Source organism: Triturus cristatus, chromosome 4_2, assembly GCF_964204655.1.
Source record: "Triturus cristatus chromosome 4_2, aTriCri1.1, whole genome shotgun sequence".
NCBI classification, from domain to species: Eukaryota; Metazoa; Chordata; class Amphibia; order Caudata; family Salamandridae; genus Triturus; species Triturus cristatus.
In genome coordinates, this window is record NC_140586.1 from 237,949,635 (window position 1) to 238,237,992 (window position 288,358).

A 288,358-nucleotide genomic window follows, 5' to 3' on the forward strand; every position below is an offset into this window, starting at 1 on the left:
GGGGAATGATTTCACCTGAGAGAAAGGAGCATGAAGCCAGAATGAGGGAAGCTAATCTAAGGATTCAGAGGGAAGAACTTGCCCTTGCCAAAGAGAAGCTTGCTCTGGCTAGAGAGCAAAAATTGTGTGGGTCAGAACCCACTGGTGGCAGCAACATTCCTAGAGATAGGGATAGGTCTTATGACCATAGAAACCTAAGCAAGATAGTCCCCCCATATCAGAATGGGGATGACATCCACAAGTGGATGACTGCTCTGGAGAGGGCCTGCAAAGTACAGCAGGTACCCCAGAGTCAGTGGGCAGCTATCTTGTGGCTCTCCTTTTCTGACAAAGGCAGAGACAAGCTCCTCACAGTCAGTGATGAGGATGCAAACAATTACAAAGTCCTGAAGAGTGCTCTGATAGATGGGTTTGGCTTAACCACTGAACAATATAGGTTGTTGTTCAGAGACACCCAGAAGACACAGACACAGGACTGGTCTGATTTTGTGGATTGTGCCACTAAGGCTTTGGAAGGTTGGTTAAATGGCAGCAAGGTGCAGGACTATACAGGATTGTACAACTTGATTATGAGGGAGCAGATCCTTAGTAATTGTCAGAACCAGCTTCTCCATCAACACCTGGTAGACTCAGATTTGACCTCTCCCCAAGAATTGGGAAAGAGGGCAGATAAATGGGTCAGGACCAGGATTAGGCCTAAAAATCAGGGTGGTGACCAAAAGAAAGATACCACCAAGCCTCAAGAGAAGGGTGGGGATAAAACAAAAGAGAAATCTTCCTCAGGGCCCCAAAACTCCACACAGGGTGGTGGGTCCCAAGCTCCCTCCTCTACCACAGTTAAAAAGCCTTACTGCCATGTGTGTAAAACACCTGGGCATTGGAAAACTGACAGCAGTTGCCCACAGGCTAAAAACAAAACTGTTCCTCCAACTACTCCTGTCACACCACCTATTACTGTCAGCAGTAATCCCCCAGGTGGTGGGAGTGCCCCCAAAAATTTGGTTGGGTTTTCTTGGGGAACACAGGGGGATCCTGGCTTAGCCAATTCCCCTACAGCAGCTACTCTTGTCTGTGATGGTGGCATGGGGTTTGCCAACTTCACTACCTGTCCCAACACTTTGGGTAGGTACAGACAGGAGCCCTACATCAATGGTAGAAAAGCTGAGGCCTACAGAGACACTGGAGCTAGCATCACTATGGTGGCCCATAGGCTAGTTCCCTCTGAGCAGCTTTTGCCTGGTTTCTCATACCAGGTCACTAACATTGATGGCAAACAAAACAGTCATCCCATGGCAGAAGTATGTCTCAGCTGGGGAGGGGTCACTGGCCCTAAAAGGGTGGCAGTGTCTCCAACCTTGCCTGTGGACTGCTTGCTGGGGAATGACTTAGAACTCTCAGCTTGGGCTGAAGTTGAACAAGACACCCATTCCAGAATGGTAGGCCTTTCCAAAAAGGGTAGTGGGGTTGTGCCAGTCACAACCCCTGTCCAAGTAGATTTCCTCCCTGAAAAGGTTGGAAGGGCAGTGGTAGCCACAGCCCAGGCACAGACAGACTTCCCTGTAGAGATTGGCAGAGCTGTGACAGTCACAGCTCAAACACAAACTGAGTGCCTTCCTGAAAAGGTTGGCAAGGCTGTAATGGTCTCAGCCTATACTCAGACTGACATAGGTGTAGTGAAGCCTGAAACTATGGATCACTCCACACAAACAGAGAGTAGTGGGGAGGAAGAAAAGTCTCCCTCTCCCCAGACGTTAGGAAAAGGTCAGCCTCCTCAGGGATCTGACCTCACCCCTTGTGAAGGAACTGCCCCAGAGCTAGCCAGGCCTGGCCTGGCAGAGCCTCTGATGTCAGTGGCCCCTTCCAAGGTGGGACCCAGTCTGGTGCAGGTAGCCTGCCTCTCTCTACCCTGCCTCAGTCAGCCCAGGGCTGCAGAGGTCAGGGAGGCCAGTGGACCCCAAGAGGGCCCCTATCCACAAGAACCCCCCCATCAAAAGAATGAGGATTGCCTGGCTAGTAGCCCTAGCCAGGTGATGGGTAAAAACATTCCTGAGGGATCCCCTTTACAGGTAGTTAGGGACCTCCCCCAGAGGGATTCTGTTGGGCACAGGCAAACATGGGACCTTAGGGCCCCAAACCTGACCTGTCCCTCCAGTAAGCCCACAAAAGGGACCCAGCCTCCAGCTTTAGGTAGCCAGAGGCTGACCCTGAGAGCACAGTGCAACTCAGTTAAAGAAAGAAAGGCATCCATGGTGGAGGATGATTGGAGGAAGCTGAGGCCTCACTTTGAGGACACTCACTTCAGTACTCCATCTCAACACCAGCCTTTTACTTTGCCAAGACACACCCAAGGTAGAGATTCCCTATGGTGGAGACCCTATGATACCTTTAGGATGAGGGATTGCTTAGTGGACCATGAGACAGGGGGTAACCATGCCAGTGCTGGTTCTTCCTTATATGGCCACTTAGGCAATAGAGGCTTACCTTGTCAAGGCCAGCCTTATCTCCTTTAGTTTGGGGGGGTTGTGTAGGAAGGTGGATATCTGACTATGGTTACCCCCAACTTTTTGCCTAGTGTCTAGCTGGTTTTTCGACTTAGTTGGCCTGAGATCCTGCCAATCAGGGTCTCAGGCTGTCTGCTCTCTCTTTAAAATGGACTCCATGTACCCTAGGTACATAACCAATTGGTAAGGATCACCTTATTGGACCCTGTACAGTGTACCCTAGGTACCCAGGGCATAGGTGTACCCTAGGCCTCCCAGGGGCTGCAGCATGTATTATGCCACCCCTGGTCTGGCCTTCCAATCAGACACAACTGGCTGAGCACTCAGCTGGGGCAAGGTCGTGTAATCACCCCTTGCTTAGATATAGTATGCCTATATCTACCCTTATATATAGACACATGTGTACCTATCAGTCACTCCTATGGCAGGCCTTAACAATCCTGGAGGCAGAGTGCTTGGTAACATGTGAGATGGTGCTCTAGCATGAGCTGAGCCTGTCTGCAGCTTTCGGAACCATGTCCTTATAGCTGTTCTATGATATAGCCTACCATATACTCTTAAAGTGCCTTATAATCTTAAACGGTTATGGTAACTATGGTTTGGCTTTATCAAAACATGTCGTGTAAGGTGTCTAACACTTTGGAATAATACCCCCATACCATTTCTGGTGATGAGGATATTATCCCTCCCTTCTAGAGGGAGAGACATGTTAAAATCCTACTTTGCTGTTTATCTCTAACCAAAGCCTCAGCATCACAAAATGGATGCTGCTGCCACGACACAAGTCTGACCTCCTGCAGCTGGGAGTGATCCCAGCCAGGGAGGCCTGGACAATAGGTTTCCTGCTTGGGGAGGTGCTAGCACCTCCCCAGACAGCCTTTAGTGTATTGGGGCAGGGTGGGCTGAAAGGAATGAGACATGCCTGGGGCACACAAGGTGTTCCTTGCATAGTCCAGTTCAAACCGGCGCTGGGGCACTCCAGCCCCAGCTCTGGCGCGAAACTGGACAAAGGGAAGTGGGTGTAACCACCCCCTCCCAGGTCCCACCCATAAGGCGTGACCTAGCAGGTATCCCAGCCCCCCAGATTAGAATAAGAGTGGGAGTTGGGCCTCAAGACTTTAGATTATCCTGAACCTGCAAAACTGAACAGAAACTCTGGACCTTCGACATTCGACGAAAGAAGAAGACTGAAGAATCTCCCTTGTAGCCAAGGAGTGGCTACCCTGTGCAAACAGGCACCATCAAGAGACTACCCTTTGCTTTGCCCACGTTCTACGAGGAACCGACTGCAGAGCCTGACCAGAGCCTTGACTTCCAGACTTCTCCGACCCTGATCCACATCTACAGCAGAGCTGAGATCCGTGGAGGCGACGAGCGACGTGGGACCGGCTACCTGGGAAAAGTGGCTAGTAACTTAAAGCGCAGCTTCTGAGGCACCCTCGAAGTTGTGCACCGGGGATTGAGAAGCCCCAACCCCAAGCACCATCTGCACCAAAGATCAGCCCCCCACCCTCCACGAGTCCTGCGTGGGGCCCTTCAGCATTTTCCTGCTTGCCGCGTCTGTCCGGTTGCTTGCCCGCTGGCTAGTGGCCTTTGTGATGACGCTCCCTGAAATCTTCTGCGCTGGTTTGGCTCCTCCAGACTGGCTCCCGCTTCTCTGCAAAGAAGAAGCACCCCAGACCTTCCTGGTCTGCACCAGAAGCAAGTCCTCCGTTCTTCGTGGGTTCCGCTTGCCAAGGCTTGGTGAGTCCTAGTCCAACTTCGATGCCGCCGACAGCAAGAGCCTTCGTGGGACAGCTCGCCTCCTGGTCCTGGTCGTCCTCGACGCTTCCTGGTCCTCCTGGCTGCAGCGACAAGCTTCACCTTCACCTGCAATCTTCACGACATCGCCTGGTTCCTTCCTGGTTCCACGTGGTCACTGGCTAGTGACCTTGACTCTGTCCCTTCTGCTTGCAGGTTTCTTCTCTTCTTGATCCCAGCCTTGGGATCCACCGGACAATCTTCACTGACTGCCTGTCAGCATCTTTCTTCAGGCATCCATAGGAGTCGACGACGAAAACGACGCATCTTCACCCCTATGCACCCGCAGCCTGTGGGCTAGGTAACTTGGGTACTCCGGTGCTCATCAGGATAGTGACTATCCTAGTGTCTAGTTTTCAAGTCTCAACTTCCTAGCTACTCCGGAAGTGTCCTAAATCTACCGTTTTCTAAACTGTACTATTGCTATTGACTTTTACGCATTACGCGTGAGTGTTTCCACTCTGCACACGAATCCCGTGGGCCTCCCACTTCCTAACTAACGCTAGTGTAGTGTAGCCCCAGCGATTCCCTAGGCCTAGGCCTATTCTATTTCCGTGACAGTGGTTCTTATACCACTTACTTAGTATATGGTTTGCGTGGCCCCTAGGGCCTAACTGTATTACTTACCTGTGTGACTTAATGTATGCTTAAATAAGACTGTGTTGTACTTACCTCTAATCTCATAAAGAGTGCTGAGGGTTTGACTAGAATAAATACACTTTATTTTATATATATATCTGTTGTGGTGTCCTTTCATTTGGTATTCAAGGTATTATATATGGTATCACAGCTGGCTTCACATGCCATTCAGAGTTTAGCCTAAGACTGCTCTTGTCCATGCTACCACTAGGATAGCTGGTCTATAAGGTTGACTTTACAACCAATCACCATAAGGGTATTTGGACTGATATAAGGTGTACACTAGAACTAGTGACATCATACATCAGGCCAACTTCTCACAAGGATTATGCAGAGCTTTCTTCACTTTATTTGCATAGCAATTCAAAGAAAAAGTAACAACACCAACAGTAAACAAAAGACTACACAGTCCATGAACCATAGAAGGGGTAGTCTCTAAGGCAACCATAGTCCAATCTGATCACAGTCCATAGTATATAATGTGGTGACGTCCCTTCCGCTTCCTCTTCTTCACTGGAGGAGGTTAAGCCGGGCCATAGTTGCATTCAAACTTTTGGTCATTTCCTGAAACACAGAAACACTTCCATTATCCCGTTCTTCAGTATACTGAAAACTTTCACATTGACCGAGAATAAAGGACACTATATTGAAAAATCAAATTATCGACAATTTGAGGATTCAATGAAAATTTACATTTCTTCAGTAAGAAAAACATGAAAGCAACAATTTATCGAGTAGCACAGTATCAAATTACAGTGACATTCATAATATCTCCACAAACCTATGCGAAGTCACTACTTAGTGAAAACGAAAAACTCCAGGGAGGGAAGAGATTCGAAGAAAGGATCTCAGGGAGGGATAATTCTCGCCTCCTAGTCCTTAATAGAATTGAAACTTTCCTTCTCTTTAGCTAGGAAATTTTTCATTCTATGGCAGGACGGATGCAAGGATTATGCATGTTCAAAGCTTACTTACGACCAGGGACGCCGCCTCCGAAATGGGTTTAAAATAAAACTTTTTGAAGTTAGAATCAGACAACCAATCAGTCGCATTCATAATATCCTCCAATCTAGCACCTACCTGAATGGCTTTTGACGCCATAGCACCTCTTGTGGAATGTGCAACGAATTTCCATACATCCACACTGGCCTCCGACATCATCCATTGTACCCACCTGGCAATGGAAGGGGAGGAAACTGCCCTGAAAGTCTTCGGCAAGGGGATAAGCAATTGTCTCTCCCCGGGAGGAAGGATCTCTGAGGTCATTTCCTCATACACCTTTATGCACCTGACCACACACAGCTTAGGATGTTCTGGGAAAGACGGATAAGATACTGACCTGGTATTGGTCGAGAGATAGAAAAAGTAACCCCTTCTAGGGTAAAAACCCGTGCCGTGATGTCCAGAGCCCTAATATCAGAAACTCGTTTACAAGATATGAGGCATAGAAGGATGGCTAGTTTAGCTGGCAACTCCTTCCGGGACGGATATTGGTTATCCTGCCGATCCAAGAGAAATCTCAGAACTTGATTAACATCCCACAGCCCCGAATATCTAGGGTCTGGAGGGTTAGAAAGTCTGATGCCTCGCATCAACTTACAAACCCAGTTATGTTCGCCCGCTGGTTTACCATCAATCTCACAATGTCCTGCAGAGACGGCTGAGCGAAAAGAATTAATCGTTCGATAAGCCAGACCCTCATGGAACAGCTGTGCTAGGAAATTTAGAATGTGTGTAACTTCTGCCCCCATGGGATCCACGTGTCTCTCCAGACACCAACGATGCCATTGTCTCCAAGTCGAGCGATATCACTTGACCGTACCTGATGCCCATGCCTGCTGGATGAGGTCTGCAGCGTCTGCTGAAAGTTGCTCATCTTTCCAGCGTCCCCTGAAATCTTCCATGCCATGAAATGCAAGTGTCCCTGGATCACGAGAGGATGAAGGTCCCCTTGGGGGTTCTGGAGAATGGACGGAAAGGAGGGCAACCGTATTGGACAATCCCACAACAGTTCCCTCAGTGTCGGGAACCAAGCTTGCGCCCTTCAAATTGGTGTGACCAAGACTATGGCCACTGACTTACAGCGAACCTGAGCCGCTACTCTGAATATCATCATGAAGGGGGGAAACGCATAAGAGTGTTCCTTCGACCAGTCCTGGAGAAAAGCATCCACCGCTAAAGCTTCTGGGTCCGATCTCCAGCTCACAAACCGCGGAAGTTGATGGTTCAGACGTGAGGCAAAAAGGTCAAGACTGCAAGGACCCCATCTGTCCATCAAAGCCAGAAAGACTGCCCGATCCAGTCGCCAGTCGCTGGAATCGGAAAAGTTCCTGGAGTTCCAATCCGCAACCGTGTTCTGCAGTCCGGGAAGGTATTTCGCCGTCACCGAGATCTGTCTATGGAGGCAATAGTGCCAGAAATCCTTTGCCAGGTTGGCCAAAACTCAAGAGTGGGGGCCTCCCAGGCGATTTATGTATTGTACCACCGAGATGTTGTCCATCCTCAACAAGATACAACACGAAACTCTGTCCTTGGTAAGGGATCTCACCCCAAAGGATCCCGCCAGCAACTCCAGACAATTGATGTGCAGTTGCAACTCCTGCTCCAACCATCTGCCCCCCAGAGAGATGTCTCCACAACGGGCTCCCCAGCCGAGTCTGCAGGCATCCGACTCTATCACCAGATCTGGTGTCGATCTGAAGACCGCATGCCCGTTCCAGGCGGTCATGTGCTCGATCCACCATCGAAGCTCTGCCCTGGCTTCCTCCGTCAGGGAAATAATCTGTGAGTAGGTAAGTCCTCTCCATAGATGTTGAGCTTTTCGTCTCTGAAGGGCCCTGTAGTGTAGTGGGCCCGGGAAGATGGCCTAAATCGATGAGGATAAAAGGCCCACGATCCTGGCCAATTTCTGCAGAGAAATCCTGTCCCTCCGGAGAACTTGAGCGAGTTCCTTCCGTATTTTGTTCACTTTTACCACTGGCAAGCTCAGGGAGGCTGAGACTGAATCTATGAGGAAACCCAGGAAGACCATCTGCTTCGCTGGGCGCAGCTCCGACTTCCGTGTGTTGATGACAAAACCTAGGTCCTGTAACAATGCAATAGTCATGTTCACGTTGTAGGAGAGATGTACCAAAGACTGATCCATGATAAGGATATCGTCCAAATTTGTACTCCCCGCTCACGGACCGTCTCTACCACTGATCGCAATAGCTTCGTGAAGCACCACGGGGCGGACGAGAGTCCGAACGGAAGTGCTCGAAACTCGAAAACCTGGTGTTTCCAGGCGAATTAAAGGAATCTCCTGTGAGGAGGGAAAATGGGAACTGTTAGGTACGCATCTTTCAGATCGAGTCTGACCATCCAGTCCCCCGGGAGAAGGATGTCTCGCAGTAAGTGTATCTCCTCCATTTTGAAGTGGCGGTAGACCAGCCACTCGTTGAATTCCCTCAAATTGATTGCAGTTCTGAAACCCTTGTCTCTCTTCTGCACTAGAAACATGTTGCTGAGGAAACCGTTTGGATGAAGTGCTGACCTGCAAATAGCTCCTTTCCTCAAGAGTTCCGAAATTTCTGATTCTATAAGGCTCTCCTCCTCTGCCGAAAACACCATGGGGCGCGGCCGCACCGCCTGTGTGGGGGTCCCGTAGAATTCTATGTGGAAACCCCTTACAGTATGTAACACCCAAGTGTCTGTTGTGATTTTCCCCCAATTGTGGGCGAAGAGAAGTAGCTTCCCCTCCAAATCTTGAGGGGAAGAAAGGGCAATCCTTACCAGAGGGTCCTCCAGGAGCATTGGCGCCTCCTCTGTTGCCACGTCCTTTTCCTCTTCTGGAACCTCTGCTGGGATAGAAGGTTCCTTGGCCGCCGTCCTTCCAGCCATTATTTCTCCGCTGACCTCTGTTGGAGGGGCCTTGCTGTTGGGCGCGACCGGAGGAGCGACACTTACCTCGTCCGGTCCTGGCAAAACCCCGCCCTGGGAATATCCAGGGCTGAAAAAGTGGTCACAAATTTATTGAGCTCTTTAACAAAAGGCTCCCCGAAGAGTTTACCCTGAGCTGTGGGCCCCGCCTCAGAGATGGCCAAGTCCCCCAACTAGGGATCGATCTTAATAAGAAGGGATCGTCTTCTTTCCGCAGCTAGGGCACAATTTGTGTTGCATAATAGGCAAATAGCGTGTTGCGCCCAGCCAGCCAAAATGTCTGTGGGCAAAGGGGATCCTGACTCCTTGGCCCGCTCCGCCAATTGAATAATCTGGGTCAAGAGCCCTACCACGTCCAAGAGCTTGTCTTGACAATTTCTCCAAGACCTATCAATCCCTTTCTTGGGGTCCCTCATATACTTCGAGAAAAAAGTACAAACTTTCTCGTCCATTTCTGGCTTGTGAGCCACCTTCCCGTTCAATACGGGCCTGAGATATTCTCCCCTCATCCTATTCCTGACGTCCCTTTCAAGGGGTTGATGAAGTTTCCCCGCCACGTACTCTGCCACTTTGGCGTCAGGGATCCACTCTGCCGACCTAGGATGATAAATCTGGGTAGGCTCGAACATGTCCGAGTGGACCCCATCCCCAACCGAGGACTGAGAGGAGCGGGACTCTGGACGCCAGGGACGCCCGAGTCCTTATCCTCATCGGAGGAGAAATCGTCCTCCGATACACCCTCTTCCTCTAAGGGAAAACCGCCATCGGGGTCTGCATTAGTGGCGACAACGTCGCAATTATCTCCGGGTTCCTCTTCCTCCCGGCAGGGTGCATGTTTTATCAAATCCTTCCAAGTGCCCCGGATTACGCTTAACGGCCCTTTTATTGCCCATCTGGGAGCTACTGGGACCAGCCACCGCCAAATCTGGGTCACTGAACACCCCCGGGATGCTTTTCGCTAACTGGTCCACCCGATCCTTAAGAGGAGCCAGCGCCCGAGAAATAGCGTGGGAGAGTGCCCACTCCATAGCTGGAGGGAGATGTTGGGGGGCCATACCTCCTCCACTTCCTGGTAGGAGGAATAAACATGGTCCTCATAAGAAGACATGCCAATAGAGGGTGTTAGCACCAAAAAAGAAACGCCTGTAAAATTCCTAAGGCAGCCCCCTTGCCGGTGCTCTAACAGCTGGGCTTTCCTCGAAGCTGTTTTAGTCAATTGAGGCGCAGTACCACTTTCTGCCACCAGGTGGCGCTGCACACTACCGAGATAGTGAGGGGAGATCACCGCGTTGCGGTGTCAGAAGTAGGCGAGGGTTGGTTGGGAGTCATGCGACACCAAGGAGTGTCCGGAGTCTCAAACGTGCGTCCAGACCGGCGGAAGCGCTCGACGGAGCTGCCTCGCCTGGACCCAACGCGCCTGACAGAATCTCACAGTGCACGGAGCACACAGCATGAGACACCGTGAGGGGGAAGAACGCGCTCGGGCAAGAGCCTGCTGCGCTAGAACCAATTGTGAAAACAATGCAATTACCAATGAAGCGCACAATAAACCGCTAAACAAACAAAGACACGTCAGATTAAGCTAAGAATGTAAGGAATGCACTTAACTGACGAGCAGTGAGGAAAGAGGAAGCAGAAGGAACGTCACCACATTATATACTATGGATTGGGATCAGATTGGACTATGGTTGCCTTGGAGACTACCCCCTCTATGGTTCATGGACTGTGTAGTCTTTTGTTTACTGTTGGTGTTGTTACTTTTTCTTTGAACTGCTATGCAAATAAAGTGAAGAAAGATCTGCATAATCATCGCCTCCGTCCTGCCATAGACATTCACAAGACTGCCTGGCCTCCTCTACGGCCTTTGTGGGTGGTAAGGTTTTGATAAAATACTGAATTTCTTTTTCAGCTTTAGATTTAATTATTGTTTGTTCTTCTGTTATTTTGTCAAGATGCCCACAGCACTGGCGTAAAGAAAATTGAGGGGGGCTCCCTGCAAGGTACGTGGAGGGACTCCCTCTGGAGGCTCCCTGGAGCTTGGGGCCCCCCCGCACAGCGGGGGCTGGGGGGGCCTGTGTTACGCCCCTGTACTCCTGGAGGTGTGCCCGGAAGGTACGCGTCCACCTCCCTTAATAACCAGCTGCTGTGTGGGATGCTCTTTTCCTCATCTGTACCAGCAGAGTCACTTCGTAGCGCCAATGTATCAGGTACGCAGGAGGGTGAGGGTGCAAAGTACGGCTGACAAAATGTCAAAGTTCAAAGGTTATGAGTGAAGGAACGTCCCATTACGAGGTGAAAAGAACTGACGGTAATGTAAGCTGGTATTTCCATATGACAATCGTGGTGGAGGGGGATTGGTGGTGTTGGGGTACTCCAAACCAAGTGAAAGAGGCATTGCTGAGTTACCAGCGATTTATCCCCCAAAAACATATTTTATTGACTACCGAACCTGGTGCCGAGCAGTCTTTAATGTGGCACAGTCTGACACATGGTAATGCTACTTGTATAATTTTGAGGTGAGGACTGCAGCAATGTTATCTATTCAATACACAGTAACTAAGCATTACAAAGTGAATATGTCTCACTTATGCAAGAGGTATTAGTGTTGCCAATGTCTTTTGGCCATGTTCTAAAGGTTTGAAAAAAAGCGCTATGATGCAGTCAACTCTTGCAGTGTCGCAGTGCTATTTTCTTTCTTAGCACAGGGAAAGGGTGGGCAATAGGAACAAAAGGAGGGATGGTGGGAGGGGCAACAGGGACAAAAGGACCCAAAAAATGTGTGATGAAGCTGGTAGTACTGGCCTCCTCATACTGCGTTTTTAGGTTGAGCCTGGGCAGCGCATGTGCTGCTCTGCGAGGCACGCTGTATTCAGGTATGGACTTGAAGCCCAGACCACTCTTCGCCCATCTTTTTAGTTGGATCCTGTTACTGTCCTTTCTAAATGGTTGCTTCTGATTCGTTAATAAGCTTGTTAGTCCCTACTTAGTATCAAATCAAATCAAATCAAGCTTTATTCGGATCATACAAAATGTCCATAAAAGCATACTATAAAATACAATAAAATCCATTTATGACCCAAAAATATCAAGAAGAAACAGCATCATAACATATTTAAAATACGCATAATCATTATACAGTTGTACATATCATAAAGACAATACACTTTATATTGTTTCGTAATTCAGGTTTTCTAAGTGAGCAAGTTCATTCCTTTGTTTAGTTGCCGACATTATATAACAAATTACTGCATTACAGACAGATATTTTTTCCAAATTTCGTAAACAATTAAAACCAGCTTTATAGGAGTACAGGCAATTATCTTTAAAAATTGGACGGAGAAAAACTTTTATAATTTCCGTAAAAAAATTACAAAAAAGTAAAAAATGAAGGGTGCTTTGTTTGAACCTACCATCACATGGACAATTTGGAAGATTAGCACACCACTTGACCCTTTTAGGGAAAGCAAAAAGATAGTTTAATGTGTTCATCCGTAGTCTGGTTAGGTAGAATCTATGCTGAACATTAGTTATAAAAACGAGGTATGGCTGTATACCCTTTGCAACTGGCCCCTCAAGATAAGATACAACAGTTATCTTGGTACGTGAGACCTCGTCTCTTGATGCTATCCTAGCATTCAAGAGGCTCCTTTTTAATTCAGCCTTACTAGTTTTTTGTATATCTTCAGGTTGATTCCAGTTCAGGGCCAAATTGCATTCTTCTAAAAGACCACTGATATAACTTAACCAAGGTATTTTCTTACATCGGTCTTGGGACAAACAGTCTAATATAATATCCCTCGTAAAATGAGTTTCTTCCCTAATCCAGACTCAGTGTCACAAGTTTAAAGCGGCCATACTAATCAAGTCATATATATATGATGTTCCAGTTTCTCTATGCAAAATAATCGAAGGAGTAGAGGCAGGTACGGCTAGCAAGCGTCTTAAAAAGTTATTTTCAAGGGTTTGTTGCTGCATAGTATCTGCCTGGCCCCATATGGCTCCCCCATAACAACTCCCTGTGATGCACTTTGCTCCGTATAACTTCAGAATCTCCCGTACAGGTATATTGCCGATTTTTGGGGAGCATTTAAAAATAGCCTCCACTAATTTCACAAATTTCAACTTGCATAGAGTTATATGTGTATTCCAAGTACCCTTACTGTTAAAAAGAATCCCTAAATAGGAAAATGTAAATGTTCTCTCAATCGGTGTCCCGTTAATATAATGTGTTTTTGTTTTAATATTCCTTTTGCCACAGGACATAACCAAAGTCTTACTCAGGTTAATTTTTAAAACAAATTCTGTCATAAAACTAGTAAAATTGTCCATCAAGGTTTGTAGGCCGTTCGCTGTCCTTGAAATTAGGACAGCGTCATCGGCGTACAATAAAAGGGGCGTGGGCTGATTACCGACCTTAGGAACATCTACCCCCAAGTTCTGTAATGAGACATCAACACCATTTATATAAAGTGAAAACAAAAGAGGAGCAAGAGTACAGCCCTGTCTTATCCCACGTGTAATATTAAAGTGCTTCGTGCATTCCCCATGTTTCCCATAGCGTATTTTTGCCGACAGACGAGCGTAAATTTGAGATAAGAAGCTAATAATGTCCTCGGGGTCACCTATAAAAAAACGTATTAATAACCCCCCAGATATGCTCATTCCCCTTAAAGAAAAATGGGTCGCCGAAGGGCTAGAGATAGATGACGAGGAGTGGCTTTATGCCTTGGCTTCCCCGCGTGAGGTCGCGATATCAGCCCGACTGCGGCTTATCCAACTGAAGATTCTACACAGAGTCTACATCTCCTGCACGAGACTCCACACGATGGGGAGGGTGGACACAGCACGCTGTAGGAGGGGTTGTGGGGGCACGGGTACCTTTTTTCATGTGTTATGGGGCTGCCCGAAGATTCAGAGGTACTGGCGAAGAGTGGTGCGGTGTATGGAGGAGGTGTGGGAGGTGGAGATTCGCCCGGAGGCTAAGAGGTGCCTCCTCAATATATGGGAGCGAACGGACCTGCCACCAAAAGGGAGGCTCTGGGTGACGCTCGGTCAAACGGTAGCGAAGAGGAACATAGCCCGGCTCTGGGGCAGTTCTATTCCTCCCAAACTGTCAGATTGGAACAGTGATATGGACTGGTGCATGCTGCGGGAAAAAACTGTGTATGTGGCGAGGGGGTGCCCCCGTAAGTGGGTCGAGGTATGGTCCAAGTGGAATGATTTTAGGGGGGACATCTGCGAGCCTCCTTCCGTCACACAGGAAGACCCCGGAGATGTGTAGAATCCCACCGCTCTTGTTGCTCCGAGTGCTGGGAGAGAGAGGCGGAGGTCGCAGCACCGGGACGTGGAATACATACGGTACGCACAGTGTTGACCGGTAGTTTCGGGGGGGGGGGGAGTTTGATTGTTTGGTACCTTTACGCCTGTTGAGGCACCATGCCTTTGCTGTATGGTTGTTCACTGAGTAATCGAGACCTGCAATATCCTTCTCTACAACTTGGTACACTCGCATCTATTCACGCCGCCGTACCCCCGGGTTGACGGCACAGGGCTGTGTGCTTTGGTGACATATAAACGTATATCCTCCGCGGCCGGCCCGCAGGGTTGTAGGCTGTCAGCTGTGTACTGTGTATCTCTGAATAAAGGTCTTTAAAAAAAAAATAATAATAATAATGTCCTCGGGAGCACCCATCCCTCCCAACGTCTCCCATGACTTTGAATGATTTACAAAGTCAAAGGCACTTGACAAATCTACAAAGCAGAGGTGAAGGCAGCCCTCCCTTGCGGAGGTGTATTTTCCTATTATTAGTTCTAAGTTCAAACACTGTTCAATTGTTCCAACGCCTCGTCTAAAGCCATACTGAGCTGCAGATAAGATGTTTTTTTCTTCTACCCATTGCTCCAGCCTGGCCAACAACATTCTACCCATGACTTTAGATGTTGAGTCAAGCAAAGATATTGGGCGATAGCAACTGGTACTACTCCTATTCCCTTTTTAGGTCTCGCCTGGCATAGGCTGCACGCATCCGCAGTCTCGCTGACGAGATTTAATGAGATGTAGTATTTTCTGTAAGGGGCATTAAGCCCCGCCCCTCTTTTCCATTGGCTGGCGTCACCGTTTATGCTAAACGGTGGCCAGCCATTGGAAAAGTGGGGTCGGAGACGTATTTGCTTGGCTTTCTGAGCCGTCCCATTTGGACGGCCTCGCCTGCTTTGCATTCGTCGCAAAAGGTTTCTTATCTTTATGGGGCCAAACACATGGCCCCATAAAGACAAGAAACCTTTTAGCAGGCGAGAGCCGTCCAAGTGGGACGGCTCAGAAAGCCAAGCAAATACGTCATGGGAGCGCTTGTTTTGTATACAGCGCTGGCTGGGGAGGCGTCTGTGCTCTAAAGTGAGGTAAGGCCCTATCTGGGAATGTGTCTTACGGGTGGGTGAGAGTGCGCCTCGAATCATGCCTGCACATTAGGGGGGGGAGATGATACAGTGTCCCGGGCAGAGTGTGTGCCCTCACCACTTGTTTTACATGAGAACAATTGTGGGCGCTTAGAAACTTCGTCATGTATCTGGGGGTGCTTTATATTTCACAGCAGTGACATGGATGAGGCTGTTGTAAAAGCAGCATCTCCTCACACCAGCTAAGCAGTGGTGCGAGTCTCCGTTTCCTGCCCTCAAACAATACCAGTGCGGGCTTCCTCTCTCGGCGGGAAGCTTATAGAAGCTCTCTGAACGGAGAACGAAAGTCGGAAACGTTTGGGCATGAATCCGCCGAGATGACTCAGTGGGCTGAGCGCCCCCACAGAAACATGCAGGTCGCAGAAGTCCGGGAAGAGCCCACTCTGCCCTTCATCATTGCAACGCTAATGAATGCAACGGAATTACTTAACAAGGGCACCCGTGTTTCAAGCGCCTGGAGGCACCACTTTCAGATGTGCACTACATTTCCTTTACTGTGCCTGTATGGCTAGCGGACTCGTTCTTTGACACACCCTAATGTTCACCACCGAGCGTGCGTCGGGCAGCTAGAGCTGGGTTAATCCAATGGAAAGTATCTGCAGCTGTGTTGCAAGGTTTAGGTGTGATTCATTCACGAAAGAACAATTTCGTTCCATTTTCTAAACTGAAAATTGATAGGAAAGTAGAATCAAAGTGTTAATATCCCCCACCCTTAATTCACGTATTCTACACGGCTGCCAGCTTAGCCCTTGTTTGCACAGGCTATTGCCAATATATATTTTACAAAGACCCCCTTAATAACATGTTTTAATCTGTGAACATCACCTTTTTAAAATCAGCACGACCATGATAGGGACCGAGTACAACATACATACAGGCTACCTACTGCAATACTCAGGAGGAGAAAATGTATCATTCCAAGGCGATTTGCACACCACAAAACCCCTTGAAGTCTCTTTGGAAAGTACTCCAACACAAAGTTCACACAAAAGCTGTAGGTATGGTATTCATTCACTGGAAGACTTTTTTTTTCTGAATGTCAGCCCAGAATAAACTAAATGTATATTATTGAGTAACACTTTCTTCAGTATAAATTCAAATTTACAGTAAGTAGCATGACTATTTTGCTGACATTTTTATATGTGTTCATGTTATGTTACAAAACTCAATACGATATTTAACACTAGAATTAACGACATTCCTTAAATTATATTCATAACCCAGACGTCTTGTATGGATCACTTCCATCTACGCAATAACGGGCACTACCAAATGGAGCAAAATGTGTCAGACTCCAGTACATTCTCGAAAGTTCTGCGTCCGCGGAATTCGTTTCCAGATTTCTGCAGTGTTCCGATTTTTTGTCCAGATTTTGTGAAAGTGAAGTGAGCGCCTGTCAGTAAGAATGTGCTGCTTGTGTCCGCGTCTTGATTTCGGTCCTGTGTACCTGGCAAGGGCCGTTGTACCCGGCAATGGTCTGCCAGGCATGTACGATCATAATTAACATTTCAATCCCACTGCACAAACGAGTTATGGATGTTGTCCTCCCCTTTAATTGATTGAAATATACTTTCTGCAACGTGTTTAGTCCAACATCTGCGGCCCATTACAGGCAGCTGATATATCACTGACACTTGGGGGCGGTGGATGGGGGCATTTAGCGGTTGTCATATGCAGAGTAGACACAACAAGTAGGTGCCTCATTCCAGCTAGAGGTGGACAAACCAATGGGTTTTTGTTGTGGAGGAGGACAGGGGCGATTTAGCCAGCTCCACCAATGGAAGACCTTGCCACAGAAGCTCATTTGCCACTAAACTGCTTTGCCACAGCGATACTAGTGAAAAGGGGCGGTGTATGTTGACAGTCATTGTATTTCCATCTCCGAGACCACAATGTGAATAATGATGGCTCGGGCATGGAAAAAACAGTTTGATTTTCAGAAACAAGGTGGTCCGGTGTGAATCATGCAGGAAAGAACACTTTCAGTTCACCCACAACTCAAACATATTTAATTCCACTTTCTAACCTGATAATTGATAGAAAGGTAGAATTAAAGTGTTAATATCACTTCCCCTTAGCTCATATTCTACCAGGTTTCCAACTAAACCCTCATTCACACAGGTGATACACAGATGAACTTTGGAAGCTCATGTCAGAAAATAAATGCAGAGGAAAGAAAAACAAGGATAAAAAACTGAAGACGGTCACGGATGTAAGCATCAAGCACTCCATTTACCATGATGCATTGGGGCAAACAGAGCGCTAGGATGTGAGGCAGTGTGCTCCCACCTTACTTCGTTTGAAAAGGCTCCGTTAAGCTAATAAGCCAGCAAGCTCTGGCAGATGCACCTACACCAGTGAGTGGTACAGAGACCTGAGAAGAGTTTGGGCAGCATTTCCAGCACCCCAAAAGAATGTGTTGCTCTCTACTGAAGGAGTAGTATCCTGAAAGAATTGTCTAGAGATACACAACATTGGCTCACTAAACAAGCATTTGCAATGCAATAGGTCTGCCATTATTAAAGTTTGCGCTATTGGTGTTGCATTATTTAGCAATGCCAATAGCTCAAACTTTAATAATGCGAGACCTATTGCATTGCAAATGCTTGTTTAAAGATGGGGACTATCAGACTCTCCGCCCAAGTGGCAGGTATCACCCCGTCAATTGTAGCATTAAAAAATGTATGCAAAACGGGTACCCAAAAATCCATATTATATTTAAATACATCTATTGGGACCCCACTAGTGCTGTTCTTAAGGGCTGTTCTAATTTCATCTTGACTTATGCTTCCTATTTTGGTGTTTTTTAAGATTATAGCGGTGTTATCCTCATTATTTATAATACCCTGATGTGTTTCATTAAAAATTGCTTCGAAATGGGTTAACCCGTCTGCAGGAGTAACTACCGTATCAATTTTTACTGATTGGACATCTTAGAAGAATGGTTGGTCCAGGGTTTTCCAAAAAAGTGTCGAGTTTTTAGTCTCGGTAGCTTTAATTAGGTTCTCCCAGACATTTTCCCTGATCTCCAATTTTCTTTGGGTAAGAGCTTCTTTATATGATTTCCGAAGACTATTAATCTCCTCCCTATTACGCGGGATAGTTTTTAATGCAGACTTTAAATCTCTATTTAATCTAGAGCATTGGTTATCGAACCATCTTGGGGAGTGCGATGCATTTGTCTTAGAATTCCTTCGTAAGTTATCAGAGATTACAGAAGGCCGTAACTTTGTCTATGCTATTTGAGAATTTATCAAGGCAGGTTAAAATATGATGATGAATTTTTGGTAGGATCCTATTTGTAAAAACTTCTGGATCCACACCTGCCCATTTAATTGAAATCCCATTTTCACCCTGGGTTTTTATATCCACAGCGTGAATACTTGATACAGATTTTTTTTTAAAGGGAGAGTTTAAAGTTATTAACAGGGGATGGTCATCGCTCAATAAACTTGGAGAGACAGAACATTCAAATATAAGAGACCTAAGATTTATTGAAGTTATAAAATGATCAATACATGAGGATGATTTTACTCCTTCATAGGTATATATAGTACCCCTATCCTCACATCCACTCCCCTTTATATCCTTCTCTGTAATTTCTAAATTATACTTAGACATGACAAGGTTTATACTTTCCCCATAGTTATTATATGGAAAGTGTGCAGAGGCACTGCCTAATTCCTCTTCATAACCACATTGATTCCCCAGCATAAGATTACATGGTTCGATATTAAAGTCTCCTGCCCAAATTAAGGAACAGTCCGGGCCTACACTCTTCATGAAGTCCATCAGTTCTTCATCTAAAGATGTGATAACCTCATATCTCGAAGCATTAAAAATATTATTATAAAAGTTTATCACTATAATGTCCTGTAGTCCTTTTGCCGAAAAAAATAGAAACTGGAAATTTGGCGCCTTTGTATAAGATTTTTTTAAAGTCAGCCTAGAAGACAAAGATATAAGTGCTGCTAGACCCCCACTGGCCCTACCTGCCTTTGAGGGGATAGCATTTGTTGAAATTGTCTTGAACCCGTTTACGAAGAAATTATCTGTAAGCCAAGTCTCTTGTATTAAAACTACATCGCATTGTTGGATACTTTTGAGACAGTTTACATCCCGCAATTTGTTCCTTGCCCCAGCTACATTCCATGTTATTATCTGTAGGTGTTCCTGCTGTGAGTCGCTAGCAAAGTTTAACTCTGCCACCATGATGGACCCTATCTTACATCTAGCAGTACTATCCTCCCTAACAGTGGTTATCTGGCTCAAGCTCCTCCCTGCATGATTTAATGTATATAGCTGAATAGCCGGGTTAATCGCAGGAGATGAGGGAGGCCGAACAGTGATGTTCTCCAACAAAGACGGACTTACAAATTGTAGTCAGTCACAACCATCTAGACCGGACAGAGGGGCAAATCTATCAACTAGATTTAAATAGGGTGGTCTCTGTATAATTCCATACAATGCTCTTGGATGATTTGATACACGAGGCATTGGCCACCCTTTCGAAGTGAAATGACGGGGTCTATAAAAGAACCCTAATGGCAAAAGGGAGATTTTACTGGAATAATGCTCTAAGTTAGTATTCCCTATGTGATCTAACAAAAATCTCACAACCTGCTCATTATTGAAATTAGCAACTACGCAATCCCCTCTCCCATACTTCCTAGAGTGTCCTATCCAAGCGGAACGTCTAGCCATAATCATCTGATTACAGATGTCCCAATCCCAGACCCCGACATTCTTCAATTGAGTTGTAAGCCAATGCATAGTTTGGGCCATCAACTGATCGGTGGTTTCAATCTGTCCATCCTGTAAAATTGGGACATTTCGCAAGACCACTACCAAGGGAGCAGCGGCTGGAGGAAGATGTAAAACCTGAGAACCCTCTAAAGCTAAACTATCATCCGCTCCCTCGTACATCTGTGGGGGTTCTCGGCGTTGAGGCCCCGGTAACAAACTCGGTATGTTATCACCCACGATCCCTGCCAATGGTCTACTTTCCTCCCCTCCCTGAGTACAGGAGCTGGCCTGAACAAGACCACTAGAGATAGCCCTCTTTACCCCCACATACGTTAAACCAACATCATGAGTACTAACAACATCCCCGATACTGTTGGCATTGATGGTTTTTGCCTAACTACGGGAAGTTTAGGAGGCAAGGGATTTCCAACAACCGCATTACTCAGCTCATTAGATGTATTGGCCCTACTTAGTAATGTCTTGTCTTCATTTGTAACCTCCCATGAGGACTGGACTTTATACTTGTGTTGTTACACGGTCTGCTTTATCTAGTCTGTGAGCACTATTTTCTTAAAGGATTTTCTCCTAATCCACCCATGACATGCTTTCATGCAATGTATTTATTTTTATTAATAATGGCAGCCGCATCATATTTACAAAATGCGTGGCTTACCCAACTTGAACCTTTCTGTCGACATTATTATATATATATATATTTTTTTTTTTATGTCACGGTCCGCTTTTACTATAGCGGCTGCACTCCTTTGTTTATTTTCTTGGCCAGCACGGCTGTAAAAACACTGTTTGGCATTCTGCAAGCCCCGCCTTTCTCCCACTCCAAAGGTGCAGCTTGCAAAACTCTATTTTTCCGGTCGTGCTACCAGGAGCAGAGGCAGTGCCGGCTCCTTCATATGTGAGGAGGTGGGCAGGACCTAACGGAGCTCTCTTCGTTCCCTCATTTGTAAGGCATTGACGATGGCGTCTTCCCAGCTCATTGATACTTTTGCAGATGGCTTTCCTTGAGGTATCCAGTTGTCCTTGTAAGTGTGGCAATCTCCTGTGTGCTCGCTTGAATGGTGTCGCCACCTCCAATCAAATTGTGCGCTAACCATGTCGGCTCCATGTTAACTTTTTCCTATTAGCCTGTTCTTTCGTTAAGCCCACTACCCCATGGGTGTGTGTGGATTTTGTGCGCGATGGCCTGAGTTGTGATTTTTATGTGATTTGGCGCTGCAGGTATGGAGTGCAGTGAAGCAAAAGGAATGATTGATAAGGCGCTAGTGCAAGGATGAAGAACTGTGTGAATGCATAATTTATGTAACGGAGACATACTACCGTTGAGGGTTCCAAAAGCTCCCATGTCTAGTGTGAGACATTTGTCCAAGATCACACATTCTTATTATGATAATTATTATTATTATTGCGCATCCTTCACCAGGTAAGGGCCTTTTGGCGCTGTTGCAGATGTCTCCTATGCTCCGCTTTCAGGCGAGTTGGATATGTCTGTGGTCCAAGTAGCGAAAAGCCATTTTGTTACTATTTTTTCCACGAAGTTTCTTATGGGCCTTTCATTCTGAATATTAAAGGGAGAGGGTTTTTATTATTTTTTGTGAAGTGGACCCACTCTCATTATGCTTAATTATGCTGGCTTTGCGGACAATTTAGCCAGGACACCACATCCTTATAAATCGGTTTCCAGAAGTGGTTTGCGGCAGCGCCTGGAATAGGGAGTGCCTGGGGTGCTTGGTTGTGTCCTGCCACTGTCTGCCAGTGGTGGCAGGGTCCAAGGAGTGGGACTAATGAACATGGACATCTAGAAGCAAAGTGCTGCTCCTTGCCCGTTAGGTGTACTGCAGCCCTGCTGAGAAGAACTGCTAATGTCAGAATAAAGGATTGCCGGTTCTCAATACCCGTCTATTTAAAGTACCGGCTTCAGCCATCATTTAGAGCTTAATTTGTAAAAAACAAATAAATAAAAGTGCTGCATGCCTTAATACTTATATCTTATAGGTATACTTATAGCTGCTTTTCTGGTATCATTGGTAAGTCATCATTCTAAGTCCTCTAGGCAGTGCTGCAGGTGCTTCTCTGGTCCCAGTGGTAATTCCTCATTCTGAGTCCTCTAAACAGTGCTGCAGTTGCTTCTCTGGTCCCAGTAGTAATTTCTCATTCTCAGTCTTCTAGGAAGTGCTGTAGCTCTGTCTCTGTTCATACATCCACTACATTCCAAACCAAAACACATAGGTAAAAGACATTGTCATTTACGATGCCAATAGCCCTAACTCTAAAAAATGCGAGACCTATTGCATTGAAAATGCTTGTTTTCTTATGGCAGGTGGCATAGGGCACAACACAGACAACATGAGAGCGGATCATGGGAGAGAATAAGCAACATGGACAGCGGGGTGGAAGGGGAAAAGCAGCACGGAAAAGGAGAGGCTGGGGCGGTGGGAGGAAAGAAGCAACACGGACAAATAGGGAGTGGGAGGGCAGAAGCAACACTGACAATAAGAAGAAGATGGAAAAAGAAGAAAACAAATACGAAGCAAATCAAGGGTAAAAAAGAAAGGAAAAAGATAAAAATAGAACCTCGATCACAATGCGACCAGTAGAAGGACACTATTCAAGATGAAGCAATCAGTACTAGATTCATGCTACACACGAACCAAGAAGAAGTGAAGCCAGCATGCCCCAGCCATTCATGAGGTAGAAAGTAAGACTGACAATGAGGCCAACAAATAGTAAGCAGTGGGCGGGCTCCAACTTCCTTGTACAAAATGGTATCTGTCGCGCAAGCGAGAGCATGTGTGCTAGCGCATGCACTGTTGCAGGCAAGACCTAAAAACAATCCCAAGGCACCCAGGCCATTCTTAAGGCTTTGGGCAGCCTGGAATGATGCAAATTATCACATTTGTGAGCGTGTGATGATTAGTAGGTGTGTGAGTAATGGCATTTGGCAGTAATGACAGGGGCAGTGGGTGGTGTGCACTGTAGTGACCGCCTAAGAAAAACCTTGAGCCCTGGCACTTCGATTTTTTTATACAAATAAAGTATCAGGTGGCAGGGATAATCAGGCATATGATACTAGAGGACTTTTCACTTAAACTATATTCACCTTTTAAAAACAAACCAATGTTAAAGTGTGCATCTAACATACCAAATATGCAATGGGGACCACTCAGATGGATGGAGGGTAAGCAGGTAGCTCTGAAAATAAATAACAAGGTTGGATGATAAAACTGTAGAGCAGTAAAAGGGGGTGGGGGAACCCAATTAAGTTTCCAACATCATTGAATAACCAAATGAAATATTGAAGGATCGATGAGACAGCTTCAATGCAGACTGACACCTATGCAACAGCGACACCCAGTGGCCAGTAACATTGTAAACATGCCAGAAGTCTTTGAAGAAGCAGAATGGCATGTATGAATGACAACAATAATTAACTTTTTGGGGGAGTTGAACATAGCGTAAACTAGACCTGAAGGTATGGGAGTCCTTTACATGAGCACCAGTTGCATCACACAAGAGCATATATTCATTTTTTAAGGCACGGGGAGATTAAGTGATTTGCCCAGAATCACAAGATGTTGAGCAGACGCCGGGACTCGAATCTGGTTCCCCAATAGCAGTTGAGAATTTAGTATTGGCACTTGCGTGAGCTGATCAGAACTTGGCAGCACAAACGGCAAAGTTGATACATTTTCGAATGGAAAAGGTAAGTTGGCACAGGCTAACTGTCAACGCCTTTGTGTCTACTCTATACCTGCTATCAGACCCGATTCAGACGGGCGACTCACCATTTTTTAAGCCAAACATGGCTTTATTTTATCTGTCGCCCAACTAAAATTCCATTTTCTTCAATAAACATAAATGGGGAAAATACGTTACCTGTTTATTTTTTTTAAATGTCTCACTTTCAAGTTCTAAAATACATGCATGCTATTCGTGTAGCACCAAACCCATGATAATGTATGCAAAAGAGCATAGTCGGACTGGCACAAAAAATAGGGACAGGCACCAAAAGAAAAGTATTGTCCATTAGCAAATGAGATGGCTAAAAAAGTGGCCCCATTTGCAAACAGAGCAGTTTTGAACTTGTAAGCATACTCTATAAGGTTTTTCACAAGGCATGGGAGACTGAATTGATTTGAACTTGCTCCAGGGAATGTTTGTGGTATTATCAGGGAAATCAGCAGTAAACCAGTAAAATACATCCCACCAAACCATAAGACAGGCCCCAAAACAGCCTGAAACCCTGCCCACACAGTGACCTGTCTGACCAGCACTGTGGGCACAGTCAGATTGCCCATAGGCCAGTAGGGCCCAGCAAAGGAGATATTAAAGAGGCAGAACATCAGAAACAACTCTAAGAGGCTTATTTATGGGATTTTGGTTTAGGGCAGCTCAGCAAGACACTTTTCTGTGCTGGCCTACGCCAAAGTGAAAGGACAGGAATGCACCATATTTAAGCACTATAATGCATTCCTGCCCTTTCTCTCTGTGCTGGTACAGTTTTGGCAGCCTTGCTCCAATGTAGGCACCCTTGTACCATGGTACAAGTGTGCCTCTGTTACATGCAACATTGTTTTTGTGAAGGAAGGGGCACCTTCCTGCAGAAAAACTATCCTAAGAGGCGTTTCCTCTTTTGCAATCGAAAGCAGCACACATAGAAAGAGGAAAAAACAAAGAAAAATAAACGTATTTCTCTTTGTTACACCTCACCTTGGGAGGCGTACTAATTTGGCGCTACCCCAGGTTGACATCACTTTGTAAATCTGGGGTAGCGTCAAATTCCATTGGTGTTGTGTAGGAAAACCCACCTCAACGCCCATGGAACACCTCCCGGGTGCAGGGTAAGGCAACGCAGCAATTTTCTTTGTTTCTGTGCTAGAGTGTAAACGTTCTTGCCTATACCCTCTGATCACTGAATCAGTATATATGCAACAATGTAAGGAAGACTGGGTGTTTTATTCTTATGTCTTTTCAAATATGTTACATTATGGCTTTACTCCAAAGCAACTGTAAGTTAAGATTATGATAAATTTGTTGTGTCATGCAATTGATACACTAGAAAAATCTTTTTCTTTTTCTAAAATATCTTTACATTTTTTTTCTCTTTCACACTTTCGGTGTCATTTCTATCAAGTATATGTCATAGTCAATCATCTGACTAGATTGATGTTGTAAACAGTGTCTGTAGTCACTCATATTTGCGTGACTAAAATACTCTGCGTCAAGAAGAGAATAATGATGTCATATACTCCATTGCTGTTTATTTTATCATTACTTCAGTATTAACAAAGGAGGAATTAGGTCCTACTCTTAATGCCGACATTCCAAGATCGCGGTATAGTTTTTCAATATGATCATTAATATGTCTTCGAGATCATTTAAAGTTTAGTATTGTAATTTTGGTTCCATATCATGCACTATCAGGAAGTGTGTATCTGTTTTTAGATCTACATAGTTCTTTTTAATTAGATTGCGGGCATTCACAGATGGACGCTTCTCTCTATGTGTTCAAATGTATCGTCGTCTACACTTCCGGGTCCGAGGTCAGTGTTCAGACTTCCGGGTCCCAGGGGTGCAGATTGAATATAAACCGCGGTGTCTCAGCACACACAAAATGAAACATTTCCTAGCTAACAACAAGGAAAGTTTCAATTTTATTAAGGGCTAGGAGTCGAGGATTATGCAGAGCTTTCTTCACTTTATTTGCATAGCAATTCAAAGAAAAAGTAACAACACCAACAGTAAACAAAAGACTATACAGTCCATGAACCATAGAAGGGGTAGTCTCCAAGGCAACCATAGTCCAATCTGATCACAGTCCATAGTATATAATGTGGTGACGTCCCTTCCACTTCCTCTTCTTCACTGGAGGAGGTTAAGCCGGGCCATAGTTGTATTCAAACTTTTGGTCATTTCCTGAAACACAGAAACACTTCCATTATCCCGTTCTTCAGTATACTGAAAACTTTCACATTGACCGAGAATAAAGGACACTATATAGAAAAATCAAATTATCGACACTTTGAGGATTCAATGAAAATTTACATTTCTTCAGTAAGAAAAACATGAAATCGACAATTTATCAAGAAGCACAGTATCAAATTACAGTGACATTCATAATATCTCCACAAATCTATGCAAAGTCACTACTTAGTGAAAACGAAAAACTCCAGGGAGGGAAGAGATTCGAAGAAAGGATCTCAGGGAGGGATAATTCTCGCCTCCTAGTCCTTAATAGAATTGAAACTTTCCTTCTCTTTAGCTAGGAAATTTTTCATTCTATGGCAGGACGGATGCAAGGATTATGCATGTTCAAAGCTTACTTACGACCAGGGATGCCGCCTCCGAAATGGTTTTAATATAAAACTTCTTGAAGGTAGAATCAGACAACCAATCAGTCGCATTCATAATATCCTCCAATCTACCACCTACCTGAATGGCTTTTGACGCCATAGCACCTCTTGTGGAATGTGCACCGAATTTCCATACATCCACACTGGCCTCCGACATAATCCATCGTGCCCACCCGGCAATGGAAGGGGCGGAAACTGCCCTGAAAGTCTTCTGCAAGGTGATAAGCAATTGTCTCTCCCCGGGAGGAAGGATCTCTGAGGTCATTTCCTCATACACCTTTATGCACCTGACCACACACAGCTTAGGATGTTCCGGGAAAGACGGATAAGATACTGACCTGGTATTGGTCGAGAGATAGAAAAAGTAACCCCTTCTGGAGTAAAAACCCGTGCCGTGATGTCTAGAGCCCTAATATCAGAAACTCGTTTACAAGATATGAGGCATAGAAGGATGGCTAGTTTAGCTGGCAACTCCTTCCGGGACGGATATTGGTTATCCTGCCAATCCAAGAGAAATCTCAGACCTTGATTAACATCCCACAGCCCCGAATATCTAGGGTCTGGAGGGTTAGAAAGTCTGATGCCTCGCATCAACTTACAAACCCAGGTATGTTCACCCGCTGGTTTACCATCAATCTCACAATGTCCTGCAGAGACGGCTGAGCGAAAGGAATTAATCGTTCGATAAGCCAGACCCTCATGGAACAGCTGTGCTAGGAAATTTAGAATGTGTAACTCCTGCCCCCATGGGATCCATGTGTCTCTCCAGACACCAACGATGCCATTGTCTCCAAGTCGAGCGATATCACTTGACCGTACCTGATGCCCATGCCTGCTGGATGAGGTCTGCAGCGTCTGCTGAAAGTTGCTCTTCTCTCCAGCATCCCCTTAAATCTTCCATGCCATGAAATGCAAGTGTCCCTGGATCACGAGAGGATGAAGGTCCCCTTGGGGGTTCTGGAGAATGGACGGAAAGGAGGGCAACCGTATTGGACAATCCCACGACAGTTCCATCAGTGTCGGGAACCAAGCTTGCGCCCTTCAAATTGGTGTGACCAAGACTATGGACACTGACTTACGGCGAACCTGAGCCGCTACTCTGAATATCATCTTGAAGGGGGAAACGCATAAGGGTGTTCCTTCGACCAGTCCTGGAGAAAAGCATCCACCGCTGAAGCTTCCGGGTCCGGTCTCCAGCTCACAAACCGCGGAAGTTGATGGTTCAGACGTGAGGCAAAAAGGTCAAGACTGCAAGGACCCCATCTGTCCATCAAAGCCAGAAAGACTGCCCGATCCAGTCGCCAGTCGCTGGAATCAGAAAAGTTCCTGGAGTTCCAATTCGCAACCGTGTTCTGCAGTCTGGGAAGGTATTTTGCCGTCACCGAGATCTGTCTATGGAGGCAATAGTGCCAGAAATCCTTTGCCAGGTTGGCCAAAACTCGAGAGTGGGGGCCTCCCAGGCGATTTATGTATTGTACCACCGAGATGTTGTCCATCCTCAACAAGATACAACACGAAACTCTGTCCTTGGTAAGGGATCTCACTCCAAAGGATCCCGCCAGCAACTCCAGACAATTGATGTGCAGTTGCAACTCCTGCTCCAACCATCTTCCCCCCAGAAAGATGTCTCCACAACGGGCTCCCCAGCCGAGTCTGCAGGCATCCGACTCTATCACCAGATCCGGTGTCGATCTGAAGATCGCATGCCCATTCCAGGCGGTCATGTGCTCGATCCACCATCGAAGCTCCGCCCTGGCTTCCTCCGTCAGGGAAATAATCTGTGAGTAGGTAAGTCCTCTCCATAGATGTTGAGCTTTTCGTTTCTGAAGGGCCCTGTAGTGTAGTGGGCCCGGGAAGATGGCCTAAATCGATGATAATAAAAGGCCCACGATCCTGGCCAATTTCCGCAGAGAAATCCTGTCCCTCCGGAGAACTTGAGCGAGTTCCTTCCGTATTTTGTTCACTTTTACCGCTGGCAAGCTCAGGGAGGCTGAGACTGAATCTATGAGGAAACCCAGGAAGACCATCTGCTTCGCTGGGCGCAGCTCCGACTTCCGTGTGTTGATGACAAAACCTAGGTCCTGTAACAATGCAATAATCATGTTCACGTTGTAGGAGAGATGTACCAAAGACTGATTCATGATAAGGATATCATCCAAGTAGATGATCATTCGTACTCCCCGCTCGTGGAGCTTCTCTACCACTGGACGCAGTAGCTTCGTGAATCACCACGGGGCGGACGAGAGTCCGAACGGTAGTGCTCAAAACTCAAAAACCTGGTGTTTCCAGGCAAATTGAAGGAATCTCCTGTGAGGAGGGAAAATGAGAACTGTTAGGTACGCATCTTTCAGATCAAGTCTGACCATCCAGTCCCCCGGGAGAAGGATGTCTCGCAGTAAGTGTATCTCCTCCATTTTGAAGTGGCGGTAGACCAGCCACTCGTTGAATTCCCTCAAATTGATGACAGGTCTGAAACCCTCGTCTCTCTTCTGCACTAGAAACATGTTGCTGAGGAAACCCGTTTGGATGAAATGCCGACCTGCAAATAGCTCCTTTCCTCAAGAGTTCCTAAATTTCTGATTCTATGAGGCTCTCCTCCTCTGCCGAAAACACCATGGAGCACGGCCGCACTCTCACCGCCTGTGTGGGGGTCCCATAGAATTCTATGTGGAAACCCCTTACAGTCTGTAACACCCAAGTGTCTGTCGTGATTTTCCCTCAATTGTGGGTGAAGAGAAGTAGCCTCCCCCCAAATCTTGAGGGGAAGAAAGGGCAATCCTTACCAGAGGGTCCTCCAGGAGCATTGGCGCCTCCGCTGTTGCCACGTGCTTTTCCTCTTCCGGAACCTCTGCTGGGATAAAAGGTTCCTTGGCGGCCGTCATTCCAGCCATTATTTCTCCGCTGACCTCTGTTGGAGGGGCCTTGCTGTTGGGCGCGACCGGAGGAGCGACCCTTACCTCGTCCGGTCCCAGCAAAACCCCGCCCTGGGAATATCTTTTTGATGAAGGCCTGCGCCTTATCCAGGGCTGAAAAAGTGGTCACAAATTTATTGAGCTCCTTAACAAAAGGCTTCCCGAAGAGTTTACCCTGAACTATGGGCCCCGCCTCAGAGATGGCCAAGTCCCCCAACTAAGGATCGATCTTAATAAGAAGGGATTGTCTTCATTCCGCAGCTAGGGCACAATTTGTGTTGCATAATAGGCAAATAGCGCGTTGCGCCCAGCCAGCCAAGATGTCTGTGGGCAAAGGGGATCCTGACTACTACTAACAACAAAACCTCCCCCTATTGAGTTCTTAATTGGTGATGCATCCAACAAATAATATTTAAAAGCCTCATTAAGTCACAGAAAAAAGGTCTTTTCTTTTGGATTTATTTTTATAAAGACAATAATGTAAAAAGACAATTCAATTTAAACAATTTCAGTAGTTTATACTTGCAAATATCAGAAAGAGCCCCGAAAAACAGAAATATAGATGTAACACGAAATCATACCTCACACAACACAATTAAACAAAACATACAAGCAAACAATGCATAAGTAGAAAGAAGAGAAACAAAAGACAAAAATATTTCACATGAATGATAATCAAGAAAATAATTACAAAATTAAACAATAAATATAACTTTGAATATAACAAAACAGATCCTTCATATGAATCAATTAACAACCAAAGCGCCGACGCGCGTTTCGGAGTGGACCTGATGTCCACCAGTTCCTTCGTCAGGGCGCAGTAGAAAATAATCATAAGGTGGTCCTAAATCCCATCCAGGAAGTCTTTTTATTAAATTGAGACTGCGAGGTGAGGGGGCTCCTTGGTAACACACTGTATACCCATACAGAATCAGCTTATTGAATACCAGTCTTCTAGCTCTCCACAGGTGGTAGATAGTCTAAATGGAAGTGGGGGTACCAATAAAGAGAGGACCCCCTGCAAGAAGATTCAGCTATATATAGCAATCAAGAATATACAAGGAATTCCAAAAAGCTGTGCCAAAGACTGGATGATCCTCAATTTAAACAATATAAACGTGCCCTATGACTAAATAGTCCAGCCGTGTGAGTTGCTTACTTGATGCAGGTGTATAGGTGCTACTTGCTTTATTCATTTGGGGATCCTGACTCCTTGGACCGCTCCGCCAATTGAATAATCTGGGTCAAGAGCCCTACCACGTCCAAGGGCTTGTCCTGACAATTTCTCCAAGACCTATCAATCCTTTTCTTGGGGTCCCTCATATACTTCAAGAAAAAAGTACAAAGTTTCTCGTCAATTTCTGGCTTGTGAGCCACCTTCCCGTTCAATACGGGCCTGGGACATTCTTCCCTCATCCTATTCCTGACGTCCCTTTCAAGGGATTGATAAAGTTTCCCCGCCACTTACTCTGCCACTTTGGCGTCAGGGATCCACTCTGCCGACCTAGGATAATAAATCTGGGTAGGCTCGAACATGTCTGAGTGGCCCCCGTCCCCAACCGAGGACTGAGAGGAGCGGGGCTCTGGACGCCAGGGACGCCCCGAGTCCTTATCCTCATCGGAGGAGAAATCGTCCTCCGATACACCCTCTTCCTCTAAGGGAAAACCGCCATCAGAGTCTGCATTAGTGGCGACAACGTCGCAATTATCTCCGGGGCCCTCTTCCTCCCGGCAGGGTGCATGTTGTAGCGTTCGCGCACTCTTCTGGAAGGTTTCCGTAAACTTATCAAATCCTTCCAAGTGCCCCGGATTACGCTTAACGGCCCTTTTATTCCCCATCTGGGAGCTACTGGGACCAGCCACCGCCAAATCTGGGTCACTGAACACCCCCGGAATGCTTTTTGCTAACTGGTCCACCCGATCCTTAAGAGGAGCCAGCGCCCGAGAAATAGCGTGGGAGAGTGTCCAGTCCATAGCTGAAGGGAGATGTTTGGGGGGGCCATAACTCCTCCACTTCCTGGTAGGAGGAATAAACATGGTCCTCATAAGAAGACATGCCAGTAGAGGGTGTGAGCACCAAAAAAGAAACGCCTGTAAAATTCCTAAGGCAGCCCCCTCGCCGCTGCTCTAACAGCTGGGCTTTCCCCGAAGCTGTTTTAGTCAATTGAGGTGCAGTACCACTTTCTGCTACCATGTGGCGCTGTACACTACACTATAGTGTGGGGAGATCACCGCGTAGCGGTATCAGAAGTAGGCGAGGGTTGGTTTGGAGTCACGCGACACCAAGGAGTGTCCGGAGTCCCAAACGCACGTCCAGACCGGCGGGAGCGCTCGACGGAGCTGCCTCGCCTGGACCCAACGCGCCTGACAGAATCTCACCGCGCGCGGAGCACACAGCATGAGACACCGCGAGGGGGAAGAATGCGCTCGGGCAAGAGCCCATTGCACTAGAACCAATTGTAAAAACAATGCAATTACCAATGAAGCGCACAATAAACCGCTACACAAACAATGACACGTCAGATTAAGCCAAGAATGTAAGAAATGCACTTAACTGACGAGCAGTGAAGAAAGAGGAAGTGGAAGGGACGTCACCACATTATATACTATGGACTGTGATCAGATTGGACTATGGTTGCCTTGGAGACTACCCGCTCTATGGTTCATGGACTATGTAGTCTTTTGTTTACTGTTGGTGTTGTTACTTTTTCTTTGAACTGCTATGCAAATAAAGTGAAGAAAGATCTGCATAATCATCGCCTCCGTCCTGCCATAGAATTGCTCTGCATCCACAAGGACAACTGTCTGTGACTGTGGGACAGCTGACACTAACTCGGTAAGCGCGACCTAAGTCACTACAACACTTGGGTAATGATCTCGCTCCTTAGTAATAAAAATAGATAGGACTAAGCTATATTTTGTTTGCATTCGCTAGACTCTTCAGTGAGATACCTTAATATTACACACTCCGAGTGGAGACCATTTTTTCGCTCGTGTAGGTAAGCACCTTAATTTCATTGGACAATCTTTTGTGTATTTAACAAAATGACATAGGCTGATTGCTAACCTTGTTTCTTACCAGTTTCAGATTTTATACTGACTGACGTTAGTCGCAATTAATTGGGTTGCCGTCATTCTTAATCGATTGTGAACGCCATCTAAATCACTTCGGGAACGATGCGCATTATAAATTGCCACATACGGTGTGTTTTCTCTTGCCCTATCAATAGTTGAGCAAAGCATACTGATTGACGCCTTTTAAACCGGATAACAACAAGCAGTCTTTTGGCAGAGGTAAGCCACTTGAACTGCAGATACACGATTATCATGAGTAGCGCAGTTTGACCTAAGCCCATGTAATTTTCTAACTAGTCCAAAATAATCTTACCATGGGGTAAACCGCCGAGAGCAGCATAGGACGAGTACAAATAAGGGGAGCTTGTATGAGGGAGATATTGAGCTGCCTCACTAATACAACTTTGGTGAAATGTGCCGCCGTAGGATATATTTAATTTCAATGGAGTGGTCACAAATGATTCTAAATATGAGATTGACAATAGAAGATACTAATATACTGGCACATATCTGTCACTAATGTGCAGATAATCAACAGCTTTTGAACAATCTACAAGTATGTTGAAGATGTGTGGCTGTCAATTTCACAATAACTCATGATTCACAGAACATTGAGTTATTAGATATATTGGACGTCGTTGCTTTGTACATCTGTGTCTCACTCACTCGACCAGAAGTATATTAAACAGCAACTTATAAGGTTGATCAGTGAATTGATTTGACATATATATCAAGGCTATGTGTTTTTAACAATCTCTGATCACATTCTGATTATTCGTACACGGATATTCTTTACAGTGAATATATCCATAGGAAACCCTTTTGGGTGATCCTTTTTGACTCAAGATTCAATTGGTCCCAACTGAATACTGGACCATTTCAAAGTAAGTTATAGACTTTTGCCATCATCTATTGTTGCGTTTTCTTGGTGACAGTCACTATAACCACATCGTATTTCTTCCGAATTAATTTTTACACAAATATGTGATTCATCTCTATCTTACTTATACCTTTGGGTTAAGGTTAAACAAACACGCAGTTGGCTATACAATATGGCCACTTTCATTTTTCTTTTGCAGGGGTTATCTCTTTTTTCTTTGAATGATTTTGGTACGGTAAATTCTACTTTTTTAAATGTCATTTTATGCATTATGTTTATGCAGGGGACTTTTAAAACAATGAACTTTACGTCCTGAAGATGGTCTGACGGACAGTTGTGCCACAACAGAGCAAAACGTTGACTCTCTCATCTATTTCCCCAACATTTGTTGTATTTGAGTAACTGTTTCTGTGTTTTCAGCTCTCTTACTTTCTTTTTTTTTTTTTTTTTTTTTTTTTTTTTATGTTTTAAAAGTTTTTATTGAACAATAAGTCGATTACAAGCACGGGCCTACAACCACCAGGGCCGGCCGCTAAGTACAGAATGAAATATACATTTATCAAAGCTGCAGTCGGTTCCCGGGGGTCGGCCCCGTAGTGAGTCCGGATAGTTCTAGAGGCACAGGAGACTTAGATCAAACAAACACAGAAAACTAAAAGAAAAACAAAAGGCGAGGCATAAAGACAAACGGCGCAGGGCAGGCTTCCTCCGGGGAACTCCAGGTCAGACCATTAAGCAGCACACGACAGGAAGGAGTACCGGGAGGCTGGGGACGGGGGGGGGGGGCCAAGGGAACTGAACGTCCATATATAGTCATTCCAAAAGGTGCCCGGAACCGTCAAGGGTCAGGGGGACATGGCGATATCGGTGTCCACCAGGGGGGGCGTACAGATACCCCCGCGATAAGCATTCCATTGCCCCCAGATTCTGCCCCATGCCCCCGGCTTACCACGGGCAACATACACCGTCTTCTCCCTGAACATACACCAGTCCATATTCTCCTTCCATACTGACACGGTGGGCGGCCGCTGGGCACCCCAAAGCTGCGCTATATCTCTCTTGGCAATCATGTTCCCCAGGGCCGCCCACCGAGTCTGAGCCGCGCTATAATCATTGGGCTCCCACACATTCAGAACACAACGACGCACCTCCGGCAGCAGCACAACCCCAGTGACCTGTCCCATAACCGTATGTACCCGGCGCCAGTAGTCCGCCACCTCGCGGCACTCCCACAGGATATGGAGAAAGGTGGCACTGAGCCCACAACCCCGCTTACAGAGCCCATCGTCGGAATATCCCATCGAGACCAAGCGAGGACCCGTCACATACACCCGGTGAAGAATCTTAAGCTGTACCAACCGGAGACGGGCCGGAATGGCGACCTCTTTGGGGGACGACAGTGCAGACTGCCAGTCCTCGTCGTCCAATTCCACCCCATCCCCCGTCCACGCCTCCCGAAGGCGCACCAAGAGGTCAGCCCGATGATTAATCAGTTTCTTATAAATTAAAGAAATAGTGCTGTCCGGGACATGTCCGTCAAGTATGCGGTCCTCGAGGGGCGAGGAAACCGGGATCGTGGTCCCCTCTCCAAAGACCGAGAGCAGGGCGTGTCGAACCTGGGCATAGCGGAAGAACTCCCTGTCCGTAAGCTCATATTCGGCCTGAAGAGCCGCGAAAGTCTTAACCGCGCCCTTATGCCACAGGTCTCCCACTTTGCTGATGCCGATCGTGTCCCACTGGTCAAACCCCTTCGTAGTCCAGAGGCTCCCCAGGCGATCGGAGGCAAACAAAGGAGTAGCACATGTCAGTCGCTCACCCCAGCCCGTGGCCGCAGTGGCGGCCCTCCAGGTCCGCACAGCAATCTTAGTAGGACCCGTAAGGGTCCGGCCAGCCGAGCGGGAGTACAGCGCCCTGTTATAGTCCCCGCCGGGAAGCAGGAACTTGTCCATCTCATACGCCGGGTTCAGGCCAGGCGCATACGTGGCATGGTTGATGGCCGAAAGCTGCGCGGCCCAATAATACCTGCGAATGTCGGGAAGCGCGATGCCCCCGTCATACCAGGGGAGAGTAAGCTTAGCAAGAGCAATACGCGCCCGCCCGTCCCACACCAGTCTCCTCTGCAGGCTCTCTACCTCCCGAAAGTAGGCCACTGGGATGACGTCGAAGGAATTCTGGAGTGCATAGAGGAACCTGGGAAGGGACATCATTTTGAACAGCGCGGCCCGACCCAGCGGGGACAGGGGCAGCCTGCACCACCGGGCCGTATCCTCTCGCAATCGCCGAAGCGGACGCAGGAGATTCAGCTCATAGCGAGCCACCGGGTCCAGCGAAACGTATATCCCCAGGTACTTAAAGCCGCTCAGTGATACCTGGATCGGAAGCCGAGGCGGTAGGAGTGGAGGACCACCGGAGATCGGATAGACGCAGGATTTAGACCAATTGATCGTGAGACCCGAATTATTCCCAAAGGAAGTCAGAACGTCAAAGAGGACGTTGAGCGACTGCCGCGGTGAGGTGAGATATAGGAGAATATCGTCCGCATACAGCGAAACCCGATCTTCAAAGCCCGGGGCCCACCGGATCCCTCGAAGCGAGGGCTCCCAGCGGAGCCAAGCCGCGAGTGGCTCCAGGGCGAGAGCGAAGAGCAAAGGGGACAACGGGCATCCCTGTCTCGTGCCCCTGCCGAGGGCAAAGGGCCGAGAGACCCGCCCGTTCACCACCACCTGAGCCATGGGCCCCGTGTACAGAAGCTTCACCCAGCCAATAAACCCTTCCCCAAAGCCAAATTTAGCCAAGACAGCCCAGAGGAATGGCCACTCGATGGTGTCAAAAGCCATCGTGGCATCCAAAGAAACCAGCACGGCCGGTTCGGAGAGGAGCTCCGCCCTGGCAAGGGCGCCATGAAGACGCCGCAAGTTAAGAGCGGTGTTACGATGCGGGATGAATCCGCATTGGTCCGGATGAATCAAATCGCACACGACGCTCAACAGACGATTGGCAAGGACTTTCGCCAGGATCTTAGGCTCCGCATTTAGCAGTGAAATAGGCCGGTAAGAAGTACAGCGATCTCGCGGCTTGTCCTCCTTGGGGATAACGACTATCGTGGCCAAACGCTGATCGGCCGGGAGGGAACCCGCCGCCAGAGACTCACGGAACATGCGACTGAGGAAGGGCGCAAGCTTGTCAGGGCGCAATTTATATAGCTCAATGGGCAGACCGTTGGGACCCATAGCCTTGCCCGAGCGAAGGGAGCGGATCGCGGTCGCTATTTCATCCACCGACAAGGGGGCGTCCAGCCGCTCACGGTCCTCAACGGACAGGCAGGGCAAGGCGATATCCCTCAGTAGAAGGCGAGAGTCGTCCTCATCCCTGTCCGTCACTGGGGAGTACACAGCCCGGAGGTGGTCGGCAAAACATTCCACAATCTCGTCAGGCTCCGTCACACACACACCATCCGCAGCACGCAACTCCGGGACCACACGATTCACTCTCTCCTTCCTGTCCAGCCACGCGATCAACTTTCCCGCCTTGTCCCCGGCATCGTACAGTCGACCCTGCTGCTCCCTATACATAGTTTTGGCCGCGTCAGTGACCAGGGACCTATATTCAAACTGTTTCAGGCTGAGGGCATGGAGCCCGTCCGGAGTAACATTCGCCTCCAAGGCCGACTCCAGCCCCAAGATGTCAGTCTCCAGCCTCACCACTGCCTCACTCTTGACCCTCTTAGCCACCACTATCTGGGAAAGGGCGTGTCCGCGGATCACGGTTTTAAAGGCTTCCCACAGGGACATTGCAGAAGACACCGACCCCTCGTTATCCAGGAAGTATTGGTCCATAGCCTTAACCAGGCTGTCACGAGTCGTAGGGTCTCGCAGGTACCATGGGTTAATGGGAGCGATCCGCCCTGCAGACCGCGGCCCGGTGTCAAAAACAAGCCACAGCGGAGAATGGTCGGAGATACCCCGCGCCAGGTGCCTGACCTCTCGAATCCGACCAGTCTGCGCCGCGGGCATAAGGAAGTAGTCTAACCTAGAGAGACTCCCATGCGCCCCCGAGTGAAAGGTGAATTGACATTGGGTCGGATGCATCAATCTCCAACTATCCACCAGGCCGAAGGTCTCCAGCATCCCACCCAGCCATGCCTGGGCAGCGGGGAGGGTCCTTGGTGGGTGACGATCCAGTTCACCCGAAACCACAGAATTAAAGTCCCCGCCCATGAGCAGGAGGCTGTCCGGAAGGTCAAGCAGCATTCGACCCAAGTCAGTGAAGGTGGAGTTCTGGAGGCCCGGGGGGACGTAAACTGAAACCAGGGCAAGGGGCTGCCCCTCCCACCTCCCAATCAAACACACATAGCGCCCTCTGTCATCCGAGACTATCTTAGTGATCTCCACCGGAAGTGAGGTTCGCAGCAGAATGCCCACCCCCCTGGAACCAGTTGTGAAACCAGAATGGGCCACGAGGCGGTATCCCCCCCTGTTCATTGCATGACAAACATTGCCAACCAGATGCGTCTCCTGGAGAAACACCACATCAGGAGTCAGACGACGCAAATATTGCAGTACTACACCCCGCTTGATACGGTCCCCCAACCCATTGACGTTCCATGACATAAGCCTCAACCCGTCCCCCCCCATCCCCCCCAATAGATCAAGGGTCCCCCAGCCTGCAGCACAGTTCCCAAATGTGGACAAAAATCAGTACCTCGCCCTGTAAACAAAAAACACACAGCAAAACAAACCCTCCTCCCCCCCAACCCCACCCCAGGACCAACTCCCCCCACCCTGCACCCCTGCGGGCCAAAAAACCCCCCCAACTTGCAGTGTGCCTGTTGCCCCACTAACCCCATTCTACGAAAAGAACCCCGAGGAGGTAAGGGACCCGTCCCCGCCCGCCCCCCTCACTGGTCCTGGTAAAACACAATATGCAAATGAAATAAGACCCGATTGTACTGTGCAAAAAGGCAAAATCAAGGACCAAAAGTCATTCTAAAGGGGACCCATCACCTGCGGTGCCCGCAGAGGGTCCGGGACGGCCACCTCCGTCCGGCAGAGAGTCCAGCCAGTCACTTGCAGCCACAGGAGAGTCAAAAAAGGCTGTCCGATCCCCATGTTCCACTCGGAGTTTTGCAGGGTAGAGCATCGAATACTTTAGGCCCAGCTCACGGAGACGACGCTTCACCCCTTGGAATCCCATCCGTTGTTTCTGGACCAGTTGCGTGAAGTCCGGGTAAAAATTGATGGTCGAGTTCTCATGGCGAACCGGGCCGTGGGTCCGTGAGGCCTGCAGAATAGCGTCGCGGTCCCTGTAGTAGAACAGTTTGGCCACGATAGGCCTCGGGGGGGCCCCCGGCCGTGGCCGACCGCCCGGAACTCGATGGGCCCGCTCCACGGCAAAGAACTTACTTAGGCCAGCCGAGGACAACTGTTTCAGGATAAGTTCCTCGACCACGAGGTCAACCGGGCGGCCGTCAGAGGACTCCGGTACACCTATGACGCGGATGTTGTTGCGTCGGGCCCGTCCCTCGAAGTCCTCAAGCCGCCGGGCCATATGGTCGTTAACCACCCTAATGTCTCCAAGCGCGGCCCGCAGATCCGACACATCCGCACCGAGGGTGGAGGTCCGTGCGTCGAGAGCCTGGACCTTCTCGTTAGTTTTGGAGAGGTCGGCCCGGATCAGGGTGACATCGATCGCGACAGTGTCAATCTTACGGGCCAGGGCCTCATATTGCGTCGCGATGGTTTCCCTGATGCCATCAATGGCGCCCATAATGTCCTGCAAGGATAGTTCCGTAGTGGCGGTCGCGCCTCCTTCCGCAGTATCCGAGGGGAGGCCAGCAGCGCCAGAGGGCCCCCTGCCCTGGGTGTAGCGGTCCATGTTATTGCTCTGGACTGCCCCCCCGCGGAGGGAAGCCTTGGTCTTGTGGCCCTCGGGACCCCCTTTGCCCCCCATGTGAACACGGTCACCCGAGGGGACCTCCAATCAAGAGGTGTAAGGCACCAGCAAGAAGACCACAAAATGTCGGTATAGGGGGTCCGAGGCGATAGGCGCTCTAGTGGCAGATGAAAGAAAACCTCATGCAGAGGCCCAGGAAGCACCTCTCCACCCCGAGCGCACCTCCCTGCCGGTCTCCTGAAGTGCAAAACCGAAACCGAAAGTGGTGGATCGGCAGCTGGCACCGCGCTGAAGCCGCTGTTGTTCAATTGCAGCCCGGTCCCTCGGGTCACCTTCACCCCGGTCACCTCCGTCGGGTGGGTCCCAAAAGTTCCGACGACGACAACTCAGGAATCCCAGGTCCGATTTGAGTTTTGAAAAGAGATATACGCTCAGCTGGTCTTTATCTCCCAGATTCCATAGGCCAAGTCAGGATATTCTCAGGATAAATTCCGAGGAGCAAAGAGGGTCCGGGGAGCCCTGTGCTCACGCGACCATCTTGGATGCGCGCTAGGCTCCTCCTCCCCTCTCTTACTTTCTTGATTACTTTAATTTGGAATAGATGTTTAAATTCATGATTTGCAGGTTGATTTGCACATCCTCTGTCATGGTGTTTTGTTATATCTCACTGTACCCTTTTTTATTTTATCTACATTAAAAAAAAGTTGTATTTTTGGGAAAAAAAGATATTCCCGTGCTTTTGAAATTTCCTTCTCATTCATTGAATGTGTATGACTCAAATAGCCTCATGTATGTATTGATTGTTCAAGAGTTCAAGACCAATTGGCGTTAAACATAAGAGTAACTACTTGTATATCACATTAGAGTAAGTATCTTTAAACAAAATCTCTTGTAGGCACCTTTTTACTCATTATTAATTGGACTGCCCAAGCCTCCGAGGGTATATTGGGTTCTCCACCTTCCTAAACTGCATTCAGACATTAAAACAATTTTAAAAAGCTTTTACAAAATGTATGGAGATTATAACAAGCAAATTCATCAAGCGGAGATTTACAAAACTCAATTAAGCTTTTTGCAGTGCAAAGATTATGTCTAAAACATATAGGTTTTATATACGACGTCGGGCCTCTACCAGAATAGGGATAGGACAGACAAACAACGCATGTAAGAAATCTTGCTGTCCTCCATTACATAAATCACAAGTTTCGGTTGAACTTTCGGATTTGTCCTATTTAGAAGTCTGGGTCTTTAGGGAAGAATCCCTAGCCTCATTAAAGTTATAGTACGCCAGACCCTGTGCTCCAATGAAAAACGTATGTATCGTTGCAAAGATTTATATTGTAGACTGTCTAAAATATGTGCAAAATGCTTTAGTCGAGAGCAATGGTCTAGATCCGATTCATAGCTTAATCTTGGAACTAAGGGGCATATTATCAAGCCAGGTGATAAAATTATCGCCGCTTTATCGTCAGAAAACTGCCTTTAAAACGGCGATAATAGACTTGATAATATGCTCTATGGAATTCCAGTTGAAGACCATGTTAGATGTCCTTCACATCTAACATGGGCTTCAATTGGAATTCCATAGAGCATATTATCAAGCCCATCATCGCCGTTTTAGCTGCAGTTTTCTGACGCTAAAGCGGCGATAATTTTATCGCCTGGCTTGATAATATGCCCCCAAGTTCTTTAAATAAAGTTTCAAATGAGAAGAAGTCATAGTTTTCGAAAGTGCAGTCGTGCAGCCAGACTGGGTTAGTGCAATACTTAAGTTCTTATTAAAAGTGTAGTGAAATGACTCAACTCTAAAAGTCTCCAATTTTAAAATATACCTAATAGACCCTAGGTCTGCATGAAGAAGATCATGGGCCCAGCGAAGTAAATTTGTAATAGCTTTTGCGTACACTCTGACTGGATAACTCCAGACGGATTGCTTGGACAGGGACAGACTGGTTAACCCTCAGCAGTTTACGGAGTAAAATCCCTTCTTTTACGTTTAGTCGATGCCATGCCTTGATCGGGGTATATTCTAAAGCATATATTAAAATTGGAGGTATCTTGGAAGGATAGACATCAAGCATAGGTGAAAAGTGCCTGTTACCAGAGGAAGCGTAAAATTTCAATAATCCACTGACATGGCCTTCGGCTTTTTGGCTGATATGCCCGAGATGGGAACAGTTTTGTAGGGTCTGTGAGAAAATTCTCCTCAGGTACACATATTCCTTCACAATCTCTAACGGCAAAAGCAGAATATTGCATCCTATTACCATGCGTAGCTTAGAATTTTAACAAAATGACACATTATCAGGTGACTTATCCATAGACTGAGACTGCACATAGAAATGTGTACTGAACAGTGCGCCACGTGTATCAGTCTCAGGCAAGACACCCCTCACTCACCTTTGCGCCCCTGAGCATCACACTGAAATGGCATTTTTAGCTTCAAAGGTGTCCGAGACAGCACCAGCACTGAAATAAATTCAGCGCTGCACAATCTGTTCTTGTTTGCAAACCGCACAGTAGCGTTGGCAGTGCGTCATGGATGCTAGTGCAAATGGAAATGGACTACCAACCCACCCTCGGCTGCTGTATGAATTAAATAATTCAGAATGAACCGGGGTGACCGGGGTGCAGTGAGCCACTCAAGCCTTTGGGTGGCGTTGCCACTGCACCGTTTGCACTAGTGGAAGCTCGCCCCTGACACCGCAACGCATTTGCTTCCCGGTTTGTAATAAATCTGGGCCACAATGTCCAATCACAGTGTCGTTGACTGAGGGCAGAGTGCAGGCAGGTGGAGGCGCAGCAGCGGCATCTAGTGGCCAATCACAACATGCCAGCGCCTGAGGTTCTGGGCAAGGAAGGATACAAACCAACTACTTATTATTATTCCATGCTTATCTTGGAGATGGAGAAGCCAAACAGTCGTGAACAGTGACAGGATGCGGCCAGTTTTTATGTCTTTGTGTATTTCTAAACCACCAGACCCACAGGTCTGTAAGGGCAGTAGGCCCGGACTGAATACTACCATAAACTAGAGGCCAGGGGCACACAAATTAAGCACAGGTAGTAAAAAGTCAGAATTTGGATCTTTTCTGGAAAGTTAGTATGGGACTTTCAGTGCTTAGCAGCATTGCGAGAGATTTCGACGCCAAGCTTTACATTAAAGGTTAGTGCAATGTCTACATGGGGAGCATATTCCAGCCCAGTTTTCCTTCTACAAACCATTGTACTCTAGCAACTGTTGCACCATTGAGCAACAGTGCTTAATTTAAGCCTGTGAGGGCCACCGGCACTTATGTTTTTGCATCAGACATTTAGGGAGATCAAGAGAGAGAAAAACAAGCATTTGCAATGAGATATTGGCATTTTAAATGACAATGCTTTTTATTTATGTGTTGTGTTTAACAAATAAATAAAAGGCATTGTCATTTACAATGCCAATAGCTTAAACTCTCGCAAATGCGAGACCTATTGCATTGCAAATGCGATTGTGCTATAAAAATAAAAAATGCATTTTTAGGAGAGAGTGTATCCTGCCTGCAACAGCAAGCAGGACAAAGCTATTTGAGAAAACTTTGATTGGAGGCTTTAACTAAAGCCTGCTGAGTAACAACATACGTAACAGGGGGTGTCGCCATGGGAGGTTCCAAAATAAGACAAGATGGTACTAAAGAGGGACTTCTAAGTCTATTGACCAATGTCTGGTAGTGGATTAATCATACATGAGGAGGTTTAAAGACTACACTGTGGGCTTCTGAGCAGTGCTTTGTGCACTGCCCCTCGCTCTTCTACAAATTAAGCACTGCGGTTCCCAACCTTGAAAGGTATGTGGGCCTCCACAGAATTACTTGAAAGCTGGGGACCTGCTGAAACAATTTCAACAATGTGAAAGTCAAACAAATACGCAAAAATAGAGAAATAGGTATAAATTAAACAAATACAGAAATGATAAAATAATTTTCTATAATTCACAAAATGAAAAAAATACAAAAATTGAGCATCTCAAAATGTGTTTTTATTTCTAAAAGACAACGCATGATGACAGACTCTCGCATAGCACCTTGTCTTTTTTTGGTCCTAATGCATCCTTTCTCTTTGTCGGTGAATATTAGTGCTTCAAATGAGACCACCAATCCTCCAAACTACAGTTTATTTATTTATTTATGAGGTTTTATTTAGCGCGAACTTGACCCAAGAGGGTATCAGAGAGCTTTACATTTAGGATCATTGCGTTAACAGTTACATCAGTTACAAGAGCATAGTAAGGTACAGTACACAAAAACAATGTTGCGAGAATTCGTAGGAGGAAGGAGTCAAAGCGGGGAGATGAGGAGGAACTGTGCCCAATGTCCGGCTGGGTAGGTGACGGTCGAGGGGGAAACCAGGGCCAATCTCCTCAATAGCTGTCTAGCAGTTCTCCGGGCATCAGCCATGTAGATCAGGTGTCAGCATTCAGAAAAAACTGTTTCGAGTTTATTTGATTTGAGAAGTTTAAATAACGCTGGCTAGACCTAGAGGTATCAGAGCGCTTTACCAGAGGAACGTTATTTCGGAGTTTTTTACAGCGCTGGCTAGACCCGTAGGTATCAGAGCACTTTACATTAGGTTACACAATGTTACAGAAAATGATAACAATTATACATTACATCAAAATTAAACAACATATTGAGAGAGGAAAGAAAGGTGAGACAAATAGAGCAGGGGGGAAGGGGGAAGTGTGAAGGGGGAGGATGAGGGAAAAGACAGCAGGAGAGACGAAAGGAAGTCTGCCCAAAGACCGACTGGGTAGGTGACTTCTGAGGAGGGAATCCGCAGCCCGTCTCCCCTATAGCTAAACCAGGTAGCTCCATCGGGCATCAGTCAAATAGCTACAGTTTGCTGTGCATGCGCTCCTCCCACGTATCAAGCTAAAGATACCAACTTAATTTTTGGTCTCCTTCACATTTAATAAGTGTTTTAAAATGTTCAAATGTACATGTTGCTTTTTTATGTACATATGCTTTATTAATCTGATAATATTTTTTAATATTCTAAACAGTCCCTTAGTAGATGTTGTAGACCGCCAGTGGGCTGTAGACCACAGGTTAAGAATCAATGACATAGAGTTTTAATCCAAATTGATTCATTTAAGGCAAGCTTCACCTCCCAGCTTAATTTAAAGCAAGGACGGCAGTCTCCCAATTTATGCCTTGGCAGCATATTTCATGGGTGAAGATTAGGGATGTGCCAAATTCGCATAATTTGCATTTGATATATTACGCAGAATTTTAGGAAGATTACACAAAATTATGTGTAACTAAGCAAAATTCAAATTTGCCACTGAGTGCTATATTTTAGGGTGAAATGCATACCTTGTCCTATGAGAGGTCATAGTTCATGCAAAAAAATTGCAAAAACCACAAGTTCTGCAAAACAACAGCCACTTGCGTTCTGGTCATTTGAGTTGTTCCAGCGCTCCCACAATATAAGTTTGTGGCAATTGCAGTGTAGTTTATTCAATGTGGCATCGTTGCATAATTTAAGGAATTTCAAATAATAATCATAATGCGAAATTCATGAAGTTATGAGAATTATGCCAGTGCAATTAAAAGTTCACCTGGGCCTGGTGAAGTTGTGTCCAGGGATGACTGAGTCAAAAGGGTGAAAGGACTGTGACTGAGCATCACTGCTCGGGGATCTCTCATTCTGTGTGCCTAAGTTTCAAGTGCCAGCAGGGTTCTCACTCTAAAATGTCTCGGCAATGTGAGTATGACACTGTCTCTGGTTCTTGGAGACCCAGGTGGATGCGACGAGATTCGCCCTTTCTAATAAAAGGAATAGCCTTCGTTTGGGCTGCAGGAAAAAGAGCCTTGTCACTTTTCGTGGTTTAATGTCTCAGTTCTCTTTAGGAAGAACAGTCCAAAGCTCTGGTTCAGTAGTATATATTTTCCTTTTCTTTGCGAGCTGTCCTCTGACCCAGAGACAAGTAAGGTGCCAAATTTAGAGTGCAATTTCTGCGTTTCCTGTCTGGCGTTTATGTGTGATGGTCTGGTTGGTGGCAGTGACAAGTGAGGGAGAGCAGGTGTGTGTGTGTGTCTTTCACAGTCATAAATTGAGGGCCTTCTGGCCAGTAATTGATGTTTGAGATAGTGTTGTCCCCACTTTCTGTGACCTTCTTTTATGGCAAGGCTGCCATGGTTCTGCCTTGGCAATTTACAGCTTCAATACTATCTTGCCTTTAGAAAGGAGCTTAAAACGTGGCTTTTTACTAAATAAACTTTTTTCTTCTAAATAAACCTGATTCTTTTCTTCTGTCTCCTCTTTGTGGTTGTTAAGTCCTGTTTTGCCTGCCGATGTTCTTCATCAAAGCGCCGGGATGCTCCTTGGAGTAGCCGAGCGCTATAGAAGAAATAAATTAACATAACATAACATCTTAGCTCCAGGTATTTGCTGCTTTGTTCCTTAGACTCTGTGACATTACCCCACATGCTGCCTCCAAAGGCGACTGTTTGTTACTATCTGGATCAGGAATGGAATCAACATTAGGCAGTGTTTGAACCTGGTTCTCTCATGCCATCTCAGGAAAAAACATTCTAATTCATCTTTCTAGATAATTGTCTGCCACCAGAAGCTATTAAACCAGTACTGTCCATGACTGGAGGTGGGCTTCTGACCTGCTTTCTTCGAAATTGAATATGTACTGCATTCCTTGGGACAAAATGTAAGGAATGGTATGACCTCTACATTTTTCTTACCTTGACCCATATCCATCTCACTCTTGAGAAAGCCTTGGGTATCAAGATCCTTCTGGGTGGGTTTGGAAGGTGGTGTACCATCTTTGGCTTCCTAAAGATCATTTACTGTTGAGGTCCAGCACAGGAAGTTCATATTGGACGTGAACCTCAATCTTCTAGAGCCATGTCTGAGCAAGTTCTCTTGCCCCGGAATGTCAAAGCCTCTTCTGCAAACAGTCCGAAGACTGCAGGGACCAACTTACGAACTGATGTTTCAACCATGTCCAGAGTATCCAGTGAATCTTGAGGCTTTGATGTTTCTCCCTCTAACCTGTACATTCAAAAGTGATTTAAAGGGATCATTGGCCACTGGGCCATCAAAATATTTTGACCACGACCAGCCTTTTCAGGATGCAAGCTTGTGAGGATCATCATTGTGGGGGAACCAACAGAAAGCTAGCCATTGATGGAAAGTTTACAATATTGACACCCAAAGTCCATTAGGTAGCCACAACCATTAAATGTGAGCCTAGGGAGAATATGGGGGCAACAGCAGGCCTTTAAAGGCGTTAGCTTGCATGCTACTACAAGACATCCAAGCCTCTCCCCACCACCTCAGCTCTTACCATAGCTAGTCTTTTTCCCAGTGGTAAGTAATAGGAGCCTAAATATTCTTGCTTGCCTCGAATAAGTTCTGCTGCGCTAGAATTGGTGCCCACCTCTTGTTGAAATGTATCTTTCATTAACTGTGTAGCTGCAACCTGAAAGCATAAATACAGATGCAACCCCGCAGACCAAAGCCCTTTCCTAAGTGACTAGAACATTAGCTCCATAGACGTGCACTGCATTGCATGATGACCTCATAAAGGAACATTAAGACACATTTGGAGACATATCTTCTGAATTGGAAGCACGAGGCACTTCTGGCTATCACCACTGATTTCTCTGGTGTATTTTAAAGGTGTATTTCTTTTCAAACAAATACCTACTGTCAAACATTAATAGTTATCAACTACAAGAGAGTGCGATAACTATTGCGTTTTGTTGTATCTAAGCACAACCTCCCTAACTACCTCCTTGAGCACAGTGCCAAAGCCAGCACTGGAAGGTCGTGAAAACTAACGACTCTCTGCTCACCTTCGCCTGAAACAATAACCAAACCCCTGTGACAGTAATGCCACATGATAGAAATAACTAAACATTGGTAGTGGCCAGCAACACTCTCTTGTATCCCTTCCGTCCTCTTGAACAGCACTCCACTTATACACACAAACCCGTAATTAGAACAGAGAAAATGTGATTGATCTTTTATAAACTGGAAGAAAATTGGGAAAACAATGAAAATGGAAGATGTAGGAGCACAAACTCAACTGTTGGTACAGAAAAGGTGAGCACTGCACTTCAACGAAACAGAACTTTTCACCTGAGAGATTCTTACTCAACCTGTACTTGAATGATGCGATCTTCTCAGCAATTCTCCTCACAACTGCCTCAATTTTCTTCCACTGTCTCAGATCTTATTTTTTTTATCTTAATCTCATCTCTGCCTCTTCTCTCCTTCTCTTCTCATAAACAAAACAGGCACAAAAAGGATTGGCAGGCACTCTGTCCAATCACAGGTCAAATCTCTTTATGGGCCATCCTTAATTTCAGCCACTCAGGGAGGATTTAGCATCCCACACACTTCCAGCCAATACACACATACTTAGCTGCAGATGAAAACCCTCACACATATATTCACTTAGAGGTGGACGAACAATCAATAATAGAGAGAGTCGAGCTGGACCGAGGCAATGGTGTGGCTGAGCTCTAAGATACCATGCACGAGCCAAGCCTGAAAATGTTTGGCACATAAATAGTGTAACAAACACCTTATAAAAATATGATACAGTCTGTTCAGAATTCAAAAAAGTGTATTTCGTTAACATGCAAGAGCGCTTCAACTTAGCACACCAGATTACATCACTGCATACAGTGGCATTTGGGCTGCAGGGCACAGAACGGACCACAATTGAGTCTCTAGATGTGTGAAAAAGGCTGCTTTATTGAAGACAGGTGCACCTTAAAAAGCATAACCTTGGCCTTTGCCTCACAAAACGATGACTAGCTATACAGTCTTCATCTACATATCCTCCTCCCCCACTCCTAAGGTTTCCCCAAACACAATTGCAATTTATTTAACAGACCCCAACTTGATCAATAACATACACCCCTTTAAAACCTTGTAACCTCTTCTCAACCTGTCTAAAGATCTATCTACTCAATCAATAACTGTTAACCATTTAAACCCTGTAACCTCTTCTCTACCTGTCCAAAGATCTATCTACGAAGTATATCCTATCCTCACCTCATTACCTGCTTGTCCCCAAGCATAAAACGTAACAGTAAAACTGGGCAGAAATAGCTACTCAACGACACGCACTTGCTTCCAGCGACAAACAAAATACATATGTTTGACCCTTGATGCACCTTTGCCCAATGAAAAAGCCGAAAAACCTCCACTACCAGAAAACAGGAACCCCCCCTTTAAAGGGTGGGTGGGACAAAAAAACCTTTCCCTGCACTGCTAACAGTCGCCGTGTCTCCTTCCAAAATGGTGACACGACTCCCATAATGGCTGTCTAAATACCCCCGCCCGGTAGCCCAATTGGAGCCCAAAGAGAGCCCAATTTGGCCCAGACCGCACCGCCCAGCCCCAAAACCCCGGGGGTGCAAGCCTCCCTGACAGTCGGCTGCCCCCTCCCCCCCCAAAGCCCCATTGGGCCACATGGCGCAGAACGGACCACAATTGAGTCTCCAGATGTGTGAAAAAGGCTGCTTTATTGAAGACAGGTGCACCTTACAAAACATAACCTTGGCCTTTGCCTCACAAAACTATAACTAGCTATACAGGCTTCATCTACATATCCTCCTACCCCCACCCCTAAGGTTTCCCCAAACACAATTGCAATTTATTTAACAGGCCCCAACTTGATCAATAATTTTTGTCCCTTTAAAACCTTGCAACCTCTTCTCTACCTGTCTAAAGATCTATCTACTAAGTATATCCTATTCTAACATCATTACCTGCTTGTCCTCAAGCATAAAATGCAACAGTAAAACTGGGCAGAAATAGCTACCCAACGCCACTCAGAAATAGTCCCTATTACTTTTCTGACCCCCCAGGCCACTTCTAGAATATCTCCTTATGTCCAGTGCTATGTCTAGGACTACCTTTATTTGAATCAGGTACAACTCTATCCCGAAGCGAGACAAATACACCCCATCATCTCTGAAAATATACACAGCCGTATACTTTAATTCTGGGTGCTTTACCCTGCCCAGTCCAACCCTCATGTCTCTTTTTACTTTCCTCTGCCTTATCAATGGCAGCAGGCCTCTCTGCCCCCCTCCAATGCCTTCTGGGAATAAATTCGCTCCACACCACGAAGCACCCCGACCACTGCTGCCTGATCTCCTTCAAATTCTGTTTTATCTGTTTCAGCAGAGACAAACCCTTACAAGCTACGAGATCATTTTCTCCCAAGTGAATTATCAACACATCTGCACAAAAATGTCGATGAAGTAACTTATTCAAAAGGGGAAAAAGATCGTGCCAACGCATTCCCCCTTTGCCATGCCAACTGATTTTAAACAATGCCGAGTCCAGTCCTAGATTTACACCTTTCCCTTTTTGCTGTTCATGTCTTTCCGCCCACTTTACAACAGTGTGCCCGACTATCCAAATTGATAGCGCCTCCAACTGTGGCCCCACTACTGCACCTGAAAAGACACATGCGTGAGAAAAAGAATCACATATCCACAGCCCTCCCCACCCCCTTTCTCCCCACTTTGACATAGCGTTTATAGCAGTCTGATGACCAGCGTCCCAACTGCTTTAGCCTCTCTTGGCCCCAACCCAACCTTGCTGCATCAGAAGTCACCCCTATTCGGAATGAATGAGTTCCAAAGGCCTCTGGCACCTCACCCAGCAGTTTTAAAGAACGCCTCGTGACCCATAGCAGCTGCACCGCAGTCACTTCCAGCCCTGAGTTTCTCTGAAAGACGTCCCCCACCTCCCTGCTTGTTCCTCCCTGCAAAGCGCACCCCCATTGCACCGGGCATATCTGGGGCTCCTCACTGGCCCACAGTACCACTGACTTCCCAACCCTCCTCTGATCTGCCTTCGAGTGTGTGAGGAAGATGGTGACTGCTTCCCTCCCCTTTTCACATCCCTGTACTTCCTCACACTGCATTCCTCAAACCCCTTTCCTTCCCAGCAACTCTGATACTCTGAAGGCTCCAAAATACAACCAGGACATTAACACAGCAAATAAGACTGCCTCCTGCAAGCTGATGCATATTCTTGGTAGCACCTCTATCATTCTGTCCAACATAAACTTGATCACCAGTAACCTGACCCGCTGTCTCCTACCTGATTCCCAGGCCCAACCCTCTAGCATATGCTTCCCCAACTTGCCTGCTGTTGGTGCATATCCCCACATTAACTTGCCCAGGAAAGTTATTCCTGCCAGCTTTGCCACCATGGTTATCCTCCAGAATCCTGCACCACATTCTTAAGTCCTCTTTTGTCCCTGCTGTCAATATCATGTGGTGGTGGGGCAGCGTGAGGCCAGCCAGTGACCTGCTCAGTCTCCTACAGAATGTCCGTCCTGTCCTCACTACCCTGCATGCGAAATTCAAATGTCCAAGTAACACTTGGACCATCCTCACTGTCGCTTTCTTTTTGACCAAGATGTCATCATTCAGCAACGGCATGTGCAATCTTTTTATCTACCAGCAACCTGGCCTCCATAGCCACGGAATCCAGCTCAATCCCGAGAAATGACAGCACCGTGCTTGGACCTTGTGCCTTCTCCGGCGCCAAAGGGACACCCAGTGTTCCCATGAGCTCCTGGAAACTTTCCAGCTGCTGGCAGTCCGTTGAACCAGGCAAGCCCACCAGGAAAAAGTCATCAAGGTAGTGTGTCACCATCTCTTTTCCAGTTTTCCAAGAGAAAACCCATTGCAGGAATGAACTCAACTTTTTGAACAGTGCACATTATATCGAACACCCCATGGGTAATGCCTTATCCACAAAGATGTTCCCATCCACTTGCATGCCCAGCAGCTGAAAATCCTCTGGGTGCACTGGCAGCAACCGTAAGGCAGCTTTGATGTCGCATTTTCCCATCTCGGCCCCCTTTCCTACCCCTTCTACCAGGGCCCTGGCTACGTCCACTGAGGAGTATGACACTGATGTCAGGTCTTATGAAATGAAATCGTTCACTGACCCCCCCTTGCGGGCATGACAAATGCTGAATTAAACAATACTGGCCTCTCTCATTTTTTGGCAACACCCCCACAGGAGAAATAATCAGTTCCTTTATCGGGCTAACTGCAAATGGCCCCTCCATGCGCCCTTCTTGTACCTCTTTATGCAATTTCTCCCAAACCACTGCTTTGTGAGCCGCCTCCGACTTCAGGTTCTCTGCCCATCTTGCCAACCTTGGTCCCTCGTATCCCAATTTAAAACCTTCTCTGCAACCCGTACTCAGTATCCGCGTGTCCTGCTCTCATGGGCAATGTGCTTGCCAGGCCTCTAAGCATTCCAGCTTAATGGGTGTATGAGCCTTTGCCCATGTAACCCTGTGCCCCTTGACCTCACCCTGCATCCCACCCCCTGCTGTCCGTTATTGGTACTTTGGTCTGGCCCTGTCCTGCATAACCTGCTCCGAAACACTGCACCACTGGGTGCCATCCAGAGCATTTCGAGCATTCATGCCGAAAACTGCAATATTTCTGGGGGGGGGGGGTCCCTTGTTATAGTCCCAACACTCCCCTGGACCTCCTCCTGCTGACTTTGAAGTGTATCCCCATCCCCCTCCCGGGTGGAGCGACTTTGAAAGGGTCGATAAACTAAAGGCAACCCACTGGCTGTGTATGTCATCTTCCCGAATTTAACTGCCCCCATCGTCTGTTGATATAAATCCGTGTCGATCTCACCCCAGTTTGACTTGGGGTCCCATGCTAGTCTGGTTAGGAACTCCTCGTAGTAGTGTGACCACGCGTAACCCCTGTACGTCAGTTGCGCCCTCTTCACTACGTCCATGTATTTAAACAAGGCCACGTACCTATCCGGATATTTCTCGCAGTACACACTTGCGAAAATCAAAAATGCTGCTTTCCAGTTCTCTTTGGTCATCGGCATCCTGGGCCGTCGAGATAACTCTAGCTCCTCTTCTTTCGATCCCTCCTTGGATTGCAATTTTATTTTGTCGCTAACACGTGGTGTGCCCCCAGTGATTTCGTCACGCCCATGTATGGCATTTTTGGCAATCTGACCTCCTTACTGTCTTTGCCTTTTGGCACTTGACCTGTCCCCCTATCGTTCTTGTCCTCTCCTGAACCCTTTATCGCTGCTGAGTTCTTCTGCGCCTTGTCGCCTGTCGTCCCCCCTTCCTTGCCCTTATCTACCTCCTTTTCCGCCTGTGTCCCGTACGTACTGTCCTTTGCATAATTTGATCTCGCTGTCTCCTTCGTGACCCTCCACCTAGGGCTAACAGCCGTACCCCGCCCCTCTTTCTTATCTGGCATCAAAGTCGGTGTCCTCACCGGGCCCAACCGCCTAACCAGTCATGCAGAGGGTTGGTTCACCTGAAGCTTTACCGGTAACTCCGCTTCTTGTCCCGCATCCTGTAACACACTAGGCACAAAATTACTTGTCCCCCCTATCCTCGTCTACTATTTCCCCCTCTTCCAAACTCTTCTCATCATAATCTAGTGGGATGTCCACCCACTCCCCCTCTTCTTGTACTCTTGGTACCCCCCTGTGCCCTGCCTCATGAATGAATTTCTCTAGCGTGCTCCCTGTAATCGGCGGGGACCCCCGCTGCCCCTCACCCTCCACTTTCCTTTTTTGCCCGCACTCAGTCACCGCCGCCCTAGAAGGCACCTCTGCCCAACTGGTCTGTTGCCCAGACGTGACCCTTTCAGACCTCCACTCATTCTTGCCACCATAGTCCCTCGCCGTGGTCCAGCGGGCCACCCTAGACCCTGCTTTCACTTCCTCCCGGTATCATAGTGCCGCATGCGACTCACCGAGGTGTGCGCGTCTCCCACTCTTTGATCCTGCAAGGATAATGGACGGTCCAGCAGGCCATGGTTAGTATCATTTTCTGTCCCTGCCTGCCCCTGGTGTGGGCCCCACTTCCAGTACCCCCCTGCCCTGAACGGCCAGAGGGTGCCTGAGAAAACCCCCCTACTTCCCCCACCACCTCCCCGCCGCCTGACCGACCTCTAATCTGCCCGGTCCCGCTGAGTGTACCCCTCGGTGAACAAGCCACAATCGGCACGCCACACTTCCAGCCGCGTAAAGCGGCAGCCGGGCTGCCTGTTCATCATGGCCTACTTTCCTAACTAGCCTATGCTACTCCTAAAAAACCTTCTCCTACGACAATAAATGTTTCTCTGCACTGCTAATGGTTGCTGTGTCACTTTCCAATATGGAGACATGACTTCCGTAATGGCCATCTAAATACCCCCGCCCGGTAGCCCAATTGCAGCCCAAAGAGAGCCCAATTGGGCCCGGACCACACCACCCTGCCCAAAAACCTCGGTAATGCGAGCCTCCCTGAAGGTCAACCGCCACCCCAAATTGTGAAAAGTGAATTGAGGGGAGTCAGTTGTTCTGTGTGTCCTATGTGTGGCCTAAATTATTTCATGGAAAAACATTGTCGTCTATTTAAATCACACAGAAGACGGTTATTTGTATATCACTCAACCTGAACATATGTATTGCATAGTACTCTGAAATGCAATAATTAAAGAACGCTTGGTGAAATAAATATTAGCCCAGAATCACTCAATTTGGTCAAGCAGGAAAGCCGGTATTAATCCCAGGTTTTCTAGTCTCACCTTGTGCCGTTCAGCCATTGACATTTCTTTCTGTTTCATGTTTTACATCAAATTTTGTTTCCTTCAATTCTTGGCACATGAGGTTGGAGTGTGGGTGGCACGCAGAAGCCACACAAAAGATTGCTGTGTTTTGGGCTTGAGACTGAGAGTCCAAGAGGACCTGGAGCTGAGCCAGAGCCAAGCTTCTGGCTTGAGCTTTCAGTGGCTCACCCACCTCTTTGTTCACTCTTATATAGGGCTCACTCTGAGGCTAGGGTACAATGATCTTGTGGTCCAAATATCTTCTGAAAAAATACTTTGTCCTAAATATCATTTACAAAAATATTGACCCATTGGAGTTAATAATCGAAAATCTATCCACAATGGAGTGTTATTTTTGTAACCAATAATAAGAGAGAAATGTAAACCTCTGTCTTCTGGACTGGCACCTTTACACCTTGCCTCGGACTGACTGGCGAAACCTTGTTTTTAACCTGCTGATTTTAGCACTAAACTCAGTCCTCACTGAGATGATTTTTTCACTATTAGAGTTTGAATAAGATGTAAAGATATGTCCTTATTATTTGATAATAAGAAGGAATTTCAATGTTATCTGTTAACATAAGGCAATTGAACATTTGTATAAAAATAAGAATGAATGATTTGGCTAAGAGGTGCTTGGCTTAGAACAAATAAATAACAAACAGTAAATTTGAGCAGACATTATCAATGTTCAAGGCTTGACTAAGGGTCTGATTAAGAGGTTGACAGATGGGTTACACCATCAAAAATGTGATGAATATCCAGTCTGCCTTTTTACAAGTGCTTTATATCCTAATGCACCTGCAACAAGGTGGATGCGACATCTCTCACCCCATGAGAGTAACCCACCCGCCAAACTCTAAATCAGGCATACATTTCTTTTCTAGAAAGTGATTCATCATGGACATTTTTATGTGTCTCTAATGGTATGTATATATCTTCAGCCAATCCACTGATTTGTTTTGATAATGAAAAAAGGTAGATTAACTGTTGGTTTGAATCAGATGAGAAAAGCAACAGTTCTGTCACAGGTTAAAACAAATATTACAGAATGTGCCACTATAAAGAGCAAATGTAACAGAAAATCCTAATTGTGGGGTGCATTTAATGCTTTTCTACGAGACATTTTCTTCTTTCTAGTCAGCTAAACATCAAGTCTTAAAAATAAATGATTTGAAATATCTTTCTTACAAAGGAGGAAGAACTTAGTAGGCATATGATCGGTGGCAATCAGTGTAGCTGAGACTTATTGATCAGCAAACCCTGCCTATTCAAGCATGTGCAGGGGTTAGCTGTAGCGACATTGTTTATGAGAGCAACAATAAAGGTGCCAAACTCACAGCGTTACTACAAAGATGCAGAGATGCTGAAACTAATATAGGACAGCAGATAGACAAACAGACCCATGTTATTTTTATTGATGTAGAATTTTACTAAGACATTTCTGAAGAAGAAACCCTCCTATGAATGACAGCAGTCACTCCCTATTCTAATGAGTTGAAATTCCCAAATACACTAACACGATCTAATGTAGTCATGTTAATCAAGATCGAAAAGAGACCTCCTTAGAGGGAGTCTAAATGGCACCTTAAGGTATATAAATGCAAACAGCATAATATAATCAAAGCAGGTTCTCACCAGCAGCGGTTCCTCTATTGGGGCGGTGGGGCATTGCCCGCTCAAACCCCCAAGCGACCCGCCTCATGTATATTTAACAGTATCTGTATGTGTCTTCTTTTCCCTCTCCACAGCACTGTTGGGTGTCTAGTGGTGCAGGGCCAATCCTATTGATTGGTGGATTGCAAGGATGATCAATGGCTGGCGCCATTATCAGTAGCCAAATGCGCATGCCGGGTTGGATAGGTCCCTTGCTGAACCCAGCCTAACATACGCACTTCAATCCTGTTGAACCTTTGCTGTGTTGAAGACCTGGGAGGAATGCAGCATAGCCCACTAGTCTCTTGTGAAGCGCTGTATTCACCTGCCCCAGCCAATCCTTGTGCTGCTTTCATGCAGTTTACTTATATACAGCATGAGTGCAAAGTCTGGGTTGGTTCTGGTTCTGGTGGTTTAGGTCCACCTGTCTGGGTGGACCCACACTCACACGGCACCACTGTTTTTGGAGTATTAAAGGACATAGCCAATCGCTGTGTAGCTCTATTTTGCACCTTTGTACAAAGCGCCTGGGATGGCATTGTGCTGGAGGGGCATGGAACAAAGCAATCGTGTAGGCTTGTCCTTCAGCACACAAGCCCCACAGAGTACATGCTGAGCGACAGACCAGCCCTCTTGTGTGGACCTCGAATGCAGGCTTCGGGCATATCACTCGTAATACAAAAACACACACAAGGATACTTACGTAATGGAAGGATAACCAAAACAGCACATTGTGAATTTTATAACCCCTGCAAAACTTGAAATCGAGAGATAATCCCGTGCGGAGTAACTCATCCAGCATGCAGAAATGACATTTCCCCTCAAGAGGGTTAACCATTGGTGAAAGATTTCCAGGTTTCTATATAGTGAACAGCAATCTGCAGTCCGATATTTTCTTGACACAGTGCCCTGCTGCTTTTTTTCTCTGCAGGTATGTCATCGTTATGGACCCCCAGTGGTATTGTCATTTTTGTATATGTACATATTATGGGTATCACACCATCATTGCGAGGAACATGATCCAGGGTAGGCCTGGGAAGGTGGCACTATCGGTGGGCGACCCACTGAAGGACTGAGCCAGATGCCTGATTTTGGCTCAGTTTGAGGTTCTCCTCAAGCTCAAAACGAGCTGAGACTTCATGTGAATTCTGCCTGCCATGCACCAAGAATTTAAGGCAAAGCGGTGACCTTTGAGTAAAATGGACCTAGATACCAATTTAGTGACTGGATAGCACAATGTGAAACAAGAAAACCTGGGATCAGTCCCAGCTTACCCATTTGATCAAATTGTGTGAGCCGAGTCATTTTCGTATTTCAGTGTGCTTTCTTTTTTTCTTTATTAGGTCTCGCTGGCGTTGCAGCGCGAAGCGCTGCCGCCAATGAGACTTATTGTTGCCGTGTTTGCTCCCAAGGAAGACCGACCAGGGCACGCGCAGCCATCGGGGTCTGTGGACGCGCTTCTGAGGCGCGCAGACGCACACGCACAGACACACGCGCGCGCACACACTCTGCCGCTGCCGACCCCCCTCACCGCATCGCCGGCTGCCTAACGCGCGCGCACACACCTCGCCACCGCCGCCTCGTTTTAAAGATCTTATAGGATAGCTTCTAGCCACCAAGGTGGTTAAATAAGTTCAGCAGTAATAGAAAGGTTGTTTTACGCATTGGTTGCTTTTGCCCCTACGTTTAGACATTAGTAAGATATTAGTAAGATCTGCAGTCTGTGACGCCTTAAAGGCACAGAGGAGGCAACGTAATGCAAAATAAGTATCTCCTCCCTGGTCTTATGCTGTAATTTATGCGCACCGCTGCTACTACCCCTTGAGTTATCCGGCCAGTAAAAAAGAGATGAAGAGAGATGGTTTGTCTGGATCAAGGTTCACGTTTAACCGAAGGCTAATGTTTTTATCGTAGTCAGCTCATTCAAGCAGCACGATTTTTCCGAGCTCTCCTCCTTTTTTCTCTTGAAATATACAGGTTAGTAAGAGTGGTACCGGCTTACTTACAGTCCCAATGCAGTCAATTTCTTCTGACTCCAAATCACTGACGTGCACAGACAGATCAGCAGTTATTGCTCCAATGCTAGCTAACTAGTAATCTAGCTAGCGTGTGTAACAGTATCCCATGTGCTGGGGGTTCTGAAGGAGCTCCTCCGTGCACGGTCTGTAGTGCTTCCTCCCTGAACACTACCCCCCCCTTAGTTGAAGTGCAGGGCCGGGTGCACGGCTGCGCCAGGAACAACGGGAACGTTGTACGCTGAAGCAGGCACGGCCAGCGGACCCTAGACCCACAACCGCCCGAAAAGACCTAGGACTCCATTGTGCGGTACCCGCTCGGGTCAGAGCCAACACCACGCCACCGACAGACAGCCATCCCACATACTCCACCGGAGAGCCAAAGCCCAGCGTAGCGTTGCGTCACAGCTCCTCAATGCGGCCCAGCTGGAGTTACGGAAGTTGCGTCATTACTGAGACTCAGGTGAGCGTGTGTGTGTGTGGGGGGGACGAGCATGATGCGCAGGCAAGCGGCAAAGGGGGATGACCTCCATTCACTCCAAATCATACTTAATAGCGTATAATAAAAAGCAAAGATGTTTTCATTAGTAACATTAATGAGGGCCTGGTTTAACGTAGTGATACATTAAAGGCTACGAGGCCTAATAACTATTTAAGATTTATTAGTGTATATAAATAGACGAGCACCAATACACATGAAGCTTTATCTTGTAATTGGGCTGGGAACCAACAAGCAGGCAATTAGAACAGTTGTGAGGTTCTATTCTGTGGGCACAACAATTGGCGGGGTTGGTAGGAATAGAGAGAGGGGTAGTAATACATGCCAACATTTTAGAACAGATAAGTGGGAGATTTTGAAAAACAAATCAGGAGAATGAATTGAAGCAGAGGCAATTTCAGACGGGAGAAAGCTAAAATAAAGCCAATTTGGCCTCCAAATATCAGGAGTCTCCAACCTGAATCCGGACTAGTTGGCGTGCATGGATAGTGTACAGCACATCTCTCTACTGGATAGGACATCAAACAAAACGATTCTTGGGTGATTCTCGAATATAGTGTTTTAGTACGTGCAAATATTTTCTGTCTTGTGGCAAGGCAACCATTACACTCAAAATCATTCTCAACATAGAATGTATCACAATGCTTACTGGAAATGTTCTCGGTAAACTCCCGATTTCCAAGTTCGGGCCACGTTGGTGGTCGGCTCATCTTTCCCCAATGCGTCTCACGTTCATAGAAACTTCCCCATCACATTCATACTCATTCTCACAAGCTTGTACATATTTGGAAATCTTTTACTATTCCAGCACTTTCCATCTTGGATGAAGAACCCTTTGTTATTGCGTTTAACAATTCTGCAAGGGTGGGAGAATTTGTAACTCTCTTCTTTTTCTATCCTGACATAGTCACCCATTTAAACAAGCATTTGCAATGCAACAGGTCTCGCATTTACGCGAGTTTAAGCTATTGGCATTGTAAATGACAATGCCTTTTATTTATGTTTTAAAAACCAAAACATAAAAAGGCATTGTCATTTACAATGCCAATAACTCAAACTCGCGTAAATGCGAGACCTATTGCATTGCAAATGCTTGTTATCATTGCAGAGTACTTTGAAATACATAAGTTCAGGTTGGGTGCTGTACAAAAACTTCTCTTGTGCTTCATTTAATGAGAATTTAGTTTAACAAACTATAATGTAGCTTCAGGTTTAATAATAACCTATGTCAGAAACATGACAACTGAATCGCCTCTTAGTTTTCCCATGGCATCATGGTCAGTGTCGGGGAGGGGTAAAGGGAGAATGAGGAGCATGTATGTTTATAAGTTCATGTTTAAAAACTATCACGTCTAATAAACGCCACCCATTGAGGCGATAATATCTCATGTCCTATGGTGAAATGCTTCCTTATGTTAAAGAAATACACGTTTGAGGAGACTTTATGACATTTTTACATGTCATTTGTTGGGCAATTTGCATACTAAACATTTTCACGGCCTGGCTCGTGCATGGGCTCTTAGAGTCAAGCCAGACAATTGCTGGGCTCTGCTCATTCTGTTAATTTCTTGGCTTGCTCACCTCTGGTGGGCACTGCCTGGATTACTCACCAGTAATCTTCATTACGCCGACTTTCTCTTCTTTGTTCCAGTTCTCAAAATTTGAGGTTTACCCCATGCTCTACCTCCTTATCACACTTTCCCAAGTTGTGCTTTTTTCAGTAAAATGACCCTTCACCAGTTCTCATAATTTGTCTCCCTTCCTGACATATCTCCTGATACCTACAAAAGTCCTCCAATGATGAACGAAGGGGAAGGGAGGGAGAGTGGGATGTAAGTACCAGGATGAGAAAAAGAGAACTCTAGTTATGGAAATTTCCAGTAAGTAATGTGGGCATTACCTTCTCATCCCCTTCCTCGTCCCATGCATTATAATGGGAGGACATGCCCAATCAAGGACCTTCTCTTCAAGAACATCAAAGAGATAAAAGAAAATAACACTGGAAATAGTGCACACAAAAATCTCTTATGAAAACACCCCATGAACCATAGGAAGTAGAACGAAAACATAACAAAACAACAGTCACAGTGAGTTCTGAGAAGCTGCTTTACAGAGGGCACTGGAAAGGAAGCTGAGTTCATTCCCCTGTGCTATATTAAGCCTGTAATGGGAAATGAATCTGGACGGGAAAGCCCATGTTGCAGCAGCACACATTTCCAACACTGAAACCCCAGCCCAGTCCGCCCAAGAAGCAGCCATGCCTCTGTCTGGAGAGCTCTTGCTAGCCTGCTCATAGGCTAAGGAAATCACAGACCTGATGCATCTTGCTAAAGCGGCCTTGGAGGACTTCCAACCCCTCCTTCCAGAGCCAAGGCTAATGAATAACCTATCTGACTGTCTAAAACTGGATGTTGTTTTCAGATAAATAGAGAGAGTTCTTACCACATCAAGGCATGCCACAGAGGTATCTGTAGAAGCGTCATCTGATAAGGGTGAGAGACTGATTTCCTGATTCATGTGAAAGGAGAAAGTTTGGCCTTTCCACCGAGTCTGCTGTGAATGAAGTCGGTGTGCAGCTGCTGCAGGCCAGCTCGCACAGTGCACACTCGTGTCACTCCAATCAATCAGTCATGGGTTTGTAAGCGAAGCTACTCACCCGGAAGGGTCTCAAGGCGCTGAGGGAGGAGGGGGGCGCACAGCTTCTGGGTATTTACAGTGATTCGTCGAAGAGCCAGGTCTTGGGGCCCTTCAAGAACTTGGCGAGTGTTGATGTCTGCTGGAAGTGGAGAGGGAGGGAGTTCCATGCCTTGGCCACGAAGAAGGAGTAGGAGCGTCGTCCCGTCCTGGTCTTATTGATGTGCGGCATCTTCGCAAGAGAGAGTTGGATTGATCGGAGGGATCTTTGGGGTGCGTGGGACGAGAGGCGGTGGTTCATGTAGGCGGGTCCGGTGTTGTGGAGGGCTTTGTGGGGGTGGGTGAGAAGCTTGAAGGTGATTCTCTTCTCGACGGGGAGCCAGTGTAGTGCCCGTAGGTGTTGGCTGATGTGGCAGTGGCGTGGTAGTTTGAGGACTAATCTGGCGGCAGCATCCTGGACATTCTGGAGTTTGTGTGTGAGGTCCTTGTTGATCCCAGCAGAGATGTGCGTTGCCGTAGTCCAGTCTACTGCTGATGAGGGTGTGGGTGATGGTTTTCCTGTGCTTGAGAGGAATCCAGTTGAAGGTCTTTCGGAGGAGGCGGAGGGTGTGGTAGCAGCAAGAGATGACGGCGTTGATCTGTTGATCTGGCGGTCCATTTTGAGTTCGGAGTCTAGGATGATCCTGAGGTTGCGTGCATTATCTGTGGGGGAAGGAGTGTTCCATAGGGCGGGGGGCCACCAGGTGGCTTTCCAGGTGTCAGGGTGAGGGCCCATGATGAGTACTTCAATTTTGTCAGTGTTGAGTTGAAGGCAGCTGTTCTTCATCCACCTGGCAATCGCTTCCATTCCTTCTTGAAAGTTGTGTTTGGAGATGTTGGGTTCGTTGAATAGGGAGAGGATGCAGCCACAGAGGATCCTGTCTATATTTATTCTATTGTTATGGGCAAATGGCAGTGGCCACAAACTGCAATGAGTAGCGGGCTGTACATGAAAAGGTGTTCTGCACCTAGCTCATGACGGCTCAGCACCTTTTCATCTGAGTGCTACCCATCACACCTGCCCCTGCACAGGGCACTAAGGCCAAGCATTACGACAGAGACTGCCCTGATCTGACAGTCTCCACAACGGAGGAGTGCAGAGATGGGAGGCTGGGGGATAACCCATCAAGTGAGCCTGACTCAAGCGGTCATCTTCAGCTGCTTCTGACAGTGCCCGTACTATGAAAGCCCAGAGTGTCTCACAGAGTGACGTTGTCTAGTTCAGGCCTTTGCTGAGAGTGGGAGTCCAGCCCAGTACTTCAGCTGTGAGCATCGCGATCCCAGCCAAAGGCCTTTGTGATAGAACTTCTGTTTTAACATCGTGGCATCTTGGCAAAAAAGCAAAAGGCCTTAAGCTACCGTCTTCCCTATTGATCAAGAACATGATTTTGAGTTGCGCATGGTTGGCCTGTATGAAATGTTTAGCCAGGTCTGGCTTTTGGATATGAACAATTAAAAAATTAGGACTGACTGAAAATCTTTCGCTCATGGGATTCAGGGGCAAATGCATCATTTTAGGCAATTGGGATTCCATAATTGCGATTATTAAGGAATCGCAATTATGGTATTGCAATTGCCTATGCATGTAGGTTTCGCTAAAATATTAGCGAATCCTACATATTCCTTAATTGCACATTGCAAATTGAGATTCGCAATTAAAGAATACCGTCCCAGTCACTCCTATGGGCCTAGAGACCCATAGGAATGAATGGGAATTGCATGCGCAATTTGTGAGTCCCAAATAGCTACTCGCAAATTGCGCATACAATTTCAAGGGTGCAAGGGAGCCAAAAGGACACCCTGATGTACCCCTGAAATTGCCATGTGACCACATGTTGCACACACACATGCCCCAAGGGCATGTGTGTGTGTGACATGGAACTTTGAAAAATGCAATTTAGTTCATTTTTCGAAGTTTTCGCAAATTACCATCAACTTTAAATTGATGGTAATTTGCTATCCCTAATTGCAAAATCACAATTAAAAAATGCCTCATGCATTACATTTAGGGAATAGCAATTTGCAATTCCCTAAATGCATTCGCAATTTAAGTAATCGCAAATTTAGCGATTACTTAAATTGCGAATTTGCATTTGGGTTGATGCATCCCAAATGCAAAAATATCGGTTGCAAAGGGGCAGAATCTGCCCCTTTGCGACCGGTATTTAGAATGATGCATGTGCCCCATAGACTTTGCAGTCTGTCATGTGACACAGTAACTTTCAAAGTTTGAATCCAACAGTATTGAAGTTGTTAAGTAAAACTGGAGACCATGTTGGAGTCGGATTTTTGGGACGAGCCAGGAAATGGCTGACAGGTTAGAATTTGTTATGGAATTAGATGTCCTCTTGCACTGAACACAATTCTGTACATGCCATTATGTTGTTCAGTACACAGTACTGCTGCTGCATGTAACACTCTGACCGCTATATATCACTGCTCAAGTCAACACATCACACTGACTAGCCCAGCTGCAGCCCATCTGTTGTCTTCTATCCGAGGCTGCTAAGGCTGCTCCAGTAGGGATACACTCTTGGATTTAACCTCAAATCTGTGATCATGTGACGCAGGGACGCAACTAGGCCCACACTTCAGGTGGGCTAACAGGTCAGCCAATGGAGACGGGACTAACACTCACTTACCCCTGAGACTGAATAAGTGAGTGCCAATCAGTTGTCAGTATTGCCCCCGATTAACTACTGTGCAGGAATCTGTGCTATCTTAAAACAAAATAAAAGCTGTTGTTAGCACCCCACAGTAAGTACTTCTCATATGAGATGACTGAACTACATCAGTGCAGGAAGCGATCAGGCCTAAAGAACTGGCAAAAAAGGTAGCTGCCTTAAATAACATTGCAAAAATGGTGTCTTATCAAGCAAAGGATACAAGTATTGCTTCAAGCTCCAGAACACATAGAATATGGGGCTGATGGGAAATGTCCTACAGAAATCACTCAAACAGAAAAATAAGTTGTGTTTCTTAATGGCATGTGTTAAAATATAACCCCTCGGGGTGTAGCCATGATGGTGACCAAGTAGAACGTGCCTGCTCATCGCTCTGTCTCGCCGACAGGGCCCAACTTTCAAGCCTTGCCACGCCGGACCATAGGACTGGGCTAGATCTCCGCTGGTCACCCTGGAGATCATGTGGTAGCCTGAGGTAACAGAGAAGTGGGAGAGGCGACAACCGAAGCGCGATCCAGTTCAGCCTTGCGGGAGCCTGCAATCCGGGACTGGGCGCGGCCCAACACCGCATGAGACCAGCAGAAGCAGCAGCAGCAAACGGCTGTGGCTCCCTACAGTTCCTGGAGGGTGAGAGCAAGCCGGGTGCTAGGCATAGCCCCCACAGCTGGGAGACCAAGACGTGGACTCCGAGCCAGGCTATGAGTAATCCGGAGGCTGGAATAGATCGAGCCCCTGCCCTGCACCACTAGCGGTAGGCGGACTGGAGACCGGCCGGCTGGGACCTAGGGGGTGCCTCACTGGAGGGCCCTCCCCTGCTGAACCTGAGGTCAGCTGGTTGTCTGGCAAAGGCATAGAGGAAGAGTGAGGTTTGCGGCCTGCCTGGCAGTGGGACGGCTTGGGAGCTGAGCAGGCCCAGGTGACTGAGGCAGGCCCGAGAGGAGAAAGGATCGGACCCGGTCAGGCTTCAGGGCCCGCCACACAGGAGGTGAGATTGTGATCTTTGCCCTGGCCTGGCCTGCGCCATTACACTGACTGATGAGCTGCTGCCTCCTTCCTTGCAGCGTAGAGTCTAAACTGCCGAAGCCCTGGGGGTACCTTGCAGGGACAGCCCCCTCCCCCTCCCCCGCTGAGCCTGAGACTTGCTGCCTGCATGGCAGTGGCCCAGAAAGCTTGCAGTTGCATAGAGGGTACAGAAGCTGGGGAACCAGAGAAGCAGGAGACCCAGACGCCTCGACCTGCAATTTTGCCTCCACAATCCCTGTGGACATGATGCCAGGCCCACTGCACTGTCCGGTAGAAATCTGGTGTGCCTCAGTGGGCTGAAGGAGAGACCCCGATGCCCCCTCACATGTGACTCTCCCACTGGACCCTGGAGATATAAGCAAAAGAGGGGGGACCCGTGAGATGGTCTGCATAAGCGACTGGGCTGGACGGTAGACAGCTTCCCCCATGGCGCAGTAACCATGACCTCCTCTTAGGCCCTGCATGGTGCCCACCTGGCTGGGGGACTCCACCGAGCAGGAAACAACTGGCCTACTCACAGCTACGTGAAGCCCTCCCCCACAGCTGCCTCCCTCCCTTTGGACAAGAGACTTTCACGAGAGTCGTCGCCTTGGGCCTACTATAGCCGTTCTCTGAGAGAGGCAGGCTTGGAACCAGACAGCAGCCCTAGGTCTTGGAGAGACCTACTGAGTTGCAGACTCCCCCCACCTGAGTAACGGGAGGATCACTTAGTGGACGGGGCATTAACGTTCCTCCTGCAGTGCACACTTTCCACTCTTCCCCTATGGCCACCAGCAAGGGGTAAAAAGACTGCTCGGTCAAGGACTTACTTCTCAAAACGCCCAGCTCCAGTTCTGAGACTTCTGCACTGTCTCTAGAACCGCATGTAGCTACAGATACTAGTGATACTGACGCACACTCCTTCATAGAAATGCTTTTCACTTCCCTGAGTGATGAGCTACAAACCATGAAGCAGGAACTTGCTCAGGAACTCAGGGAGGTGAGAAAAGATGTAGATGTGCTGGGAGACAGGGTGGACACACTTGAGGCGCACAACACGACAAGAGACGAAGAGATTGTACAACTCCAGCAAGAGAGATCCACCTTTGAGACCAGCACCTAGACTTCCAAGCACATACTGAAGACCTGGATAACCGCTTGCGACGAAACAACATACGTATCCAGGGGATCCCAAACGGCGCAGAGGGTCAAAACATTGCCTCATTTGTCAGAGATCTATTTAGAGTGATTCTGAAGGCGCCTCATGAGCTGGAGATCAAACTAGACTGCACACATCATGTAGGCCCAAATAAGCCTGCCCCGGCACCTCCTGCTGACATCCTTACATGTGTTCATGACTGCCAGTTAAAAGAGCATATCCTCAAAAAGGCTAGATACAATCATCCAGTCCAGTTTCAGGCATATCAACCCACTCTCTTTCAAGCTCTTGCTGCCTCTACATTCCAAAAAAGGGTGGCATTTGACCAATCACGGCTCACCTCCATTCCATCGAAGTCCCCTGCTCTTGGGGCCATCCTTTTCAATTAATTTTTCGCTTAGACAGGAGAACCACCAGGTCTGCTCACTGAAGGTGGCCTGCCAACTGTTGAACATCACAGATGATCCTTCAGAGAACTCCCCTCCATCTACCGGCACAGGCAGAGATCCAGGGTCCCACAAATGGAAGACAGTGGGTCGCGCTGCTGCCCAGCACCGCCCAGACCCAGAGACAATAGCCAGGGAACGTCAGGGGGTGCTGACCTCCCTTGGTGATAACACTGCCTGCCCGGCGTGACTCGACTCCTGATGCACTATTCGGCTCCTAGCTCCAAGTAGATCTTGGCCTCCTCTGGTCCACTACTAACTATCCTGCACAGTGGCGGCTGAACCGAGCCGGATGGGGGGTGAGACGGGATGTTGCTGACATTAATGATGTTTTTTGTACAATGGTATTTGTTTGTTGTATAAAATTGGGTTTGTTGGGCCTCCCCCACTCTTGGATTACCCCGGGTCGGATTCCCCGATCGCCCTCCGCTACGACACTGGCTCCATGCAGACTGCCACCTGGCCCTCAGTCATTGCACTCCCCCCTCATACTGTGAGCGCCAATAGATTTACTTAGTGACCCTCGTAATGACCCAAACTCTTAAAATCATTACACTAATTGTGAAAAGGCTCAACAACCCAGTCAAAAGACATGCCATCCTGTCCTATCTCGAGCACTCTGGAGCAAGCACATGCCTTCTCATGGAATCCCATCTCCTTCCTGGCAACACACATAGGCGTCGCCCCAGAACATTCCCCCCATCAGCTTTTTTCCTCCTAGTCTTCTTAATCTGCAGGGGTCGCCATCCTTGTCCCTCCCGTCTTCCCCGGAAAGATCGGTCCTATAAAGCAGAAATTAAGGCCAGGCTACAGGCCTACTCCTTCATGCTAGGCTCCCCCACTCTAACAGTAGGCTTAGTCTACACCCCAAACAACAGACAAGAAAGATTCCAGTGTAAGGCAGTGACTGAGCTTACCAGATCAACTGACCGGATGCTGCTGTTAGGGGGGCGACTTAAACCTTGCCTTTGATAATGCTATCAACAGATCGGCTCAACGTCAGGGGCAATCTGGGGCTCTCTCTGGGGAGGGGTTACAAATGCTGAAAGAGACAGGGTTAATAGATATCTGGAGAACTCTACACCCCATGGCTCAAGAATACACCTTTTACTCCCACTCCCACAAGACCTAAGGATTGACTACTTTCTGGGCACCCAGAGCGTCATATCCCCCACACAACAAAGTGACATACTGACCTGCACACTGTCAGACCTCTCGACTGTGACATTGAATCTCTCCTTCCCCTCCTCTCGCCCTCCACCACAATCCTGGTACCTCAGAGACAAATTATTACAATGCCCTGAGGTGGTCCAACAGGTCTCAAAGTCAATGTAAGACTTCCTTGTGACAAATGGTACTATCCAGACGCCCATCGTAATTTTTTGGGACATGCTGAAAGCAGTGATTAGAGGGGAATTTATTGCGATCGCCTCTTCGTATAACAAAATTCATAGAGACAAGAGGTACCTTCTGACAAGACAGGTACAGGAGCTAGAGCAGATACACCAATGCATGGGTGCCCCAGGATCTTGCAACAGCTTGATACCGCACAAGCCCAACTGTCCGGCTTGGAACTAGTTAGGGCAGAGTATGCTGTGCTTAGATTACGCCGCACCTTTTACACTGGGGGGGACAGATGCGGGAGGCTGCTGGCCAATAAGCTGAGAGTACAGAGATAGGTATCTGGGGTCACATCAGTGGTTACCCCGACGGGGGAGGAGCAAACTACAAACAAGCAGATTGCTGAAATGTTTTGCCAATACTACGTGAGGCTCTATGAGGCACAAGACCTTTCCCCAGACACCGCTGCCCACTACCTCCGAGAAGCCACCACCACTAGATTAATGCACAAACAGAACAGGATCTCGAGTCCCCAATCCAAATAGAGGGGGTGATATCTGCCATCTCAAAGCTGAAATTGCTCAAATCTCTCTCTTTTACAAGACCTTCTGTCCCATTCTGGCCCCTGTCATTACTAGAGTCTACAATACTTTGGAACTTCCTCAACACTCCCACCAACTATGTTGGAAGCTTTAGTGGTCGTCATACCCAAGCCTGGAAAGGACATGTGCCAGTGTGCATCTTACAGGCCAATCTCCCTCTTAAATGTAGATCTGAAATTGTTCACCAGGATTCTAGCATCGCGACTATCTCCCTCCTTCCCAGCCTGATCGATCCCGACCAAGCGTGATTCATGCCCAATCGCCAATGCTCTGACAACACAAAGCGACTACTCTATATCCTTGATAATGCGCAGTGCTTTGACACTGAATGCATGCTCCTCTCTATCAACGCAGAAAAAGTGTTCAACAGAGTACATTGACCCTACTTGAGAGAGACCTTCCGGCATTTCAGTTTCTCCGCTAGATATATAAAATGGGTCTTAAGTAGTTACACTAGACCTTTGGCAATGGTACGAGTGAATGGCTACACCTCCACCCCTTCCCCATTCAGAGAGGAACGAGACAGAGGTGCCCACTCTTCCCCCTCCTCTTTGCTTTATACATGGAGCTTATGGCCCAAAGGACACACAACAACCTTCATATATCCGGGGTGGGATTTGGGGGGGGCAAGCATATGCTTAGCTTATATGTGGATGGTGTGGTAACGATGTTGAAAGACCCCAGACTTCTCTCCTGGCCTTTATAGCCGATCTAGACACATTTTCACAGGCGGCTGGCTTCAAGGTCAATATCTCTAAATCCCAAGCCCTCAACATATCCCTTAGAGGCCCCACATTGGTGACACAGCAATGCACTTTCCTTATACAATGGGCCCTATCTGCAGTACCTCACCTCGGGTTACAACTCACTGCGAACACACAAAACACAGTTTCAGCGAACGACACTACTCTGCTCCATCAGGTACAAGCGGAATTACGCCGTCGGAGACCGCACACTCTGTCCTGGCTAGGTTGAGTAGCTGCAGTGAGTAAAGATAGCCATACTACCAAAAATACTATACCTCTTTCAAATCCTCCCACTGGAACCCCCCAAAAGGTTTACTGTGCTATATGCATCAAAGGGTGGACCGTTTCATATGGGCAGACAAGAGGCCTCGTTTCCATAGAGAGCTGTGCTATAGATCCCCGAGAGAGGGAGGTCTTGGGGTGTCGAATCTGCTGGACTATTTCTGGGCGGTACAGCGGAAAACATTTGTGGAGTGGTCTGCGGTCAAAAGAGAAGATTATGCCTGCTGCGGAGACCGTTTAGAGGATGGACCCTCAATCAGGGATAAAAGGATAAAAGGAAGGAGGCTTGTTAAGGAGGGTGAATGATAGTAATAGCGACAACAATAGGGTAAAGACCTGACAGTGGGGGGAGAACCAGGGATAAAAATAAGAGAAAGGAAGAGAACTTGGGACAGAAAGGAGTACCATGGGAAAGAGATGGCTAAGCCTGAAAGTTAGTTTGAGAACCAGGAATGAGAGCAACAGTGGGAGGAATAGAGAAGGATGGGTGAGGGGTGGAACAAGAAGGAGAACCAGAGACATGCTTCTTCCTCATTGCGAGACCCTTCTCTCGATGCAGTGCAGTGCGACAACTCCAGCGGCGACACCCTGGTTCAGAAGTGCGACGTCAGGCAGCAGCGACGGCGACACGCTTCCTCTTCGTTGCGAGACGCTTCTCTCGATGCGGTGCAGTGCGACAACTCCAGCGGCGACACCCTTGTTCAGAAGTGCGACGGCAGCAGCAGCGACGGCGACACGCTTCGGCTTCTTTGAGTTGCGCTTCCAGCTTCTTGCGACACGCAGTCCCTCAGAAGGCCCAAAACAGCAGCAGGCACTTCCAAAGAAATCTGGGGAGCTGGGGGTTGAAGTCTGTTGTCCCTGAGACTTCAGCAGGAGGCAAGCTCTGTTCCAAGCCCTTGGAGATCCTTACAAGTTGAAATAAGCACAGAAAGTCTCTTCTCCTTCCTTTGGCAGTCAGGCAAACCACTGCAGGCCAACCCCCAAGCAGCACTTCAGCTTAGGTATAGTCTCTCCTCAGTTTTTTCAGGTTCCGCTCCTCAGTAAAGGTTTCTTCTTGTTCCAAAAGTGATCTAATTTCTTGGGATCAGGGTCCCAATATTTATACCCCAAAATCCTTTGTCCTCTGAGGGCAGAGGGGCCTTTGCCCAGTCCAAACCAGTTCTTGAGAACTCTGTTTACATGACTCCTTCTTTCCTTTCACAGTGCAGGGCAGAAACATCAGACGCCGCACAGGAGGTGGAGCCAGCATTGTGGAGGGAAAGCACAGCCCTGGAGCACTTTGTTGACATGATTCCTTCTCTCCTTTCACAGTGCAGGGTAGAGACATGAGATGCACCACAGGGGGTGGAGCCAGCACTGTGGGGGGCAGGCACTGTCCTATTCAGGTCCCAGGTGCAACTCTTCCCTCCCATCTAGATGCAGATCTCTCTATTCACCACTGGGCGGACTCACCCTGTCTCCTGGAATTCCCCAGCCCTGTCACTCAAACTCCAGACAGGTAATACACAGCCTAGCAGAGGCAGGTTTGAATGGTTAGACAAGAAAATACCTACTTTCTAAAAGTGGTATTTTCAAACACAGAATGTTAAAACCACCTTCACTAAAAGATGCATTTTATCATTCTGAGTTCAGGCATACTAAACTTGAATTTCTACCATGTTCTCTGAGTCAGTTAAGATTATAAACATGTAATAATCTAACAGCCCATTCTGGCCTTTGGAAAACAGGTAGCCTTGTAATAGTGAAAAACGAAAATGGCTGTAATTCACAATTAGGACATGCCACACACATCAGGGCATGTCCTACCTTATACTACCAATGCACCCTGCCCTTGGGCCTACGATAGGGGTGTCTGATATAAAGAAAAGGGAAGGTTTAGGGACTGGCAAGTGGGTGCACTTGCCGAGTCAGCATGACAGTACCAGACTACACACAGGCTCTGCAATGGCAGGCCTTAGACACACTTTTACAGGCTGCTTCTGTGGGTGGCACAACCAGTGCTGCACGCCCACTAGCAGCATTTAGATTTACACGCCCTGGGCACACTCAGTGCACTGTACTAGGGTCTGACAAGTAAACCAAATCAGTCAATTATGGAATCACCAATTCATACATCAATTTGCAATAGGGAGAGCATATGCACTTTAGCACTGATCAGCAGTGGTAAAGTGCCCAGAGTCATAAAACAGCCAACAACAGGTCAGAAAAAATACAGGAGGAAGGCAAAAAGTTCAGGGATGACACTGCAAAAACGGCCAAGTCCAACACAACCCCCTTCCAGCCAAAACGCAGGGTAGACCAATCACTACCTTGATGGGCTTCCCTGCTTTGGGCGATAGATCAAGGACCTGGCCCACAACTGCAGGGGCAGACTCCAGTTCTACGCCAATCTGAACCTATTGGAATCCCTCTGTCCATACTCTCAGGGCTCACCAAGCCAATCCATGGGGAACACTTCTCCTCACCTGTGGACACCACCTGTGCAGCACCTAACCTTAACTGGCTCACAGGTGTGTCCCAACAGACAGACAGAAAAATGCCACAGTGGCCACTGACAGTAGTCAGGGATGAGACCCAGGCCTTATGCCTCTCAGGGCTCCCAAACCTCTGTGGCATCCGAGAGCAGGGGGCAGTAGCCCCAGGTGCTTGGCACCCTTTGTCCACTCTCCCTCCTATCAGGTCAGATGTGACCTCCTGACACTGACCCACCAGCCCCAGGCCTGTACCCGGCGGCTGGACCAGAGACTGGGGTGGCCTCTATCACACCCGGTCCTCCTCCTTGGGGCTCGGTACCCTCCCACCTGGAGCGGTACCCACTTCCAGAATTGTCAGGGTGCCTGTAGCAGGTGTCCTGCACAATTCACCCACCAGTTCAGGGGTTCTATCTTGCAACTGGGCTTCCAGGTCAGGGGGGACACCCTGAACCTGGCCCTCCACACTAGGGTCTAAACCCTCCAGTGGAACCAGGGTCAGAGGCGAGGACTCCCTCCCTCTGCCCTCCCTTCCAGAGTGTTGTACCCTCCCAACTGAAGCGGTACCCCTAGAAGCTACATTGGTCAGGACACTGATTACAGCTGTCCCTTCCTCCAGGTCAGACAACACCTGAACATGACTTCCCAACCCAGGGACCAAACCCTGCAGTTGAACACTTGCCTGGCAACCCAGGACTTCCTTGGGCGCACATATGCTCCCCCAGAGGGTGACACATAACTCATGTGTCGTGTGACAGTCTGCCTGGTGCAGATCTCCCGACCCCTGTCCATCTGACAGTGCGCGAAGATCCCCCAGGACAGAAGTGGTGTCACCATGGTCATTCACTGGTGACGCAGCCCTTCCGGCTGGCCCCTGACCCACTGGTTCTTCCACTGGGAACTCTTTCCCCCTCTCACCCCTCACTCTGGACTTCTGCACCCTCCCAACTGGAGCGGTACTGCCAGACACCAGAACTGATGGAGGCCTGCTTACAGACACTCCCCGTTCACCAGACACTAGGGGATCCCACACAATGGGCAGCCCCTCAGGACAGGCTAGGCTCCCCACCTGGTGTTCCCTTAAAGAACCATCCAGGCTCTGAGACTGAGGTTGGGCACTACCGGGACATAACCCATTCTCACTCCTTCCCCTAAAAGACAGGACGTGAGGCCCTACACCCCTCTCACTACTACAGGACCTAGCTGGGCTACTCTGAGCCACTTCCACCACACTGGGTTTGAAGATACCTGAACCACTCATCTTCGGATCACTCCCCAATGCCTCTTCAGACCCTCTGGAATCCACCAAAAGGTCTGCCTCCAATGTGAGCTCCCTGGGGTCAGAGAACTCACTCTCCAACAGGTGTTGGCATAGCTCTGGATAACAGGGACTTACAATATGCTCTCCCACAATTTGATCACACAGCCCCCTAGCAGGGTTAACCAAACTATCCTTCACCTCACCATCCAGTGCCTCACACACGTACTCCACACCACTCTCCTGAGACTGGCAAGACAGTATCTGACTGTCTCTGTCACACAACCCACACTCTTCTGGGCGCTCTTCACACTCACATACCAGGACTTCAACTTTGGGGGAACCCCTCTCCCTGCACCTCTCATCTAGAGTCAGTAGAGTGTCCTTCCCACCACTAGGACCATGAACCCCTGCGCCAGTTACCCTATTCCCCTCAGGGACATTATGCACTACTGGAGCTACCTCATGTCCTTGAACCTCCTGGTGTATGTTAAGACCCTCCTTCAAGTCAGGTGCCATGTCTCTGGGTGTGTGTACTACTCTCCCAGCACTTGATAACTGAATATTGCTGCCACCATCTGAGCTGGACTCCACCTCCAACACTCAGCAAAGCTCACTCTCTGAGCTACACACATTTCTTGTTGCTGGGCTGAGACACTCATGGCCTCAAGCCTCTCGAGCTCCATATCAAACTTCCTCATTATCAAGTCATGCTCCATTTGCATTTTCTTTTCTTCTAGGGCCAATTTCCTTTTCTCTAACTCCAGTTCTCCAATCCACTTGAGCTTGGCCAGCTCCATTTCATGCATCCTACATCTCTCTCTGTCCTCCCAATAAAAATCAACAGATGCTATGGATGCTGCTTTACTCATGGTGGTTACTTGGCAGTTCTTGGCAAAAATAGAAAATCCCAAAAAGTATGTGGTTGCGTTATGGTCTGCACTCACTAAGTAGTGTTCACCAATCACTGTACATAAGATACAAATGCAAGTCCAGAATCCTCACCGCTGACCACCAATGTTAGATTTGGGGGTATCTAGTTGGCACAGGTAGGTACTTGTGACAAATAGGGACCCTTGCCTCTAGTCAGGGTAAGGGGGTACACTCCTAAGATAACCCCTGCTCACCCCCTTGGTAGCTTGGCACGAGCAGACAGGCTTATCTCAGAGGCAGTGTGTAAAGCATTTGTGACCACATACAATAACCCAGTGACAACACTACAAATGGACACCACACTGGTTTTATATAAAAAATAAGTATACTTTATATAGACTTACCACAAGATCATAAACAACAAAAATACACAATATTATTACATTAAGATGGTAGTTTTTTAGCTTAGTTCAGTTCAGTTCTTAAGATGTGATACTTTGAGTCAATGTACCTTACGATGAGTTGCGCTTCCACGACAAGCAATGTCGCAGCGATAGAAATGCGGCAAAGTTCTGGTGCAAAGAAATAAAGACGTGAAGATCTTCCAGATGCGGGACGCCTCTCCGGGGATGCAAGAAGTTCTCAGTTCAATGCGTGAACTGCAGCGGCGACACCCTTGTTCAGAAGTGCGACGGCAACAGCTCCAACTGCGACACTCTTCTCCCACGATGCGTGAAGCTTCTGCACGATGCGACAACTACAGCGGCGACATCCTTGTTCAGAAATGCGACGGCAGCAGCTCCGACGGCGGCGCGCTTCTCGGGGATGTGAGGCGCTTTCTCCGATGCGGTGCAATGCGACAGTTCCAGCGGCGACACCCTTGTTCAGAAGTGCGACGGCAGTAACAGCGACGGCGACATGTTTCTTCCTCGTTGCGAGACCCTTCTCTCGATGCAGTGCAGTGCGACAACTCCAGGGCGACACCCTGGTTCAGAAGTGCGACGGCAGGCAGCAGCGACGGCGACACGCTTCCTCTTCGTTGCGAGACGCTTCTCTCGATGCGGTGCAGTGCGACAACTCCAGCAGCGACACCCTTGTTCAGAAGTGCGACGGAAGCAGCAGCGACGGCAACACGCTTCGGCTTCGCTGAGTCACGCTTCCAGCTCCTTGCGACATGCAGTCCCTCAGAAGGCTCAAAACAGCAGCAGAAACTTCCAAAGAACTCCGGGGAGCTGGGGGTTGAAGTCTGTTGTCCCTGAGACTTCAGCAGGAGGCACGCTCTGTTCCAAGCCCTTGGAGATCCGTACAAGTTGAAATAAGCACAGAAAGTCTCTTCTCCTTCCTTTGGCAGTCAGGCAAACCACTGCAGGCCAACCCCCAATCAGCACTTCAGCTTAGGGATAGTCTCTCCTCAGTTTCTTCAGGTTCCGCTCCTCAGTAAGGGTTTCTTCTTGTTCCAAAAGTGATCTAATTTCTTGGGATCAGGGTCCCAATATTTATACCCCAAAAATCCTTTGTCCTCTGAGGGCAGAGGGGCCTTTGCCCAGTCCAAGCCAGTTCTTGAGCACTCTGTTTACATGACTCCTTCTTTCCTTTCACAGTGCAGGGCAGAAACATCAGACGCCGCACAGGAGGTGGAGCCAGCATTGTGGAGGGAAAGCACAGCCCTGGAGCACTTTGTTGACACGATTCCTTCTCTCCTTTCACAGTGCAGGGCAGAGACATCAGACGCACCACAGGGGGGGGAGCCAGCCCTGTGGGGGGAAAGCACTGTCCTATTCTGGTCCCAGGTGCAACTCCTCCCTCCCATCTAGATGCAGATCTCTCTATTCACCACTGGGCGGACTCACCCTGTCTCCTGGAATTCCCCAGCCCTGTCACTCAAACTCCAGACAGGGAATACACAGCCTAGCAGAGGCAGGTTTGAATGGTTAGAGAAGAAAATACCTACTTTCTAAAAGTGGTGTTTTCAAACACAGAATGTTAAAACCACCTTCACTAAAAGATGCATTTTATCATTCTGAGTTCAGGCATACTAAACTCGAATTTCCACCATGTTCTCTGAGTCAGTTAAGATTATAAACATGTAATAATCTAACAGCGCATTCTGGCCTATGGAGAACAGGTAGCCTTGCAATAGTGAAAAACGAAAATGGCTGTAATTCACTATTAGGACATGCCACACACATCAGGGCATGTCCTACCTTATACTTACAATGCACCCTGCCCTTGGGCCTACCATAGGGGTGTCTGATATAAAGAAAAGGGAAGGTTTAGGGACTGGCAAGTGGGTGCACTTGCCCAGTCAGCATGACAGTGCCAGACTGCACACAGGCTCTGCAATGGCAGGACTTAGACACACGTTTACAGGCTGCTTCTGTGGGTGGCACAACCAGTGCTGCAAGCCCACTAGCAGCATTTGGATTTACGCGCCCTGGGCACACTCAGTGCACTGTACTAGGGTCTGACAAGTAAACTAAATCAGTCAATTATGGAATCACCAAATTCATACATCAATTTACAATAGGGAGAGCATATGCACTTTAGCACTGATCAGCAGTGGTAAAGTTCCCAGAGTCATAAAACAGCCACCAAAAGGTCAGAAAAAATACAGGAGGAAGGCAAAAAGTTCAGGGATGACCCTGCAAAAACGGCCAAGACCAACAAAATCCCCTTCCAGCCAAAACGCAGGGTAGACCAATCACTACCTTGATGGGCTTGCCTGCTTTGGGCGATAGAACAAGGACCTGGCCCGCAACTGCAGGGGCAGACTCCAGTTCTACGCCAATCTGAACCTATTGGAATCCCTCTGTCCATACTCTCAGGGCTCACCAAGCCAATCCATGGGGAACACTTCTCCTCACCTGTGGACACCACCTGTGCAGCACCTAACATTAACTGGCTCACAGGTGTGTCCCAACAGACAGACAGCAAAATGCCACAGTGGCCACTGACAGTAGTCAGGGATGAGACCCAGGCCTTATGCCTCTCAGGGCTCTTAAACCTCTGTGGCATCCGAGAGCAGGGGGCAGAAGCCCCAGGTGCTTGGCACCCTTTGTCCACTCTCCCTCCTGTCAGGTCAGGTGTGACCTCCTGACACTGACCCACCAGCCCCCTGCCTGTACCCGGCGGCTGGACCAGAGACTGGGGTGGCCTCTCCCACACCCGGTCCTCCTCCTTGGGGCTCAGTATCCTCCCACCTGGAGCGGTACCCCCTTCCAGAATTGTCAGGGTGTCTGTAGCAGGTGTCCTGCACAATTCGCCCACCAGTTCAGGGGTTCTAGACTGCAACTGGGCTTCCAGGTCAGGGGGAACACCCTGAACCTGGCCCTCCAAACTAGGGTCTAAACCCTCCAGTGGAACCAGGGTCGGACGCGAGGACTCCCTCCCTCTGCACTCCCTTCCAGAGTGCTGTACCCTCCCAACTGAAGCGATACCCCTAGAAGCTACATTGGTCAGGACACTGATTACAGCTGTCCCTTCCTCCAGGTCAGACAACACTTGAACCTGGCTTCCCAACCCAGGGACCAAACCCTGCAGTTGAACACTTGCCTGGCAACCCAGGACCTCCTTGGGACCACATATGCTCCCCCCGAGGGTGACACATAACTCATGTGTTGTGTGACAGTCTGCCTGGTGCAGATCTCCCGACCCCTGTCCATCTGACAGTGTGCGAAGATCCCCCAGGACAGAAGTGGTGTCACCATGGTCATTCACTGGTGACGCAGCCATTCCGGCTGGCCCCTGACCCACTGGTTCTTCCACTGGAAACTCTTTTCCCCTCTCACCCCTCACTCTAGACTTCTGCACCCTCCCAACTGGAGCGGTACTGCCAGACACCAGAACTGATGGAGGCCTGCTTACAGACACTCCCCGTTCACCAGACACTAGGGGATCCTGCACAACGGGCAGCCCCTCAAGACAGACTAGGCTCTCCACCTGGTGTTCCCTTAAAGAACCATCCAGGCTCTGAGACTGAGGTTGGGCACTACCGGGACATAACCCCTTTCTCACTCCTTCCCCTAAAAGACAGGACGTGATGCCCTACACCCCTCTCACTACTACAGGACCTAGCTGGGCTACTCTGAGCCACTTCCACCACACAGGGTTTGAAGATACCTGAACCACTCATCTTGGGATCACTCCCCAATGTCTCTTCAGACCCTCTGGAATCCACCAAAAGGTCTGCCTCCAATGTGAACTCCCTGGGGTCAGAGAACTCACTCTCCAACAGGTGTTGGCATAGCTCTGGAAAACAAGGACTTACAATACGCTCTCCCACAATTGGATCACACAGCCCCCTAGCAGGGTTAACCAAAGTATCCTTCACCTCACCATCCAGTGCCTCACACACGTACTCCACACCACTCTCCTAAGACTGGCAAGACAGTATCTGACTGTCTCTGTCACACAACCCACACTCTTCTGGGCGCTCTTCCCACTCACATACCAGGACTTCAACTTTGGGGGACCCCTCTCCCTGCACCTCTCATCTAGAGTCAGTAGAGTGTCCTTCCCACCACTAGGACCATGAACCCCTGCGCCAGTTACCCTATTCCCCTCAGGGACACTACGCACTACTGGAGCTACCTCATGTCCTTGAACCTCCTGGTGTATGTTAAGACCCTCCTTCAAGTCAGGTGCCATGTCTCGGGTGTGTGTACTACTCTCCCAGCACTAGATAACTGAATATTGCTGCCATCATCTGAGCTGGATTCCACCTCCAACTCAGCAAAGCTCACTCTCTGAGCTACACACATTTCTTGTTGCTGGGCTGAGACACTCATGGCCTCAAGCCTCTCAAGCTCCATATCAAACTTCCTCATTATCAAGTCATGCTCCATTTGCATTTTCTTTCCTTCTAGGGCACATTTCCTATTCTCCAACTCCAGTTCTCCACTCCACTTGAGCTTGGTCAGCTCCAATTCATGCATCCTACATCTCTCTCTGTCCTACCAATAAAAATCAACAGATGCTGCTTTACTCATGGTGGTTACTTGGCAGTTCTTGGCAAAAATAGAAAATCCCAAAAAGAAATCTACCAAAAAGTATGTGGTTGCGTTATGGTCTGCACTCACTAAGTAGTGTTCACCAATCACTGTACATAAGTCACAAATGCAAGTCCAGAATCCTCACCGCTGACCACCAATGTTAGATTTGGGGGTCTCTAGTTGGCACAGGTAGGTACTTGTGACAAATAGGGACCCTTGCCTCAAGTCAGGGTAAGGGGGTACACTCCTAAAATAACCCCTGCTCACCCCCTTGGTAGCTTGGCACGAGCAGACAGGCTTATCTCAGAGGCAGTGTGTAAAGCATTTGTGACCACATACAGTAACCCAGTGACAACACTACAAATGGACACCACACTGGTTTTATATAAAAAATAAGTATACTTTATATAGATTTACCACAAGACCATAAACAACAAAAATACACAATACTATTACGTTAAGATGGTAGCTTTTTAGCTTAGTTCAGTTCAGTTCTTAAGATGCGACACTTTGAGTCAATGTACCTTACGATGCGTTGCGCTTCCATGACAAGTAATGTCGCAGCGATGGAAATGCGGCAAAGTTCTGGTGCAAAGAAATAAAGACGTGAAGATCTTCCAGATGCGGGACGCCTCTCCGGGGATGCGAGAAGTTCTTGGTTCGATGCGTGGACTGCAGCGGGGACACCCTTGTTCAGAAGTGCGACGGCAACAGCTCCAACTGCGACACTCTTCTCCCACGATGCGTGAAGCTTCTGCACGATGCGACAACTACAGCGGCGACATCCTTGTTCAGAAATGCGATGGCAGCAGCTCCGACGGCGGCACGCTTCTCGGGGATGTGAGGCGCTTTCTCCGATGCGGTGCAATGCGACAGTTCCAGCGGCGACACCCTTGTTCAGAAGTGCGACGGCAGCAACAGCGACATGCTTCTTCCTCATTGCGAGACCCTTCTCTCGATGCAGTGCAGTGCGACAACTCCAGCGGCGACACCCTTGTTCAGAAGTGTAACGGCAGGCAGCAGCGACGGCGACAAGCTTCCTCTTCGTTGCGAGACGCTTCTCTCGATGCGGTGCAGTGCGACAACTCCAGCGGCGACACCCTTGTTCAGAAGTGCAACGGCAACACGCTTCGGCTTCGTTGAGTTGCGCTTCCAGCTCCTTGCGACACACAGTCCCTCAGAAGGCCCAAAACAGCAGCAGGCACTTCCAACGAACTCTGGGGAGCTGGGGGTTGAAGTCTGTTGTCCCTGAGACTTCAGCAGGAGGCAAGCTGGTGGAGCCAGCATTGTGGATGGAAAGCACAGCCCTGGAGCACTTTGTTGACATGATTCATTCTCTCCTTTCACAGTGCAGGGCAGATACATCAGATGCACCACAGGGGGTGGAGCCAGCACTGTGGGGGGCAGGCACTGTCCTATTCAGGTCCCAGGTGCAACTCCTCCCTCCCATCTAGATGCAGATCTCTCTATTCACCACTGGGCGGACTTACCCTGTCTCCTGGAATTCTCCAGCCCTGTCACTCAAACTCCAGACTGGGAATACACAGTCTAGCAGAGGCAGGTTTGAATGGTTAGACAAGAAAATACCTACTTTCTAAAAGTGATATTTTCAAACACAGAATGTTAAAATCACCTTCACTAAAAGATGCATTTTATCATTCTGAGTTCAGGCATACTAAACTCGAATTTCTACCATGTTCTCTGAGTCAGTTAAGATTATAAACATGTAATAATCTAACAGCCCATTCTGGCCTATGGAGAACAGGTAGCCTTGCAATAGTGAAAAACGAAAATGGCTGTAATTCACTATTAGGACATGCCACACACATCAGGGCATGTCCTACCTTATACTTACAATGCACCCTGCCCTTGGGCCTACCATAAGGGTGTCTGATATAAAGAAAAGGGAAGGTTTAGGGACTGGCAAGTGGGTGCACTTGCCCAGTCAGCATGACAGTACCAGACTGCACACAGGCTCTGCAATGGCAGGCCTTAGACACACTTTTACAGGCTGCTTCTGTGGGTGGCACAACCAGTGCTGCAAGCCCACTAGCGGCATTTGGATTTACACGCCCTGGGCAAACTCAGTGCACTGTACTAGGGTCTGACAAGTAAACCAAATCAGTCAATTATGGAATCACCAATTCATACATCAATTTACAATAGGGAGAACATATGCACTTTAGCACTGATCAGCAGTGGTAAAGTGCCCAGAGTCATAAAACAGCCAACAGGTCAGAAAAAATACAGGAGGAAGGCAAAACGTTCAGGGATGACCCTGAAAAAATGGCCAAGTCCAACACTTGGAGATCATGTTTTTGAGATCTGGTTGCACGTTTAAAACGGACTCAATATGGAATTTGAGTTTTTCAAGTTCTGGTGCCACCGTTGTTTATCAAACTCCTGTTGTTATGGCCGTAAGCATCCAATCACAGACTGGTCAGGAAAGAGTTTCCGACTGTCTTGTTTTGTTCATTTCTGTCTTTGGACCTCAGGGGGTGGTGAAGTGGAAAATTGAATGGTACTAAACCTTCCAAATGTGCCAGCCCTCCGGGAGCAGCTCGCATGACACACTGCCACTGCAGCTTTAGTTTCAGTGCTATTGTGCGTTACTAGCGCTCCTACTTGACAGCTCAGGAGGTGCTAGTATGAGTGACTTTGCACTTCAGTGCGGTGATGCGGACCACCACACTGACAGTCCTACCAAGTCACATGCATGTCGCGTTAGTATAACGCATTGTGTACTTGTTTGCACATCAACACAACCCCCCCCCCCCCAGAATTATCATGCAAACAGAGATTTCAGCGTCGCTTCATTAAGTAAGTTTGCACTTTACACTAAGGCATGCACAGTTCTATCTGAAGAGCTAGCTCACTGGGGCCTTCAGCCATTTTCTCTTGGATGATTTACAGGGGGACGCGCTCTTTACTTTATGTGGCATCGTGTCTCAAGGATGCGCCCACTCGGGCCTCCTTCAACAGTGATTGGGTAAAGGTAGCTTGCGGCTGCATCTCGATTAAGAAGCTGGTGTCTGAGGAAAGAATGGTGCTGGAGTCGGAGCACTCACCCAACACAACCCTACTTGTTGCACTGACAAGAACCCTACCTGGAGATTGGTATGTACTTCCATTTCTAGATCGCTGCAGCTGCTGTGAGCTTCATAGAAGAATCAAAGGAGAGACCCCGGCCGACTTGCTTGGGCTGAGACATGCTGAAGATAGTAAACCATATGCCACACGACAGACCTGTTCCTAAAGACAGCCTGGTCACTGCAAACACTGTGCCTCAGCTCGCTGAGTGTGATGACGGCAGCCGTAAAACAGGCTGGGTACACAGAGCTCATCAGACCCCTACCTTACTGAAACTTTCCCAGCACTGTGGTGGTTAAATGAACAAAGTGCATGTAATATTTACTTGGATTCAGCTCCTCTGAATATCGCTCAATGGGTTTCAAGAAAACGTTATTTTTGTCATTCTGGTTAGTTTTTTTGTTTTACACAATTACCATTAAAAATATTTGTCTCCACAAAGCTTAGGGTGCAAAACCATGTTTACCCTAAATTTTATACGAGGGTCTTGATTGTATTCCTTACTAGTGAGCCCCTCTACCTCCCCTCTCAGGATTAGGAGACGAAAGGCCCCCATGCACGGTTGAGCATACAGAGCCCTTCCTTTTCTGGTGCTTTGCAGCAGCAAGATCTTAAGAGTTTCTCGTTGCTCAAATGGGTGTAAATTCTGATATTCATATGTTGCCCTCGTCTTCATTCCTTGATTTTGATACCGAGAAAGTGTCACTTATAGTCTTTGAATGTCACTCATAATTGCACTCAAATTATAAAAAGGTCACAAGTAAGCAATCTGAAAACTTGGCAGCTATGCACTGAAATTCGTTAGTCTAACGCCTGATGCATGGTACTTGGCGGGGCTGAAACCAGTATAAAACCAGAACTACAAGTCTCTGAACTTAAAAAAAAATGGGACTAGACTAACCAGTCACAAATGGACCTGGGAAACCAGGCTGCAATGGACTGCCCAAACTGCACCTTCATTTTTGTTTTCAAAGGTTGACAGGCATGTCTTTGAACCTGATGGTATATCTCTTCTATAATTAATCTCATTCACATCATGTGAATACTTTATGCATTTTAGTTATCATCAGTGCTTTAAATGGGTTGGTACTGTCCTGTAATTTTATATTTTGATAGGGAGATTACCTGCACTTCTCAAGAAAAGCATAATACTTTTAATTGGAGAATACCAGCACTTCTCAGAACAAGCAGGTGTTCTGGTACAGAGTACCTGACTTCTAGTTTCCTATTTCAAGCACTGGTTATCATCCATGCGGATGGTAAGAGACCTTGTATTCTATTACAGGACCGGAGGCTTCGTGTTATGCTTTCTCTTTCATTTATTGCTACTCACAGCAGCCAATGAAACTTAGTATTGTATAAACAAAAACTACATTTCCCATGATGCACAAGTACACCTCACATCCTGTAAGACCCCATAAGAGCCACTCATGACCGCATATCCTCCTCTTTCTTTGCTGCTCACGCAGACAGTTAACTGTTAATTGCTTGCTTGTTGATAACTGCACTTTGATTGTATTTCGGCACGCGCTGCTTTGTTTGTTTAACGCGACTATCAAGCTCTATGCCGCTTGCTTAGCCTGTTTTATGTCAGTGCCCTTGACTTGGATTATGGTGCGCTAAACCCGCGCCCCCTGCCGGCACGCTCCCGCCTCCCCGCTGTCATCGGGGAAGGTGTCTTTCGTGCTCCGGTGTTGCCCATTGCTCTACAGGAAACTTTGAATTTCCCGCTTGCACGGGATTAAGCGCGCTGCGCTCTGCCGCGTGCCCGGCCCTCGCTGAGGGGACTAACCTGTACCGCGCCACCGACGGTGGTGTCTCTTGGGGTATTTTAGGTGCTGAGGCCCCCCTTGTAGGCCACTTGCACAGGATCCTTTTGCTTTCAGTTTTGAATAGTTTCGACGTGCGAAGGCCAATTGGGCTAGTTTTTGGTAGGATTGGGCTACGCACGTCGTTACTGCCCGTTTTTCTCATAGTAATTTGTTTATTCTCTGGCGTGATTTCCTCTGAGCAGCATCCTTACACCCCAGATGAGTCACCCCCCAGGAAAGAGGGCCAAGAAATCCAAAAATGTGGAACCTCAAGCCTGTTTCCACTCCCTTCAACCTCAATCCAGCAGATATAGTTCATCCTCGTTCGTCTGATTGGCTTCCGGCTCCCGAGGTTGCTGCATACCTCCATGATAATATTCGCAAAAGTTTCGATAAGGAGGTGCGGAACAGACTCCGCTCAGAGTGCCCCCGACCGGACCTTGCAGGCAAGGTCGCGGAAACTCCGGACATAGATTCTAGCCTTCTGACCTTCTTAAAAAAAATTGCCAAAGGCCCGAAGAAAGGAATTGATAGGGCTTGGCGGGGATGCCAAGACAAGCTTCTAGATGTCGTAGGACCCCTAGCAAAGATCTTAGAAATGGCCTTAGAGGCCCGAGAATCGGGCACTGCAATTGACCCCCATGTCCTGGCAAGGTGGACACAGAGGGCCATATGCCTGCTAGGTAACGCCAACTGCGCCTGGTCCATGGAACGGCGTAAATCGCTCCTGCTGCGAATAGACTCTAACCTTGGCGGCAGCAGAACCAGGTCCGTTGGCGGAAGGCAACATATTTGGGGAGCATTCTGTCAAAGACTTAGCAAAGTATGTGGGTACTTTTACTACTCTTGATAAGGCACAATCAGGTATCAAGAGAGTCTTTCAGGCTGGAGTTTTCAACAGGGCCGGACGAGGCCGGGGACGCTCGTTTGGCCGTCAATTCTCACAAGGTCCTCAGAGAGGTGACTTCGGTAGAGGCAGAGGTGACTGGGACTCCACCCGTGGTGGAACTTTCTATCCTACCAGGCAACGCTTACAAGGAACCTATTGTGGAGGCTTTCAAGCCCCAGAATCTTCAGGTGAGTGCTCCAGACTCATTTCCACTTCCCTTGGGGGGTCGTACTCAGTTTTTCTTACACAATTGGGTTCAACTATCTCAAGATGCTTGGATATTGCAGACGGTTCAGAGGTTTCATCTAGATTTCTTTCAGGTCCCTTGTCAGGACAGACAACCCAGGCAACTGTCTTTTTCCCAAACAGAATGCGCTTTTATAGATTCAGAAATCGAAGAATTGCTGCGGAAACACGCGATAGCGTGTTGCTACGAGGGCCCTCGCGGTTTCTGCAGCAATATTTTTCTGGTGCAGAAGAAAGGCGGAGGCTACAGGTTGGTACTCAATTTAAAAGATTTCAATCATTACATGACATGCAAACATTTCAAGATGGAAGGTATCCATCTGTTGGCGGATCTCCTGAAACATGGGGACTGGATGGTCCGGCTGGACCTGAAGGACGCCTATTTATCCATTACGATTTTTAATCCACATCGCCGGTTTCTGCAGTTTCAATGGCGGGACCGATTGTACGAATATTTGGTCCTTGCTTTCGGACTCTCCTCGGCACCATGGTGCTTCACCAAGGTGTTGAAACCAGTGAAAGCTTACCTCAGGGAACAAGGGATTCGCATGATAGTTTACTTAGATGATATACTGATCATGGCGCAGTCACCGACTATGGCGGTTCAACATTTGCGCATGACCATTGCTATGTTGCAAGATTTGGGATTCGTGGTCAACGAAGCCAAGTCAGTACTGTGTCCCTCCCAGATGAAAGACTTCCTGGGCTTCGTCATAAATTTGCACACGGCTCAGTTGAGGCTTCCTCGCTCCAAACTTCGGGATATCAAGAAAGAATTACGTTACCTATTATCCAAACAGACGTTCTCTCTCAGGGTGATTGCCAGAATAGTGGGCCTGTTGGCGTCTTCCATACAAGCGATATTTCCAGGACCCCTTCATTACCGAGCCCTTCAAAGGTTGAAGATTCAACACCTGCAGAAGGGTCTCTCCTACACGGACCTGGTCCCTCTTTCATCGGAGGTCCGGGAGGAGATTCAATGGTGGCTAGCCCACGTGGAAGCGTGGAACGGCAGAGTCATCTTCGGCTCTCTTCCAGAGGTCGTCATAGAGTCCAACGCCAGCCGCTGGGGCTGGGGGGCTCGCTATGGAAATATTTCCACAGGAGGGTGTTGGTCCCTTCGCGAACTAGATCTCCACATCAACTGTTTAGAACTTCTTTCAGGCTCGTTCGCGATCCGGACTCTGTCCCCCAAAAAAGTCTTGTGTTGCATCCTTTTGCGGATGGACAACATATCGGCAGTTCGCTACATCAACAAACTGGGAGGCACAAGGTCCTCCATGTTAGTAGAGATAGCGAAGGACTTTTGGCACTATTGTCTAAGTCACCAGATATCGGTCATAGCCGAATACATTCCGGGCCAGTCAAATGTGGTGGCGGACTGGAATTCCCGACATCTCCAGGACTACAGTGATTGACAACTTCAACCCCGGGTAGTACGTTGGCTGCAGGCGATCTGGGGGACATGCCAGATCGATCTGTTTGCGTCCAGATTGAACCGGCAAATGACGAAGTTCTTCAGATAGAGACCAGATCCGTTAGCTCTTGCAACGGATGCCTTCACTTAGGATTGGTCCCTGTCCCTGAACTATGCCTTTCCCCCGTTTATATTGATTCCCCGGGTGTGTACACAGATAATGCGGCAGAAGTGATCCTAGTGACTCCCCTGTGGAAGTCGCAGCCTTGGTTCCCGTGTCTACTGGAGGTGAGCTGCGACTTCCCCAGGAGAATTCCGGAGTCCCCGACGATGCTCCAGGGCCCTCACGGAGAGATGCACCCGATGGTAATGTCGGGGCAGTTGTCTCTGATGGCCTGGAGACTTTCCGTCAATGTTGGCAAATGCCTGGCTTTTCGGAACACGCTTCAGCCTTTATCAACCAGGCTTGGGCTCCCTCAACCAGGAAGAGATACAATTCAGCCTGGAAGGGCTGGGTTCGTTGGTGGATGGAACAGCACGTGGATCCCGTGGGGGCAGACTTACCCAGCATTGTGAAGAAGGCTTCTGAAGGTTTAGCATATCGTTCCATTAATAATTTCCGTTCCGCCATTTCGGCAGGTCATTCTCAGATGGAGGGTAAACCAATAGGGATGCATCCATTAGTGTGTAAACTATTAAAAGATATTAGGGTAGCGAATCCGCCAAAACCTAAGAATACTTCTTTATGGGATGTCTCTCTAGTTCTTTCCTTATTTAATCAATGGCCATTAAATGACATGTTAACCAGGAAACAACTTTCATCCAAATTAGCCATTCTTTTATGTCTCGCAGCATGTAGACGGTCATCTGACGTTAAGGCCTTGGACATTCAGGTAGAGTATTTACTCCTGAAGGAGTCTCTTTTAACATTACTTCCAGAACTAAGACAATGTCTCGGAGTGTGGAATATCATGCCTTTCCTAGTAATGCTAAACTCTGTGTAGTGCAATGTCTTAAGGCCTATGAGGAATGTACCAGGTCCATTCGGCCTGCTGGTGTAGTGCAATTATTGATTGCTTTGCAGAAACCTTACAAACCTGTTACAGCGGCTACGATAGCCAGATGGTTGAAATCTGTTATGCAGGAGGCGGGGATTGATACCCAGGTGGTTGGGGCGCATTCTGTTCGTGGCGCCATGGCCTCTAAGAGTTTTATGTTAGGTTCTACTGTGCAGGACATTATGCATTCTGCTGATTGGTCTTCCGAATCTACTTTTAAGCAGTTTTACTACAAACCGGTGGGTGATATTTCCTCTGTGGTGTTTCATCAGCGTTAAACTAGCATAATACGAAGCCTCCGGTCCTCTAATAGAATAAAAAATTAGCTAGCTATCGCGCCAAGAATTTTCAATTCTATTAAGGACACGGAGGCGAGGATTATCCCACCCGGTTATATTACAGTATTGTAATGTTTTACCCACCCGTGTGTTGACATTCTGTTTAAGCAGAAATTATGGGTTTTCTGTCTCTCATTCTTCCAGGTTTTGAGAAGAAGATGGATTAAATATGCTTCCTGTTAAGAAGATGTTATTTCCAGTTGGATTGCTCTCCACGTTGGAGGATATTATTATTGGACTTGAGTTATGTTGATGGACTCTTACTGTTCAAAGCAAAGAAAGAGGAGGATATCCGGTCATGAGTGGCTCTTATGAGGTCTGACAGTATGTGAGGTGTACTTGTGCATCATGGGAAATGTCGTTTTTGTTTATACAATACTAAGTTTCATTGGCTGCTGTGAGTAGCAATAAATGAAAGAGAAAGCATAATCCTCGCCTCCGTGTCCTGTAATAGAATTGAAAATTATTGGCACGATAGCTAGCTATTTTTTTATTCTTCCTTACATTGCCATATTCCTTGCCCGTTTTTAGTCCTACTTCAATGCCTGACTTGTCCTGGCTTTAGTTTTGAAAATCCGTTCACCTTAACCATAGTTCTTTGCTGACAACTTTCCCAACACATTATGGACAATAATCTCCTTGACGTGTTCCAGTCTGGCTTTATTCAAAATTGCAGCACTGAAACAGCCCTGCTGCGAGTGATCGATGATGCGCTGCATATACTCGATTCGGGGGAATCGTGCCTTCTGATTCTTCTTGACCTATCTGCAGCCTTTGATAGTATTAATCACAACACCCTCTGTGAGAAAGTGCCATCTTTCTTGCATGGTATGCCCCCACTTTTTGCTAAATTGCTGAATGTACTTTGATTAAGTGTACCCTGGACTCCTGCCAATCAGGTGCCCAGGGCCTATGTTCCTTCCTTAAAACACACAAACTCCAAATTGGCAAACCCTAGCCACATGTCAGCCCCTGGTAAATGGTACCCTAGGTACCCAGGGCCTTGTGGCCAGGGAAGGCCTCTAGGGGCTGCAGCACTCGTTGTGCCACCCTTAGAGGCCCTGTACCCTTACACACACACACTGCCTTTGCAGGCTGAGTGTCTGGGTGCAGGACAAAACAAAGAGTCGACATGGCACACATCTCTGTGTGCCATGCCCATCACCTACACTGCCAAGGCGTATGTCAGTCTCCCCTCTAGCTGGGTGCCTTACGCCTATGGTGTGGGCACAGGAGCAGGAGCCCTGTGCCCCTACAGTACCCGGGTCCATTCCTGGGCACTGTAAGTGCAGTGCTGCCATTTAAGAGTACATGGTGCTGAGAGCTCGTCAAACACAAGCTCCACAGCACCATAATGGCAACACTGAAGACTGGGAAGTTTGGTATCAATCTTCTCAGCACATTAAACCCACACTGATGCCAGTGTGGAATTTAATGTACTAAGCCCCCCAGAGGGCATCTTAGAGATGCCCCCTTACAGCTGACCTACAATCCACGTCTGCTCTGAGGCTACCCAGGCTGCCACACAGCAGACACGTTGCTGGACCCCTGGGTGGGAGAGCCCCTGCTCTCCCGGGCCTGCAACAATGCACATCCTGGGTGAGGTGAGAAATCTCCACCCCCAGGATGAGCAAAGGGAAGCTTCAAAGGCATGCCGCCAGTTGGAGTTTCCCCAGGCCACTGCAACCCCCCACTCTGGCGGGAAGCTTGGCCGGAAACCCCATACAAGGACAGGGGATGTGCCAGCCTGCCCACCCCACCCCTCAGGTGGGGGAGGCGAGGTGAAACACATCTCCGGGCTCTCGCCATCTTGAAGATGGGAGGCCCTACCCTATCAGGATTAGGCTACTGCCCCCCTCCCACAGGAGAGAGGCAGGATAGGGGGTGTACCCACCCCAGGACAAGGACCCATTGGTCCCTGGCCTTCACCTACCTATAACGCCCCTAAATCTAGTATTTAGGGGCACCCTGATCCTTCCTTCCCCAGATTCCAGATTCGAAAAACTACAAGAAGAGCAAGAAGAACAAAGACCTGCCCTGCAGCTGCTAAAAAGGGAAGAAGACACCAACTGCTTTGGCCCCAGCCCTACCGGCCTGTCGACTCCCGGACCTGCACCAGCGCGGCATCTCTCGTGGCCAGCAACCTCACCAAACCCCGGAGGACCTGGCTACCTTTTGGCTCTAAGCCCCTGGGACTCCCATGAGTAGAGGCTCTACTCATAAACCTATTTCCAACCCCTGGCAGCAGCCCGGAACCGCGAACCCAGCACACTCTGCACCAGCCAAGCCTGGCCAGTGCCGGAGTGGACAAAAACCCTGAGGACGACCCCACGGCGACTGTGACCCCGAGTCTGGCGCCCAAGGACCCCCCTCGACATTCCGGAAGAAGCCTGCAGCCTCAGAACCGAGTGCCACCCCAACCGCGATCAACAAGAGGGTAAGATTTCCGACATCAAAAGGCACCCCTGCACCCGGCGCCCTGCGGCCCCCTGTGCCCAATCCCGGGGTACCCACCTAACCTACAACTACCCAACTTACCTCTCGAAGTGGTGGTGGCACCTGAAGCATCCTCGTCCCCGAGCTTGCAGCCTTTTTCCTAACCGGAACATTCCCATTGATTTCCATTGAGCGCCCGACGGCTCAAAAGCACCCTGCACCCAGCCGCCCGAGTAGCCCTGGCCGTGCAATCTCTACACTAGCCTACTTCCCCACTTGCCCTGAGTGAGTGACCAGGAGCCCAGCTCCCACAGCCGCGTGGCCTGCTAGTCAGCAGCCACCAAACCAGGCCCCCCTATTCCTCATAGGCTAACATTGGGCCTAACTCTCTCTGCACCCGGCCGTCCTGAAACCGCTGAGGGTGAACTGACTGTACCTACCTGACACTGGGAGACCCCTGAGTCTATGCCGAGAACTTCAACTCTGCCAGTCGAGAACTTACCCTTAAACCACGAACTTCATTTTCCTCATAGGGTAACATTGTCTGGCTTTTTCTTGGAAATTCTTCTAAGTGTGAACTTTTCAAAACTCAAAATATTCACCAAAAATCAGCCGAGTACCAAAAACGAATTTACTCACCTGCTCTTAGGTGAGCTCCCAGTGCTGGATCTTGGTGCCCAGCACTGACTCTGAAAAGTACCCACAACTACACTTACCTTTAACTCCTTTTTCTTCCATAGGAAACCATTGACTGCTTTTCTGTGAAATTTCTTCTAAGTGTTGATTTCTGCAATCTTGAAATATTCTTTTAAAATCGTACAATTTCTGCAAACGTAATTACTTACCTGTTTCTGATAAAGACCCCAGTGCTGAGTCTAGGTACCCAGACCTGGATTGCAAAAGTAACGATAAAGTACTCTACCTGCAACTTGAATTTCTTGCCATAGAGATCCATTGAATGTTTTCTTTGAAATATTTTCTAAGTGTCAACTTTTGAAATAGCTAAATATTATTTAAAAATCAGTACAGTAATTAAGTCGACTTTCAACACTTGATTCTGAATACTGTCCCAGGGCTGGATCTAGGAACCAGACCTGGAATTCCAAAAAGTAATCTGAAAAGTAATTTATTACAAATAACCTGAATTTACCATTGAGCTCAATGCATTGTAATGTTTAGGAAATAGGATTGTTTATTGCAACCAACTGTGACTATTTACAAAAATCCATTGCTTAGTGCAAAAGTATTTATATTCAACCTCTCATTTTGAGAAAGAATATTTTTATTCCCTTTGTGGTTCTAAAAATAAAACAAGCATATATTTTATATATATAAACCATTGGCCTAGAGTTCAGTTATTGAGTGTGTGAGACCATTTGCTGACTGAGTGTGTACAACAAATGCTTTACACTGTCCTCTGGTACTGCCTTACTGCTCGACCAAGCTACCACTTTAGAGAGTAAGGTCATACCTAACTTTAACCTCTATCAGCCCCTGGGGGACTGTGGACTCTGTACACCCTGTACCTATTAGGGAACAGTATATACAGAGCCACTTTCTCACATTAGTGGATCAGCGGTGGGATACAAACTTGCATTTGTTGGACTACTTGGTTACCATCTGATCACACGACAGAACTCTTAAAAATTGCCTTTAGAATTCTGATTGGTCTTTCCAAAATTACTAAAAGTCTTGCTAGGGCCTTGCTTGAGTCCCATTAGAATTTAGAACAATAAAAGTCACTATAGTCAGGGTAGAGGGTTAGAACTGTCAGGTTAGAATGTCTCAAACAAACCCAGCTATTAGGGATAATAATAACATGGACCTGGTGGAGGAGCTCGACCTCACACCTTACTTACACTTGTCTTTCAAGGAATTGAGGTCCTTATGTAAACTTAAAAAATTACAAATGGGTCTGCATCCAACCAAACTAGGGCTCCAGGAGCTCTTGGCTGAGTATGCTAAGGACCACCCATCTGAACATGGTGATGGCCAGTCAGATGAGGAAAGGGAAGCAGAAGAGGTTGACAACAACCCCCATGGGCTATTCCCTAGGGAGGAGAGGGCACCCATACCCTCCCTCTCAAGAATTAGCATCTGGGAACCTAGAGACTACACAGGTGGCTCTGGTCCAAGAGAGAACACTCGGGGACCCCCCAGTGAAGAGGACAGCCTTGTGAGGCTGGCCAAGAGATTAGAGCTAGAGTCCAGGCTCCTGGCTCTAGAAAAAGAAAGGAGAGAGATGGGTTTAGCACCCATCAATGGTGGCAGCAATAACAAAAATAAGGATAGGGAGGAAACTTCTGACCTTAAAATCCCCAAAGGGATTGTCCCTAAATTTGAGGAAGGTGATGATATCACCAAATGGTTCACAGCCTTTGAGAGGGCTTGTGATATCAGAAAAGTGAAGAAACCTCTCTGGGGGGCACTCCTGTGGGAACTGTTCTCTGGTAGCTGCAGAGACAGGCTTCTGACCCTTTCTGGGCCAGAGGCAGGATCCTTTGACCTCATGAAGAAAGCTCTGATTGAGGGATTTGGATTCACCACTGAGGAGTATAGAATTAGATTCAGGGGGGCTCACAAAACCCAGACCCAGTCCTGGATTGATTTTGTAGATTTCTCAGTGAAGACACTGGATGGTTGGTTAGCTGGACATGGTGTGCAGGATTTTACTGGATTGTACAATTTATTCATGAAGGAACATATTTTGAGTAACTGCACAAATGAAAAGTTGCATCAGCATTTGGTAGACCTAGGTCTAATTTCTCTCCAAGAATTGGGAAAGAAGGCAGACCACTGGGTCAAGACTAGGGTGACCAAGACAACCACTGGGGGTGACCAAAAGAAAGTGGTCACAAAACCTCCCCAGGGGAAAGGTGGTGAGAATCCCCAAGATAAAAAGTCTGAGTCTTGCAAAGGGCCCCAAAAACCTGTTCAGGTGGGTGGGACCCAAACTACTCCCTATGTGCCCCAACCATATAGGGGGAAGAACGTTGATCCCGTAAAGGCCTGGTGTAATACCTGTAAAAAGCAGAGACACCTAACTGTAGCTTGCCCCCAAAACAAAGCCCCTAAGGCACCCAGTACAGCTACTCCTGGGGCAGCAAGCATACAAATGGGATCAGAGGTGTACCCTGAGCAAATCTGGGAACATACTGAAGCACGTTTAGTCTCCTTGGGAGAAGTGGAGTTTGCCACTGTAGCTGTGTGGCCCCCCAACTTAAAGAAATACTTACAGTACCCCTGGGTGAATAGAACTAGGGTAGAAGCTCTGAGGGATACAGGTGCCAGTGTCACTATGGTGAAAGACACACTGGTTTCCCCTGAGCAATACTTGATTGGGAAGTCTTACCCAGTCACCAACGCTGACAGTGTCACCACTAGTCATCCCATGGCCATGGTAACATTAGGCTGGGAGGGGGGTTACTGGCCTGAAACAGGTAGTGGTCTCTCCAAAGTTGCCAGATGCCTGTCTGCTTGGAAATGATCTGGAAACCTCAGCCTGGGCTGAGGTTGAACTGAAGGCCCATGCAGCCATGCTGGGCATCCCTGAATTGGTGTGTGTGCAAACCAGAGCACAGAGCAAGAGGAAGGGTGAAAAAGTAGGTCTGGAGTCTGGAATAATGGCCCAGCCAACCAAGAGAAAAGGAAAGAAGACTGGGGAACCAGCTTCTACACAGCAAACCATTCCGGACCCCTCTCCCCAGGGAGAGGATTTGGATACCCCTGAGGGAACTGAGTCCATGGAGCTTGACCCTTACCAGGTTGAACTCTTGGGCCCAGGGGGACCCTCTAGGGAAGAGCTGTGCCAGGGTCAGCGAGACTGTCCCACTCTTGAAAGCCTGAGGCAGCAAGCTGTTTCAGAAGCCAGGGGAGATGTCAGTGGTACCCACAGAGCTTATTGGGAAGAGGGATTACTGTATGCTGCGGCAAGAAACCCCACTCCTGGAGCCACCAGGAGGGTGGTAGTGCCACAGAAGTACAGGGAGTTCCTCCTAACTTTGGCTCATGACATCCCCCTAGCTGGACATCTGGGGCAATCCAAAACTTGGGACTAGTGAGTCACTTCTACTGGCCCCAGATGCACCAAAAGGTGAAGGAGTTTATCAGCTCCTGTGTCACCTGTCAGGCCAGTGGCAAGACAGGTGGCCATCCAAAGGCCCCCCTCATTCCACTACCAGTGGTGGGGGTCCCCTTTGAAAGGGTAGGAGTGGACATTGTGGGTCCACTTGAGCCACCCACAGCCTCAGGGAACAAGTTTATTCTAGTGGTAGTGGATCATGCCACTAGGTACCCTGAAGCAATTCCCCTTAGGACTACTACAGCTCCTGCAGTAGCCAAGGCCCTCCTGGGTGTCTTCACCAGGGTGGGTTTTCCTAAGGAGGTGGTTTCAGACAGAGGTTCCAACTTCATGTCTGCTTACCTAACACACATGTGGAAGGAGTGTGGGGTGCAGTATAAGTTTACTACCCCCTACCACCCACAAACCAATGGCCTTGTTGAGAGGTTCAACAAGATATTGAAAGGTATGATCATGGGGCTCCCTGAAAAACTCAAAAGGAGATGGGATGTCCTGTTACCATTTTTATTTTTTTTAAACCGTTTTTATTGCGGAATCACAGGATAGGCAACATGCATACACGGAGGCCCTGCACCGCAGACTCCAGTGCCGTTTCTTTTCTGTGCCATAAGGCACTCATACACAGCTTGTTCGCCCACATCCCAGAGGCCGGGCAGCGATAACATGTAGGTCAGCATATATAATTTATGGCATCCTGTACTGTTGTTGGTGTCATCAGAGGATGTCTATGATCCGCTTTGAGGTTTATGTCCTCCGCCCCCCTCCCCTACCCCCCCCCTTCCCCCCCATCACACCCCTCCCCCAACTACTATATTCCCATCCCCCTCCCTCACCTCCCTTCAGTGTCCCCGCCTACGACTGGACCCGGCCTGGGCATGCCGTCTCGTGTGTGTATCAGAATTATATAACTATCTACTGTGTGTGTGTGGCCGGAATTGCCCGGGGACTATCCCCCAGGTCCGCGGGTCCCGCCTCCTCCTCGACCGCACTGCTGCGCAGGGCTTGCACCAACACCTCCCATGCTGTGGCCGCTTCCAGCGCTTTATCATCGTCCTTGCGGCTCGCCAGCCGGTATCTAAGTGTACTTTCACTCGCCGCCCATTTCTGCAGTTCCTTAAGCCATCTACTATGCGTAGGACCCACCTTTGACTTCCAAAGTCTCGTCGCTTCCCTCTTTGCTAAAAGGAGGCCCATGTCTATGAATCTACTCGTGGTCTTGTTCTTGGGCGTGTGCGGGAACCAGTGCAGTACGCAGACCGCTTTGCTATATTGCAAATCCCTGTCCGTTACCTCGGTCAGTGTCTCGCCCACCTCCCTCCAATAATCGCGCAGGTGAGGGCAGTCCCACAGCATATGGCCTAGTTCTGCTCCAATCGTTCCGCACCTAGGGCACGCTGCTTCCTCCGCCCCGAAGTATTTCCTAAGTTTACCCGGTGTGAGGTAGGCTCTGTGGAGGACATAAAAGTGTATCAGTTGGAAGCGTGCATTCCTTGTGCTCTTTCTAGCCCGTCTAATCAAACCCGCCCACGTGGTGTCCGCAATCTCTGTTTGGAGATCCAATTCCCATTTTGCCTTCAGCGCTGCCAACGGCTGCAAAGTTTCGCGCAGCATTCTGGAGTACAGACAGGTCCCCGCTTTGCGGGTGCCAGCCGACATCATAGCATATTGACAAGTCGCCGATGTAGCAGGTTCGCGGAGCCCCTCGCCCCAGTGCCCTTGTATCGCTCCAGTCACTGCGGCGTGCATCAGATAGTCTCCCCTCGGTAGATCAAACCGCTCCTGCAGGGTTTGAAAAGGGAGCATTGCCCCCTCCTCGTACAGATCGCCCAACATTTGGAGGCCCGCCTCCTCCCACGCCTGCAAACCCGACCAGTCTCCTCCGTGTGGGAGCGCTGTCACCATACCCAACGGTATCTCTGGCGCATATGGGCGCCTCACCCCCGCTCGACGCTGCGATCGGTTCCAGCATTGCCTGATTGTGCGTTCCTCCATGGACAAGTCCCCGACGACCAACCGCTGCTGCAATGTAATATACGCCAGCACATGGCGGGGGATACTCCCCCCTCTGTCGTGCTCCGGGCCACGATATTCTCTGGCTACCTCCTGCGTAAAGACCTGTAACTGCGCCGCCAGATAGTAAAGCTCGAAATCTGGGACCGCTAGGCCCCCTTCGTCCTTTGGGCGGGTCAGGGTTGCCATCGCAATTCTGCGTCTGCCGGCACCCCAGAGGAACGAAACTAATAATGACCGCAGCTGCCGGAAAATGGAGCTCGGTATCCACACTGGTAGTGTGCGGAAGTAATATAAGAGGCGCGGTAAGGCTACCATTTTCAATAGGGAGATGCGTCCCGTCACCGAAAGTGGGAGCGTGGCCCAGAAGGACATGCTGCCCTTCAGTGCTCTTATACAGCGTCCCACGTTGCCCTCCAACATATCTAAAGCGGAGTGGTAGATATGCACCCCTAGGTATTTGAGGCAGGTGGGCTCCCAGTTGAGCCCCGGTCGGATATCCGGTCTCGGTGCCCCCTGACGCAGCGGGAACAAGCAAGTCTTGGACCAGTTTACCTGCAGCCCCGACATCTTGCCAAAGCTCGCCAGAAGCCGCTCCGCGCCATTTAGCGCGTCTGTAGCGTCTTCCAGAAACATAAGCAGATCATCTGCATAGAGGGAGAGGAAGTGCGAGGTCCCCCTGTAGTCCAGCCCCCTGTAGTAACGACCTGTCCTGGCCTCCACCGCGAGGGGCTCAATTGCCAGTGCGAATAGCAGCGGAGAAAGCGAGCACCCCTGTCTGGTGCCTCGCTCCACCCGGTACCGGTCCGAGACAAGGGATCCCAGCCGCACCCTCGCCACCGCTGAGGCATAGAGGACCTTCGTCCAACCTATGTATCCCTCACCCAGGCCAAATCGCTTCATTGCTCTGTACGGATAGTCCCATTCCAGGCTATCGAAAGCCTTCTCGATGTCAATTGACAAGACGAGTGGTGCGCAGTCCCCCTCCATCGGATCCCCCAGCATTCGGACCAGACGACGAATATTAGCGGTGGTGTTTCTCGCAGGGATGAACCCCGACTGGTCGCTGTGCACCAGCCTCGGCATATGCTGCAGCAGCCTGGTCGCCAATATGGTGCTCAGGATTTTATAATCCGTCGTCAGCATTGACAGCGGCCTGTAGGACGCCGGGTCGGTACACTCACGCCCCGGCTTCAAAAGTGGGATCATCAATGCCTCACGCATAGACTGTGGCAATCTCCCTCTATGCTTGGCCTCTTTGTATACTGCCTAGAGCCGCGGGGCCAGCTGGTCCAGGTACCGACTATAAAATTCTATGGGCAATCCGTCCAGGCCTGGGGTTTTATTCCTCGCCATTCGTGCCACTGCCCCCTTGATTTCCGCTATGTCGATATCTTTGCCTAATGCCTCCGCCTCTTCCTGGGCCAGTTGCGGTAGCTGTAGCCCCTCCAGAAAGGCCTCAGTGTCCTCCTCCTGCCCCTCCAGCGCTCTCTCGTAGAGTGTCCCATAGTACGAGCAGAAACTATCTAAAATGTCCATCTTGGCTGTGGCCATGCCTCGGTCCCTCCGCTCCAGCGCCAGAATCGGTTGGCTGCGTTTATTGGGATTGGCCAACCAAGCCAACAGCGTTCCCGCCTTGTCCCCTTCCGCATGCGCTCTCACCAAGTAGTTCTTGTAGTCGTAACTACGGAGCCTCTCCACTTCGACCGCCACCGCCTCCCTAGCCTCGCAAACTGCCTCCTGGAGCTCAGGGCGACCCGGTCGCGCCACCTCCACCTCCCGTAATTTCCCTTCTGCTTTGTTCAGATCTCTCAGCAGAGTTTTGCGTACACCAGCATATTTCCCTATACAATGTCCTCTAACCACTACCTTGAATGCGTCCCACTCCAGTGCTCTGGCCGCCGTGGAACCGCTATTCTCAGTAAAATATTGCTCAATCCTCTCTTTCAGTGCCGCCCGGAATGGAGGGTCATCTAGTGTGTCTGGCCTCAGCTGCCACAATGGGACTCGCGGGGTCTCGACCGTCCACCCAAGCGTCATCAGTAAAGGGTTGTGGTCAGATATCGTACGGTTTAAATACTCTGTGTGTGCCACCGTTTGTAGGACAGTCGGGTAACACAAGAAAGCATCTAGTCTGACATGCAGGTCGTGTAGAGGCGAATAATACGAGTAGTCCCGCTCTGCTGGGTGTTGTGCCCTCCAAGCATCTTCCAAGCCCCACTTCTCCTGCCACTCTAGCCTGCGCTTCGCCAGTCTGTGTACCGGGGACGTCCTCAATGGAGGGTGGGATCTATCCAGTGTAGGGTCCGCTATTGAGTTGAAGTCCCCACCCAGTATTACAGGACCTGTCAGGTAGGGGGCGAGCGCTCCGGACAATTTTGTGAAATAGGGCCCCTGGTCCACATTAGGTGCATATACACTACAGAGCACAATGTCCCGACCCCTGAGTTTGCCCTCAACCGCCACATATCTGCCCTCTGGATCCACTGTGTGCCTAACTACTTGAAAGGGGGTGCCCGCTCGTATCCAAATCAGTGTTCCCCTCGCAAACGCGGAGTATGTGGTGTTGAATACCTGCCCCCTCCACCTACGCTGCAGTGCAATGCCCTCTTGCCTCGTTAAATGCGTTTCCTGCAACAGCGCGATCTGCACACCTCTGCGCACCAGGTAAGCGTGAATTTTATGTCTTCTAGCCATAGTGTGAAGTCCCCGCACATTCCATGTCACACATTTCACCACCCCCGCATTAGCCATAGTCCCATGTCAGGGGCCACTTTACAATACCCCTCCATGTCCAGTCGCGCTCAATGACACTGTCCCTCCCCCCCCAGAAAAAACCCCTATCCCTCCTCCAACCCCTCCGCCTCGAGCCCCCCCAACTACTCTCAGCCCCTCCCCTCCCAGAACAGGACCTAACTTCACTGAAGCAGCCCCCATCCACAAGAAAGTAGAGCAAACCAGCTCAAATAACCACCTAAACCGCAGTCTACACTGCAGTGGCCTTACGGGCCTCTAGGGTGGAACTCGGTACCGAAAGAGGCAACCACAATCCCGTCCCCCCGCCCCCCAACCCCCCATAGTCACTCACGAAAATCTGAATTGCTCCGCCGCATGCAGCAACCCCAGGAGGGGCCAACTCCCCAGCCCCCTCACGCGGGCTGCCCAACAGAATGACCTCGTCAGCCCTCGATGATTTCCTCCGAAGTTTGCGGGGTCACCACCGGGCCTTTGGCCCCAGTCAGTTCTGAGCGGTCCGTCTCTGAGCTCAGGACGTGGCTGTCGGAGCCCGACCCACGGGATGACTGGGTCGCCACCTTTCCCGACAGTTCCACTACTGCCTGCAGCGCCGCTCTCCGCTCCTCCTCCGTTTGCGATTCCGTGGGTTTGCCAGCTCTCTGCCTCCGCTGCCGAAGCCGCCGTGATTTCCGTACCGGCTGCGGTTCCCGCTCCTCCGCCGTCCGAGCTCCTGTCTTTCCCGACTTCGCCTTGTAAGCGTCCCACCACGTCCAGGCGGGAAGAACAGCGTCCTGTTGTCCACGACGACCCGCAGCTTGGCCGGGGAAAGGAGCGAGTATTGTATGCCCTCTGTTCGCAGTTCCCGCTTAAGTGACAAGAAGGAGGCCCGCAATTTCTGGGTTTCAAATGTAAAGTCCGGAAACAGTGTGACATTACTGTTGTCCACTTGAAATGGCCCCGCGTCCCTGGCTCGCTGCAGCAGCCAGTCCCTGTCCTTATAGTGCAGTAATTTTATCACCACCGGATGCGGAGGTTGGCCGGGCTTTGGGGGCCTTGCCGGCACGCGGTGCGCTCTCTCCAATGTAAAGAAGGGCGAGAGTCCCTCCGGTGCCACTTCGGACCGCAGCCAAGCGTCCAGAAATCCTACCATATCGTTACCTTCTTTTTGTTCCGGTAGACCCACCAAGCGGACATTGTTGCGTCGGCTGCGGTTTTCGGCATCCTCCGCTCCAGGATCCGTATGCGTTCCAACGCATCCGCCAGGCGCCCCTCCTGGGATTTGTGTGCCGGCAGTATTTCCTGCAGCGTGTCTTCCACCGTTTTAACCCTGTCTTTGAGTTTCCCGTGGTCCGCTCGCAGAATCCCCAGACCCGATGCCACCTGAGCGATATCCTGCTGCAAGGCGTCCTTCGTGGCCGAGATGGCCTCCAGGATACAGTCCCGGAGCTGCTGCAAGTCCGCAGGAGTCTGAGCGGGCCCCTCCAGCGCCCCCGCGCCGGGCGCCACTTCCCCGCCTTTAGCCCTAGGCTTGCCCATCTTCTCGCCGCGCTCAGCTGTCGTGGTCGATTCACAGCTCGGACGGAGGCGCCTCCAGTCACCTCCCCGCCGATGGTGCGCGACCGCGTTTCTGCGTACAATGGGAGGACGTGGGGGTCGCAAGCCTCCGGGCCCCTGGGCAAGTCAGTGTCGCCGCACTCGCTCCCAATCTCCCAGTCGTCCACTCCGATGGATTCACCCAGCAGTCAGAGTCCCCTCATGGCCGGCGACGGGACACCTCTAGTCCTCCCACGTCCCTCCACAGGCTCTTCTCCGAGCTCCCGGGCAGCGCTGGCCCCAATCGCGGCTCCTCGCATCGCGCTCCTGATGTCAGCCTTGTCATTATTGCTCCCCGTCTAAAGTGCAATCCGGCTCCCCCACAGCTGTCGTATCCCGGTCCTGCCTCCTCAACGCCGGTCGGGGCCCTGGTCGCTCCTCCGCTTCAGCTTCCCGTGGCCGTGCCCCCTGCTCACCCTGCAGGCTGCAGCCGCCTCGAGGGGTGCGGGTCGCGTCTCCGGGTCCCCGAGCGCCTCACCTCACTTCCGTCGCCGGTCACTCGCAGCACCACCGGCCCCTTCTGGGCCCTTCACCAACTCCCCCAGGTCGCGGGGGTTAATTCTGAGGTGCTTGGTCGGCGGCGGCGTTAGCAGCTCCTCCTCAGCTCCACGGCCCGATCTGGCCGATCGCCGCACTCCTAGACAGCACTCCCGCCTCTGCGGCCTGCCGCACCGTCAGCCACTGGGGCGCAGGGCGGGTGTCAGTGCAGCGCCAGGCCTCCCACGGTCGATTCGCCGCCTGCGCAGTCCCTGCGTATAGCGCTCACGGGCGCATCTCAGACCGCCGCTCGCAGTCAGGGCGATCACTGCAGGGCTCGACCCCTCTCCGGCCGCGGCCCCGCAGTCAGCTCCGTTTCGGCTCCCTACCGCTGTTCTGGTCCGCAGCCTCGGTCGCCATCTTAGGCCGTGTCGCCTGCCGGGCGCTCGGCACTCGCCGGCGAGTTACTCCTCGGGGAACCGCTCTGGAGTTCGAGCCCTGAGGTACCGCACTCCCTTCCTCATGCAGCGCCGCTGCGGCGGCGCGGTTCGCGTTCGATTTCGTATCAGTAATTCGGATTAATGTGGGGGATCGGGCGCGGAGCTCCGAGCTCACGCCGCCATTCCCCTCGGCATCCAAGCCACGCCCCCCTGGGATGTCCTGTTACCATGCCTGCTTTTCGCTTACAGAGAAGTGCCACAGAAGGGAGTAGGTTTCTCACCCTTTGAACTTCTGTTTGGTCATCCTGTAAGGGGACCACTTTGTCTTGTAAAAGAGGGCTGGGAGAGGCCTCTTCAAGAACCCAAACAAGACATAGTGGTCTATGTGCTTGGCCTAAGGTCCAGAACGGCTGAGTACATGGAAAAGGCATCCAAGAACCTTGAGGCCAGCCAGGAGCTCCAGAAGCACTGGTATGACCAAAAAGCTGCACTGGTTGAATTTCAACCTGGGCAACAGGTGTGGGTTTTGGAGCCAGTGGCACCATGGGCTCTCCAAGATAAATGGAGTGGCCCTTACCCTATCCTAGAAAGAAAGAGTGAGGTCACCTATCTAGTTGACCTGGGCACTAGCAGGACACCCAAAAGGGTCATCCATGTGAACCGCCTTAAACTCTACAATGATAGGGCTGACATCACCATGCTGATGGTGACTGATGAAGAACAGGAAGCAGAGAGTGAACCACTCCCTGATCTCCTATCCTACAGCCCAAAAGATGGGTCAGTAGAGGGTGTGATTTTCTCAGACACCCTCTCTGCCCAACAGCAGACTGACTGCAAGCAAGTCTTGCAACAATATGCTAGCCTCTTTTCCCTGACCCCTGGTCTGACAAACTGGTGTACCCATGATGTGGACACTGGTGACAGTGCACCTGTCAAAAACAAAATCTATCGACAGTCAGATCAAGTCAAGGAAAGCATCAAAGCGGAGGCCAGCAAGATGCTGGAGTTAGGGATCATTGAGCCTTCTGAGAGCCCCTGGGCTAGCCCAGTGGTTCTGGTCCCCAAACCTCATCAACAGGGTGAAAAGAGAGAGATGAGGTTCTGTGTGGATTATAGAGGGCTCAACTCTGTCACCAAGACAGATGCTCACCCTATCCCAAGAGCAGATGAACTGATAGATAAATTGGGGGCTGCCAAATTCCTCAGTACCTTTGACTTAACTGCAGGGTACTGGCAGATTGGCATGGCCCCAGGAGCGAAAGAAAAGACAGCATTCTCCACCCCTGATGGGCATTATCAGTTTACTGTGATGCCCTTTGGGTTAAAGAATGCCCCTGCCACCTTCCAGAGGTTGGTGAACCATGTCCTAGCTGGGTTGGAGTCCTTTAGTGCAGCTTATCTTGATGATATTGCTGTCTTTAGCTCCACCTGGCAGGATCACCTGATCCACCTTGGGAAGGTTTTAGAGGTTCTGCAAAATGCAGGTCTCACTATCAAGGCATCCAAATGCCAGATAGGGCAGGGCACTGTGGTGTACTTGGGCCACCTTGTAGGTGGAGGCCAGGTACAGCCCTTACAGCCCAAGATCCAGGCCATCATGGACTGGATAGCTCCAACAACCCAGACCCAAGTCAGGGCATTCCTTGGCTTGACTGGGTACTACAGGAGGTTTGTGAAGGGGTATGGGTCCATTGTGACCCCCCTCACAGAACTCACCTCCAAGAAAATGCCCAAGAAAGTTAACTGGACAGTTAGTTGTCAAAAGGCTTTTGACACCCTAAAAGAAGCAATGTGCTCAGCACCAATTCTAAAAGCTCCAGATTATGCCAAGCGGTTCATAGTGCAGACTGATGCCTCTGAGCTAGGGATAGGAGCGGTCCTATCCCAGACCAATGATAAAGGCCAAGACCAACCTGTTGCTTTTATAAGCAGGAGGCTACTCCCCAGAGAGCAGCGTTGGAGTGCCATTGAGAGGGAGGCCTTTGCTGTTGTTTGGTCCCTGAAGAAGCTGAGGCCATACTTGTTTGGCACCCACTTCCTAGTTCAAACTGACCACAGACCTCTCAGATGGCTAATGCAGATGAAAGGGGAAAATCCAAAACTACTAAGGTGGTCCATCTCCCTACAGGGAATGGACTTTGAAGTGGAACACAGACCAGGGACTGCCCATGCCAATGCAGATGGACTTTCCAGGCTCTTCCACTTAGACAATGAAGACTCCATAGGACAAGGTTAGTCTCATCACCTTTCGTTTGGGGGGGGGGGGTTGTGTGAGAAAGTGCCATCTTTCTTGCATGGTATGCCCCCACTTTTTGCTAAATTGCTGAATGTACTTTGATTAAGTGTACCCTGGACTCCTGCCAATCAGGTGCCCAGGGCCTATGTTGCTTCCTTAAAACACACAATCTCCAAATTGGAAAACCCTAGCCACATATCAGCCCCTGGTAAATGGTACCCTAGGTACCCAGGGCCTTGTGGCCAGGGAAGGCCTCTAGGAGCTGCAGCACTCGTTGTGCCACCCTTAGAGGCCCTGTACCCTTACACACACACACTGCCTTTGCAGGCTGAGTGTCTGGGTGCAGGACAAAACAAAGAGTCGACATGGCACACATCTCTGTGTGCCATGCCCATCACCTACACTGCCAAGGCGTATGTCAGTCTCCCCTCTAGCTGGGTGCCTTACGCCTATGGTGTGGGCACAGGAGCAGGAGCCCTGTGCCCCTACAGTACCCGGGTCCATTCCTGGGCACTGTAAGTGCAGTGCTGCCATTTAAGAGTACATGGTGCTGAGAGCTCGTCAAACACGAGCTCCACAGCACCATAATGGCAACACTGAAGACTGGGAAGTTTGGTATCAAACTTCTCAGCACATTAAACCCACACTGATGCCAGTGTGGGATTTAATGTACTAAGCACCCCAGGGGGCATCTTAGAGATGCCCCCTTACAGCTGACCTACAATCCACGTCTGCTCTGAGGCTACCCAGGCTGCCACACAGCAGACACGTTGCTGGACCCCTGGGTGGGAGAGCCCCTGATCTCCCGGGCCTGCAACAATGCACATCCTGGGTGAGGTGAGAAATCTCCCCCCCCCCAGGATGAGCAAAGGGAAGCTTCAAAGGCATGCCACCAGTTGGAGTTTCCCCAGGCCACTGCAACCCCCCACTCTGGCGGGAAGCTTGGCGGGAAACCCCATACAAGGACAGGGGATGTGCCAGCCTGCCCACCCCAACCCTCAGGTGGGGGAGGCGAGGTGAAACACATCTCCGGGCTCTCGCCATCTTGAAGATGGGAGGCCCTACCCTATCAGGATTAGGCTACTGCCCCCCTCCCACAGGAGAGAGGCAGGATAGGGGGTGTATCCACCCCAGGACAAGGACCCATTGGTCCCTGGCCTTCACCTACCTATAACGCTCCTAAATCTAGTATTTAGGGGCACCCTGAACCTTCCTTCCCCAGATTCCAGATTCGAAAAACTACAAGAAGAGCAAGAAGAACAAAGACCTGCCCTGCAGCAGCTAAAAAGGGAAGAAGACACCAACTGCTTTGGCCCCAGGCCTACCTGCCTGTCGACTCCCGGACCTGCACCAGCGCGGCATCTCTCGTGGCCAGCAACCTCACCAAACCCCGGAGGACCTGGCTACCTTTTGGCTCTAAGCCCCTGGGACTCCCATGAGTAGAGGCTCTACTCAGAAACCTATTTCCAACCCCTGGCAGCAGCCCGGAACCGCGAACCCAGCACACTCTGCACCAGCCAAGCCTGGCCAGTGCCGGAGTGGACAAAGACCCTGAGGACGACCCCACGGCGACTGTGATCCCGAGTCCGGCGCCCAAGGACCCCCCTCGACATTCCGGAAGAAGCCTGCAGCCTCAGAACCGAGTGCCACCCCAACCGCGATCAACAAGAGGGTAAGATTTCCGACATCAAAAGGCACCCCTGCACCCGGCGCCCTGCGGCCCCCTGTGCCCAATCCCGGGGTACCCACCTAACCTACAACTACCCAACTTACCTCTAGAAGTGGTGGTGGCACCTGAAGCATCCTAGTCCCCAAGCTTGCAGCCTTTTTCCTAACCGGAACATTCCCATTGATTTCCATTGAGCGCCCGACGGCTCAAAAGCACCCTGCACCCAGCCGCCCGAGTAGCCCTGGCCGTGCAATCTCTACACTAGCCTACTTCCCCACTTGCCCTGAGTGAGTGACCAGGAGCCCAGCTCCCACAGCCGCGTGGCCTGCTAGTCAGCAGCCACCAAACCAGGCCCCCCTATTCCTCATAGGCTAACATTGGGCCTAACTCTCTCTGCACCCGGCCGTCCTGAAACCGCTGAGGGTGAACTGACTGTACCTACCTGACACTGGGAGACCCCTGAGTCTATGCCGAGAACTTCAACTCTGCCAGTCGAGAACTTACCCTTAAACCGCGAACTTCATTTTCCTCATAGGGTAACATTGTCTGGCTTTTTCTTGGAAATTCTTCTAAGTGTGAACTTTTCAAAACTCAAAATATTCACCAAAAATCAGCCGAGTACCAAAAACGAATTTACTCACCTGCTCTTAGGTGAGCTCCCAGTGCTGGATCTTGGTGCCCAGCACTGACTCTGAAAAGTACCCACAACTACACTTACCTTTAACTCCTTTTTCTTCCATAGGAAACCATTGACTGCTTTTCTGTGAAATTTCTTCTAAGTGTTGATTTCTGCAATCTTGAAATATTCTTTTAAAATCGTACAATTTCTGCAAACGTAATTACTTACCTGTTTCTGATAAAGACCCCAGTGCTGAGTCTAGGTACCCAGACCTGGATTGCAAAAGTAACGATAAAGTACTCTACCTGCAACTTTAATTTCTTGCCATAGAGATCCATTAAATGTTTTCTTTGAAATATTTTCTAAGTGTCAACTTTTGAAATAGCTAAATATTATTTAAAAATCAGTACAGTAATTAAGTCGACTTTCAACACTTGATTCTGAATATTGTCCCAGGGCTGGATCTAGGAACCAGACCTGGAATTCCAAAAAGTAATCTGAAAAGTAATTTATTACAAATAACCTGAATTTACCATTGAGCTCAATGCATTGTAATGTTTAGGAAATAGGATTGTTTATTGCAACCAACTGTGACTATTTACAAAAATCCATTGCTTAGTGCAAAAGTATTTATATTCAACCTCTCATTTTGAGAAAGTATATTTTTATTCCCTTTGTGGTTCTAAAAATAAAACAAGCATATATTTTATATATATAAACCATTGGCCTAGAGTTCAGTTATTGAGTGTGTGAGACCATTTGCTGACTGAGCGTGTACAACAAATGCTTTACACTGTCCTCTGGTACTGCCTTACTGCTCGACCAAGCTACCACTTTAGAGAGTAAGGTCATACCTAACTTTAACCTCTATCAGCCCCTGGGGGACTGTGGACTCTGTACACCCTGTACCTATTAGGGAACAGTATATACAGAGCCACTTTCTCACACCCTCTTCAACAGAGAATGGGCGTGGAAGGCACAGTGCTTAAATGGTTTGCCTCATTCCTCTCGGACAGATCCCAAATGATCAAGATTGCGAACAGTCTCTCGTCTCCACTGGTGATTGGTCAAGGCGTCCCTCAAGGTTCCATCCTTGCACCCACTCTGTTTAATCTCTATCTGGAAGCATTAGGGAACCTCCTAAGCAAATCTGGAATCCTTTACCATCTCTATGCAGATGACACCCAAATCTACATCAAGGTGTCTTCCTCTCAAGATCTCACACTACTCAACTCTACTCTCAACTCTATTCACAACTGGATGTTAGTTCACCAACTCATTCGCAATCCCTCCAAAATTGAATTCCTCCTCCTATCTACCTCTCTCTCCCCGCCTCCTGTTCAATCCTGGATGGATCAACTGAATTTACTCAACAGTAAACCCATCATTGTCGACTGCGCTAAATCCCTAGGTGTCATACTCGACAAAAGACTCAACCTAATCTCACACATCAACTCCATTGCCAAGAACGCACGTTATCAGCTGCGTATTCTGTGGGGGATTCGTCGGTTCTTCCCGGAGAAAGACCTAAAAACCTTGGTCCAATCACTAGTTCTCTCTAGACTGGATTATTGTAATTCTCTTCTGACTGGCCTTCCCAAATCTCACCTCTCCCCCTTAAATCCGTCCTCCATTCAGCAGCTCGCTTCATTTCAGGATCCAAACGAAGTGACCACATCACTCCTATCCTGTCTTCTCTCCGATGGCTTCCCATCGAGGCTAAAGCTATTTACAAAACGGCTTGCATCACCCACAAAGCCTTGCACTCTTCCTCCCCTCGCTATCTGGCGAATAAGCTGAAATTGTCCGGAGGCTTGAGACCTTCTCGGAATGCGGAAAAGTTCTTGCTTGAGCCCCCCTCCTTCAAAAGGGAAAAATTGATGGCTCAATCGTTCTCAGGTAATGCGGTGAGAATCTGGAACTTGCTTCCTCCTTTGCTCCGTGCTACCACTTCCATCCGGATCTTCAAAGCGGACCTCAAATCTCTTCTATTCCAAAGACACTTTCAGAACTAATTCCTTCATTCTCAGACACCGCCAGGAAGTTCGTTAGTAATTGTAAATTTGTTATATTTATTTATTTTTTGTACATTCCTTGCTTGCTGTGTTTGATACTGTGGTCATCTTGCCTGCTGTGTTTGATTCTGTGTCCTGCTATTTTTGTACGTTCTATTTTGTAACATTTCTCTCATGTAACGTAACTGGTTCTATTGTACAGCGCTCTGACACCTTCGGGTAAAGTCCGCGCTTATTAAAAATGCATAAATAAATACATAAATACCGCCTAATCATATGCTTGTGTAGTAAGCAACTCTCAATATAGATCCACTCCTTTTGTAATATGGCGTCTGCATACCCAGACAATTCAAAGACGGACATCCTGGAATGGGAGGATTTGCTCTCCCAAGTCGGCCATCTTTTAACTATATACAGTTCCGAATGAGGTGGGAAGGAGAGAGGTTATAAGATGGCCTTGCAAAGAAGAGGCAGGCCTGTTTTTATGTCTATCGCGTTACTAGTAAGATGACGCGAGACTCGAATGGAAGGATCCGGAAGTCTCGCGGGATCTGACTGTTTCACTGTACTGTCTGCGGCGGTGGCGGCTAGGGGATCCCGAGAGATGGAGGAGGAGAGTTTGGAGTCGCGGATCAGTGAGTGTGGGAGAGTGGGAACTTCCGGGTCCATGATGACGTCACGGGTGGGGTGTGCTGCCGTCACTAGCACCCGGAAGTGATGTCAGAATAGGAGACATCACTTTTGGAGATGTCTGTGACACCTTTGCTGATGGCCCCTTCACGTGATGTCACTGACTCTGTAGGTGTTGCTCTGGCACTTCTCTGTGTCGTGATGTCATTGCTCCCTTGCCACTGCGGAAACTTCGTTTGAAAATGTTAGTTGCCGTTCTTACTATTCTCAATAGCTGCATTCTGCTTGAGTCATTCTTGGTGACGTCGCTGCCCCCTCTCCGCTTTGTGACCTGAGCCCTCCCTTGTAGATGACACTGGTCCCTTCTAGGGTGTACTTCTCCCCCTTTCTGTTCATTTCGCTGGTTATTTTTGTGGCGTAACTGTCTCTTCCCTTGGTGATTTCGCTGCCTTAACCTTTCTCGTTGCCATTTCCCCCATATATGGAGATCACTGGCATTTGTTGTGATGACTCTGCCCCCTCACCCTGGCGTTCGTGGTGATGCTCCTTTTGTGATATCATTGCCACTCATCCGCTGGAAAAGACAGCAGTCTGTTATCTCCTTAGTAATGGCGGTAACTTCATCATTCTGTCACACATGGCCAAAGCTTTCGGTGATGGTGCGGTTTCCTCTCTCTTTGATGATGCCTCCTCCCCTGCCCATCTTGGACCTAATATCAATACCCTTTGTTGAGGTCTGCGGCCACTATTTGTTGCTTCCTCTCTGACATGTCGTAGCCCTGTTTGTGATGTCTCCGGCTCCTTTCTAGTGTATTTGGCGTCAGTGCCCCCTAGAGTAGTGCACCATTTGATGCCCTAGTGATGTCACTCATTCTCATCTGTCTCTCGTATCCTGCTCTTATGTTTTATGTGGTGCTGGTACTGGTTATATTGCAAACATATTATCCCACTCTCTACTTATCAAGCGGTTATTGTTGATTTTTTTTTTTTTTTATTGATTTTTTTTTTTATTTTTTTTTATTTTTTATAAAACAACTTTTTATTAAGTTTGAAGGGTCACTCCTGTAGCAGTACACAGCTTATTCGCCTACAACCTCAGGGGCCGGCAGCCACCACACTCCAATATCAAAGGGCGAAGACCCAAAAGATCAAGGGGTCATGCCATGTCCGAGGTACAGGTTCAGATGCAGTCCCAACATGTACAAAGTCCCCCGCCCCCGAAGCTCCATACCCAGCAGTAGCCATAGAGCGTAAGAACGAGAACAGACAATCGCAGGTGTGCCGCTGGTCAACAACAGGCGCAAAGGACGGCAACCGCACCCGAAGAGTGACATGTTCCCTGTATGATGCATAGATCAGGAGCGCCCTCTTGGCTTCTAAGCCTTGCGTACTGCTACTTTAATTACGCCGAAGCCCATGCCGCCTTAAGTGTAGCAGCGCCCAGGCAGACCAGGCAGCGTATCCTCCCAACCGGCGCCCACCCACGTGGACAGTCCCCGGAGGAGCGCCCCACCATGCCCACATCACGTCCTGCAGCCCATGTTCACACAGCCAGCACACATTGATTTTTTTGCACAGTTTAACATCAGAAATGTAATGTGTCATGTTTAAGAGGTTTGCTCAAGAGCTACATACCCCCCAAAAATTGCCTATGAGCTTTAGGAAATAAAGGTACAAATTTGCATGATTTGCTTTCGTGTGCTTATGCAATATTTCGGCCAATTACACGAAACTGAAATATGTCATTTAGTGCGATATTTTAGCACAAAATGAGCCCTATTGCCAAATTTTAGTGTGAGAAGTTATTTCGTCCCAAAATATCAGTGCAAAAAACAAAGCACCACAGCCACTCACGTTTTTTTGTTCCTATGCGTTTGCAGTACACCCCCACCCCCTACAAATGGCACATTATTACTAGAAGTGGCATATTTGTGGATTTCTAGAATTTCACAAAATGAAAGGTAGTCATTGATGATATGGGCCAGTTGTTTATGAGTGATCATAAAGTTGTAAAGTGGTAGCATGGTGTGCAATTTGACAAATGTAGGTTAGCTGGAAATGCATTGTCCCACTTGGCAAGAATCTATCTAAGGCATCTGACCAATTCTTTTATGTGGTGAATAAGGAGACTTGTCATGCTCAGTATCATCAGACCTTGAGCTCGGTGGTGGGCTGCCATTTTTTTCTGAACCTAAAAATCTCCCTTTAACTCCCAACATGGGAGTTCAGGAGATTCCGGGGTTTGAGTTTTTTTTAATATGTTGGGTTTTTTCCTTTGAAACATTTGTGCAAGAGGTTCATGGAGGCCTTTCTTAGACACCAGGGATGTGGTATGGATGAACATTTTGAGAGAAGTAGCGTGGTGCACAGCCATGGAAGGATTTATGTACAATTCAAATGTGCTATATGATCAGAAGACAGTGCGGTCCTTTGCGACTGATTATATTTTTTAGATATGCTGCACATTATATTCCTATAATGGCTGTAGGTACATTCAATAGAGAAACAAGACCAGAGGCCAATAGAAGAACCTAGTATTGTTATGTTATGTATAGCGCATAATCACCAGCAGGTCTCTTAGCGCTTAGAGAGAGTGGCCAAGACCACCGTCAGTCACCAGAACACACGTGGCAGATGATTAGACTATGTCCAAAGCCTCTCTGAACAGGAGCGTTTTGAGACGTTTCCTTATGGGAAGGAGTGAGGGTTCCTTGCGGAGGCAATCAGACTGTTGATTCCAGAGTTGCGCGAGCAGGACAGAGAGAGCTCTGCCACCCTTTGAAACTGTTTTAAACCGTGGGACAGCCAAGAGGCAGGCCTCGGATAACCGTAGTGTACGGCCCGGCATATAGTTCCCAAGGCGATCCTTAATGTAAACTGGGGCCTGGCCGTGGATGGCCTTGTGGGCAATGCAGAGGCCCTTAAACTTTACTCGCTGCTAAATCGGGAGCCAGTGTAGCTTGCGCAGCAGAGGGGTTGCATGAGTCCTTCTGGAAAGCCTGAAGATCAGCCTAGCTGCATCGTTCAAAGTCACCTGTAATTTGTTGATGAGCTTCTCAGGGAGGCCAATGTATAAGGCATTCCCATAGTCCAGTCTGGACACGATTGTAGCCGCACAATCCTCTGTAGCGCTGCAGTTAAGAGGAGGGGGCGAGTTTCTGCAGCTGTCTCAGCAGGCCTGTGCAGGTTCCAACCACGGTCGCAACTTGATTGGCCATGGAAAGATTGGCATCAATCTTGATGCCCAAACTTTTTATGACCGTTGCTGGCGTGGGGGTGGTGCCGAGCTCTTGGGGCCAGAAAAGATCACTCCAGGGATTGATCTTCGAGGGTATGAAAAGGACCTCTGTTTTGTCAGGGTTGACTTTTAATGAATTAACTGTCATCTAATTCACTGTATATCTGAGGATGTTTGGCACCCGAAAGTGGGCCTAAGGGGAGTTGTCAATCTGGAGGATAAGTTGTGTATCGTCCGCGTACTTAAAAACTTGGCAGTCCAAGCGCCCCTGGGCAGCTACCAATGGCTAGAGATATATGTTGAAGAGGAGCGGGGACAGTGCTGAGCCCTGGGGGACGCCACACGTGAGGGTGCCTCTGTCCGACACCTGCTCACCCAACTGGACTCTCTGGGACCGTCCTGACATGAAGGACTTGAGCCACTGGTGTGCCAACCCGCAGATGCCCAGGTCGGTGATATGGGCCAGGAGCTAAGCATGATTGACCGTGTCGAACGCCACTGATAGATCTAACAGAACCAGGGCGCTCAGTTTTTTTTATTGTCGGACATGACAGGGAGTGATAACTGCAGAAGAGAGTTTGGTGCTGATGGTAGGTTTTAAGGTATGAGTGAGGTTCAGGGAAGACATTAGACAAAATTGTAAATATTTAAGGCACAGGCTGCTTGTGCCTGCAGAAAAGCACAGATGTTGGATTGTACAAGACAGTGATGTCTTCTGTGTTTCACTTCAGACAGCAGCTCCCAGCTTTGTATAGCCTTTGAGCAATCATAGGTTCAAATGTTCCTTGCTTTCTAGGTTGTGCATGCTACATCAGTGTGACTCTAGTATTGCCCTTTAACCTTGCCACTATCGCTAGATTCCTACCATTGATCACAAAGAAAATGTATCCTCAGTTACCTTTTTATTATTCTGCCAAATTCTCACTTAGCCCAGTGGACATTAGGAATTACATGGAAATACATGATGCTGCAGTGTATTCCACATAATTATGGTTTTGTCGAACTTGACTATTAATCCTCTATCTCCTGCTTGAGTTGCACATTTTAGCTAAAAATATTTCTTCCCCAAATTGTATTAAAAATTTTGTACCAGGGACTGCCTAGAAGTTTACAGCTCACCTTTCAGTAGTTGATTGCTGCCTTCAGGTGTTTAGTTGTGAACGTTTTAGTCAGACGTTAATGTTCCCAATTGATGTAAAGTGGGAAGGGTTTTTGTCTGCAGCAGGAAGCAAAATCCTTACAAATATGGTTAAGATAGTGGTTCTTTCCTTCTCATTGAAATATTTTTAACTAGTTGTACAAATCATGTTTAGTGTTTCCAAAGCACCTGCTATTTGAAAGACCTTTTCTCGAAACATCAGTCATTTTGAGTTTAGTTCAATGTCCAGCATGTTGCTTCATAGAAAGACATATACATAATGCTTAAGATATGGACAGTATTGTTTTCAGTAGTATTTCTTAATTTAATGGAAATAGGTGTGTGAATAGGCTGTACCTGGTAAATCAAAAACTGATGTTTCTAAAACTTAACTTGGATCACAGACCAAGAGTCACAAGAAGTGCATACACATATGCTTGTTTTCCGCTGAGTGCAGCATTGTACACTATATGTTTTGCACAAGGACCATTTCAATGAGCCATTTGAGTACCCTTGTAGAACATAGGTGTGCAGTTGGCTTGATTTTAAAATTTGCTAATTTTTAATTTTCCCAACCTGTCTTTACTTCCAAATGTTTACACTGGTATGGAGTACTTTTACTTGCTAGTAGACCTCACTTTGGTGGCGAGTAGGCATTCTGCTCGTGAATATATTGAAACTAGATAAGCTGTCACACACTTGTAAGTTTGTGGGTAGTCAATCATTTTAGTAAGGCACATTCCCCGTGGATACTGTTTGAGATTTACACCTCGGGGCAGGACTGTGTTCCCATCCAAACTGGGGACGAGAAGGGAAAACCTCCATAATTTGTAGGGGCGCATGAGGAAGGGTTTCTCCAGGGAGAAAATATATTCCCAGCGATGAAAGAAAATATGCAATTTTACTTTTTCTAATTGTTTATGCATGCATAAACTGTGCACATGGTACACTTAATATAGCATACGAGTAATCCTGGAAAGCTGTGACTTGCACAGCTTTAACGTTTCTGTTCCTGAACCTTCTTGAGAATTGAAAATATAAAAAAAATCTTCAATTTACTCCAAATTTAGGAATAAAATTTAGAAGAGTGGATTTAAAAAAAAAAAGATGAATCTGGGCCAAGCAACTTTACTCCCGGAGGTAAAAAGTACTGAACTGGTGTTCCTTTCCTTCCATGCAGATTCAATAATTATTTGTGGTTGAGAATCTGATTAGAATCTGCTGACTTTGTATCACTGCTTTCCTATAGCATAGAGATCCGCTTTCTATCAATGATCAAAATGTAAAAATAGCTAGATAAATGTGTCATTGAATATGCATTATAATTTGTCTTTCTAGGTCGTATATTCTGCCCTTTCTTTGCTACGTAATTGCTCTAACCCTTCCACACCAAGAAGCCCACCTTTAAATCAGCCCTCAGCAACTACCATCGACAGATCAAAGCGGCAAAAAAAAAAGAGGCCCTGACCCACCGTTTCAACACCAGCGCCAACCAAACCAAGGAACTCTTCCCAATCGTCAGAGAGTGCTCCTGCCCATCTGTATTGCTTTGCCCTCCCAAATAATAGAAAATATCTCCTTCCCACACGGAGGCTCAAACAAGATGAAGCAATAAAAATAAAACACCACCAGGAAAGGGATTTTACTCTTATAATAAGGCATGGGGTTTTATTCATGCAACACTCTAACAGAAAGGCTTTCCCAGATGTCAAATGAACAACATTCAAATGTATATAGAGAAATATATGTGTGTGCAAGTAATAATATCAGACTTAAAAGTAGGCAAATGCAACTGTCATAATATGGAATGAAATACAAGCAGATAATAATATGGACGTCCGCTGCTAGAAATCACAAAGATAAATACACTAAATACATCAGACGATTAGAACCACTGAAGACTTGGATGTGCACACAAACACTCACACATCACAATGTCAATAATCAAAAATAAAACACGTGATTTTGGCCAAAGCGCTGGCAGTTAGACTAACTCCATATCTCACTAAATTGATCCACCCGGACCAGTCAGTGTTTATGCCAGGCAGGAACACTGCCTTGAATCTCCGCCGCCTCCACAGCGTTCTGGGCCGGAAACATACAATCATGCAGGATGGAGCACTCCTATCTCTTGACGCGAAGATGGCGTTTGACTCTGTGGAGTGGGCATTCCTGTCCGCAGTCCTCCAACACTTGGGGTTTGGGCCTAGATTCTGTTCCTGGGTACGTCTCCTATACGTGAACCCTCTCGCACATGTGGTAGCAAACGGACACATATCAACGGAATTTACGCTGGGAGGAGGGACGAGACAGGGCTGCCCACTGTCGCCCCTCCTGTTTGCGCTGGTTCTGGAGCGCCTGGCTGCGTGGGTTAGACGAGACCCAGCCATCCGTGGCTTAAGATGGCGGGAGGGATGGGAGGACCGGATATCCCTCTACGCAGATGATGTTCTGATATATATAGCTTCTCCAGCGTGGTCTCTCAATGTACTACTTGATATCAGCTGGGAGTTTGGATCGGTGTCGGGATACATGAATAACTGGGAAAATCGGTTCTTTACGTCTTGTATGGCCCACCTCTTAAACTGCCCCGGGGTTGTATGGTCAGGATGGTAACGGATAGCTTTAAGTACCTTGGAATACATGTGACGTCAGACCCCGACGAGTTCCGGACGCTCAATCTCCAACCATCGCTGCACAGACTGAGACGTGGTATTAGACACTGGAAGACGCTGCCGCTCACCCTACTGGGTAATGCGAATCTTTTTTAAATGATGGCTTTGCCTTGATTCTTATATGCCCTTCACAACATGCCATATTGTGTGCCCGACTCCTATTTCAATGCAATCAACTCCGAAGTTATCAATCTCCTCTGGGACAATAAACCTGCGAGGATAGCCATGTGTAAACTCGTTAGGAGCTGGTACGACGGCGGCATTGCTCTGCCTGATATCCGGGCATACTATTGGGCCTCGCAACTGACGACAGTCAATCAATGGCTCCATGTGCCAGATACAGACCCAGCGTTTCGCTTAGACAAGGGGGCCTTGAGACCTGGAGGAATGAACAGGACGCTATAATAAGAGGAAAACGAAGGGGATTCCTGGGCCGACTGCACACACGCTTCATGTCTGGCACGCAGCGACACGACACCTCGGATGGGCCGATAAGCTTACGCAGCACACCCCACTGTGAGACACTGGTAGACTGGGTACCCTGAGAAACAGTAAAGGGTTTCAGATATGGGACTTGATAGGAATTTCCAGGATAGGGGACCTATGGAAGGGGGGCAAGGTAGTCACCTCTACTTACCTGCAGGTACACTACGAGATGGCCTCTGGGGAGCGGTTTCGATACTTGCAGGTGAAACACGCACTAGAAACATCACTTCCAGCTACATACACGCTCCCTGAATCATCCCCCTTAGAAGACCAACTCCTGATCGACTTTTTGCATAAAAAAGCAATTTCCCTCACGTACCGGAAACTAATCCATAACCAGACACGACTACGAGCGACTTGACAGGCGGAAGTCGGGACATAGATGACTCGGACTGGCAGGACGCCATAGCACCACCACGGGAGGTAGCGATCGCCTCCAAATTACGACTCGTACAACTAAAAATATTACATAGGACCTACTATACAAGAGTGACTCTACATAAGATTGGTAGGGCCTCGGACCAGAATAGCTTATGTAACTGTGCAGAGGTGGCTACATTCTATCACACTTTTTGGGAGTGCCCGGGGATCACATCGTATTGGAAAGCAGTAATGGATATCATCACTGAAGTCAGTGGAAGCATAGTTCCTCTCTCTCCCAAGTGCTGCCTACTGAGCATATGGGAGCCTACAGCCCTCAACCATGTGGACAGACAATGGGCAATAACGGGGATGATGGTAGCAAAACGAAACATAGCTCGGTACTGGGGAGCAACACGGGCCCCAACTTTGACAGGCTGGTGTAACGACATGGATATGATCATGTTTGCTGAGAAAGCTACGTATGTCCATAGGGGATGTCCCAGGAAATGGGGGAAAGTGTGGAGGAAATGGAATGTATATGGAGGTTATACCCCATCCCCCAATCATAGACCATGAATCAGACGATGAGATGTAGTAATTACGAATGTGTAATCTGTCTATCACTGTACACTGTAATGCCCAATGAGAAGTTTTCAGCGTATCCTAATCTATATGTGGAATGTTCCGCAGATTTTGTGCTAAATACGATAAAATGTTAAAAAAAATAAAACACGTCACCGGCTGCAAACTGGGGGATTCAGAGCCGGGGTCAAGAAACTCAGCAAACTGCCGCTGTACTGAAGTAGACGTGTCCGTCCCCATTCAGATTCCAGAACAAATCCCAGGTCCAAGTCAACAAACCCCAGCTTTATAATCTCAAAGCACTACTAAACGTTTCTGAGACACCCTCCTCTGCGCCAAGGAAACCTATTGTAGTTGGCCATTCTCCATGCAAGCATTCCAAAGGCAAAAGAGTTCTCATGTTCTTTCTGCGCTCTCATGTGTTCCAGCCTTTATCGAAAGGAAGCTTACGAAAGTACAGAAAACAAACTCCAAGAATAAAACAACCTTTAGCATGAATGGCCTAAATAACTTAAGTAATCTGGGGGCCTGCCTGTAAGAATTCAAGATGGCATGAGAGCATGTCAAAGCCAATAGTAAGAACTTCATAATACTTCCCAATGTACAACAATGCATATTTGTGCACCACTGCCTTTAGCATCCCGCACCTCATCTCCCAATGTACAACATAATGCACATACGAGCAACACTGCGCTCCGAGACCAAGAAGTGTGTTCTCTCTCTCTCTCTCTCTCTCTCTCTCTCTCTCTCTCTCTCTCTCTCTCTCTCTCTCTCACACTCACTCTCTCTCTCTCTCTCTCTCTCTCTCTCTCTCTCTCTCTCTCTCTCTCTCTCTCTCTCTCTCTCTCTCTCTCTCTCTCTCTCTCTCTCTCTCTCTCTCTCTCTCTCTCTCTCTCTCTCTCTCTCTCTCGAACTCTCGAACTCTCGAACTCTCTCTCTCTCTCTCGAACTCTCTCGAACTCTCTCTCTCGAACTCTCGAACTCTGCGACGCCCTCGCTGACCATTTCCACAAGAAAATAGCAACCATCTATAAGAACTTCGAACCTTGACCCTCCAACCTCCGCAGCCTCTGATTGACCACCACGTCTGACAATCCGCTCAGTGTATGGAAACATCTCAGTGCACCGAATATAACCACCCTTGTGAACTCCATCCACTCAGGAGCACCAATCGACCCCTGCCCCCACTGACATTTCAATCTCAGGAGAGGTGAGATCAGCCGCCAACTCACCACCATAATCAACGTCTCGCTAACCACAACCACCTTTCCCAGCACCTTTAAACACGCAGAGATCACACCCCTCCTCAAGAAACCCTTGGCAGACCCCAACAAACTTCAGAGCTACCACCTTATCTCTCTACTCTAGCTCCCCGCCTACAGAAGGCGGCCATCAACCTACAACTCACCGAACGCCTGGAAAGAAACAACTTGCTAGACCCCTCCTAATCAGGATTCAGAACTAAATCATAGCACCAAAACCGCTCTGATTGCCGCAGCAGACAACATCCGCACCCTACTCACAGAAGAGAATCTGCTGCCCTAATTCTGCTCTACTTCTCCACCGCCTTCGACACAGTCTCCCACCACACACTCATTGATCGCCTACACCAGATTTGTATAACAGACGATGCACTGAGATGGATGGCATCCTTTCTCACAGGACGCACCCAAAAAGCCCACCTCCCTCCCTTCACATCGCAAGCCTAGCACAACATCTGCAGTGTTCCCCCAAGGCTCATCCCTCAGCCCAACACTCTTCAGCGTCTACATGACACCACTCGCAGACATCTTCAGATAGCACATCAACATCATCTCCTATGACACACAGTTCGTCCTATCGCTCCACCGACCCCACCGCAACGAAGACCAACTTCCACAACTGCATGAAATACATCTCAGCATGGATGAAGGACAACTGCCTAAAACTTAACACAGACAAGACAGAAGTTTTTATCTTCGGCAAACCCACCACCCACTGGAATTACTCCTGGTGGCCATCGGAACTTGGACCTACCCCCATGCCGTAAGGCCATGCCTGCAACCTCAGCATCATCCTAGACCGCAAACTCTCCATGAAACCTCAGTAAATAGGAAATCAAAATCGCAAAGTATTTGGAAGCATTAGCGCTCAATAGCCATTGTAAGTGGATAAACTTCTACCAACCACTTTTTACTCTAAAAACAACCCTAAACCAGCATTGGCAAAGCCAATAGGTCTCAACAATGCCCAAGCTATTCACCTTGTCAATGTGAATGTCTTTTAGCCATTTTGTCTAGCAGCACATCTGCTGTTCAGCATGGCTGAAAGTTACGGAAAGTCCAGAATCACAGGATGTTGAGCCAACGCTGAGTCTCCTGCCCCCCCCCCCACCCCCCCATGTTGAGTTTATTGTCCTGACTCTCCTAACACGAAAAAACACTATGACGTGGCCTCCACTAGCCGCATCATAACCCTTTCTTCAGTGACTTTCAGCCATGCTGTACAGCAGATGTGCCGCTATACAACATGGCTAAAAGACATTCACATTGACACGGCCAATAGAACGGGCATGGCCGAGATATATTGGCTTTGCCAATGCTTGTTCGGTGTTGACAGGGTCTTGCTGAACAAATGTGGAAGTGATAGTGAGAAACAGTTGAGGAGCTTTGAAGTGAAACGAGGATGTAGCATAGCGGTCAGAGCTGCCCACAGAGGAACTGGGGAACCAGGTTTGAATCTCGGGGTTGGCTGAACAATTTGTGATTCTGGCCAAACCACTTATGCTTTCCCCTGCCTACAACAGCGAATGTTTCCTTGTGTAATGCAACTAGTGAGCACTTCAAGCTCTCCAATACCATCAGGTGGTGTTAGCACTATGGCAAGACGGAGAATGGAACAAGCACTCCAGTATCATTGGGTAGTGCAAAAAAAAAACAAGCGTTAAAAATGCAATAGGTCTTGCCTTAATTTAAGTTAAAGCGATTTGCTTTGCTATACAATACTATTAGCAAAGCATGGCTTTAACTTTATCAAAGGCAAGACCTATTGCATTTTCAATGCTTGTTTTATTTTACAATCTATCGCTCACTCCTGCCCGCAAGCCTCAACCGAGACTCATAGGAAGGGACTGCAAAGAACGTCGCCCAGAAATAGAAAGATCTGCTGTTTGAAAGTCGCAGGTGGTAGATGGCCCCTTGTGTTACTTGGAATGTATGGAAGTGTCAGTTTGTAGATGGCCCGTTGCAAAACCTGAAATGTAAGAAGCCCTTGGTGGTAGCTGTCCCTTGTATTTCCTAGAATGTTGTGCAGTATTACGAGTCGACTCCCTGTGTTAGAGGAAGTGTAGGCGAAGAGCCCAGGCACCATATACGCCCATTGTGTTACTGGGAACGCAAAAGGATGCCTTTGGCTGGGAATGGCGGCTTTAGTTTCAGGGAGGTAGGGTGCCCCCTTTGAACGTTGTTTCTCGTGCTACTTGTAATGCAAGGAAGCACGGGACCGTATTTAGGCCCTTTGAGTGAAAAGTATAGTAGAGGCTCACTGGAATGTTAGTGTAGTCTTGCAAAGTACGTAGGTTCCTTGTAGTAAGAACACTTAGTGCAGGAGAAGACCCCAGACAATATTTGGGGCCCCTGTATGTGTCTTCACCTGTAGGTATGCCCCTTGTGTTACATGGTACGCACGGAATTCCCAGACAGTAGTTACTCAGAATGCATGGGAGCCGTGGGTAGTAAGCAGGTCCCTTGCATCAACTGGGATGTATGCAATGCCTGAGGCAGGTAGTAGGTCCCTTGTGCTACCTACAACGAAAAAGGAAACCACATGCAGTTCGAAAGTCCTCTGTGCCACAAGGACTGCACGGGATGCCCCAGCCAGTAAGGAATGAGGGTGGGGGAGGGCAGACTGCATTTATTTATATTAGCACCATGGAATGCAGGGTATGACATGAAGAAGTACCAGGCCCGTGTGGTGCACAGAAGGCCCGGAAGTACTTGCTTTCCTTTTGTTACACGGAATGCAAGCCCCATAACACAGGCCCTTTACCCAGCACGGACTGCAGGGAAAGCCCTGGTAATGCAGGTAGTCCCTGAGAAGAGCAGGAGGTGGGCCTCATAATATATTAGGTGTTCGACGGTCTCTACAGGCCAAGGCCAGGCCTGTGACAGAAATGTGAACGCTTTGTTATGTTATGTTAAATAAATTTATTGTGCACACAGCTACTCGAGAGTGTCCCGGCGCGAGTCTAGTGGGGTGCCATATTAGACTTCAAATCTGAGAATTGGGAACAGCTGGAGTAAACAGGAGGGGACACTTATTGGACGCGTGCACACATGGTGGTAAGCCTCAGGTGGCGCTGTGCACTGTCAATCTTTCAAGCAGGCGCGACTGCTTAGTAGACACACCAAAGGCAAGCCTATCCGCGCTAGCCACGCTCCCAGTGGTAATTCATCCCACCACAATAGGATCAGCTACACCGCAACAAACTGCTGCATATCAGTAGGCGGCCTTTTTTAGGTTCCACCGTTGCCAAAGTTAATCTAACAAGCAATATTGTTGAAGTGTGGTCTGTTTAATGCTTGACTCTGGGGGGGTTTGATGTTCTGTTTATCACTAAGAGATGGACCACCTCAGAGTCTGCTGTTGGCCTTGACAGAGCCTGCCCTGATGAATTTAAAAGTTTTCATAAACCTCGAGCCATTAGGAAAGGGGGTGGAATTGGTATTCTCTATAGGGATAAGTGGAATTTTTCTGTCTTTCCCTTAGATGAAATAGCAGCTGAAATTGAAATGTTAGGGTACTAGTTGAAGCGGCAAAATGGGAATGTGGCTGTTGGTCTTATGCTATCGGCCGCCAAACACTCAAAGCTCATCCCTCTCCCATTTTCTGGATACTATAACCAATATGATGTTGACACATGCCAACCTTTTCTTGTTAGGGGATTTCAACCTTTGGGCGGAAGGAGACTCCCCTGGCATATAAGGAACGTTGAGCTCCTGTGTGAACCTTGGTCTCTACCCCGAAGCAGTGGAAAAGATGGGATTACGAATTGTCATTCTCTTTGTTATGACTTTGTAACCAGTCCTTTGAATCCAATGTGGTGCCAAAATGCTGGAAAAAGGTATAGCCAGGCTGCTATTAAAGAAAGCCTCAGCTGATCCTACAATCTTGGCCAACTATAGACCAATTTCCCTCCTTCCCTTTCCAGTAAAGATACTGGAACAGCATGTCAGTAAAATTCTATCCCAGTTTTTGAAGGAGCGATCACTCAAGGTTAGGGGAAGAGCAATTTGGCTTTCGACCTGGCCATGGCACTGAGACTGCATTGATCTGTGCCACTGATGAAATGTGTAGGATGACAGATGACCGGCACTCTGTGGTACTTTCCTCCATAACCCGTCAGCAGCCTTTGACACAGTGAAATACCACACTCTATTCTCTAGACTATCCTTAGTGGGTGTTGGTGGTCTTGTGGCAAAGTGGCTAAAGTCATATCTACAAGACTGCTGTCAGGCTGTGGCGATGCCCCCGTTTTGCTCTAATTTCAGAACAATTCAAAATGGCGTCCCCCAGGAATCCCCACTAAGTTCAATGTCTATATCAAGCCATTAATCTCTCACATCAAGTCCTGCAAGATCAAAGTTATCAATTATGCAGACAACACTCAATTGATTATTTCACTTAGCAATCAGTTGGACTCGATCAGTAATTTTCAGGCCTGCATTTTAGACATTTCTAATTGGATGAGTGTAAGTTCCCTGAAGCTAAATGGAGGTAAAACCAAGCTCCTCTGCTGATCTCACTAAAATTCCAGTATCTGTACCCTCCAACTTTTGGCGTCTGCCCACTGAAACCCCTCTTGGTGCCTCAATGATGGCCCGTAACCTGGGAGCAATGGTAGATGAAAATCTTTCACTTGAGAAGCACGTAAATGGAGTAGTTGGGGTTTGTTTTGCCCTTGTAGGGGGTCTCAGAAAACTGTACCAAACGGTACCTGCCCAAGCAAGATCCCTAATTTCCAGGTGCGTAGTACTTAGTAGGCTGGACTATTGTAATGCCCTCCTTCTGGGAGCCCCTAACTACCTTTTAAAGAAATGGGAACAAGTCCAGGTAGTCACGGCCAAATTCACATCAGATAGACCTCGGAACACCTCCGGTGCTCCTAGAGATCTTCATTGGCTAGCCATTGAACATAGGATTATCTTTAAATCACTCTGTATTGTTTTCAAAGCTCTGCAAAATAAAGGTCCAAAGCTATTGCCATCTAGGCTGAGGAAGAACACCCCAGGAAGGTTGCTTCCCTCGGCCACACTCAATTTTGTCAAAGAACAGAGATTTTGCAAAGTGCACCAAGGAGGACATGCCTTTACTGTTAAAGCAGCACAGTTATGGAATAAGTTACCATCTCAAGTAAGATCCCAGACTGACCTGCTCAGGTTCAGGAAGGCCCTTAAAACTTGGCTGTTCCCTAAAGAACATTGGGAAGACATTTGGACTTCCGTTACTGCACCCTTTCTCCTATCTCTTGTTTTCCTCAACGACTTTAGCAATATTAGCTCCAGGATACCATTCTGGTCACATTGTGCTGTATAAATAACTGATAGAAATACAAGGAGTCAAGTAGTGAAGCAGGAGGGGATAGGCAAGCAACGATGGGGGAAAAATAAAACAGGATCAACGACAAAATTGAATGTGTCGTCGTGTAATGTAAATGGTGAGCTCTTAAAGCGCTCCAATACCATTGGCTTGTGTTTGCGCTATAGCAAGACAGACGACGAAGCAAGCATTTCAGTACAATCGGATCTTGCAAAAAAACAAGTGTGGTTTATGTTTTAACAACTTTGTAAGAAATGCTTTTGTCTATGTACACGTACATGCATTATAGTGGTATGGATTCAAGGGAGATGGCCTGAACACACAAATGCTCCTATGGAGTGCTTCAAAACAAAGAAAGAATTTGCTCCGCAAACCGGGAACAGTGTAAGGAGACATGTACTTGGTCTATGTGCAGTGGGAGGGCCAAACACAAGAAGAGGGCATGACGAATAGCATCAGTGAAAATGACACTGAAGTTTTTGCCAATGGTAGGAGATGGGCGACCTGTAAGCCCACAGAACATAACGTGTCCCTTCGAGACTGTCTAGCCCAGACCTAATTAAAGTGTCTTTGAAAGAGACCCCTTAATTTATTTAACAAATCAACTAAAAAACTATTAAGAAAATAACCTTAGCGTGGAAGTGAGTAAAAATGATCTTATAAAAAAGTGAACAGTAGTCTGTGTTTGAAGTTTAATCTTATTTCTAGAATATTTAACACCTTCAGATAGATCCCTGAAGCAGTAAGGGGTTTATTTAGCTGATATTGAACCCAATGTATCTAAAGCTGAATCGCAAGCGGTGTATGCCTTGATTTTGTGCTGTAGCAAGTGTACTTACCTGTTGCAGCTTAAAATGACCGTTCGGTAGGATTGACCAAATCTTATTCCGTTCATTTTAGTGAATTAGGTTTCTATTTGCACATCCTACCAAACCGGTTGCAAATGCAGGTAGGAAGATCTGCATAGGACCTGGAGACCTCCATCTTTTCATCTGTAGAATGCCTACTTTTTATTACATTCCCTGCCCGTGGTAGGAACATGGTGTGCAATCAGGAGATAAAATAGGCTTTGTTGTTTGTTAATTTATTTACACATTCTTATAAAAGCGCACACAGCCTATGGGGTATAAATAAATTCAAGGCAATGTCAGACTTCAGCTCACAATTACCAAGCATAAACCAGACCCCAGGATTTTTGGGCATAAACTGGCAATATTTGCTGTAAAAAATTAAACCTTTGTGGCCAAAACTAGAAAACCTGTGTTATTTTTGCCAGAGGCAGAAAATGTGACTATCACAAAAACATCACTTAGTCTGTCTTCTGGCATTCTGCCAGGTCACGGTCTGAAAATGTCAGTTTTTCCAGCTGCACCGTGCCACGGAACAGGAAGATGTCTGGCGCAGATTTAAGTTTGAAAGCTTGTCTCTCTTGACACGTGACAACCTTCTTTCCAGTGAGGTCACGGGGCAGTAGGGAAATTGGACTGGGTGGTGGTACACAGACATGGGGGAGGGAGCTCAGGGGAGTCACAGGTTCTGGGTAAACTGTCATACAAGGGTTGGGGTACCAGAGAAGACATCGGGGGCAGTCGCGTCTTATAGTTTGTAAGTACCTTGTAGCGAATATATCTTAAGTATCATGTGCCTGGGAGTCACTCCTAAATTCTCCATCAGGATTCACAGCGGATCTGAGCCATGCTTGAGCTCAGAGAAACATCAAAGACCACAGCAGTATTCTCAGCTTTAAAACTCCCTAACCTAGCTGTTGTTTTCGAATAGTAAAGAAGGAGCCGAGCCATCTCATGGACACATTCACAGGCACATGTAACTAATTGGTATCTGAAAGAGTGTGTGATGATCATTTGTGTCAAAAGTCTCTGATAACTCCAGGAGGATCAGAAGACAGGCAGCGACATCATCCAAACTTGTGTGGCTGAACCCACTTCAGATGTCTGATTTGGTATGGGACATAGTGATTGTTTTGTTCAGTGTGTTTGTTTAGTTTTATGACTGCTATTTCATGAGAACTTTACTCAACATGGAGAGGTTTTTCTCCTGCCGGAAATAGTTTAAAACACTCGCACACGTGTGTGTGAGTTGTGTGTAAGGATGGAGTAATTTGGGCAGATTATGTTGTGTCATCCAGTATTACATGAAAGGCTCAAACAGAAGATGCGCACTCAGTTTTTTTCAGGTTAACGGTGTAAGCAAATAATCGGTGCAAACGAATAAATCCCCCTGAGTGGGGAGTTCAAATGTATGAAAAGTAAGCACGTTCCTGTTAGGAAAATGTCGTTCGTGTTGCACTCAGTCTCAGAGATGAAGATCTCTTTTAGTAGATTAAACCAAAGGAGTCGAGGTATTCAAACGTAAAGTCGGTTTATTAAACCCATTTCTTCAATGTAATTTCACAGAATTGTATTCATTCATGTTTGATGTATCATTAATCCAACTGCCCAATGCATTTCGGGCTTATTAAGCCCTTCTTCAGGGGCGACGCTCTGAAAGGATAAGTTCAGGAGTCAGTCTTGGTATGCATTGTCAGATTTAAATTAAATTAAATAAAAGAAAATGGTCAAAGATCCAAATTAGTCGGGAGAAAAAGGTGCCCAAAGGACCTCAGGGTGAAGTTACTAGCAATTGTGCCAGTTATATCTGAAGAGAGCGTGAGTAGTGCTTTCGCGGTAAATCACCGTTAATCGCGAGTGAAATAATCGTGTGCACAAGACGAATACCCCAATGTCAAGTTGTTCTGGGGATCACGAAATTGATCTCCTCACTGGTTTAACAAAAGGACCCGCTTATAAATCGTGTAGTGACAAACACCTCAACGTGTGTTTGGTTTTAACAATAGTGTCGATTAGAGTTTATAAAAGCGTGTAACAAACAGGAAAAGTGTGGCAAGTGCATGCGTGGGTAAAAAGTGAAACAGACTGTGCAAAATGAGGCGATTCCTGGGTAGCGTGGGTTAGACTTACGGTTAGTGATGGCGGTTAACAGATCTTCGTGGAGCCGGAAGAACCGTTCCCGTGTACTCCGAAGAGTGTGAATGGTCGTAATCATGTGATGTGACTAAGTAGAAACGCGAGTTTGGTTAGGAACTACAAGGAGGAAAGACTTGTAGTTCAAAAGAGTGAAGTGAAGGTGATTGCGAATACGCAGGGCTGTTTAAAAGTTTGCGTAAGGCTGTGTGGATACAAGAGATAAGAGTTGAATGCGTGATGATGCAAATTAGTCCGGGACTACAAGGTAAAAAAACGATAGTTCCAATAAGAAAAGTTAGTGAGAGGTAATGTGCAGTTAATGAGAATCTAAGAGAGTTATCAAAGGAACAAATGGCAACTAAACGAATAACATTATAACAAGATGCATGTAGTATCAACAAACTATAAATCCAGCAACAATCAGTTATCATATGTAAAACATGCGTATTTGAAAAATGTTGCAAGGTTAATAAAAAGTTTCAGCATAAAGATTCGATGTGGCACAAGGTTCTAGGATATCCAAACAGGGTGATAGTTCGGTTCTCAAATCTGTGTATAGGATGAAGACCTTAATTACAAAAAACAGCCAAGATCATAGCGTTCGTTAAGACCTTGTGGATGTGTGGAATTGAGCTTGTGAATCCAGAATATTTCCCTTTGCAATAAATATTTGCTGTTGTCTCGTCCTCTAAGATAAGGAATCTGTTCAAGAACGAGGAATCGCAGTTGACAAATGTTATGTTGATGAAAATGAGTTGCAATCCGGGATTTGGCCTGCTGTGTGCGTATGTTGCTTTTATGTTCGTTGATCCTTATACGAATCTTTCTCTCAGTCTTGCCCACATAGACCAGGCCGCATGGGCATTTCAGCATGTAGATAAGGTTCTGGCTGTTACATGTGGCTGTAACTTTGAGTTTGATCGGGTTGCCTTGTGAGGGATGTTGAATGATGGTGCCCTTGATAATGGAATTACAGTTGCCACAGTTAAGGCAGGGTAAAGTACCTTTGAAAGTGCTTGTGGTAGATTCATCAGCTTTGGATAGCATTTGTTTGAAATTGCGTGATCATTGATACGCGAATCTTGGGGGTATTTCAAAGATGTTGTTGAAATCCGCTTCCGTGCTTCACATAGGCCAGTATCTAAGTATGTTTTTTTTTATATTGAAACTTTGTGTAGAAAATTTGGATACAAATGTCATTCTCTGGTCTGATGTTTTAGACAGTTTGGGTGAAGTAGCATTTGTCGAGTGGACTTGTCTGACTTCAGAATGGCGTTATCAAGAACTTTTGTTGGATACTTGCGTTGTTCAAACTTAGAAATGCAGGTAAGCTTACTGGATTCAAAAAGATCATTGGGAGTAAGGCAGATGTTCCTTAAGTGATGGTTGGTGGAAGCTGTGAAAATGTAGATTATTATTTCGATCAGTGGGTTTTGTATATACTCGGGTATATACAAAATCCACTGATCTAAATAATCTCCTACATTTTCACAGCTTCGACCAACCATCACTTAAGGAACATCTGCCTTACTCCCAACTATTGAGACTAAAAAGGATTTCAAGCACCAATGATCTTTTTGAATCCAGTAAGCTTACCTGCATTTCTAAGTTTGAACAACGCAAGTATCCAACAAAAGTTCTTGATAAAGCCATTCTGAAGTCAGACAAGTCCACTCGACAAATGCTACTTTCACCCAAACTGTCTAAAACATCAGACCAGAGAATGACATTTGTATCCAAATTTTCTACACAAAGTTTCAATATAAAAAAAAAACATACTTAGATACTGGCCTATGTTAAGCACGGAAGCGGATTTCAACAACATCTTTGAAATACCCCCAAGATTCGCGTATCAAAGATCACGCAATTTCAAACAAATACTATCCAAAGCTGATGAATCTACCACAAGCACTTTCAAAGGTATTTTACCCTGCCTTAACTGTGGCAACTGTAATTCCATTATCAAGGGCACCATCATTCAACATCCCTCACAAGGCAACCCGATCAAACTCAAAGTTACAGCCACATGTAACAGCCAGAACCTTATCTACATGCTGAAGTGCCCATGCGGCCTGGTCTATGTGGGCAAGACTGAGAGAAAGATTCGTATAAGGATCAACGAACATAAAAGCAACATACGCACACAGCAGGCCAAATCTCCGATTGCAACTCATTTTCATCAACATAACATTTGTCAACTGCGATTCCTCGTTCTTGAACAGATTCCTTATCTTAGAGGACGAGACAACAGCAAATATTTATTGCAAAGGGAAATATTCTGGATTCACAAGCTCAATTCCACACATCCAAAAGGTCTTAACGAACGCTATGATCTTGGCTGTTTTTTGTAATTAAGGTCTTCATCCTATACACAGATTTGAGAACCGAACTATCACCCTGTTTGGATATCCTAGAACCTTGTGCCACATCGAATCTTTATGCTGAAACTTTTTATTAACCTTGCAACATTTTTCATTTTTCAAATACGCATGTTTTACATATGATAACTGATTGTTGCTGGATTTATAGTTTGTTGATACTACATGCATCTTGTTATAATGTTATTCGTTTAGTTGCCATTTGTTCCTTTGATAACTCTCTTAGATTGCTTTAACTGCACATTACCTCTCACTAACTTTTCTTATTGGAACTATCGTTTTTTTACCTTGTAGTCCCGGACTAATTTGCGTCACCACGCATTCAACTCTTATCTGTCGTATCCACACAGCCTTACGCAAACTTTTAAACAGCCCCGCGTATTCGCAATCACCTTCACTTCACTCTTTTGAACTACGAGTCTTTCCTCCTTGTAGTTCCTAACCAAACTTGCGTTTCTACTTAGTCACGTGTTGTCACATCACATGATTACGACCATTCACACTCTTCGGAGTACACGGGAACGGTTCTTCCGGCTCCACGAAGATCTGTTAACCGCCATCACTAACCGTAAGTCTAACCCACGCTACCCGGGAATCGCCTCATTTTGCACAGTCTGTTTCACTTTTTACCCCGCATGTACTTGCCACACTTTTCCTGTTTGTTACACGCTTTTATAAACTCTAATCGACACTATTGTTAAAACCAAACACATGTTGAGGTGTTTGTCACTACACGATTTATAAGCAGGTCCTTTTGTTAAACCAGCGAGGAGATCAATTTCGTGATCCCCAGAACAACTTGACATTGGGGTATTCGTCTTGTGCACACGATTATTTCACTCGCGATTAACGGTGATTTACCGCGAAAGCACTACTCACGCTCTCTTCAGATATAACTGGCACAATTGCTAGTAACTTCACCCTGAGGTCCTTTGGGCACCTTTTTCTCCCGACTAATTTGGATCTTTGACCATTTTCTTTTATTTAATTTAATTTAATTTCAATCTGACAATGCATACCAAGACTGACTCCTGAACTTAAACTTTCAGAGCGCCGCCCCTGAAGAAGGGCTTAATAAGCCCGAAATGCATTGGGCAGTTGGATTAATGATACATCAAACATGAATGAATACAATTCTGTGAAATTACATTGAAGAAATGGGTTTAATAAACCGACTTTACGTTTGAATACCTCGACTCCTTTGGTTTAATCTACTAAAAGAGATCTTCATGTCTGAGACTGAGTGCAACACGAACGACATTTTCCTAACAGGAATGTGCTTACTTTTCATCCAGTATTACATCACACATTGAGGAGTTAACCTGTTCGCAATGTAAATTGGAAAACAGCTTGACTTTTTTTGATATACCAAATCTTCTGACAAATATGTTCTTTAGAAACGTACACACTATGCTGATAAAACGAGTGTGAACCGCGGTACAGCCTCTTTTGAACTGGAACTCAGTGACAACACTTTAGTTTAGGGATGGGTTGTCAAACCCAGACAAATAGTAGTTTTTCTGGGTTGTGGAGGAAATCATTGACTATTATTGGTCCCACACAGAGTTGCTATTGTTCTATGTGGCAGTAGAAGCAGAGATAGCATCCCCTTTTCTGATAAAGCCATACTAGCTAAATCTCTAACTAGGCTTTCGTCTCAGTTAAACACTGGCATGTTATGACTGGCATTGGATGCCTGTGAGCAGTGGCTTTGCGTTGTTATGTTCTTGTATTCGCCAGACCTATTGGTGGTGGATAACCCCTGCTTGCTTGTTGCAATACAGTATAAAGTGCAGACGCAGTTCACATGGTTGGGTTGCTTAAAATGTGAGACATACAACAATGCAGCACTTTTCTTTGTTTTACCTCAGTTCAGAGGTAGGAAATACAACCTCAATAGATGTATTTTTATATTTTAGACTCAGGAGCACATTTTAGAAAAGTTACCCTTCCTTCCTGAGTGAACCTCAGATACAGCATGCACTATTGAAGCAAGTTTTTTCTCCCTTGCAACCGCACATTATCTTTCATATATACAACATTGTGGCTAACTCTAGAGTTGTGGGGACAGAAGCTCCCATGCAGCATTGAGCTTTGGTCATGTGAATGACACCATTGGATTAACAATGGCATTAGCTTTGCTCCAAGACGATGGCCATCTTTCTACAAAGTAGACACAGGGTAATGCAACACAAATAGCTTCATAGACTGTACCATACCCCAATGAGACAGTAGTTATTTAGAGCAGCTTTAGACGCAGACTTCTTTCACTTGGGTCAGGTGGTGGCTTTTTTTCTACACTTGACTTGGACGTGTCCCTTGCTGCTAGAATACTAGTGTATCATTTCACTACACACTCTGGTATGATTAATAGAACTGCCACCCGTCTCTCCCTGTGGTTTTTGTCAACAAATGTCTAGCTTCTACAAAGCTTTTAACAGCCATTATTAGCCAAGAGAAGAGTGGCTATCTCCTTGTGGTGAGGTCCAGCGTCCCCTCAGAAGGATTGGTTGACAGACTGGGTACATTGTCAAAATGCAATGGATATGTGTTGAACGCTGTTGCCACGGACTTCTCGCAAAGACGTATGGTATCCCCTTCAGGGATATTTACTCAGCAAAAGCAATGCAAATACACCACACTGGGGAGATGCGCCGGTTGGGTGATGTTCGAGGGGGTGGGTATTCGATACAGGCAGGCAGCCTGGATTTGTAGCCAATATGTTGGCAGGTGCCTAGAATTAGATGTGGATGGATGTGAATGCTATGGAGGTTAAGCCAAAGACATGTGGGGAGGGTTTTGGGACATCAGCCCTCGGTTCTGTATGAGATATCCTCCTTGTCCTCATTGTCAGATGCCTGGTAAGATGAGTCATGAGTACATTTGCTTAGTTATGGACTTGCCTGTGCAAACATTATACTTAATGTACAACCGCAATGGACCGCACTCCGCTAGCTCCTCCTCCGGGTCGCCCCAAGGGAAGCTGGTACATGAAGTTCTTGAGTGGTTCACCCCAGTGGGTGCAAGTAAGTACTTGTTGAACAGATGATCTCTGATGGAGTTTTTGAGTGGTTCACCCCAGTGGGTGCAAGTAAGTACTTGTTGAACAGATGATCTCTGATGGAGTTTTTGAGTGGTTCACCCCAGTGGGTGCAAGTAAGTACTTGTTGAACAGATGATCTCTGATGGAGTTTTTGAGTGGTTCACCCCAGTGGGTGCAAGTAAGTACTTGTTGAACTGATGATCTCTAGACCCGATACACGTCCCGGGTTTTAAAATATCGCCCGAGACATGGCTCGGGTTTCGGGATAACTTCCCTCCTCAGTAGACAAAATAGTTAGGGGTGGAAGAGAGGGCCGCCAAGCAACCGTCCAGGGCCTCAGTGCCCGCACAGGCACGCAGGTGCGTCGTCCAGGAGCTCGTCAGCTCAAAGCTCGAGGGAGCCATTTTTATAAACAACCGCAATGGACCGCACTCCGCTAGCTCCTACTCCGGGTCGCCCCAAGGGAAGCTGGTACATGAAGTTCTTGAGTGGCTCCCTTGAGCCACTGGGCTGACGAGCTCATGGGAGGCACCTGTGCGCCAGGGAGAGGTACAGAGACCTGAGAGGATTGTGGCAGCTTTCTCAGCAAACCCCAGAAGAATTTCGTTTTATCTCTACTGAAGAAGGATGAAATCCAGAAACACATGTGTCTAGAGATTAACAGCACTAACCTGCACCAACTTTGGTGAAACACTCTGTAAAATTTCAAGTAAGCATTTAAATTGAACTGCATGTACCAGGATGCAAAGGGGCGAACTGTGCTGGGAGGTAGCAGTGTGCTCCCATCCCCCTTCTATTATACTTAATGTAACTGCTTTGTTTTTTTTTTAACTGAAACTTTAAACGTTAAAACTAAAAAAATAATGGAAAAAATAGATATTTCTTAAGAAATTCACAGGCTATTAAACATTTTGTGGATAGCAAGCATGCTCATTATGCACACCTATTTATCAGGGTTATAGGTTTCCTTTGTGAATTAAAAAAAAAAAATCCTCAACAAATTAAGCAAAAAAAGCTTTTTAGAAATCTTGACTTGCAATCAAAGTTACCCAAGTGGTATGACTAGCACAAGTGCTTATACATGAACAGTTTAACAGAACGATGTAATTCTTGTGTAGTTTTGTGTAGAGAATAACTCTCCAATTCATTAATGCTCAGAGGCATTTGAACCGTTTTACTGAGTAAGTCTTTTAATATATGCACTTCTCATTATGTTTATTCAGTATTGTGTTTGCAGAGACAAAATGGTAACAATTTGGAAAAATCTAAATCATTTTAAAAGCATAGTACACAGCATTATAATTGCTATCAGCGGTAATTCATTTTCTCAAACACATGGTTCTCGCCGATAGAAACCGATTGATAGGTATGTGTTGGATGAATGTGGTTGTTAAAATTTCATTTGGCGCTGCAAATTCAACTTCAAAGAGTCTGATGTAACGTATTGCACTATGGAGTCTTTATTGCAAGTAGTGGTGTAAACGGCATCTTTTGACTTACTTGCTGGAAGCAAATAGGGCAATATCATACATGTTGTCTCTAATGCTAACCACACCTGATCTATCCACTATTGAAAGGTGACCAAGCCATTTTCTAAACCAAAGGGTCTTTCTACTGTGATGAACACTTACCTCTCTTTTGCAAAGCAGTCTGCTAGTGTGTAGTGGTCACTTTAATAACTTGCAATAGGGTGAATGGAGTTGACAACTTTCTTGGTGAAAACATTAGTTCTATAATTTATTCACAAAGTGAACATCTGTGTCCTGAGAGTTTGTCATCCTCTGCTCCACCAGGTGCTCTTTCGTGACTGTGTCCAATGCCTAACTCACCCCTGATGTTGTCCCTCACACTGCCTGGAATTTGTGGAGACACTGATTCCATGACTAAAGTCATGAGTGTGCACACAGATAAGTAGTGGGGCAGCTAGGAAACCCCAAAGTATGGGTATTCCTATTGCTCACACGCACTCTGCTTTTCAAATAGTCTTACTCCTTTCATAAGGTGCTTTTTTTCTTGAAAATCTTTATCCTGAAATATTAGTTGCGTTATGTGAAGAAATCCTCTGTGTATTATTGTACTCAAAACAGCTCATCCAGGAAATAAAGAACCGCTCCCTGTGCATTCACATCCAGCGATGCACCCCTTCCTCTCCTCATCCCCACCTGTCCTTCACCCGCTGCAATGTATTCGGTCTACTGTACATCATGATGTTGCTTTGTGCTACATAAATCCACATACCACACACCTTCAGCTCATGGTTGCTTTTACTGCTGTGCCCCGAAAAAGGCCCAGAGTGCATCCCCATCAGATGTATCTACATCTTTTGTAAATCCTAGTCTAGAGTCATTGTTTCATGTCTTTGACTGTCCGTGTTGCTACTCTACAACTGAAAAATGTGAAGACTGGCTTCTTGGGTTGGATGGTGTGCTGAACATCTATTACAAAACAATTTATAGCCTTAGAAACCTTTCTAAGTTCATGGTTGGGTTGGGCACACCTCGTCGCCTGCAGTAAATTTTTGTTTTCTGCTTTCAGACCGAGCAACCAACCCGCTGAACAAGGAGCTGGACTGGGACAGCATTCAAACCTTCTGCGAGCAACTTAACCGAGAGTTGGAAGGGTGAGAGGCTGTCATTGTACCATCGGTTTAGACTTAGCCATGCTTGTGTGCCACAGCAGGTATGGTCTGTTAAGGACTACATGAAGTGGTTCGACATTGCCCGAGTGCAGTGCCAGACTCTGCCCATGAGGCACCTGGATACAGTGTATTTCGGACTACCATACCTGTTGTAAGTTATTTACATTACCTAGTAGAAGCTAGGGTTAGTTTCTTGGAAAACATTAAGTCCATGTTTTGGGCACAAAATACAAGACACAGTTATTTCCGCCCACCCACAATGGGGCATAGATCCTCTCCATTGACGTAGTAAAAACCTGAAAACCTCCTTCATAATTCATAGAGTCTTCTCTCACACCAAATTAGACAGTCCTCCAACCTCCTAATGAGGTAAATAGCCACCACTTCACCTGTCCCTTTTAATGTATGTAGCATGTCACCTTCTAGTTCATATGCTTATGGTGCTTCCAGTGTTCTAATCTAGTGCTTTTTTGTTCCAGACCCCAGCTCGCTACCCGGCTGTTAGCACATAAGATCCAGTCACCACAAGAATGGGAAGCAGTTCAGGCCCTAACGGTAAGAACCTGCCAAGATGGCTAAGATTATCCTGGCTGCTGTTTTTACCACTTTGAATTCAACATATGCTTCAGAACTCGACATCTGACTGAAGAGGCTGGTCCATAGAGAAGAAAAAGCTAGCTTTTACGTACCTTGGTGTTCGTAAGCGTATCTTGGCTTTTGATATTGCAATACAATGTGAGAATCCTAATGAACGATCTGGGGTGTGTCTGGCTAAAATGTAAACAGATATGTAGATGTTGAGTAAGCCACCCAAAAAATGTGTTTTAAGCATGCCAGTAAGGAGTTTGAATAACGTTCGACCCATTAAATATTTCAATTGATATTTGCGATATTGGATGTAGGATACTTTTTAAAAAAGGAAATAGGACTAGAATAAATGCAGCAAACCAGTATGTTAAACATTAGCAGCCAAACGTTCCATTGAAGAGGGGTTTGGAACTCACTTATAATTGGTAGCCAAGGTCAAGCATGCAAAATCTTGTGTAGTTCTAAGCGAGGGAACAACAGTTAAAGCAGAGTCAAAAACCCGTTTTCCGATTTTAATCCAATAAGAATTATTTTGCTCAAAGATAAAGCTAAAAACACATAATGGATTGACACCAAACTTGGCATGTACATGGAACCTTACTCGGAAAGTGTGCTTTTGTTGGTTTGATTTAATTTGTTCAGTAGTTTTTGAGAGATTAGTCCTACAAAAACATGCCTAATGGGCTTGAAGGTGTTAATGCTTTTATATGTCTTGGCTATTTTAGTTTAGTGGACCAGATAACCATACGAGGACCACCCTTGGACCTGAATTTGAAAAAAAAGAACGTTTTCTCATTAGGCGTGGGAGGTTTCTGGTGCCGTCGTCCATTTCTTGTCCACAATCTCAAAACTGAGACCACAGACCTGAAAACTCCCAATTGGTTGGCTACAAGAGAAAAGTTTATGCAGTCGCCATTGCAGTATGCGTGGCATGGTCGCAAAGTCTTGAAATAAATGTAAAAGGCTGCTTTAAGGGGCAGCGTTAACAACACCTGCTGCCCAGTCTATAGTGGGGTCCCCCCCCCCCAAGGAGGCCCCATCGATTCAGAGCTAAAACCAAAAATACTGTCACATTCTGGAGCATGTAGAATATTTTTCAGGGCGTGGAATTGCGAGTCACAAAATGGCACCTGGTATTGGCGGCATCTATACTGAGACAGCACACTATGATACTGATGGACCTGCTTTGGATCTCCGTTTCCTAATCCATGGTCTCAACACAGAAGGTGCAGAGTATGAGCACCATTTTTAGGTCTCGCCTGGCGCCTGAGCGCGCATGCCCTCCTCGCCTGCGAGAGCTATGGTAAACAACCTTTTTTTGAGATGGGTCTCGAGCCCCGCCCCTCATTTCCATTGGGTAGCGTCAGCGTTTATGGTAAACGCTGGCTTCCCTTTGGAAAGGAGGGTTTTTAGTTGCCTCCCCTTGGCTTTTTGTTCCGGCCCACCTGGACTGGCTTGCCTGCATTTCAGCTGTCGTGACAAAGTTTCTTATCAGAAGCTTCGTCACGCTGCCTTGCACGCGCCAGTCCAGCTCTCTGATTGGGCCGGACAAAAAAGGAGACATGGTGCTGTGTGTTTATTTTTGCATCTCGCTTTCACTTTAAAGTGAAAGCACGATGCAAAAATAAACCGCGGCTGCCTGTCGAGCGCTTGTTGCACATTCCATTGTGTATGCAGTGTCCTGCTGTGCCATTAAGTCACTGCATGTTCCTGTGCTAGGCAATCTAAAAGCACCTTGGCGCTGATGCAAGCGGCGACCGCCTTGTCCTGTGTGAAATGACCTTTTAGAATGCGCAGTGGCTGGGCTCCCCGCTGTGCGCATAGACGCAGTGCCATAAGTATGTAGGTACAGACAAAGTGGTGAATCTGACCTGCCAGCCGCCTCTCTCGACATTTCTCCACAGCAACTCCCAGGCTTCGGTGGTGGAGCCCCAGCTACTCGCTGAACAATCTTTGGAACTGCTGCTGCCTCGGAGTTTTACTTTTACCGGACATGATGAAGACACCTCCGTCGAACCCTCGGGCAGATGCTCTGGGAGTCCTGGGGCTGTCCCCGTGCCAGGGAGGCGCATGGGTGTGTCCGCAGCCCTGCAGCCGTCCATGCTCGGCTTCACATCCTGCCCTGCAGCCGTCCATGCTCGGCTTCACATCCTGCCACCTCCTCACAGCTGGGCACCAACGGATTCTGACGGTCAAGACCAGTCCAACTACGATTACACAAGAGACCTTCACTGCCAGCCACCGTGCGCTGCAATCAGAGCGATGATGCAAGTGTCGGGATAAGAGGCTTAGGCACAGAACAACAAGGAAAACCCCGATAATGGTTCGATGCTGCGGAGTCAATGAACGGCAATAAGACTGGGTTGGCACCGGCGGGCTGGTGCGCAGCGTCCCACAGAGCACGGAAACCACAGCAAACCATCATTGCAAGCAGCCGCAGCAGTTTTAAAAAGCAGCACTGATGGAGGTCCGGGCGGGTGTTATAATGCGCTCTGGAGCGAGAACTGTGAATATGAGGCACAGTGCCTTCTTACTATAGTATGTGTGTTCCATGAACGACCCCACATATGCACACAGATTCCCCAGTAACGCGGGGTTCAGTTTCAGGAGCGGGTCTTTGGCGCCCCGGTACCCGGCTGGCATCTAGTATTTTCCTGGGACTACTGAACTGCACCTGAAGTGGGCAGAGCGCTGCTTCCCCGCGGGGACAGCGCCATCTGTGTGAGGTGCAGGCCTGTTTTGTGTCCTTTCCGTCACACCTCCAAGCCTCCACAGTGCGCTCTAAATGCCACTGACTAGCGCCTCCCTGTTCCAACAGCACACTCTGATGTAAGCGCTACCACCACTCCATCTCCAATTTTGCATGATAAACACGATTACTACCCCTCCTGGCATTGATTCTGCGTTCTGAGATAAGCGGCAGGCCACCTTGATCCAATACCGCACTCCAGCACGCACAGAGCCGCCACGCCGAACCGCACCCCCTCCGAGTGACAACACTGAAAGGCCCGAGTGAGACGAACAATGGAGACCTCTCCAGGCGCTCTTCACTGATTACTATGAAGGGGGTGTTCTGAAGTTTAGCACAGGAGAATCCTAGTGCCATTCACCACTAATCCTTTATGGGTTTCTAAGTACCGCGCCACTCGACGAAAAAGCGCTTTGACGCCTCGTTAGGGGTAGTAAGCGCTATATAAATGCAAATACAATAGGCCCCTTTCAGGCAGGGCACCAACGTTGAATGCTAGTGCTCACCAAACATTCAGATATTTACCTATTGAGCCCTGACACACTGACCTCTGGACACAAATCGATTCAGAAAGTAACACACTTCCAAGTATGTTTACCCCTTTGAACAACAGCAACACCGTGTTACTGGAAGCTGCCGGGTTCGCTTTCACGCCTAGGATGGCTAATAATTTGAAGGCTCAAAAATGAATATGGGCAGGGCCAACAAGAGTCCCTGATCCTTCTGGGGTCGGCAAATTAGGTACCATGGCAAATTAGGTACCATGGCCCATGTGCGGTATACAAAGCACTGCACGCGATCGTTATTTACAAAATAAATACAAGACTGCCTAAAACTGAAGGTGATGCTAAATGCCTGTAGGGAATAGAATACCGTTAGTAATAGCAATAAATCTCCATACAGTGTTCTAATTCAAAGTACTGTACATAGAATTGTCCAACTCAGCCCATCTACATCAATGGGCCAATATACTGGGGACATTTTAAATCGGTCATGCATGCTAACATGGTCATACATAACATAACTTGCGTATCTGTAAAGCTCACGTTCACCCCCGGGCATCTTGCCAACGAATAACAGATGGTTATAGTTAGCCAACTCAATGGTACCCATTTTATCGACCTCAGATGGATGAAATACCAGGAGTGGACATGCTGGGGATTTGAACCTGTGACCCTGAAGGCGAACACAGTACCCGGTAGAGGACGCATTAGTCTACTGAGCCACCAGACCCGACTAATCGCAGCAGCTGATGCTTCACCCACTAAGCTACCTAATAGATCTACATATGCAATACACACCATGCACTTTTTCTGCCAGACATAAATGTCTAGGGGCGTGCTAAGCGCACACAACAAAGCCAGTGGTGCGTTAACGTCAGCGGTACATGCCAGGCCCGTGATTCTGCGCGGGGCGCCGTCCCACACCGGCTGGCACCTTTTCAAAGCGCGGTGGGTGAAATGGATACCGCATTGAGTGCAGAAGGCCTAGAGTGGGCGGATGAGTGGATGAATGCACCGCTTGTAACTAACACTCAGAGCAGCGTCAATGATTAATGCCTTCTTAAAGTGGGAAGTGCCCCACGGCTTCCTCGCGCTCCCAGCCCACCTGCACGCGGGTCCCAGGGGCTGTCCGGCCCGCAGTGCACCAGCTGAGGCCCCACAATAATGCTCAGCCTGACAGGGGCTGCAATGCGTGCAGATTGTCCAACAGCTGCCAGACAGACGTAACCCAACCCGCAAAATTGAAGTTTTCGAGTTGTAATGAAGGGAACATAATCATTTTAAAGCTTATGGCAACAGCACATTTTAAAACTCGTTTATCCCCCTCCCTATCGTGGGGAAATAGGCGGACGACACCTGGTCGGATATGTAATCTGCCATCGCTCCCTATTACACAGGAGACGCTCTCCTCAGAACGTGCTAGAGGTGCCCAGTTCAAGGCTCCCAGCTGCAGCGCACCGACGATGACTTTCAATGCATTTCCGGGGTAGAGCGCGAGGCTAGAGGGGGACACATGTCCTTTGGCAAAGAGGCCACGCGCCATCTCGTCTGCCACCAGGGGCAACTGCAACCAGGAGGGAAGGGTGAGTACTGAAAACACACAACAAACACGGCCCTTTATCTATATGTGTTCAACTTTTTCAACATATACGTTCGATCTACTGATTTACTTTGATCTTCGATCCTGCTGTGTAAATTTCATGAAATCTGCTCAGTCTTCAATATAAACCAATATATATTGGAAAAAAATATGAAAACCATGCAAGGCAGGCAAAACACACTAAAACCCATTGAAGGACACAGCTTCAAAACCTACCCCATGGTAAAAGTGCGGCATGAAGCACTATATGTGACAGTGATTAACATATGCAATAGGTCTCGCCTTTTATTAAGTTAAAGCTATTTGCTTTGCTATACAATACCATTAGCAAAGCAAATGGCTTAAACTTAATCAAAGGCGAGACCTATTGCATTTTCAATGCTTGTTTGTGTGGTAAATCCTCTGGATCAATGATGAGTTCTCCGAATAAAAAAGTAACGTCCCACATAGGGGCCTCTTTTATAGTTTACACTTTCAGTACTGTGGTTGCAGACTATCGGCTTTATTTTCAAATGTTATGTTATCATAGCTTCTATAGCGCACAGCTGCCCCAGCAAAGGGGCGTCCCGGCGCTTTGACAGGCAGAAGGAATATACATACAATACAGAGGAAAACCAGAGAAAGGAACAGGTCAATGTAAAAAAGTATGTGCAAGATATTAAGGTCCAGGGGGGAAACGATAGGTTTTGATAGCCCTCCTGAATGTAAGCAAATCATCTAGGGCGCGAATATGAGCGGGTAATGAGTTCCAAAGTCTGGCCGCTAGATAGCGGAAGGAACGCCCTCCCGCTCTGCAGTGTTTGAACGGTGGAACTGAAGCCAAATTTTGACCCAATGACCTCAATGAACGAGAGGGGACATAGGGAGTGAGAAGATGTTCTAGGATCGGGGGGGAAGACAATTTAAGAATCTTGAAAGAAAGACATAGAGTTTTAAACTCGATCCCTTGAACCATGGGCAGCCAACATAGTTTCTGGATAGTTTCCTGTGCAGAGCAGAACCTGGGCAAGCCCACCAAGGCTCTGGCCGCCGCATTCTGGATGCGCTGCATCCGGATAACTTCCGCCTGATTGGCTCCCAGCAAAAGCGAGCTCGCATAATCAAGCCGCGAGAGTAAGGTGGCCTGAATTATCAATTGTCTGGTGGGGGCATCAAAAAATTTCAGGATTGGCCTGATCCCACGCAGAATCCCAAAACAGGTCGCAGCTACTTTTTTTGTGTGTCCACAGAAACTGAGGGCAGAGTCCAGCCAGACACCCAAGTTTTTAACCTCGGGTACCGGAATGGGAGCTGAACCTAGCTCTGGAGGCCACCACTGAGCACCCCAGAGGTTACTATGCTTACCAACAATAAGAACCTCAGTTTTCCTGGCATTGAGCTGTGCGCAGTTGGCAGTCATCCAACCAGCCACTGCTGTCAAACCCTCCCTGAACCTAAGGGCCTCACAGTCGGAATCCCCACTGAGAGCAACTGCCAGCTGCATATCGTCAGCATAGGAGACCATAATCGGACCCCACTGCTTGGCGACCGCAGCCAGCGGTTGCACATACAGATTGAACAACGTGGGGCTAAGTGCCGACCCCTGAGGCACGCCCTGCTCGATGGAGTAGGGTTTGGACTCAAATGGAGGTGTAGCGACCCGAAATGAGCGACCTGCTAAAAATGACCGAAACCATTCAAGTGCTAAATCAGAGACACCAGCTTCTCTCAGACGCTGCAGCAGTATCACGTGCGAAACCGTGTCAAACGCGGCACTGAGGTCGAGTAACACCAGCGCCGCAGTTTGACCGGAATCGAGCACGGAACGCAGATGTTCCGTCATAGCGAGGAGAGCAGTCTCTGTGCTATGACCTGCCCGAAATCCATTCTGGGAGGATTCCAGAATATTAGCAGTCTGAAGATGTTTAGTCAGGATTCCATTAGCATGAGCCTCCGCAAACTTCGCGGCCCATGGAAGAAGAGAAATTGGACGATAGATCTCCAGTTTGAGAGGGTCCAAGGTAAGTTTCTTCAAAATAGGGGTAACAAAGGCTTGTTTCCACTTAGTTGGTACTGTCCCTGAAGAGAACGAAAGGTTGATGAGTTGGCGCACGGGGGGAAGGCAGAACGCCGCCGATTCTCTGAACTGCGCGGGTCTGAGCTGGTCGGCAGGGGACCCGGATTTTACTTTGGCCGCCAACCCATCAAACTCAACCTCTGAAATTACAGGAAATGTGGATAGAACCACACTAGTAGTAAGATTAGGCCTCTGGTCCTCACTCTGAGGGATAATACTAGGGAAAGAGCGATAGATAGTATGCACCTTTTCCAAAAAAAAGGTAGCAAGCTCTTCACAGTGGGACACAGAGCATATCTCAGCTGCTGAGGCTCTTTTAGCAGTCAGGTCTTTAAGAACTTTAAAAATCAACTTCGTAGGATTAAGACTGCGTTTAAATTCCTGGGAGTAGTAGGCCGCAGGGGCCCTACATATGGCTCTATGGTAGATTTTAATTTTAGCTACAAACTGTGTTTTTTTCTCTGCATTGTAGGATTTACGCCAGTCTCTTTCCGCTTGTTTGCATGATTTTTTCAGGAGCAACAAGGCACTATCATACCATGGACTAGGTTCTAAAGAACGACATTTGCTCCACGTAGCAGGAATCAAAGAATCAAGTGCCCGGGAGACCCATTCACAGAAGAGGTCATAACCAGACTCAACGTCGTTAAAAGGGCCAAGCGGATGTTCACTGAGTACCAGATGGAAGTCCTCAAGCTTTAATTTCAAATGTCGAATATGAGGTCTAAGAATACATTTAGGCGTTGTTAAAAATGTAACCAGTAAAATGTAGATTGATACAAATTTCCACCTAATTGTGGACTGGCTTCAGGGTCAACTTTTGGACACGCTTTCTTAGTGGACTCAACTTTGTGTTAATGTGCCAAGTCCACAGTTTCTAATGTAAGACTACTGACTCTTAATGCCTAGCAGTGAGGGCAGGACTTCTCTGTTATCCGAGGATGTGTGGTGTAGTTCGTAGACTATTTTCCAAAATGCAGATCATTCAGACCTTCTCATTGGTTGAAAGTTCATTTAACCTTCCAGCAGAAAAAAAACCTTTTTCCTGGCAACAAGTGGGACAAACGCCATTTTGTAACAAGTAGAAGGCCTGAAAAGGTGATACTGTTTCTCACAGCTCTATTTGCACCATAAATGCAAGAAGAGCTTGCATGGTCATCCTCTGCTGCTCCACAGTACCAAAAAGAAGAGGTCAAGTTGGAGGGTGGAGAAGCATGTGGATGTCTGAGAGTTCTTCACGCACCCACCGGAGGTAAAGTTGTTTAATGCATCACAAGTCAACTGCAAGCTCTAGGACCAAAAGCTGGACCGGGGGCAGCGTGGGTTCCTTTATATACCAGACATTGCAGTTTAAAGGAGTTCTCCTGGGTTGTATACGCTGAACCATAACTAACTTTTAACTGTGGTTTTTCAAAGTTATGGTTCTGGCTCAAACGTGCAAAATCAGTGAAATTCATCCACTGTGGTTAGCAATGTACACAACACTTGCTACTCCTGGGCCTATACAAGGAGCAATTGTTTGCTGGTACCCTCTTATTTTGGTTATGTGATTTATTTACTTTTGTGCCACCACCCTATCCCTCCACCCACCTAACCTCCTGCCCACTTAGGGTTAGGTTTGACTTTGCAGGATTTCCCCAGAAGCCTCAGAAGCCGGGTAGTGACCTTTTCCAGAGAGTAGTAGCATCTGGTTGCTTTAAGGCACCTTGTCCCATTCTTTGTTCGTTTGGAAATGAGGAGAGTACGTTTTGGCAGCATATGGTGATCATGTTTGACTTCCTGGGTTGCTATTTAGTCTTTTGTCTGACTCCTCCCTCTCCATTCTCTTGCCACATCCACAGTTTGCTTCAGTGGCAGAAGGCCTTCTGAAAGGGGATACTTTAAGAGATGTGTCTCTAAGGTTTTGTTGATCAAATTTGAGTTACTAGAAGGCGATACATCTCAGTTCAAAATAAATGTTTCCATGGCACCACACTGAAGATGGGCAGCACCACTAAGGACAGGCATGACTGCCTGTGTGCCAAATCGGGCGTCAGCCTGCCTTGTGATTGTTTGTTGCGAAGTCGAGCCTGCTTAGCAAACAAAAAACATAAACGGCTACGCATGATCAGCTGATGCAAATTCTTTTCACTTTACTTAAAACGATGTGCAGCTGTAGAATTGTGGGGGCCTAATTAGTTTTCATTGCACTAGTCCTAACCTCAAACTTCTGTGGTTTGAATCAGACAGCATTCTTTATCTGTTTTCCAATGGCCCTTCAGGGGATTTTTCGGGCACTGTGCAGACCCCCTGTGACTGCAAATAAGATTTCATCCACACTTACACAATAAAGAGACAGTAAGCGCTGTGAGTGGCTCTGTATATAATGTTCCCAAATAGGTACAGGGTGTACAGAGTCCACAGTCCCCAGAGGCTTGGCAGAGGCTAAAGTTAGATATAACCGTACTCTCTAAAGTGGTAGCTTGGTCGAGCAGTAAGGCAGTATCAGAGGACAGTGTATCGCATTTGTTGTACACACTCAGTCAGCAAATGGTCTCACACACTCAATAACTGAACTCTAGGCCAATGGTTTATATATAAAAAATATATGCTTGTTTTATTTTAGAACCAACAATTGGAATTAAAATATACTTTCTCAGAATGAGATGCTTTATATAAATACTTTTGCAATATGCAATTGACTTTTGTAAACAGTTACAAGTGGTTGCAATAGGCAACACTATTTTAAACACAATAATGCATTGAGTTCAATTGAAGTTTCATGTTATTTGGAATTCCAGGACTGGATCCTAGATTCAGTCCTGGGTCAGTACTTGGAATCAAGTGATAAAAGTCGACTTAATTACTGTGAGGATTTTTAGACAATATTTTGCTATTTTAAAGGTTGACGCTTAGAAAATATTTCATAGAAAACAGTCAATGATTCCCTATGGCAGAAAATTCAAGTTACAGGTACAGTATGTTCTCGTTACTTTTGTAATCCAGTACTGGGTACCTAGACTCAGTACTGGGACCTTTATCCAAAACAGGTAAGCAATTACGTTTTCAGAATTTATACGATTTTTAAAGAATATTTAAAGTTTGCAGAAATTGACACTTAAAAGAAATTACATAGAAAAACAGTCAATGATTTCTTATGGGAGAAAATTGGGTTACTGGTAAGTACAGTTGTAAGTAGTTTTCAGAGTCAGTGCTGGGCACCAAGATCCAGCACTGGGAGCTCACCTAAGAGCAGGTGAGTATTTTCGTTTTCGTTACTCGGCTGATTTTTTGTGAATATTTTAAGATTTGGAAAGTCCACACTTAGAAGAAATTTCAGGAAAAAGCCAGTCAATGTTGCCCTATGAAGAAAATTGAGTTATCGGTTTAAAGGTAAGTACTTGACTGGCAGAGTTGAGGTTCTTGGCATAGACTCAGAGGTCCCCCAGGGTCAGGTAGGTACAGTTGGTTCACCCCCAGCGGCACTAGGGCGGCCGGTTGCAGAGAGAGTTAGGCCCAATGTTATCCTCTGAGGGATAGGGGGGCCTTGGTTGGTGGCTGCTGACTAGCAGGCCACGGCGCTGTGGGAGCTGGGCTCCTGGTCACTTACTCAGGGCAAGTGGGGAAGTAGATAGGTGTAAAGGTTGCACTGCCAGGGCCACTCGGGCAGCTGGGTGCAGGGTGCTTTTGGGCCTTTGGGCGCTCAATTGATTTCAATGGGAAATCTCCGGTTTAGAAAAAGACTGCAAGCTCGGGGACGAGGATTCTTCAGGTGCCACCACCACTTTGAGAGGTAAGTTGGGTAGTAGGAGGATAGGTAGGTACCGCGGGATTGGGCACAGGGGGCCGTGGGGCGCTGGGTGCAGGGGTGCCTTTTGGTGTTGGGAAATCTTACCCTCTGTTGATCGCGGTTGGGGGGGCACCTTGTTCTGAGGCTGCAGGCTTCTTCAGGAGTGTCGAGGGAGGTCCCTGGGTGCCGGACTCGCGGTCACAGTCGCCGTGGGGTCGTCCTCGTGGTCTTTGTTCACTCCGGCACAGGCCAGGCTTGGCTGGTGCAGAGTGTGCCAGGTTCGCAGTTCCGGGCTGCTGCCAGGGATTAGAAGTAGATTTTGAGTAGAGCCTCTACTCATGGGAGTCCCAGGGGCTTAGAGTCAAAAGGTAGCCAGGTCCTCCGGGGTTTGTGAGGTTGCTGGCCACAAGAGATGCCGGGTTGGAGCAGGAGCAGGTTCGAGGGTCGACAGGCCGGTAGGACTGGGGCCAAAGCAGTTTGTGTCTTCCTCTTCTTAGCAGCTGCAGGGCAGGTCTTCCTTCTTCTAGCTCTTCTTCGGATTTTGGAATCTGGAATCTGGGGAAGGAAGGTTCAGGGTGCCCCTAAATACTAGATTTAGGGGCGTTACAGGTAGGTGAAGGGCAGGGACCAATGGGTCCCTGTCCTGGGGTGGGTACACCCCCCTATCCTGCCTCTCTCCTGTGGGAGGGGGGCAGTAGCCTAGTCCTGATTGGGCAGGGCTTCCCATCTTCAAGATGGTGAGAGCCCGGAGATGTGCTTCACCTCGCCTCCCACACCTGAGGGGTGGGGTTGGCAGGCTGGCACATCCCCTGTCCTTATTTGAGGTTTCCGGCCAAGGTTCCCGCCAGAGTGGGGGGTTGCAGTGGCCTGGGGAAGCTTACAGAGGCGGCATGCCTTTGAAGCTTCCCCTGCCCATCCTGGGGGAGGAGATTTAGTATCTCGCCCAAGATGTGCATTGTTGCAGACCCAGGAGAGCAGGGGCTCTCCTACCCAGGGGTCCAGCAACATGTCTGCTGTGTGGCAGCCTAGGCAGCCTCAGAACAGACGTGGATTGTAGATTTAGGTTTCAGGGGGCCTCTCTAAGATGCCCTCTGTGGTGCTTGGTACATTAAATCCCACACTGGCATCAGTGTGGATTTAATATGCTGAGCAGTTTGATACCAAACTTCTCAGTCTTCAGTGCTGCCATTATGGTGCTGTGGAGTTCGTGTTTGACAAGCTCCCAGCACCATATACTCTTAGATGGCAGCACTGCACTTACAGGACCCAGGAATGGACCTGGGTACTGTAGGGGCACAGGGCTCCTGCCTCTGTGCCCACACCACTGGCATAGGGCACCCAGCTAGAGGGGTGGCTCATGTATGCCAGGGCAGTGTAGGTTGTGGGCATGGCACACAGGGATGTGTGCCATGTCAACTCTTTGTTTTGTCTTGTATCCAAACACTCAGCCTGCAAGAGCAGTGTGTGTGTGTGTTAGGGTACAGGGCCTCTAAGGGTGGCACAATGAGTGCTGCAGCCCTTAGAGGCCTTCCCTGGTCACAAGGCCCTGGGCACCTAGGGCACCATTTACCAGTGGCTGATATGTGGCCAGGGTTTGCCAATTTGGGTCTTGGCTGTTAGGCAGTTTTTAGGGAAGGAACACAGGCCCTGGGCACCTGATTGGCAGGAGCCCAGGGCACAACAAGTAAAAGTGCATCAGCTATTAGGCAAAAAAAGGAGGGGGGGGTACTGCAACAGAAACTCACTTTCTTACAAGCGCATAATCCGTAAAAGAGTGGGGGAGTGCTAAACGGGTAGAAAATTCCACCTGATAGTGTGGGGGAGGTATATCCATTTGCGGATTGTCTTCCCACATTGGCAGTTCTGCCACTAATCTTAGCATTTACTTTTTTCACAAAACTTTGTCATACCCCATATATCATACCTGCACACTTCTCTGTTTCAAAACATCAGCCATACCATTCCATAGCATGGCAACTGGATTCCAGTGCTATGCCATGCCACTAAGTCTCTAATGCTGCACAGCCAGCATGTTTGTGTTATGAGCAGAAAGTGCTCTAGGGATCCCCAGCCATCTTGAGCCTGTTTTTAATCCCCCTTCTCCTTTGTTGGGTAAATATCTGATTGTGTAATAGAGACATTGAGTGACGGTGATGATAGATGGTTTGCCTTTCTCCTGGTAGCCCTAGGTGCTGGACAAGTGGGTGATTATGTAAGTAGGAGGTCGCTTGAGCTATCTAATGTGCATGGTGACTGTGGTTAGTTAAATATGAAACCGGATGCAACATAGTTTATTGTGGTTCCCCTCTGGTTCTAATCCTGTTCTTTCTGTTGTCACCTTTTCATATACTAAGCGTGTGAGAGGATCCCACTGTGGATGATTGGATGTAGCGTGGTATATAGGTGTTTTCTTCTGTTCTAGTCCTGTTTTGGTTTCTCTTCTCAAGTGCTGCATTTGTAAGTAGTTTTGTACATGTGCTGTTGGAGGGGTTAAGTGCTGAGGTTAACTCCGGAACTGAACAATTCTTGGTCTCTCTTCCATTATGCTTGGCGAATGAGTGCTTGTGAATGTGTGAGATGGCAGGGGGCAGGATGTGTTGAGGTTCCCCTAAAGAACCTGCTCCGTGTCATCATCTTCTCGTTGTCTGTGTTGATTTCCCATGGTAAGCATTTGGATATGCTTAGGGCCCCTATAATTCAAAGCCTGTATCAACCATGAGTCTCTTCCCCAGGTGCTGGAGACCTGCATGAAAAGCTGCGGCAAAAGATTCCACAGTGAAGTTGGGAAATTCCGCTTTCTCAATGAGCTGATAAAGGTGGTGTCACCCAAGGTAAGAAGGTCTTTTGCTGTGGAAACTGGCTTCAGTAGTAGTTTAGTGGTAGGACAAGATGATCAGCCATGAGTTTCTGGATGTTTGTTACATGACGATTTAGGGTCTCAGCCCTCATGTGGTTCATCTACATGTCTACATTCCTCAGCCCCTTGTTGTGGTCTTACCCTTTCCTTGAGCACTATTTCTCATTACCCTACCTGTTAAAATAGTTTAATTCTTGCTTTGTTGCTCTCATTAGCCTACTTAGACCCTTTGGACACTCTAATTCTATCCTTGCTTACCTTTAATTCTCCTCTTGAATCTCTTGGTTAACGCTCCAATCTGGCCTTGATAATGTTCTCTTCCTTAGTACCTTGGAGCATGCTCTTACTCTCACTTTCGTATCCCTTGTTTTTATTCTTTATACTGTGTAAGACACCCTGCTCCCATCTTTGTTTATTCTTCTGCTTGTTTTTAATATTTTGGGATTGCTTGGCGACACTAACCATCGCTTTGGCCCATCTCATAGTATCTCGGAGGACGCTCTCCTGAAAAAGTGAAGTCTAAGATCCTGGAGCTGATGTACAGCTGGACCCTGGGGCTCCCGGATGAGGCCAAGATTGCAGAAGCCTATCAGATGTTGAAGAAACAGGGTGAATAGTTACAGTTTGGCTCTCCATGAGCCTACGCTATTGATAGATTCATCATTTTATGTGATTACGGCATGCCTTTTATAGCAGCAATAACACATTTACTGAGATCCAGAATTCTACCGTACTGTCTAAATAGGGGGCATATTCACACTTTTGCAGTTACGGAAACATTTTGTTCCTGATAGTCTTCCTGCATACAGACACGTTAATAGAAAAGTAATTAAGGCAGCACATCTTTTAATAAGGTGAGTGGAAAGGAGGCTGGAAACGTAGATATTTTAGAGCTCCACTCAGAAATGTATACATAAAAGCCAGTGTGACAGTAGAAGTGTGAAGTTGCATTATGCAAGTTTCATAGTTATTAGAGCATAATACAAAGTCCGCTTTCCCTTGGTTTCCGAGGTGACCACTTGTGACAGTGAATTTGGGGTATTGGACTTTGCCCATCATTTGGCATTTTTGTGTATAACGGTTTGAAGTAGGAACAATTACAATTTCTAGTCGATTCTAGTTAGATTATTCTTCCCAAACAAATTGGGTTACTCTGGTCCTGTGGCCATACACTTGCTCAGACCCAGTAAGCCATGTAACCTATAACGGGTCACACCGTACAAATCACCAAACAAGGGCATCATTTATCTTGAAACACATTACTGTATGGTATCACAATTTATATATCCACATTTCATTTTGGTTATTCTTAATACACCTTCTAAAACCAACACTTTCTTTTTTTTTTTAATTATTATTATTGGCATTTTGTAAATAACAAAACATGGTATTAATAATAGAATGTGCAGTTGTGCATACATGTCGTCTCTTTACAATACATATCAAGTGCGTAATAGTTGGTTTACCGAACAGTTACTTAGCGCCCATCCCTAAAACCAACACTTTCAAGAATATCAGTCATCAAAATCTCATGGACTGTCATTCCACTGACTCCAGGATATAATCCATCAGGTTTCAAATACATTTCCGCCCAATGTTGTGTGCCAGTCTTTAATGTCCACTTGATTTATTTATTCTTCTTCAGTGTGTCCTAGTATTCCACATGATGATTTGAATCTCAACTCCAAAGTTGTCACAGCATTGATCACAGTCTTAGTTAGAAATCCAATTACGAAAAATATATTTGATTGAGGTAGCCGCATAGAATTTACTCTAAGAACCGCAAAACAGGAGGCAATTTATTTTAAACAGGGTCAACTCGTGTTTTGCAGAGTACTGCCAATTTCTCAGGACTTGCTTGCGACTGTTCCAAGTATTCATAGAAATATTTGGAATTGCACTAAAATATGAGGTGTTGCTACAGCTAATAAAGTAACACACTCTTCTATCTTTTATTCTTGTGGACTAGAAGGATTTCACTAAGTGAAGTCACTTAAAAATGGAACGGGCACAAACATTGAAAAGTTAAAGATATTTTAATTTAGAAAAGTTTTTAAACTAATCCTAGAAAAGTACATGGTATAGTCTAGTCTACAAAGTTAGAAACACAAGGAATGCTGAATTACCTTGTTAAAGTTTCAGGGAGGAATAAAAGGATATAGCGCCTTTACACATTTGCATGTGAGCCAACACACCCAGTGGAAGCAGGAGAGGTTTCTGGAATGTCAATGCCAGTGCCAGCTATTGTAAACAGAGTCTGGAGGTTGCACTGTTAGGAATCAGGTACCTTGCTTTTCATTCCCCAAAAGAGTGAGCCCACCCCAAAATGACTGCCTATTCAATCTTGTAAGTCCTTTTTTAATTCATGCCTTTTCAACTAATTATAAAATGAACCTTTTATCACAGGCATCCTGAAAGATGACCCCATTCTTCAGGATGATGTGCTTCTCCCTCCGCCACCTCCACCGCGGCCACAGAATGCAATCTTTGACGATGAGGAGAAGTCTAAGGTAAATGAATAGAAGTGGTCTTTGTCAGAAGAGAGTAGAGGCACTGTGTGGGTTATTATTGGCCATTCCAACTCAGGTTTTTTGGGGTGAAGATCCATAACCTGAAGGGGAAACCAAAAAGCAGTCTGGTGGGTTTGCCTGAAAGCGGGAGTATCAAAAGTTGACCTGAAGTTGCTCCCTGCCCTTCCAATGGTGGAGAAGGTAGATGAAGGAATCGCAGTGGAGCACCTATTTAGTTGCTCTTATGAAATATGTTTAGTGCTGCCCCTTTCTTTTTATTAGCATCTGTTAAACTCAAGGTAGTGTAAAAACAGACTGTTTCATAGGTTCCTGCAATGAATCTGAATTTAGTTTAAACAGAAATTGACTAGGGATCTTGTGCTTTTAAGGGTTGTGGGGTGGGTATCCAGTGAGTAAACTAGTCGTTAACAGTCTTCCAGTAGTTTTCAGCATTGCATTCATCATAGATAAAATGGTGACTCTGAGGGATGGAGAATTCAATATACTTTCTGCTAGCAGCAAGTTTGGGCCCTTGGCAGCTTGTTCACTCTGCTGGCCTTCCATGTCTGGCGCAAAAAGACCGGTTGAACTGGAGCTTGAGCAGCAGGGTTGTGGCTCTGTAGGTATTAAGAGTGGTGGCGGTGCTATGGGGGGTAAGGTTTGGAGAGTTATTATCGTCCGGTCCTCACTAATGTGAGAATGTGGAAACCATAGTGGGAGTGGAGGGGGGAACATAGATATTTTCCTTGCAATTCAGTTACAAGAGACTTCCTGTACCTGGGGTTAAAGTGTACAGTACAGTGAATGCAATGAAGATGCCACACATATTTCACTGTGGCCTGCCTCCCTCTGCTTTCTTCTCATGCAGATGTTGGCACGCCTACTAAAGAGCTCGCACCCTGAGGATCTCCGGGCCGCTAATAAGCTAATTAAGGAGATGGTGCAGGAGGTAAGTGCTTTCCACGCTGGTCTGTAAGATTATTCTGTGTTCAGTTCCTACATTAACAGCGGAGCGTTTGCATTATTTAGGTGGACAATCGATCACTTTAACAAATTAAGTATTTGACCACACAACACGTCTGTTGGTTGGAATCCTTCTTACAACAACTCCCTTACATTGCTCATTGGAAGACCCTTTCAGGGGAGTTAGAATGGCTTACATGTGATCACCTTGTGTGTCTTTGTTGATCCAGGATTTGTATTTCGATTGCATTAGCAGTCCATTGACTGCTAGACCTGGGATCCCTCCCCCCTCCCTTTACAATGTGAAAATAAGCAGCCATCACCAATTTAGCTCATGCCAGTCTGACTAGACTAGTGCCACAAGCCCCAAAGACGAGACATGGGGCATAAGCCAGGCAGGCCAGAGCAGAGCCGAGCCAAAACGCAGGGCTGGCCAGACCTGAACCACAAGCTATATGACCTTAGCTTGACCAAAAGTAGGACTGACAGAGCTGAATCACAAGGCTGGCCAACCGGGAGGTGAGCCACAAGTCAGGATGACCGAAGCTGAACTCCCAAGCATGGGTGTGAGAGCAGAGGAGAACAGTCTCCCTAGGCCCTTCGTACTGAAAACTAGGCAAAGCCAAAGTGAAGAGATCTGTGGGCGTCCTAGGGTAGAGACAGCACAGCCTGTTGCACCAGACTGTATTTCATTTTAACGATATCCTCTGTGTCCTCAAAGTTCAGCATGATTTTCTTTTTATGTTGTGCCTTGGTCTATTGTAGGTTTGGAAGCATGACTGAAAATATTGCTAATTGTCAACATTGTGACTCTTTCAGGATCAAAAGCGAATGGAGAAGATTTCAAAACGGGTCAACGCCATAGAAGAAGTGAACAACAATGTCTCACTGCTAACCGACATGTTGAACTCCTACACCCAGGGGGAGACCTCTGAGGGTAACGAGGACCTCATGAAGGTGAGTTAAAAGGCAGCACAGCACACACAAGGATACCACTGACCGTGGAGGTAAAATAGTAAAGGGACCATGATGGCAATAATAATTGTGTGATAGTAAAGAAGTGGCAAAGAGCACCCAAGAGTTATAAGGAGGCCTTCTGAGGGGTTAGGACATAACGCTCGGTATGTAAGGGTGAGGCAGTCCTCATTTAGGTGAGCTAGTAAAGCAAGAACATGATGTTTAACAAGATCCTCATACTCTGGATTTAGAGGAAAGGTAACGAGAACGGAAACCTAATGCACAGGGCCTCTGGAAGCAATATGAGCAAGTGGACCTCATACCTGTGGTGGAAAAATTGGGGAATGGGGAACTCAAAAGGCCCTGGGCAAAATAAGCCACTGTGTACATGTACAACAGGCAAGAGACCTAATACATATAAGCCTGGAGTGAATTAGTCTGAGGCTGGTGATGTCATACACAAGCAACTGGTTGGAGCAATATGAGACTTACCGCCTCATATTCAGGTTTGTAGAAGAGGAATCGAAGTACAAGACCTGATACAAAGGCCGTGGGGAGGAATCTGCAAATGTAGACCTCGAATGGATCTGGAAAACAATATAAAATGTGAAGTTCGCACTGAATCTAGGAGTATAGGAACCTGCATGTGCGCACCTACTATGCTGGAACTTGGGCTTAGGAATCTGGCGAACGTAGAACTCATAAACCATAATGTGAGCAGAGGGAAGTGAGAATTCATGCACAGCGACTGTGTCAAGAAATCTGAGAACGAGGACATCCAACACTAAAATAGGATTGAGGAATCTTTGAATGAAGGCATTGTACACCTGGTCTGGACTAAGAACTCTTTAAAACCACCACAAACTCAGTGCCTAGGATCCATACATCTGAGAATGAGGCACCTTATATACAGAGGCAACGGAGGATTCTAAAAACAGGACCACATATGCAATACTATGGGCAGAACAAAAAGGGAATTGGGATCTTTTATATAATAGGACTGTGGTTTAAATTTTACACAGGCCTGCTTTAGCATGGCACAAAATAGAGGATGAGGACAACTTCCCCCAAAAGGGAAGTGTTTGTACCTGTATTGCTTTAGAGGACCAGGGCACTGACGTGAAGAGGATTAGAAATTACATGCAGGTCTTGTTACCCAAGGATTGTTGATTAGTTCTCCTGAGCAGTGCCATTTGATAGATGGTAGGGGTGATGGGTGGGGCTGTAGCTTCTGTTGTTCAGGGCCTTCCCTTTTTCTGTCTCTAATTGCTGATTCAGAAAGGCTAATGACAGCCAGGTGCAGAGAAGTCACACTGCATTGTTCTCATGTTTGTGTTGCTCACTGTTGTCAGCTGGGAGGGCCATTGCTTTGCACAAAGTCTGTCTGAAGAATGGCTTGAAAATGCCATTTGAAAGAAAACTGACACAAATCGACTCTAAAACCTCTGACAATGGATCCACATCCCCTCTCTAGGAGAGTATAACCGTGAGACCGAAACCACTACACTTTGTCCAGTACCAAGTTCTTCTTGACCAAGCAAGGGACTACTTGAAGGACTGCTGAGTGACCAGGACTGGTGGTTTCCAGACAGACTGCCTCCAAAAAAGTCACCAGGTTGAAATCTCTGCTTTTTGCTGGAGGAGCCGAGGGTCTGCCTAGGATACTGCCTGCCTGCTGACAGATGTAAGGAGTGTGCCTGACCTTGCAGGAGGAATGACTATCCAGGAGAAGATTATCAGTGTCGGACTAGCCAGAGAAAGCATACAGCCATCTGTGCGAGTTGCCCTAGTCTCTTGAAATGGTTCTCATCATAATTAAGGCTCCCGGTTTTCCGTTTAAACTGTTTTTTTACATATAAATACAGACAGAAAAATATTTTTCCTTTGTCTACATTTATATATAAAAACGGAAAAATGCCAATAAATAGGTTTAACTTTGTTGTGGTCTTCAAGGAGACGACAAGTCTGTCCGAGCTCAGGCGGGGAGAGGGCTTATCGGATTTCAGCTGAGTCAATACAAAGGTCGATGTTAAGGGGCCGTTAGGCCTCCTTTTGTTTAAGTATCCTGGCTTGGAGCATTCCTTGCGGGAGCAGAGGTGCAGCAGGATGCACACCTAAAAGAAATGGAGGGAAAACAAATGCAGAAAGACAGATGCATGATTTTGACTTTGTTCAGCCCCTAGATTCAAGAGATATGCATGCGTTTTACTTCAATATTATACTTTCGTGTGAAATGATCCTCGGAGCCAGCTGCTTGCTGTACCTGTAGTGCAGCTGCTTTTTCCTGCTTCGTGCGTCTGAGTGTGCACTATATCCGTCTAATGGCCTCTGTAGTAAGTGTTGGAGGGTGTCAATAGTGTGTATGCCGTGCCTTACAAATCTTACAACATTCGGAGGGGAGGGGGAGAGGGAGAGTTGAGTGTGCCCCCTTGTTTCTTTCCTGTGTTTTTAGGTCTCGCCTGACCCAGCGCATGCGCTGGTCTGGCGAGACTTATTGAGAGGGCTCCAAAAAGTGCTACCAGGCCAGCCTAGAGCTACAGTGCATGTGCGCGCGCGCCGCGCTTTACCGCGATTACTTTCACTTTAACGGCCACACGGCCGCTTTGATGTTTGATGTGATCGCGATTGCAATCACTTTCGCGAAAGCCAATGCTTGTTTTCTTTGTGGACAGTTTTTTGTTTACGTTACTGCGCACACATAGCTGCCAAGGTTTCACATTCTTTGTGGGACTTTTTCATAACTTGGCAACGTTGTTAAGGTCCTCTTTAAGACTGTGGTGGGTGATTGCAGGACCAGTGCGACTTTCACAGGGAGCTCTGCACAGCACTGTATTTACTTAAGAGTACCGCAGCATTTTCGATCTGGGGAGGCTCCTCCCGGAGCAAGAAGCGGTGGGGACATTAGTGAGGACGGCGTTAACATATACTGTTCAATGCCTGTGCTCGTCCTGCGGGGTTATACTGAGTTTGTGTGCGTGCTACTGGATAAAAAAGCGCTTAAATGCCTCATAAAGGGTAGTAAGCGCTATATAAATGCAATTACAATACAATCCAATAAATCATGTGTAAATCAATGCATAGGACGCGTTACATAAGACAGTGAGGCTTACAAGGCCTTTCATAGCTCACTGTCTTATATTAGAAGGTTTGCAATTTATTAACAGCAAGTAACAAAAGGATCTCTTTGTTAAAAGGAGTAACCCATTTACCCATCTGCATAAATCTTTCTGAACCTATAACAACCAAGCACGCATTGCCTTTTTAAATAAATGTGAATAAATACTAGCTACAGCGTCTTTTTTTTTTGCTCGCGACAAAATAAATATGGATAAAAAATGACCAAAAAATAAATATGGATAAATACAGACGGAAATGTAAAACATAAATACCATAAAACCGGGAGCCCTAATCATAATCCTCAATCCTACCAAAGCAACCACTGAGTGAAATTGGCAGTCCACCGGGGCAGAAACACTGGTGCTGCTGCCATAGTTATTGGACCCTGAGTGCTCCTGTACCCTAGAGTAGTGCAGTTGTATTGGAGGCTGCAACTTCCCAAACCATCTGCAAAGTGTGGATCTGCCCAGATGCCATACTTGCTGAACTATGTCCCTCCAGTCCACAGCCTAGAGAGGCCTCAACTGCTGAAGACTGTTAGCATCAGCAGCAGCCTAAAAAAACAGAGATTGATGAAGTATCCATGTCTCCGGCGATGACCATGTTGTGCCCGACAGATTCAAAGTCTCTGCCAGAATAGGATTGCTGCAGAGTAATCACCACCACTCCCGGAACCCCACCCAGCAGCACTCCCACTGCCAAAAGCATGTAACCACAGAACTGTGCGGAAGAGAGGTTTGAGGTGAAGCCGGTAGGGACTTTTTCTATGCCAACATCGCACTGAGGGAAAGGTAAAACATTGAGGGTGATTAAGTGAAAACACGTATCCCTAGCTTGTGTCGTGTCCCTGATTTGATGCCAGGGATTACCAATGTTGGAAATCCCATTAGCGGGCGGGAGTACAGAAGTGGGTAAGACCTGCACCTGAACAGAATTGTAACTCTGTATTGCAGTCTCCTAATTGTCCTGTTTAGTATTGAGTAACACTATGTTATTAAAGTATTTTCATTTACCCAAACAACTAATACTAGGTTGGACAGTATATTATTGTGCCTGCTGGTTGATTGTCCAGTTCTACCTCCCTGAGAAGCCTGTGACTCCTCGCCCTCGTTACTCTGGAAGTCAAGTGCTCAAAGGTCTGAGCTTAACTCCGTTTGCAGAGCCTAGTACATCACAGTGCCAACACTAATGGCAAACGACTTCAACCACTATGCTTGGGGCTCAGTAGCCCCAGTCTACTGTGTGCTCTTCTCATTGCGTCTAACAGATGTTTAACAACATGTGAGTTCAGTCTCTGGAACCCTGCCAGCAGAGGCGCATGATTGCCTCATGATCATGTCACATGTGGAACAAATCTGGCATCCCGGTGCATGCATAGCAGAGAACTCTGGAATGAAAACTTCCTGTTGCTCAATACCTAGCTTTCAGTGTAGATGTGAGCCCCATTTTTCTAAAAGTAGCTACGCTCTGGGTTTACTTACATACATACATTTTGCTAATGCATATATATATATAAATATATATATATATCTGATGTCCTCCCATATAATTTTTTATTCACACCCAAAATGCTCCATCCTATCTCAGGACACCTTTCTACATAAATGTCTTTTATCCTTCATCCTCAGGAACTGTATCAGAGATGCGAGAAAATGAGACCCACCCTCTTCCGATTGGCCAGTGACACTGAGGACAACGATGATGCTTTAGGTAGGCCCAGTGTGTCTGACTTTGGTGTGTGTTTTTGTCTCTACACACTCTTTCTTATGGATACATCTGCCTGTGGATTTCTCACCGTATGAATATACCCCTGCGCCAGCATTCCGCAGAAACTTTTTCCTAGCTCTCCATGCCGACAAGACCGTCACAATGCTATTGCTCCGCACGCGTTTCCGCATGACGTCACTGGAGCCATAAGGGGACCACGTCGGCGTGATGACATCAGTTCCCTTTTTTCCGTGCTGGCGACGCGAACGGTTTTTCTAGGACTCGCCATACTTTCTGCTTGATACTTTGTATTTGGCCTATTTCCTTGTGTGGTTTTGCCATGTCTGCTCCGAGAAAGTCGGATTTCAAGCCCTGTAGAGAGTGCGGGCTCATATGTCGATCACTGACCCCCATGAGGACTGTCTGTGGTGTTTATCATCTGATCACGACGTCGAGGGCTGTTCTTGTTGTAGAAAAATGAACCCGAAGGCCCGGAAGGAACATGAAGTCAAGTTGTACATGGCTAAAGTGAGAAAAGAAAAAAGGGGTCAAACGTTCGAAGTCATCAACTTCACATGACTCGAAGAGAAAGCACAAGAAGAAGAAGAGGCATGGCTCTCAGCGCCGTTCGCCGAAGGCTGTGGTTTTGAGGTCGCCTTCTCCGGCTCATCGACGTCATGTTAAGGACTTTGTCTCTCCTTCACCTTCAGTGTCTCCTCAGGTGACTCCGGTACATTCTCCTTCATACAAGAGGACTCCGGCGCAGTCACCGACGTCGAGATTTTCTCTGACTCCAGAAGGTTTGTCAAATCTGGCTGATGCTGAGGCTCCTTCAGCTCCTGTGGCTCCACCTGTATCCCTGGTGGTTCCGACTCCGGAGGTGCGTCGATTGGATCTTGAACCGGCTCAGTATCCTCAATTTCTGGCGCCGGGTTCGGATCCCTCGCATTTTTTAAATGCGATGTATGGCGTGTTTGCCAGGGCCTCATACCCTTCTGGTGCACCTTTGTGTCCCGTGGGTCCTCTGGCATTTAATTTGGGTGTGCCTCACCAATATCCTCAGGCACCCTTCGTGCCATTCATGCCGACGGCGCCGTCCTGGCAGTTTCCGGCTCCAAGGATGTCGACGCTGTATGTGCAGTCCCCGGTTCCATCCGGCGAACCTTCTTCTCGGATTTGTTCGGTGCCGGTTGCTGCTACGGAACCTCCTTCGATGCCGCTCCCAGAGCCATCGACGCCACGTGTGGCGCCGCCGACGCCGCAACTGAAGATGCGCTCAAGGAGAGAAGCGAAGAGGTTGATAGAGGAGGAACAGTACCAGGCTGAAGAAGCGGAGGAAGGTGAAACTTATGAGTCTGAGAATATGTTCGAGGGTCTGTGTGAGGCAAGTGGACTTGACACCTCCCCGGAGGGGGACTTTGCTTCACAGAAAGCTTCCCCCTCGAAGGAAGTTGCACCTTACCATACTGTGATAAGGAAGGCTGCAGAGCTCTTGGATCTACAGCTCCCTATGGCTGAGTATAAACCTAATTTGCTCACAGAGGTGCTTCATTCACCGTCCTCTGTGATTGAACCACTCTTGCCGTTCAATGATGCCTCGACTGAGCCAATCCTAGAGGTGTAGCGCAATCCTCTTTCTGCTCCTGCAGTTTCAAGGTTGGTGTCCAGAAGATACAGGCCTCCTCCAGGGGATCCTGTGTTCCTTTCGTCTCATCCTTCGCCTGAGAGTTTGGTGGTGCAGGCTTCGTGCTCTAAGCAGTCCACGGGTGCCTTTCCGCAGGCTCCTGCTGACAGGGATTCCAAGAAACTGGAACAATCTGAAAAGAAGGTCTTCTCATCAGCGTGTATGGCTTTGAAGTCCACCAACGCTACCTGTTTGTTGGGTAGATACATTCATGCCCTTATGGACTCTGCCAAACAGCTTCTTCCAAAATTATCTGAGGGAGATCGGGGAAATTTCAGTGAGGTACTGGCAGACTCACAACTGCGGCTCGCCAAGTCATCCAGTCAGGCCTGGACACGGCAGATTCGGTTGCCAGGGTGATGGGCTCATCCATTGCTACGAGAAGGCATGCATGGCTAAGGTCTTCTGGGTTTTCTCCTGATGTACAGGCTGCCCTTCTCGATCTTCCTTTTGATGGATGTAGGCTTTTTGGAGAAAAGGCTGATTCTGCTCTGCAAAGGTTCAAAGACAGTAAGGCCACAGCGAAATCTTTGTGTCTACAGTCTCAGGCAAAGGGTTATGGCTATAGAAGATACCGTGGCTTTGGAAGGTCTTCCTTTTGGGGTTCCGGTCAGCCACAGCAACAGCAACAAAACCCCTTGTACAAGTCCTATAGGGGTAAGGGCAGAGGTCGCCTTCGTGGAGCGTGTCGTCCGCCCTCTTCCTCCTCTACCTCCCCAACCCCTCCTGGTAATGCTGGAAAGCAGCCCTAGATCTGCCATCCTGGATCATGCAGGTCCTGTGGGGGTCCGGCTTACCCATTTTCTACAGGATTGGAAATTGGTAACTTGGGACCTTTTGGGTTTTAGATCTGGTAGAAAATGGGTACGCCCTTCCTTTCAAGGAATTCCTTCCTCCTTACCCCTCTAGCCAAGGGTTTTCCACGGAGGATCATTTACTACTTCTTCAGAAGGAGGTTCTTGTCCTGTTACAAAAGGGTGCGATGGAGGTGGTTCCGGAGCAGGAAAGGGGTCAGGGATGCTACTTCCGATATTTTCTGATTCCCAAGAAGGATGGCAGGTTACCACCCATCCTGGATCTCAGAATCTTGAATCTGTTTCTCAAGCAGGAGAGGTTCAAGATGCTCCCCCTAGCGCAGGTTCTTCAGGCGCTGCAACAGGAGGACTGGACGGTGTCCATCGACTTGCAGGATGCGTATTTTCACTTCCCAATCCTGAAGTCGCACCGGAAGTATCTCCGGTTTACGGTCCTTCCATTTGGTCTTACTACTTTACCTCGAGTCTTCACCAAGGTGATGGTGGTGGTGGTGGCTGCCCATCTCAGGAGGTCAGGGATCCCGATTTTTCCCTACCTGGATGACTGGCTTCTGAAGGCAGAGTCGCCAGAGATGGTGCGTCGTCATCTGCAGGTAACAACTCAGCTGTTTGTTCAAATTTGGCTTTTCGATAAATGTGCCCAAATCTCACCTGGTGCCCTCTCAGCGCAACCTGTTCATAGGGGCAGTACTGGATACCACTGTGTGTCGAGCTTTTCCTCCACCGCAACGGATTCTCAACATTCAGGAAATTATCCCTTTCACAATGGAGCGGTTGTTCCAGTTCTGAAGGTCCTTCAACTGCTCGGTCTGTTCGCTTCCTGCATTCTGTTGGTCAACCATGCACGCTGGCACATGAGGGCGCTCCAGTGGTGTCTCTGCAGGCAGTCGTATCAGCACAACGGAGATCTCAGGGAGTCAGTCAAGATCTCCAGAGAAGTTGCAGCGGATCTGTCTTGGTGGAGCGTGGAGGGCAATCTGTCTCAAGGAAAGCCCTTTCATCTTCCTCCATCGGTAGCCACAGTGATAACAGATGCCTCTACCCTAGGGTGGGGTGCTCATCTGGGGGATCTGGAGATCAAGGGTCTTTGGTCTCCAGAGGAAAGATTGCTTCATATCAATCTTCTGGAATTTTGGGGGATACGTTTGGCACTCAAGGCCTTTCTCCCTTCCCAGTCAGTCGATTCAAGTCCTGACGGACAACACTGCCGCGATGTGGCACGTCAACAAGCAGGGAGGAGTAGGGTTGTACCGTCTCTGCAGGGAGGCATTGCGGCTTTGGTCCTGGGCTCGGGACCATCAGATTTGCTTGATTGCAAATCTGGCCGGGGTGCTGAACGTGCGCGCAGACAGTCTCAGTCAGCAGTTGTCCGCCGACCACGAGTGGAGGCTTCATCCGGAGGTAGTTCGACACATCTTTCGGATGTGGGGGACTCCACGGGTGGACCTGTTTCCCACTCGCGAACGCGCACTGCCCGTCATTCTGCAGTCTCCAATGCAGGGGGCATTGGGGGACGCGTTTCAGTTGAGTTGGAGCTCACAACTCTTTTATGCGTTTCCTCCCATACCCTTGATTCCTCAGGTTCTGAGGAAGATTCGCCAAGACCGGGCCCAAGTTATTTTGATCTCCCCAGATTGGCCAAGAAGGGTGTGGTACACGGACCTACTTCACTTCTCGTTGCACCCTCCGCTCCGTCTTCCTCTCAGGGTAGACCTCCTCTCGCAGTCGGAGGGGCAGGTTCTACACCCCCACCTCCAGAGCCTGCACCTTCATGCCTGGAGATTAATCTGGGCAACCTGAATTCTTTCTCTCTCCCGCCTGACGTGGTGAATGGTATTTTATCGGCCAGGCGACACTCCACCAAGTCCATTTACTCCTACAGGTGGTCAAGATTTGTTAAATGGTGTGTAGAGAGGTCTATTGATCCCTTAAAAGCTCATCCTTCTGATGTTCTTTGTTTTTAACTGCATTTGGCCCAGCAGGGTTGTGTTGTGGCTACTTGTAAAGGTTATTTGTCGGCTTTATTGGCATTTCTTTGTTTGCCTGATCAGCCGTCTCTTTTTAAATCTCCAATTGTTTTAAGGTTTATAAAGGGCCTTACTAATATGTTTCCGCCTACTCCCTTCATTATGCCCCAGTGGGTTTTAAATTTGGTTTTAACTTTCTTAATGGGTTCCCCATTCGAACCTATGCATAGTTGTCCTTTGAGACTGCTGTCATTCAAAACGGTCGTGCTCGTGGCTATCACCTCAGCCAGGAGGAAGAGTGAGCTTCAGGCTTTGAGTTCTAAGCCTCCGTTTCTGACTATCCATGCTGAAAGGATGGTTCTCAGGACCAGGGCTGCTTTTCTGCCTGAGGTGGTTACTTCCTTCCATCTAGGGCCATCCATTACTCTCTCTACTTTCTATCCTCCCCCTCACCCTTCCAAGGAGGAGAGGCCTCACGGCTTGGATCCTAAGCAGTTAGTTTCTATCTGGATAGAATGAAGGACCTGCGATTGGACGATCAGCTCTTTGTGGGCTACGTTGGACGCATGAAGGGCAAGGCGGTGCACAAGCGCACTCTATCCAGGTGGATCATCTTGTGCATCAAGATCTGCTATGCTCTGGCTGGTAAGGAGCCTCCTGAAGGCATTAGAGCTCATTCCACCAGGGCTAAATCATCTACTTCTGCCTTGTACAGAGGTGTTCCTGTGTTGGACATCTGTAAGGCCGCAACTTGGCCTCCCTCCACACTTTTGCGAAGCATTACTGCTTAGATTACGAGGTGAGGAGGGACGGCCATTTTGCGCGCACTGTTTTGCAAGACATTTTGGTATAGAAGGGTGGACACCCTCCTCCGGGGGTTTGACTGCTGTGGGATTCTATTCATAAGGTGAGGAATCCACAGGCAGATGTATCCATTAGAAGAACAAGTTACTTACCTTCGGTAACGCTTTTTATGGTGGATACAGTATCTGCCTGTGGATTCCTCACTGACCCACCCGCTTCCCCGTTGTCCACCCTTTTATACCTTAAAAGAGGTATTGGTTAATATGTTTGTTTCATATTGTCATTTTGTATTTCCTCTGTTTGCCTTTGTGTAGGCTTATAGGAAATGCTTGCTTTCTTTTGCTTTCCTTTTTCACTTTACACTGTGCGTATTTGTGTGAATACTGTGTACTATGTATGCATTGTCCCTATGGTCAGTCCGCCCGTTTACCTCGGAGGCACGGGAAAAATGGGTGGAACTGACGTCATCACGCCGACGTGGTCCTCTTATGGCTCCAGTGACGTCATGCGGAGCCGCGTGCGGAGCCATAGCGTTGTGACCACCTCGGCGTGGAGAGCTACGAAAAGGTTTTCGCGGAATGCTGGCGCAGGGGGATATTCATTAGATGAGGAATCCACAGGCATATACTGTATCCACCAGAAAAGGCGTTACCGAAGGTAAGTAACTTGTTCGTTAGGCCATTCCATTGCATGGCGGACTCACTGGTAATTACTGAACATGTTGCTCAGTTACGCTTGATATTAAGGCTCTGCTGCTCTAATGAGCTTAAAAGGAAATGAAATGGAGCACAGCAATTCGCCAAATGGGAATTGCATTTTAAAATGAATGGGTTAAAAATTGAACGACTACCGTAAACCAATAAGACTAATGACTTGGAGGCGGACCAGTACCCCGCAGTCTCACCTGAGGTACACACCCGTCAAAATATCAAACGCTGATTTCCCTTAATGCAAACACAACTCTATGTAATGGCTTTCTGTGATGTTCGTAGTGATCCACTATTTTTCCTTTCCATTCTCTCTTCTTATGTGAATTAATATTGTTTACAGACTGTAGAAGCAGCAATTGTTGTCAGTACCTATCTGTGAAAGAATTTTTACATTTGGGTTTTCGAACATCTAGGCAATTCTGTGGGCGAAAGTACCCCACAAAGCTCTGCTCTAGGCATCATCTCAGATATCAACATAATGGTTAGGCTATTGGACCCTAGGTATATATTCGGGTGTGTACTATGTGGCCGTGAAATGCCAAAATGTGGAAAAAAAAACCTGGCCTATCAAAGATCCACCAGTATTGATTCGCTGGTATCAAGGAGTATCTCTTCCCAGTAGAGCAGCTCTCTATCGGCTAAAACAAAATGCCTAAATCTATTTATGCTTCCGATTTTATCATTTTTAATAATCTACATAATTGTTTTTGTTTTGCATAGGATATCAATAATATCCTATGCCAGTGCAGGCCTCGAAAAATCTACTCGCCCACTCGCAATTGAGAGTACAATTTTATCAGGTTGCGCTATTTTTAGCACCTACTAGTCCTATCTGGCGAGTTAACTTAGGCTGGAAAGGAACAGGTGTTCTTTTCATTCAGAAAGTGCATGAGCAATAAAGATGCCACTAAATCTTGTTTTTATCTTGACACGTTTGCTGTCTGTTCAAGGAAAGAGGTCAAATGTCAGTTTCTTTTAACTAATTGCTGCTTGAAAAATTAGGTTTATTTTTTTTCCGCATAACATTTAAATAAATAGCCAGTGAATTAATATTATAAATTTATCAAAATATATCAGAAATTGTGATGCTAAGAAAACTTTACTCGGTGATGGGCAAAAGACACATATTTGCAGATACTCGATTTCCAAGCATTATTGTTTGCACACTCTATAGTTTTACCAGTAAAGCCACTTGTCAGTGGGAAAGTTTGTGGCCATTTCAATGTACAATCTGCTTATTATAAATGACCGTGTTCTACCACATCATGCTTTAGTTATGTATTTATTAAAAGTGATAGATTTTAAATATAATTTGAGAAACATTCCTGCCCCCGCCCTGATGAAAATGCGGTTAATGAACTAAGAGGCAAGTCAGGGGTCATGTGTATCCTATATGTGGCTAAATTTGTATTATATATGGAAAAAAAAGTTTAGTCTAATAAATCAAACAAAAGAGTTCTTGCACAGCAGACATGGCGGCTCAATTAACTAAATTATTTGCCCACTTCCACATCATTTGAAACCAGATTATGGGTCAACAGCATTACAAATAGGTTGAGTAGATTATTTAAGTCACTAGATCTGCAGGTCTAATAACATTTTTAGGATTTTTCGAGGCCTGCAGCGTTACCCAAACTGTGGGTCAGTGGAACTCAAGCCAATTTTTGGGTGATTTGTGAAAGTCCAAGCAGTAAATAAAATGCTTTTAAATTCTGTATATATTGTCAGATTATCTGTGCTCCAAAGACGGAGGTGAAATATCAGGCTATGTCTTCGGACAAAGTGCTGCTGCTTATGTGTTTTTTAACACCAGGATCTGTGTTTACAAATTCCTATGACTTTTCAGTTGAAGAAAGTAAAGTAAATTATGTAACAATGTTTCCTAGGAAAGCAGAGACATAACATTGACACCCACAGCCCCTGCAGTGCAGGGGGCAAACTCCAAGGGGCCCCCTCCGCACTGTGCAGTGTTGGCAGGCCCCTGGCTTGAGAGCTCCTGGCTAGGTCCAGAGCATGGGTTTCCCCCTCCATGTACTTTGCAGGGGGGAGCCTAAAGTGTCATTACACCAATGTAACAAAGGCAGTACGAGTTTATTTTTTTGTAACTCACAGCAAAATGTAAATAACTGTAAATTAACTGTCTCCATTCAGCAGTTAGGAAAGCAAACATGAGGCACATTTTTTGTAATTCTGAAGTGAGGTGAAAACAAAGCTTTTATTAGGGACAATACAAATCAATACAATTGTTTCTGGTGATGTTCAAACGATAAATATGCACTGAAACCCGATTTCAACACATTATTTGTGTTCAATATAGGTTTATAAGTAAAACTGTGTGTCTGTGCAAATTTAGTGGCCTTTCAATAAAAAATGTGCTGTCAGTAAATTACAGTGTGCTACCACATATTGCTTCAGTTATATTTAAAATATCACCTTCCTCGTGTCCATTAAAGCTATGTGAGTTGCAAACGTTTGTCATTTTAAAATGTGGCTTCTCATTTTAAAAAGTTTGGGAGGCACTGTCCTATGCAATTGATGTTTTGAGTTTTTGGTTTGATTATTATTATTCAAATCTTCCCAGAGAAAAGGAAGGAATGGGGAGAGAAAGTGTGCGTACATGTGCTCGAATATGCAAGCATCAACACCCTTCACACATAAGTTTGTAGAATAGTACAAAGTCAAGACTTTGCTCTATGTGACACCTTCTTAGAGGCTTGTGAAGGTCTCCGCAGTCTCCCCGTTCCCAATACATGGGCACTCATCTCATCAAATTGCATAGAAATTGCGAAGACGAGAGATCCTTACCTTGTCACTGCAGGCAGAGAGAATGCATGTACTGTTCAATTGCCATAAATAAATGTTTTGCCCCTTCTTTCTCAGCCTCAGTCTAACTTTGCTCTGTTCTTCAAACCCAATAGTTTGCTATTTCCCTTCTGGCCATCCTGAGTTTTTGAAAGTGCCAACATGTGGCTGATGTGTTCTTGTTGCTAGTACCTTCTGTTGTTGGACATACAGGTCTCTTAAAATGACCATTTGATTTTACGTTTCAGCTGAAATCCTTCAAGCGAATGATAGTCTTACACAGGTGATCAACATGTACCGACAAGTGGTGCGAGGGGAAGAAATTAATGGTGAGACACCTAATAGCGCCATCCCAGGTGAGCGTGCTGCTGAGTTTGGGATTAGTCACTGTCGGGATGATGACATTTTAATCCAGGCTGGTGCAGAGTGAATGCTGAGATACACGTTGATTAAGAGTGGGGAAAAAACTGGTTGCAAATCTTGTGGAAGGAATCTGGAAAGAGGGGGCACAAGGAAGGAGCTCTCGAATTAGTGTTAAAGTAGGCCATGAGTAGAAGAAAAGGCTTAGGGCTTCTTCACAGGATGTTAATTGTAGGCACGTTCTCTGCTTCTTGGAGGTTTTTTAAACCTAGATTCCTCTGTTGGGGATCTGTTATAGAGGAGCACTGGGGCCAAGCTGGTCAAGGGAACAAGGTTCATAAACTAGATAAAGTAAATATGTATTTGGGTGTTTTTCATGAGTAAGGTCAGAATGTTACGTCGCAACCGGATGATACACCTAAGTTATTCCAAGCACCTACACTAAGGCACACACGAGTGGAGCGTTGGGCTACACACACGCGGGCGTGGCAAATAGACACAGCAGTCTCACACTTTCGGCTTGACACAACCGCACCTACACATAACACGGCATCTGCACTGTATAACTCCTCCCCTTTTCTACTCCCATTGTAGTACCCACCAAAGCAGGACCCGCATAAGCGGCACATTTAGCAATAACATATATATGATAACTATAGGCCAGGCACACCAGTTAGGTGGTATTATGTTTAATTTCTATATCATGTTTTGATACAGCTTTGTACAGCAACATCTGTTGACAACCTCTGAAGTGAATTCTGTTATTGATTACATGTAATGATGGACATGGCGATTCGCCCCCCCCCCCCCCCCCCAACCTAGTGGGCACAATAATGCTAATGGAGATGTACTACAATATGTACTTTACTATGCCATATTTACAGCTGTATGTTGTTTTGAGCATCAAATGAATAAAGATTATTTTTTTTTTAAAAAGGTCAGAATGGTTCACAATCCTTGTCTCTGCAGGTCTTGCTGATAAGTGACTCTCCTTTTTTCTCCCAGGAAGCTCCTCTGCTCTCTTGGATCTCTCAGGCCTGGATCTGCCCACTGGTGCTGCCACATACCCTTCATTCCCAGCCCTATCTTTAGAGCACAGAACATCCAACCATGAGACTGGGGCGTCCGCATCGCTGCTGGATGATGAACTCATGTCTCTGGGTGAGATCTGTCCCTGGCAGCCAAAAGATGGCAATCATGCCCTGCCTCAGATTACGTCATAACATGTTTCAAAATTCAGTCTCTTACCCACATTCTGTTCTCCTCTTTAAACTTCTTTAGGTTATCTATTTGTCTCTCTCTAGTTCTCTCTTATTTCTCACTCTTCTTACCTTTCTGTATATGCCCCCTCTCATTTTCCCCTTTCCCACACTTGCCCACTGTTTCCAAATTCGTTTTTCTTATCTTTCACCATACTTCTCACATTTTTGTCCAGCCTGTCCTTCCCTCATTCTTGAGTCTGTTTCCCTTCACGTGTGACCCCGCTAATGCCCATCTTTGTTTGCCCTCCTTACAGGAATAAGCGACCCCACCACCTCTAGTCAGAACATCACAGATTCTGGAGGTTGGAATACCTTTCAGGTAGGATGGCCTGGGGGTTGGAGACAGGCTGTTGGTGGTGGAGGGTAGGACTTGAATCTTGCACAAGTTGATATTGAATCACTTATAGGTACTGTACTTCAGGCGTGATACTAAAAAATACAAAAAGGGAACTGCCAAAAACTCAAATTACTTCTGAAATACGAATGAGGGCAAGTCATAAAGGAATGTTATTTGATGGATACTTCTAACTGTAGATTCTCACTTTCTGAATCACCCGATGCACAAGACTGAATCCTGATGCACTGACAATATGGAGCTGCATATAGGTGTCACTCCGGCGCGCTGGTGTCTATTCTTTTTTTCATGCCCTTTAACAGTGCTCAGGAGCCCAGGTCCTACAGATTTGCTTCTTATTAAAGCCCATTCAGTTCAAATTATTTTGGCAGTGTGTTGAAATCTCTGCCCCAAACAACTCAGGCTTCAAACCGTGTCACGTGCTGGAAATCAATGTTGGTAACAGATTGGCATGAGTCTGTCTGTGGTGTGTTTGCATCAAAGATGGCACAAGTCCAGTGACAAATGTACCCTGCTACATCTCAAAGCCATCGGGTAATGAGAATCCAAATGTTCGAGGCATATGAGCTGCAGATCACACACTGAGGATAAGATCGCCATCTGGTGTTGGGCTTGGATGATTGCAGGTTGTTGTTGTCTTCGGAAGAAGCCTTTGGTCACGAGGTTGGTGACTCCTCCCCTGGACAACAGTGCGCATGGGCATCCACTCCATCGTCAGATTGTTTTCTTCCGCCATTTGGTTCGGATGAACTTTTTTCCGCTCCAGCAGAAAACTTCCAGCAATCGATTTAACTCTTCAATCTTCTTTCCATCGACATCGAAATCATCTCGGACCGGTTCCGGAAGCGGCTGATGGACAGGACACCCTTCAAAAAATGCCCCCGGTGTGGAGCGAAGTTCCCCCACAGTGATCACCACGAGGTTTGTAACCTCTGCCTGTCGCCGGAACACAACGAATCGACCTGTCCAGCTTGTTCCGCTTTCCGTTCCAAGAAGACCCTCCGGGACCGAAGAGCTCGACGCCATATTATGGCCAAACCAGCTCCAGAACCGGAGGACATCTTTGCTCAGGACGTTCCTGAAGATGACACCGAAGATCTCGAGATCGTGTCCGAGGCCGACGATTCCGATGACCTCATCACTCCAGGGCAGCGTGTGAGTACCAACACCCCTGCCCCATCCAAAAAGACATTGGTCAAGACTCCGCCAGCTGGGCCCAGTCGCGACCGGAAATCCTCTTCAGAAGCCCCGCCCTCGGGCCCGGCTCCGAAGACATCTAAGCCTGTAGGTGGCTCGGGCTCGAGCAAACCTCATGTGATTGTACCTATAACACCTTCGGCACCGAAAACTCCACTGTCGGCACCGAAACAGGCTTCAAGACCGAAATCTCCTTCGGCACCAAAACGTTCCTCGGCACCGAAGTTTCCATCGGCGCCGAAGTTTCCATCGGCGCCGAAGTTTCCATCGGCGCCGCCGAAGTTTCCATCGGCGCCGCCGAAGTTTCCATCGGCGCCGCCGAAGTTTCCATCGGCGCCGCCGAAGTTTCCATCGGCGGCGCCGAAGTTTCCATCGGCGGCGCCGAAGTTTCCATCGGCGGCGCCGAAGTTTCCATCGGCGGCGCCGAAGTTTCCATCGGCGGCGCCGAGAAATCCATCGGCACCAAAACCTCTGTCGGCACCGAAAAATCCATCGGCACCGAAAACTACGTCCACGCCGAAAAAAGTTCATAAAGACCCGAAACGGTCATCACCGCCACCACCTTCGGAGCCAGATGAACTTTTTCGCCCACATCCTACTCAAAAGCGGATCTACATCAATCCCGAAACCGGACATGTGACTGCCGTCCCATACAAGAAACGGAAGCTGGACATCACACCACCTCCAGCTCCCATACGGAAGAAGGACTGTGCTACTTCACCACTTCGTCCTTCCTCTCCTTTATTACTTCCTAATCCGTCCCCCCCTCCTCCTCCTCCTTCTCCTTTACCTCTACCTTTACCATCCCCCTATCATTCACCTCCTCCACAGGATGATAATGATGACTTGGGGGGAGGGGCGGACCCTGATTTATTTAATGATCCTGTTGATCCAAACGACCCTTTTACGTTCCCAGACACAGCACCCGTAGATGACTGGTCTTATCCAATGCCTGACATGCCTGACCCCACTACCTACCCCTCCAAGCCCTCCCCTCCTGATGACCACTTAGGGTATGACCAACTTATAAATAGGGCAGCAACATTCCATGGCGTCACAATGCACACGGACGCCCTTGAAGAGGACTTTCTCCTCGATACTTTTGAGCAGTCACAAAAAACTGTTCACATACTGCCCATGATTAAAGGGGTTATAAAGCATGCCACTGAAGTCTTTAAAGACCCTGTTCGAGCTAGGGTTCTCAACCCACGCATTGAAAAAAAGTACCGACCAGCCCCGCAGGACCCTGCATACATTAAAGCCCAGCTCCCTTTAGACTCCTTGGTCGTATCAAATGCCAGGAAGGGTGTTAACTCACAGACAACTGGAGAAACGCCTCCCCCGGACAAGGAGTCTAAGCTTTTAGAGGCCTCAGGCAAACGGGTCGCCGCACAGGCGGCGAACCATTGGCGTATTGCGAATACCCAGGCCCTGTTAGCCCGGTATGATAGGGCGCATTATGACCAACTTGAGGACCTTATGCAACATCTGCCTGAACCCTTTAAGTCCCAGGCCACTGACCTCATTCAAGAAGGCAAATTAATATCTAATGCCTCCAGTACCTTGCTTAGCATTCTGGGCAACGAATACCTGATGAAGTCACAAGCTTGCTCTGCCCATTTTGGTGAACGCCTTCTGACAGAAACTGTTTAGGTTGCCATGCCTGTTGTGTCAGAACTTTGCTGATCATTTTGGAAAAGTTGTAGTGCCAGCCGTGTGGCACTCTGAAGGTATATTAAAAATGGCACCCTTAACAGCTCATGAAAAAAAGATTTTTCTTAAAGTATGAAAATGAAATGAGGTTTTAAAAAGGTTTTGGGAGAAGATTACCCTCACTTTTATGTGTCTCTTATTTTCTCTCTATGTTAACTATATTTCACTTAATGTATTTGTCTCATTTCCTCTTTACTAGTCATCGGAGAGCAGTGATCTCCATGCGACAGCTGCACCTATACTCCCTTCCCGGCTCCCCACGACTATCACAGAGCCCCCCACAGCACCTGCAGCACCCAGCCGGACAGCAGCGCTGGAAGATCTAGACCTTCTAGGAAAGACACTTCTCCAACAATCCTTACCGCCAGATTCCCAGCAAGTACGGTGGTAAGAGAGCGCACAGCTTCAATACTGAGCTAGAAATGGAAAGTACTTTGGGAATGGGTCCACTATATATGCCAGTTACGGGTTTGCACCCTTGCTATCAGTGAGATATTGCCATTGTTTAGTGACTACATATCACCAGGGAGAACATTACAAAGGGAGCAGATAGATAAAGGTGTGCCAGTGACATCCAGTGGATGGGGCAGTCTTGCTTGAGATCCTGCTAAAGTTAATATTTTGTGCCCCTGTAACACTTAGTGGCAAGTCATGATGAGGCATTGTGCAGCAAGTTAACTCATTAAGTTAAAGGTTCACCACTGACATTTACAGTGTTCTCTAGGGAAGGCGGTCCAATCCTGGTAAGGACATCCTTTAGCTATCCTTACATTGAATACCATTAAATTGGGTAATCACACCTATTAATTAAAGCGATCAGAAACCGCAAATGTGCAGAATAAAACTCTGTTGAGAAAACTCAAGTTATCCAGAATTATGCTAGTATGTAAAAGATTAGAAATTGGGCAGTAGTTAGTCATGTCTTATAGGTCTGCTGTGGTTTTCTTTAGAAGAGGGGTGATAATTGCATGTTTCCATTAGCTAGAATGTGTGCCCGTTCGCAGGGAAGAATAATGAAGGTGGCCATGTCATTGGCCAGGGAGGAGAAGACGTGGTTCCACTAGCAGATTAGTTGCTTTGATTTGTGAGTCTAATATAGATATTTCCTCCTCCTGTACTTGGTTGAAGACCAGGATTTATTCAGTGCTTTAAATGGGACTAAAGGTTTGGAGATGATAGGGGGTAATGTACAATTGCATCACAGATCTTTATAATTTTGACTCTAACATTGTAATATCTTTTCACAGTATTGTCATGGGGGATATTTTTAGGGCTTCAATGCTGGTCAATTTTTTTCATCGATGCTCAAAATGTCAATATTGTGGTTTCTTAACCTATGATTGCTACGGTTAAAATACGTTGTTTTGGTTTTCCTAATGGTATTCTGATAACTTATTCCGCTGATCTTGTAAACAATTTTGTGAATTTCAACCTCCTTCATGCCTTAGTAGCTGTTTTTTATTTTGTATCACTCGGTCGTGACTGAGTAATATATTGGTCATTTTGAGGCTCTGTTTGCCTTTTCGGTGCTTCTTTGGTGTTCCCTTGTTAAGAGAGGGATGTTTTGGTATCTATTCTCAATTACATCACACATTGAATATTACCAGGTGAGAGATATATATATCTATCTATATCTCCCCTCTCAGCGAGAAGGAGTAATCCGCACACATCTTGATGAAACAGGCAGATTTTATTGCATTTTCAAAAGCACTGGCGTTTCTTGGTCCCTGATACATTTCGGTCTCTTAGACCTTTTTCAAAGAGGGAGCCAGGAGTATCCAAGGGGCTGAAAAAACAAACGAAACCAAATTTGCTGCTTTTTTAAGGTGTTGGCCCCTTGGTGGGCGCCACAATAGACTTTCATCCCAGCATTCTGGTTCCTGTAGTTCGTTCTCAGTCCCGCAATAAATATCCTTCAGTGGGTGATGCTTAGAATTTTTTTATGCTTTTTAAATTGTTCCTCGTGATTCCCATGCATATTGACTTTGGAGTTTGCTGGGGCCCAAAAACCAAGGTCCAATCCCTGGTGGCGCCGCTGTCCTTGTTGCTCTCGCACATACTCAAAATCGGTCCATTTTTGGGCAATGATGGCGCTCTATTAAGCTGGTGGTGCGTCGCTCGCGGCAGGACCAATCTGTGAAACATGAAAGAAAACCACTCTGCGAGAAGGAATGAGACGCACACATCTCGATGAAACCGGCAGATTTTATTGGTTTTTCAAAAGCACTGGCGTTTCTTGGTCCCTGATGGATTTTGGTCTCTCAGACCTTTTTGACTGATTTCAGGTTGGATTTAAAGCATGGAAGTTCAATGTTGTGTGTAAAAATGATCAGGTTTGACATCCATTCTATGGGTTGGGTCATTACCAACCTTAATGCATCGAAGTGCATTTCTCCTTGCCATCGGATCTGATATTTTGTCTATTAATCCATATGTTGAAGTCACTGATCAGCAGAATTTTAGATGCTGGGGATTTCAATTGTTGAGCAGGGAAAGGATTTCATTCAAGAATTTTGAATTGTAATTGGCATTTGGCATATTGTTGCAATGATGATGCAGCTATTTGTGTCGATTGTGCATTTAGCTGATAGACTTTCTAACTTGCAGTGTACACCAGGCTGTACGCAAACCTCTCTGTACACCCCGACGTTTTTTGTCACTTTCATTTTTGGATAATTTTCAGTCTTAGTGGGATTTATTAATTAGCAGGGGATTCGTGATTGAACTACCTCTCTTCGAGTCCTAATAAGTGACAATCTAGGTTGATGATGAGGTCATGTATATCAGTCGCATGCTGCTAAACTACAGAGATTAATCCTTGCTTTAAGGTGGCCATGCATAGGTGAGGACGTTTCTGTTCAAGTGAAGGCGACTTGTGGGTTAGGTGTGCATTATTCTGTGATTTTGCTGTGTCAGTTGAAATGGTATGCTTTGTATGAGTTGGACTACAATGTAAGTGTCTTCTGGTGCCAACAATCCAACAGTTGTTCTCACTTTGTTTTTCAAACTTGCACCTTTTTCTCACTTTCTATGCTTGAACTGTATAGTGTACTCCACGTCTCTAAGTTTGATCCATCAAATGCTCCTGAATTATATCACATAATTCCGATCTTTAATGCTCACTTGCATTATTCTTTGAAAACCACATCTAGAAATTGCGTAATGTTTTTAGTCCAGTACCACACCTAGTGTTCTTCACCCACAAACAATAGATGCTCTGTTTGGATCCTGGATTTGCTTCAGCAGTGCTGTTCAAGAATTGTTTGATAAGCTTGCTCTCTTAAATTCCCTGCATAATCTATTTGTTGGTAAAAACAAGATTTATTCTTAAAGAAGACAGCCTAACCACAACAGGCACCACTCCACCATGCTCTTACACCTGATTTGAGAACTCTCTCCTCTAATACATGCTTCTCAGATGACAGGAAGTTGTAGTTACAAGACCCGTTCTTTCCTAAATGCACCACTCGCTTATTCATCTTCTTGATCACCAATTGCTTTTGAACATATTTCTTCAGTTACAGTGAAACGTGCTCCTTTATTATTCTCCTTGTTCAGTGTCTTCTGTTACTTCATACTTCTACTGGTTCACTGCACCTTGGTTATTTATACTTCTCCTGGTTCACTGCAACATGTGCCTTTTTTTTTACTGCTCCTGGGTTGCTTCATTTTGATTCTTCACTGCATGCTCATCCAAAATGTCTCATGTCTCATGTATTCCACCTAGTTTTGGTTCCAGGTCTCAGACATTCTGTAACCCTCTAAAGGCCATTGACCAAAATCCTTTAACCACTTTTCTTGCAGTCACGTCATCAGAAAATTACTCCTCCAACAACCAGAATAATGACCAGCAATAGGGTTTTATTCCCCTGAATCCAATGACCACCTACTTATGGTTTGTCTTACAACTTTATTGGATCCCGAGTCTGCACCAGTAGTTTGCAGACCGTGTTGCTTAATGAACATGGTCTGCATTCTTTGACATATCTCTTGCTCAGCACTTGGTCTTTTTTTTTCGTAAGTAACTTTCTCTTGCCAACTACAGACTTGCCTAAAGCAAAGCTGCACTGCTGATGCTTGACTATCAGTGGCACATGATTCTTGTTGTTACAAAGTGCTCCTGCTTCAGTATGAAACAAGTTACCATGTGCTGCCCTTCTGAGAAGCAACAGCTGACAGATAGCTTTACCTGGACATTCCCCAGCACCACACACCGGCTAGACTACTCAATTGGCAAAAGTAAATACAGCTTTGTCTAAATTAAAATAATCGTGGGCAGTGTGGAGCAGTTGAAGATCACACTGACAACTTAGTGCATCTTACCCAACCAGTTTGTTCGTGGACAGCCACATAAGTTGATTGCTATAAGAATATTGACCCGACCGCTGATCCTGGTAGTGGGCACAATGGTATAAACTTAGAATCCACACCGTCTCCCCAACAGGAGCAGATCATTTCTCACTTCTTGAGTCCTTAGAATGCATAATGTCCTGACATGTAATGCTCTTCTGCATGTGTTTCATTGCTGAGCAACTTACTGTTGCATACTGCCTAAGTGTCCTCTTTGTATGGGTAGCCAGTATAAATGTATTATGCATGTGTCACTTATCCCTTCCTAGTTGCCATGTAAATGGTCTCGTACAGGTACTGTACAAAAGATATTGTAGGTAAAGATGCAGTACATGAACCTCCACTCAGTAACCATGGTTATCCTCCTTTAATCCCGGATACCAACTTAACATTCCTCATTTGTGTCAAACACTGACTTTAAGAGTCATAAGTATCTTTTCTTGCGGGTTACAATCAAGGACTGTTGGGTTGTGGAGGGCATGTTTCCTGTCAGAGATGAAAGCTTACCTTTTAGGCTCATAAAGCTTAATGACACCTTTGTGTACCTGCTTGAAAATCACTAGGCATTGTAGCAAAAATTAATGTGGTTCAGACACCGACAAAGTTGCAGTGTAAGCTTCTCTTCCAACGCAGTGGGTTTACCATTTGTGGCTACAGTGGATTTTAAAATCGCTGAATTATGTAATAAAGTTGCTGTTCTATTGGAAGTGCATAAGATTTTCCCTTTCTGAAAGAATCTCCCAAAAAGATTTCTAAACCATCTGAAGTTTGGCAATAGTTGGTAGTAAAAGTGTCCTGTCTAAACCTTTCTTGGGAAGATGGTGATGTCCATGCTATGTAGAGGGGGGGAGGAAATACTGAAGATGTAGCAGCTACTGATAGATTATATGGACAGAGCCTAGGAGGGGCTGACTAATTTCAGGTTCCTCGTTTAGTTTTAAGTAGGAATAGACCCGGACTGGCTGAACTGGGCACTGGTTGTTTTCCCGGTGGGCTGGCATGGTGGGGGCCAGTTTTGTTTCTGGAGGTGGGGCCTTTGCAGCATTTCAGGGCTTTACAAATGATGCAAAACAAATGATTGTGAAGCATGGCATCAAACTACGGTTGTGACCGAACCATTTGGTTTTTATTTGGTTGGTTCATGTCTCTTGTAGGGAGGGTCACAACAAGAAGCATGGACATTCAAGGGTACAGGGCAAAGGGAGGTGAAGGATCTGCTGTTACTCGACTCCAAGCTCAGTCTAAGTTCAGTACAAAAGTGTTTGACACTTCAAAATAGCACTTTTCTTTATAATGCAGCCATTTCACACTCTTGCAGTTTAGTATATTAAATTATACTGTTGCATTGAGTGACAATAGTTAGAAGTGCTTCTAATCATGTACTTGGAAGCATTCATGCTTCTCCACTACTGCCCTGACAATAATGCTATTGAACCAAGAGTAAAGTCAGTTGTCAATTCCTCCTTTTATTTGGCCTTGGCTGTCACTATAAATTAACATTACAGGCTTTTTGTTTTTGTGTGGTGCACACCCTGAACTGTTGTTGTTACAGTGCTCTCATGTGATGAGGAAGGAAAAGGAGGCACTGTGATTAAAACTAATTGACTCTGATTGCACAATGTGTTCAAGTCAATCAATATTTGTATAGCACAGCACTGTCACCCCTAGGGGTATCCGAGCCCAGAGGTTGCTGCATCTTCGTTGAAAAGCCAGGCCTTGAGTTTCTTTCTGAAGTCCGCCAGGGAGGGAGCTGTATGGATGTGGAGGGGCAGGTTGTTCCAGGTCCTGGCAGCGATGTAGGAAAAGGAGTGGCTCCACCTGCAGCTGTGATGGATGCAGGGGTGTGAGGGCGAGTGAGGCAGAGCGGAGGTGTCTTGCAGGCAGATGGATGTTCATTTGATGTTGGATGGTCCTTGGTTGTGTAGAGCTTTGTATGCGTGTGAGGATCTTGAACTGGCATCTCTTCTGGATGGGGAGCTACTGGAGGTTTCTGAGGCGAGGGGTGATGCTGGTCCATTTGGGGAGGTCAAGGAGGAGTCTGCCTGTGGTGATCCGTATGGTTTGGAGTATTTTGAGGAGCTGGGTGAAAATTCTGGCTTAGAGAGCGTTGCAGTAGTTGAATCGGCTGGTAATGAGGGCCTGCGTGACGGTCTTCCTGGTGTTGATTGGGATCCATCTGAATAGTCTGACAAGCATGCAAAGGGTGTGAAAGCTTATCAGGGGGGCGGGGGGGGAGGGAACAAGGAGGGAGTTTGCAAGGTTTTGGTTTTATTGATTTGCAAAGGGAAACATTTCTGAGCATAGATAGCATTGGCCATAAGAATTTGCTGCTGTACAGTACTGATTTGATGGACCCCGGCAGCAGCGGGGGTGGCATACCTACAAACAGGCAGCCACTGTGGTTGGGGGGCCATTGCGGAACTGACCAAAAAGGGGTTAGGGCTACCGTCCGTCTACCGCAAAGAGTTGAGAATGAGAGGAGAAGTATTGCAGTATCGGGACACCAAATACCACTCAGGTCACACACACTGCTGTTGATCCGCAACATATTGCTTTACCACCTTTACGATGATTGAGGGTGACAGGGATCTGTCGCTTTCCATCCTTACCTGGAATTTCAATGGGATGGGGGACAAAATAAAGCAAGGGATAGTACAACAATATCTAAAGCACCAATCTCCAGACGTAGTGTTACTACAAGAGACACACTTAGTTGGAAGTAAAAGCAAAGCTCTCACGCGATGGGGATATACACTTCTAGTACATGCAGATTACACCACAGGCTCCCGAGGGACAGGTATTCTAGTCAAGAAAAATTTAGCCCTGATTGTGCACCGGACATGGACTGACCCTCGGGGGAGATTTGCAGTTTTGGAGGCTCAATGGGAGGGGAGAGCATTGAATATAATTTCGATATACCTTCCACCGGCACTGGGTAAAGAAGACCTAGCGGACTTGGGAAGGATATTGACCGGCCTCCCTACAGGCACCCTGATCCTGGGCGGGGATTACAACCTCACACTCGATGATACAACTGACAGACACCCACAGCGGCCAGGGGTTAAACCAAACGGGCTCATGATAGAATTTACAAAGGCTATGGCCCTCATAGATATTGGACGCGAAACACACCTGGCCACACCGCAGTTTACTTATTTCTCGAATGCACACGAGCTCATCCCGTATTGACTACTTCTTGACCTATGCGGCCACACTAGGGGGTTTCTCGCAACCTCGGGTCCTGCCGAGAGGGATCTCAGATCATTCCCCGGTATGGATCGAATACACACACTGGGAAAGACAGCCCCGAAACACGATTGTAATAGACCCATGGTTGCTAAAAATACCAGATATTAAAGAGGACCTATGCACCCATACTAAAAACTACTTTGACGAAAACTTGGGGTCGGTGGATTCGGCCCTTACTATCTGGGAGGCATTTAAGGTGGTATTGAAGGGGCGGGCCTTGGCACTAAAGACTGGTTATATACGTAACAAACGCAAAGTGCTACTCCAGCTGGAGGCTGAGCTTCAGCACTGGGAAGCTGAATATGCTGCAAGACCCACAGATGAGACAGTACATCGTCTCGCACTCAAGCGAGAGGAGTACAAACTAAAGGCAAGGGAGCATATGATGACTAAACACCTAAATATGCAGCATAGGCTATATGAGCTGGGAGATAAGGCGGGAAAGACATTAGCGTGGCTAGAGAAAAGGGATCATGGGGAAAGGTGGGTGCAGAGACTAGTCTTGCCCAGCGGCGAGACGGTTACACACCCCAGGGACATAGCAGAAGCGTTCGTAGAGTACTTTGAGAAAGTCTACTCTCCGTCTACCACATACAACGCGGAAGATTTCCGCCAGCTCCTCGCTGATAGCGACCTGCCCACCCTTTCTGAACAAGAAAGGCACACCCTGGATAGTGACCTCTCTGATGAGGAAATTCAGAAAGCCATTGCCCAAATTCGCTCTGGCAAGGAGATTGGACCTAACGGCACCCCTATCGAGTTTCTGAAAGTGACAAGCTCTCAGATAGCCCCACATCTTCGGGCCATGTACAACGAAAGCTATGAAACAGGTCGACTCCCGCCTGATCAACGTCTAGCTACTATAGTAGTAATTCGTAAACCCAGAAAGCCCGGGGACAAATGTGGGTCGTATAGACCAATTTCCCTGATCAGTGTAGAAGCTAAGATATTGGCGAAAGTACTGGCCACAAGGTTGGTTACGGTCATCTCTTCCCTGGTCCACCCGGACCAATCAGGTTTTATGCCAGGTAGGAATACGACACTAAACATCCGTCATCTCCAGAACGTATTGGCTCGAAGACACTACCTAGAGGAAGATGCGGCGATCCTATCATTAGATGCCTCCATGGCTTTTGATTCTATAGAATGGCCATACCTATTTGAGGTACTAGCGCGATTCGGATTTGGTCCTAAGTTTTTAAAGTGGGTGCAGTTACTCTATGAGGATATATGGGGTCAAATACGGGTTAATAATCATACATCCCGAGCCTTCCAGCTACGAAAGGGTACCCGGCAGGGCTGCCCATTGTCGCCGCTAATATTCTCCCTTATGCTCGAACCACTGGCGGCGTGGATACGGCGGGATGTAATGGTAAGGGGGTTGAAATGGACATCGGACCAGGAGGATAAAATATCACTGTACACGGATGATATCCTACTCTATCTTGCCTCTCCCTATCGGTCCATCCGGGCTGTTTTGGATATCTTCACCAACTTTGGGAAGTACTCCGGATATACCATTAACTGGAACAAATCAATACTGTATATGCTCCGTGGACAGGTCCCTCCCCTCCCGGCTGATTGCAAGCTGGAGGTGGCCGGAGATGGGTTGCGATATCTGGGGGTGTATGTCACGGCAAGTCCGGTCCTGTTTTACAGCCACAATCTGGCCCCCCCACTGACACGGCTGAGATCCGATGTCGAACACTGGCGGTCCCTGCCGCTCTCCCTGGTGGGCCGAGCTGCCCTCTTTAAGATGCTTGCTCTCCCGCGATTCTTATATATACTGCAGAACTGCCCGAACCGAGTCCCAGAGGCATATTTTACAGCGGTAGAGGGCGAGGTTCGTACGTTACTGTGGAATGGCGGGGCCCCCCGGATATCGCTGAAAAAACGTACCAAGGGGTGGTACGATGGAGGCATAGCCTTGCCGGACCTGAAACTATATTACTGGGCCTCGCAGTTGGTAGTAGTAAATCACTGGGTATATCGACCCCCTGACGACCCGGCGTTCGTGCTAGACAAATACCAAATGGGGCGCGCAGGGTATTTGGGAGCGCTTTACTCCAAAACCAAAAAGCATACATTTATAGGCCCCATGTCTCATACAATTGATATCTGGAGCCGAGCGAATTCCCAACTGGGGTGGGCAAACACCCTCACAAAGGCGACACCACTGTGGCAGACCCAAAGACTTGGTACCCTATGTTTTCAGCCGGGGTTCGACAAATGGGACCTGATTGGCATCTCAAAGGTTGGAGACTTGATAAAAAAAGGTTCCATTCTTAGCTTTGAGGAACTGACGGGAACCTACCACATGGCACAAGGTGAACTATTTCGCTACCTTCAGATTCGACATGCCCTCCAGACGGCATTTACTAACCTACATGACATTCCGGATTCGTCGCCTCTCGAGGACAGACTATTAGATGGACAATTACACTCGAGGGCCATCTCCCTGACGTATAAAAAACTGTGCAACAACCACCCCGACACATTCGAGATGCTTCGAGAGAAGTGGCAACAGAACATAGGACCCCTTGAGGGACAGGACTGGCGGGAGGCACTGATGTCTCCTAGGAGGGCGGCGATCACCCTCCGATACAGACTGATCCAACTCAGGATCCTACATAGGTCCTATATGACGGGGGTCGTCCTTGCAAGAATAGGGGCTAGGGAAGATGCACTCTGTATTAGGGGATGCCAACATGAGGCCACTTTCTATCATACGGTATGGGACTGCCCTGCGATCAAATTGTTATGGGAGGGGGCCACGACTAAGCTTCAAACCGCGCTGGGGAAAACGCTGGCCCTCACACCTCAGGTGAGCCTACTTAACATATGGGAGGCTACGGACCTCACGGAGACCGAGCAGCAGATGGTAACGCTGGGCTTCACCTTGGTCAAACGGGAAATAGCACGTCACTGGGGGGCTGCAGATGCACCATCCATATGAGTATGGATATAGTAGTTAGACAGCTGCATGATAGCCGAAAAGGAGGTGTTCATATTTCGAGGATGCCCCAAGAAGTGGGAAAAGAAATGGAAAGCATGGAGTAGGTACAGAGGGACCTTATGTACATCACCAATGGTAGACTTGACACTACGACGAAAAGAACTCAGAGAAGTGTTACAATTGTGAATGTAATGCATTGTACTTTATTTAGAAAGGTGTTATATGATGCTGCTGGCACAAATGTGACTCTGTAAGTGCACTTGACAAAATCAATAAAATGTTATACCAAAAAAAAAAGGTGTGAAGCAAGATAAGGCGACTGCTTTAACTTGTCGTTTAATGGTCAGTTGGTTGTCACGGATGATGCTGAGGTTGTGTGCATGGTGTCGTCGTGGGTGCTGGTCCAGGGTCTTCTGTAGTCCGATGTGGAGGTGTTCTTCCCGAAAATCAGTACTTCTGTTTTGTCTGAGTTGAGTTTGAGGCAGCTGTCTCTCATCCATTTGGCTACGTCGGTCTTGGCATTGCAGAAGTTGGTTTTGGCATTGGAGGGATCCTGGGTGAGCAGGAGAATGAGTTGAGTGTAGTCCACGTAGGAGATTATGTTGAGTCCGTGGGATCTGACAGTGTCTGCGAGGGGGGTCATGTAGATGTTGAGCAAGGTGGGGCAGAGGGAAGATCCTTGAGGTATGTTGCATATGATGTCCTTGGATGCAGAGGTGGTAGGAGGTATACAGATGCTCTGTGTGCATCCTGAAAGGAAAGAGGCGATCCACTTGAGGGTGTTTAGCCTTATACCGACGTTGTGGAGTCTGTCGAAGAGGGTGTGGTGGGATACTGTGTTGAACGTAGCAGAGAGATCAAGGAGGACCAAGGTCACAGTCTCTCAGAGGTCGAGGCCCAAACTGATGTTCGTGGCAGTAATTGGTGCTGTCTCAGTGCTGTGGTTAGCACGGAATCCTGATTGTGAGGCGTCAAGTAGTTGGTTTAGTTCTAGGTATTCTGTGAGCTGTTGTTTGATGGCTTTCTCGAGTAGTTTGGCTGGGTATGGGAGCAGGGAGATCGATCTGTAATTTTGAGATTGCTGGGGTTGGCCAAGTGCTTCCTTAGGTGGGGTCTAACCTCTGCGTAGTAACATCCATCTGGGAAGGTTCTGTGGAGATGGAGGTGTTGAGGATGCTGGTGAGCTCTGTGCTGATTGTGTTGGCTCCGAGGTTGAAAATATGGTGGGGGCAGGGGTCTGTGGGCATCCCAGAGTGGATGAATGCCATGACGGTTGTTATCGTCTTAGTGGTGAGCGGAGATAAGGTGGTTATCATTTGGTTGGTGTTCGCTGGTTGGTTGAGGTTGTCAAGACTAAGGGTTGTGGGTTGGGGTTCAGAGTTGTTGTGGATGGTGGCTATCTTCCTGTGGCAGTAGTCTGAGAGGGTGTTGCAGAGTTTCTGGGAGGGGTGGATGGGGTTCTCCATGGCTGTCGGGTTGAAGAATTCATTCACAATTCTGAAAAGTTCCTTGGTAGTGTTGGCTGCGGTGTTGATGCGGTTGGTGATGGCTGCTCTTTTGGCTTCCTGTGATGCGCATCTGGTAGTCGCTGAGGGCTGCTTTGTGGGCCGCTCTTTCGGAAGGGTCCTTGGTGACGCACCATCGCTTCTCAAGTTGGCAGCAGTTACGCTTGGTGGTTCTGAGCTCTGGGGTGTACCAGCTGGTTTGTTCTGAGGTTTTGTTGTTTTTTGCTGGTTTCAGTGAGGCGATCCTGGTTCATTTGTTGATCCAGGTGGAGATGATCTGGACGGCCTCGTCAAGATCTGCTGAGGCTCTGGAAAGTGTGATGCTGAGGGCCAGAGTCCATCAAGTCTTGGGTACCTTGCCCCAGCTGAGGTGGGCGGCGGTATGGTGCTTGGCGATGGTGTGTTGGGTGTCGGAGATGGTAAAGTGAACGGTGGTGTGGTCGGTCCAGGTGAGTTCTGTGACGTGTGTGTGAACTTTAGTATGTTGCTAGAGGTAAAAATGGCATTAAGTGTGTTGCTGGCCTTGTGAGTGTGTTCATTGACTAGTAGGGTGAGGCCAATGTTGTTGAAGTTCTCTAGGAGGGAGGTAGCGTTGACATTGTTGGTTCATCCACTTGGAAATTGAGAGCCCCAAGCAGGACATAGTGGTGGGAGTCGAGAGCAAGGTAAGCAATGAGGTTGGAGATGGTGTTGCAGAAGGCTGGCTGGAGTCCCGGGGGTCTGTTAGTCAGGGTGCCTCTTAGTGTGGTTTTAGTGTTGATTAGTAGTTGGAAATTGAGGTGTTCCATGAGTCATTGGGTCATTGTTGGTGACGGTGCATCAATGGTTTCCTTGAAGATTATGGTGATACTCCTGCCGTGTTTGTTGGTGCTGTCTTGGTGTATCATCTTGTAGCAGTTGTGAGTGGCGGTGGCAATGTCGGGGTTCGAGGAGGGGTTGAGCCATGTTTCTGTGCTGAAGGCCACGAGGGTGGTGATGGCGTCCATGATTTCCGTGGTGTGTTTGCAGAGGGAGCGGAAGCGGCGCGGTGTCCAGTGCAGGCAGGTGGTCCTGTGTAGCAGAAGATGCGACAGTGGTGGCAGTTGACGGGTCCTTTGGACGAACTTAGTGAGGATGTCAAGGAGTTGATGCGGCATCCGAGGCCCAGGGCCAGGAGATCCTTGGATGTGTAGCTGTGGGTGGAGGGAGGACCAGGGATTCTGGTGCAGGGTTCAGACAGGCACAAATGGGCTTGCCTTTGGCATGCCAGGATTAGTTCTTGGGAGGTGGGAGAGCCTGTCATGGAGGCTGTAAGTGAGAAACGGCGGGCAGGACAGAAAAGCGGCAGGAGAGTGGAAGGGTCAAACGAAAAAATAAAGATGCTAAAATTAAACTGAAGAGCAACCAGAGGAACTGAATAAACTAATGAATGCCAAATCCAAAACCAATTACCCAGATCAGCATAAGCACCAGGAGGCATACTGCAGCCCTGAACCTGGAAGGACTCGGACACTAGGCAGAGGCAGTGCAGAGCAGCGTGTAAGCCAGGGGACTCGAGGCTGCTCACTGGGGCCATGCAGTGGCCTGCAGAAATAGTCCTTGGAGGGACTGTCAGGGTGGTGGGAGGCGGAAACCAACAGGAAAGCAAAACAACTGGAGAACAGAAGGGTCTAACTACAAAATGAATAAGTACATAAAAAGACTCAAATTAAACTCTAAATCAAACCACAGGAACTAAATAAACGTGACTATAATGAATGCCAGATCCAAAACCAATTACCCAGATCGGCATAAGCGCCAGGAGGCGGACCACAGCCCTGAACCTGGAAGGACTGTAGACTCTGGAGACCAAAGGGCCATGGTTGATGTAAGGTTTCCTGGTTTCACGTTGTTTAATTTTGCCACTACTTGTTTAACTCATTCACTCCTATTTCTTATCAAAGCCTAATGCTTTGTCTTTTATTCTTTGAAGATTCAAATCCGCATACGGTGTTAAATACATCCTGGTTATGCACGTTTCACAAGGATGTTTTAATGCAGAGGCTGAAATGGAAACCAAAGCACCCATCTTTGTTCAGTACATTGAGGCCATTATCTCTGCGTAGCAAAAAGTCTTCATTGATTGTCCTACATTCTTGAATTAATGAATTCATCCACTCCTCACCTATACAAATATTCATTCATCCATTCATTCATTGAGCCATACAGCTGCATCTACAATCTCCATACTACAATTTGATCGTTCTATAGTGAAAAATGTTTGGTAAAATGCGTCCTATTTTGCAATGTGTGTTCAAAAATTCCTCGGGCGGAGAACCTCTCCAAACCCTCTGTGCAGTGACCAGGTTCACTTGTTTACTACATACAGAATGAGAGCTGGTCTAACCAAATTTGTCAGGTCTGTTTGTGGTTTCTAGTCTTGCCCTGAGTAGCGAAATCTTTATAGATGTCAACCACAGCCACATTCTGACATTTTGTGGCTGCTCTCATTGCTTGCAATTTTTTTTTCCGCTACTCAAAAGGTTGGTGAACTTCGGTCAGTCAGCTCCCACTTTTGTTCAGGTTTTCTACTGTTTGCCATGCCACTTTCTCACAATCTGCCACAGACCAAACCCTGTGTATTTTTCGCATCTCTTGCCTCAGAGTGCCATTGCCCATGTTAGTCATAACGTGTGGTTTGGCTGCACTAAGTCTTAATTGGATCATGGTCCGGTTCCTGTGCCGTTCTTGTGGTATGAGACCTAATTAATCCGTCTTTAGCCTGTGGTTTGTCTGCTCTTGATCGCATCTGTATACAGTATGGGTGTTGTTTAGTTCTATAGAGTTTTCTTTACAGCAGACTTCACTGTTCTTTGAAATGTGCAGGGGCCTATTTATCCTGCTAATGTTAAAGAAATATAGATTGAAGTGAAGACTGATCTCTCTGGAGTAGGTCTGCAGACATGTGTTCCAAAAGATTCTGCAACTTTACCTTACAAAAACAAGTGGTGTGTGTAGAAAACTTTCCTTTTGTTGCAGTTGTCCCCACCCTTTTTGCCCCCTTTTTAGGTATTGTGACGTAAGCAGCGCATGCACTGCTCTCGTCTTACGAGGCTTCTTGAAATCGATACGATTCCAGAAGCCTCTTCCCAGTTCTGCCTTCAGCTTTCATTCGTGCGCGTCGTTTGGCGTCACGAATTATGCCAAAGGCAGTGCAATGATTGCACTGAAGGCATGCCAATCATTCCTTGTTGCCACCCTGTCTCCTTTTGGCCACGCCCACCGGGATTCGATCTTTTACCAGCGGCGTGACACTCTCTCCTCCATTAGTCCCCGCACACTTTTTTCTTCTCAGTCAGCTTTGGTAAAGTCAGCTGCGCGGCTGACTTTGCAGGTACTGCGCTTGTTGTCCTGGTGGGAGCCCATTTAATTAGCATATGACGGTATTGGATTTTAGCTTAGCATCACTTTAATATTGTGGGCGTAGTCCATGTAACTTTGAGGTGACAACACTTTCAAAGATGGTTGGCTGACGGGATGGAAGAGAGTTTCTTTTTCCATGTGAAAGTGTTCCTGAGGGCAAAGGTGGGCTACGTGAGTATTTCATTTTTTTTGCTCCCTCAACTGTGTGAAGGAGTTTTTTTATGTACTCGTTGCCCACTCAATAAATAGAGGATAGCTCTGGCGGTGACCTCGCACTCACTACCAGGCGCTGCGCTTAGTGTCTCAGCACGGCGCCCGCTTCTATTTCAACATCAGTGGCACACGCACTGAACAATGGCACCTATGGCTCACAGCCCCTCATCCCCGGGCACCGTGCTGAATGATTCAACACGGTGCCCGTTTTTACTTTACAAACTCCATCTATTTCACTCACTGAGCTGCGCACGTAAACAAAAATGATAAAGCCTTTACAGAAGAAACATTTCTATAGTAAAGTCTAATTGCATGTAAAATCCAAACAATGCACTGCTGCTCCATGTGCCAAATCAGTTTTTGATGTTACGTTTTCTAGTGCCCGACTGTCTGCCTCTCTCTGCATGCTACAGAATAACAGTGGTGTGTACATTTACACGCCTGGGGGATTAGGGGTGGTTGAAGGAAGACTTTCTCACTACTTAAAGCAGGAAATATATGTGCGAACGGGACGCTCTGCAGCCCTCTTCTTCGGCAGCAGTTTACATTTTCTAGAAAAACCTTCTTTGGAGACTTGCATGTGGCAACAAGCGTTAAGTTTTATCTTTGAAATTCTTCGAGGTCGGATGTCATTCGTTGCTGTAAAGATATAAGATAAGATTTCCCCACAGTACCGTAATCACCAGTACAAACGCAATGCAATAGTGCTTAATAATTCCGTCCACCCGTTTGTCTATAATGCTTGCATTTGATAATGGGGCCTTTACGTTTCTCACTTCCTGCGAGGGTCCTTTAAGGTCCGAGACAGCTTCTAAAAGGCAGGAATACTTTGGCATATTAAGCGTCTGCTGCTCGTTTAATTTCGCTTATTTGCATAGTGCATAAACCTCCAAGTGCACATCTTACTTTTATTGAGTTATGTTCCAGCTGGCGATGGCTTCTGCCGCGGTAGCTCCTTGTAGATCATGAGAATGTGTTGTCGTCTGTAAAACTACGCAGGTTCTAATCCCAGCAACAATTCAGGTGGTCAGTGAAATTTGCCTGCAGGTTGCATGTTTACATCTGCGGTTTAATGCGCCTGCTGCGAAGATCTGCGTGGTACCCTGCAGATCGCATGTTGGAACCCTGAGGTAGCTGATTGACTTTCATCCTTCAGCAGTGGATAACTTGTATCATAAGTTAGCTAATGATAACAAACAATCTGTAAAGGAATTTAGTTTCTGGTGTTCTCTCTAAAATTTAATTTTATTCATATTTGTGTAACACTTTTCAATAAGCTCCATGTGTTTCATCAAGAAAAGGGGGCACCTTTCCAAAAGGCTAGAAGGGTCGAAATATGCGATAGGCTAAGCGTATTGACGGGAACCAGTAGTTGATAGTTCACCATTAAACACTGCACAGTCCACAAATAAATCTGAAACCAGGATCTTCACTACACACCACATACTCTCCATAACACATGGTTAAAAGACATTGACATTTACAATGCCATTTACAACACCAATAGCTCTAACTTAAGCAAATGCGAGACCTATTGCATTTACAATGCTTGTTATTTGCTAGATTCTGACAGTGCACTGAGGCCTCTGACCTCAGTGCAAGCTCTCCTTCCTTAAAACAAATTGATGTCCGATTGTTTCACAATTGGCTAAGGACTTTAGCACCCCTTAAGTCTCTAGTAAATGGTACCCCAGGTATCTAGGGCATGGGTACTTAAAAAGGGTCCCTAATGGCTGCAGCATATCTTATTCCACCCCAAGGGGACTCACTCACAGATTCCACTCAGACTGCCTTTGCAGGTTGCGTGACAGGGTGCAAACCATGTTTGAAACATGGCATTACACTCTCCTGTGTGCCTTCAGGGGTGGGGGAATCATATCGCCCGACGCCCGAACCATGTTGTTTATATTGACGGACATGTAGACATTAATCACGTTTTAATCACGTTAAAACAACAGGCTGTGGGCACTCTGGGGCTCACAGCCAATCCGAAGCTTGCAGAGAGCCTTTGGCGGCATCTGATTGGCTAGCAGCCCATGACTGGGCTCTAGCCAGTGATTGGCTGGGGGAGTGAAACGTCACTCAGCCTCTGCAAGCAGTAGTCCGTGGCCGCCACGAGGCTTGCAATAAGCATTCAGGTAAAATAAGCAGTTTTGCCCGCTTGAATTGTGTGATATTGTGACGGAGGTGCTGCGATTTTCTTTTATTTATATCTTTAGCAACCGTGCGTGGGTAGATTAATTAGTACAAAAGCCTAGGCCGGGCCCGCCTCGGCGCCTCAGATGAGGACGTCAAAAAAGCGTATCGCAAGCAGGCGCGCTGCGCTACCACCGCTTCATGGGGGAAACACCCATTACAACGAATTCAGATTCACGCGCTGCCATCGCAACGCGGGTTTAACATCGCGGGTCTGGAGCCTTCATACCGCAGATGGAAACAGATCTGCAGATTAATGCTTTCAAAAGAGACATCTGTTGGTGACTTGCAATTTATAACTTAAAGTCCTAATATAGAATAGTGAGCTATTAACTTTCAGCCCATAACTGCGTAAACACACCAACAAATATACATTACACAATTGATTAATGTTGCAAAGAGGGTGCATTTGGCGAAAAAACGATTCTTATTATTAAAGGAAGCTCCCAACTTTGCTGTTTCTTTTTCGATACAACTTACCGATTCGCAAGGAACGTAGGGCTCACGTCTGGCCAGCTGCAAAAGTGAGGGGGAAATGGCAGGAGGCACGCTGGCTGACACCTTTTATATCCCACCCATACGTTTTTACAAGGGTGACGGTAAATTAGTACATTACGTATGGTTTGAAATGTACGTATTTTGTGGGAATAAATACACAGCCAAGGGTGAAGGTAGATTAGTACATTACGTATGGTTTGAAATGTACGTATTTTGTGGGAATAAATACACAGCCAAAAAAAATGGAAAAACGGGGAATAGAAATAAAAGAATTGCCGTCAGGGTTAAGGGGAGGGGGCGCAGGGGGGCAGGGACGCGATAATATCGCTTGACAAGTTTTCCTTTAGCATTATTATTGCACAGCATTCAATGGTTTACTGATTTTAATAAAGCAAAAATATATTAATGTTTCTCTGTCAGCCGGAGCCCTTAGGTTTGATGTGGAACGGGGGTAGGTGGGACAAGTGGATTTTACAGGACATGTAGATCTCAGTGGCATTTTGTCCCTTGGACAACTAGATTATTTGGAAAATTCCACACCCCTGGCCTTGCTAAAGACACTGTATGGTCGGTCTATATGTAAGTCCCCCCTACACCAGCTCTTTGATCCCCAAGGCAGGGTACATTATAGCACATGTAAGGACATAGCTGCATGGGCACATATGCCCTGTAATGTCTAGCTCCATTGCTGGATATTACAAGTGAGCAGCTGGTCATCTAAAGGTATGTACTGGGCACTGGTCAAAAAGAGTTTCCCAGCTACATAATGCCTTCACTGAAACCTAAGGTGTTTGCTATCAAACATCCCTTATTAATAAACCCACACTGATTCCAGTGTTGGATTGATTAATACCTGCATCCAGAGGGTACCTTAGAGTTACCCCCAGGGCCTGACTGGCCGTAGCGGGTACCAGGCGTTTTCCCAGTGGGCCGCCAGGGTGCAATATCGGCCCACTTTAACAAAAGACAAAAGTGGTACTTCCCACAAGCAGCCAGCCCCCTGACCCTACGGGGGCCGGCTCAGCTGTGTGCCAGGGCCATTTTCAGTTCCCAGTCGGGTCGTGGGTACCCCCTTCTAATCCTCTAGTGTCCTGGCTGGCTGGTCCTGTCCAGCCTACCACCACAGATGACTTTCTGGCCCCCTTGGAGGTGAGAGCCCCTCTCTCAGAGGTCAGACACAATGCTTGCTCTGGCAGGAGGTGTTTACACCTTCTATAACAGGATGGCTAGTAAATTAGTTTGTCAAGGCAGGGAGATTCTAGGAGCACACTGCCTTTGATATGCAAGTCTGGCTTACCCCATACCTGGACGATGCCGCTCCTGAGGCCCATTTGGCACCAGGACAAGCGGGAAATTAGCTATGCAGTAGGCGTGTTGCACTGCCTGGCTTAACACACCTCTAGGGTGGGCAGCCTAAAGTGAACACGAAAATAGGAATTCAACCATCTTGTATGTGTGTGTTGGAATTAGGAACTCTGGGACAGGGTGTTGCCCACTCCCCAAAGGAAGTGGTCATCTGGGGGGTGTAGTGACCCCAAGGGTAAGTAGTCCAATCTCTACTTCCCTTCACTCCCCTTAATGCCCCTAAATTGAGTATTTAGGTGGCCTCCTGACCCTAGGAAATCGGATTCAAGAACTGGGAACAGAGGAAGAAAGAAGGACCGAAGAGGGAGTGAAGCGACGTCCTGCACCAAACATTGGCATCAAATCTTGGCAGGCTGCTTGCGCTTCAACCATCGCTGGACCTACGTCGCCAAACGCTGAACACTCTTCCCAAAACCCTTGGAGGAATGCCCAGCCCATTAACTGGGAATTATCTCCCTTGGAGTAGAGGAGCTGCTCCCTTGCATTCTGCAGGCATGGCAAAGCATCTACTGGTCCACTGTGTTGCCAGCCATCGGGCTCCCTGAAGGAGCAGCGCAACAGGAGAAAGGTCCTTGCCATCCAGGAGCTCAGATCGGTCTCCTTGCCAAGTTTGGAGACGCCAGGATTCGCCCAGCACCAATTCCCTGGGTATCAGAGCAGTTGCAGCAACCAAGGCTTGTTGGTGGTCCAGTCCAGACTCCAACAGCACAAAGCAACACCTACCATCCAGGTACGTCCGGATCCACCAGGCCAGCACCAAGAGTGGTCCTGCTGTCTTGTTTCCCCACTTCACCAGGTAACCCAGACTTACAGAAAGTCTCTGACCGACTGCGACCCAACGCCTCAAGTACCCCTACACCCATGCCCCACAGCCCGAGTCCAAGGGAGACGACGGTGCCAATGTGGTGCCGAGACCCCCAAGTGCAGCCTCTTTCTTCAGGAATAGGGAACCACAAAAGTCTACAGTGACGCGTCTCAGCTGGACAAAGCACCACTGCACACGAGCCCCCCAGCCCGAGTTTGAGTGAAGGGACTGTTTCGCTGTGTACCCAAGACCCTAAAGACTTGAGCCCCCCCCCCCGTGGGTTCTATTGGACTGCCCCCCTAGTCCTTCCTAGCAGCCTCTTTTGATAGATACCATTCCCCACTGACTTAAATGGGGCACTCGACGCAGAAAAGCACCTCTGCACCCGGACACCCAGAGCTGACCGAGGTGACCTGTTGGTGCTTTCTTGGACCCTGCCCCATACTCACCTTAAGTCCATAAGAATAGTCCTGTAAGTCGTTGCCAAGTGACCGGATGCACTATGTTTCCCCCCCATCAGATAGATAACATTACTGCTTCAAAATAAAAATAGAGGGCATTTTCTAAGTCCTGAAAAATCACAATCTCAAAGTACTTACCTCTTACGATCTTGCTGCCTAAATTCATATATGAGCATAGTCAGGATGTCAAGATGTAATGAGTCAAGGTGGCCACTGAGCTGGAGCTCCCCAACTTCTGTGAATATCCCTGTCTATGCCCCCCATCCACCCTTCTACTCGACATCCCAGCATGCGGGAAAGCTGCTGCAGCTCAACCATATACTTAAAGCCTCTATATTGCGACTAGATTTGCAAAGATTGGACGATTGGAGCACCGTAAGGAAGAGCATCCAGCAAAAACCTACCGGAAGCCTTATGCTATATCGACATTCCCGGTGGTCAGCCGCTGCCTGGTGTGGTGATTGGAGCCTTGGCCAGCCCAGAGCGGAGGCAGAGGTGCATCGCAGCTGCCACAGGGTGGCCAGCCTGGAGCGGAGGCAGAGGTACGTCGCAGCTGCCACTGGGTGAGTCTCCCACCTGCCAGACTTCGCCCCTGAGCTCCCAGGCTGTGACATTGGGCTCGGGGCTCGGCGGGGTGAATACGCACAGCCCTTGCTGACGTGGTCCCTGATGTAGAGGGGGCTGCAGAGTGGGCGCGTGGGTCCGTTCTGCTGCTCACTTAAGCGTATGCCCGGAGCTCCACTGCCGCAGCTGCGAGGTGAGTCGCCAGCCTACCGGACGTCGCCCCGAGCTCCCTGGATTGCTAGGGTTGAGCTCGGGTCACTGCGAAGAGAGCTCCTCACCGCCCTCCCGGCCGCTGAGATCCCAGATTCTGGGCTGTTTTTACAGTGCTAGTGTTGGCAGCATGGGGCATGACGGCCCGTCACCATTCCGGTGAGTGAACGAGTGTCTTGAGCCCGGATCTCTCGCAACTGTGGGGCCCAACTTGACGAGGTACGGTGGCTCTCATAGAGCCGACGATGACGGATGGTGATGTGTTGGTGAATTGAATTCCTGGGGTGGGGGATTGCTCCCCCACCCTGCCTCTTTGTGCCCTGATTCCCGGTTCTACGAGGAATCTGGGGCGTGGGGGCTACCGACTCTGCAGAATGAGTCGTGACGGCTTTGGCCTGCCCGCAGGTGCTGCCAGCTCTTCTGGATTCTGCGTATGGTCGATTTGTGGCTGCCAAGCGAACCTGGCCTGTTTGGCGACTCTTTTTGGGCTGTTGTTGCACATGCTTGGGCGCCCATTTTGTTTTTGGCCTGTTGTTATTGTTGTTTAGCTGACTTGTCGTCCCCCTACCTTCAGATCTGAAGATGGCGCCCCCTTCAGTGGGCTCGATTCTCTGCAGGCCATGGATATAGAAAGGGGTCTGCCCCTCTCTCAACCTATGGCGGCCATCTTGGAATGGGCACGCACTACCTATATTCTCAAATTCACTTATGGTGACCATCTTGGGGTGGGTCACTCAGTCGTCATATTCCCACACCTGGCCCTGCTATATGTGCCCCAATACCACACATTGTGCGGTGGTTATCCCATCTCATATGATGGTTCACGAACTGCCTGCCTTGCTTGCCTCCCAGATAAAGTGGTAATTCCATTCTAGAGACTGCCTCTATTCATCATGGTCCAACCCCGGGTCTCTTAGTCCTCTGGCCCTTCTGAAACTAGTCGACCCTAAGGAACCCGAGGGGCGTTGCTAGCTATTAGAGATTCCCATGCCCGTGGTGCTTGGTATTCTTACGCCTCCGATGGTGGGGGCCGAACTCTGCCCAGCCGCCTGCTTACCCACACCTCCTATGTGCGCTGAGAGGACGTTTGCCAATATGGAGCCTAAACTTCCGATCATCTTCTCGCCCAACCTGGAACCGACTTGTCACAACGCTTTCCGAATCAGATATCCCCCGAACTCATCTAAAAATGCGGCAACAAACTTCAAACATAGACTACTTAAATCACACCCGGAAACCCTCATCTCAGACCCCTACTTCTCTATCAGAAAGGGTGCTATCATAATGACCTCATCTTCTACACTAAACGTCATGCTCAATGGCCCTCTGCTCAAGATCTCCACTTCCCTGAAAACGCCTCATGGTCTTAGATTGATAGTGGAGCTCTCCGTGGATTACAGAGCTGAAGCCACTATCTTCCCTCTACAAAAATTGAACATTTCTAATACAAGCCTCCGACCGCAATCTAATGTTATTTGACACATGACAAATCATCTTGAATACAGTGGCTAGCGTCAATCCCGCCCACAGCGGAAGGGCGGGACCCCCACCACTTGCGGACTCTATCCCCTACATCGACACCACCACCCGCTGATCCCACATCTGCCTCGATGGACCCTACGCTTCCTACCCTAACTCCTAATAACAACTCCCTCGTAATGCCCGCATTGAACGAGCTGCGCCAGTACAGTCATCTTGCGAACCCTCCCACTCCCCCCCCCTTATGGTTAGCTAGCCCTAACCCCCCTAGCCCCATTGCATACAACGCCGCCCTGATTCTCCCCAAGTCGCCTTCCTCCAGCCCAACTCACACTCCCATCAGGCTCCCACCGGCCTCCAGTGGACTCTATCCATCATTCCAATCCTACCCATCCTCCAGAGCTTGCAGCGCCACTTCCCAGAATCCCTCCCCTTGGGGCACATTCAGTCGCCTACTGCCCTACCTTCCCTTGACCTCACTAGCTCCTCCCCTTCCATACCCATTCTGAGCGTGCAGCTCCACTGCCCAGAATCTTTTCCCGCAGGGCTCATTCAGTTGCCTACCGCCCTTCTTTCCCCTAACCTCACTAGCTCCTCCCCTAGCTTATCCATTCCGAGCGGGCAACTTCCATTGTCCAGAATCACTTCCCGCTGGACACATGCAGTCTCCATAAGCCCTACTTTCCCCCGACTTCACTAGCTCTGTCCCGCTCCAGGAACCTGGGGACCTTGCCTCCCAATCCGATCCACACACCTCACTGGAAGGCCGCCTGAGCGAGATAGCACTCTGCCTACAACAACTTAAGACAGAGGTCCGCAGTCTACTACGTATCACTAAGGCCTTGTCTGCAGACTCCAGTCTAAGCTGCACCACCACGAAAAATCACCATCTCTGCTCGCTCCCTGATTGCGGGCGTTCCGGACTCCCTCCCCACCCGTGACTTACGGAAGTCACTGTCTCATGTCTCCTACATACCTCATAGCTGGGCCTCGGCTCCGCTCCCTAATGATCCTGCTTGCCCCTCCAGATGCATAGCCTCCCTGTCTGATACAGATATTCATTCTCTCCTACATTCTTATGTTCCAGCTCACCCACCCGCCATAGCAAACTTGCAACAAATTGAATCCATCCCTACGGATCCCTTCCGGGAACCTAGGCCTAACAGAACCTTAAATGAGAACAACCTCACGCAAGTCACCACCACGATACCCGCTCCAACAGACACCATCATTAGTCTCAAATGCGTGCTCCTAAATTGTAGATCGGCAGCTAAACACGCTGCGGACATTGCCAACCTCACCCTGGCGCAGGATCTTGATCTTGTAATGCTGACTGAAACCTGGCTTAATGACTCAGCTACCCCCTTCCAGGACCTCTTAATACCTCCCAACTATGATATCATTAGGTTGGACAGATCCTTAGGGCAAGGTGGAGGCATTGCATGTTTACATCATAGCAATCTTACAGTGAAGGTACTACAGACTGACCCTCTGCCGTCCTGTGAATACCTATGCATTGAAGTGACTTTGGGCAACAATCACTCCTGCAAACTGCACACGTTTTACCACACCCCTCGCGACAACCTTCCCTTCACAGAACAGATCATGGACATTATTTCAGCCAATGTAGACTTCCATGGCTCCCAAATCTTCCTGGGAGATTTCAACCTCCATTGGAATGATGTAAACGATGTTGTGGTCAATTTCCTTAAATCCTTCCTTCTTGACCTCAACCTAATCCAAATCTGTGACAGCCCCACGCATGTCAAAGGAGCTACCTTAGATCTCATCATTGATAAGCCCAACTCCATCCTCCTGGATTCTATCCTCCCGTGTGATTGGACAGATCACTATTGCATCACCTTCCGTATCCTGGATTTGGTAAGAACAAGTAAAGCCCAGCCCAAGAACCCAAAACAGTTGAAAAGATGCCTACGGAACATCATCCCACATGATCTGACTGCTCTCTGTGAGAACATCCTGCCCCCACCACCGAACATTTTGGATGTCCATGACCTTACGGCCCATTATAATCACGCAATGCTGAATGTACTAGACTCGGTCGCTCCACTACAGCTCAAAAGAATCTCCTCTAAAATCTCCAAACCGTGGTTTACCGATAGTCTTAATTCAGAAAGACGAAACCTAAGACTTGCTGAAAGGCTAAGGCGGTCCAATCCATCCCTTGAGCATCTCTACCACCTAAGATGCCTGAGAAGCACCTATAATAAACGCATCGATGCTCAAAGGCCACCTTTTTCAGAACTCAGTTAGACCAAGCAAAAAACTGTCCAAAAAAACTGTTCGAACTCATCAAGTTCCAAGCCAATAGTCATCCGAACTCCTCATCACTGGGTCAAGGGACATTTGCCCAACTGCGAAGAATTCGCAAATTTCTTCACAGATAAGACCAGTAAGATTGAAACTGAATTACGATCGACCTGTAACCACCTGTCGATCAGTCCAATAACCCGCCTATGCCCACCTGGTAGGGATTTCATGGTCCTGGCGCAACCACACCTCCCCAAAAACAATGCCTCCTGGAGTCTCTTCCAAACCTTGGATGAATGCGCTATACGCAAAACGCTGTCGACTCTGAAACCTTCCAACCACTACAATGACCCGTTGCCATCGAACCTTTTCCCGGAAGTTAGATCCTCCCTACTAACGTTGTGGACTACGATCGTCAATGCATTACTACGGCAAGGTGCTATAGATTGCCTAAAAATAGGTCAAGCCATTCCGATTTTAAAGAAACCTACTGTGGATCCCTTGGACCTTCATAACTTCCGCCCAATCTCAAACATCCCCACCTTAGCAAAGTTCATGGAGAAATGTGTGCTTGCCCAACTCTGCAACCATATCGACCAATTCCGACTCCTGGACCAATGCCAATCTTGTGTCCGCTCGGACCAGAGCACAGAGTCGGCCCTAACGCATATTGTTGATGACTCGTTAAGAATGCTGGACCACAATGAGTCGTGCCTACTGATCCTCCTTGACCTTTCGTCAGCATTTGACACTGTCTAACATGATACTCTAATTGACCTCCTGGAACACAGGATGGGGTTGTCTGGGCCTGTACTTGATTGATTCTCTTCGTTCCTTCTGAATAGATCCCAACGCTTCAAGGTGAACCAATCACTGTCCCATCCAGCACTGGTTTTGCTGGGGGTTCCCCAAGGTTCAGCACTCTCTCCCACGCTCTTTAACTTGTTCATGGAGCCTCTAACAGAAATGCTGAAATCATCCAGCATTCACTATCACATGTATGTGGACGATACTCCCTTATACCTGAAGATCGCCTCCCCTGAGGACATTCAGTCCCTCAACTCAGTCCTACTGGAAACACAAAGCTGGCTGACACGTAACCACCTGAAACTAAATGGTCTAAAAACAAAATTCCTCCTTATCTCACCCCATAAGCAATCACCGGTCATTGAACAATGGTTGAATCTGCTTACGGCTCTTAACTGCAGACCTCACCTCGTGGACTCGGCATCCTCGCTTGGTATCCTATTAGACAAGAGTCTGAACATGCAAAAACACATCAGTTCCCTCACCAAAGGAGCGAACCTCCAACTCAGCATCCTTGGGAAGCTCAAGCCCTATCTCCCTGCTCATGACCTAAAGGTTGCAGTGCAAGCATTGGTGATCGCAAAGCTGGACAATGGCCGTGCTATGCTGTGTGGCATGCCCAGAGTGAAAACGGCTCTCCTTAGGGTGACCATCAGTGCTGCGGCCAGGCTTGTAACGGGCACAACAAAATTTAACCACATCTCTCCGGACCTGCTAGTTCTGAAATGGCTCCCATATGAAGCTCGGGTACAGCTGAAAATTGCATGTATGACACACAAAGCCATCCACCTCAAGACCCCGATGTACCTCGTTCAGAAACTGGAGCTGTCATCTGGTTCAAGAGCCTCCAGAAGTGCCAGCACCATCTTACTCAAACTACAAAAATTCAAGGGAAAAAAAAACTATAATCGAACATTTTCAGATATGGCACCAAGGATCTGGAACTCTCTTACCCCCCCCCCCCCCCCCCCCCCCCGCGAAGTCAGGATGATCCCTTCCACTGTCCTCTTCAAATCAGAAGTTAAAGGGCTCTTGATGAAGAAATATCTGCCTCAGTCTGCCTCCCCCACTTGACTCCTGGGCCGTTCGACACTGTTTTGTGTCCTAGATGCTAGGCTCATGAGAATGTTGGACATTCTGAGTCTATGTACTTTTCGATATGTTGATTATTTGTGTTTGTATGTACTCGTCCTACTGCGCAATCTGTAAAGCGCTCTGATACTCTCGGTGGTCATGTTCGCGCTATATAAAACTTTCTAAATAAAAAAAATAAAGTAAAATATATAACTCCGTGTTATTTCTATTAATTGGCGATGGTTTTCTTTATTGAGTGTGGCTCACTTACTGACTGTGTGTGCAATAAATGCTTAACACTATCCTCTGATGAGCCTAACCTGCTCGCCTACACTACCACAAAAGAGAGCATTTGAGATTATTATTTTAACCCCTGTAACAGTGGCGGTTCCTCCGCTAAGATAGAGGAGTGTCACCCCACTGCTCTTTTAGCAGTGCATAAAAATAAATGATGATGATAGTTTATGATCATTTTCTTTTTCTGTGCCCCTCAAAGCAATGTTAGGATGGGGCTGGGCTCGCCACCACCCGAGGGAGCAGTGGTTTGCACTCCCTAAGTGCCCATGATGGTCTGGCCTACCCTCTTGGGCTGGCGAAACAGTCATGCTCTCTTAGCATGTTCTCTACCTGGCTGTATTGCACAGCCCAGTGGAGACCATGCCCAGGTGCTGCCTGAGTAACCAAACAGGCTGCTCAGACCAATCATGGCCCTGCTGATGCAGCAGCATGATTGGCTGGGAGTATCCGGGAGCCTGGGTGCTTCCGGTGCTGCCAGCAGAGTGAGGACGGAGGAGAGGCGTGCAGGAGAGGATGGAGGAGAGGCACGCAGCGGTGGTGAAACTAAGTTTATTTATTTTTTCATCCCCCCCCCCCCCCCCACCCCATTTTAACATCCCCGTTCTGAGGCAGCTGCCACTACCCTGTAAACCAGTAAGGGTCGCCAGGACCCTGCACAGTTTAAATGTATTTTTTGTGCACTATATAGAGCCAGCTTCCTACAGTGTGGTGAAATAAATTGAAATTGCTAACTCTTAAGTCTGATTCAGTTCAAAACCCCATCAGAATAGCTGAAGACTACTACACATATCACATAACACACACACACATACTCTCTCTCGTTTTAAAGATAGTTTTTACTTACTGTGTTTTGTTGGTTAGAACACGTTTGTCTGGTGATGTAGCCATCTTTCAGTGGTAAAGAGGCGACGTAGATTTAATTTGTATCACTGTAAACCTTGAAAGCTGCTGCACCTGGGTGTTCTCTAAATGACTGTAAAAGATGCACATCATTGTTGCAGTGATTTAAAAAGTGACTTGTTCTCCCTCTTTCAGGGACAAACATCAGCCACGACCAACACTACGTGACCTACAGAACAAAACAAACTCCGGCACTCCACCTATCACCACAGGGGTGACCCCACCATTGCACAGCTCTTCCTCCCCTGGGCGCACCTCCACAGTTGTCAATTTGGGGCCAGGTGGGCTTTCAAACCAGCTGCCTGTGCCCAGAACAGAGTCACCAGGAATTGGCACACCTTCAGTGCATGGAGAGATGTCTCTGGCAAATGTGACTGTTCCTCTGGAATCCATCAAACCAAGTGAGTAAGGGGCAAAAGGAAATACTTGCATAGTTTAGCTCGAGCATTTTAAGCATGATTGGCTTTACAAAAGAGGGACAGAGGCAGTTGCTTGGCTCTGGTAAAGTGGAGGAGCAACAAATGAAACATTCTTCGTACCCTCAACCTCAAAATATCATTCCTTCCTGTCTCAGCTTATGTGATGCCGCTTACTGTGTTGTGGGACATGGCAATCGCTGGCCCACTGTTGGTTATTGGGAACAGAACAAACCGGTTTTCAGAATGCTTGCAACACCCTCAGTTTGCCTTTGTTGTTTTCTTTGACTAGCTCAACAACTTAATATGGTGTAATTCACAAATAGGCTCTGAAGTAGATTGAAGAGAATCATTGTCCTCTTTTTGCCCAGTAAGCGTCAGTCCATATCCTCAAGAGCATTGACTTTCCTCCATGGAGGGTCTGCTAGTGTTTGAGAATGAAGAAGAATCCGTTTCTTCTGACTGGCTCTTTACAGGGTGGAAATGTTTCTTTCATTTGGAATGCCTGCAGAGGTTTTTCAATGATGGTACAGCATTTTGATCCTAGCTTAGCCAGTAGGTCTTGGATATAGACTTGGGAATAATTATCGGTTTGCAGACTTATAGTAGTATAGAAAATATGGTGTTTGTAGTATGTGTGGCTGTATGCACACATGCTCAGCATACTCCTGCCATCTAGTGTCTGTCTCGGACAGTTACAACTTGCTTTTCTTCAAAGAAGCCTTTTGAGTCACAAGGTCTTGATGACTCCTTCTCTCTTTGTTGATGCCCTTGGGCACTGACTCCATTGTTAGGTTGAGTTTCTCCACTATTGGGTTCGGACGTGAACCAGCGTTCCTCCTGATCTCCACCGGTTCATCGATTCCTGTAGTTGGTCCAGAGTCCATTACCTTTCATCCTATTACGAGAAAATAATTCTTCAACGCTGTTCTCCTTATGGTGCTGGATCGACTCTGGTCCATTGACGTCCAGCAACTGGGCTTCGAGGCCCTTCGAGTCACCACCTGCTCCAGACTACGTTCAGAGAGCGAAGACCTATTTGAGGTAATTGAACGGACACCCTTTTAGAGATGCCGACAGTGTCATTCTAAATACCATTGGTCCAATCTCCATGCCGTCTCTAATCTTTGCCTCTTTCCGGGGCAATACCAAAGCTATGCAACTCTTGGTCGGTGTTCTACAGCAAGAAAACTCTGCGTCAGCATCAAGACCGAGGGTGGGCCCACAGTAGAATGTCGAAATCCCTTATGGAAATGCCTGATACCTTCAGTAAGGCTGGTCCTCTCAGTGCCAAAGAAGAGGAATTGGCTGAGTTGTCTGACCACTTGGCACAACAACCCAGCCTTGAGATCATCAATTCTGACGTTTCAGAGCCAGAGGTAGAAGTAGTTCTGGTATGAGAGAAAGGGGCATCTGAGGATGCTCTATCCACCCAGGGAACAGCCATTACATCTCGGCCGTTACCCTGCACGCCAATACAACACAAGCATTACCAAGCATGCATTGTAACAACAACGATGTGCATCAACTATATTGATACACATCGTTGTGAGGAAACGGAGGCTCTTCCATTTCCTCACAACGATGTGCACCGCCCCTCAAACCAAAGGAACAAGGAACCAATGAGAGAGAGGAACCATGAGGAGAGACAGGTAAGGAGGAGTGGGCCTGGGGTGGAAGTTACTATTTTAGGGTAAAAAGGGGTCATGCTGGGGATAGTGTTGTAGGGTTTAGAGTAGGGAGAGGACGGGGGGTCGTGCAGGGGTAGTAGTGTTTTAGGGTAGGGAGAGGACTTGGAGTCGGGGGTTGTGCAGGGTTGTGTTTTAGGGTAAGGAGAGGACTAGGGGTTGGGGGAGGGTCACACAGGGATAGTGTTTTAGGGCTTAGGGTAGGTAGAGAACTTGGGGTCAGGGGGTGGTGCAGGGGTAGTGATTTAGGGTTTAGGGTAGGGAAAGGATTGGGATCGGGGGATCTGGCAGGGGTTTAGGAAAGGGCAAGGGCTGGGGGTCGGGGAGAGGTTCCGATTTAGGGTAGGGCAGGGAAGTGTAACTTACTTTAGACACTTATAGCAAGTGTGTGCCTTTAGCACGCATGCCTTTGTGTTGTAATTGCATGCGTGGCAAAGGCATATGCGTGGTAAAAGAATTGGGTTGTAATGGTAGGTCGTTGTAGGCGTACTAGAGTAGTAATACTCGCTTTGTAATGGCACGCATGATATTAGTATGCGTAGTACCGTCATACATTCCATCCACCCAGGTTGAGTACTGAGGACTCCAAGCCTCTTTCAGAATACAGAAATGGCCACATATCAGAGCCGTTCACTGCTGTGTCAAGCCCTGTGCCGAAGACACCACCACCTTCAGGATAGCCATTGACCTTGAGTGTTGGTAGACACAGAAGGTTTCGGAGCCGAGGAAAGATCCTTCTATAAGCCGGGACCTCGGCAAATCTCAAGTCCGAGAATGTCAGTCAGCGCCAAACCTTTAAACCCGGCTCCTCCATTGAGACCGAAAGCGATTTCAGCGCCAAAGCATCTGCTGCTGAAACCACTGTTGATTCCGAAGCCACCCACTTCCGAGGTCGAGAAAAGGCCACTTCTTGGGCGCTTATCCACCCATGGACATGCAAGATCTCTGCCTTAGGAAAGACCCTGCCAAAGAAGCACAGGCTTGCCCTGGAAGACGTCCTGCTACCAGATACTTCTCCACCTCTGCTGCCCTCCAAGAAGCATAAGGGCGAAGCTTCTCCTCCCATCACCATCACCTCCACCTCCTCCACTGCCACCTCTTCCCTCAACTCCTAAATGGCCACCTTCCCGCTTACCTTCTATGAGATCCTCTCAGCAGTCACCGGAGTCATGCTCCAATGCTGGCAGTCTTAGCCCCTATTATCCGGCTGGAGACTTTGCCCCCGTCTACCCTGGTACCTCCTTAACATAACCTAAATATATTCTATTCAACTATACAGTGGGTGCACGGCAGTCTTCTGGTAGATTGTATATATTCTCTTTTTTGGTAATCAAACATGCTTTGATTTGTACATTTAATAACGAAGGCCAAGTTGGTGGTTTGTATTACAGATCTAGCCCTGAGTAGGAAATGAGATTCTTTATCTTGTCAGTAGCATTTTCTGATGGCAAAACCTGACTGACTTATTCAGTTCCTAATTAGCATCTGTGTACGCAAGAAAGCGTCTGCCTAAAAAAAAAAAAAACACAGATTCTTTTAAGTGTTGAATGTATGTCTGGAAGAAATAGCTCCTGGCATTTTTGGGGGTTAAATCTTATGTTTTGACATTCACTGGGTACCTGACCACAATCACTGACTCTTCCAATTACAGTTCGCTTAATTTGGATCCGTACTCTCACAGCCAGCAGAGCCCAGACTGGTGGCTTAACAATAGTTTCCCAAACTGAGGTTGCCCTTGATTAAACAACAGTTTGCAGTGGTTAGTTCACCATCCAAGTCTAGATAGCCCTCTGGGCTACTGACCATGGTGCCTCAATAACAGGCAGAAAAAAAGATTGAGGACTGGTGTTGTCTATTTACTCTCACAATCAAAGGATCTTGGTACTGACAGTGATGTGAGTCATTCTTCCTCTAATAAGCTGGGCCTGACCCTCCAAGAACAATAGCTTGGGTTGAAATGACCCTCTGCACACAGATGGTATTCTTGCTTTAAAATCTTCTGAGCACCTAGCCAGTTCTGGTAGCCCTGTTAACTAATGCATCCACTCCAGGGATCTTTGTTTGACTTGATGTTCTCTGCGAATTCCATTCAGCCTTTCATTCGTCTGAGTTGGATAAAATGCATAGCATTGAGCTGAATAACAGTACATAACGATTATCTGCCAAGAACCCACTCCCCATTGTGTGAATGTGTACTGTACAAAAATATATAAAATTTGTTTTATGTTATGTTTTGTGTTACATAATGTTGGTGCTTAAAAGGACAGTTTTACTAATGCTTCTATGGCATAGTAGTCAGGACACTTTGATGGAAGATTTTGACTAATACAGATTTGTTACCCTAAACAAAGCTTAACAGTGGGCTTCCTGAAATGGATTACTATTTACAGACAGAATGAGATTTAAAAAAACCTTAAGACTAAATGATTTCTCTTTCTAATTTCCTGGAAGACATTTTGGATTTACTACAAACAAACGTAGGCCTTCAGTGTCTATAGTTGCTCTTATCTGTTATACTAGAAACTACCAAAGAACAAGAATTCCTACCTAATCAGACTGTAGTACATGCTCGACAGGTAACAAAAGGCTGTGCTCCTGCTCTGTGTGCTATTTTTCAAGTGCCCAGGGAAATGTGATGCTTTTGACCTTGGATTAGTAAAAGCTGTTCCTTTTCTAGTCGTCTGATGATCAACCACCATACAATCTTTTCTCCGGAGCAAAGTAGCAAGTTTCATTCAAGTAGAAATTTGCCAAACCTTGAATAAAATGTTGATTCTATGGATATTTCTAACTACAGATTCCTCACCTTTAGAATATTACCCAGGCACCAGACTGCGTCTGGACTTTTTCATACCAGTACTCTCTTGCACTGCCACGGAGTGCCGTTAAGCTCTGTGGTGAATATGTTCCGCCCTGGAAGTTACGAAGCAGAGCCGCATGAAAGAGCCACTGTCAGTTGCTTTCGTTCTGTGCCTTCAAACACTGATCTGGAGATCTGCTGCCATTCTGTCTGTTGTGCCTTTTTTTAAACTGAAATCTAGTGTGGTTGGGAACAATATCTCCACCTAAAGATACCGGTTTCAAACCATGCAGTCACTGTTGTAAACAGATATCCGTGGCGGATCCGCATGAGTTGTGCCTCTGGTGTTTAGGTTTGGGCCACGACTCCAAGCAATGCGACGAATGTGCCTTCATGCACCCGAAGGCAATCTGGGATGTGAAGCCAAGCTCTAAGTCCCCAAACACGGAAGCTGTCGAGGGTGTGGACCCTTTCCCACTCATTTGGCTGATTCCACAACAGGTCCTCTTCCTGTCGAGTTAATTCAATAAGTCGAAGTTCAAATCAAAGCTGAAACACAAGAATGTGAAGTTGGACTCAACCCCATCCCACCACTATCTATCTAAATAGAAGTCGCAAAGGCATTAAGGGTGCTACTTAATCTTGCTCCTGAACTCTGTGTTGATTCCAATGCACCAGAGTTTCCTGGGCCATCGGTGACGCTGCAGCAGGTTGAGGCCTGTAAGGATGCCATGCTGAGTATTTTTGGAACTATACCAGCTCCCTCTGGCACGCCTTTTGGGCCCCAAGATTCCGTTGGAGCCTCCAGTTGATTTACCACCAGTGTATCTATCTTCTGTGTCATTAGAGCCCCTGACGTCCACCTCTAGTTCCCCACTGACTCCAATGCAGACTTCAATTCTGGCTGCAAGACCTGCATGGGACGTTTCTTTGTTGATACCGGTCTCTAAATTGGGGGTACTGAAGGGACATCTTCTGCTGACTCCAGTGTCCGGTCCTAAGACGTATCAGTCTCCATCTCGGCTGAGGTTGCTCTTTGACTCCACTCCACGGCACCCAGTTTCTGTACAATCTAAATCAGAAAAAACACTCCCTCTACCATGGAGCCATCCTCAGATGGATCCTACTCGGACCAGAGTTTGTTGCCACTAGTAGATGACAGTAGAGATGATTTGCCACCACATTATGATGACCTTTTATATATGTATTTATAGGAGTCCTGCGGGCTTGATTCTTCCCCTGATAAAAGGTTGATTCCCCACCTTGGCTGTCAACGGAAGGGAGTACTTCCTTTGCTGTAGTCATCAGGCATGCAGTTTGCTCGTTCAGTTCTGCAAGACATTTTGGCCTGAGCCCACGCCACATACCCTCCACCTTCGGAGGTACTGATTAGGTTTCTAGACTAAAGGTGAGGAATCTGCAGTTAGAAGTAGCCATCAGAAAAGCAAACTACTTCTCTCCAGTACCTCTCTTTCTTGTGGATAACGTAGGTTCCTTAGTTCCCTCCCATCTCCCTGTTCTGTGGATTGGTCTATTTTTTACCATCTAAAAAGTTCAGAAGTTAGTGATCTGCACACTGGTACCTATTGCTTTGTGCTCCGCATTCAAGGGTGTGGAAATTGTCAAGCACGAAATTGACAGCAGCGGCCAGTGGTGGCACTTACTTCTGTGAAAACTTCCTGCTTTAGTCTGGCACCTGGGAAATATTCTAAATGTGAGGAATTGGTTAAGGTATCCACTAGAAAACATGTTACTGAAGGTAAATAACTTGTTCATTTTTTCTGCTGCAAGCATTTGTGTAGGACACTTCTACCATGTATATGATCCCTAACCTGTTGCCACCATGTTCGTGAAGCATAAGTTACAGCGGTGGCATCTTTCAATGTGACAAAATAAATTGGTGATCCTTTCAATTAGAAAAGCACTTTGAATCAACATCCTAGAGCATAGGTTCTTTATGGTCCTCTCACAGGCCCAATCCCCTAGGTTAAACCATTATTTAGAGTAAAAACAGGAACCGGGATCGCCAGTAGATCTCAGTTTAATGTGTTGATGTATATTTACAGCATCAGCGCAGTAGAGCGAGACAAAAGGGAGTCATCAGGAGCAGATGCAGGAGAATAGTTGGAAAGTAGTTCCTCATGCATTTCAATGCATGTACTCAAGTGCAAGCAAACAGATGCACTAAGACAGCCAATACCATCTTTTAAGAGATGAATACTCCACTGGACCAAACCAGGACCTGATTGAGACTGCCTCAAGCCAGTGGCTGAAAGAGGCTGATCAAGAAAGCCAGTTCTTGAAAGGAACAGACCGGACCCAAATCAACTGAATGTATTTTGTAAGCAATAGGTCTGTGTGACAGCTGTGCGGCCAAAACCAAGACCAAAAAAACTATCTATTGATACTGGTGAAACGCTCAGTAGTACCTGAAATATTTGCAAATGGGACTTCTAATTTTATAGCTTTTGTTTGATTTCCGTCTTCATTTGTCAATATTTGATTTTGTTTGTGTCAACTGCATTTATCCATATTTATTTTCTGTTTGAAAAAAGTAGATTGCAACCAGTGTATTTCCACATTTCCTTAACTGATAAGTGCACGTTCACAGCTGGATTCCTGGTCAGGATTCATCATTGTAAGCAACTATATATATAAAGCAATACGCTCATTTATTATCTGTATGCTATAGGCACATGAGTTCAACTGCAGCTATTTAAGAAATTAGCTCATCCCTCTTTTTAACTTACCTTTCTTTCAATCCGCATTAATATTGACTTGCCAGTCAAGATTGATAGCTTGGAAATTCACTTTAAAAGATGACCTGATTTAGTATTGTTACATTTTTAAACATAAATGCAGACAGGAAAGTACATTTTCCCATCTATTTTAATGTGCGAAAATCAGAAAAAACAGATAAGTGGAAGCCTTAACTGCCAATTATCTATTTGTATTCCACACTGGCAATAACTGTGTTATTTCTTTTATAATTCAGATACACTAGTTTATGTGGGAAAATTATATTATGAATTTCCTACCTCCTTACAAACATTTGTGTTGATAATCATATTGCTGGTAAGGTCTTTCATAGCCTGTTTGTGCAACAAAATCACTCTCACACTTAAGACCTGTAACAATTAGACATGAATTCATGAACCCCCAAAATGTTTGTCTACCATAACAAAATAAAGTACAAAAATATAATTATTTTTAAAAAAGTGAATAAAAAATAAAACGTATTCAGTGAAATGCCAAAAATTTTGATTTATTTTACAAAAGAAAATGGTCTGAATCTGAACAAAAAATATTTTTTCTCCAGGGGACACCATTTATTATTTCAATTGTAGTGCACCTTCGTCTTCTATTCAGTTTTCTAACGTTTTCAAGGGAACTGGGAGTCTCCTCTTTAACTGTGACCTGTACCTTTCACCTAGTAATCTTTTTCCCTTTTTTAAGTTAGATTGTGTAACATTATATGTCCTACTCTACTCTAACAAACCCCTGTTGTTCATCTCTCCATCTTGCAGGTAGTATCCTTCCTGTCACAGTGTATGACAACAGCAATTTCCGGGTACTCTTCCACTTTGCCCGGGACTCTCCGCCGGGGAGGTTGGACGTGCTGGTGGTTGTAATCTCCATGATTAGCACTGCCCCTGTGCCTGTGAAGAACATTGTGTTTCAGGCTGCTGTCCCGAAGGTTTTATTTTCACTTCTCTCTTGGCTATTAACTTATGTCTTCTGCACAAATTTGTCATTTTACTCTTTTTGTTTTTGTCTTGTGTCCCTATTTCTAATTTTCCTCTGCTTGCATCTTGTATCTTTTTAAAAAATGTTGTCTTGGGATTTTCCTCTAATGTACAGTATTTCTTTTTACTTTATTAATACTTATATGTTCAAAGCATGTGAGGTGTAGATCACATGCTGTGCATAGCTCGCCATCTAGTGTTGGGCCGATGTTTGCACTTTGTTTTTCTTCGAAGAAGTCTTTCCAGTCACAAGGTAGGTGACTCCTCCTTTCGGTAATAGTGCGCATGGGCATCGACTCCATCTTTAGATCGTTTTTTTCGGCCATCGGGTTCGGATGTGTATTGCTGCGCTCCGGTTCGGCACCTATTCTCGGACCCCCTCTACTACCCTCGACGGTATTGTTATCGATCACGGTTTCCCATCCTTCGCGTATCGTCTCAACTCAAAACAACTTTGATTGGAAAACTCGTTGTGGGCCGTCTGGCCGCCAGTGCTAGCAGTTGATGGAACAGACTCCTTTCAAGCTCTACCCCGGGTGTCGTGCTAAATTTCTATGCACCAACTTGCACAAAGTGTGCAACCTCTACCTGTCCAAAGAACATGACAAGAAAGACTGCGAAGCGTGCTGATCGTTTCAATCGAAGAAGACGCTTCGTGACCACCGGGCTCGACGTCCCGAGATGCAACTTTTAAAGTGGCTCCGCACCAGACCTCCTCGGTGAAGATTCCGGCACAGAACATCACGCTCAGGGAGCCGAGGAAGAACAACAACATATCTCCGTGTCCGAAGCCGACTCCGACATGGAAGAAGAGGAGCGGGTTACTCCGGGTCAGCGTACCGTGAGTAAAGATACCCCCTTGCCCCCTCAACAAACAAAGAAAAAGGCTCCGGTCCCTCCTCTGCCTTCGGGCCAAGGTCGGCACTGACAAAAAGTTTCAGATTCCCCGCCCTCTGGCCCGGCACAGAAACACAAAAGCCTTCCGGCTCGGGCTCGAGCCGGCCCCATATCGGTGCCCAACCAACACCTTTGCAAAAACAACAGTTGATGGACAGAATGCAGAACAATGTCATACATTCAGCCCAGTACAGAGATCTGGGCCTAAATCCATTGTTGTTTTGCTCACCATGCCATTAAAGTTTGAACCCAGCCATATGCAAATCAGTCTTGACCCTGTGCCTCATGGGAACAGTCCAGCCCGAACTGTCAAGCCAGGTCCTCCCTGGACTGGAATCAATCATCCTAGGACCGGTTTCGGGGTTTCACCCCTCTTCAGCCAGGATAGCTTGATTCCAGTGGCATGGAGAGCACGGGACCAACACCTTTGGCACTGAAACCCAAACCGAAACATCTCTCGGTGACAATTCCATCTTTACCGAGGAATCCACTTTCGGCACCGAAAGGTTTGGAACCGAAACCTTCGACGACAAAACCGGCAAGTAAGAACGAGGACACTCCATCTAAAGAGCCTTGGCCCGATGCCCGTCGTCTGATCCGAAACAGAAAAAGCTGGTGATAAACCCAGATACGGGACATATCCATGCCACTCTTCCAAAAAAAGGGAAAATAGACCAGCCAGAGGATTACCACATTCCTCTCAAAAGGAAAAGTGTGGGTACTAACCCTTCTCCACCTTACATTCCACCTCCTTCCTCCACTGATCCCAACTTACTCATCGCACCCACAAATTCACCACCACCACCCTCACCTGACCCACTGGATGACGGAGAGGGGGATGGGGATGAGGATTAGGATAGGCCACAGGACATTGACCCCTTGGTGGATTATCACACTGACCCATACACGGATAATGACCCTGATCTATATCTTTCCAGACCCCCGTCACCTGATGATAACATTGTATATATTGAGCTACTTAACAGGGTTGCTCAATATCACGGGGTGGAGCTGCATAAGGAGCCGGTACAAGAGGACTTCCTATTTGAGACCCTAAGTTCCACTCAGAGAGCCACTCCTACCCTGCCAATGTTTAAAGGGATGTTAAAGCACGCAAATGAAATATTCAAGGATCCTGTGAGGGCAAGAATAATTACACCTAGGGTGGAGAAAAAGTATAAACCTGCACCTATTGACCGCTCTTACATCAAAGGTCAGGTGCCCTTAGACTCTCTTGTGGTTTCCAACGCTCGCAAGAGAGCTAACTCACAAACCACAGGTGAGGCTCCTCCTCCTGACAAGGAGTCCAAGCTAATTGATGCATCTGCCAAAAGAGTAGCTTCCCAAGCGGCCAATCATTGGCGCATTGCTAATACTCCAGCTTTGTTGGCCCGATACGATAGGGCTCATTACGATGAGCTAGAAAAGCTCATGCAATTTCTCCCTGACGAGCATAAGGCTAGGGCTAATGATTTTATCCAGGAAGGCAAACTCCTTACCAATGCTTCTATCCGATGTGCCCTAGACGCAGCAGACATGGCAGCTTGTGCAGTAAAAACTAGTGTACTACTATGCAGGCATGCTGGATGAAAATCTCAGGATTCAAGCCTGAGGTGCAAACCACCATTCTCAATTAACCGTTTGATAAGGAACATCTCTTTGGCCCAGCAGTTGATACCTTGCTAGAGAAAATGAAAAAAGACATGAAGGTCGCAAAGTCCATGAGGGCTTTGCAGTCATGTACAAATAGGGGGTTCCTTTTGTTGCTCCTTTTACAGGGGTGGCTCAAAGTGTATCCACAGAAACTCCCTCCTCCTCTTACAAGGGGAACAACCAATCGCCCTATTTTAGAGGAGGCTTTAGAGGAAACGACAGTAAGGGGAGAGGCAGAGGCAACTCCAAATGCACTTCCCCTGCAACCAAGCAGTGACTTCCTTCCGTTACCCCCCCCCCCCCCCTGATAATTTCACTCCTGTCTGGGTACCTCTCTTTCAATTCCTACCTGTCTGGAATTCAATCACCTCAGACAAGTGGGTACTACAAATTATCCAATATGGTTACTGTCTAGAGCTTACAGACATTCCTCAAATATTCCCCCAAGATCATATACGATGTCACAAGAATACATCACCCTCCTAAGGCAGGAGGTTCTCTCTCTGTTGGAAAAATATGCTATAGAGCCATTCCCCTTACAATACCAAGGGACTCGGTTATACTAACTGTACTTCTTAGTTCCCCAAAAAGACGGTTCTCTCAGGCCTATACTAGACCTCAAAGAACTAAATATATACATTCAGTCAGACCACTTTCACATGGTCACACTCCAGCAAGTGCTCCCACTACTTCAACAAGGCGACTTTCTATCCACTCTGGACTTAAATTTCACCTATTTCCATATTCCCATACACCCTGCTCACCGCAAATACCTCAGGTTTGTGGTAGAGGGCCAGCATTATCAATTCAAGGTCCTCCCATTCGGAGTACCTATGCCTGTTGCAGTACTGTCTTAATTAGATACAATATACATGGACGTCTCTATTTACAACTCTTACCAACTCCATCATCACCCTCTGTGGCAAAAAAAATCTAAAGATGGAGTCGATGCCCATGCGCACTATCATCCAAAGGAGGAATCACCTACCTTGTGACTGGAAAGACTTATTTGAAGAAAAGCAAAGTGCAAACATCCAGACCCAACACTAGATGGCGAGCTATGCACAGCATGCAACTCTACAGCCCTAAAGCCAAGAACAGATGCATACTGTGGTAAGTAGCATTTTCCTTTCCTATTTTTCCTTTTCTTTTTTTCCGTTGTCTTTTTGTTAGTTTTCCATTATATCTCCTTCTTTCTCCATTTTGCCTTCTTTATTTTGTTTCACATTTTCCAGTTTCACTTATGCTATTGCTTTTTTTGTTTAAATTGTGCTTTCTTTTTTATTCGTTCATTTTATTTCCATCTTATATGCCTTCTTAGATTGCCTTCTTTTCCTATCTTTCCTTTAACACATTTTTTATAAATGTTTTTTATTTTATACATTGTTATCTCATTCACAGCCTCCTTGTTATTAACCTCCTTACTACCCTTCTTACTATTTTCCTGCAGGTGATGAAGGTGAAGCTTCAGCCTCCCTCGGGGACAGAACTTCCAGCCTTCAGCCCCCTTGTGCCTCCCTCTGCTATCACTCAGGTGCTGCTGCTGGCAAACCCACAGAAGGTAAAGAGGGTCTGAAGTCTTGTAATGCCCTGATCAACAAAGGCAAAGTTCCCAGAACTGCAGAGTCACTATGGTCCAGGGAGAGATGGATAATTTTAGAGTTACTGGACAAATTATCCTTTTAACCTTATAACCATGATTAGCACGAGCTATGAAGAGTGTCTGTGAGCTTTTGTGACATGGTTGTCATGATGCATCAAACACTACATAGAAGGGCTCAGTGCTCATGTGGTTCCATTGGGAGTGATGCACCAGGGACTATGTTTCTTTTCTTTTCTCAGCTGAAGCTTGCTCTCATGTGACTGATTATCCTCTCTCTCTCTCTATTTTTATCATCTTCTTTATACTGACCCTCTCTCACGCCTCTAATGAACATTGTAGCAAGCTCTTGTAGTGATTTCATCTCCTTTTCTGCTCCTGTGTGTCTGTGGTCTAGTAAAAACACTAGTTTCCCTTTTAGACTTGCAAAGTTAGCACAGTTTTAAGTTCTTTAACTGTCTTTAATTGTTTGTGCAGTTGTCTTTTCCACTGCAAGCTGTAGAATTCACATGCAGTGTTCACATGTTTAGGATGCATATTTTGGGCCAGTGTGCATGTTTGTACGTTGTCTCTGAAAATAGATGCTGAAGAAAGATGCACACCCTTGTTCTTCCTTTTGCCTTGCTTCATGCCACAGACACGATGGCTTATTCAGTGCCATTGCTACAGAGATTGAGAGTTTATAAAGAAGACTATGTCTAACATGACTTTCTGGGGTAGATGCTACAGCTGTACACATTGATAAATGTTGGGAATTGATGGCTTTCTGAAAAAGATAAATGTTCATTTTATATGAAAAACACCCGACATCCACATAAACAAAGATGGTGATTTGGTTCTAAAGTCTCTTAATGAGATCTGAAACTGAGTAGCCACCCATTATGACTTGGCATGCATAATATCTTCTAAAAAGCATCTCTTTTGGTGCCAAAATGTAACATTGCTGTTGAACCAAATATTTGAGTGCTTTGTAATAGATTACATTTCGATTCAAGAGAAATGGCAGGTGTGTGTGACATCAGACCGCAACTGTTCTAATGTCATCAGTGTATATGCTAAGATAAAAGCTTGGAATAGTTCAATCAACATGCCAGATTCAAAGGAAGATTACAAAAGACAGTCAAAAAATTGTGTTTGCCTTTTAACAAAGCATTTCTGCATCTGAGCCATCTGTTTCACTTTTCTATCCTATTCTTATGTCCCTTAGGGCTTTGTCTTATTAATCCCTCTATCTTCCACATACACACTATGAAGCCAGTGTTGGGCTCTCTCATTTACTGTCTTAATACCATCAGCAATCTCTTTGCACCCCAAGTCTTCATTTAATTTTTTTTTTAATGGTGCAACCCGGTGTTTCTATTACTCCTAATTCCCTTTTCATTTGGAACTATGTCAAACGTCCAAGTTGTCTCAAGGGCCTGGAAATCACTGTGCAGTGCTTTATAAAAATGACAAATATATTGTGGGTGGTTCTCTGTGCCTAATGGAAATCACTGCTAGTCTACATTAGCCTCTTCAGTGCCCATGACGAGATAGTCTCGTCATGGAGCACGGTTGCGCTGTGCCCATGACGAGACTATCTCGTCATGAACCCCACCCACTAGTGCAACGCCCGGCAAAGGAGGGGGAAAGGGCGTGGCACTGAAGGGGTTAAATCAGAGAAGAACAGTACAGTCCACACAGGCTTGCCTTTGGTGGCAGTCACCCAAACATTTTCACTGTACTCTCATCGGCTCACTTACTCCGGAACAGATAAGCGGACAGTCGTAAAACGAAACCGGAAAATCCCAACCATTTTCTTTTTTAAAGAGTAACCCTATTTAAGATCTTGCCGTCTCATGCGCCTCATGGATGTTTGTTCTGCATTGCTGCTGCTTGCAAGGCTTGTTATTGAACATTGATCTACTTCTGGCAGCAAGCCTGTAGAATCCAGAAGGTTCTGAGCTCGTTCTCCAACCAAGAGCTGTGGCCATTCCAAAATAACACCCAGCTGTTTCTAGACATTTGTGATACACTAGCCTGGTTGGTGAGCATCCCTTCTCTCTACACCGTTTCCTGGCATGGTCAGTACACTTCCTTATGGAAATTTAATCCCCATCATCTTTGCCTTGAAGCAGCCTGTAGCAAATTCACTTGAAAAAATATCTTGCAACATGCCTTTGAACTCCCTGCCAGCTGAATACTTAACCCTGATCATTGCCAGCTCTAAAGTTACCCTTTCTATTGAAAAATCACCCTCTCGAGCTCTGTTGTAACCACGTCCTATATTACAAAAAAGTACTCCAATTCAGCCAATTTACTGTGTGGCATACAACCTTTGAACCCATGATTCAAGTTAGCTGATTGTGTCCCTCCACAAAAGGTTCTTTAAAAATGTTCTCGAAGAGAATTGTGACATTTATTTGATCTCCTTTGTTTAGTTCTCCTGGTAGAATTGATAATCTTGCACACCAAGGTACTCCATGATTGTGATTGTATGATGTTCACAAACTGATAGAGACGTCTAGTTGCAGATAATTTACCTTTGAACTCCCAGGCGTCAGGCTGGATCCAGAAGATTTTGATAGCAGTATCCCTGCTTGCCGGTAAGTGGTGTTGCTTGACTCCGTGTGACATTGTCAGCATCGTGTTTGTTGTTGTTGTGACATCCGCGTCATCAATTTAACCGCCACTTTGGCATGCTGACGCCCGTTCTTCTCTTTCTGCGCCAGCCAGTGCAGATCTGTTGATGAAAGCTACCCCTCTGTCACATTTTGCAGATTTTATTCAACTATTTGTTGACTCCTTTTGGTGTGCTAGGTATGTCTGGTGAGAAAGCCTCAGGGTTCAAGCCGTGCAGCGCCTGGCACGGCGCCATGTCGGTCACAAACCACCATTTGGTGTGTCGGTAGTGCCTGGAGCACGACCACGACATGAAGTCATACTCTAATTGCTGTGCCATGGCGCCGAAGGCTTTGAGGGAGCGGTCACTAAAGCTGATCATGGCCCGGCGCCACGATCGTTCTCGGTAGAGAGGAAGGCTCAAACACCACTCCAGCGGGTCGAAGTCATTGCGGTCAGTTAAGAGGCATCACAAAAAGCACAAGAAGTCGAAGCGTGCTTCGACTTCGCCCCATCCGTCACGTGACAAGACAGAGGAGGAACCTCAGCGCTCGAGGCTTCACTCCGTAAAGCGGGGGCCTGGGTCGGCTCCGCGTTTCTTTCCCTTTCTAGGCCCGGAAGCGACCCCCGCCCAACTCAAGGAATTTTATGACGCCATGTGCACCATATTTGGGTGGCCTGACCCTGCTGGTGCGCCTTCGGGCCCTGCAGGCTCAGATGATGGAGACCCCCTGGGTTCTGCTCCTCCCCAATCGCCATACAGGACAACATGGAGCAGGGCGGGTGTCCACTGATGCTGAGACCGACGCCGTACAGCAAAACCCGCAACCTCAGGATATGTACTGGTTGATGCTAGTGGCCTGGACACCTCCCCAGATTCTGAATGCTGTCTTCCCCTATCCTGGCTATGGAGGAGGGGACATCATTCGCAATGGTGGTGCATAGGGCTGCAGAGGTCTTGGACCTGAAGCTTCCTACTGTGGCAGTTGAGGCTAATGTCTTGACAGAGGTCCTGCAGCCCTGAGGTCTTCACCTCGGAAACCTTGCTGCCTTTCAATGAGGCCTTGAAAGACGTTCTTCTGGGCACCTGGTCCAAGCCCAGCACAGAGGCTCCTTTGACCAGAATGATTGCCTGCCACCATCGCTATGCACCGGGTGACCCAGCTTTCCTCATCGCTCATCCTACCCCACAAAACTTGGTGGTTCAAGCTTCCACTTCCTGTCACGCCTTTCCTTCCGCACCCCCAGACAGGGAATCCAAAAGAATGGAAAGCTGTGGGAAGAAAATTTTATTTTGCACCAGTCTTGCATTGCATTTGCTGAACAACGCATGCCTTTTGGCCCGTTATTCCCATTTGATATGGGATACGGTTTTGCAGGTGCTGCCCAGAGTCTCAAGAGGAGGACCAGGTACTGCTCTTCCAAGCAATTTCAAAAGGGAGAGATGCCGCGAAGTTCGCCATCCGATGTGGCTTGGACACGACAGACTCACTAGGTAGAGCAATTTACTCCACAGTGGCAATACTACGTCATTCTTGGCTTAGGACGCCTGGATTTTCAGGGGGTGTCCAGGGAAATGTTATGGACATGTCCTTTGATGACTCCGGTCTCTTTCGAAAACAAGGCATATGCAGCGCTTGAGGACTTAGGCCTCACCACAACATCCCTGCTTGTCTCTGCTTTCCGCTTCTTTTCGTGGCTACGGAAGGGGCTTCCAACCGTGCCAACCTTACTCTGGCCAGTTCACCAACCTCTGTGAGGCCGTGTACGCGGTTCACCCCGACCTCGAGGTTTGGGTTGCCAGAATTTGAGCCAAGCCACAATCCCCTCCTCCACCGCAAAACCTTCCTAGTTCTATTCCCCTGGATCATACACATCCGGTTGGTGGCAATATACACCATCACCTCCACCACTGGCAGGACATCACCTATGACGGTTGCGTGTTAGAAATAGTCCGAAGGGGCTACTCCCTCCCCTTTCAGACTACCCCTCCATCCATGCCTCCAGCTTACGATCGGCTGATGGAGGATCACCTTGCCCTACTCCACGAGGAAGTAAAGACTCTCTTGGCCAAGGGAGCTATAGAGAGGGTTCCCGGGCCAGAAATAGGCTGAGGTTGTTATTCTCCCTATTTTCTGGTTCCAAAGAAGGACTGAGGCCTTCGTCCTATCCTCGACCTCGGAGCCCTCAACTACTTCCTCAAGAAGAAGTTCAGGACACTCGCCCTCGCTCATGTCCTATCTGCTCTGAACCTGTGAGACTGGATGGTAGCATTGGACTTGCAGGACGCCTATTTCCATATTCCTGCCCTAGCTGCCCATCATCGCTATCTGCAGGTTTACGGTGGGCCACAACCACTTTCAGTTTGCAGTGCTCCCTTTTGGCCTTACCAGTGCCTCTCGGGTGTTCACAAAGGTGATGGCGGTGGTTGCAGCCGATCTGCGAAGGTCCGGGGTTCCAGTCTTCCCCTATCTCAATGACTGGTTGCTGAAGGCAGACTCGTCCCAATCAGTCGGCTCCGACCTCCAGACTCCTGCGAACCTCCTGCACTCGCTGAGATTCACTTTCAACGTGCTGAAGTCGCACCTGACCCCCTCTCAGGCGCTCCCTTTCATCTGAGCAATTCTGACCCGGTGCCGTTTTGGGCTTATCCTCCTGAGCAGTGTTTGCAGGATATTCAGGCTAGGATACCGATATTTCAGCCTCCATCCTGGATTTTGGTGAGAATTACTCTAAGGCTGTTGGACCTCATGGCTTCCTGCATCCTGCTTGTGCACCATGCCAGATGGCACATGCAGGCTCTGCAGTGGGATCTGAAGTTCCATTGGGCACAGCATTGGGGAAATCTCACCAACCGGATCAGATATCAGAGGGCACTGTGAAAGACCTGCCGTGGTGGCGAACAAACCGAGATTGGGTCCAAGCTAAATCCCTCTCCCCCACCCAGCTCTCAAAGTAGTGAAGGATGCGTCTCTTCCTTGATGGCGCGGCCATCTGGGAGAGGTGGAGATCAGGGGACTCAGGTCACCGGTGGAAGCCATGCTCCATATCAACCTGTTGGAGCTTCAGGGGATCCGATTGGCACTGAAAGCCTTTTTACCGACCATCAAGGGAAGGCTGGTTCAGGTGTTCATGGACAACACCACTGCCATGCGGTACTGCAACAAACATGGCGAGGTGAGGTCGTGGATCCTCTGTCTCTAGAGCAACAGGGCATTTCTCTGGTGGTTCAATATCTGGCCGGGTCTCTGAATGCCAGAGCGGACGAACTCAGCCGCCGGTGCCTTGCAGATCCGAGTGGCGTTTTCATCCGCAGGTGGTGCAAGGACTCTTTCAGCAGTGGGAATAGCCTTGGTTAGATCTGTTCGCCTCTGAAGAGAACATATAATGTCGGCAATTTTGCCTGCTGGAGTTTCCAAGGTGGCTCTTCCTCTGCAACATTTTTCGTCGCAAGTGGAGCTCAGGCCTCCTGTACACCTTTCCGCCCATACCACTCCTGCCCAGAGTGCTCAAGAAGATCAGAAGCTAATTAATACAAGTCATTCTTGTGGCCCTGGACCGGGTACAGAGAGTCTGGTATCCCGAGCTTCAGGCAATGAGCATCAAACTTTCGATCAGGCAGCTCCTTCGGGCGGATCTTCTGTCTCAACAGCAGAGGGAGAGTTCTCCACCCGAACCTGTCTACCCTCCACCTCCTTGCGTGGAGATTGAGCAGCGACAATTGACAGCGTTTTACCTTCATGCCAAAGCCTGTGAAGCTATCCTGGCAGCCACGCATCCCTCCACGAAGTCAGTATACGCCTGCTGATGGAACAAATTTTCTAATTCTTGTACAGAAAGGTCTACTGACGCCTTATCTGCCTCATTGTCAGATGTTCATTCTTTCCTTGCCCAGCAGGGCTCTGCTCTAGGCACTCTGAAGGGATACCTTTCGGCCCGATCTGCCTTTATTTTGGCTGCCAGATCAGCCTTAACTTTTAAATCCCCTCTTGTGGGGAGTTTTTTTTTAAAGGTCTAACCCATTTGTTCCCCCTTCCCCTTTTTATTATGCCACAGTGGGACCTTAATTTGGTCTTACTTTCTTGATGTGCGCGCCGTTTGAGCTACAACACAACTGCTCTCTACGGCTACTACCTATCAAAACAGCCTTTTTGGTGGCAATTACCTCTGCCAAGAGGGTAAGCGAACTGCAGGCACTGTCATCACAGCCTCTTTACCGGACTGTCTTTCCGGACAAAGTGGTACTCCGGACTAGGGCATTTTTTCTGCCTAAAGTGGTAACACCCTTCCATCTGGCACAGTCTGTTACTCTGCACCTCCACATCCTTCTAAGGTGGAGGAGCGTCTCCACCATCTGGACCCAAAAAAAGCGTGATCGTTCTACCTTGATCGCACCTAAGAGTTCTGGTGGATGACCAACTCTTTATAGGGTACTTGAGAGCAAAGAAGGGGCATGTGTTCTAAAGGGGACCATATCACGCTGGGTTTTTCTCTGTATTCTCTCAGCAAAGAAATAGCCTCCTGAAGGCCTTAAGGCCCATTCTACCAGGGGACAAAGTGGCTAACACTGCCCTACAGCATGGTGTTCCAATTGCTGATATCTGCCAAGTGTCCGCTTCGGCATCTCTGCACACATTCGCCAGACACTATTGCCTAGATTCTCAGGTTCGCAGGGAGGGCCCCTTTGGCCGCTCTGTCTTTCAGGATTTCCTGGTTTAACACTCTTCCGCAGTCCCACCTCTGGGGAAGGTATTGCTTGGGTATCTGTTCAAAAGTAAGGAATCTGCGGCTAGGTGTCTCTATCAGATAGACTAAGTTACTTTCCTTCAGTAACGCCTTATCTGGTAGAGACATGATCTAGCCGTAGATGCCATACCGCCCACCCATCCTCCCTGCATTGCAGATTTGTTTTTAGTGTCAAAGTGGTTCCCCTTCAGTGTCCTAGTTGTCTTTTTAACACACTACGGTCAGTCACTTCATAGCACCGCGCTCCTGGCATGGAAAAGTCTTGAAAAGTGCTGACGTCAGTGCGTCCTAGTGGCAGTTATATTGATGACGCGGACGCCATGAGGACGACTAACACGACGACGCCGACATCACGCGGAGTTGACCGATGCTACCAACTGGCATGCAGAGGCATTGTTATCAAAATCTTCCGGATCCAGTCTCACGCTTGGAGTAAGGAATATGAGGTTAGATCATGTCTCTACCAGATAAGGCGTTGCCGAAGGTAAGTAACTTGTCCATCAATGCACAATGCTCTTCTGGCCCAAGAATACACTGTAACTGTAACCCCAACCATAGTAAAGGAGGCTGTTGCCCCGTCACACCCAACTATGGGTTGACATAGAGTTGGTGGCAACTGATTATAGTCATGGGGCACATGCCTTGCATACCTATGCTCCTGGTGACGAAGGGCCTACTGGGGCCTCTCCAGTAAAGTACAAGCAGTGTTTGTCTAATAGTATGTGATGTAGTGGAATGTTGTATTTTGTTTGTGTTTGGGACCAGGAGATTTTGTGTATACTGTCCAAGTAAGACAGTGTGTGCCAGCACAAAAAGATGGTTCCCTTGTGGATTTCACAAGTTGCAAATGCATTATTCCTGGAGAAATCTGGTGAGTTGGGTGCACCTATATCTTCTCTCCTCCAAACAAGCTCTTGCCTACGCCTGTATTTGAGTTGCCTTTGTGTACTAGACTTCACCATTTAACTCAGACAAGCCTGTCTCAGCCCCTCTGATATCAGCCATACCGAATCCACAAAAACACCAGTTCTGCTCCTCCAGTCTCCTCTTGCTCTGGGTAGTCACACTGTGGCCGGATTGTTATAGTGTTTTTCACTTTTGGATAGTCCTAACTTCCTTTCCTCCAGTATAACCTAAGGTGAATACATTTTTTGTCATTTGGGCCATGTAACCATGCTACTTCTGAGCTTGAGTTAACTGCATCAGCTTTGGCAGTTGTCTTCTGTCCCTCGTTAGAGCCCTGCCAGCTAATGTCCTCCTTTATGGGTTGATTATAAACCCTTTGGACTGGAAAAGGTACTGTCCAAAAAAGGCAATCCAGTGTCAGGCACAAGTATCTCTCAAGATGAATTACAAGACTCACCAAGACCAAGGCCGCTTTCATCCCGAGTTATAACTAAAGGAACAGAGAAAGTAGGGGTCTCCTTTCTGAGGATGTTTCTTCCCCTGGCGCTGATAAGCCTTGCTTCACTGTAATGACTATTGCTGTCATCTAATACACTCAGAGTATCGTCTTTCCCTCCCTCTCTTCCCCACTCCTCATCACTCTCGTATTAGAACCTTCTTCTCTCCTTAGTGACAGTATAGCCCCAGCAGATGATGCTCGGTCAAGTATGACCCTCTATCCTTTCAGATGAATCCGTTCTCTCTCTCTAGTCAGATGACTCACTCCCCTCTCTGACATGTCTCCCAGTCTGAGATCCCTATATTCACTATAATGTCCCAGTCTCCCTTCTAACCATCAGACATCCCTATCTCCCGATGCTGAAACTACAAACTGCATCCAAGGTTGTTTACCACGGCCCTCCTCCCCCATGTTCTGTTTCACCCAAGTCATGCTTTCCCAATGTCCTGTTTCTCCCAATGTCTCTTTCCCCCTCCCAGTGTTTCTTTCTAATCCTCTCAGGTCCCTCTCCAGCTCTCTAATGGTCTTGCCCCCCTCATATGAAGATTTCTCCCTCCAATGTTCTTCTCTTTTTCCTTCTGTCAATGTTAATGTCTGTCTCTTATCTTACACACTCCCTGCTCAGATGCTGTAAATCCTCTATTATTGTTTGCCTTCTTATGGCTCTGTGTTCTTTGATCACCTACTTTATTTTGTCTGATCATCCTTCACAGGAGAAGGTGCGTCTCCGGTACAAGTTGACTTTTACTATGGGTGACCAGACCTTCAACGAGATGGGTGACGTCGACCAATTTCCCCCTCCAGAGTCTTGGGGGACACTATAGCTGTGACAACATACCCGGAAGAAGAGTGAAGGTCAACACAATGCCTCATCAGCGCCCTCTGGAGGCCAGGGAGCCTTGTTGCTCGCGCAAGAGTTATTGGGTTGGGGTCTGCCCCTCCCTCTTGGGGTGGTGGCTAGAACCTTCTCAGATGTCTTCTGTTTAATCATTGGATTTGCACTTCAGTTCCTTTCCTGCTTCTGACCCGGGAAGCTCAGGGTCGGTAGAGGGCGGTAACAGCCTGTTCTGTGGAAATGTGAAGATTTTTCCGCCATCTTGCTCTCTTGTGGCTATGTTAGGCTGGACACAAAGGCCTTTAAAGCCATAACTAAGTCGTAGGGGGGTGACTGATATTCACTTGACCTCTCTTTAAAACCCCCCCTAACATGACCTCAGTTTCTGTAAACTGTGACTGGTGAGCAGAGCTGCAAGACGAGAGGAAAGGCACAGTCTTCTCAGGTGTTTAAGCGTGATGCTGGGCAAAGTTCATGTGGGTTGGAGGTCATATATACATTTTGGGGGTGTTTGTGGGTATACCTTCCACATACCATTTGCCAGCCAAAGCTTCATAGCTCTCGAGTCCCTGTTCCCCACTATGTATGCGACCAAGTATGAGGGTGGCATGGTCCAGTGGAACTCCTTAGCCTGGTCATCGACCCAACCCTGTTTTCTAAACCAGTTTATCCTAGCACTGCTGAAGGGAAGGCTATGCGTGCCTTTTCTATTCACCAATATCAGCCTCTCTCTGCAGCTGAATCGCAAGAGTCAAAACGACCAGAGCCGCCTCCATCCCACCATGTGCCCACCCACACTCACTAGTCCTTAGAGGATCGGTTACTGGAACAAGCACACAGATCTTGGGAGAGCATGGAAACTAAGAATTCTTGCTTCTCCCCTACATTGAGTAGCTTCCTTTACCTCCTTTCCTCCCTTGTTCGCACTCATTCCTAGTAATTCTTCACTTCTTTTCTTTCTGCCCTGATTTCCCATAAAACAGCCTCTTTTTTAATCCTGTCTTGCTAAATATTATAAAGCCTCTGTTCTCTTTTACTACCCAGATAGCTCCAATCAGTAGTCCTCTCTGCACCCTGGGTCTTCATTTTCATTTTAGGGAGCCTTCTTTCAACCCTGTGGCCTTTAAGCATGCATGCTTTGGTATTGTGGGGGCACTGGGCGCAAACTGGCACTTAGACGAAGTGAGAAGACTTTGAAGATGTAAGAAGGTTGGGGTCTACCTGACTTTAACACTTGCTGGGTTACCCCTCACACAACTGTCAGCCATCCATTTACCCTTCCAAAGTTAGTAATCTTTGTGATTCCTTAACCTTTGACCTTGTAGGTGGCAGGAATTGAGAAGGGTAGGACTAAAGAAGCCCATGTTGGCTTTGCAACTGCCCCATCCTGTTTCTTGGGCCATTACTGCTTCCGACGCCCCCACTTTGTGATGGGATTCCACTGTGTCTTATACCAAATCCTAATTATATATAAATCTATTTTTTTCTTCTCAATCTTCTCAGAGGCACTGGGTGACGCAGGAGGTGTAGGGCGTTGTAAGTTTATTTTTAATTTTTATTTCCTCCTCCGTCGCCACCCTTTGCCTACTGCCCTTGTATATAATATGTATTCCTCGATTGATTGGGTGCAAGGAAGGAATAACGTCTGTAAAAGAAACAGCAAGCTAATAATGTATTTATGGGGTGTAATAAAATCAATATTCTCCTCTGGTGTGGTTTGCTTATTTTTGTTTATTTGGGTTGGTCAGTGAAGCTCTAGCTCCACTAGCTAGCTATCAGATTGGTGTTATGGGTAGAGTGGGCCCTGTGACAGGAGGTGGTAAACTGGATCATATTTATTGCCTCCAAATGAGAAGTGCTCTGCAGCCCACATTGCCATACGCATATGGTACTGATCCTCTTTTAATGCAAATGGATGCTCCTGGGCAAGTATTCTGCTGGTCATGTTGTAAGAGTAGACACTTAACCGTAGCAGTGGATGCTAAGAAATTCTTATTTCTAATCCTTGTTTAGCTCAACTCTATAATAGCTTTTTGTTGTTGGGGTGCCTGTTTTCCCATTTTGAGCTCTAACCACCCTTTGTCCCCATAGGTTACGTACACCACCACCTTATCACTTGCATAGTACACCCATACCCTCACAGGCACCCATCACAGGATAACATTACCTCTACAGTTGCATCTTCAACGCAGGTTGTCCACTGTAGATTCAGGATGCGCAGAGCCAGGTTTTTACACTGATTACCATGTAAATGGGTTCTATTTGGATTCATTATACATTTTGTTTCTAGGATTTTTTGAAAATTTGACACTTATTTGATCCTCCTGACCCAATCTTGGTATTCTCTGAATATCGCCTCCTACACCATACATGGATACATATACCACCACTTATATCACTACATTCAACACAAACCTCGTCTTACAACACTTTGTATGCCCTTGACAGCCTGTAACCTCCACCACGGACAACTTGACAACTTCCCTTGAACATTATACCACCTACAAAAAATCCAACTACTACAACATAGAACTGCATATACACCATGCCTACATATTTTTTGCATTGATTTTAAGTTTTCCAAACAAGCTGCATTTTTACCTGTTTGAAGATTTCCTTACATTGCATTGATATGGTGATCTCTTCTAGATGGTTGCCAGATCAGTGTGTAACAACCACTGATGGGCAGATGTAAGACTGTGGGCAGTTACACCCATTTCCACACAAGAATTCCTTGTCCAACTTTAAACAAAGTGCTAGCTGTTTTGTTCTCCTATTAAAGAAATGCCTCCTGATTCACTGAAATTTCAATCTTTGTTACAAGGAGAGTCTGGTATTTAGAGTTATTTTTCAATGTGTGCACTTTCGTTTCACTCCTCTCCTACAGGCTCTCCTCACACAACATATAAGTTGAGTTCTATTCTACAGCACAATTTTCAGGCTCTCAATCTGCATGCTTAAAAAACTGAAAAGAGAAGACGGCTGTTTGGCCTTCCTTCTGAACCAACAGATGTCATTTTTGTTTCTCTAAAAAGATTGTGTATGTAGGTGCTGGGCTTGCTTTGTTGCTTAGCTCTCTTCTTGTTTCTCTCTCTGCCTTGAGATTTTCTCTGTTGTTGGTTAGCTAGTCTCTTACTGTAGGCATGGTGAAGGGCTATTTAGTTACTGTCGTTGGTTCTTGTACTTACCAGATTAACCCTTATTGCCTCACAATTCTTTGGTGATCATTTTCCTGAAAGGATTAAATCATGCCTTTCCACCCACTCCTTTCGTGGGGCCTCAATTGGATCTGAATTTAGGGGTTCATTACGATGGCGTAGGGACCGCCAATGCAGGGCCTGCGGTGGTGGTCTCTCCGCCATCTGGCTCTCATTTTCCCCCGTCACATTAAGATGGCGGGGGAATGGCTCACTGACCACGGCGGTCACAAAGACCGCCCGCCATGCTTCCGCCACAGCAATCATCACGAGCAGGCACCTCCCGCCAGATTGCAATGCTGGCGGAGGCTGGGTTCTGGGGCCTGTTGCGGACCCCCTCTGTGTGGGATGAGGGTCAATGTGCACTGGGGGGTACCCGGGGTACCCCCCTACATTTCCATGCACAAGGTGGCAGGCACCGCGTGGTGCCTGCCATGTTGTGCATGGAAATGCACTATGTGCCATTTGTGCATTGCGAACGGTGCTGCTGCCAGCAGCACCGTCTGCAATGATCCGGGGCCTGGATGCTCCCGCCATAGTGGCGGGCACATCCTAATACACTGAGTGGGACCGCCGCCTTACCGGCGGCCAGTCCCAGCACTGCAGCGATGTCAGTCCGCCCGCCATTGTAATGAGCCCCTTAGTTCTCACGTTTGTTATGGCATCACCATGTGAGCCAATGCATGATTCTTCTATTTGGTTGTTCTTATTTAAAATTCTTGAGTGTCACTGATTTGGCTTGCAGAGTAGGTGAAGCTGAGGTATTGTCGTTAAAGGTACTTTATAATATGTATTTTTTCTGGACAGATTGGTCTGTAGAGTAATTTGACCATGGGTAGCTTGTCGTTTCAGGTGTTATCTTATTGATTTGCCTATGCTTTTTCCTCCGATGCATCCTGCCAAGAATCAGCAGAGGCTCTGTAGGCCCGGATTTCAGGAGGGAGCTTAGTGTTTATGTAGACAGGACCAAAGATGTGCATGTTGATGACCAGATGTTTGCAGATAGAAGGTAGGATAAGCTATTCAAATGAGTATACTTTCTCAATGGATTGTTAAGTGTATCTGAAAGAAGCACGTTAGTTAGATTCCTCACCTTAGAATATCCCCAGGCGTCAGGCTGCATCCGTAAAGATTTTTTGTCAGCAATACTTTTTGCGCGTCGCTAAGCGTCTGCGGCTCCGCGTCCGTCGTCGGCGTCATGCGCCGGAATGATGTCGTCGGAGTACTTAGACGCCTCCCTCGCGCGCTGACGTCAGTTCTTCTTTTTTCCACGCCAGACAGCGCCGATCCGGGAAGAGCTTACCCTTTTAGTCAATTTTTGACTAAACTTTTTGGACTCTTTTGTCTACTCTCGTCGACTCGATACTGGTGCCGGTAGGATACCTGGTTTCAAAACCTGTGACTTTACTGCCTTGGGGCCGACCACGATGCGGAGTCGTGCCTCGACTGCTGGGCCTTGACCTCGAAGGCTAGGCGGGAGCAGTCCCGCAAGCTTCTCGAGCTCCGGCACTCGGCTCCGTTCACGGTCCCGGTCGAGGAGGAGGTCGAGGCACTGGTTGCGGAGCCGCAGCCATCATCACCGCTCATCGGGTTCCAATTGTTCGGGTAAGTCGAAGCGTAGTAAGAAGTCCAAGAGACGACATCGCTCTTCAGACTCCCCTCACCAGTCGCGCGACTCGGTCTAGGGTCTGGGTGGTACCACCCCCGCGGCTCCGTCAGAGCCGCAGGAGCCGGGTCCGTCCCCATACCCGCCGGTCCCTGGGACTGACGCGACTCCAGCGGAGATCAGTGCCTCCCTCTCGGCCATGAGGGGCCTGGCTCCGCCGTCGACGCCTGGCCCCGCGGGCTCCAATGGGAGGCCTAGCGAGCCGGCAGCTCCGGCACCGTCTTCGACTCCGATCCTGACGCCGCAGGTCCCCGCGGGATCCAGGCCTGGATCTCAGTCGGTGCCGGGCGACCTCACGACCCCTCCTCCGCCGGCGCCGACACCGGTGCCACCCCTGGCGCTGTCTCCAGATGAAGTCGTTCCCCAGTTAAGTCCCGGTCCAGGCGCTGCATCCGACGCCGATGGGTGACCATTTCATCTTCCGCCCGGCTCCGATCATTCCACCTGTTTACCAGGAATCAGATGACGGTGGCGACTGGGAGGTGTCTGATGACCCTCTGACCCGCCAGGGTCAGTTATCACAGGACTGGGCAAATGAGCTGGGGGATGCCAGTGGCCTTGACACCTCCCCTGACACTGGCTTCATCTCTCCGACTGTGGCTTCGGAGGAAGGTGCTACCTTTCCTGTGGCGTTGCGTAAGGCAGCCGAAGCCCTTGGGCTGGAGCTCCCTACTGTGGCCGTGAGGACTAACCTCCTCACTGAAGTGCTCCAACCGTCAGCAAGCTCCTCGGAGCCTCTGCTGCCATTTAGCGAAGCACTAATAATAATAAGGGAATTTTATAAAGCGCTTGGTTACGCTCAAAGCGTGTCCCCGCGCTAAAACAGATTGACTCCCACGGACACAACCAATGAGACTGTGCAAGCTAGCGAGTATATAGATATGTTTTTAACTTCCTCCTAAAGCCCAGTTCAGATGACTCAAGACGGAGGTCCAAAGGTAGACCATTCCAGCTCTTAGCCGCCAGGTAGCGAAAAGATCTACCTCCCATGCGAGCCCGCCTTATCCTCGGGACCTTTAAAAGGCCTCTGTGGGAGGAGCGAAGGGAGCGTGTTGGTTCATACCTGGTGATCAAGTTCTGGAGCGGTATTGGCGCTTTCCCAGTAAGGATGCGATGGCAGGTACAGAGGGCCTTAAACTCCACCCTGCTCCTCACTGGCAACCAGTGAAGAGTCCGAAGGGCGGTATTAGAGGCCACTCTTCTGGGAAATTTTAAAATGAGGCGAGCTGCCGCATTCTGCAGCACCTGAAGGCGATTTAAGGCCTTGTTGGTTGCTCCTAGGTACAGCAAATTGCCATAATCCAGGCGTGATGTGACGAGGGCGTGCACCAACGTTTTGCGGGCTGACGTAGGGAGGAGATCTAAAATCTTCCGTAAACTTTTCAGGACGCTGAAACAGACGCCCGCCACACGTCCTATCTGCGGTCCAAAAGACAGGTCAGCATCTAACCAGACTCCAAGGTTCCGAACTTCTTGGCAAGGTGTTGGAGCCTCTCCCAAGCATGGAGGCCACCACGGCGACGACGAGACAGATGGGTTCCCCCCCACTACGAGTACCTCAGTCTTGCTGCCATTTAGTTTAAGGCAGTTGGCGGACATCCAGGCTGCAAGGTCTTGCATGCAGACTCTGAAACTGTCTGCCGCAAGACCCGGCGCTCGCGAGAGGGAGATAACCAGCTGCGTGTCGTCGGCGTAGGACACGATGTACAGACCATGGCCCACAGCAATACGGGCCACTGGGGAGACATAAAGATTAAATAGGGTGGGGCTCAGGGACGATCCCTGGGGTACGCCCTGGTCCAATCCAATATCCCTGGAATAACACTCGCTCTGGCGGACCTGAAAGCTTCTCCCCGTGAGAAAGGACTGGATCCATGCGAGGGCAGCTCCAGTTATTCCGCCAATATTCAGACACCGTAGCAGGGTGGAATGAGCTACGGTGTCGAATGCTGCACTCAGGTTCAATAGGATGAGGGCCATAGTATGACCCTCATCCACCCCCTGGCGCAAGGTCTCCACAGCCATCAAAAGCGCTGATTCCGTAGAATGGCGGGGACGGAAACCAAACTGGGTATCGTGTAGTAGAGCTGCCTTATCCACGAAATCCATCAGTTGCATATTTACCGTTTTTTCTGCCACTTTAGCCAGATAGGGCAAAAGGGAGATCTGCCGAAGGTTCTCTAATTTCTCAAAGCTGATGTTAGATTTCTTTCTAAGAGGTAGAACCACCGCCTGTTTCCAGGCTTTGGGCACGGTCTTGGTGCTAAAAGACACATCTAATAGGCGTCTTATATACGGTTCTAGCACCGATAGACTATCCACTAGCCGTTTCGGTGTGGTGGGATCCCTCGGGGAGCCTGATTTGACGGATAAACAGATTTTTAGTAGATCCTCCGAGGGCGGGGTGACAAAGTTGGTCAGAGTATGTCTATCTCTACATTCCCTCGGGCTTTCTGCAAAGTCGGTTCCAGCAATGGGATGACTGGGAAATGCCGAGTAGATATTTGCTATCTTTTCGGGAAAAAAATCCGCAATCCTATCACAGGATTCTACCGAACAGTCATCAGGAACCATGGCTGGTTTCCCACTCGAGAGGGTTTTATAGAGCAAGAAGAGCTCCCTCGTCGAGTTGTCAGCTTCGCTAATTCTAATGGTGTAGTATGCTGCTTTGGACTTCCTGATAAGCCCGTGATAAATTCGCCTCTTCGTTAGGTAGGCTTCCCTAGTTTCCTTAGACGGAGCCCCACGCCACTGTCTTTCGGCTTGCTTCAGTGCTGTTTTCGTGACCCGTAGTTCATCACTGAACCACGGGGCAGTTTTTTTAAGGCGGCCACCCAATCTGGCATGCGAAAGTGGGGCTGTGCAGTCAAGCGCCTCGTTGATACGCTTGCATAGATTGAAATTAGCCGTATCCGCATCATCCCCCCCAGGGTTTCCCCCTTTGGTCAGTGCCGCACTAAATTTAGCCTGAGAGAAGGTAGCCCATCTCCGCCTGGGATGGTACAGTATAGCTGGCTCCGGGAGTTTAACCCCGGAAATTCGTATGAAGAATGGTACCAGGTGATGATCCGACCAAGGGATGGGAATAGGGGTCCTAGCTTCTACTTCCCCCCCAATTGACGAATATGGGGTCCAGTAAGTGTCCCAACTGGTGAGTTGGACCACTTACTATTTGATTCAATTGGAGGGCTCCCAATGCCTGGCAGAAGTCCCTACTAACATTATCTGTGGGACTGTTTAGATGTAGGTTAAGATCCCCTAGTACCAAAAATGTGTCTGTGCATAACACTGCCTCCATTATGCCTTCCACCAGACTCTCCCCAAACCTGGCTATAGGGCCTGGGGGTCTATAAATTAGCATGCCCTTCAGCGTACAGCTCTCATTCACTTTGACAGTGAAGCTCCCTGCTTCACTGTCCAGGATAGAGGAGTGGTCTAATTGACAACGTAGATTTTTCTGTGCTATAATAGCAATGCCCCCTCCTCTTCCGGTGAGTCTGTCTTGCCTAAGCATAGTATAGCCTTCTGGAAGTGCCTCTAAGGCATCAGGGGTAGAGCCTTCATCTAGTCATGTCTCAGTAAGAAACACAAGATCCCATTGTTTCTCAGTGAGTAGAGCGTAAAGATCTAATTTGTGTTTCCGCAGAGAACGTACGTTAAGTAGGACACAATCCAGAATATAGTCTCTGGGAGCCACATCCCTGCCAGGATCAAAAGAGAAATGACAGTATTCACAGCCAGTATTGTCTTCCACTCTCAATTTATGTAGACATGGGGTAGACACACAAAGAGTCAGCAGTTCCTGCCTGCTCCAACGTTTATGTCTCTCCCGTGGGACAGAAGGTATAGCCCTAGACCGCGGACGGGCGCAGACGGGCTTGCCTTAAGCGCGCCCGCTGCGCGTCCGGGAGAGACACATGATATAGTATGAGGGGGTGTGGCCTAGCGCCGAGGGGCGTGGCCTGAGCAGGAGGGCTTCCCCGGGATGTCTACGCGGGAGAATTACCGGCAAGACTGGTGGCAAGATGCAGCGGCAAGGTAGGAAGTAACAACACACACAAATATACAATTTTTAAAATAAATGCTCGTGGCTTCCGCCTCAGGAGTTCAATCTGTCCGGCCGCGCAAAGGCTGACGCGCCGTTTAAAGGGCGGGGGCGTGGCCTAGCGCCGAGGGGCGTGGCCTGAGCAGGAGGGCTTCCCCGGGATGTCTACGCGGGAGAATTACCGGCAAGACTGGTGGCAAGATGCAGCGGCAAGGTAGGAAGTAACAACACACACAAATATACAATTTTTAAAATAAATGCTCGTGGCTCCCGGCTTCCGCCTCAGGAGTTCAATCTGTCCGGCCGTGCGAAGGCTGATGCGCCGTTTAAAGGGTGGGGGGCGTGGCCTAGCGCCGAGGGGCGTGGCCTGAGCAGGATGGCTTCCCTGGGATATCTACGCGGGAGAATTACCGGCAAGACTGGTGGCAAGATGCAGCGGCAAGGTAGGAAGTAACAACACACACAAATATACAATTTTTAAAATAAATGCTCGTGGCTCGCGGCTTCCGCCTCAGGAGTTCAATCTGTCCGGCCGCGCGAGGGCTGACGCGCCGTTTAAAGAGCGGGGCCATGGCCTAGCGCCGAGGGGCGTGGCCTGAGCAGGAGGGCTTCCCCGGGATGTCTACGCGGGAGAATTACCGGCAAGACTGGTGGCAAGATGCAGCGGCAAGGTTGGAAGTAACAACACACACAAATATACAATTTTTAAAATAAATGCTCGTGGCTCCCGGCTTCCGCCTCAGGAGTGCAATCTGTCCGGCCGCGCGAAGGCTGACGCTCCGTTTAAAGGGCGGGGGCGTGGCCTAGCGCCGAGGGGCGTGGCCTGAGCAGGAGGGCTTCCCCGGGATGTCTACGCGGGAGAATTACCGGCAAGACTGGTGGCAAGATGCAGCGGCAAGGTAGGAAGTAACAACACACACAAATATACCCTTTTTAAAATAAATGCTCGTGGCTCCCGGCTTCCGCCTCAGGAGTTCAATCTGATGGACGTTCTGAAGGGCACCTGGTCCAAGCCCTCCACAGTACCTCCTGTGGACCGGAACGTGGCCCGGCGCCACCGCCCTGCACCAGGCGAACCCAGCTTCCTGTCCCAACACCCCACGCCTAAGAGCCTGGTTATCCAGGCCTCTACTTCCCAGACCTCCTTCCCGTCCGCTCCCTCGGATCGGGAATCCAAGAGACTGGAGCAGTTTGGTAAAAAGCTGTTCTCCTCACTTAGTTTAGGGCTGCGGTCTATTAACACTGCTTGTCTCTTGGACCGTTACTCCCACTCTCTGTGGGATACGGTGGAGGACGTGCTGCCCCTGTGTCCGGAGGAGGCCCGGACGCGGCTCGCCCAGGCTCTTGCCGAGGGGCGGGATGCAGCGCGGTATGCCATCCGATGTGGTTTGGACACGACGGACTCGCTAGGCAGGGCAATGTCGTCCATAGTGGCGCTTCGTCGTCACGCCTGGCTGCGGTCCACGTCTTTTTCCGGGGATGTCCAGAGCACCCTCATGGACATGCCCTTTGATGGCAGTCGCCTCTTTGGCGACAAAGCGGACAGTGCGCTGGAGCGCTTTAAGGACTCCAGGGCTACGGCCAAGTCATTGGGTCTCTCGGCCCGCTTCTACAAACTTCCGCTTTGCACCCCTTTCGTGGCCAAGGAAGGGGCGCCCCCTCACGTCGCCTAGCCACAGGCCGCAGAACCAACCTCCACGTGGACGTGGATTCCGCCAAAGCGGTACAGGGGGACAACATGCCAGTCCATCCACATCCACCCCAGCAGCATCCGCCTCAAAGCCCTCCTAGTCCGCGCTTTCAGGCCCATTCCACGCCAGTGGGAGGCAGAGTTCGCCATCACCTGCTCCACTGGCGTTCCATCACTTCGGACAGGTGGGTGCTGCAAATCGTCCGAAGGGGCTACTCCCTCCCCTTAGAGTCGACCCCTCCAGCCATGCCACCGCAGCACCACCGTATCTCGGAGAATCATTTGAATCATCTGCAAGAGGAAGTTCTTGGCCAAAGAGGCCGTCGAGCGCGTTCCGAGCCCAGAAGTAGGTCGTGGTTGTTATTCCCACTGCTTTCTGGTTCCCAAGAAGGGCAAAGGGGGCCTACGCCCTATCTTGGACCTCCGAAACGTCAATGCCTTCCTCCGGAAGGAACGGTTCAAAATGTTAACTTTGGCTCAGGTTCTAGCTGCCCTAGACCCTGGAGACTGGATGGTAGCGTTGGACTTGCAGGACGCATATTTCCACATCCCCCGTCCTGCCGGCCCACCGGCGTTACCTGCGGTTCAAGGTGGGTCAGGAGCACTTTCAGTTAACCGTGCTCCTCTTCGGCCTTAACAGTGCCCCTTGGGTGTTCACGAAAGTGATGGCGGTGGTCGCAGCTCATCTGCGCAGATCAGGGGTTCCAGTCTTCCTCTATCTCGAAGACTGGTTGTTGAAGGCGGGCTCGCCCCAGGCAGTCGTCTCCCACCTCCAGACTACGGCGGATCTCCTGCATTTGCTGGGGTTTTCCATCAACGTGCCGAAGTCACACCTGAGCCCCTCTCAGAAGCTCCTCTTCATCGGAGCGGTTCTCGATTCGGCGCAGTTCCGGGTTCATCCACCGGAACAGCGGGTCCGGGATATACAGGCCCTGATTCCCATCTTTCGGCCTCTATCCTGGGTTTCGGTCAGGCTAGTGTTGCGGCTTCTGGGGCTGATGGCCTCCTGCATCCTACTAGGGCATCACGCCAGGCGGCGCATGCGGGCTCTGCAGTGGGACCTGAAGTTTCAGTGGGCCCAGCATCACGGCAACCTCTCACACCATGTCTTGATCTCGGAGGGCACTGCACAGCAGTTGCAGTGGTGGCTCACGGACCGCGATTGGGTCACGGGCAAGAGCCTCTCCCTACCCCTACCGGAGCATGTCGTAGTGATGGATGCGATCCGAATTGCACTGAAAGCCTTCCTTCCCTCTGTCCGGGGAAGTGTCGTGCAGGTGTTCACGGACAACACCACCGCCATGTGGTATTGCAACAAACAGGGCGGGGTGGGGTCGTGGACCCTTTGTCAGGAGGCTCTGCGCCTCTGGACATGGCTGGAACACCAGGGCATCACCCTGGTGGTTCAACATCTGGCGGGCTCTCTGAACGCCAGAGCAGACGAACTCAGCCGCCGGTGCATGATGGATCACGAATGGCGTCTGAACTCCGAGGTGGCGCAAGGTCTCTTTCAGCAGTGGGGAGAGCCTTGGTTAGATCTATTCGCCACAGACGAGAACGCGCAATATCAGCAGTTCTGCGCGTTGGAATTTCCAAGGCGTCACTCGCTCAGCGACGCTTTTCGTCGCGAGTGGAGTTGCGGTCTGTTGTACGCCTTTCCGCCTATACCACTTCTGCCCAGAGTGCTGAAGAAGATCAGGCGCGACCGGGCCCAAGTCATCTTGGTGGCTCCGGATTGGGCACGAAGGTACTGGTATCCTGAGCTACTCAGTATGTTGACCGATCCTCCGATACGTCTGCCCCTTTGGGAGGATCTTCTGTCGCAGCAGCAGGGGACGGTCCTCCACCCAAACCTGTCCAGCCTCCACCTCCATGCGTGGAGATTGAGCGGCGGCAGTTGATGCCATTTGACTTGCCTCCTGAAGTCTGTGATATCATTCTGGCAGCCAGGCGTCCCTCCTCAAAGACGGTATACGCCTGCCGGTGGAACAAATTTGTGGCATGGTGCACAGCAAAGGCTGTGGATCCCCTTTCCGCCCCTCTTTCTGAGGTTCTCTTCTTTCTTTGGCCCAGCAGGGCTCTGCCTTGGGCACCTTGAAAGGTTATCTTGCTGCCATATCTGCCTTCTTACGGCTTCCTGATCAGCCCTCTCTTTTCAAGTCCCCTGTAGTTTCACGCTTTCTTAAGGGCATTACTCACACGTTCCCTCCTGTCCCTTTCGTAATGCCTCAGTGGGACTTGAATCTTGTCTTAACATTCCTGATGTGCGCTCCCTTTGAGCCTCTTCACAATTGTCCTCTTCGTCTTCTGACTCTTAAGACTGCTTTCCTGGTAGCCATCACCTCGGCTAGACGGGTGAGTGAGCTCCAGGCTCTATCGTCCAAGCCTCCTTTTCTCTCTGTTCATCCGGACAAGGTTGTCCTTCGGCCTCGTCCTTCCTTTCTACCGAAAGTGGTGACCCCCTTTCATCTTGGGCAATCTGTCACCTTGCCCACCTTCTTTCCGCCTCCGCATCCTTCCAAAGAGGAAGAGCGGCTCCACCGTCTGGACCCAAAACGTGCGCTCTCCTTTTAGTTCGACCGCACGAAGCAGTTCCGGGTGGACGACCAGCTTTTTGTTGGCTACGTGGGTGCTAAGAAGGGGAAAGCTGTGCACAAACGGACCATCTCCCGGTGGGTCGTTTTGTGTATAAAAACCTGTTATTCCTTGGCAAAAAAGGTCCCTCCTGTTGGGCTGCGAGCCCATTCTACTCGGGCCACAGCGGCTACTACTGCTTTGGGACGGGGAGTCCCTTTGCAGGACATCTGTCAGGCGGCGACGTGGGCTTCGCTGCACACGTTTGCCAGGCACTATTGCCTAGACAGCCAAGTCCGGAGGGATGGCTTCTTTGGCCGTTCTGTCCTCCAGGACTTTCTGGTGTGATCTTGGTTCGCAGACCCACCACCGTGGTTGGTATTGCTTGGGTATCTATTCTAAGGTGAGGAATCTAACTAACGTGTTTCTTTCAGATGAACAAGTTACTTACCTTCGGTAACGATGTATCTGTAGGAAACATTAGTTAGTTAGATTCCTCACCGACCCACCCATCCTCCCCGTTCAGCGAACTGACATCTAGGGTTAAGGCTATCCTTTTCAGGGCCCTAGATTTTTTGGCACCAGTGTCAGTCTCTTGCATGGCTCTGCGTTCCTGGCGCGGAAAGCTATGTACAAGAACTGACGTCAGCGCGCGAGGGCGGCGCCTAAGTACTCCGACGCCAACGACGGACGCGGAGCCGCAGACGACGCCTAGCGACGCGCAAGGGGTATTGCTACAAAAATCTTCCGGATCCAGTCTGACGCCTGGGGATATTCTAAGGTGAGGAATCTAACTAACTAATGTTTTTTACAGATACATCGTTACCGAAGGTAAGTAACTTGTTCATCGAGCGCGTTCCTGGTCCAGAAGTAGGCCGTGGTTGTTATTCTCACTACTTTCTGGTTCCCAAGAAGGGCAAAGGGGGCCTACGCCCTAACTTGGACCTCAGGAGCGTCAACGCCTTCCTCCGGAAGGAGAGGTTCAAGATGCTCACCTTAGCTCAGGTTCTGGCTGCCCTAGACCCTGGAGACTGGATGATAGCGTTGGACTTGCAGGATGCTTATTTCCACATCCTCGTCTTGCCAGCCCACCGGCGTTACCTGCGGTTCACGGTGGGTCAGGAGCATTTTCAGTTTACCGTGCTCCCCTTCGGACTCACCAGTGCCCCTCGGGTGTTCACGAAAGTGATGGCGGTGGTCGCAGCTCATCTGCGCAGATCAGGGGTTCCAGTCTTCCCCTATCTCGACGACTGGTTGTTGAAGACGGGCTCGCCCCAGCAAGTCGTCTCCCACCTCCAGACTACGACCGACCTCCTGCATTTGCTGGGGTTCTCCATTAATGTGCCGAAGTCGCATCTGAGTCCCTCCCAAACGCTCCTCTTTATCGGGGCGGTTCTGGACTCGGAGCAGTTCCGGGCTTATCCTCCGGTACAGCGAGTCCGGGATATTCAGGCTCTGCTTCCCATCTTTCGGCCTCTATCCCGGTTTCGGTCAAGTTTGTACTGCTGCTTCTGGGGCTGATGGCCTCCTGCATCCTGTTAGTGCATCACGCCAGGTGGCGAATGCGGGCTCTGCAGTGGGACCTGAAGTTTCAGTGGGCCCAGCATCGGGGCAACCTGTCTAACCATGTCTTGATCTCGGAGGGCACTGCAAGACAGTTGCAGTGGTGGCTCACGGACCGCGATTGGGTCAGTGGCAGATCCCTCTCCCTACCCCAACCGGAGCACGTAGTAGTGACGGATGCGTCCCTCCTGGGATTGGGGGGCCACATGGGGGAGGCGGAGATCAGAGGACTCTGATCTCCGGCGGAGTCTCAGCTCCATATCAACCTTTTGGAGCTGAGAGCGATCCGACTTGCACTGAAGGCATTCCTTCCCGTTGTCCGGGGAAGTGTAGTGCAGGTGTTCACGGACACCACCACCGCCATGTGGTATTGCAACAAACAGGGCGGGGTGGGGTCGTGGACCCTTTGTCAGGAGGCTCTGCGCCTCTGGACATGGCTGGAACATCAGGGCATCACTCTGGTGGTTCAACATCTGGCGGGCTCTCTGAACGCCAGAGCAGACGAACTCAGCCGCCGGTGCATGATGGATCACGAATGGCGTCTCTACTCGGAAGTGGCGCAAGGCCTCTTTCAGCAGTGGGGAGAGCCTTGGTTAGATCTATTCGCCTCCAAAGAGAACGCGCAATGTCAGCAGTTCTGCGCGTTGGAGTTTACAATGCGGCACTCGCTCGAGGACGCCTTTCGTCGCGAGTGGAGTTGCGGTCTGTTGTACGCCTTTCCGCCTATACCACTTCTGCCCAGAGTGCTGTAGAAGATTAGGTGCGACCGGGCCCAAGTCATCTTGGTGGCTCCGGATTGGGCACGAAGGTACTGGTATCCCGAGCTACTCAGTCTGTCGATCGATCCCCCGATACGACTGCCTCTTCGGGAGGACCTTCTGTCGCAGCAGCAGGGGACGGTCCTCCACCCGAACCTGTCCAGCCTCCACCTCCATGCATGGAAATTGAGCGGCAGCAGTTGATGCCATTTGACTTGCCTCCTGAAGTCTGTGATGTCATTATGGCAGCCAGGCGTCCCTCCACTAAAACGGTATACGCCTGCAGGTGGAACAAATGTGTGGCATGGTGCACAGCAAAGGCTGTGGATCCCCTTTCCGCCCCTCTTTCTGAGGTTCTCCTCTTTCTTCTTTCCATGGCCCAGCAGGGCTCTGCTCTGGGCACTCTAAAGGTTATCTTTCAGCTATCTCTGCTTTCTTACGGCTTCCTGATCAGCCTTCTCTTTTCAAATCCCCTGTTGTTTCTCGCTTCTTCAAGGGCATTACTCACATGTTTTCTCCTGTCCCTTTCGTAATGCCTCAGTGGGATTTGAACCTGGTATTGACATATGATGTGCGCTCCCTTTGAGCCACTTCATAATTGTCCCCTTCGTCTTCTCACTCTTAAGACTGCTTTCCTGGTTGCCATCACCTCTGCTAGAAGGGTGAGTGAGCTCCAGGCTCTATCTTCTAAGCCTCCTTTTCTTTCTGTCCATCCGGACAAAGTTGTTCTCCGGACTCGTACTTCCTTTCTTCCTAAGGTGGTGACTGCCTTCCACATCGGGCAGTCTGTCACGTTGCCCACCTTCTTTCCGCCTCCGCATCCTTCGAAAGAGGAAGAGAGGCTCCACCGTCTGGACCCAAAACGGACGCTGTCCTTTTATTTGGACCGCACCTAGCAGTTCCGTGTGGATGACCAGCTCTTTGTGGGCTACGTTGGCGCTAAGAAGGGGAGGGCGGTACACAAGCGAACCATCTCTCGGTGGGTCGTATTGTGTATCAAAGCTTGTTATTCTTTGGCTAAAAAGGAACCTCCTGTAGGGCTCAGGGCCTATTCCACTCTGGCCACGGCGGCGACAACTGCCTTGGGTCGGGGAGTTCCCTTGCAGGACATCTGTCAGGCAGCAACGTGGGCCTCGCTGCACACGTTTGCCAAGCATTATTGCCTGGACAGCCAAGTCCGGAGAGACGGCGTCTTTGGCCGTTCTATTCTCCAGGACTTTCTAGTGTGATCTTGGCTCGCAGACCCACCACCGGGTTTGTATCGCTGGGGTATCTATTCTAAGGTGAGGAATCTAACGTGTTTCTTTCAGATGAACAAGTTACTTACCTTCGGTAACGATATATCTGTAAGAAACATTAGTTAGATTCCTCACCGACACACCCATCCTCCCCGTTCTGCGAACCGACATCTAGGGTTAAGGTTATCCTTTTCAGGGCCCTAGATTCATGGCACCAGTGTCGGTCTCTTGCATGGCTCTGCGTTCCTGGCGCGGAAAGCCATGTACAAAAACTGACGTCAGCGCGCGAGGGTGGCGTCTAAGTACTCCGACATCATCCCAGCGATCACGACGCCGACGACGGATGCGGAGCCGCAGATGACGCCTAGCGACGCGCAAGGGTATTGCTGACGAAAAATCTTTCCGGATCCAGCCTGACGCCTGGGGATATTCTAAGGTAAGGAATCTAACTAACTAATATTTCTTACAGATATATCGTTACCGAAGGTAAGTAACTTGTTCTTCCTTCCCTGCATTAGAGCCCACAACACTTGCTATCCCCCTGCCTGGGTCGCCTGAAGGCGGTCTTCCCGTCCCCTTGTTAGGCGAAGGGCCCCCTCTTCACATTCTGCGGGGGGGGGGGCATTATTTTATATTGCACTACTGCTCAGTACAAACAGCCCAAGGCTGCCACATCCAGCAGATGCTCGGGTTTAATTAGGATCCGCTGTTGGGTGTGTGCAGGGTGGGGCACAGTACAGGTTATAGAAAGAAGTACAACAAAATTGTTACTCGTATATGAATGTTTCTGTGCTGTAGTAATTGTCCACATGATTGTAAACAGCTGAAGAGCATCCACTGTGTACAGACCACATGTTACCGAGTACAGAAAAAACGCTACGTTATACAGCACTAACTGCCCAAACATTCACACTACCAGTGCAGCCCTGCCCCTGTCGGCCCGTCATCTCTATGCCTCAAAAACCTGTCTGATTTCTCTAGATACATACCTGCCCGTCTTTTTTCTCAATCATATGTCTATTTCTAACTAACCGACCGTCCACCCATCAGTCAGTTTATCCATCCGTGGGTCGTTTCATTTACATTATATTCCCTTCTGTTTGTTAGTCTGTCCAGGTGTCTGCTTCTGTTCACTGATCGCCTAATAAATAACGTTTACAGTAACACATATGTGATAACGTGGAACCACACATGTCAAATCACACATAGGATGAACAATAACACATGAAATGCATACCGACGTCGGCATACACTCTAGCGCCGGTGCTTGCACACACAACCTGTGAGCCTTCAGAAAGACTTGTGCCAGCGCCGGAAAATACCAATAAACCACCCAGCCACTGAATATAATAACTCTAGATGCATTAGGAGGGGAGTTGAGATATATTACAGTTTAGTATAGCTCTGTCTCGACCCAAACGTATTGGAGCGCTTTACGTGAGCTACATGAGCACTAGTTACATTACACAATATCATATACATTTTTGGGGGGACTGGGGGCACAGTGAGATTAAGACTTAATCTCACTGTGCCCCCAGTCCCCCCAAAAATGTATATGATCTTGTGTAATGTAACTTGTGGCTGCATTGAAAATATTCAGACACAATTCAGAAGTAAGTAGATATCTCAAGTCAATAGTAAAGCCGACCCAGACGGGCTGCTCTGAGTTTCATTTTCATCTACTTTCACATTGCTCTGCTCTTCCTATGTTTACTAACATTGATGTAATTAAAGTCCTGTGTGACACTCTACACAGATGGGGAATATACAATCACACTGACTGGTACCAGGTATAAGGCTGATGTGCAACTTCGCTTCGACTCGTAATTTGACAAATCCATTACACTTGGGTTTCTCAGTGAGGGAAAAGTGATGGGTGGAATGCTTGAATTATACCATATTTTATGTTTTTGAAAAATGACATCAAACATCTTAAAGGAAACCATTAGTCAGCATCAAGTGCCTTTGTTAACTATGCAGTCTCAGCGAAATTGCTTAGTTACTACTGGGATACCAAATAACACTTACTTGAAATTAGACCGTTTCCCTTAAGTGTGTAATAAGAGAATAATTACGGATACAGTTGATGAGGTTGCCGGGATCAATCACTTCAAGATTTTCATGGACTCATTGTATGCCACATACAGCATGTCACCAAAAAACCAGAGAGTGCTAAATCTGGCCGCCAGCGAGCTATGTGTACAGCTTCAGAAGATAGGGAAAATGCTTGATACTAGATGGGTAGCATCCAGTTACAGATCTGTAAAAGCTGTTTGGAACTGCTTCCCTGCCTTGTGCAAACATTTTGAGACTGCTTCTAAAGACCCATCCAGACCCATAAGAGACCGGAGTAAGTATGAAGGTCTCTTGAAGAAGCTTACATCATATTCTTTTATCAGAGATTTGGGGGTCATGTGTGATGCACTTGAAGAGCTCAAAGACTTATCACTCTCCTTACAGAGGAGGGGCATTACAATTGTTAATGCCCACAGACTTTTGGTTAGTCAAGTACGTATATTTAGAGCAATGAAGGACTCACCAGGGGAGTTTGCTTCTGCGGCTCAGAGAGCAGTTGACGAGGGCAAATTCAAGAATGTTGCTCTTTTCCATGGTAGAAGTAATTCTGTTGCCCTTAATCAAAATCAGTTTTACCAAAGTCTGTCTGTAAATATCAATAAACGATGGGCCCGGGATTCTGAGGAAGAACTTATAGCCAGCTTCAGTGTGCTAGATGCAGGCAACTTGCCTTCTGGTGATGAATGCATTCTTTATGGTGAAACAGATATCCAGAAACTGTGTTCAGAGTTTCTCTCCCAACAATAGATACTATCCAAGCTTTTAGACTTTTCAAAGATTTTGGTGGAAAGAAAACCCCTGAAGCATTAAAAAAGTTAGTAGTTTGCATGGAAACCCTGCCAGCAAGTAATGCGGATTACGAGAGAGGTTTCAGCGCAATGAACTTAATTGCTTGTCCAACAAGGGCCTCTCATCTTGTAGAGACCATTTCTTCGTGCTTATGGGTACAACTCAATGGTCCTCCATTTGAAACATTTGACGCAAAGCTGTATGTAAAGAGTTGGCTGGCAAAAGGTAGGTGGTCTGCTGAAGAAAATTGTTGTGAGAAACCCCAGCAAAATAGAGACAGTGAATATCTTCAAGGGTTTTGGGAAATCCTGCAATAGATTTCTAAGTAATGTAAATAATTTTTACATGTTTTTTAAAGTATTTGGTATTTTATGGCTTATACTTAATAAATATACCTTTTTACCTATTTTATTATCCTTTGCTGGATGCGACTTCATGATTTTCTTAAGCACACAATGCTAATAATCTTGATTTAGACCACTCCCCTACTCGTATAGGCCACACCCCTTTAAGAAATTTGCCCCGCCCCTTTTAGCGCACGCCCAGTTTTTCCCCCAACTTAAAGCCCTGCAAGGAGGCATCACTTCTGGGTGTAGCTAGTGAAAAAAGCTCAAGAGCTTCCCCCTGGAGACAGCAGGGTGCAGGGACCAACTGGGGGTTGCCACTTATGAAGTACATCAAGGATTTCCTTAAGGCTCATCAGAGCTGACGTTTCAGTGGAACCTTGGGACTAGCATCCCAGCATTTTTAAATTTTAGCCATGCTGCCAAAGCCAATCTCGCTCACTGGCGATGCCCATCGTATTTGTCAATGCTTGTTTTGATACGGGAGAAGGATCCAGCACACACAGGTACAGGCTGAGACTGTGCATGCTTTTGAGTGGGATCTCTGGGGGTTCCTGGAACCCTTGTGCCCTCACTCACAAGGCAACCTTTGGAAGTGCACTGACTGTGCGGCACACAATCAGAGCGCCTTGGATCAGTTTATTAGCCCCTGCACCAGTGTCTGTAATAAAGACCAGGAGTAAAGGCAAAGAAAGGTGTTACAAATTAATGGGCCCATAGCACAAGCAAATGAAAAATACCTCTGTGGGACCATGTGCTCACATTTTTCACTAAGGCGATCCACATTACAGAACGGGCCACACAAGAATCAGTCACCTCTTCGGTAGAACTAGTGTGCCCCGGGGACTGAAAAACAGGATATATGCACCCACCCTGCCACCGAGCACCTTGTGGAATATGGCCCAATCTGGAGACTAGTTCATCAGCATATAATAACTTCAATGCTGGCAAACAAAAGTCCACAACAGGCTCAAATGTCAGCAGGTATTTTTTCCTAGTGCCCTTAACACATATCAGCCCTCATCACAATAGGATAAAGACTGGAATAAAACCAAGCCTGGCTATATGGTAAAACTTGGACTGCCGGCCCCTTTTAAATAGATCAGTCATGGGTGCCAGCCACTGCTCTTTGTCCTAAGACAAGTGGCACAATGAAACAAGCATTTGCAATGCAACAGGTCTCGCATTTACGTGAGTTTTAGCTATTGGCATTGTAAATGAAATGCCTTTTATTTCTATTTTGGTTTTTTGAAACATAAATTAAACGTATTGTCATTTACAATGCCAACAGCTTAAACTCTGGTAAATGTGAGACCTATTGCATTGCAAATGCTTGTTCTTTTCTGGTCTGGTCCAGAGCTATTGTGGAGCTGCATGGAGCCACCTAGCAGTATACAGGAGCATTGCTGGAAAGTTTCCAGATCCAGTTTGACAACTGGGGGGCGTGGCTTGATGCGAGGCAAGATGGCCGCACTGTAGTGATGCTCCGCCGGCCGCCACCAACATCCTGCATTATCCTGCTCTCTAGACGCCCATCACCGAGCGCCACAGTTCAGGCTCGAGGCCCCGGATCGGGCGCTTGCGGAAGCTGAGGTTCCTGTGCGGCTCCACGGTCCGTGGCCGTGACTGAGGCGCTGCGCTTGGCGAGGCCGCCATTTTGGGTCAGCTGCGGTGAGCGGAGGAGTCGGGGCGGCGAGGATCGACATCGCGCTGGGACCCACCCGCGCTGTCTGTCTGGTGCCTGTGTGGAAATTGTCGGCGGAGAGTAGCGGTGGCGAACGGTGCCGACGCTGGAGCTGCTGGACGCTGCGTGCAGCGGCGGAGGAGGCGAGTGGTGGTTCGGCGGGCGCGGAGGTGGGGCGAGCGGTGCGGTGTGCACGCGAGCTGCCGGCTTCGGACGGGTGAGTAGGCCCTGTGGCCGGCGGCGCGCTCCCCTCCCCGTGTCCGACCTGGACTGCCCAGTGCTGGGTTCTGAGTGGACTGCCTGGTACTGAGCTGCGGAGGCCAGGGTAATTGCCCTGGAGGCTGGAAACACACGCTGCAAGGTGCGGACCTCTGCCTGGGGGACTGAACTGTAGCAGGTAGCGCTGGATCGTCGTGGGACCTTTGGGGGACACCTAGAGGCGAGCTCCCTACTGGTGGCGGTGAGACCTGCGACGCTGCTCGAGTGAGCTGGTGGAGCGGGGGCCTGCTGGCGCTGTGTGGTGTGTGCCGCGTGGGTCCCCCCTCGCGGCGACGGCGGACGCTGCTCCCCTCCCCCCCTGGTTGGATCCTGCCATCGCCTGGTACTCTGCTCCTTACTGGCCTGGCGGCGCGCCTTCGTCCCCTGTTTGCCCTACAGTCCCGTTCGTGTCCGGGTCGGTACGGGCTAGGAGGCGACCATGGGCAAGCCGGACAAAGCTCAATCGCGGCTCATGTTTGAGACGCGCAAAGGGGGCAAGTCGTCGCACTCCTTGACTTCAGACTCGGAGTTGGAGTCTACCACGCCGGCCCCCACAGCCTTGGAGAAAACGCTGTCGGCAATTCAGGCCAGCCTACAATCTATAGATGGCAAGATAGAGGCCCTCAGTGGTCGCATGGACTCCATTTCCGCCAAGCTGGACGGGCAGGGGGTGCGCTTGGGCGAGGCGGAGCAGCGCATTTCGGATACCGAGGATGGTCTCAGGCAGGTCTCCGACAAGACTGCGGACATTGCGAAGCTGCTGGCAGTGATACAGGCCAAGAACGAGGATATTGAAGCGTGCTCTCGGCGCAATAACGTACGGATTTTGGGGCTGCCGGAATCCACCAATGTAGGCAGATTTGAGGACTACATCGAGACCATGATACGGGACATCTGTGAGCCCGCGAACCTCTTCGCCGTTGAGCGCGCCCATAGATCCCTGAATGCGCGTCCGCCACCGGGCGCTCCACCGCGCCCCATTATAGCCAGACTGCTGAACTTCAGGGACAGGGACACACTGCTTCGTATCACTCGTCAGAAAGGCACAATTAACTACCAGGGCAATGTCCTCTCCTTTTTCCCTGACTTCACTGCCGCTGTCCAGGCAGCCCGTAAAGAATTTCTAGGGGTCAAAAAGCTGCTCATGAAAGACCGAATCCCTTATGCGATGCTATACCCGGCGCGTCTCCGTATCTGCAATGATGACGCAGCTAAAATATTCACTAGCCCGAAATCGGCTATGGATCATGCTAGATCACTGAGGAAGATACAACAGCACTCCGCTCCCACCTCCGAGATTGATCATTGACTGTGGTTTCACCTCTCCACTAGATCGCTGCTGGGTCCACATTGAGGCCTGCTCGACTTACATCATACGTGATTGCCCTGGGTTGCGTGCCTGCTGACTTCTATCTGTTGTTTGCTGCGCTAACGTGCTGCACCTGTGCTGTCTCTCCTGTGGCTCCCTGTCGGCTTATGCTGTGTGTTGTTGCTCAGGGATGTGGCCGTTGCTGGTCCAGGGCCCAACTAGATGTCACCTGCATGTGATTTCAGCCCTTTGTTATCATGACGCGAGATGCACTACTGGGTCTCATTGACTGTTTCCCTCATGGCGATGCTGTTGTGCTGCGACTGGAAAGTCTGGGCCGCACGCTGGGCGGACACATGGCGCCTCGGGTGGTGGGCTAACCGTTGGGAGTGTTAGACACAGAATGGCGGCCCCCTCCCCAAAAGACTGGGAGGTGTTTGCGGCCGCTACGTTCCCCCCAATGGGTGCTCCCCACCTTCCTTTCTCATTGTTGTGCAATGGGTTTGTTTTTGGTTTTGTTTTTATATTATGTTGTTTCTTGTCGGGGTCTGTCTTTGGCAAAGTTGGGCTGCTGAAGTGGGTGGAGGGCGGGGGTTCAATACAGTTCCGGATGCAAGAGGGGTACGAACTCGGAGCGTGTGCTTGGCTGATGAGGCGAGGTACGTGTGGTGCTGCGGTGTGGGGGGTGACAGCTGGGTTGGCAGTGAGGCCACTACTTGACGAAAATGGGTGACGAATACAGATGCCTAACCTGGAATGTCTGCGGGCTTAACACCCCAAAGAAAATAAGACATGTCCTACACTACTTAGATAGGCACAATATCCAGGTGGCGTTGCTGCAGGAGACGCACCTCACTAAACACACTGAGGCCGCAATGGCCAGCAGGTGGGCGGGGTTTCGGCTTGCTTCTTCCTACTCAGCTTATGCGCGAGGGGTGGTTATACTGATTAAAAAGGGTGTCCCTTTTCTACCTGTGCGAACATCTACTGACTCAGAGGGGCGCTGGGCGGCGGTACAGGGCAGACTAGGCCTGACCTATATTACGATTCTCAATATGTATGGTCCGGTGATGGATGATCCGTCCCCCTTTACGCAGATGCTCGCTGCGGTGCGCTCCTGGCCGGATGCGGCGGTGCTCTGGGGGGGTGACCTCAACACACATCTAAATCCACAGGTTGACAAATCAAATCCGGCGGGTGCTCGCACGCTTCGAGTGGCTCAGTGTGTTCGGGAGGCAATGGGGGAGTTGGGACTGGTGGATGTCTGGCGGTTGAGGAATGAACGGGCTTGCCTAGGCACACACATCACACCTGCCCACAATAGCTGGTCCCGACTGGACTATTGGTTGTTGGGGGAGGAGACAAACAGATGGGTGCTCGATGTCCGCAACCTACCACGTACACTATCGGATCACAGCCCCGTACTTCTGCACCTGCGGATTCCGGCGTGCCCCCACCGCCCCTTCACATGGCGCTTTCGCGCGGAGGCACTGCGAGACCCGCTATACACGGACACTATTAGGGAGGCCATAGTCCACTATTTCACTGAAAACGTGGGCTCCGTGACTAGCCAGGCGTCTCTCTGGGAGGCGTTCAAAGTGACGATTCGGGGGGTCTGCATTGGCACCACCGCAGGTATTCTGAAAGACATACGGGGGCAGCTGGCTAAAACCGAGACTGCTCTTGCTGGGCTAGAGAGGGAATACTATGCAGCGCCGTCTACTGCCACGTTGGCACGAATACAAGAGTTGCTCGTGGAATATGATAAATGGGCGGATACGGAAGTAAAATACAAGGGGAAAAGACATGCGGCTAGGGCGTATGGTGAGGGGGGGGCGACCCGGCGGGAATCTGGCCGCTAAATTACAATTCCGGGCAAATCATCAGCAAATTGACAAGATTGTGGATGCTGCTGGGACGGAGCATTTCACGCCGCAGGCCATTGTAGATCAATTTAAAGATTGCTATCAGACACTTTATACGACACAGGGGGAGGTGGACGGATCGGCCCTGACGGACTATTTATCGGACGTAGCGTGTGCGTGGCTCTCCGACTCACATCGGGAATACCTATCAATGCCTATAGACGTGCAGGATGTCCGAGACGCTATTATCTCTCTTCCCAATAAAAAGGCCCCCGGGCCTGACGGCCTGTCGGCCGAATTCTACAAGACTTACGTCGACCTACTTGCCCCACATTTACTGGAACTCTATGCTGAGGCGCACGAGGCCGGCGTACTGCCCCCGTCTCTGCGACAGGCCATGATCATCACTCTCCTTAAAAAGGATAAGCCGCCCTCCAGTTGCGACTCCTATCGTCCCCTATCACTGATTAATTTGGACGCAAAAATATTTGCTAAGATTCTGGCCACTAAACTGCAGCCGCTAATGACCCGGCTAGTGCTCCCCGATCAGTCCGGGTTTATACCGGAACGGTCCACTTCTCACAATCTGCGGACTATTTTTTCCATGTTCCATATCCTTAATCCTGAGTTGCCGGCGGCTGCTGTCATGTTGGACGCGGCTAAAGCCTTCGACTCCGTAGAATGGCACTATATGTTTTACATATTACGTAAGATGGGTTTCCCAGAGGTCATGATGCGGTGGATTCGGCTCTTATACACGGACATATCGGCAGTGGTGCGCGTAGGTAACCACACGTCTGGGCCTTTTCAAATTGTGAGGGGTACGAGGCAGGGGTGCCCGCTGTCCCCTTTGCTATTCGCTCTTGTTCTCGAACCACTGGCTTGTAAGATTCGGCAATGTCACAGGGACTCTGCCCTCAATTTTAATCACCGGCCAGTTGGAATATCAATGTACGCTGACGACATGGTTTTGTTCATCAGACATCCCCAAACGCATTTAGCTCCGGTCCTTCGGGAATACATTAAATTTGGTCGGTACTCTGGGCTCACGATTAACTGGGACAAGTCAGTTGTCATTCCACTTACTACGATTACGTCCCAGCCCCAACTGGAATACCCCTTGATTTGGACGACAGACCCAGTAAAATACCTCGGGGTGTGGGTCCATCGTGATCCCGAGGTAGTGATCAGGGAAAATTACGGTAGGGCGTATGACACACTGGTGCGGCAGGTGGACGGCTGGCTGCGCCTCCCCCTGTCCCTGGCAGACCGCATCGCTGTGGTAAAAATGGTTGTCCTCCCACGCTTTCTTTACTTATATTGCAATATACCGATTAAACTGACTCAACAATTCTTCACACTGCTGCGCACCCAACTACTGCGCTTAATCTGGGGGGGACGACATTCTAGAATTAGCTGGAAAACACTGACCTTGCCGTACGACAGAGGAGGATTCGCGGCGCCAGACTTTTATGTGTACTATCTCTGCGCGCAAGCGCAATATGCGTACTTTTGGTATGGACCACACAACTTCATTCCACATGTGGCGGTGGAGGATGGGGACGCCCATCCCACCCCACTTCGAGGTATGCTCACGCACACTACCCGGCACACGCCACCCACTGAAATTAACACACTGGACATGACTATTGCGGCCTGGCAGGCGATAGGCCGCAGGATGCAAAGGCTACCGCTATATGCGCCGGCACTGCCCTTGGCGCACCACGCTGCCTTGTCCATCACGCGGGAGGCGGGTCCTCTAACATCGCTTAAAGAAGCTGGTATCACTCATATGCAAGATTTGTACACGCAGGGACACTATCTAGAGCAGAATGACCTAGCCTACATACAAAATCCCACGTCTTTGTTTGTGTACACTTGCCACCGTCTAAAAAGGGCCATGAAAGCTCACTACCCCTGTTTCCCTGCTGAGCCCCCCCACGCTCAAGGCCCTGCAATTACTGTTGGTGGCTCCCTCTAGGAAGAAACTAATCACTAAACTATACAGAGCTGTGCAGGAGGAGACGGTTGGCGGCCCCGATGCCAGTCTCGCAAAGTGGAATGCTATACTAGATCCCCAGCTCACGGGTGCGGAATGGGAGCGGATTTGTCAACTGACGGGCCGCCTGACCCCCAATGGCAACCTGCGAATCATCCACTTTAAATTCCTTCATCAAATATACTATACACCGGCCCGACTGCACAGAATGGGGTTGAGGGAATCGGCTCAGTGTAGACGATGTGGGCAGGAGGATGCGGATTTTCTGCACCTCGCTTGGAGCTGTGGGCCAGTGTTTGGGTACTGGGGAGAGGTACTGACTCACATTCACAAAATGACGGGGGCTCTGCTTCCATGTGTGCCTGTGGTGTGTCTGCTGGCTCATGTGCCTCAGCTGAAGGGCGTGGTGGGCAGATTTGCGAGGGTCGCTCTTCTGCTGGCTAAACGGCGCACTCTGTTCACGTGGGATAGTGCGGCTAAACCAAAATTAAGTAAGTGGCTGTCGGATATGGTATATTGCAGGGAAAACTTGGAACTGTATGCAGAGGAGTTGCCCGCCTCATCCCAACCGAAGGATATATGGGGGCCGCTCAGACGTTTCCTTGCTGAGGCTGCGCTGACTGATGCTGAGTGATCTCTGTCACGGCATGTATATTGTTAGGGTGGCTGTTGCGCTGCTGTTATTACGGCGGGCCCGCTGCGGGGCGCGCGCCGTGTTTCCAAGATGCACATTGTAATTCGTGACTCTGTCCGGAACTGTAATGTTGTTATAACGTTTTGTTCTTCTGTATGCTGTTCACAGATGACTGCGAAATGTACTTTATTTTACTTAATAAACAGAATTAAAAAAAAAAAAAAAAAATCCAGTTTGACAACTGAGGAATATTCCAAAAGTGAGGACTCTGCGCTTAGAGTATCCACCAGACAGAGCGTTGTTATAGACCTTGGAGAGTCCTCTGACAAAGGCTGCTGTGAAAAGATCAGGCTTACACCTGTGAGGTGTAGGAGTCCACGTATATTCCCAAAAATGATAGTTTATAAGCCAGGCTTTGCAAAAGGTGAAAAAATAGATACTTCACGAAGGACTTAAAGCTTCCACTGGTCACCCCTCAACGCTGAGGGTGAAGCATGATAGGAAGACAATTTTGCCTAACTGAAATCTGAGCACTAGTTCCTGGATTCTCACATGTCCAGCTGACTGGTATTGCATATTTTGCTTCTGTTGTTACTTTGTTATTTTGCATTCGTACAGTGCCACATGCCGTTTTAGCATTGCAGCGCAGTGCCAGCAAGATGCAATTAAGGGCATATCTCAACACTCTTTTGTCTGACTCTTAGAAGGCAATCCATCAATTGCACAAGTCATCGTTTGAGAGTATGTTCTTGTTTGGCTGTGTGTGGTTAGTAGGGAATTTGTCAGTGTTAAGCTTCAGACTGTTTTGTATGCTAGTATAATGAAAGTAAAGTGAGTTATGTCTTGGAAAATCTTTGTTGTTTTTATGTGTACTCTTTGAGTAGTCCCCATCTGCTTCTTTGGCCGGCAGATATCCGTCACAGACTCCCACAATGTCTGCCTATGGAGCCTCTGTACCAATTGATTGACTTGGAAATGATTCCAGGTACTCTGACACAAGCCCCCAGGTGCATACAAAGGCTATCATTGAGCAAAATGCCAAAATCTCCGTAGCAAACCATAAGTGAGGTGAGACCTGTTTTAGGTCACACAGTTGTTCCTGTTCGCCATGCTTGGGTAAACAGAAGGACAAAGTCGAAATAAAAGTCTAAAAGAAAACATAAAAGTTCTAGGGCAGATTTCTTGCCTCCCTAGCACTCCCACTTCCGAGAACACTCTCATAGCTGGCTCTCTGTGATCAACTCTGATCCACTTCCAGTTCTGGATCAGATGTACTGCATTCCCCGGCCATTGTCAACTCTGTAGCAGATTGCAGCCTGGAAGGAGGCCACACTGTAACCCATCAGGATGGTTCTGGATCCATCTGGCATGCCGTCAGGCCCCAGGGATTCGTTGGGGCCTCCAGTCGGACTTCCGCATGAGAGTTCTTTGTGAGGTCTGACTGACCCTATTTTCCCATACCCAATTCAGCCTCTGTTGTTGGACCCTGCCTCTAACCTCTTGCTGCAGGCTATGCCTCTTGTTTCTACATCTGCATCAGGCTCGGCTCCAGAGGCGCTGCGTCCGGATTTTTCCAAAACTCGGACTGCAAATCCTGAGCCGGCTTTGGCTATGTATATATTCACTATAGCACATCCCAAAGTTGAGGATGATTTTCCTGTTCCCTTGCCTTCACTGCCATATTTCTGAAATGCTTTTAGGACAGATAAGCTACAGTTTGTTATCTGGGGTTACTTTCCTTTGACTGCTGGATACACCAGTACTGAAAGTTCATTTTTTCATGAGAAGGCTGTTTTTGTCAAGGATGGTGCTCCTAATACTTCCTGGCCCCCAATAATGATTGAGTTTTTAGACTTTTTTTTTACCTCATGTTGAATGCCTTTCTCAAGAAGGAGAAAGTCAAAATGTTGCCATGGATTCCGAAGAGCGGGTTGTGACCTTGGAATTATAGGGTACTTCAGTGTGCCAATCCTGCAGTCCCACAGGATGGATCACTGCTTTGTGGTGGGGTCTGACTATTTTCAATTCACTGTCCTGCCCTTAAGCCTTAATTTAGGCGCTTGCGAACCATCTACATATGTCAAGCGTGCATGTGAATTCCCCCTTGATGACTGGCTCTTGAGGAAATGCGCTGGGGGGGGGGGGGGGGGGCACATACATTCAATTGTATCATTGCTGTCCACCCAGGGGTTTTCTTTTGGTAAACTGAAATCCCTCCCTCGGCCTGTGCGGAGAATTTTATTTATGGGGGGCACCCTAAGGGCAGTGACTTTGAACGTTTTAGTCCCCTACAACTTGTCCAGGGTATTCAGTCTGTGATCCCAGTGTTTCATGAATATTCTTGGGCTTCTTGAGCTCCTTGTCTTGGGCATCCTTTTTTTTTTTAAACTTTGTTTATTGAATTTTGTACCAAAACATTACAGTCACACAGTAATCATAAGCGAACTTCAGTGGCATTTCAAGGTCTAAATCATTACAGCAGTACATCCAATGCATGTCCGGGGGGAACGGGAACAGCAAAACATAAATTATCATGAGTTTTGGCGCAGGGACAGTGGGCATGCACAGCTGGCAGCAGAGCCATACACAAGTTAAGCGATCAATGTAGGCATGGGGGGCCCTCAAGTGGAGCTCCCCCATGCATTATACCTTTCCCAGGGCGTGACCGCCACCCTTAAGACACTTGTAACAGGCATGCAACCTAATCATCATGGCATGGAAAGATCAGAGTAGCTGCTCAGGGAGAGGGGGAAGCCAGGGGACACATGAACAGAACCCTCGCCCCCACAGTGCTGCAACAGCTCATCCGTCACCTTGCTCAGGATGTGCGTCATGAGCATCAGAAGCAATGTCGTCATGGGCCAGAGGGGGAGCATCCTCCGTCAGGGCTCCCGGGTATTGCAGTAGGTAACATTGTAGTGGTCCCCAAACATCAGCGGGACGGGATCGAGCCGGGAGCAGGTCGGAGTATGTCAGTATCTGCTCTTGGCAGTAGACAAGGTCTTTAAGCCATTCCTTAAATTTCGGGGCCCTCCCCCTACCCCACCGGCATGCTATCCGCCGCTTCGCCAACAGCAGCGCCGTCGTGACAAACCTGCGGCTCGCTCGCGGAATATGTTTGGTATAACCCAATAGCGCCTGCACCGGTTCGGGCTCAAGGAGCAGGTCCACCATCTGCGAAACAGCAGAAAACACTTGGGTCCAGTAGGTCTGGATTGCGGGGCAATCCCAGGATAAGTGCAGGAAGTCTGCATGTGGGGCATGACACCTCTCGCAGTTATCCGAGTTCTGCAGCTTAAATTTGTACTTGGTGACCGGTGTGCAGTACAGGCGGTTCAGGAACTTAAAGTGAATGACACGGTGTCTACTGCTCGCAGAAATCTGCTCTGTCTGTATGCAACAGTACGACCACCTGTCATCCCCCAGCTCCAGCCCCAACTCCCGCTCCCACTCCCCACGAGCCCGTGAGGTGTCAAGTGCAGCGTCAGAGCGAACTGTGTGGTATAGTATGGAGACCAGGTGGGAGGGCGAGGACGCCTGTAGGACTCTATGCAATGGGTCAGTGATTTCGGGTTCCGCCGGAAATGTCTGCAATATGGACCGCATTCCATGCCTCAGTCTCATGTAGGTGAAAAGCTCCAGAGGGGTAGGCGCGTACCCGTCGAAGAAGTGTTCCCGGTCGCGGAAGCGCCCAGCAGAGAACAGATCTCCCCACCTCTGAATCCCCAATTTGCGAATCAAGTCTTGAAACAATCTTTCTTGTAGAAGGGGCAGCTGCGGGTGGTAGGCAATGGGGAGAAGGGGCGAGTACAAGAACGAGCTCGCCACTCGCTTAGATATCTCCAGCCATGCCCGCACCGTTCCCTGCAATGCGTTATAATCCGAGATATTATGAGGGAGAGTACTATGCAGCAGGCCGCGCAGAGGCAGAGGAGCCGCCAGCCAGTCCTCCGCAGCGAGTTGGGGCATAAATGCAACGGGGTGGAACCAGTAAAATGCATAGTGCGCTTGAGCGCAATAGTAATACAACTCCAGGTCCGGTATGTCCAAACCCCCCCGTGAGTAGGGAGAGGTCATCACCGCCCACTTCAGCCTAGGTCTCTTCCCACCCCAAACAAGCCGAATCAATTCCGAGCGTAGGCGATTGAAAAAATGCCGGCCCGGGGGGAAGGGAATGTTCATAAACAAGTATAAAAGTCGAGGGAGCACTGTGGTAAATAATTTAATTACCGGTACTTAATTTGATGCGGAAAATTAATAAGAATAGCTCAGTAAAATAAGAGGCAGAATCCGTGGTATTAGAGATTCGGAACGGGCTTTATTCCAATAACAATTCGAATTGTGGGCTTCATATTCCATCACCACGGAGGTTCAGGAAGTGAAGGACAATACATTATTGACAGGTAATCATTTTTATAGAAGAGGCATTACAGTGAAACAGATGCAGGAGGCGTAACAGTTGATAACAGAGATAAAGACATACATGCGTAACTAAAATGGGTGTAACTAGGCGTAACTAAAGAACGTCATTAGGTATGATGTCACAAATGGGTGGTTCCATGAAAGAATTTCGCAATGTCAGAAAAAATACTTGGCAGAGATGCGCGCGCAGCAGCATGACGTGTGATTTGACGTGCAACTAGGGGGAGAATGGGACTTGACATTTAGCTCTACATGTGGAGACAGAAGTCTGGGGTTATGTCAACCTAATCCCAAATCATATCTAATATCCTATGTTTAAAGAACTGTGTTATCCAAAAAGAGAGGTCTCTTAGGATAGAATCTTATTCTATAACTGACTATACTGACTGTTAGTGCGTGTACAAGCGTCTAAGTGTCTACACTAGATGCGAGGGGGTAGGAATATTCCATGGTAACAGGGTTTATGAATTACTTGCATGAGGACAGCGAGGCCTGGCCCCTTTGCACGGTAGCTGGAGGAATGTTTACCTAAACTGCTAGACAGGAATGCATCGGATGAGGGGCGGAGGAGATAATCTTGAAGGTGAAATACAGTTTTCTGGCAGGCTACGGGCTGGATCAGGCACCGTTAGTCGCGCAGGGAGTAAGACAAAGTTCATGGTCACAGATGCAGGCTCAGACTGGAGCTTTCAGAGGCAGAAGGCAGGAAAAGGCTTGGTGGCAGAATCAGGGCCTACTCGCCTGGACTGTAAAATGGGATAAATGAACCATATAAAGCCGGTGGCCTTTCATACTTAGGAATAGAATATCCGGCCCATTCATGGCGGATCTGAAAGAGGACATGTTGACGGTGGACGCACATGTGTTTGCGTCTTCATAACTGGAACTGGAGGGAACATACATGTACTTGTGACTTATACATGAAACCGTTGGGGTCCAAGATAGGGGACATAACCGACCATAAAAATCCATATTTCCACATTCCCTCCTTGTCCCCTACTGGCCCTTAGGAGATATCAATCTTCATCAATCCATCGATCTGTTCATATAACATCATTTGTTCTTCTTTCTTCTTCCGGGATCTCGAACGAAAACTTGGATGTGGGATACACGAGGTGGCACACAGACCACAAATCGCTGGCCCACATTGTAGACATAAGCAGCAACTGAATAGTATGAGAAAGCCAATACCTAGGAAGGAGAGCATTCTCCATCCCCAGGCTGACAACACACCCCAGAACCAACCGGACCAAGTCCAGGTGCCTGGACTCTGGTGTATCTGGCTTACAATCTTATGAAGGCGGGTTATGGCTTTATATACTGACGGCGAATTTTCTGGTATGAAAATGCAACAACTTGATCCGATGACCCTACAAGCTCCGCCCCTATCGGCCAGGATGACGTCAAGGACAAGACGATTTTGAAGCACAACAATCCGCATAGCAGACTGTTCTTCTGTTAAATTGCCTAAGGCGGAAATAGTTTTGTTCACTACTGCTTCAAGGGTTCTGGTTAATCTACGTATCAACTTACTATTAGTGACTGTACCTATATAGGGGAAGAAACCTTTATTGAAATCTGTGTATTTTTCCCATGCTGTTTCAGTGTAATCGACGATTGGGAGATCTCTCTGCTGTCTATTGTGTACTAAATGAGTATTTCTATGATAATCAGGAGGAGCTAGGAAAACAGGTGGTAGGAGGAATGCTATGTAACAGGTACCATCCCAATCTAGAGGTAGGCGTATATATGCGGTCTGGCCACATATAAAGTAGGAATGACGAGAAGCTCTAAATGTAGACTTGCCTTGATCACTGAATTTTATCACAGTGGTGCATTTACTATGGCCCATGTGTATGGAGCCATTCTTTCTTATACATAGTTCCCCTTTTACTGGGAATACGGACATGGCGGGCAAGATAGGTGTAGCTTCAGATTCAACGTTCAGGATCATGAGGTTAAGTGTAAAATTACCTAATCCGTATACTTCATTTTCTAGATCAGTTCCTGTTCTTTTGGGAAGTCCCTCCTTATCTGGGTAGCAGACTTTGAGTAAAACTAGGTTCAGGTTTCCCCATACCCAATTGTCTTGATAAGCTACTGAGTTTGAATCTAAGGAATTAATTAAACTAAACCATGCTCCACAGGAGCCATTGTGTGTGAACGGATATGGAAAGAGAGGCAGAATTCCCTTATAGTTCTGATAGGGAGGGAGTCGGCCACATATCCAACAATTTGTAGCATTGCTAGTCTGATGGGAATGATGTAACATACTAATAAAAGTGTTATTGCGCAGCGCAAATCTATAGGACAACTCAGGCGGGGGTAATTCACTAAAAGAATGTTCAGCAGTAACATTGTAAACATGTTTAGAAATAGGATAATATATGTGCAACAATATACTTGCAGCGATTATTAAAAGACTTAAGAAAAACAAAATTAATAACGTCACTGTGCAATGACTACGCAGTGATTTACAGTACGCATGCTTTTTCAACTGCATCTTTCGGTTTCTTTCTCTATTCAGGTCTAGGGGATACATGTCAGAGACAAATTCGACCGATTCACCTTGGAGAGGACTTAAACAATCAAATTGTCTGACTTATTAGACCGTAATTTTAGTTTGTATAGTTCCTTATCGCTTTGTTCAACCAAAGGAAGCTTTGAGTCAATCGGCGAAGACACGCGAGGTGTAACGTTTACATCGGACGGTAGTCCATGAAATTTCTTGATATGACTTGAATGTAACCATCCTTTGCGACCTTCGATCTTCACGGCTGTCCTCGTGGTGAGTAGTACAAGTTGAGGCGATTTCCACCTAGGATCCAGCTGAGTCTTCCGGTCAAAATTCCGCACTAACACCAGGTCCCCGGGAACTACGTCATGGGGTTTCACCTCGGTGTTGTCGGGAAAGGCTGCAGCTACCTGTGAACGACAAGATTGTAGTGCAGACATCAAGGAAGCCAGGTAATCTGTCAGCATATTACAGTCAACATCAGTTATTTTGCGTGGTATAGGCGTCCCCCACATATTTGGTGGTCTGCCAAAGATCACCTCATAAGGGGATAGCCCTGTTCGAGAGTGCGCTACCATTCTCATGTAAAAGAGTGCAACTGGTAAGGCTACTACCCAATCGACACCTTTCTCTCTACATATTTTGGACAATCTAATTTTCAGAGTTTTATTATGTCGTTCCACGAGACCTGCTGCCTCGGGGTGTCGGACACAGTGAAATCTCCATTGATAGCCTAACAAAAGTGAAACGTGTTTCATTAGTTCGGATGAGAACGGCTGGCCGTTATCTGAGTAGACAACACGTGGTAAACCGTACCGTGGGAAGAATTCTCGAACCAACTGTTTGGCAGTAGTCGGGGCAGTGTAATCTGAGACCGGGTAGGCTTCTGTCCAACGGGAAAGAGCACAAACAACTACAAGAACATATTTGAATCCTCGACATCGTTCCATCTGGATATAATCCATCTGGAGGACTTCAAAAGGGTGATCAGGAGGCTGAAATCCACCCTGTTCTACGGGAATGCTTTTACCTGGGTTAAACTGACAACAGATCATACAGGTACGAACTTTTTGTTTAGCTGCTGCTCGTAAATGTTTGTTGAACCAAATGTGTTGAATGCTGTCTAGCATAGCTTTTTCTCCTAGGTGTGCTGGACTATGTATTGTATTAATGATAACTTGAACCATAGAGTCAGGAAGGAACCACACAGATTTTTCCTTCGTCATCCATCCTTGATCCGTTTGGATCCCTCCTAACTCAGTCCATTTCTTTATTTCATCTGGTGTAGCATGTGTCTGTATGTCAATTACTTCAAGAGCGGGATCCTTAACCGTCATGCAATGTGTTGGTGTCGGAACTATTGTCTTTATCATGTCAGATGTGTGAGTTTGAGCAGTCTGTTTAGCTGTTCTGTCAGCTATATCATTGCCTTGGGAAATGATATCAGTAACTTTCGTATGAGCTTTACATTTCATAATCGATATTGCAGTGGGTAGATGTATTGCATCTAATAAGGCATGAATGAGGGGTCCGTGCTGAATGTGGGCACCGTGAGAAGTTAAATAACCTCTCTCTCGCCACAGCACGCCGAAGTCATGTACAACTCCGAATGCATAACGTGAATCAGTGTATATGTTGACTTTCTTATTTGTGGCTTGAATACAGGCTTGTGTCAGAGCGATGAGCTCTGCTGCTTGAGCTGACAAGGTGTTTATGCAATATGTTTCAATGACTTCAGTGTCTGTTGTGACTGCATACGCGGCCACTAGCTCTCCTGTACTTGTTCTCATACATGAACCATCTACATACAACGTCAGGTCTGGATCTGACAATGGGACGTCTGTCAAGTCTTGTCTGGGTTTCGTCGTGATAGTAATAACTTCAATACAATCATGTGCTAGTGGGTCTGTTCCGTTTACTGGCAAAAGTGTGGCAGGATTCAATGTACTACAACGTCTGATTTCTATGTGTGGCTGAAACAATGTTAATTCATAACCGGTAAGTCTTGCTATAGTCAAGTGTTGTGTTTGCGTTCGGTTCACAAGAACCTCTACTGCGTGTGGTACTTGTACTGTCAATGGATGTCCTAACACTATGGCATCGCTTTGTCTGATTGCTAAAGCTGTCGCTGCCACTGATTTCAGGCACGCAGGCAGAGCCTGAGCTACGGGATCTAATGTACTAGAGAAATAAGCACATGGTTTGTGTGATCCTGCTTGTTCCTGAGTGAGCACTGACAAAGCAGTACCTTCGCGTTCTGTAACAAAGAGTGTAAACTGTTTACTGTAACATGGTGTTGCTAGGACAGGTGCTTGACATAAAGCTTTCTTTAAGCTTTCAAAGGCATGTGTATGTTCTGGAGTCCAAGGGAGGACAGTCGATGTGGCTGCCTCCTGTGTTGTCAACTGGATGAGTGGTTTTGCTAGAAATGTATACTGAGGGATCCACTGCCTACAATATGAAGTGAGGCCTATAAAAGCCTGTACCTCCTTTTGTGTCTTGGGTATTGGCATGTTAGCAATTAACTGGATGCGATCTGACGTAAGCTGCCTTCCCTCCTTGGACAGCGAGTGCCCAAGGTAAACAACTCGCTGGACACAGAATTGCAGCTTAGAAGGGGACACCTTGTGCCCCTTTTCGGCCAAAAATTGTAAAACCGTCAGTGAGGCTTTTTCACATTCAGGTTCGCTTCTAGCGGTGATCAGCAGATCATCGACATATTGAAGCAGGGCAGTGTTGACTGGCATGTGGATACTGTCAAGTTCTCGTTTCAGTGCTTGGCTATAGATGCTGGGGCTTTCTGTGAATCCTTGAGGTGCGCGTGTGAATTTAAAGCTTCGTCCATTTAAACTAAATCCGAACAAGTATTGGCTTTCCGGATCTATTGGGACGCTGAAAAAGGCATTCTTGAGATCAATTACAGTAAAGAATGTTGCTTCGGAATCAATGGCTGTCAGTAATGAAGAAATGTCTGGGACTACGGGGTATTGTGGTACAATACATTTATTTAATTCGCGCAGATCGATAACCAATCGATATACTGGCGGGGCTTTTGGATCAGTTCGTTTAAGAATCGGAATTATCGGGGAATTACATACATTGGAGTCGGTTTCCACAACCACTCCTTGGGTAATAAGCTCGTCAATGATTTGCAGTAAAGCCACTACAGCATCTGGGGGTAACTTGTATTGTCGCATTCGTGGTAGTACCACTCCTGTCTTTAGTGTGACTCGATATGGTGTAATGTTCATGCAACCAACATCTGTAGGGCCTTGTGCCCATAAATGTGTGGGTAAAGTCTGCAGTCGGTGATCCATGTCTCGGGACACATAGTGCCCTTTGAAATCACGTAAAAACAATCTTACTCCTTCCGGAGAACAACATATTATAGCTCCTAGAGCTTTCAATGTTTTTATACCTAACAGGTTTTCTGGACATGATTTAGTAAGCAATAAATCTGTAGTTCGTGTCAAGGGACCAATCGTAAGTGGAAGAGGCTGTGATACTTCGTTAATGATAGGTTTTCCGGAAAAACCAAGGGAAATATTCTGTGAGCCTGAGAGGGGTGCCCCTGGAACTTCACTACGTTTTATGGTTGTTCGGCTTGCCCCTGTATCAAGTAAAAATTTTCTATCTTGGCCTAATAGTTCACTGTGTACATAAGGTCCTTCTTGATCCACAGGGACCTCGATAAGGGGTAAGCCAACTTCCCTCTCTAGGCTGTTTCATGAGTATCGTTGATAATCAGGATAGTCATACTGTGCGGTCTGGTACATCTGTCGTGTCGTTGTTTGTGTGGCAGCAATAGGCTGCGGTGGTGGAGCTGGCATAGACTGTTGCGGAGCTGGCATGGACTGTGCATGCTGCGGGGCTCCTTGTTGGTTCTGATCCTGTCTAAGTGGCCGTGGTCTCTCTTTTGTAATACCTATGGCGATATTATGTTTTAAGACTGGACAATCGTGTATATAATGACCTGGCTGTTTACAATAGTTGCATGTCCCTTTTACAGACCCTGCTGAATCACTGGACTGTGTTATACCCTTTTTATGACCGTCAGCTGGAACTGTCTGGGAAACTAGCATTTTCATTTTCGTGTCTTTCATGCGTCTTTGTTCATGTTCTTGTTACTCTCTAATTCTATTGTGATGGTATTGTAGCATTTGTAACATTTGTGACGGAGTGTTACCTTGCCAGGTACTCTCGAATTTCAATACTCTATTCTTAACTTGGGGCAAGGAATTTTCAACTAATTTTGTCACAAACAGATGTGGATACGATTCGCTACTTGCTTTTATTCCACTATTTATACCAAAACATTTTTCGAATCGGGCATAGAAATCACTAGTGTCTTCATCTTGCTTTTGTTTACAGGCTGAGATTGCACCCCAGTCTTCCTTTTTCGTAGTTAATAAACGTGGCAGTACCGGTACTAATAAACCTGGTAGTATTTTGGTCTTTTCCCCAAGCCCTAAACCTGGACCTCGAGCTGTTTCTTCGTTTTCTAATGCTGTCCAATCTATCTTTTGGTCTCCCACCTCCCAATCCTTTTCTTTGAGTTTTTCATAAATGCCCGCAGGCATTAATACCTTTTATATTTTCATAATGTCGGGATAGGTATACTCTCCCATGAGCAACATGTCTTTAATTTCACGGTGGAAACCCGCTGGGTCTTTGTCATGACTGGGTACCACTTTCTTCATTTCTAATAGTTCCATTTTAGATATGGGTGTGTATACAAACACACGTTTAAACTGATTGTCATCACCTTTTATCGGATGCACTTCGCGTAAGGGATTCTGTCTATCCATATAATACGTCGTTCTTTCCTTGATGGGCAGTGAGACATGTTCGGGGCATACATAAAGAATGTACTGCTTTCTGGATTCTAGTATTTCTCTAATTAACTCAGTACCTGAACCTCTCCATTTATTCGTGAGTAATTCAGTCAATATATCAGGTAAGGGACCAGGATCGGAGTGTTGGCTTTTATATAATATAAGGAGTTGTTGAATCATGTAGATACCAGCTAAACGCTGTTCATCTGGGGTGAGGTTCAAAAACGTGTGCGCTAGTGTATCATCACTATATTTTCCGGGACTGTCAACCCAGTGAACGGCTGACCTGGCTAATTCTTGTTCGTCCATAGAATCGAGTATATGATAACCCCTTCGTTCTCGGAGTAATTTGTCAGCGGCTTGGAACGAATGTTCGGGGGACCTTATATTTATTATAGGGGTTTGGAAATTTCTGTTATTTTCTGGACGTATCGGATCAGTAAAGCATCTAGTATTATTACAAGATCTTCCTCTACCTACATAGGCCATGGTTTCTAACTGTCCTGTGGGCAGTTCTAATTCTTCCTCCTCCTCGTTTTGTTCAGGCTGGTCTACCGCTAATCTTTCTTCGTGTATTCGTTCTACTTCTTTGCGGATCTTTCGGCACATAGCTACTATACTTAATAGTTTATCATGTCTCCCCTCTGATATATTCCGACTCCATGTGGTAAGAATTCGCATTTCTTCCGGATTTACCCCTGGTCGGTCTTGATTTCTGATCACACAATTTATGAGGAAACGTAACAGTTCCCCCTGTATCTCCACTTTCTGGTACTCCATGGCTCTATTAATACTTTCAGAATCTCGCCCTGACTGGACAAAGTGATATATATTTTCTAAATGTGTAGTCATTCCTGGTAGCCTCCCTAAATATATTGCAGCTCGTCGGATACGTAATGATGCCAGCAGCATTTCGTCCTCTTTGCCGGGCACAGGGTCATATCTACAATCTACTAGAAGTTCCTTAAGCATGTCGGGAGTTACTAGTTTGGGCGTACGTTGGTGGGCTAATTCTTGAAAGGAAAGTTTATTTACTCTGGGTGGCGTGGAAAAAATGTTTGTTGTACCTCCTGTAGCACCGCCTGGGGTGCTGGATGTGAAAGGATTCGTTGCACGTGATATAGCAACCATAGGTGTGGGTACAGCTGTAGAAACAGATGTGCTTGCCGGAACTTGTGTCGGAGTTTGTTGTTGCGGAGGTACAGACGGAGGGTCTTGGCGTTGAACCCCCTCGGCAGGCGGTCTATGTGGTGCAGTATTAGCATACTCGGGAGCTGCGTCGTCTAAATAAGAGGAAAGGAAAACATCTTCTGCGGTTCTGGGATGCCCTTTGGGATGTGCTTTTATCGGAAACAATGGAGGTGGCAAGTCTTTTGGTATCTCCGGAGTAGCCTTAGGTAACCCTTCGGCCAGAAGAGGATACATACCATTCATAAGGGCATTTCTTTGTCTGTCTACTTGTTCTGATTTTGCTCGGGTACCTTCTTCAATTAATAGATTTTCTCGGACTTTATTTGAATTCTCCTTACTTTTCTCTTCCTGTCTGAGTGCTTTTTCAGTACGTCTATATGATTCTTTACGCCATAATTCAATGGCATCTTTCTGTGATTGTCTAGCTTTCTTTTTCCATAATTCTTCCTCTACTTTCATGATGCAATCTGCATCCCAGGTCCCAGCTGCGGGCGACCTCTGACTTTCTGGTAATTCCTTGGTGTAGTCTACCCATAAATCAAGAAATAATATGGCGTCTAGGCCATGTTTATGATACATGAAGTACCCTGGAGTGTCCCTAGGAGGAATGGGAACAGCTTCTTCGAGTACCCCTTTTCTAGTTTTGATCTGTCTTAATTTCGAAAAGAGCGGCATATTGAGAACTGATCTGATACCTAATTTTGAACACGTTTAATACAACAAAACACAATAATGAACAGTCATTCACACCACAATATGCAGAACGTATTTAAAACATTTAACATTTAACATTTAATGAACAACAATGATGGCCATTTAGGGAACTAGTCACTAAGCATAATACTCGGCACTAACTAGGTAATTCTGAATTATATACTAGACATACTAGATATACTGCTAAACAGTACAGATACACTGCTGAAACAGTGCAGACCGGATTTGTGTACCCAAACCCGTCTTGACCGGCACAACCTATGTGCACGTCAGAACGCCTCCCCGGCAATGGTACTCACCGGGTAGCTCGGAACGGAAGGCCTCGGAACTGAACTGAACTGGACTTGGACCGGACTGGACTCGACTCGAAACTTCGGAACTTCGGAACCTGGTGGGCCTCTGTATACCTCGGATCTTGCTCTCTCAGCTAGGCTCTGGTCGGGATACTTCGCACTTCTCACCGCCTCGTCTGGGTGTTGATCGCAGCCTCAGTTACCCCCGCTCGGCAGGAGGGAGATACAGGAAATCCTGTGGGTACGCGTTGTTGTCCGTCCAGCTGTGGCAGGAGACCGGGCCTGCAACGCACCTCCGGCGCGTGAGATGAGAAAGTGTCCCTGTTCAGGCGCCATATATGTGGTAAATAATTTAATTACCGGTACTTAATTTGATGCGGAAAATTAATAAGAATAGCTCAGTAAAATAAGAGGCAGAATCCGTGGTATTAGAGATTCGGAACGGGCTTTATTCCAATAACAATTCGAATTGTGGGCTTCATATTCCATCACCACGGAGGTTCAGGAAGTGAAGGACAATACATTATTGACAGGTAATCATTTTTATAGAAGAGGCATTACAGTGAAACAGATGCAGGAGGCGTAACAGTTGATAACCGAGATAAAGACATACATGCGTAACTAAAATGGGTGTAACTAGGCGTAACTAAAGAACGTCATTAGGTATGATGTCACAAATGGGTGGTTCCATGAAAGAATTTCGCAATGTCAGAAAAAATACTTGGCAGAGATGCGCGCGCAGCAGCATGACGTGTGATTTGACGTGCAACTAGGGGGAGAATGGGACTTGACATTTAGCTCTACATGTGGAGACAGAAGTCTGGGGTTATGTCAACCTAATCCCAAATCATATCTAATATCCTATGTTTAAAGAACTGTGTTATCCAAAAAGAGAGGTCTCTTAGGATAGAATCTTATTCTATACTGACTATACTGACTGTTAGTGCGTGTACAAGCGTCTAAGTGTCTACACTAGATGCGAGGGGGTAGGAATATTCCATGGTAACAGGGTTTATGAATTACTTGCATGAGGACAGCGAGGCCTGGCCCCTTTGCACGGTAGCTGGAGGAATGTTTACCTAAACTGCTAGACAGGAATGCATCGGATGAGGGGCGGAGGAGATAATCTTGAAGGTGAAATACAGTTTTCTGGCAGGCTACGGGCTGGATCAGGCACCGTTAGTCGCGCAGGGAGTAAGACAAAGTTCATGGTCACAGATGCAGGCTCAGACTGGAGCTTTCAGAGGCAGAAGGCAGGAAAAGGCTTGGTGGCAGAATCAGGGCCTACTCGCCTGGACTGTAAAATGGGATAAATGAACCATATAAAGCCGGTGGCCTTTCATACTTAGGAATAGAATATCCGGCCCATTCATGGCGGATCTGAAAGAGGACATGTTGACGGTGGACGCACATGTGTTTGCGTCTTCATAACTGGAACTGGAGGGAACATACATGTACTTGTGACTTATACATGAAACCGTTGGGGTCCAAGATAGGGGACATAACCGACCATAAAAATCCATATTTCCACAGCACCACCATCTTAATCAAGGCAGCACGTCCTGCCATCGAGAGGGGGAGCGCAATCCAGCGGTCCACACAGGAGGAGACCTGTGTCAACGCCGTACCGTAATTAGAGCGCATCAGTTCTTCCCTGTCACGAGAAATCTTAATGCCGAGATATTTTACGTCAGACTCACACCATTCTATGGGATAGTCAAGTGAGAACTTCCGACATCCATCCGTCAAATGGAGGATCTGAGACTTTGACCAATTGATTCGCACGCCCGACATCTCCCCGTACGTGATGAATTCCCGGAGTAGCGGGTTCAGGTTATTTTGGGGGTCCCGTACATACAAAGTAATGTCATCTGCGTAGAGCGACAGCAGAAGCTGCCTCTGCTCGCAGATCAGCGCCCGATGTTGATGACGCTGTCGCAACCGCGAGGCAAGGGGCTCCAGCGCCAGCGCAAACAAGAGAGGGGATAAGGGGCACCCCTGCCTGGTCCCACGGGCGATTCCAAAGGGCTCCGATGTCCTACCATTGATCAAGACCCTAGCACAAGGGCCACTGTAAAGGATAGCGATCCAGCCCAGGAAAACCAGGGGAAAACCCATACTAGTCAGCACCGCCACCAGGTAGTCCCACTCCAGGGAGTCGAACGCCTTCGTCGCGTCCAAAAAGACGGCCACCATCTGGAGGCTGGGGGCCACATTCTGCAGAGTGGCAAACAGCGTGCGCAGGTTGTGCGACGTTGCCCTGCCCGGTATGAAGCCCGACTGATCCGGGAGTACTAGCCCCTCCATAAGGAGCGTCAGCCGGTTAGCCAGAGTTTTAGAGAGGATCTTTGCGTCACAGTTAAGGAGGGATAGAGGCCGGTAGGAGTCAGGGGAGGTCGCCGGTTTGCCCGGCTTCAAAAGGGAGGTAATCAAGGCCTCTCTCATGGTAGGGGGGAGCTTTCCCAGCGTGTGGGCTTCCTCAAACACCACTTTCAAGATCGGGGCAAGGATATCTATGTACGACTTATAAAACTCGATCGGGAGCCCGTCGAGTCCAGGGGCTTTCCCCGAGGCCATTTGCATGATGGCCTCACGAATTTCATCAATCCCAAGCGGTGCCATGAGGAACTTCCTCTGTGCATCAGAGAGCCATCCCAATGTGATCTCTCCCAAATAGGGAGCCAGCTCCGGCGGTTCAGTGTGAGCGGAGGAGTATAGTTCAGTATAATGAGCAACGAATGTTTGCATGATAGACCGGGTGTCCCTGTGGAGCTCCCCCGAACCACCCTGGATCTCGAGGATTTGGTTGTTAAAACGGGGCGGCCGGATTGCCCAAGCTAGGTATTTACCCGGGCGCTCCCCCTCCCCGTACCTACGAGCCTGAAAGTATTTCCCCCTGAACCGAACCTCTCTGTCCGCAGTTTTTTTATAGTCGGTCAGCAGTTCCCGGAAGCGGGCCTGCGCCCCAGCATCAGTATGAAACGTGGGGGCAGTCTCCAAGTCTTTCAAGTCAGTCTCGAGTTTACAAAGGGTGCTACGCAAAACCTTGAGGACCCCCACCCCTTTCGAGATGCACAGTCCTCTAATTGTGACTTTAAAAGCCTCCCACACCACGGCAACACTATCCACCGTGCCACCGTTGCGCTGGAAGAAGCTCTCAATTTCCTGTGCAATTTCGGATCTGAAGACGTCGTCCAGCAGGGCAGTTGGCTGCAGTCTCTACGACATCGGGGAGCCAGCGAGGTCAGTCAATTCAACGCTCAGCAGGACCGGGGCGTGATCAGAGTATGTGCGAGCAAGGTGTTTTACACAGCCTATCGTGGGAGCAAGCCCCGGGGAAACTAGGATATAGTCCAGTCTCGCCCACGTGGAGTGCGCGGCAGTCCAGTGCGTGCCCTCCCTTGTCGCCGGGTGCCTAGAACGCCACGTGTCCAGTAAATGGCGCTCAGTAAGAAGGTCATGCACATATGCCTGCGAGCGGGAGTAGTGGTGTGGGTTCGGATTCGCCCTATCCCTCTCGGGGTCAACAGCTATGTTAAAGTCACCTCCCCACACTAGGTAAGTGGAACCGATACGCAAAATCTCTCCCCATAGTGTTTGAAGGCAAGACGGATCATCTATGTTGGGACCATAATAGCACACCAAAGTGAGCGTATCTACGCCCATGCGCCCCCAGACAACACAATACCTGCCCTCCCGATCCATCCGCTCGCCCATTTGCACAAAAGGGGTATGTTTCCTAATGAGGATGGCCACCCCACGCGAATAGGTGGAGTAGGAGGAGAAGGTACGGTGCACAGCCCAACGCGACGCAAACAACACCGGCCTGGAGGGGTCTAGGTGCGTCTCCTGAAGAAAGGCTACCCCTATGTGATGCCTATCCAGGTATGCCAGGACGTGTCTACGCTTTCTGTGGTCCCCCAAGCCCCTCACATTCCAGGATAAAACGTTAAGCTGCCCAGTAGAGTCCCTACGTGTCTGCGGATCACTCATGGAAAACCAAAAGACTCAAACACAGCGATACAATGCAACCGCCGCCCCCCGAACCATGTGAAGAAGACCATGCCAACAGCGCCACATCCCATTCAAAACTAGCATACATAACAAATCCCCAACTCCCCCACCCCCCACCCACAGCAGCATCCCAAACATGCTATCTGGACAGTCCCCCTCCCCCCCACCCCGAAGCAAACTCCGTCTATAGCAAATGCCATATTGGAGCAACATGTAAACTTAAAGTCAAGTGGGTACTACCCTTGGGAGGACAGTTTAGGTGAATACACAGTAACCCCTCGATCCAGAAGAGTGCGCCCTGCCCGGGGGCCGGACCCTCCCCATGGACAAAAGGGCGCCCAGCAAGACGATGAAGTCCTGAGAGTCTAGAGCAAGCCAAAGAATTGCTGAACTCCGCTAACATCCCCTCACAGTGAACAAAGCTAGGTCCATGGGTCCCTGTATCAAGTCCCACAATGGCGGACACGCGCAACACCTTACCAGCTGACAGGCAACAGTCTCAGAGTCGACAGGTCAACAATCCAGCACCATCATCCTGATGCCGGCGATGAGGGGCAGTCCTGGTCACGTTTCTTGAGGCGCTTCAAGAACTCCTCCGCCTGTTGGGGTTTAGTGCAAAAAATTTGTTTCCCTTGATGCGTGATGCGCAGGCGGGCCGGGTAAAGAAGCGCATAGTCAATTTGTGCAGCACGCAGTTTATGCTTGACCTGGACAAATTTCTTCCGCTCCTCCTGAACCACCGGGGTGAAGTCCGGGAAAATGGTGAAGGTTGTACCGCCATAGGATAGGGTCTTCCTCTCCCTCGCCGTCCGAAGCGCGACATCTCGGTCACGGAAATTCAGCAAGCGTGCGATAATAGGGCGAGGGGGAGCCCCCGGCGGCGGTCTCAGGGCCAGAGATCTGTGTGCCCTTTCAACGATGAACTGGGGGGATAGGGAGTCCGTGCCTACCACCTCTCGCAGGAGACCCTCCACATAGTCCTCCATCTTGCCCGTGTGGGTCGATTCCGGAATGCCAATTATACGGATATTGTTCCTCCGACTGCGCGCTTCCAAGTCTTCATTTTTGGCTGCTATTACATGGAGGACTTTGTCCATGCGCGCCACAGTGGCGGACAGTTCCGTTGTTCGATCTTCGGTGTCCGAGATACGCCTCTCCGTCTCTGTGAGGCGTTCGCCATGGCTGTCAACCTTATGCACAATCGAGTCCATGCGGGATTGCATGGAATCCATTTTGTCAACTATGGTCGCTAGACTTTGCCTCATGTCCAGCAGTATGGACTTGACATCTTCCCCCGGCGGGGCCTCCACCGACGTCGACCCCGCCGCAGCGGCCTCCGGTTGCGACCTGGTCTGCTTCTTGGTCTCAAAAGTAAGGCGAGGCTGACGGCTGTCCGGCTTCCCCAAGGCGGCACTGCCAGGCCTCCCACAGCAGGATCGGGGGGCACGTTCGGGTGGGCCTCGGGGGCAAGCAGCAAAAGAGGGGGGGAGCGGCAGTTCAGGGGAGAGGGGAAGCTTCCAGATCGTACAGCGGGTCACAGGATCAACCACAGACACCCTGTGCAACCCCCTCCACCTGTTACGTGGGGCCCCGCTGGGGACCAGCCGCCGCCCCCGGGACCGATCGCGATCCCACAAGCTCACCCCTCACCTCCACAGCTGGTAGCAACGCTCCTTGAGCGAACGGGATGACCCCTGCGCGGATCGCCAGCAGAGAAGAGCCAGGTAGGTGGGGGCGAAAAGGATCCAAGGCGAGCCCCACACGCAGGACCCGCAATCGTGAACCCGCCAGACAGGGGGAGACAGCATGCACCGCCGTCCAGCACCCTCGGGTCGATGGCTCCCTTCTCAGTCCCGTCTCTCCCCAGCGTAGGCTCCACCACGGAGGCCCCGGCGCAGGAGGGCCAGTGGTCAGCGCACCAGGCAGCAGTCCCTCCGGGCCCCACACCTCCTCCGATCCGCGTTTCCGTCGGACGTTTAATCGCCCCCAGTGGGCAGGCAGCCAGGCACCAGCAGGGGGGGGGGGGGCGAGGGATCCGCGCAAGCTGGTACGAACGGGGCGGCACCACGCCGCAGCAAGGATCCGGCGCGGGCAGGGAGGGCGGCCGCCTCAGCTGCGACCTCAGCCGGATGCGCCACTCACCAGCGCCCGCGCCCGTCGGGCATCACGCTGCCATCCAGTCTGTCCTCTCGCCCCCGGCCAGGGGTATCCAGCGTGGGCTACAGCGACCCCCGCAGACACGCCGCAGGGCCGCCGTCCGCAGCCTCGGATCCGGAGGCGAGGCCTGTCACCCACGTGGGAAGCACCGGCCTCGCGTCACAGCAGCCTCCCGGTCGCGGCTCCAGCGGGATGCCCGCCACAGCCGGCGCAGCCCGCAGCGGCTCCCCAGTCCGATATCGCCGGGCCACCAAGGATAAGACAGCGCTCAGACTGCGGTAGGGATGTCGGGCCGCCCACACAGGCCCGTGTAGGCAGCAAAATACGACTTTCAGGAAGGATTTTTAAGGATTTCTTCGCTGGGCTGCGGGAGCTTCACCCGAAGGCAGCCATTCCGCTGTGCGCCACCTAGCGCCCTCTTGTCTTGGGCATCCTTCTGGTGCCTCACACCCACTGGCACACATGGGCCCTTCATCTGAACTTTTGCTTTCAGTGGGCCCAATACTAGGGGTGCTTTTGGACAGCGTCCGAATGCCAGACAAAGCAGCTCACAACCTTCAGTGGTGGATGACAGATGTCAACCTGATGTATGGCAGATGAATGTCTTTCCACACCCAGCGCAGACAGTGGTGACAGACATTTCATGTCTGTTGTTGGAGATTTCACCTGGCTTACGCAACGGTCCGTGAACTCTGCTCTCCAGTAGGGCAATGCCATCACGTTATTTATTTGGTGCTGCATGCCATCTGTCTATCCCTTAAGGCTTTTCTGTCTTCCATCAAGGGCATGTCGATTCAGGTTCTGACTAACGACTCAACAGGCATGTGATACCTTTACAAGCAGGACAGTGTAGGACCCTGAGCCCTCTTGAGTTTCATAAGCAGTGGTGATAGCTCAAATCTCATAACCTCTCCCTTATGGTCAGCCATCACAAGTGGTGTCAGCATTCAAAGATGGTGCAAGTTATCTTTTCTCAGTGGGGCACTCCTTTGGTAGAGCTGTTCTCTGTCTCCGAAAACACTCAATATCTGAAAGAAACACGTTAGTTAGATTCCTCACCTTAGAATATCCCCAGGCGTCAGACTGGATCCGGAAGATTTTTCGTCAGCAATTCCCCTTGCGCGTCGCTAGGCGTTGTCTGCGGCTCCGCGTCCGTCGTCGGCGTCGTGCGCCGGAATGATGTCGTCGGAGTACTTAGACGCCGCCCTCGCGCGCTGACGTCAGTTCTTCTTTTTTCCGCGCCAGTAAGCGCAGATCCGGGAGAGCTACCCCTTTTAGTCTTTTTTGACTAAATTTTTTGATCCTTTTTGATCTTGTCTCGACTCCGGTGCCGGTAGGATGCCTGGTTTCAAAGCCTGTGCTGACTGCAACCGCTTGATGTCGGTTACGGATCATCACCGCCGGTGCCTTTACTGTTTGGGCCTCGACCACGACGCGGAGTCGTGTTCGGACTGCAAGGCCCTGACCTCGAAGGCTAGACGGGAGCGGTCCCGTAAGCTCCTCGAGATTCGCCACTCGGCTCCGTGCCCCTCTCGATCCCGGTCCAGGTGGAGGTCCAAGGATCGGTCGCGGAGCCGCAGCCGACGTCATCATCGCTCGTCTGGCTCCAAGTCTTCGGGTAAGTCGAAGCACTCCAAGAAGTCCAAGAGGCGACACCGCTCTTCGGACTCCACTCGCCGGTCGCGCGACTCGGCCGAGGGTCAGGGTGGTTCCACCCCCGCGGCTCCAGCGGAGCCGCAGGCGCCACGCAAGTCCCCATACCCGCCGGTCCCTGGGACTGACGCGACGCCGGCGGAAGTCAGTGCCTTCCTCTCGGCCATGAGGAGCCTGGCTCTGCCGTCGACACCTGCTGGCGCGCCTTCGGGCCCCGCGGACCTGACTGGGCAACCTTGCATGCCGGCGGCTCCGGCCCCGGCGTCGTCGCCGGCATCGGCCCCGACGCCGCAGGTTCCCGAGGGACCCGTCCCCGCCGACGCCGGTCGACTTCGTCACGTCTCCTCCGCCGGCGTCGACACCGGTTCCACCTCCGACGCCGGCTCCGCTCGGCGTCGAGCCCCAGTTCAGCCCCGCTCCGGATCCGGCGCCGTTACGGCGTCGATGGACGCTGCGTACGGCGCCGTTAGAGACACATTATGTCTATCGTCCGGCTCCGATCCTTCCTCCTGTTTACCAGGAATCGGATGACGGGGGCGAATGGGTGGGGTCCGATGACCCTATGGCCGTTCAGGCTCCGCTGTCACAGGACTGGGCAGATGAACTGGGGGAGGCCAGTGGTCTGGATACCTCACCAGACACTGGATTCATCTCTCCTCCGACTGTGGCTTCGGAGGAGGGTGCTGCTTTCTCTGCGGTGCTGCGCAAGGCGGCCGCAGCCCTTGGGCTCGAGCTGCCTGCCGTGGCTGTGAGGACTAACGTCCTCACTGAGGTGCTTCAGTCTGCAGCAAGCTCCATTGAGCCTCTGCTGCAATTCAATGAGGCCCTCATTGACGTTCTGCAGGGCACCTGGTCCAAGCCCTCCACAGTCCCTCCTGTGGACAGGAACGTCGCCAGGCGCCACCGCCCTGCTCCGGGCGACCCCAGTTTTCTGTCCCAACACCCCACCCCTGAGAGCCTGGTTATCCAGGCTTTCACCTCCCAATCCTCCTTCCCGACCGCTCCGCCGGACCGGGATTCCAAGAGACTGGAACAGTTTGGCAAAAAGCTGTTCTCCTCCCTTAGTATGGGTCTGCGGTCCTTGAACACCGCCTGTCTTTTGAACTGTTATTCCCACTCTCTGTGGGATATGGTGGAGGACGTGCTGCCCTGTGCCCGGAGGAGGCCCAGACACAACTTACCCAGGCTCTGGCCGATGGGAGGGATGCAGCACGACATGCAATCCGATGTGGGCTTGACACTACGGACTCGCTGGGTAGGGCGATTTCTACCACGGTGGCGCTTAGATGTCACGCCTGGCTGCGGTCCACGTCCTTTTCGGGGGATGTCCAGAGCACTCTCATGGACATGCCCTTTGATGGCACTCGCCTTTTTGGTGAGAAAGCGGACAGTGCGCTGAATCGCTTTAAGGACTCCCGGGCTACGGCCAAGTCCTTGGGCCTCTCGGCCCGCAGTCGCAAACTTCCGCCTTTCGCCCCTTTCGTGGCCAAGGAAGGGGTGCCTCCTCACGTCAGCCTAGCCACCAGCCGCAGAACCAACCTGCGCGCGGTCGCGGACGTGGTTTCCGCCGAGGCGGTTCTGGAGGACGACGCGGTCAGCCCACATCCACCCCGGCAGCATCCGCCTCAAAGCCTTCCTAGTCCGAGCTTTCAGGCCCATTCCACGCCAGTGGGCGGCAGAGTTTGCCATCACCAGCTCCACTGGCGGTCCTTCACATCGGACAGGTGGGTGCTGCAAATCGTCCGAAGGGGCTACTCCCTCCCCTTCGAGACGACCCCTCCAGCCATGCCACCGCAGCACCACCGTATCTCGGGGGATCATTTGAATCTTCTCCACGAGGAAGTTTCGGCCCTCTTGGCCAAGGGGGCCGTTGAGCGCGTTCCGAGCCCAGAAGTAGGTCGTGGTTGTTATTCCCACTACTTTCTGGTGCCCAAGAAGGGCAAAGGGGGCCTGCGCCCTATCTTGGACCTCCGGAACGTCAATGCCTTCCTCCGGAAGGAAAGGTTCAAAATGTTAACTTTGGCTCAGGTTCTAGCTGCCTTAGACCCTGGAGACTGGATGGTAGCGTTGGACTTGCAGGACGCATATTTCCACATCCCCGTCCTGCCGGCCCACCGGCGTTACCTGCGGTTCACGGTGGGTCAGGAGCACTTTCAGTTTACCGTGCTCCCCTTCGGCCTTACCAGTGCCCCTCGGGTGTTCACGAAAGTGATGGCGGTGGTCGCAGCTCATCTGCGCAGATCAGGGGTTCCAGTCTTCCCCTATCTCGACGACTGGTTGTTGAAGGCGGGCTCGCCCCAGGCAGTCGTCTCCCACCTCCAGACTACGGCGGATCTCCTGCATTTGCTGGGGTTTTCCATCAACGTGCCGAAGTCACACCTGAGTCCCTCTCAGAAGCTCCTCTTCATCGGAGCGGTTCTCGATTCGGCGCAGTTCCGGGTCTATCTGCCGGAACAGCGGGTCCGGGATATTCAGGCCCTGATTCCCATCTTTCGGCCTCTATCCTGGGTTTCGGTCAGGCTAGTGTTGCGGCTCCTGGGGCTGATGGCCTCCTGCATCCTACTAGTGCATCACGCCAGGCGGCGCATGCGGGCTCTGCAGTGGGACCTGAAGTTTCAGTGGGCCCAGCATCACGGAAACCTGTCCGACCATGTCTTGATTTCGGAGGGCACTGCACAGCAGTTGCAGTGGTGGCTCACGGACCGCGATTTGGTCACGGGCAGGAGCCTCTCCCTTCCCCAACCGGAGCATGTCGTGGTGACGGATGCGTCCCTCCTGGGATGGGGTGGCCATATGGGAGAGGCGGAGATCAGAGGCCTCTGGTCTCCGGCGGAGTCTCGCCTCCACATCAACCTGTTGGAGTTGAGAGCGATCCGACTTGCACTGAAAGCCTTCCTTCCCTCTGTCAGGGGAAGTGTCGTGCAGGTGTTCACAGACAACACCACCGCCATGTGGTATTGCAACAAACAGGGCGGGGTGGGGTCGTGGACCCTTTTTCAGGAGGCTCTGCGCCTCTGGGCGTGGCTGGTACACCAGGGCGTCACCCTAGTGGTTCAACATCTGGCGGGCTCTCTGAACGCCAGAGCAGACGAACTCAGCCGCCGGTGCATGATGGATCACGAATGGCGTCTAAACTCCGAAGTGGCGCAAGGCCTCTTTCAGCAGTGGGGAGAGCCTTGGTTAGATCTATTCGCCACCGAAGAGAACGCGCAATGTCAGCAGTTCTGCGCGTTGGAATTTCCAAAGCGGCACTCGCTCGGCGACGCTTTTCGTCACGAGTGGAGTTGCGGTCTGTTGTACGCCTTTCCGCCTATACCACTTCTGTCCAGAGTGCTGAAGAAGATCAGGCACGACCGGGCCCAAGTCATCTTGGTGGCTCCGGATTGGGCACGAAGGTACTGGTATCCCGAGCTACTCAGTATGTTGACCGATCCTCCGATACGTCTGCCCCTTCGGGAGGATCTTCTGTCGCAGCAGCAGGGGACGGTCCTCCACCCGAACCTGTCCAGCCTCCACCTCCATGCGTGGAGATTGAGCGGCGGCAGTTGATGCCATTTGACTTGCCTTCTGAAGTCTGTGATATCATTCTGGCAGCCAGGCGTCCCTCCACAAGACGGTATACGCCTGCCGGTGGAACAAATTTGTGGCATGGTGCACAGCAAAGGCTGTGGATCCCCTTTCCGCCCCTCTTTCTGAGGTTCTCCTCTTTCTTCTTTCTTTGGCCCAGCAGGGCTCTGCCCTGGGCACCTTGAAAGGTTATCTTGCTGCCATCTCTGCCTTCTTGCGGCTTCCTGATCAGCCTTCTCTTTTCAAGTCCCCTGTAGTTACACGATTTCTAAAAGGCATTACTCACATGTTCCCTCCTGTCCCTTTTGTAATGCCTCAGTGGGACTTGAATCTTGTTCTCACATTTCTAATGTGCGCTCCCTTTGAGCCTCTTCATAATTGTCCTCTTCGTCTGCTGACGCTTAAGACTGCTTTTCTGGTAGCCATCACCTCGGCTAGACGGGTGAGTGAGCTCCAGGCTTTATCATCAAAGCCTCCTTTTCTCTCTGTTCATCCGGACAAGGTTGTCCTTCGGCCTCGTCCCTCCTTTCTTCCGAAAGTGGTGACCCCCTTTCATCTTGGGCAGTCTGTCACCTTGCCCACCTTCTTTCCGCATCCTTCCAAAGAGGAAGAGAGGCTCCACCGTCTGGACCCGAAACGTGCGCTCTCCTTTTATCTGGACCGCACAAAGCAGTTCCGGGTGGACGACCAACTTTTCGTTGGATACGTGGGTGCTAAGAAGGGGAAAGCTGTGCACAAACGGACCATCTCTCGGTGGGTCGTTTTGTGCATCAAAATTTGTTATTCCTTGGCAAAAAAGGACCCTCCTGTTGGGCTGCGCGCCCATTCTACTCGGGCCACAGCGGCTACTACTGCTTTGGGACGGGGTGTCCCTTTGCAGGACATCTGTCAGGCGGCGACGTGGGCTTCGCTACACACGTTTGCCAGGCATTATTGCCTTGACAGCCAAGTCCGGAGGGATGGCTTCTTTGCCGTTCTGTCCTCCAGGACTTTCTGGTGTGATCTTGGTTCACAGCCCCACCACCGTGGTTGGTATTGCTTGGGTATCTATTCTAAGGTGAGGAATCTAACTAACGTGTTTCTTTCAGATGAACAAGTTACTTACCTTCGGTAACGATGTATCTGTAAGAAACATTAGTTAGTTAGATTCCTCACCGACCCACCCATCCTCCCCGTTCTGCGAACTGACATCTAGGGTTAAGGCTATCCCTTTCAGGGCCCTAGAATTTTTTGGCACCAGTGTCGGTATCTTGCATGGCTCTGCGTTCCTGGCGCGGAAGGCTATGTACAAGAACTGACGTCTGCGCGCGAGGGCGGCGTCTAAGTACTCCGATGACGTCATTCCGGCGCACGACGCCGACGACAGACGCGGAGCCGCAGACGACGCCTAGCGACGCGCAAGGGGTATTGCTGACGAAAAATCTTCCGGATCCATTCTGACGCCTGGGGATATTCTAAGGTGAGGAATCTAACTAACTAATGTTTCTTACAGATACATCGTTACCGAAGGTAAGGAACTTGTTCGTCCGGCTCCGTCTGATAGTTCTTGATTGTGCTCAGATGATTTAGTACACCGAACTCTTACATTTGAGCACATGCTATCCTCTTCCACTGCCTCTTAGGAAGGGCATGGTGTCTCAGCATCAGGGCATGGTTCTGCATTAGAAACTCCACAACCTTTACCTTCATATGTTCAGATTAAGCAGAGCTTTCATATACCAAAGGAAGTGGCTGATGTCATTTTTTTCTTCTCAACACCCATCCACAAAGTCCATCTATTCCTCTTGGTCTAGATTTGTCACCTGGTCCAAGGAAAAGCTGGATGACCTTCCACAGGATAAGTCTTCTGGTGTAATTTTTCGGTCTCACCTACACAGCCCATGCACTGTTCTGCGAGATGTATGGCTCACAATGCAGGGGGCTTACATCCCACCCACAGCATACTATCAGTTGTGTTTGTGGTCACTCTCATTTGCTATCTTTTAATTGCTTAGCTCCCGTAAGCTTCCCTTCGTTTCTTGTGTTAGCTCCTCCCTGTAGCATGGGCCAACTACATCTGTTCTTCCTCAACTTTCATCTTCCTTGCATTTTTTGCAACGCACGTTTTAAAAAATATTGTAAGCATTTCAGTATTATTCATGGAGGTGCTGTGTGTTTTCCTACTTTTAATACAGGCGTAAGGCTTCCTTTTTATGTGGCTTTTACCCTATCTGCCATTTCTGTTGCCAGGGTAGTTACTTAAAGTCACAACTTTACTACTCTACACCACTCTACTCCAATCAACTGCACTCTACTGTACTCTACGCCACTCTCCACTCTGCACCACTGTACTCTCAGTCACTCCACTCTACACCATTCCATGTCACTCACTCAGTCAGTCAGAAAAACTTTATTCGATTAGTACAAATCATAAAAGCAGATATATATTAAAGTTCTCTAAAAATACATTTTTATTTTAAAAAATCAAAAAAAAACAGGCCACTTAAAGCTAAAATACAAATTCATCTCATGTGAAAATAACATCTAATAATGAATTAGCTTAATTTCCTTTTAATCCTAGGGGCACCTACCAAAACAATTGCAATGTTAAAACATATAAAAGACTCGTCAACATTTGTAGGTAAATCAAAGCAGATCTTACAAACTCAAAACGCTGCTCTTTTAGTAAAGGCAATATGTATAGTTTAAAAAAAATTTTTTATTGATTATTTAAAAGCATAACAAAAAGGTAACATACAAGTCACATTGCGGTCACTGCAGAGTCAAATATTGCAACAAAGTAGGTACATTGGAGCATCGAGATGATAGCAACAGATTGCAACAGTCGTGGTCAATCGGGGCAGGCGGTTCAATACAGCCACGAGGTACATCCAGGCAGTGGGGTTATAAGTTAGGTCACACAGGGTAGAAGAACTGCTGTATTCCCTTCTCATGTGTACGGCAATATGAAGGTCATTTGCACAGACAAGCAAGTTGTGGCGCGCTGGGATAGTGAACCGGTACCTAAATTAGTAGGGAGGGTGGCAAGGAGTGCTGTATTGACTACATAGTTGGATGAGGTTATGGATGAATGTGCGTTTGCGGAGTTTGAGCTGTTACTTAGTACTTGCAGCCGCCCATGCTATGAACGGGACCCAAATATCCTTGGGTCGTGATGCAGTGGGCATCAGATCCCAGTATGCAGAGAGCATCTCCTGGCAGTAAGTAACGTCCCTTATCCACATAGTAACGTTGGGCGCGCTGGCGATCCCTAATGTATTCCAATGCGGCGCTTGGCTAGGAGGAGCATCATGGCTGACAGGCGGTCAACGCCAGGAGGGGCATCAGCTGTGTGACCCAGGAGAGCTGTTAGGGGAGTGCAGGCATGTTGGAAACCAGTCACTTTGTGAATGATCTCGAACACCTTTCCCCAAAACAGTGAAATGGGGCCACAGAGCCATGCTAAGTGTAGGAAGGAGCCTTGTGTATCCGCGCAGCGCCAGCATGTAGCATCTGGTCGCAAGTCCATTTTGTGTAGCTGCAATGGTGTGCGGTATAACCTATGCAGGTATTTGAAATGTATTAACTGCAGCTTGTAGTTGGGAGAGAGATGTTTGAGTTGAGCACAACAGAAGGCCCATTGTTTTTCAGTGGGCGGTGGGTGGGTGGTGGGTCGAGGTCCAAGAACCACTGTGCCAGCACATTAGGTGTTGTGATCGGGGTATTATGTTGTGTGTTATTATAGATGCGGGTTATCAGCGTCTTGGGCGATGGTTTTGTTAGTTTCTTTTCCTACAAGAGCAAGGAAGAAGGTGCAGAGGGAAATGAGCTGTGTATTTGCAGACAGTTAGCTTTGAGTTGGTGGTAGAGCAGCAGTTCCAGGAGGGTGGGCGTGTTTTCCATCTGGATTTTGTGGCCGAGGTAAGAATTCATTGTCTGGGTTCAGGTCAGCAAAAATGGATAGCCCCATCTGGCGGGCTCTTTGAATAGAGCCAGCATCTTGCAGTGGGGGTAAGCTAGGGTGATGAGATAGTGGCATAGATGGGGCATATAGTAATGGAAGTTTCGCGCTGCGCCTAAGTCCCTCCCATGCCCAGCATAGAGACTCCACTGTATTGATTTCTGCATTGGGTCTTTTGTAGGTGTCATAAATAGCGGCTGGTAGCGGTGCTGGGAAAGCGACATCCTTTTCCACTGCAACATGGAGTTGGAATGGGATGGGGTGGACCCAGTAGTGGAAGTAATGAGCCTGAGCGCTCAATGCATAGAGTTCAAAGTCCGTTGCCCCAAGGCCTCCCTGTGTCAATGGCAGTGTCAGGACTTCCCAGGAGATATGCTGTTGTTTACCCGCCCAGACAAGAGAAATTAAAAGGGAGTGTAGCCGTTTGAAGAAGGCCTGCGTAAGAGGAAGGGGGATGTTGGCAAACTGATACAGGAATTTAGGCAGAATTATCATTTTAAGCGATTGCTATCCTAGCACCTAGTGATAGCGGCAATATAGCCTAAATGGAGATAGCTTTCCAGCCAGGTGATAATAATTCATGCGCCAGATCTCTTGTAGCTCCCTGGAAAGCCATATCCCAAGGTATTTGACGGCTGTATCGCCCAGGTGGGCGGAAATGTTAGGTCTAATGCAAAGGCGAGGAGGGTCAACTTGGACCAATTAACCTTTATGTCTGACATGCCTCCGAAGAGGAGAATTTCGCGCAGCACCGGGTTGAGGTTCATTTCAGGCTCGCGAATGTAAAGTGTGATGTCATCTGCGTACATTGACATAATCAAACGTCTGCTGTGAGGCCTAGTCCCCTGGCTGTGTGGTGTTGGCACATCCTGACCGCAAGAGGTTCTATTGCTATCGCGAATAATAAAGGGGACAAGGGGCACCCCTGTCTAGTGGCTCGAGCTACGGGGAATGGTTCCGATAGCAAGTCGTTAACTTTGAGTCTGGATGTCGCGTTAGTGTAAAGCAAGTGAATAAGTCTCAGAAAGTTTAGGCTTATGCCAATCCCGAAGAGTATGGTGAAAAGGAACGGCCAATCAAGGGAGTCTAATGCGTTTGTGGCATCTAAGAACGCAGAGAGCGCAGGGAGGTTGGGGTCTAGTTGGTATATGATGGAGAAAAAGGTGCGTAGGTTATGTGAGGTGGATCTCCCGGGAATGAAGTCGGTTTGGTCCGGTCTTGCGATGAGGGGTAGGAGCGGCTGCAATCTATTGGTTATCAGTTTGGCCAGTATTTTCGCGTCTGTTAATAAGGGAAAGCGGGCGGTAAGAATCGCATTTATTTGCTGGTTTATCCGGCTTCAAAATTGTCACAATCACGGCCTTGTGCATCGTCGGTGGGGAGGTGGCCTATATCGAGGGATTCTTGATACACCTCTGGTAGGTGGGGGGCAAGTTTGGTGGCATAGGTTTTATAGAATGATGCTGATAGGCCACCTAGGACAGGTGCTTTGTCTCCAGGTAAGCTGTTAATAACCTGGATAATGTCCTCTTTGGTAAATGGCACGTCTAAATATTCACGGTAAGCGTTGCTTAACCAGACCAGTTCGATGGAGTCTAGATAGGTCTGCAGCTCCGAATGTGGGCCGTCCTGGGTCGCGGTGTAGAGGGATTCGTAGAATCTCATCATTCTGTCTAGGGTGCCAGTTTGCCCACGTGCAGGGCTGGAATCATCTTCCAAGAGCTCGGTAATATAAGCGGAAGTGCGTTGTTGTTTGAGTGTGCAGGCTAAGGCTTTACCAGGGCGATCCCCCTCCCCATACCTGTAGGCTCTGGCATGCTTCCCCATGAAGTTTGTTTCGCTGAATGCGTCATCATCATATTCTGAAATGTTTTCGCGAATAGTGGCGAGGTGTGTTTGCAGACCTGTCTGAAAGTATAGTGTCTCTGCTTGTTTGGCTATGCAGACACCACGCACAACCGTTTTGAAGGCTTCCCATGTCGTGGAAGGGGAATCTACATATTTTACGTTTATAGCGAAGTATTGCAGGAGCTGCTCGCAGACCTCCTCCCTAAATACAGTGTCTCGCAGTGGCAATCGCCAACTAAAGGATCGCGGCTTAGTTAGTGGCACAGTCCAAGTAAGCTGGACCGGTGCGTGGTGTGTGTTTTGATGTTAGTGGTCCAGGAGGCTACATCCTGTGTGACCAACCAGTAGCCCAGCCAGGACCAGGCGTTATGACAAGATGAGATGCACGTGCCCTCGTGGATGTCTGGGTGTCATGAGCGCCAGATATCTATTAGGCCATAGTCCAGCGCTATGGAATTGAGTACTTTGGTAGTTTTAGGGTGTAGTTGCCTGGAGGTCCCCACACGATCTAAGGAGTCCTGCATGACAGCATTGAAATCGCACCCCCAAACAATTGTATCCTCCCCAAGAAAGGTTTTCTTGGACCATATAGTTTCAAACCGGGCCAGCTCATCAATGTTAGGGCCATATACGGCTGCTAGAGTCATCGGGGTGGTGTGCAGTGTACCGTTTAGCAGTACATAGCGACCTTCAGGAGCGACGTACGAGTCAGTAGTAGTCCAGCCTATATTGCGTCGGATGAGGATGGCAGTACCTCGGGCGTAGTTAGAATACGAATGGATCTCCCCCGACTATTCATTGTGTAGCTTAGGATCTGTATCGTGCATAAGATGCGTGTCTTGCAAGAAACATATATCAAATTTATGTCTGATCAAATAGGAGTGTGTGAGTCTAGCCTTTCTGTGGTTGTTCAGACCCCGTATATTCCAGGTTAGAAACGATACTTCAGTCATTTGGCGTGATATGTGACACAGCGTGAGGACCGCCAGCATGTGGTGAGCGGTCTGTTGATTAAGTGAAATATGGCACTGCTCTTTGATCCTTTTTGTTGCAAAAAGTGATGGAGGCTTTGTCTCAGTATACGTGGTGGAGAGGATAGAATTAGTGACCTTGAAGTGACTTCAAACATCCAACTAAGCATGCACAAAACCATACACCAACCCCCCAATTAGGTTGAGAGCCCCCTACCTCCCCCCTCCCAAACATACCCAAACAAAGAACAGACCGTGTAAGCCATGGGAGATCTCCCTGTGGGGGCATGGGTTACTGGAGTACTGCCCTGCATGAGAGGCAGGGTGGCCGGGTGTACATATCAACACGGGGGCAAATATAGGTCGCAAACAAAGAGCAATAAATGTTCAAGTGTTAGGGCGTGGGCTATTATTATATAGCGAAAAGGCAACAGCAGGGGTAGTGGACTCAAGGCCCAGCCGCATGTGCCCATCTAGCTTGGCCCCATGGTCAATCATTGTCGCTAAGTCTGTCCGCCGCTTCCGCTTGCATGAGCGTTCGGGGCGATGTCCGCCCTGGGCAGATAAGTTTGGCGAATCTAAGCGCTGACTTGGCGTCAGTGAAGAAGTGTGCTTGGCCGTCGTGGGAGATCTTCAACTTTGCCGGGTAAAGCATTGCATAGGGGATTTTAGCGCGCTAGAGAAGCGCTTCACGGGCAGAAATTCTTTCCACGCGGCTTGTACCGTGGGAGTGAAGTCTGGAAATTTGGATATATTATTGCCCTTTTGGGTGATAGGGCCATGCTCTCTCGCTGCTTTTAAGACCGAGTCTCTGTCATGGTAGTTTAGTAAGCGCGCTATGATGGGCCTAGGTGTACAACCAATGGGCGGTTTGGGGCCAAGCGAACGATGCGCGCGTTCAACAACAAAGACTGCCGAGAGTGCTGTCGGGAAGAGATCGCGGCGCAAGGTTTCGACAAAAGGCTCCATTTTTTTAAATGGAAGCGATTTCCGGAATGCCAGCTGTGAGCAGGTTGTTGCACTGAGAACGCGCTTCCAAATCTTCGTTTTTAGCTTTTATTACTGTGAGAACTACTCTTTCCATATTAGGGAGGTGCTCTTTAGAGTCAATTTGATACTCATGGGGTTCTTCCGCGCGATTCTCAAGGGTGTCCAGTTTGGATTCTTGAGTGTTCACTTGGCACGTTACCATGTCAAGCCCTGCTGTCAGAGCATCGAGTTTGATGTCCATAGACTTGAGATTAGAGCGGACCTCCAGCATGATGGTGCGCAGGTCTTCATCTTGTTTGTCTCCGGCCTGGGAGGGTTCATTTTCAGGTTCAGAGTTCGTCACCTGCGCGGGTTAGACACTTATTCTCAAATGCCAACTTTGACTGCTTGGGATCATTTTTCCTCATAGCGTAGGGTGTGAGAAGCGTGTAGGCCAGTTGAGGTGGAGCGCACAAAATCGCTGTGCCGTCGCAGGTGCGGGATAGTGCATCTTCAGGAGGGGGCGCAAGGACAGCTGCAGTTCCAATGTAGTCCTAGGCCTGTTATCGGAAGGGGGAACAGGTGCACGGCAACCCTAGGGGCGACTGGAGGCAACACCACCCAGGGTGCCACACCCCGCCACTGCCCGGCACCACCACAGCTCTCACTCAGCACCCTTCAGCGCTATGCCCCAGGGCCTGCATAGTCCCGCCTGAGCCCAGAGCAGACACACAGCTCGTAACTCCCAGGGATCACCTCGCAGCAACCATCACAAGCGGTGGGGCCCCTGCCAGCCAGTACACGAAATTAAAGAGCTAGGGCCCTACGGCCTACTCATGTAGTCACAGGCCAGCTCACCTAGGCCTCATGGCACCAGACACACGATCATGCACCACAGTAGGGAATGGCCGTCACTCCTCAAGGCACAGTTGTAGCAGCCGCCGGCTCCCCCGCGGTCTCCCACGTGACGTGTGACTGCTCACTCTGCGAGGTCCACCGCAGCCACCAGAGACAGGCAGGATCCCTGCAGCAAGTGTCGCCTTCCTGGGCTCGCCGCAGGGCCACACCATCGTGTGTATCAGTCAGGAGCTCAGCCAGCCCCAGTATAGGCCGCAATGTCTTCCAGACAGCAGCACGGACCGACAGCGTGCTCCTCAGGGCAGCGCAGCTGGGCCGATCCGCCCAGCAACTTCCGCCTTGCGGCTGCGGGTGAAATATGGGGGATCCCAGCCAGGGGTCACCCGCGGCGGCCCAAGCCGCGGCCAACAGGGTGGATGCAGGAATGGGAGGCCTCGCTGAGGGCGCCGCAGCACCTGGTCCGCCCTTGCCACAAGATCCCTCTGCTACGCGTTCTCATCCTCCTTGTGTCTTCCCAGTGGGACCACCAGTAACCAATGTACAACATAAAAACAGTGATAAGGTATTGTAACTGTAACTAGGTATGGCTCCACTGTCGGGCAGGTTTTTAAAACCATGTATGACCGTACCTTACTAAACAGTAGGTTTAGTAAGTTTAAGAGCCTCTTTTTCTATGCCCCTATTCCGAAGGAAATGCTCTTTCACCCACTTCAGATCTCCTTTTGTGATGCCATTCAGATTTTGAAATAAATCGGGGCGTTCCAATTTGCCCATTACATCCTTAACATATTTGAGTTATGGGATATGTAACGCCCTGTCTGTCAGGCAGTCATTCATCACTACTTGATTAACAGCTAGATCCATGTTGCTCCATATCCTCATGCATTTTAGCAAAGGTCCAAGTGCTAATTGATCAACAATGTACCCTAAACCTACCGCTTCATGTATGGCATATGAGGGTACTGACTGTAGAACAGCTAACAATTGTGTAAGAATTTCTTTCTTTACAGTCTGTAATTCCCTCATATCCATGTAGGCCCAAATATCGCTCCCATAGCTGACCGTTGTTATACACTTCGCCTGCTAAACCTTAATGAGGGCTTAAACTGGTTTGGCCCCTGTCTTTTTGTGAACTCAAAAAATCGCGGCTGCAGCTCTTGAAAATATGTTTCTTTTGGCCTTCCTTTGGGGGACCCATGAACCTCGATCATCAAAAAGGACCCTTAAGTAGGAGAAGGTTGGTTCCTTAAACAATTCTGTACTCCCGCCAAAACATTTTGTTCTATTATTTTCTTCTGCCAACAGCCATATTGTGAGATTTGGAGAAGATGGTACTCAAACCCAATGAACTCATGAAGGCTACAAAGGAATTTACCAGCTGTTGAAGCCCTACTGCAGTCCTAGCAATTAGAACAGCGTCATCCCCATATAGAAGCGCAGGTATAAGCTGGGAGCCTGCTCTTAAAATGTCTTTGCACGCTGCACTGTCGGATCCAAGTTGTGTATAGGGTATATAAAAAGGAGCCAGAATGCAGCCTTGTCTCACTCCCCTATACAGATTTACATGACCTGAAATAGCACCTATCCTGTTTTAACCCTTAATGATATGACCAGGTCCAAATGAAGTTCATGTAGGAAGTTTACGAAATTGTGGTCCACCCCAGGTCGATCTGCACACTCAACATTTTTGATCTGTTAACTCGAACAAACGTGGAGGAAAGATCCATAAATGCCATAAACAATGTACCCTTCTTTGCTATTGTGTTTTTTCTGGTAATCAATTGTAGGTTCAGGCATTGGTTTAAAGTACCTTTGTCCAGCCTAAACCCATACTGTAACCCATAAATTCCATTGTTGTGCTCTGACCACTCCATTACCCTTGTTACACTCACTCTCCCTAAGACCGTAACAGTCAAATCTATTAGGAAGTTTGATCAGTAGCATCTTGGATCTAATCTTGAGCCCTTTTTAAAGACTGGGACGATTACGGCCTTGGTCCAGGAGATCCGAATACCTTTCCTACATTCTGCATTGCACACCTGTTAAAATTTTTGCTCATACATACAAGTCTACCTTATAAAATCTGCAGGACCCCCCCCCCCCCCCCACAAGGGCCGAGCACTTTGTCCTTGAACATTGTTGTAATAGCATCTAAAAGCTCCCACTCCGTAAGGTTCAAGGTGTAGTCTCTGCTCAAAGCAACCTGATCCGAGTTCTGAGATTCTTCCAGTACATTATCATTGATACCTTAAAAGTGCAAAACCTGGTTGTCTGTGGCTATAATACAGTCTGTCATACTGCTACCAGTCTCCTTAAAAAACGGTTGATTAGTCACCTCCTGGAATTTAGCTCTGTTATACAATTTCCTGCAGGAGGTCTTCCCAAGCCTTCTATTTAATTTCTTTATTTCGATCAGGCAAGGCTTGTTTATATTCTCTCCTCCTTGTAGCTCACTTGTTCCTTTCCCTGGGATTATGATTTAGCGCCGTCATCAAATTCTGTTTAGCCTTTGAGCAGTTATGATCAAACCATCTCTCCCCATCTGGTTTCTATTTACCAGGGGCCTTCTGAGATCTCTGGCAACCTGCCCACATATCCAAAAAGAGCACTCAAAACCTCTCAATCGTTCAGTTCTTGCCTCAAACAAATTCTAAAGTTCTCATCACATTCATTATGGAGATTATTAACAAAGGTCTCGGGTATGACCTTACTCTATTTTAGTCCGCAATCCTGATCCTTGATGATTACACACAAATTTCCTAGACCCACATCAGGCCAAAAAAAGTCCCCTATGTCCCAGTCTAGTTCAAATTCTAAAGGATTTTTGTCACTAAACTGACTCCATTTAATCTCAAAATGTTTGACATATTGAATCAAAGCTGTTAATATTAAAACATGATCAATTATTGAGTTACATCCTCTCCCACTAAAAGTTCGTTGTTAATCCACTGCAAATTACAATCAGCAAGAATATTCTAAAACAACTCCCCTAGTGGGGTATGCTCAAAATGAGCAACATTTAAATTCTCAAAAAGAGAATCGGCATATATTACACAGCCCAATGGGCATAAATATAAATTAAAATCACTGAATTAATGTAATTTTGACTTTCAGCATACAATTCAAGAATACGTTTTAAGCTTTGCAAATGCTCATTAGCGGTAACCCGCACAAAAGAGTTATAGAAATGCAAACCAATAAGGTTGGGGCTTTCTTAAAATGTAATTGAACAGCTAACAGATTATCATACCCTGTCTCAGTAACCCGTGAAGTACACAGAATCTCCAGTGACACTAACGTGAGTAGACCCCCTTTAGCTCTTTCATGCTGCGAAGGTGTGGCAGCCTTAAAAAAGGACGAAAACCCATCCATATAGAACAATGTTATCCACATCTCAAGTTTCCTGTAAACCTATTATGTGGTGGCCTACTAGGGTGTTAAGCCATCTCTCATCTTTTTTTATTATTTATGCCTGCGATGTTACAGCTCACCACCTCTAAAGTAAATCCTGACCTAGTAACATGCTCCAGCAGGGAGCAAATCTCATTCTTCACTCTACCATCTCCTGACTGATTCAGCCCCACATGAGTCGGGTTCAGTCAATCATTGCAGCCCAAACCACTCAGAGGCAGGAACCTATTGGTCAAGCAGACAGGTGATAGCGGATTCCCTCTCCCTCCCACTAGGCCTCCTCTAGGCCTGACCCCCCCCCCCCCCTGTCTGGATAAAGACGGCTACTAGGAGGGTGAAAGAAACCCAGGGGGAGTACTCTGAATCCTGTAGTACACCTGCAGTCATTCAGTCTATGTTGTAATAAATGTCTCACAAACTCCTGATGTCTGAAATTTAAAACTATGCAATCCCCCTCAACTTATTTTCCCTGCTGCCCGGCCAACCCACTCTTTTTGCCATTACTAAATTTGGAGGATACTCGGTGTCCCCCCTCCCCCCATGAAATTGTCTCACCTTACACATTAATTCAGGTGTAGATTCTTCCTCCCGTCCTTGTAACTGCGGGACATCCCCCAATAAAACCAATAGTTGTGTGGTCTCTAGTGGGAGTTGTAATTTGATAGGGTTTCCAATAAGGTTGTTCTTTTTCTTGAGGAGCTGTCTTTGGCCCCTTGATTATCCCTTGAACCTATTGGGACTCAACTCCTAAATGCGGAGCAATATGAAGGGCAGACTCATCTTCCCCCGCCCACTTTGCTTTTTAAGATGTTCTAACACAGTGCGCCCTAATTCCATTACTAGACCCCCCAAGATCTTCCACACAATTGGTGGGACTAGAACCAGCAAGCC

At 48.1% G+C, this 288,358-nt stretch overlaps 1 protein-coding gene across 2 annotated transcripts; it reads left to right on the forward strand.

Annotated features, from left to right (window-relative positions):
- Window positions 1–108,091: 108,091 nt before the first annotated feature.
- Window positions 108,092–224,128, forward strand: GGA1 (golgi associated, gamma adaptin ear containing, ARF binding protein 1). Of its 2 annotated transcripts, none has more exons than XM_085601371.1 (17): window positions 108,092–108,311; window positions 134,305–134,389; window positions 134,887–134,962; window positions 148,405–148,503; window positions 149,015–149,138; window positions 150,936–151,039; window positions 151,908–151,988; window positions 152,822–152,959; window positions 157,705–157,786; window positions 166,814–166,921; window positions 167,931–168,086; window positions 168,442–168,506; window positions 171,652–171,839; window positions 200,169–200,434; window positions 208,465–208,634; window positions 212,684–212,794; window positions 222,299–224,128. In XM_085601371.1, the coding sequence occupies exons 1-17, from the start codon at window positions 108,200–108,202 to the stop codon at window positions 222,407–222,409; spliced, it is 2,076 nt and encodes a 691-aa protein (XP_085457497.1). In that variant the 5' UTR covers window positions 108,092–108,199; the 3' UTR covers window positions 222,410–224,128. The 2 variants fall into 2 exon arrangements, with proteins under 2 accessions (XP_085457497.1, XP_085457495.1); XM_085601369.1 differs by having other exon boundaries at window positions 108,172–108,311; window positions 166,814–166,894.
- Window positions 224,129–288,358: the final 64,230 nt, after the last annotated feature.

Bases quoted from the DNA above. Each gene is read 5' to 3' on its own strand.
- GGA1 (XM_085601371.1), top strand. From the start codon at position 108,200: ATGGAAGGATCCGGAAGTCTCGCGGGATCTGACTGTTTCACTGTACTG. The intron at 148,504-149,014 runs GTAAGAAGGTCT...CCCATCTCATAG, and splicing joins TAAAGGTGGTGTCACCCAAG to TATCTCGGAGGACGCTCTCC. The intron at 152,960-157,704 runs GTGAGTTAAAAG...CTTCATCCTCAG, and splicing joins GTAACGAGGACCTCATGAAG to GAACTGTATCAGAGATGCGA.